General features: G+C 45.5%; 1 protein-coding gene, 61 non-coding genes and 1 pseudogene across 62 annotated transcripts; 29 read left to right on the forward strand and 34 right to left on the reverse strand.

Moving 5' to 3' along the window:
- Positions 1 to 25,055: 25,055 nt before the first annotated feature.
- On the reverse strand, positions 25,056 to 25,137 carry trnas-cga (transfer RNA serine (anticodon CGA)). Its single transcript has one exon. It is a non-coding gene; the product is annotated as a tRNA-Ser (tRNA).
- Positions 25,138 to 26,953: 1,816 nt separating this feature from the next.
- Positions 26,954 to 27,027, forward strand: trnat-agu (transfer RNA threonine (anticodon AGU)). The gene has a single exon. It is a non-coding gene; the product is annotated as a tRNA-Thr (tRNA).
- Positions 27,028 to 29,200: 2,173 nt separating this feature from the next.
- trnas-cga (transfer RNA serine (anticodon CGA)) lies at positions 29,201 to 29,282 on the reverse strand. Its single transcript has one exon. It is a non-coding gene; the product is annotated as a tRNA-Ser (tRNA).
- A 1,792-nt stretch (positions 29,283 to 31,074) lies between these two features.
- On the forward strand, positions 31,075 to 31,148 carry trnat-agu (transfer RNA threonine (anticodon AGU)). Its single transcript has one exon. It is a non-coding gene; the product is annotated as a tRNA-Thr (tRNA).
- A 2,247-nt stretch (positions 31,149 to 33,395) lies between these two features.
- Positions 33,396 to 33,537, reverse strand: LOC138234853 (U4 spliceosomal RNA). Its single transcript, XR_011187928.1, has one exon. It is a non-coding gene; the product is annotated as a U4 spliceosomal RNA (small nuclear RNA).
- Positions 33,538 to 34,845: 1,308 nt separating this feature from the next.
- Positions 34,846 to 34,990, reverse strand: LOC138234863 (U4 spliceosomal RNA). Its single transcript, XR_011187938.1, has one exon. It is a non-coding gene; the product is annotated as a U4 spliceosomal RNA (small nuclear RNA).
- A 230-nt stretch (positions 34,991 to 35,220) lies between these two features.
- Positions 35,221 to 35,337, reverse strand: LOC138234877 (U5 spliceosomal RNA). The gene has a single exon (XR_011187952.1). It is a non-coding gene; the product is annotated as a U5 spliceosomal RNA (small nuclear RNA).
- A 4,075-nt stretch (positions 35,338 to 39,412) lies between these two features.
- trnas-gcu (transfer RNA serine (anticodon GCU)) lies at positions 39,413 to 39,494 on the forward strand. The gene has a single exon. It is a non-coding gene; the product is annotated as a tRNA-Ser (tRNA).
- Positions 39,495 to 49,388: 9,894 nt separating this feature from the next.
- trnav-cac (transfer RNA valine (anticodon CAC)) lies at positions 49,389 to 49,461 on the reverse strand. Its single transcript has one exon. It is a non-coding gene; the product is annotated as a tRNA-Val (tRNA).
- A 451-nt stretch (positions 49,462 to 49,912) lies between these two features.
- On the reverse strand, positions 49,913 to 49,984 carry trnae-uuc (transfer RNA glutamic acid (anticodon UUC)). Its single transcript has one exon. It is a non-coding gene; the product is annotated as a tRNA-Glu (tRNA).
- An 847-nt stretch (positions 49,985 to 50,831) lies between these two features.
- On the reverse strand, positions 50,832 to 50,904 carry trnav-aac (transfer RNA valine (anticodon AAC)). The gene has a single exon. It is a non-coding gene; the product is annotated as a tRNA-Val (tRNA).
- Positions 50,905 to 52,100: 1,196 nt separating this feature from the next.
- On the forward strand, positions 52,101 to 52,172 carry trnad-guc (transfer RNA aspartic acid (anticodon GUC)). Its single transcript has one exon. It is a non-coding gene; the product is annotated as a tRNA-Asp (tRNA).
- A 634-nt stretch (positions 52,173 to 52,806) lies between these two features.
- On the reverse strand, positions 52,807 to 52,879 carry trnav-cac (transfer RNA valine (anticodon CAC)). Its single transcript has one exon. It is a non-coding gene; the product is annotated as a tRNA-Val (tRNA).
- A 14,836-nt stretch (positions 52,880 to 67,715) lies between these two features.
- trnah-gug (transfer RNA histidin (anticodon GUG)) lies at positions 67,716 to 67,787 on the reverse strand. The gene has a single exon. It is a non-coding gene; the product is annotated as a tRNA-His (tRNA).
- A 201-nt stretch (positions 67,788 to 67,988) lies between these two features.
- Positions 67,989 to 68,060, forward strand: trnae-uuc (transfer RNA glutamic acid (anticodon UUC)). Its single transcript has one exon. It is a non-coding gene; the product is annotated as a tRNA-Glu (tRNA).
- Positions 68,061 to 69,205: 1,145 nt separating this feature from the next.
- Positions 69,206 to 69,277, reverse strand: trnad-guc (transfer RNA aspartic acid (anticodon GUC)). The gene has a single exon. It is a non-coding gene; the product is annotated as a tRNA-Asp (tRNA).
- A 3,792-nt stretch (positions 69,278 to 73,069) lies between these two features.
- On the reverse strand, positions 73,070 to 73,211 carry LOC138234855 (U4 spliceosomal RNA). Its single transcript, XR_011187930.1, has one exon. It is a non-coding gene; the product is annotated as a U4 spliceosomal RNA (small nuclear RNA).
- A 1,307-nt stretch (positions 73,212 to 74,518) lies between these two features.
- Positions 74,519 to 74,663, reverse strand: LOC138234864 (U4 spliceosomal RNA). The gene has a single exon (XR_011187939.1). It is a non-coding gene; the product is annotated as a U4 spliceosomal RNA (small nuclear RNA).
- A 230-nt stretch (positions 74,664 to 74,893) lies between these two features.
- LOC138234879 (U5 spliceosomal RNA) lies at positions 74,894 to 75,010 on the reverse strand. Its single transcript, XR_011187954.1, has one exon. It is a non-coding gene; the product is annotated as a U5 spliceosomal RNA (small nuclear RNA).
- Positions 75,011 to 79,086: 4,076 nt separating this feature from the next.
- Positions 79,087 to 79,168, forward strand: trnas-gcu (transfer RNA serine (anticodon GCU)). Its single transcript has one exon. It is a non-coding gene; the product is annotated as a tRNA-Ser (tRNA).
- An 11,860-nt stretch (positions 79,169 to 91,028) lies between these two features.
- trnav-cac (transfer RNA valine (anticodon CAC)) lies at positions 91,029 to 91,101 on the reverse strand. The gene has a single exon. It is a non-coding gene; the product is annotated as a tRNA-Val (tRNA).
- Positions 91,102 to 91,552: 451 nt separating this feature from the next.
- Positions 91,553 to 91,624, reverse strand: trnae-uuc (transfer RNA glutamic acid (anticodon UUC)). Its single transcript has one exon. It is a non-coding gene; the product is annotated as a tRNA-Glu (tRNA).
- Positions 91,625 to 91,825: 201 nt separating this feature from the next.
- On the forward strand, positions 91,826 to 91,897 carry trnah-gug (transfer RNA histidin (anticodon GUG)). The gene has a single exon. It is a non-coding gene; the product is annotated as a tRNA-His (tRNA).
- Positions 91,898 to 100,302: 8,405 nt separating this feature from the next.
- On the reverse strand, positions 100,303 to 100,384 carry trnas-aga (transfer RNA serine (anticodon AGA)). Its single transcript has one exon. It is a non-coding gene; the product is annotated as a tRNA-Ser (tRNA).
- A 4,251-nt stretch (positions 100,385 to 104,635) lies between these two features.
- trnar-acg (transfer RNA arginine (anticodon ACG)) lies at positions 104,636 to 104,708 on the reverse strand. The gene has a single exon. It is a non-coding gene; the product is annotated as a tRNA-Arg (tRNA).
- Positions 104,709 to 111,204: 6,496 nt separating this feature from the next.
- Positions 111,205 to 111,286, forward strand: trnas-gcu (transfer RNA serine (anticodon GCU)). Its single transcript has one exon. It is a non-coding gene; the product is annotated as a tRNA-Ser (tRNA).
- A 2,656-nt stretch (positions 111,287 to 113,942) lies between these two features.
- On the forward strand, positions 113,943 to 114,059 carry LOC138234886 (U5 spliceosomal RNA). The gene has a single exon (XR_011187961.1). It is a non-coding gene; the product is annotated as a U5 spliceosomal RNA (small nuclear RNA).
- A 230-nt stretch (positions 114,060 to 114,289) lies between these two features.
- On the forward strand, positions 114,290 to 114,431 carry LOC138234860 (U4 spliceosomal RNA). Its single transcript, XR_011187935.1, has one exon. It is a non-coding gene; the product is annotated as a U4 spliceosomal RNA (small nuclear RNA).
- Positions 114,432 to 115,772: 1,341 nt separating this feature from the next.
- On the forward strand, positions 115,773 to 115,914 carry LOC138234870 (U4 spliceosomal RNA). Its single transcript, XR_011187945.1, has one exon. It is a non-coding gene; the product is annotated as a U4 spliceosomal RNA (small nuclear RNA).
- Positions 115,915 to 119,691: 3,777 nt separating this feature from the next.
- On the reverse strand, positions 119,692 to 119,810 carry LOC138234920 (5S ribosomal RNA). Its single transcript, XR_011187991.1, has one exon. It is a non-coding gene; the product is annotated as a 5S ribosomal RNA (ribosomal RNA).
- A 1,809-nt stretch (positions 119,811 to 121,619) lies between these two features.
- On the forward strand, positions 121,620 to 121,783 carry LOC138234911 (U1 spliceosomal RNA). Its single transcript, XR_011187984.1, has one exon. It is a non-coding gene; the product is annotated as a U1 spliceosomal RNA (small nuclear RNA).
- Positions 121,784 to 122,418: 635 nt separating this feature from the next.
- On the reverse strand, positions 122,419 to 122,537 carry LOC138234896 (5S ribosomal RNA). The gene has a single exon (XR_011187971.1). It is a non-coding gene; the product is annotated as a 5S ribosomal RNA (ribosomal RNA).
- A 2,624-nt stretch (positions 122,538 to 125,161) lies between these two features.
- LOC138234903 (U1 spliceosomal RNA) lies at positions 125,162 to 125,325 on the forward strand. The gene has a single exon (XR_011187976.1). It is a non-coding gene; the product is annotated as a U1 spliceosomal RNA (small nuclear RNA).
- Positions 125,326 to 125,960: 635 nt separating this feature from the next.
- LOC138234893 (5S ribosomal RNA) lies at positions 125,961 to 126,079 on the reverse strand. The gene has a single exon (XR_011187968.1). It is a non-coding gene; the product is annotated as a 5S ribosomal RNA (ribosomal RNA).
- Positions 126,080 to 133,406: 7,327 nt separating this feature from the next.
- On the forward strand, positions 133,407 to 133,576 carry LOC138234913 (U1 spliceosomal RNA). Its single transcript, XR_011187986.1, has one exon. It is a non-coding gene; the product is annotated as a U1 spliceosomal RNA (small nuclear RNA).
- Positions 133,577 to 134,211: 635 nt separating this feature from the next.
- On the reverse strand, positions 134,212 to 134,330 carry LOC138234931 (5S ribosomal RNA). Its single transcript, XR_011188002.1, has one exon. It is a non-coding gene; the product is annotated as a 5S ribosomal RNA (ribosomal RNA).
- Positions 134,331 to 136,137: 1,807 nt separating this feature from the next.
- Positions 136,138 to 136,301, forward strand: LOC138234902 (U1 spliceosomal RNA). The gene has a single exon (XR_011187975.1). It is a non-coding gene; the product is annotated as a U1 spliceosomal RNA (small nuclear RNA).
- Positions 136,302 to 136,936: 635 nt separating this feature from the next.
- Positions 136,937 to 137,055, reverse strand: LOC138234856 (5S ribosomal RNA). Its single transcript, XR_011187931.1, has one exon. It is a non-coding gene; the product is annotated as a 5S ribosomal RNA (ribosomal RNA).
- A 1,807-nt stretch (positions 137,056 to 138,862) lies between these two features.
- Positions 138,863 to 139,026, forward strand: LOC138234912 (U1 spliceosomal RNA). The gene has a single exon (XR_011187985.1). It is a non-coding gene; the product is annotated as a U1 spliceosomal RNA (small nuclear RNA).
- Positions 139,027 to 139,677: 651 nt separating this feature from the next.
- Positions 139,678 to 139,796, reverse strand: LOC138234901 (5S ribosomal RNA; annotated as a pseudogene).
- Positions 139,797 to 141,089: 1,293 nt separating this feature from the next.
- Positions 141,090 to 141,231, forward strand: LOC138234936 (U4 spliceosomal RNA). Its single transcript, XR_011188006.1, has one exon. It is a non-coding gene; the product is annotated as a U4 spliceosomal RNA (small nuclear RNA).
- A 5,688-nt stretch (positions 141,232 to 146,919) lies between these two features.
- LOC138234857 (U4 spliceosomal RNA) lies at positions 146,920 to 147,061 on the reverse strand. The gene has a single exon (XR_011187932.1). It is a non-coding gene; the product is annotated as a U4 spliceosomal RNA (small nuclear RNA).
- A 1,170-nt stretch (positions 147,062 to 148,231) lies between these two features.
- LOC138234918 (U4 spliceosomal RNA) lies at positions 148,232 to 148,373 on the reverse strand. The gene has a single exon (XR_011187989.1). It is a non-coding gene; the product is annotated as a U4 spliceosomal RNA (small nuclear RNA).
- Positions 148,374 to 148,600: 227 nt separating this feature from the next.
- On the reverse strand, positions 148,601 to 148,717 carry LOC138234880 (U5 spliceosomal RNA). The gene has a single exon (XR_011187955.1). It is a non-coding gene; the product is annotated as a U5 spliceosomal RNA (small nuclear RNA).
- A 946-nt stretch (positions 148,718 to 149,663) lies between these two features.
- trnan-guu (transfer RNA asparagine (anticodon GUU)) lies at positions 149,664 to 149,737 on the forward strand. The gene has a single exon. It is a non-coding gene; the product is annotated as a tRNA-Asn (tRNA).
- A 1,544-nt stretch (positions 149,738 to 151,281) lies between these two features.
- On the forward strand, positions 151,282 to 151,363 carry trnas-uga (transfer RNA serine (anticodon UGA)). Its single transcript has one exon. It is a non-coding gene; the product is annotated as a tRNA-Ser (tRNA).
- A 2,822-nt stretch (positions 151,364 to 154,185) lies between these two features.
- Positions 154,186 to 154,259, forward strand: trnan-guu (transfer RNA asparagine (anticodon GUU)). Its single transcript has one exon. It is a non-coding gene; the product is annotated as a tRNA-Asn (tRNA).
- Positions 154,260 to 158,088: 3,829 nt separating this feature from the next.
- trnar-ccu (transfer RNA arginine (anticodon CCU)) lies at positions 158,089 to 158,161 on the reverse strand. Its single transcript has one exon. It is a non-coding gene; the product is annotated as a tRNA-Arg (tRNA).
- A 4,097-nt stretch (positions 158,162 to 162,258) lies between these two features.
- Positions 162,259 to 162,340, forward strand: trnas-gcu (transfer RNA serine (anticodon GCU)). The gene has a single exon. It is a non-coding gene; the product is annotated as a tRNA-Ser (tRNA).
- A 5,882-nt stretch (positions 162,341 to 168,222) lies between these two features.
- trnag-gcc (transfer RNA glycine (anticodon GCC)) lies at positions 168,223 to 168,293 on the forward strand. The gene has a single exon. It is a non-coding gene; the product is annotated as a tRNA-Gly (tRNA).
- Positions 168,294 to 173,310: 5,017 nt separating this feature from the next.
- On the reverse strand, positions 173,311 to 173,452 carry LOC138234919 (U4 spliceosomal RNA). The gene has a single exon (XR_011187990.1). It is a non-coding gene; the product is annotated as a U4 spliceosomal RNA (small nuclear RNA).
- Positions 173,453 to 174,743: 1,291 nt separating this feature from the next.
- Positions 174,744 to 174,862, forward strand: LOC138234909 (5S ribosomal RNA). Its single transcript, XR_011187982.1, has one exon. It is a non-coding gene; the product is annotated as a 5S ribosomal RNA (ribosomal RNA).
- Positions 174,863 to 175,498: 636 nt separating this feature from the next.
- Positions 175,499 to 175,662, reverse strand: LOC138234904 (U1 spliceosomal RNA). Its single transcript, XR_011187977.1, has one exon. It is a non-coding gene; the product is annotated as a U1 spliceosomal RNA (small nuclear RNA).
- Positions 175,663 to 176,968: 1,306 nt separating this feature from the next.
- On the reverse strand, positions 176,969 to 177,087 carry LOC138234850 (5S ribosomal RNA). The gene has a single exon (XR_011187924.1). It is a non-coding gene; the product is annotated as a 5S ribosomal RNA (ribosomal RNA).
- Positions 177,088 to 189,934: 12,847 nt separating this feature from the next.
- On the forward strand, positions 189,935 to 194,716 carry LOC138234849 (uncharacterized). Its single transcript, XM_069186693.1, has 9 exons — positions 189,935 to 190,120; positions 190,239 to 190,373; positions 190,623 to 190,688; positions 191,161 to 191,252; positions 191,374 to 191,500; positions 191,595 to 191,715; positions 192,248 to 192,306; positions 192,414 to 192,528; positions 193,094 to 194,716. The coding sequence occupies exons 1-9, from the start codon at positions 190,043 to 190,045 to the stop codon at positions 193,108 to 193,110; spliced, it is 810 nt and encodes a 269-aa protein (XP_069042794.1). The 5' UTR covers positions 189,935 to 190,042; the 3' UTR covers positions 193,111 to 194,716.
- A 6,242-nt stretch (positions 194,717 to 200,958) lies between these two features.
- Positions 200,959 to 201,031, forward strand: trnar-ccu (transfer RNA arginine (anticodon CCU)). The gene has a single exon. It is a non-coding gene; the product is annotated as a tRNA-Arg (tRNA).
- Positions 201,032 to 204,680: 3,649 nt separating this feature from the next.
- Positions 204,681 to 204,754, reverse strand: trnan-guu (transfer RNA asparagine (anticodon GUU)). The gene has a single exon. It is a non-coding gene; the product is annotated as a tRNA-Asn (tRNA).
- A 1,192-nt stretch (positions 204,755 to 205,946) lies between these two features.
- Positions 205,947 to 206,019, forward strand: trnar-ucg (transfer RNA arginine (anticodon UCG)). Its single transcript has one exon. It is a non-coding gene; the product is annotated as a tRNA-Arg (tRNA).
- Positions 206,020 to 207,573: 1,554 nt separating this feature from the next.
- On the reverse strand, positions 207,574 to 207,655 carry trnas-uga (transfer RNA serine (anticodon UGA)). The gene has a single exon. It is a non-coding gene; the product is annotated as a tRNA-Ser (tRNA).
- A 1,540-nt stretch (positions 207,656 to 209,195) lies between these two features.
- Positions 209,196 to 209,269, reverse strand: trnan-guu (transfer RNA asparagine (anticodon GUU)). The gene has a single exon. It is a non-coding gene; the product is annotated as a tRNA-Asn (tRNA).
- Positions 209,270 to 210,215: 946 nt separating this feature from the next.
- On the forward strand, positions 210,216 to 210,332 carry LOC138234876 (U5 spliceosomal RNA). Its single transcript, XR_011187951.1, has one exon. It is a non-coding gene; the product is annotated as a U5 spliceosomal RNA (small nuclear RNA).
- Positions 210,333 to 210,559: 227 nt separating this feature from the next.
- LOC138234921 (U4 spliceosomal RNA) lies at positions 210,560 to 210,701 on the forward strand. Its single transcript, XR_011187992.1, has one exon. It is a non-coding gene; the product is annotated as a U4 spliceosomal RNA (small nuclear RNA).
- Positions 210,702 to 211,871: 1,170 nt separating this feature from the next.
- Positions 211,872 to 212,013, forward strand: LOC138234858 (U4 spliceosomal RNA). Its single transcript, XR_011187933.1, has one exon. It is a non-coding gene; the product is annotated as a U4 spliceosomal RNA (small nuclear RNA).
- The last annotated feature ends 5,067 nt before the right edge of the window (positions 212,014 to 217,080 follow it).

Raw genomic sequence — 217,080 nt, forward strand, 5'->3', positions numbered from 1 at the left:
GCAATGGGCACCTGAGAGACTCATTTGCCTGTTTCACAAATGATCACATTTGACTAGAGATTCTGTTTGGGATTCAGTTGTGCATTCCGACAGCAATCCCTTTCAAAAAACGATACATTCTGGATGAGGTCAAAGGTGCAGGAACACTGTATTTAGGATGTGTTTGCACTTATTCTGTGTCTCTAGCTTCAACACAGCGATATATGTATATGCTCACTGATTTTTTGGTACATGCCCAGGGCAATAATCATTATGAGGATTTATTTCCAGATGTGCTAGGGGTAGTGTTGTGAAATACTTCAACACACTGGATCGCAGGCTTAAACCCCCTGCACTCTTACTCCTTAAAAACTAACAAATGCAGATATCTAGCAATCATATTGTAGCAGACACTCATTTGCCTGTTTCACAAATGATCATATTTTACTAGAGATTATCTTTGGGATACGGATGTGCATTCTGACAGCAATCTCTTCCAAAAAATGATTTTACCTTATCGCGGCTTTGCCCTACTTGCCCCTTTGGACAATATCTCCATCTTGTGGTCGTTGTTGGTAATGTCTAGACAATACCTCCATCTTGTGGTCGTTGTTGGTAATGTCTTCTTATGCCATTTTTTTATTTCAATTCTCTATTAGTTGATTCTAGAATCTCTACAATGAAGTTGAAAACATCAGTTTTATAGCAGACAATATGACATTATTTATAGTCCAATTAGAAACTTATTACCCTGTTTTTAACATAATAACAAATTAAAATTGATTAAAACTAAGTTTGGAACACCAGGGAACATAACAAATGATTTTTAGGAAAACCATGAGGTTCTCTGTGCCCGATGCCTGCAAGGAGAGAAAGCTAGAATCCTTTGATTTTTTCAAAATTTGAAAATAAACATCATATAACAACAGCTTTCATTCCTAGGAGTAAAAAATAACCATTTCTGAAGACATAGTAGTTTCTAAAACACTACAATAAAGTTAAAAACATCAGTTTTATATTACATTATTTTTAGTGAAATCAGTCATTTATTACACTATTTTTAATATAATCTCTAAGTAAAAGTGATTAGAATTAAGTTTGGAACAACAAGGAACACAAAAAAAAAGATTTTAAGGAAAAAAATGATGTCTTCTGTGCCAGGTGCCTGCAAGGGGAGAAAGCTAGAATCCTACCCAGGCTCCTGGAGCTCTGTCCTGGCTAAAGGAGGGCGAATCCATCCCATTCAAAGCTCCATGAAAAAATGATATTTTTAAATCTGAAAAAAAACATTATAGAACAACATCTCTTGGTCCACAGAGTGCAAAAATCCAACTTTGAAGAAAATCCATTGACTGATCCCCGAATCCTGAAGTTTCTTCGCATGATATCGGGCTTGCAACCACTTTCTGGAAAATTATGAAAAATGCCAAAAATGAAATAAAAGTTATCAATTCTAGAGCCTAAGAGGAAAATAAGACAAATGTATATCTCCAAATAATTTTATGTGCTTCAGAAGAGCCCAGGAAAGTTTTTTGCATACATGAAACCACGCCCGTTTGCACGTAAGCAGACATGGTTGCACACACGACTGCATGAAAGCACGCGTGCATGCAAAATCATCCTGTTAAGCATTTGAAAAGCCGCACCACGGCGCACTTGAAATAGCTCTTACATTAGTGGTCGACGCAGGAATCGCCTTTTTATTTACGCTCTTACCAACGCGATGGAAAGCAAAACAAAGCAAAGCAGAGCAAAACAAAACGAACAATAAGATCTGTTAGGTTTACATGCATATTTTATGTATTAATAAATGTATCCTCGTGTATTAGTACCTGTGTGTGCGCGTTGTTTGAGTTATGTCACATGGTTGGATTCTAAAGCCATCAAAAGAATCAACTTTGTGATTTACTGCTACAATTAATAATTGTCTCAGTAAATGCCCAAACCCTACAGAACTGGTGCCTTCAGAGAGCCACTACATTTAATTTTGCTATGGCAACATTACATATTTGGCGTCCCTGAGCCGGTTTTCTTACATGTGAAAATAACATTTTAGCATCATATTATTACATACAGGTCTCTAGCTTCAACACAGTGATATATATATATACTCAGTGATTTATTGGTACATGCCCAGGTCAATAATCAGAATGAGGATTTATTTCCAGACGGGCTACAGGTAGTGTTGTGAAATACTTCAACACACTGGATCGCAGATTTAGACCCCCTGCACTCTTACTCCTTATAAACCAAAGAAATGAAGATATGTAGCAATCACATTGCAACAGGGCTGACAGTGACTTAATGCTTATACTAGTGGACTTCTGGTACCTTTAGGGTACGGTGTTCCCTGAAGGGCTCTCAAACCCCGCATTTCAGATGCCTAGCTGTTTCGCTGATGTGTTGCACCTCAGAATCACTTTTAAACCTTACCTCTGGTATCTTTAATCCCTATTGCTCAACGCATGGTGAAAGTATTGCATAAATGTGTCTGAAAATGAGCAATGGGCACCTGAGAGACTCATTTGCCTGTTTCACAAATGATCATATTTGACTAGAGATTCTGTTTGGGATCCGGATGTGCATTCTGACAGCAATCTCCTTATCGCGGCTTTGCCCTTCTTGCCTCTTTGGACAATATCTCCATCTTGTGGTCGTTGTTGGTAATGTCTAGACAATATCTCCATCTTGTGGTCGTTGTTGGTAATGTCTAGACAACATCTCCATCTTGTGGTCGTTATTGGTAATGTCTTCTTATGCCCTTTTTTATTTTAATTCTCTATTAGTTGATTCTAGAATCTCTACAATGGAGATGAAAACATCAGTTTTATAGCAGACAATATGACATTATTTATAGTCCAATTAGAAACTTATTACCCTGTTTTTAACATAATAACAAATTAAAATTGATTAAAACTAAGTTTGGAACACCAGGGAACATAACAAATGATTTTTAGGAAAACCATGAGGTTCTCTGTGTCCAATGCCTGCAAGGGGAGAAAGCTAGAATCCTTTGATTTTGAGTTGAACAAGTTCAACTTTTGTCACGTCTGTCCACAGAACATTGTTCCAGGAGTTGCTGTGGAACATCCATGTGGTCTTTAGCAAACTTGAGAGGGGCAGTGGTGGTTTTTTTGGGGGGGAGAGCAGTGGTTTCCTCCGTGGTGACCTCGCATGATCACCACTCCTGTTCAGATTTCTTCTTATGGTGGACTCATGGACACAGACGTAAGACAAAGTCAACCACCTGTTCGCTAGATCCCATACCCACTCAGCTAGTCAAAGATTCCCCCGAAGGACTGGCAGGACCTATAATTAGTATGATGAATGCATCGCTTGCGTCAGGCGTTGTACCTGATCAATTTAAGGTAGCGGTTGTTAGACCGCTCCTTAAGAAGTCAAATTTGGATCCACAAGTTCTTAACAACTACAGGCCTGTCTCAAAGGTCCCATTTCAATCTAAAAGTTTTGAGAGAATAGTTGTTGCCCAACGTCAATCGTATCTGGATTCAAATAATATACTTGAGAAATTTCAGTCTGGTTTCTGAAACAGCATTAACAAGAGCCTTAAATGATATTCTCTTAGCTACTGATGCGCGGAATGCAACAGTGCTAGGTTGCAACAGTGCTAGGAATGCAAACGTTAGGTTGCGCTTCTTCATGCTGCATGGTCGGCAAGAGTGGAGCTTTTTAAACGTCTGTACTTAGTGCGCCTCAAAAGAAATCGTTTGTCCCCGTTCAAAAGAGATTGTGCGATGTCCTGCAGCGTTCGCAAAGCAAACCTTTGACAGTTTGAAAAGAGGAATTTATTCTGCTTCCTGTGCGTGCAGTAGTTACAAAGTTGAACGTCTTTGCACGATCTGCTGCAGTTTTCAGTGGGCGGGCTTTGTCAGATGGCTTGGAAAAACGCACTGTGTTTCGGCTCGGGAAACATCATGAGCAGTTTCCTGCATGTTTTCTGTGTATAGCTGTCTTTTAACGCATACAGAATTCATTCGAAATCATTGATTTCTCCAATTAACAAAGGTCACTTAAAGGATGAGTCAAAGTAACGTCTAATCGGATTAGTTTCCTTAGAGCTGGTTCAGAGTTTGCTCAAGAGTTTACCTTTCACAGATGCGCAAAGAAGAATGTTGGGGGTGCACGCTTCAAGGCGCCTTACAGCTGTAGGGAGTGATTCGAGACGATTCGTGGCGTGTGCTCGTTCCCATATACCGTACGCCCTGGGGTGCAGTGCTAGGATGATGTACAATACCGCTTGGGCACGTAACGGCTTTATATGCAAGTGCGGGACGTGAGGGTTTTCGTTTGTTCATTTTATTTTGCTCTGCTTTGCTTTGTTTTGCTTTCCATCGCGTCGGTAAGAGCGTAAATAAAAAGGCGATTCCTGCGTCTACCACTAATGTAAGAGCTATTTCAAGTGCGCCGTGGTGCGGCTTTTCAAATGCTTAACAGGATGATTTTGCATGCACGCGTGCTTTCATGCAGTCGTGTGTGCAACCATGTCTGCTTACGTGCAAACGGGCATGGTTTCATGTATGCAAAAAACTTTCCTGGGCTCTTCTGAAGCACATAAAATTATTTGGAGATATACATTTGTCTTATTTTCCTCTTAGGCTCTAGAATTGATAACTTTTTTTTCATTTTTGGCATTTTTCATTTTCCAGAAAGTGGTTGCAAGCCCGATATCATGCGAAGAAACTTCAGGATTCGGGGATCAGTCAATGGATTTTCTTCAAAGTTGGATTTTTGCACTCTGTGGACCAAGAGATGTTGTTCTATAATGTTTTTTTTCAGATTTAAAAATATCATTTTTTCATGGAGCTTTGAAGGGGATGGATTCACCCTCCTTTACCCAGGACAGAGCTCCAGGAGCCTGGGTAGGATTCTAGCTTTCTCCCCTTGCAGGCACCTGGCACAGAAGACATCATTTTTTTCCTTAAAATCTTTTTTTTTTTTTGTGTGTTCCTTGTTGTTCCAAACTTAATTTTAATCACTTTTAATTAGAGATTTTATTAAAAATAGTGCAATAAATGACTAATTTCACAAAAAATAATGTAATATAAAACGGATGTTTTCAACTTTATTGTAGTGTTTTAGAAACTACTATGTCTTCAAAAATGGTTATTTTTCACTCCTAGGAATGAAAGCTGTTGTTATATCATGTTTATTTTTTCAAATTTTAAATGATCATTTTTTCATGGAGCTTTGAAGGGGATGGATTCACCCTCCTTTAGCCAGGACAGAGCTCCAGGAGCCTGGGTAGGATTCTAGCTTTCTCCCCTTGCAGGACCTGGCACAGAAGACATCATTTTTTTTCCTTAAAATCTTTTTTTTTTGTGTTCCTTGTTGCTCCAAACTTAATTCTATTCACTTTTAATTAGAGATTATATTAAAAATAGTGCAATAAATGACTAATTTCACTAAAAATACTAAAAGTAATATAAAACGGATGTTTTTAACTTTATTGTAGTGTTTTAGAAACTAATATGTCTTCAAAAATGGTTGTTTTTCACTCCTAGGAATGAAAGCTGTTGTTATATGATGTTTATTTTCAAATTTTGAAAAAGCAAAGGATTCTAGCTTTCTCCCCTTGCAGGCATTGGACACAGAGAACCTCATGGTTTTCCTAAAAATCATTTTTTATGTTCCCTGGTGTTCCAAACTTAGTTTTAATCAATTTTAATTTGTTATGTTACAAACAGGGTAATAAAGTCTTAATTGGACTATAACTAATGTCATATTGTCTGCTACAAAACTGATATTTTCAGCTCTATTGTAGAGATTCTAGAATCAACTAATAAAGAATTGAAATAAAAAAGGGCATAAGAAGACATTACCAACAACGACCACATGATGGAGATATTGTCTAGACATTACCAACAATGACCACAAGATGGAGATATTGTCCAAAGAGGCAAGAGGGGCAAAGCTGCGATAAGGTAAAATCATTTTTTGAAAGAGATTGTTGTCAGAATGCACATCCGTATCCCAAACAGAATCTCTAGTAAAATATGATCATTTGTGAAACAGGCAAATGAGTGTCCGCTACAATATGATTGCTACATATCTGCATTTGTTGGTATTTAAGGAGTAAGAGTGCAGGTTTAAACCTGCGATCCAGTGTGTTGAAAAATTTCACAACACTACCTCTAGCACATATGGAAATAAATCCTCATAATGATTATTGCCCTGGGCATGTACCAAAAAATCAGTGAGCATATATACAGTGCCTTGCGAAAGTATTCGGCCCCCTTGAACTTTTCAACCTTTTGCCACATTTCAGGCTTCAAACATAAAGATATACATTTTTTATTTTATGTGAAGAATCACCAACAAGTGGGACACAATTGTGAAGTGGAACGAAATCTATTGGATTTTTGAAACTTTTTTAACTAATAAAAAAATGAAAAGTGGGGCGTGCAAAATTATTCGGCCCCCTTGCGTTAATACTTTGTAGAGCCACCTTTTGCTGCGATTACAGCTGCAAGTCGCTTGGGGTATGTCTCTATCAGTTTTGCACATCGAGAGACTGAAATTCTTGCCCATTCTTCCTTGCAAAACAGCTCGAGCTCAGTGAGGTTGGATGGAGAGCGTTTGTGAACAGCAGTTTTCAGCTCTTTCCACAGATTCTCGATTGGATTCAGGTCTGGACTTTGACTTGGCCATTCAAACACCTGGATACGTTTATTTGTGAACCATTCCTTTGTAGATTTTGCTGTATGTTTGGGATCATTGTCTTGTTGGAAGATAAATCTCCGTCCCAGTTTCAGGTCTTTTGCAGACTCCAACAGGTTTTCATCCAGAATGGTCCTGTATTTGGCTGCATCCATCTTCCCCTCAATTTTAACCATCTTCCCTGTCCCTGCTGAAGAAAAGCAGGCCCAAACCATGATGCTGCCACCACCATGTTTGACAGTGGGGATGGTGTGTTGAGGGTGATGAGCTGTGTTGCTTTTACGCCAAACATATCGTTTTGCATTGTGGGCAAAAAGTTCGATTTTGGTTTCATCTGACCAGAGCACCTTCTTCCACATGTTTGGGGTGTCTCCCAGGTGGCTTGTGGCAAACTTTAGACGAGACTTTTTATGGATATCTTTGAGAAATGGCTTTCTTCTTGCCACTCTTCCATAAAGGCCAGATTTGTGCAGTGTAAGACTGATTGTTGTCCTATGGACAGACTCTCCCACCTCAGCTGTAGTTCTCTGCAGTTCATCCAGAGTGATCATGGGCCTCTTGGCTGCATCTCTGATCAGTCTTCTCCTTGTCTGAGCTGAAAGTTTAGAGGGACGGCCAGGTCTTGGTAGATTTGCAGTGGTCTGATACTCCTTCCATTTCAAGATGATCGCTTGCACAGTGCTCCTTGGGATGTTTGAAGCTTGGGAAATCTTTTTGTATCCAAATCCGGCTTTAAACTTCTCCACAACAGTATTACGGACCTGCCTGGTGTGTTCCTTGGTCTTCATGATGCTCTCTGCGCTTTCAACAGAACCTTGAGACTATCACAGAGCAGGTGCATTTATACAGAGACTTGATTACACACAGGTGGATTCTATTTATCACCATCAGTCATTTAGGACAACATTGGATCATTCAGAGATCCTCGCTGAACTTCTGGAGTGAGTTTGCTGCACTGAAAGTAAAGGGGCCGAATAATTTTGCACGCCCCACTTTTCATTTTTTTATTAGTTAAAAAAGTTTCAAAAATCCAATAGATTTCGTTCCACTTCACAATTGTGTCCCACTTGTTGGTGATTCTTCACATAAAATAAAAAATGTATATCTTTATGTTTGAAGCCTGAAATGTGGCAAAAGGTTGAAAAGTTCAAGGGGGCCGAATACTTTCGCAAGGCACTGTATATATATCACTGGGTTGAAGCTAGAAACACAGAATAACTGCAAACACATCCTAAATACAGTGTTCCAGCACCTTTGACCTCATCCAGAACGTATCATTTCTTGAAAGGGATTGCTGTCCGAATGCACATCTGAATCCCAAACAGAATCTCTAGTAAAATACGATCATTTGTGAAACAGGCAAATGACTGTCTCAGGGGCCCATTTCTCATTGTCAGACACATGTATGCAATGCTTTCACTGTGCATTGAGCAATAGGGATCAAAAACACCGCAGGTAAGGTTAGAAGTCATGTTCTATGATCATTTCTTTCAGCATTAGGGACTAAATATACTAAACGTATGATGCTAAAATGTTATTTTTACATATATTAATGTAATAAATGATTGCTTATGCTTTATAAACAAATCTAATTATAATAAAAGCTTAAGTTTTGTATTTATCTTGTACCATAGAACATGATTTTCTTTGTATTTCAAGCCCACAAAGTGTCCAAATGATGCACCTTTGACCTCATCCAGAACGTATCATTTCTTGAAAGGGATTGCTGTCCGAATGCACATCTGAATCCCAAACAGAATCTCTAGTAAAATACGATCATTTGTGAAACAGGCAAATGACTGTCTCAGGGGCCCATTTCTCATTGTCAGACACATGTATGCAATGCTTTCACTGTGCATTGAGCAATAGGGATCAAAAACAGAATGGAAACAGACAAGGATGGGATTTGAACCCATGCGTGCAAAGCACAATGGATTAGCAACCCATCGCCTTAACCACTCGGCCACTTCGTCAACAAAACTGGGCTGTCCCAACTGGGTTGGCGCGCTCCAGATGATCTTTTTCTTTTTTTTCCCTCGTACTCGAGGGTCATTTTCCTGTTCCACATGCGATTTCAACATTTTCCTTGGGAGATGTCAAGCCAGCAAGCCACTGCTGTGGTTCAGTGGCCAGCGTGGAGTTCAGTGGCCCTGTTGTACACAGAAAGCACATTGAGCTCCTTGGACATGAAAAGTTCCAGATAAAAGCCATTTGATATCCTTTCTCTTGGTGTCGATGTTGCTATTGTATGTAAAGGTGGCAACTTGCTTAGCGAGCAGGCGGAGCACACACCGAATGCAGATGTGTCTGAGTGGTGTGTCCAAGTGGCTGCAAAAGGACAGCACTCCCGGGGCGCTGTGGCTTAGTTGGTTAAAGCGCCTGTCTAGTAAACAGGAGACCCTGGGTCTGAATCCCAGTGGATAACCGCCTACGGCTAGACTTAATTAAATGCAAGTATTCATTTCCTGTCTTTAACACGACTTGTTTTTCTTAAAATGGATGCAACTTGCAAAACATGAAATACAAACCTTGCTAATCAGCGCTAGCAGCTGGCAAAAAAAAAAGAAGTCAGCAATGTTTTTTTTCTTTAACCTTAACCCTGCTAATGGAGAAGAGTTAAACGACCGAGTCTATGCAGCTTAAACGGTGCGCACGTCGGGTTCTTAGCTGAAAGGGTGGTAAATCACGCTCACCCCAGTCCTTAATCTTTTAAAGAGGATACAAAATTGAACCTAGTCGCCACATCACATACATCCTGTTCAATGATAAAAAGGTAACATCTATCCTCGCTCCAGAGTAAATCTCACGTTGAGGGGATATTTTTTTTCACTTTACCGTGAATCGGGCTCGGCTGCACAGAGGAGAGAGCAGAGCAATGAGGTCACGGGGACAGGGGAGTCACACGCTGGCTGTTTGAACACGCGGAAGATCACTGAGGGATCCACAGTATATGGACCCTCCGTGAGCAATCAGTCCGCACTCCGGACTCTGAATCCTGCCATCCGAGTTAAGATCTCGGCAGAACCTGAAGCGCAGTTCCTTCTTAAAACGTAATCTGGTGAGCATTTCTAGAATCGTACTTGTATAGATGCAGCCTTTAATGTGTTGCTAGGTTAAAATTGATGACTTCTTGTATTTCAGTAGGCAACTGCCCTCTTGATTTCAGATTGAATTTCTTTATTACAGGGGCGCTTTTATGATGACAGAGTCATGTTCAGGTACTTTGCTTGATGGAGGAAGCTCATTTCGGACTCTGTGATCTGCTCACCTGGAAAGGTCTGCTGTACTACTACAAGAGAGAAGTAGAGTCTGGAAGAAGGGACAATTTTATGATGCTTTGGAAGGTAGTTTTTTTTTCTTTGAAATCGAAATGAATCAGAATATCAAAGCAAAAGACAAACTCTTGGTTTGGTTTAAAGAGATATGGTTTTAAAACAGACAAAATGTAGAAAACAGGTGTTTCTCACTTTTGTAAAAGAATGGACCGGGGGTATTTTACTAGTTGCAGTGCTGAGCTCACCGGGTTGCAGTCCTGCAGTGTTGCACCAGGGTCAGTGGTGCAATGGATAACACATCTGACTACGGATCAGGAGATTGTAGGTTCGACTTCTGCCTGGCTCGGGTCGTTTTTAAACGCATCAGGCTACTCCCTAAGTAGCCTGTGCTACTTACTGTATTGTAATCGTACCCAGTAAGAGATTTCCTTCATGTAAATGAACTGCACCTGACAGCTTTAGAAAAACACCTGGGCTCAGTACGGTGCTGAGAGCTCATCGTTGCTGTTGTTCTAATTAGCACGCACTGCATCGGCTATGAACCCGAACTTTTCAATTATTCCGATCAGTAAGTCAACACGTAGTCCACATGAAAGGTAGAAATATTCTCTTGTCTGTCTCTTGTTTGTATAGAACTGAATGTCCCTGACAATGTACTGTTAGTTTTAATTGAAGAACGGCATTTGTGTTCAAATATACCAGACAAGTTTACGTAACTGCTCATGCGACACTCAGTTGTAATTAGTCAAGAAATAAAGTCGAACAACAGCTGCGGGTTTGATTCTGAACGTATGAGATTGCAGCGCCTTTTACTTCCATTGACAAATGATAGAGATTCGAAGAGAGATCCTTCAGACCAGCAAGCAAACCCACGGCTATTTCGGTTTTCTATCTAGGCAACGTTGGTGTCTGCAATAGCATACATGAAAGCGTGATGCAATTTCTGTGGCTACATTTGTTGCACGTCATGCACAGTAAGAGTGATTCTAACACCAAATAAAAAGTCAACAATTAGCGATCACGCCTTCTCCTCAGTTAACCCACTGAAACCCTTGCTGTTAACAGTTCTTTACTGCGTGCTTTACGAGCACCTACATATCGTGTCGGTTCTTTCAGCTTTATTCATTAGGTTTTCAAAGGCATAAGTAGAGCACCAGAGGTGCGAACGCAGAATGTGTGGTAATCTGAAGAACTGCTTTCCATGGCAGCGGGTCCAAGCGATTTAGCGTTTTTATAGTACCGGGAAAGGAGAAGCGGCACTTTGCCTTTGCCGCGCAGGCACAAGGCGACTTGCGGCAGACGCCGGAGTCGGCAAGTTCCGAACCTGCGCGGGGAGTCCCCAACGCATTTCGAGTCCATCGCCTTAACCACTCGGCCATGACAAAAGCGAGCTCGCTGCCGCCGCATTCCTCCTATAATCTAACACGGAGTGCGAGGTTGCTGCGGAAACCTTTTTAAAGTCGCTCTCCGTTAAAAAAAAAATACCTTACACAAGATTCGTGCCGGCAGACAGACACGCCTCAGAGGGTTTAAGGCTGGCTTCACGTTCAAATGATAAAGTCCCCCAGTCCGGATGTCAAAATGCAACTTTGGCAGACAGAAAAAACATCAACAAACCACAAATGTGGAAAAGGATTTTACAAGCTGCACCACACTGCACTTTCAAAAGCATTTACATTCGTGTTAGACGCAGGAATTGCCTTTGATTTGCGCGCTTACGAACGCCATGGAAAACGAAACAAAACTAAAGCCCTCAGCTCCTGCACTTGATTATAATGCCGTTACGTGTCGAAGCAGGAATTTACGTCATCCTACCACTGCAACACGGGGAATAGAGGGAAATGAGCACAAGCTACGAATTGTCTCTAAACAGTCCCTACAGTTGTAAGACGCCTGGAAGCGTGCACCCCCATCATTAATCTTTGCGCATCTGTGCAAGGTAAACTCTGGAGCAGTCTCTAAAACGGCTCAAAGGAAACACGTGATTGATTCCATGTGCATCTGGGGTTCATTTCTTATTTACATTTAATTCAAGGGAAAGGCTTGGGTCAGTTTCAGACGGCCTCCAACAGCGAGATTCAAGCGCCCCACCTTCAGCCCAATCTGCGCCGCCAGAACGCCAACGGCTCCTCTGGTCTCCGGGGTGCGGTTGTGACTCCGTAACCTAAAGTGTTGGTGGCAGACAAATGGAGACTAACAGGTGATGTCCTAGGACATGACTACGTTGTGACACTCGGTGGGGATGGTGACCATTGCTTGGAAAAGAGTGCGAGGCCCCTTTAGAAAAACATTTTGTTAACAGGCATTCTGCCTCAGCCTAAACACCTATAGCTTGCAAAGCGCATGCTATTAGACAGGCACCTCTGCAAGACCTTAAGAGTCTCTTAAACTAGTGATAGTAAGGTGTTCCCAATGGGCGATGTTTGGCTTTCAAATCATCTGTCTGTGGAAGCGCCGAGATGCAGCTGTTTAAGGCTTAGAAGCAGCTGACTGTTTCACTACCTAGCTGATTACTGTCAGTCAGGGAGCTCAGAGGTGAAAAGCCTGTCTGAGAGACAATTCGCCGTCGATCAGTTCAATATGTTCCGTACCAGCTCGGCGCACCTGAGATCATCTTGGTAGCCGTGTAGCTCAGATGAGTGAGAGCGTGTCTGTGTGTACCACCGTGATTGGATGCCGGTCCTTCTCAGGTCACAGTAAACCTTCTGCTGCCTAACTTTCCTAATTTTGGGGATCCCTTTGAAAAAGCAAAGGAAAAAAAAACTGGCTCTTCATCAGCATGATCGACCCAACCCAGTGTGGCGCAGTGGCCTAATGGATAAGGCACTGGCCTCCTAAGCCAGGGATTGTGGGTTTGAGTCCCATCTGGGGTGCTCCTGTCCCATTTTGAGCGTACAAATGTCCTTTTGATTTGCAAAGCTGCAACCCCACCTTACTCAGTGAGCGTCTCTGCTTTTCTCTCACATACAGTTGGGAGAAAAACTTTTGTAAACAGCCCTTCGGAATGATGTGGATTTCTGCATGAATGGCTCCTAACATGTGATCTTATCTTTATCTAAGTCATAATAATTAATAAAGAGAGTCTGATTTAACAAACAACACACGCCCAACATTTGACATTGCTGTTTCTTTATTGACCAAATGGTTTAAACAATCAAGGTCATTGATGGAAAAAGTACGTGAACCCTTATATTAAGGAGCTAGTGGAACCTCCTTTATGACAAAAACCTCAACCCCCACTTTCTGTAGCGGCTGGTCAGACCTGAGCAGCGGTTAGGAGGTATTTTGGCCTATTCCTCTATGAAAAACTGTTTCAGTTCATGTATATTTTTGGGATGTCTTGCACTGAACGGCCTGCTTCAGATCACGCCACAGCACTTCAATGGGATTGGGGTCAGGACTCTTACTTGGCCATCCCAAAATACGGAATTTCTTTTGTTTCAGCCACTCTGTTGTTGATGTACTCCTTTGTTTTTGTCATGCTGCATGACCCAGCGTCTTTCGAGTTTTAGATCACAGGCAGACACCCTGACGTTCTGCTGTAGATTTTCCTGATACATCTTGGAATTCATCGGTCCCTCGATGATTGCAAGCAGTACAGCCTCCGCCATGCTTCCCAGGTGGGATGAGGTTTTGGAGTTGGTATGCAGTGTTTTGTTATCTCCAAACATAACGCTGTGCACATTTACCAACAAGTTCAACTTTTGTCACGTCTGTCCACAGAACATTGTTCCAGGAGTTGTGGAACATCCATGTGGTCTTTAGCAAACTTGAGAGGGGCAGTGGTGGTTTTTTTTGGGGGGAGAGCAGTGGTTTCCTCCATGGTGACCTCACATGATCACCACTCCTGTTCAGATTTTTTCTTATGGTGGACTCATGAACACAGACGTAAGACAAAGTCAACCACCTGTTCGCTAGATCCCATCCCCACTCAGCTAGTCAAAGATTCCCTCGAAGGACTGGCAGGACCTATAATTAGTATGATGAATGCATCGCTTGCGTCAGGCGTTGTACCTGATCAATTTAAGGTAGCGGTTGTTAGACCGCTCCTTAAGAAGTCAAATTTGGATCCACAAGTTCTTAACAACTACAGGCCTGTCTCAAAGGTCCCATTTCAATCTAAAAGTCTTGGGAGAATAGTTGTTGCCCAACGTCAATCGTATCTGGATTCAAATAATATACTTGAGAAATTTCAGTCTGGTTTCTGAAACTGCATTAACAAGAGTCGTAAATGATATTCTCTTAGCTACTGATGCGGGGAATGCAACAGTGCTTGTGCTTCTAGATCTTAGAGCTGCCTTTGACACGGTTGACCTCTCTGTTTTGTTACACAGGCTTGAGTTTGAGGTTGGCTTATCTGGAACCGTCCTTCAGTGGTTTACTTCACATTTTACTCATCGTTTTCATTATGTTCAAATATCTAATAATTGTACTGCTTCATCAATGTCACCAGTTCAATTTGGGGTACCAGAAGATCAGTGCTGGGACCAATATTGCTCTCTCTCTCTACATGCTGCTGCTAGGTAGGATAATCTGAAAAAATAATATGAACTTTCATTCATATGCTGATGACACTCAAATAAACATTTTGTTTACACCAAACGACAACTCTTCTATTATCAGTTTAGTTAAATGCATTAAGGAAGGAAATACTTGGATGTGTGAAAACTTTTTGTTACTCAACTCTGAGAAAAATGAGGATCTGTTGATCGGAGGCAACAATACTGATAGGACTACTATAACTTCAGCACTTAACTCAGAGGATTTAAACATTTGCCTCAAAGAGACAGCACGTTACCTAGGCGGCATATTAGACACAAGGCTCTTAACAACTTGCATTGTTAAGTGCCTTGGGACAACCTTGTTGTGAAAGGCGCTATATAGAAATACATTGATTTGAATTGAATTGACAATGTAAAATGTTGTGTGTGTTGTTTGTTAAACAAGACTGTCTTTATTTATCAAAAAATAAAAGGAATTTGCTAGGAATGCAAACGTTAGGTTGCGCTTCTTCATGCTGCATCGTCGGCATGAGTGGAGCTTTTTAAACGTCTGTACTTACTGTGCCCCATAAGAAATCGTTTGTCCCCGTTCAAAAGAGATTGTGCGATGTCCTGCAGTGTTCGCAAAGCAAACCTTTGACAGTTTGAAAAGAGGAATTTATTCTGCTTCCTGTGCGTGCAGTAGTTACAAAGTTGAACGTCTTTACACGATTTGCTGCAGTTTTCAGTGGGCGGGCTTTGTCAGATGGCTTGGAAAAACGCACTGTGTTTCGGCTCGGGAAACATCATGAGAAGTGTCCTGCATGTTTTCTGTGTATAGCTGTCTTTTAACGCATACAGAATTCATTCGAAATCATTGATTTCTCCAATTAACAAGGGTCCCTTAAAAGATGAGTCAAAGTAACGTCTAATCAGATTAGTTTCCTTAGAGCTGGTTCAGAGTTTGCTCAAGAGTTTACCTTTCACAGATGCGCAAAGAAGAATGTTGGGGGTGCATGCTTCAAGGTGCCTTACAGCTGTAGGGAGTGATTCGAGATGATTCGTGGCGTGTGCTCGTTCCCATATACCGTACGCCCCGGGGTGCAGTGCTAGGATGACGTAAAATACCGCTTGGGCACGTAACGGCGTTATATGCAAGTGCGGGACGTGAGGGTTTTCGTTTGTTCATTTTGTTTTGCTCTGCTTTGCTTTGTTTCGTGGTCAAGAGGCGTAAGGTAAGTCGTAATCCAGGGAGAACACTGGTGGCAAACAGTCCGAGGTGAGAGGCGAGGTCCAAAGTCGAAAAGGCAGAAGGGGAGTCCAATATCCAGAATAAACGAGGTAATGGAAAAAACGCCAGGTAGAGCTCTCAAGGAGTAGACTCAATACCAGCGGGAAGCAGGTAAAGATGGTAAAAATAGCACTGCGTACCGCACGGTGGAGTGTGTGCAGGTGGGTTAACTCGTGCGGCGGCGTTTGTTAATAATCACCCGCTGCTGGTGCTGTTTAGATTGCTTAAGAGTTGGTCTTAACTGCCTGGCGGTCATGACAAGCTCCTCTTTAAGCTGTGGTTTAGTTTTGCATTCATGTGTTTCTAGAGCAGTTATTTATGGGGGTGGGTGGGTCTTTCACAGAGGCTCAGGACAAATCCCCTGCATGAAAGTCTACTGTGTGCGTTCAAACAGTCACAGGTCAAGAGCCAGGCAGGAGGACAATGGACAGAAGAAGCAACGAACTAAAAATAAAAGAACGAATATGAAAAAGCCACCATCTTTTTCTTTTTGACATTTTCCGACTTTCATGCAAGCCAGGACAAAGTTGCTCGTAGCTACTTGTGGATTCAAATACTCTATCGAGTGCTTTGATGAGTTTTTGCAATTTGATTGTCGTCCTGTCAGCCTGTTTCTGTTTTTTTTTTTCAATCTAGTGATGGAAAGTAAGAGGGAAATGATGGAGCAATCAATAACCGCTCCGGAAAAATGGCAGAAAGAAATGGCCCGTCACTAAGGACATTTGTGAAGCAGAGGAGTGACATCACCACAAAGGCGACTTATTCTGCTGATCGTTTTGGTGAATAATGATTGAGGCGTGTTAAGAGAAAGGTAGCTGCGTCAGCATGCTTAGGCTGCAAAGGATAAAGCAAAGGTTTACTCCATGCTGAAAAGAGAAGAAAAGAAGCACAACGTTTCGGCTGTGGAGCCTTCTGCGCCATCTTCTTTAGCAATGGTGATGATGTTTACATTGGAAAAACTGAGACACGCATACTGGAGGGGCTTGAACCACCAACTTTTCAGCACCACAGAGTCTGACAGTCTTTTGTGCGCCCTACATTTGCAGGTTTATGGTCAAAGAAAACAATCACTTGCGCTTCTTGCAGCCGGCAATCTTTTTCCACTGACAACCAAGAAATGGATTTCATCTTTCACAAGCTGTATGGATTTCTTCAAAAACAAGTTATTCCAGAAAGGAAATGAATTCTTGCATTAAACTGAACCAAGCTGTACATGTTTGTCTGAAATGAGACATGCGGCACAACAAGACACGGAGAGAGGCACCGCTGGTATTCAGACCCAGGATCGCCTGCTTACTAGGCAGGCACTTTAAGCCACTAGGGAACAGCGCCAGCAGAGCACCGTGCTTTTACAGACACTTGGACACATCTGCGTTCGGTGTGCACTTAACCTGCTCTCTGAGCCCGTTGCCTCCGTCCCATTTAATAGCAGAACTGACGCCAAGAGAAATGATGAGAAATGGCATTTATCTGGCACTTCTCATGTCCAAGGAGCTCAATGCCCTTGACACCTCCCCAAGGCGACAGAACTGTGCATTCTTTGGCGACAACATTTTTTCTTTTGTTTTATTTCTATACTTATTGATAGAATAAAAACGATATGTCATGTACTGTAAGGGAAATGTCTGTTTTCATGGGGAAAGCTAGCACCAGCAAATGTTGTGTTTAGAAGAAGTGATTTAACATGACACGTGACCTAATTTACCGGAGCAAAAGCTCACCCAGCAAGCCCTGCTTTACTTCTACAGGAGAGAAGTACTGTAGAGTCTGCAAGATGTTCAGCTGGGTAGCTACGTCAGCATGCCTCGGCTGCAAAGGAACAAGTAATAGGTTTATTGCATGCTGAAAAGAGAAGAACGGAAACACAGCGTTTCGGCCGTGAGGTCTTCTCACACCTGAAGAAGCCTCACACCTGTAAAAGGCTCCATGGTTTTCTTTCTTCTCTTTTCAACATGGAATACACCTATTGTCTGCAAGATGTGACAATTTCACGGTGTTTTGGAAGAAAACCTTTTTTCTTTGAATTCAAAATCAATCAGAATTTCAGCACGACACACCAACACTTTTTCTGTTTTAAGGAGATGATATTTTAAACCTGATAAAAATAGTAGGAAACACAAGTTTCTTGCTGTGAAAATTTAGATGGGGAAGTGTACTACTGGTAGCAGTGTAGAGCTCTCTGTGGTGGAATGCAAACACATGTTCTATGGGCCAGTGGCGTAATGGATTACGCGTCTGACTTTGGATCAGAAGATTGTAGGTTTGAGTCCTGCCTGGTTTGTGAGGCTTTTAAACCTCTCAGGTTCCTCGGTAACAGGTTGCCGTCATGTATATGAACTATAGAAAAGCATCTGCCACAACCCGTAAATTAGCACGCAAGTGCGGGCTAGTTAACACAGAACTGTATGGAGATCATCTCCAGCTCCGAGCTCAATTGCAATGAAAAAACATGCAGAACAGAACTGGAGAGCAGCTGAATTTGTGCTCAGTAGGGTGGGGAGGACTCAGCATTGCTATTGTTCTAATTGGCATGAACTGCAGGGGATCTGAATCAGAACACGTCACTTAGTTCGATCATTGCGTCAATATGTAGGCCACGTTAATATAGAATTATTACTTTGTCTGTCTCGTCTTTGTATATAGGTGAATGTCCCTGACAATTTCATGTTAGTTTTTAAGAACGACATTGGTGCTAATATATACATATATAGCATATAAGGAACACGTAAAAGTTTAGTCCATGCTGAAAAGATAAGAAAACCGCCACAACGTTTCATCTCGGAATAAATCTTTACTTGTTGTTTTGCAGCCTACCCATTCTGACCTAACTCCTCCCTTGAAATTCCCTAACAGATAAGGGTACGTAACGGCTCATGCGATGCTCAGTTGCAATTTGTCCCAAAACAAACAAGAACAGCAGCTGAGGGTTTGAGTTTGAACATGCACTGTATTAAAGCAGCTTTTATTTCCATTGATAAATGCTAGATATTCCTACAGAGATTCTCCAGGTAGTAAGCGATTCCTGTTTCTGTTTCTATTTCTGTTTCATATATATATACAGTATATATACAGTATTGTACTATTATTATATAATTGTTACACTGTGGCTGTGTTGTGTGTGTTAAGCTGCTGTTGCACTGCAATTTCCCTCACGGGATCAATAAAGTATCTATCTATAAGAAGACATTACCAACAACGACCACAAGATGGAGATATTGTCTAGACATTACCAACAACGACCACAAGATGGAGATATTGTCCAAAGAGGCAAGAAGGGCAAAGCCGCGATAAGGTAAAATCATTTTTTGTAAGAGATTGCTGTCAGAATGCACATCCGTATCCCAAACAGAATCTCTAGTAAAATATGATCATTTGTGAAACAGGCAATTGAGTGTCTGCTACAATATGATTGCTACAGATGCAGCCATTCAAAATGCGCGGGCGTACGCTGTACGCAGTCTACCACAAGTTACCGGTAAATACCGCGAGTTACCGGTAAATACCGCTAGCAAAATAATAGTATCCGGAATTTCCGCAAGGTGGCGCTAATAAAGCTCAACTTCTCATGTTTGAGCTGTAGCCATCAAAGTCTTTAATGAAGATATTACTAATAGTATTAATAATAAATGAACTTGGACAAGCTGTAAACTCAAAGTATTGCCCTGGTCCACATTATTTTTTTCATTGACCGTCTTTGTAAAAGTAACACCACAGCATTTCGCAATCACGCATTTTTTTCCAATCATGCAAAGTACAGTAATTTTTGAGAATCGATTCACCATGCCTTTCACATGCTCATAAAAGAGGTTGATTTAGGAACATAAACATATTACCGTATGCAAACTGTACTGTATACAGTTTGTATATGTATATGTATATGTATATGTAATGTCTTAACTGTGCCCGTTTAAGTATTGAATATTTATTTGGAATTTTACCACTGAAGGGAAATCTTAGTGCCTGAGCATAAAAAGAATAGGAGCATACTGCAACACGTGTGAAGGCCATAAACGATATTAATTTTGGAACATAAACATACAGTATATGGCTGGTCTCGGTACTTTAAAGAAAACATACACGAAACATGGTTTCATTATGACCAGAATCGGTCTTGAGATATTTTTAACTTGATTTACAGTATTTGAGAGGTATGTCTTGACACCGATACTACGTAAATACTCCTCACGTATATGTTTCTAGGTTTATATTATGCATTTCATACGGTCAAATTGCTTTTGAGCAACTGATAAGAAGCGCGAAACGGTATGCCCAGGGCGTTTTAGTTTTCGTTTTGTTTTAATGCAGTGCAGTGGATTGATTAGAGATATCAAGTACATACAAGTCATTTTTTAAATGTTGTAGTTCGTCTTGTAAAAATGTTACGAGTACATCATCTGTCAACAATTACACAGGTTCTGTTTCCATATTGCGGTTTTTGGTTACGTAATATTATTTTCTAATTTCACGTTGTGAATATATGATTTGGGCAAACAGAGCCGCAAAGAAGTACATTATGGGTTGTTGTTGTTTTTTTGCAGTTTTATCTAAAATAAGTGATGCTTAAACCTTTGTCTGATTCTTGTGAAACTATCCACACGACAGTTACCTAGGAGTTGACTTCAGTGATGTCACTGATGGGATGTTTCTAAAAATCCATCCTCTGTAAAACATCTTCTCTAGTTGTTCTGCATATGTATTCGCTAATGAAGCTGTGTGTTCTGAGCCTGGTTCTCTACATTTCTGTATGAACCAGCTTAGAGGGCTAAAGACAGCTTGTGTTTAAATTGAGTGTAAGGTAATTTATGCTTCTAAAGTCATGGTCAGCATTTATTATTGTACTGTGCTGTAAACTTCTTCTGTGCCTAATTACATTATTTTATAGTCGATAATGTTTCTGTAGTGCTTTTTCAGCCCTCAGCATGTGTCTGCGCTGGTGGTGCTGTGGGTTAGGTTCCTGACTCCTATGTCACATGGTCTGTGGTTGAATCTCATGGAACTATGACTTTAATTTTTAACAAACATTTCTTTGAAAAAATGAAACATTTCCCTTGGTCAGAGATTAAATAAAACCTCACTCGCATCAAAACAAATTTATATTTCTAAATATCACAACATGATCGAATTTACGTCTTTTTAATAACAATGAATAGTCACCTATGCGTTACAAAATAAACATTTATATTGATTTGAATCGCGTTTTGATTTAAATCGTAAACGCGTGTTTAAATATATGTGTTTAAAGGCGATATACTGTATAAAAGTGCTGATTCTAATGGAATGTGTTCGGCCGGGGATTCAAAAAAATTATTTTTTTTAATTGCGAATCTAAGGAAAATTGCAGTATAACTTTGTTCATGCACAAACAGTGGCATGTTACATTATAATTTGGGTGTCTCCTCTTGCCAGAAAGCTCTAAATTGCATTTTGAGTGCGGTTTTTGACTTTTTCTAAATTGCAACCCATAAATAAAGCTGATACAGTTTAGACTTACTGTATTCTAAACTGTATTACAACATCACATTGGACAATGCAACGTAAATTGCAAAAATGCACTTGGAATCTGTCCAAGCCCTACTACGAAAATTATTTAAACTGCGACACTTATCATTCATCTTTAAATAAACTTTATTTTATATAGCGTTTTAAGCGAATAGATAATTAGATTGCTCATAAACCTAATCGCTTTTTCTACATAAACACAGCGTGATTGCTCTCTGAAAATGCTTTTTTCTTTATATTTAGGCTCAGATTTCAACTATAGATCGTATTATTATGAACTTTCTTGGAAAAATGTCTTTTATGTAAACCATGTTTGCTATTAATTCATTTAGGGCTAAAATACGTTCATTGTCTTCCAATCGAGTCGAGTTGACATTGGAAGCTTGCCACGCCCGGACTGTTACACCAACGCATTAGCATGTTGAAGCGATTTCATTGAGGAGGCCATCTACTAGTTAACACTGTACTTCCTACTTTGAAAATACCTGTGAAATTGGTTTAATTCGTCACAGCCAGCACTCCGGCAGAGAGGGGGGTTGTACTCGTTAATGTCTGATGACATACAAGTGGAAAGATTACAGATTTTAATCGTTTTTTTTCTGAACCAGGGAAAATCTGATCATGTTTCTCTATAACAATAATAAAAAACTTTATTTTCAATTATTTTACATATCCCGCTTGCACATCGCATGACTTTAATAAATCTATTCTTTATTAATACTAAATAAATAATACTAAAAATACTTCAGCAAAGAGGTCACTTGATTTTTGGAATAATTCCAAATAGCACAATGATCCACTGGCATTCCTGAAGTCTGTTTAGTGCATAATCTTCCAAATACAATCACTAAGCAATTATAAGAATTATACCATCCTATTTCTTTGTGATGTCCTGTAAAAACTAAACCTATTTTTATAAGGCTTTTACTCAAAAGATTTCCAAACACACAAAGCATTTGTGAAGTACTATAGTATTTCTAAAGGTTACTGGTACAACATCAATCATTAAAGCTTAACAATAAAGTTTAGATTGCTGACTATGGACTAACTACATTAACTAACTGCAATGCAACACTATACATTTTACAAGAATATCTGGTTGAATTCTTGCATTTGTAGCCAATTTAATGCGAGAGAAATAAGCCAATTTAATTATTTCACAAAAAATAATGTGATATAAAATGGATGTTTTTAACTTTATTGTAGTGTTTTAGAAACTAATATGTCTTCAAAAATGGTTGTTTTTCACTCCTAGGAATGAAAGCTGTTGTTATATAATGTTTATTTTCAAATTTTGAAAAATCAAAGGATTCTAGCTTTCTCCCCTTGCAGGCATCGGACACAGAGAACCTCATGGTTTTCCTAAAAATCATTTTTTATGTTCCCTGGTGTTCCAAACTTAGTTTTAATCAATTTTAATTTGTTATTATGTTAAAAACAGGGTAATAAATTTCTAATTGGACTATAAATAATGTCATATTGTCTGCTATAAAACTGATGTTTTCAACTCTATTGTAGAGATTCTAGAATCAACTAATAGAGAATTGAAATAAAAAAGGGCATAAGAAAACATTGCCAACAACGACCACAAGATGGAGATATTGTCTAGACATTACCAACAACGACCACAAGATGGAGATATTGTCCAAAGAGGCAAGAAGGGCAAAGCTGCGATAAGGTAAAATCATTTTTTGAAAGAGATTGCTGTCAGAATGCACAACTGAATCCCAAACAGAATCTCTAGTCAAATATGATCATTTGTGAAACAGGCAAATGAGTCTCTCAGGTGCCCATTGCTCATTTTCAGACACATTTATGCAATACTTTCACCATGCGTTGAGCAATAGGGATTAAAGATACCAGAGGTAAGGTTTAAAAGTGATTCTGAGGTGCAACACATCAGCGATACAGCTAGGCATCTGAAATGCGGGGTTTGAGAGCCCTTCAGGGAACACCGTACCCTAAAGGTACCAGAAGTCCACTAGTATAAGCATTAAGTCACTGTCACCCCTGTTACAATGTGATTGCTACATATCTTCATTTCTTTGGTTTTTAAGGAGTAAGAGTGCAGGGGGTCTAAATCTGCGATCCAGTGTGTTGAAGTATTTCACAACACTACCTGTAGCCCGTATGGAAATAAATACTAATTCTGATTATTGCCCTGGGCATGTACCAATAAATCACTGAGCATATATCACTGTGTTGAAGCTAGAGACCTGTATGTAATATTATGGTGCTAAAATGTCATTTTCACATATATTAATGTAATAAATGATTGCTTATGCTTAATAAACAAATCTAATTAAAATAAAAACTTAAGTTTTGTATTTGTTTTGTACCATAGAACATGATTTTCTTTGTATTTCAAGCCCACAAAGTGTCCAAATGATGCACGACATGATATAAGGAAGATTATCACATGAAAAATCGGTATTATCTTTCTCATGAAAATGCATTCCTTTCATTACCTTTTAATTTTTAAAATGAACTCAAGTTGTGTATAATGTAATAATTTAAGTAGAATAGATTCTAATAATATAATGATCCAGTGTGTTGCACTACTTCACTGCTTCACTGTTCTATGCCGTATGGAAATAAATCCTCAGACTGCTTACTGCCCTGGGCTTGTACCAATAAATTACAGGAGCACATCTATATATCACTGCGTTGAAGCAGGAGACAGACAATCACTGCAAACACATCCTAAATACAGTGTTCCAGCACCTTTGACCTCATCCAGAACGTATCATTTCTTGAAAGGGATTGCTGTCTGAATGCACATCTGAATCCCAAACAGAATCTCTAGTAAAATACGATCATTTGTGAAACAGGCAAATGACTGTCTCAGGGGCCCATTACTCATTCTCAAGACACATGTATGCAGTACGTACACCATGCATTGAGCAAAAGGGATCAAAGACACCACAGGTAAGGTTAGAAGTCATTCTGACTATATTCTAAAATATTGGACTCATATTCTTATGATGGCAGACATGATGCTGCGTTTAAAACCGGGGTTAATGGACATTATATGACTGTCAATTCTGTTTTGTTTTGGAGACACTTGGCTGCCTATATGGTACAGTGCAGCGTGAAGGAAACATTTTCCAAAACTGTGTCAGCTCAAAAGTTGTAAGAGAACCTCTCCAGCTGCTTTAACTCTCTTCATTTTTGTCATTTAATTGTCTGTCGGCACGATGTGGCAGCGTTGCATGACAACCCATCTCACCACGGAAAGGAACCTAACAGCTTTGGTAAGAGAGGAGAAAAGGACCTGGCCAGTAAGGGGCTCGAACCCACGACTTTGGCGTTATTAGCACCATGCTCTAACCAACTGAGCTAACCGGCCTCACGACAGTGATCCTCTCTGTGCAGCGCCTTTTACTTCTATTGACAAATGATAGCGATTCGAAGAGAGATCCTTCAGACCAGCAAGCAAACCCACGGCTATTTCGGTTTTCTATCTAGGCAACGTTGGTGTCTGCAATAGCATACATGAAAGCGTGATGCAATTTCTGTGGGTACATTTGTTGCACGTCATGCACAGTAAGAGTGTTTCTAACACCAAATAAAAAGTCAACAATTAACGATCACGCCTTCTCCTCAGTTAACCCACTGAAACCCTTGCTGTTAACAGTTCTTTACTGCGTGCTTTACGAGCACCTACATATCGTGTCGGTTCTTTCAGCTTTATTCATTAGGTTTTCAAAGGCATAAGTAGAGCACCAGAGGTCTGAAGAACTCATTTCCATGGCAGCAGGGCCAAGTGATTTAGCGTATTTATAGTACCAGGAAAGGAGAAGCGGCACTTCGCCTTTGCCACAGAGGCACAAGGATACGTGTGGCAAACGCCATAGTCGGCAGGATTCAAACCTGCGCAGGGAGTTCTCAACGGATTTCGAGTCCATCGCCTTAACCACTCGGCCACGACTACAGCGAGCTCACCCCCGCCGCATTCCTCCTATAATCTAACACGGAGTGCGAGGTGGCTGCGGAAACGTTTTCAAAGTCGCTCTCTGTTAAAAAAAAATAAATACCTTTGACAAAATACGTGCCGGCAGACAGACATGCCTCAGAGGGTTTAAGGCTGGCTTCACTTTCAAATGATAAAGTCTCCCCGTCCGGATGTCAAAATGCAACTTTGGCAGACAGAAAAAACATCAACAAACCACAAATGTGGACAAGGATTTTACAAGCTGCACCACACTGCACTTTCCAAAGCATTTACATTCCTGTTAGACGCAGGAATTGCCTTTGATTTGCGCGCTTACGAACGCCATGAAAAACGAAACAAAACTAAAGCCCTCAGCTCCTGCACTTGATTATAATGCCGTTACGTGTCGAAGCAGGAATTTATGTCATCCTACCACTGCAACACGGGGAATAGAGGGAAATGAGCACACGCTACGTACGTCTCAATCACTCCCTAGAGTCGTAAGGCGCATTGAAGGGTGCACCCCCATCATTAATCGTTGCGCCTCTGTGAAAGGAAAGCTCTTGAGCAGTCTTTGAAACAGCTCGGATTAAACACTTGATTGTTTCCATGTGCATCTGGAGCCCATTTCTAATTTTCACTTCACGCCGCCCAAAGCATTTCTAAAACATGAGATTCGCGTTTGGGAATGCGCCCTGCCCTACGAATAAAACAGGTCTACGGGTCAGAAACCTGCTCCACGGAAAACAGTTCTGTTGCGCTTTTGATCAAAGGGAGATTCGCTGTTCTTACTTTTTGATGACATAACACCCAAAGGGGCTTCTTTGGAGCTGGATTCCAACCAGCATCCTAAAGTTTCTTGGCGGTATCCTTTACAGTCCTCTGTTCGGTCGACAAGGGACAGAAGGGGGCAGCTTTCCTCACACACACAGTGCAATGTACTGTAGTGTTCCCGTTCATTGAATTCGCAGTTCTGCATCAGACCTCTAACTCGTTTCCTTAGCTTGGATTTAAGCCACGAAGCAGGCTTCTACTGTATAAGGAATCACAAACTATTTGAGAGGCCATCATCCCAGGGGGAACTGACAAAGTCTATCCCTAAACACCTAGCGCAATCTCTCGAGAGACTGTCAAAAATCGCTTTCTCCATTTCCGTTGCAAGTAAGTGAAAATGCGGTCTCAAACCAGAGCCACTTGGCAGCAGCGGCACGTAAATACTGTTACTGTCTCTGCTCGATACTGACGTTAGCCTACTATACCATGTTCAGCCACCGCTAGGAAATGTACGGCTCTAGTACTGGAGCAAACAACAGGAGGGCCAAAGGCACACGGGCACACATGTCAGACATGGAGAGTGACGAGAATGGGACTCAAACCCATGCGTGCAGAGTACAGTGGATTAGCAGTCCATTGCCTTAACCACTCGGCCACCTCATCTAGGAAACTGGGCTGTCCAGACATGGGTTGCCGCGCTCCAGATGATCTTTTTCTTTTTTTTCCCTCGTACTCGAGGGTCATTTTCCTGTTCCACATGCGATTTCAACATTTTCCTTGGGAGATGTCAAGCCAGCAACCCACTACTGTGGTTCAGTGGCCATTGTGGAGTTCAGTGGCCCTGTTGTACACAGAATGCACATTGAGCTCCTTGGACATGAAAAGTTCCAGATAAAAGCCATTTGTCATCCTTTCTCTTGGTGTCGATGTTGCTATTGTATGTAAAGGTGGCAACTTGCTCAGCGAACAGGCGGAGCACACACCGAATGCAGATGTGTCTGAGTGGTGTGTCCAAGTGGCTGCAAAACGACAGCACTCCCAGGGCGCCGTGGCTTAGTTGGTTAAAGCGCCTGTCTAGTAAACAGGAAATCCTGGGTCCGAATCCCAGCGGTGCCTTTTTTGTTCTGTGTTCTTGAACAGAACTGGTCATTATGGACAACCGCCTACAGCTAGACTTAATTAAATGCAAGTATTCATTTCCTGTCTTTAACGCGACTTGTTTTTCTTAAAATGGATGCAACTTGCAAAACATGAAATACAAACCTTGCTAATCAGCGCAATCGGCTGGCAAAAAAAAAGAAGTCAGCAATGTTTTTTTTCTTTAACCTTAACCCTGCTAATGGAGAAGAGTTAAACGACTGAGTCTATGCAGCTTAAACGGTCCGCACGTCGGGTTCTTAGCTGAAAGGGTGGTAAATCCCGCTCACCCCAGTCCTTAATCTTTTAAAAGGATACAAAATTGAACCTAGTCGCCACATCACATACATCCTGTTCAATAATAAAAAGGTAACATCTATCCTCGCTCCAGAGTAAATCTCACGTTGAGGGCACCTTTTTTTTTCACTTTACCGTGAATCGAGCTCGGCTGCACAGAGGAGAGAGCAGAGCAATGAGGTCACGGGGACAGGGGAGTCACACGCTGGCGGTTTGAATACGCGGAAGATCACTGAGGGATCCACAGTATATGGACCCTCCGTGCGCCATCAGTCCGCACTCCGGACTCTGAATCCTGCCATCCGAGTTAAGATCTCGGCGGAACCTGAGGCGCAGTTCCTTCTTAAAACGTAATCTGGTGAGCATTTCTAGAATCGTACTTGTATAGATGCAGCCTTTAATGTGTTGCTAGGTTAAAATTGATGACTTCTTGTATTTCAGTAGGCAACTGCCCTCTTGATTTCAGATTTAATTTCTTTATTACATGGGCGCTTTTATGAAGACAGAGTCATGTTCAGGTACTTTGCTTGATGGAGGAAGCTCATTTCAGACTCTGTGATCTGCTCACCTGGAAAGGTCTGCTGTACTACTACAAGAGAGAAGTAGAGTCTGGAAGAAGGGACAATTTTATGATTCTTTGGAAGGTAGGTTTTTTTTTCTTTGAAATCGAAATGAATCAGAATATCAGTGCAAAAGACAAACTCTTGGTTTGGTTTAAAGAGATATGGTTTTAAAATAGACAAAATGTAGAAAACAGGTGTTTCTCACTTTTGGAAAAGAATGGACCGGGGGTAATAGTTTACTAGTTGCAGTGCTGAGCTCATCGGGTTGCAGTCCCGCAATGGATAACGCGTTTGACTATGGATCAGGAGATTGTAAGTTTGACTCCTGCCTGGCTCGGGTCGTTTTTAAACGCATCGGGCTACTCCCCTAAGTAGTCTGTGCTACTTACTGCATTGTAATCGTACTCAGTAAGAGATTTCCTTCATGTAAATGAACTGCACCTGACAGCTTTAGAAAATCACCTGGGCTCAGTACGGTGCTGAGAGCTCAGCGTTGCTGTTGTTCTAATTAGCACGCACTGCATCGGCTATGAACCCGAACTTTTCAATTATTCCGATCATTAAGTCAACACGTAGTCCACATGAAAGGTAGAAACATTCTCTTGTCTGTCTCTTGTTTGTATAGAACTGAATGTCCCTGACAATGTACTGTTAGTTTTAATTGAAGAACGGCATTTGTCAAATATATCAGACAAGTTTACGTAACTGCTCATGCGACACTCAGTTGTAATTAGTCAAGAAATAAAGTCGAACAACAGCTGCGGGTTTGATTCTGAACGTATCAGATTGGAGCGCCTTTTACTTCAATTGACAAATGATAGAGATTCGAAGAGAGATCCTTCAGACCAGCAAGCAAACCCACGGCTATTTCGGTTTTCTATCTAGGCAACGTTGGTGTCTGCAATAGCATACATGAAAGCGTGATGCAATTTCTGTGGCTACATTTGTTGCACGTCATGCACAGTAAGAATGTTTCTAACACCAAATACAAAGTCAACAATTAGCGATCACGCCTTCTCCTCAGTTAACCCACTGAAACCCTTGCTGTTAACAGTTCTTTAATGCGTGCTTTACGAGCACCTACATATTGTGTCGGTTCTTTCAGTTTTATTCATTAGGTTTTCAAAGGCATAAGTAGAACACCAGAGGTGCAAACGCAAGATGTGTGGTTATCTGAAGAACTCATTTCCATGGCAGCAGGGCCAAGCGATTTAGCGTTTTTATAGTACCAGGAAAGGAGAAGCGGCACCACGCTTTTGCCGCGCAGGCACAAGGAGACGTGCGGCAGACGCCATAGTCTGCAGGATTCAAACCTACGCGGGGAGTCCCCAACGGATTTCGAGTCCATCGCCTTAACCACTCGGCCACGACTACAGCGAGTTCGCCATCGACGCATTCCTCCTTTAATCTAACACGGAGTGCGACGTGGCTGCGGAAACCTTTTCAAAGTCGCTCTCCGTTAAAAAAAAAAAAATACCTTTGACAAAATACGTGCCAGCAGACAGACACGCCTCAGAGGGTTTAAGGCTGGCTTCACGTTCAAATGATAAAGTCTCCCCGTCCGGATGTCAAAATGCAGCTTTGGCAGACAGAACAAACATCAACAAACCACAAATGTGGATAAGGATTTTACAAGCTGCACCACACTGCACTTTCCAAAGCATTTACATTCCTGTTAGACGCAGGAATTGCTTTTGATTTGCGTGCTTACAAACGCCATGGAAAACGAAACAAAACAAAAGCCCTCAGCTCCTGCACTTGATTATAACGCCGTTACGTGTCGAAGCAGAAATTTACGTCATCCTACCACTGCAACACGGGGAATAGAGGGAAATGAGCACACGCTACGAATCGTCTCAATCACTCCCTAGAGTCGTAAGGCGCATTGAAGGGTGCACCCCCATCATTAATCATTGCACCTCTGTGAAAGGAAAGCTCTTGAGCAGTCTTTGAAACAGCTCGGATGAAACACTTGATGGCTTCCATGTGCATCTGGAGCCCATTTCTTATTTTCACTTCACGCCGCCCAAAGCATTTCTAAAACAGGAGATTCGCATTTGGGAATGCGCCCTGCCCTACAAATAAAACAGGTCTACGGGTCTGAAACCTGCTCCACGGAAAACAGTTCTGTTGCGCTTTTGATCAAAGGGAGAGTCGCTGTTCTTACTTTTTGATGACATAACACCCAAAGGGGCTTCTTTGGAGCTGTATTCCAACCAGCATCCTAAAGTTTCTTGGCGGTATCCTTTACAGTCCTCTGTTCGGTCGACAAGGGACAGAAGGGGGCAGCTTTCCTCACACATACAGTCCAATGTACTGTACTGTTCCCGTTCATTGAATTCGCAGTTCTGCATCAGACCTCTAACTCGTTTCCTTAGCTTGGATTTAAGCCACGAAGCAGGCTTCTACTGTATAAACGTCTAGAGGAATCACAAACTATTTGAGAGGCCATCATCCCAGGGGGAACTGACAAAGTCTATCCCTAAACACCTAGTGCAGTCTCTCGAGAGACTGTCAAAAATCGCTTTCTCCGTTTGCGTTGCAAGTAAGTGAAAACGCGGTCTCAACCCAGAGCCACTTGGCAGCAGCGGCATGTAAATACTGTTACTGTGACTGCTCGATACCGACGTTAGCCTACTATAACATGTTCAGCCACCGCTAGAAAATGTACAGCTCTAGTACCGGAGCAAAGAACAGGAGGGCCAACACCGAACGGGCACACGTGTCAGACATGGAGAGCGACAAGGATGGGATTCGACCCCATGCCTTAACCACTCGGCCACCTCGTCAACAAAACTGGGCTGTCCTGACATGGGTTGGCGCACTCCAGTTGATCTTTTTCTTTTTTTTCCCTCATACTCGAGGGTCATTTTCCTGTTCCACATGCGATTTCAACATTTTCCTTGGGAGATGTCAAGCCAGCAAGCCACTGCTTTGGTTCAGTGGCCAGTGTGGAGTTCAGTGGCCCTGCTGTACACAGAAAGCACATTGAGCTCCTTGGACATGAAAAGTCCAATAAAAGCCATTTGTCATCCTTTCTCTTGGTGTCGATGTTGCTATTGTATGTAAAGGTGGCAACTTGCTCAGCGAGCAGGCGGAGCACACACCGAATGCAGATGTGTCTGAGTGGTGTGTCCAAGTGGCTGCAAAAGGACAGCACTTCCGGGGCGCCGTGGCTTAGTTGGTTAAAGCGCCTGTCTAGTAAACAGGAAATCCTGGGTCCGAATCCCAGCGGTGCCTTTTTTTGTTCTGTGTTCTCAAACAGAACTGGTCATTATGGACAACCGCATACGTCTAGACTTAATTAAATGCAAGTATTCATTTCCTGTCTTGAACGACTTGTTTTTCTTAAAATGGATGCAACTTGCAAAACATGAAATACAAACCTCGCTAATCAGCGCTCGCAGCTGGCAAAAAAAAAAGAAGTCAGCAATGTTTTTTTCTTTAACCTTAAGCCTGCTAATGGAGAAGAACCTAGTCGCCATATCACATACATCCGTTTCAACGATAAGAAGGTAACAACTATCCTCACTCCAGAGTAAATCTCACGTTGAGGGCATATTTTTTTCCACTTTACCATGAGTCGGGCTCAGCTGCACAGAGGCGAGAGCAGAGCAATGAGGTCACGGGGACAGGGGAGTCACACGCTGGCGGTTTGAACACGCGGAAGAACACTGAGGGATCCACAGTATGTGGACCCTCCGTGCGCCATCATTCCACACCAGACTCTGAATCCTGCCATCCGAGTTAAGATCTCGGCGGAACCTGAGGCGCAGTTCTTTCTTAAAACGTAATCTGGTGAGCATTTCTAGAATCGTACTTGTATAGATGCAGCCTTTAATGTGTTGCTAGGTTAAAATTTATGACTTCTTGAACTTCAGTAGGCAACTGCCCTCTTGATTTCGGATTTAATTTCTTTATTACAGGGGCGCTTTTATGATGAAAGAGTCATGTTCAGGTACTTTGCTTGATGGAGGAAGCTCATTTTGGACTCTGTGATCTGCTCACCTGGAAAGGTCTGCTGTACTACTACAAGAGAGAAGTAGAGTCTGGAGGAAGGGACAATTTTATGATGCTTTGGAAGGTAATGTTTCTTTTTTCTTTGAAATCGAAATGAATCAGAATATCAGTGCAAAAGACAAACTCTTGGTTTGGTTTAAAGAGATATGGTTTTAAAACAGACAAAATGTAGAAAACAGGTGTTTCTCACTTTTGGAAAAGAATGGACCGGGGGTAATATTTTACTAGTTGCAGTGCTAAGCTCACTGGGTTACAGTCCTGCAGTGTCACACCAGGGCCAGTGGCGCAATGGATAACGCGTCTGACTACGGATCAGGAGATTGCAGGTTCGACTCCTGCTGGCTCGGGTCGTTTTTAAACACATCAGCCTACTCCCTAAGTAGCCTGTGCTACTTACTGCATTGTAATCGTACCCAGTAAGAGATTTCCTTCATGTAAATGAACTGCACCTGACAGCTTTAGAAAAACACCTGGGCTCAGTACGGTGCTGAGAGCTCAAGTTGTGTATAATGTAATAATTTAAGTAGAATAGATTCTAATAATATAATGATCCAGTGTGTTGCACTACTTCACTGCTTCACTGCTCTATGTCGTCTGGAAATAAATCCTCAGACTGCTTACTGCCCTGGGCATGTACCAGTAAATTACAGGAACACATCTATATATCATTGCGTTGAAGCAGGAGACACAATCACTGCAAACACATCCTAAATACAGTGTTCCAGCACCTTTGACCTCATCCAGAACGTATCATTTCTTGAAAGGAATTGCTGTCCGAATGCACATCTGAATCCCAAACAGAATCTCTAGTAAAATACGATCATTTGTGAAACAGGTAAATGTCTCAGGGGCCCATTCCTCATTCTCAAGACACATGTATGCAGTACGTACACCATGCATTGAGCAATAGGTATTAAAGACACCACAGGTAAGGTTAGAAGACATTCTGACTATATTCTAAAATATTGGACTTATATTCTTATGATGGCAGACATGATACTGTGTTTAAAACCGGGGTTAATGGACATTATATGACTGTCAATGCTGTTTTGTTTTGGAGACTCTTGGCTGCCTATGTGGTACAGTGCAGCGTGAAGAAAACATTTTCCAAAACTGTGTCAGCTCAAAAGTTGTAAGAAAACCTCTCCAGCTGCTTTAACTCTCTTCATTTTTGTCATTTAATTGTCTGTCGGCACTATGTGGTAGCGTTGCATCACAACCCATCTCACCACGGAAAGGAACCTAACAGCTTTTGTAAGAGAGGAGAAAAGGACCTGGCCCGTACGGGGCTCGAACCCCAGCCTTGGCGTTATTAGTACCACGCCAAAAAAAAAAAAGCGTCGACATTACCTCTTTCAAAAGGCTTCACTTTCCTAGTCACATTCCATGGCTCATTGAACCCTGGCTGTTTCCTCCAGCGGTATAGTATTGCAGTTAGACAGCACGATGCCTGCAAGACTATGTCGCGCTCTGACGAGACTGTCAAAAATTGCTTTCGCCGATTGTATTGCAAACCGGCGGAAGCGGGGTATTGGGAAAAGTTTTCAACTAGCAATAATCGCGCCTCGGCTAAACCTCACAGGCTACGATACTGCCAATGCGCAAAGCTGACGGTTGCCAGGCAACCGCGGGGATCCTATGGAAATCGTTATCAATCGTCTCATGGCATGTCGTTGCTGTAACGCTTCATATTTGTCGTCTTCTTCTTCTAGCTTGAGGTTTTAAAGAATTTCATGACAGACAAGGGCTCCGTCGGGAACAAAGGGCGTTGTGAGAAAACCGTTGCTTATTTTCAGCAGCAGAAATACAACCCTTTAAATACAAGATGACAGAACAATGACGAAGGGCATGCCGGGAGGAACTCATGCACTACAGAGGAAAGGGGGCGGGCACGTACAGTTCACATTCAAGCCACAAGTACTCTTCTCGGATGTTGCACAAACAAATCCAAACGTCCTGAAAGCATTGCAGCATGTTTGTGTCCCACTTCCCGTGGCTGCAGGACGACTGACACGAAGGGACAAACACAATCTGTGGCGTTTAGCGTGACATAGTCTTGCAGGCATCGTGCTGTCTCACTGCAATACTATACCGCTGGAGGAAACAGCCCGGGTTCGATGAGTCTTGGAATGTGACTAGGAAAGTGAAGCCTTTTGAAAGAGGTAAAGCACTGCACAACGGAATTGAGGGAGAATCTTACAGGGGATTCTGAGCGGTGTCTGCATACACGCAGTCCGATACGGGTGCTGAAAGCTTGAGCTACTCTTAATGTCATGCTGCCTTTCCTCGGAGTAAATCTGTTACATTGAAAGAATGCTTCTCGCAGGTTCAAAAAGGGACCCTTGTTAATTGGAGAAATCAATGATTTCGAATGAATTCTGTATGCGTTAAAAGACAGCTATACACAGAAAACATGCAGGACACTGCTCATGATGTTTCCCGAGCCGAAACACAGTGCGTTTTTCAAAGCCATCTGACAAAGCCCGCCCACTGAAAACTGCAGCAGATCGTGTAAAGACGTTCAACTTTGTAACTACTGCACGCACAGGAAGCAGAATAAATTCCTCTTTTCAAACTGTCAAAGGTTTGCTTTGTGAACGCTGCAGGACATCGCACAATCTCTTTTGAACGGGGACAAACAATTTCTTATGGGGCGCAGTAAGTACAGACGTTTAAAGAGCTCCACTCATGCCGACGATGCAGCATGAAGAAGCGCAACCTAACGTTTGACAGACAAAAGCCGGGCGCCGCTACGAGCAATATGAAATCAAACTGACAGCACACGGCGTTTCGCGCTGACTCAAAAGTGATCTCGACAGACGCTGTTCTCTGCATAACGCTGAAAGAGCTAAAGAGCGTTTCTGTTGAGACGTAACAAGCTTGTTTCTTTCTACCATGATGTTACCATGACAAAATCTGTCTTTAAACACCTTGCTCAAAAATTGCTTTCGCCGATTGTATTGGAAACCGGCGGAAGCGGGGTATTGGGAAAAGTTTTCAACTAGCAATAATCGCGCCTCGGCTAAACCTCACAGGCTACGATACTGCCACTGCGCAAAGCTGACGGTAGCCAGGCAACCGCGGGGATCCTATGGAAATCGTTATCAATCGTCTCATGGCATGTCGTTGCTGTAACGCTTCATATTTGCGGCCGGACACTTCCCGCCCCCCAAAGAAAAGAGCGCCAATCAGACAGGCTGAGACCGAGGACTCGCAGAGCAGAAGGCCACAGTCGCCGTAATAAGAGCGATTGTGAGCGGTTTTGTTTTCTCTCTTTGACCAGCCCAGCTGCGCCCCACCCAAAGGCAGGGAAGCACAAAAATTGTATGGAACTCATTCATGCTCCTCTCCATGGAAATCTTTAGTAAAAGGCAAAAGATTTGTACGAGATGAAGAGAAACCAGAGTGCGTGGCTGGACAGCTGCAGGAGCCCAGGCCGCCTTCAAGTCCTCTGCCCTGCCGGTCGTGGTTGGCAATGCACCTGGCCTTACAAACGAGCCAGTGGGGCCCGTTCAGCTCCGGGCTCATCGCCTGCGGCTCTCTGCTTATCTGGCAGGGGAGATACCTTGATCAGCCTGTAGTTGGAGTAGTTGGATTGTTTTCTTGTTTTGTGGAAGCAGTGTTTGTTTTGCAGTTTGAGATGGCAACCTTTGGATCCCGCAAGAATGCTGTACGTTTTGAGCTTTTGGATGACCTCTTCATGGATCGTATGCAGTTCAGCAGAAAAGTGTTACAGAAGGAACTTGGCTTTGAACCTCGGCACTTGTATTTCATCTTCGCTCTCCCAGGTCAGAAAGCATTTGAGGTTGTTTTTGCTACCTATTCTCTGTTTGAACAATGTGTGGATGTGTTTGAGGCAAAAAGAGGGAAAGTTCCTGCCCTTGAGAAGATCAACTTGCAGCCTCTGACACAGAGAGAGAGGTTGTTATGTTCTCGGAAATGGCAAAGACGGAGGACATTCACACCTGGCTTAAGCAGTACTGCACCGTCCACCATGGAACTGAGGTTAGAGATGTTGACGGTATAAAAACAGGAGCAAGGAAATTCGAGGTTCGCTTGCTACCGGACAATGTCAATGGAGGCTTAAGGCACCTGCCCTCTACAATCCAGCTGGGCGCCTGCAATGGCTATGTTTTTTATGTGGGACAACCAAAGGTTTGTCGGCGCTGTGGTGCTGTGGGACACCTGGCATCGTCCTGCACTGTGAAATGCTGCAAGACCTGTGGCAAACAGGGACATTAAGCCTCTGACTGTTCAATGCTGCCAAAGTGCAATTTATGTGGCTCGGAAGGACACGTTTTTAAGAACTGCCCTCACGCCTACGCCTATAAACTCAAAATGAGAAAGGATGAGGCAGTGCTTGTTTCAGCCAAACCGGCCTGAAAAAGCCAAAGCAAACAACAAGTCAAACAAAGAACCCTTGTTGGACAAAGAGTCTCAGCCTCCAGCCAGGATCAGTCCTGCTGTGGCTCCGGGGCCGGTGGAAGAGAAATCCACTACGCCCCCACAACCGCAGACTGCACCAGACAAGCACGAGGGTTTGAAAACCCCAGAGAACAGCGAGGACCCCTCCCCCACTCCTGCTCCTCAGAACGAGGGCCAGTGTGGGGCCCCCCGGTGGAGCGGGTCCAGCGAGGATACCCAGGATTCAGCGGAGCTGCTTTTCTCAGACTCTGCAAGTGCTACAGATGCCCTCCTCTCCTCCATCCAGTCCATCACGGAGGATCTGCAACAGCTGGTGGTTGAGGGGGAAGAGGAGACTGGTGCATCGGCTGCACCCCTTTCCCCTCGGTGCTCCCAGGAGCTGGACTTGAGGAAAAGGAAAAATGACTCTGTTTTCTCCCCGAGCGAGGAGGAAGGAGAGCATGGCGATGGGGACAGCTGGAACCCCTCCACCCCTCCTTCTACCCCCTTCCTTGAAATGGACTCCGTGAACGCTTTTACTGCTGCCACCCTGATGAAGGCTCATTCAGAGGATGGCTGGCAGGAAATTGGTAAGAAGAAAAAGAAAAAGAGAAGGTAACAGGTGAGACCGAAGAGAAATGTGTTTTGTAAAGACTGGTTCCACTTTCTTATGTAATATGGCTCTAAACATAATTTCTCTTAACACCAGAGGTATCAATGACAGAGTTAAATGCCAGTGTGTCTTTGATTACCTCCAGCAGAGAGAGGGAGATGTGTTGATGTTGCAGGAGTGTGCTTTAGCCTATCAAGAGAGGTATAAAAGCTTTGAAGATAGGTGGGATAAAGGGCCTTCTGTTTGGTCAGGGGACAATAACAACAGAGCCTCTGGCGTGGCCATTCTTTTCAAAGGATGGGCTTTCAAATTGAAAAGTATTCAGAGGGTCATAGATGGCAGGTTGCTGTGTGTGGATGTGGAATGGGGGACCGTTAACCTGCCGCTAATCAATGTGTATTGTCCTACTGACGTGGGAGGAAGGGTGGAGCTACTCAAGGCACTCTCTCCCCTATTGTTAAGTAGCACAGACGTGATAGTGGGAGGGGATTTTAATTGTATCTTAGAGCACACAGACAGGCAGTCTAGCTCTCCGATAAAATTGGATTCCAGCTCACTGGCCCTGCAAAACTTAGTTCAAGACTTTAAACTCTCAGACACATATAGATGTATATATCCCACAACAGCAGGATATACATGGTCAGGGAGGAATAGCAGCTCCAGAATTGACTATTGCTTTGTCTCAGAGAGAGTGAAAGTTGTTGGGGTCACTCTTCAGCCTGTCTTCTTCTCAGATCATCAGGCTTTAGGGTGTAGAGTGGAACTCCAGGGCGGGACTGTCTTTGGCCCAGGCCTCTGGAAACTCAACACAAAGCTGCTAGAGAACGAGGGGGTAGTATCCCGCTACAAGGAGAAACTATCACAGTGGCTGTCCTTGCAGTGTCTGTACGGGTCAGTAGGAGAGTGGTGGGAGGAGGTGAAGATGAGGACAAAGGCCTTTTTCATGGCTGAGGGAAGGAAGGCTGCTGCCAGACGGAGAGGAGTGCTAGCCAGGAAACAGAGGCAGCTGCAGCGTCTCTACACGATGCTGCACAGTGGCTTCGATGTGCTCGAGGATATCACCCTTTTAAAAAAGGACATCCGGAGCATAGCCAAGAAAGTAGTCGAGGAGTGCTGTTAAGAAGCAGAGTGCAGTTCTTGGAAGAAAATGAGAAGTGTACTCGCTTCTTTTTCAGGAAAGTGGTAGGCTCCAAGTCTGTCATGGAAAGTGTAGTTGATGAGGAGGGACGAGAGAGAACAGAGCCGAGTGCTATCCTCTCCTGCACCGAGGCCTTCTACTCAAGACTGTACAGCTCTACAGAGGTAAAGGATGAAGAAATTCATTTTTTTACCTCAAAGCTAGAAAACGTTTTGAGTGAAGAAGATAGGGAAGTACTTGAGAGGGATTTGACAGTAGAAGAGCTGAGACAGGCTATGGAGAGCTTACAGAAGGGGAAAACTCCGGGTGCTGACGGGCTCCCTAAAGAATTTTATTGCACCTTTTGGGATCTGCTTCAGGATCCGCTACTGCTCCTATTCGAGGAAAGCTATAAGACAGAATTGCTGCCTGACTCTTTAAGAGAAGGCACTATCTCTCTCTTGTTTAAGAAAGGAGCAAAGAATGACATAAAGAACTGGAGACCCCTCAGCCTGTTAGGCGTGGACACTAAGATCCTGTCCAAAGCCCTTTTCCTGCGCCTACAAAATGTAGTGGCCTCACTGGTAGGGAAAGAACAGACTTGTGGGATAGTAGGACGCCTGATGAGCGACAACCTGGCCTTGTTGAGGGATGTCTGTCTGTACTCAGAGGATCGCTCCCTCCCTCTGTGCGTTTTAGGTGTAGACCTAGAAAAGGCCTTTGACCGCCTAAACCGGCAGTACTTAACATCGGTACTTGAGCACATGAAGTTTGGCCCCATCATGAGAAAGTGGATTAACCTGCTGTACACAGGTAGCAACAGCAGAGTAATGGTTAATGGCAATAGATCACACCCCTTTGAAGTCTGTTCAGTAGTGAGGCAGGGCTGCCCATTATCCCCTTTGTTATTCGTTTTGGCTACGGAGCCCTTAGCCTGTGCCTTGCGCCAGGATCAGGCCATTAATGGGATACCAGTGCCTGGAAGTGGGGGAGGAGAGGTAAAGACATCTCTATACATGGATGACGTCACCCTGCTCCTCTCTGACAGTACCTCAATTAGCAGAGCTCTGCAGTGTTGTGAGCGTTTCTCTTTGGCTTTCTCTGCAAAAATTAACAAATCTAAGAATGAGATTTTTTATCAGAACTGGAGGGAGCCAAAAGAAGGACATGATCTCAGGCTGCAAGAGAAGAGAATTAAGGTCCTGGAGAATTAATTCCTGGCTTGGCATCTCCCAAGGAAAATGTTGAAATCGCACGTGGAACAGGAAAATGACCCTCGAGTACGAGGGAAAAAAAAGAAAAAGATCATCTGGAGCGCGCCAACCCATGTCCGGACAGCCCAGATCCCTCGACGAGGTGGCCGAGTGGTTAAGGCGATGGACTGCTAATCCGTTGTGCTCTGCACGCATGGGTTCGAATCCCATCCTCGTCGCGCTCCATGTCTGACACGTGTGCCCGTTCGGCGTTGGCCCTCCTGTCATTTGCTCCGGTTCTAGAGCCGTGCATTTTCTAGCGGTGGCTGAACATGGTATAGTAGGCTAACGTCGGTATCGAGCAGTAACAGTAACGGTATTTACGTGCCGCTGCTGCCAAGTGGCTCTGGGTTGAGACCGCGTTTTCACTTACTTGCAACGCAAACGGAGAAAGCGATTTTTGACGGTCTCTCGAGAGACTGCGCTAGGTGTTTAGGGATAGACTTGTCAGTTCCCCCTGGGATGGTGGCCTCTCAAATAGTTTGTGATTCCTCTAGACGTTTATACAGTAGAAGCCTGCTTCGTGGCTTAAATCCAAGCTAAGGAAACGAGTTAGAGGTTTGATGCAGAACTGCGAATTCAATTAAGGGGAACACTACAGTACATTGCACTGTATGTGTGAGGAAAGCTGCCCCCTTCAGTCCCTTGTCGACCGAACAGAGGACTGTAAAGGATACTGCCAAGAAACTTAAGGATGCTGGTTGGAATCCAGCTCCAAAGAAGCCCCTTTGGGTGTTATGTCATCAAAAAGTAAGAACAGCGAATCTCCCTTTGATCAAAAGCGCAACAGAGCTGTTTTCCGTGGAGCAGGTTTCAGACCCGTAGACCTGTTTTCCCAAACGCGAATCTCCTGTTTTAGAAGTGCTTTGGGCGGTGTAGCGGCGAGGCTTATTAATAAGAAAGAATTAAGTGTTTCTGAGCTTTCCCAAATTAGGCCTCATCTCTCTGTTCATCTCTGTGGTGCAGCCACAGAGAAACTATTCATGCAGGCTGATTTAAGGTTTCCCTTGATAAGGGACAGCTCCCAAAGGGGGATGCACTTAGCTAAGCCTGGCTATCATGATCAATGGTCATCCATTGGCGCCTATCTGTCTAGGGAGTGCCAGATGGACATCTGGACTGCATTCCTAAGTGTCAGGAGTAAGTGACTCATATCTCACCTTGATCAACCAATCAGGGACTGGTAGGGCCGAGTAACCCACGTGGGACTCTGATGCCCATGGAACTTTCAGCCAATCAACGAGCTGAAGTTCCTCCAGGTAAAAACAGGCAACACAGAGAGCCTGAGAGATTCAGTGGGAATTCAGTAGAGATTTCTGTGGAGTTTTCTAAAGGGAATTCAAAGGAGAATTCCAGGGCAGGACAGCCCAGGAGCAGAAGGCTCCCAAGGGCAGGACATTCTCACAGCGCGCCTCCTGACCATCCTGAGACTCAGCCCGGACAACCACGGAACGGCCAGTGTGTCCGAGTGCCAGAACTTTCCTTTGTTCTAAGAGTCTAAAGCGGAGGTTGCCAGAGAGTAACCAGAGGATCCACCCGAGGTTAGCACCAGCAGCAGGCCTCGTGAACAGGTCGGAACTGTGGACAGTTGAATCACTATTCAGAACTAGCTCTTCATCAGGAACGAACCGGTCTTCTTCTTGACTTGCTGGGACCCACAGTCATCTTTTCTCCTGTGCACAAACTTTGCTAGTTAAAGCCAACACTAACTAGCCGGTCAGTGAGCATCAGCAGCGCACCGTCGCAACCCGCACAGCACAGCCTGGCACCTAGACAGAGAGCACGGATTGGACAGCAACAAGCCTGCAACTGTTTCTTTGTGCCCGCAGGAGATCTGAATCCCCAGAGATTGGATGAGTATTCAACTTCACTGCATTACTGCTCGCGAATTCAATTGTTATCCCAACCAGTTGATATCAATTTAATTCCTAAGAGTTATGTACTTGTTTTCAGTATCTAATGTAGAAGTTATTACCAGGTTCATTTATGAAATGGTCTAAATGAATGATATACTGAATGTATGTCCTCTTGATATGTGTAACACTTTGTAACTGACTGAATATATACCTTTTGTATTCTGATAACCCTCTCGATAAGATCTGTTCGTTTTACATGCATATTCTATGTATTGTAACGCCCTCGCCTGGTGGTGAGGAGGAAGCGCCCCTAGGCGCTCGTAGTACCGCTGGGCATGCTAGGAGTGGTAGCCGGAGTGCGGTCTACGCGAGAGAAGCTCGCCCCACACCCAAAGTCCGTCAAGGCCCCCTGCGCCCTGTGGGAGGCCTTGGAGGTAAAGGACGGGGTGCTGCGCCGGGGGTGCCGGGTACCCTCCAGTGGCGAGGTACGGTGGCAGCTGATGGTGCCTTGGTCGCTCCGCGGGGCGGTGCTCCGAGCAGTGCATGGCCAGCCGGGCGTGGGGCACTTTGGCGGTAAAAAAACCCTGTAGCGCCTCCGAGGCCATTTTTATTGGGGTCTTTGCCACCGGGACGTGGAGTGGTACTGCCGAACGTATGCAGTGTGCGTGGCGCAGAAGGGTCCCCCCGAGCGCTCTCGGGCCCCCCTCCAACAACACCAGGTGGGGGCTCCTATGGAGCGGGTGGGGGTGGACGTTTTGGGCCCGTTTCTGCGCACCGAGGCCGGGAACCTCTACGTCTTGGTGGCCATGGATTATTTTATGAAGTGGCCGGAGGCCTACGCCCTCCCGGACCAGAGTGCCCCCACGGTGGCCGATGCACTGCTGGAGGGGATGTTTGCCAGGCTGGGGGTGCCGGAGGAGTTACATAGTGACTAGGGGCGTAACTTCGAGTCCCAGGTCTTCGCCAGAGTGTGCCAGTGCCTGGGGATCACTAAGACGCGGACCACACCTCTGCATCCCCAGAGCAACGGGTTGGTGGCGCGGTTTAATCGTACGCTCACCACCCAGCTGGCCACCCTGGTGTCCCGGCACCAACGGGACTGGGACCGCCACCTCCCCCTTGCACTCTGGGCGTATAGGACCGTGGTCCAGGAATCCACCGGGTGCACCCCAGCCTCACTCATGCTGGGCCGGGAAATGTGAACCCCGGTGGACCTGGTCTTCGGCCCGTCGCCCGGAGACGGGTCGGCACCGCTGGCTGGACCGGACTACGAATGGGACCTGCGGCAGCGGATGCAGCAGGTGCACAGCTTTGCACGGACCCACCTGACACAGGCGGGGGTCCGGCAGAAGCGGCACTACGACCTGCGCTGCAGGGGGCCTGCCTTCCAGCCCGGGGACTCGGTTTGGGTGTACAACCCGCGCCGCCGCAAATGCCTCAGCCCTAAGCTGGCGCCGTCGTGGGAGGGGCCCGCTGAGGTACTCTGGGTGGTGGGCGAGGTCTGCTACCGTGTCCGGTTGCGAACACGGGGGAGAGTGGTGGTCCTGCACCAAGACCGGCTGGCCCCCTACCAGGCCCGGGAGGAGGAGCCGTGTGGGGAGGCTCTAGAGGACCAGCTGGGGCTGGAGCCGGCCGATAGTGGGGCGTCCGTGGGTCGCCAGCCGTCACCGTGGCCAACGGCTTCTCACACAGGGTTCCACAGCAGTTAGCCGAGTACGAGTACAGCCTGAGGGGGGTGTTCGACGTCGGCGAGACGCCAGACGCTTCAGGTTTTTAAGGAGTAAGAGTGCAGGGGGTCTAAACCTGCGATCCAGTGTGTTGAAGTATTTCACAACACTACCCCTAGCACATCTGGAAATAAATCCTCATAATGATTATTGCCCTGGGCATGTACCAAAAAATCACTGAGCATATATATATATATATCACTGTGTTGAAGCTAGAGACACAGAATAAGTGCAAACACATACAGTGTTCCTGCACCTTTGACCTCATCCAGAATGTATCGTTTTTTGAAAGGGATTGCTGTCAGAATGCACAACTGAATCCCAAACAGAATCTCTAGTCAAATATGATCATTTGTGAAACAGGCAAATGAGTCTCTCAGGTGCCCATTGCTCATTTTCAGACACAATTATGCAATACTTTCACCATGCGTTGAGCAATAGGGATTAAAGATACCAGAGGTAAGGTTAAAAGTGATTCTGAGGTGCAACACATCAGTGATACAGCTAGGCATCTGAAATGCGGGGTTTGAGAGCCCTTCAGGGAACACCGTACCCTAAAGGTACCAAAAGTCCACTAGTATAAGCATTAAGTCACTGTCACCCCTGTTACAATGTGATTGCTACATATCTTCATTTCTTTGGTTTTTAAGGAGTAAGAGTGCAGGGGGTCTAAATCTGCGATCCAGTGTGTTGAAGTATTTCACAACACTACCTGTAGCCCGTCTGCATTCTGATTATTGACCTGGGCATGTACCAATAAATCACTGAGCATATATATATATATATCACTGTGTTGAAGCTAGAGACCTTTATGTAATATTATGATGCTAAAATGTCATTTTCACATATATTAATGTAATAAATGATTGCTTATGCTTTATAAACAAATCTAATTAAAATAAAAGCTTACGTTTTGTATTTAACTTGTACCATAGAACATGATTTGCTTTGTATTTCAAGCCCACAAAGTGTCCAACTGACGCACTACATGATATAAGGAAGATTATCACATGCATATCGGTATTATCTTTCTTATGAAAATGCATTCCTTTCATTACCTTTTACTTTTTAAAATGAACTCAAATTGTGTATAATGTAATAATTTAAGTAGAATAGATTCTAATAATATAATGATCCAGTGTGTTGCACTACTTCACTGCTTCACTGCTCTATGCCGTCTGGAAATAAATCCTCAGACTGCTTACTGCCCTGGGCATGTACCAATAAATTACAGGAGCACATCTATATATCACTGCGATGAAGCAGGAGACACACAATCACTGCAAACACATCCTAAATACAGTGTTCCAGCACCTTTGACCTCATCCAGTACGTATCATTTCTTGAAAGGGATTGCTGTCCGAATGCACATCTGAATCCCAAACAGAATCTCTAGTAAAATACGATCATTTGTGAAACAGGTAAATGACGGTCTCAGGGGCCCATTCCTCATTCTCAAGACACATCTATGCAGTACGTACACCATGCATTGAGCAATAGGGATTAAAGACACCACAGGTAAGGTTAGAAGTCATTCCGACTATATTCTAAAATATTGGACTCATATTCTTATGATGGCAGTCACTTATGATAGTGACAGAGACGCTGTGTTGTAAAAGGGCGCTGTCTTTTGGATGAGATGTAAAACAGAGGTCACAGCGAGCTGAAAAACACGTTTTGAAAAGTGTGCTTTTCCTGCCCCAGAAGTTAAATGGGGGTGACCAAAGTTGCCCAAACGTGTTTATTTCTGCTGAAAAACCCGTTTTGACAGCTTCTGCACAGTGGGGTTAAGGGCTGACTCAGTGGGCTCTAATGAGCCAGGCAGCTACATTGGGATTCCAAGGTTTGAAAAAATACGTTTATTTCGAGCTGAAAAACAAGTTTTGAAAAGTGTGCTTTTCCTGCCCCAGAAGTTAAATGGGGGTGACCAAAGTTGCCAAAATATGTTTATTTCTCTGTCACTATGCTGGGGAATTGGGACCCGCACAGACCTCAGGGTGAATGCCCCCCCGCCGGCACCATTAACACCGCTTCCAGCTGGAAGCTTTGTTTTTCCCTGTAGCTCACCCTCATCCGGGTACTGACCTGGCTCACACCTGCTTAGCTTCAGTGGGTTTTCAGTTGCAAGTTGCAAGGGGATGCAAGTGATGGAGCCGCTCGCTGCAAAAGCTACTGCATTGGCCGGGAATCGAACCCGAGCCTCCCGCGTGGCAGGCGAGAATTCTACCACTAAATCACCAATGCTCAGTGCCTGGACCTTCAAAAAAGACGCTTTTTTGGTGCTCTGTGCAAAACGCGTCGACATCTGCTTCCAGCTGCAAAATGCCATTTGCAGACGCTGAAGAATTTATTTCCAAGGCAGCGGGTACAAGCGATTTGGCGTTTTAAAACCACCAGGAACAGCAAAGAGGTGCGCTTCTTTGCTTGCGCCAGAACACAACGACAGGAGGTGGACAACGTAGTCGGCAGGATTCGAACCTGCGCGGGGAGACCCCAATAGATTTCTAGTCCATCGCCTTAAGCACTCGGCCACGACTACAGCAAACCCCGCCACCGCTGCGTTCTTGCTACAATCTTACCTGGATCGCGAGGCGCCGGCGGAAGCCTATTTCAAAGTCGTTCTCCGTTTCAAAAAAACATTTCCAAAATACAAGCCTTGCAGACAGACACGCCTCAGAGGACTTAAGGGTGGCTTCATGTCGGAATGATAAAGTCTCCCCGTCCGGACATGAAAATGCAACTTTGTTACACACAAAAAAAGACTTTCAGAGGCTTCCCGGATGTTTCCACCAGATTAAAATATTCACCGACGCAATGTCCATTCTGGAAGTCTGGTTGAAGCGGTTGAAGCGGTTTAGTCGGGATTTGTTCACCGTCCGTGTAGAGAGCCAGAAAGTTAATGTTGTAGTGTTTAAATTTGAAGGGGTTTTGTGTAAAACTGCCGCTGAATGCCGCTTTGTCCACAAACCCCAAAATTACCACTTTGGGTAACTGTCCGAGAAAGAGGTTTTCTTGGTTACACACATGGCTCCCTGCAGGCAGGCTGAAGACTTTCATCTGTACGCGGTCTATGGGGTATTTAGGTATTTAGTGGTGCGACCGTCAGGAGTGCTTCGGCGTTCACAAACAAAGATGCAGAGAGTACGCTCAGTTTGTGTTCTCCGATGTTGTTCATTAAGCAGAAAGCATCTCTGTTGCGCGTGAGTTTTATTTTCAGGTCTACGCCATTCAGTAGTCCCAGTGGGCAAAAGACGTATAATATACGTCTATTAAACGCATACCTTAGACGTCTAAATGTGGTCTACAATTCGTCTAGAATGAAATTCTAATATACGTCTAAAGTTATACGTCAATTATACGTCTATGTTTAGACGTTCATTATACATAAATGGTTGGAGTTCTATTATACGGATAAATTTAGAGGACTATTATACATATATGGTTGGAGTTCCGGATAACTTTAGAGGTCTATTATACGGATAACTTTAGAGGACTATTATACGTATATGGTTAGAGGTCTATTATACGTATACCTTTAGAGGTCTATTATACGTATAACTTTAGAGGTCTATTATACGTATATGGGTAGAGGTCTGTTATACGGATAACATTAAAGGTCTATTATACGTATATGGGTAGAGGTCTATTATACATCAAAGATAGATTTTATAGGCGTAGAAACAAGTAAACCAAGCCAATGATTAGGTTTAGAAATGTATTCTGAAAATACACATTCACACCTGAAACATATGTATTTCAAATTATACATTGTATACAATCAATCAACAATCAACATATGGGCAATAATCATAAAAAACACAACTAGTCTTAAACTTCAGCTACAAATTCTGGTAACATGGCAATATACAGTATAGTAATGACAAACACAAAACTAATTACATTAACACACTAACTCAAAACCACATTTTGATTCAAATATACATTTTAAAATGTACAACTTCTATATTTCCAAGAAAAAAAATATTACAATGGAAGTTAAGACGATTTTTGTCCACTATTTGCAAACCCTGTCTAATTGTCCTAACAGTTAGAACCAAAAACCTATTATTTTCAGTGTCCAGATCTCCTGGCCCCCCGTCTTTCATATGCATTCTTCAAGTAACACATTGCATGCTCCTTTATTTCTTTTTCTGTTGATGTAGGGTGGGACTTCAGCACCGCAGCTAGGAGAAAATTGTATAATATTACTTCCCAAATAAATGATGATTATCTTCTTTAGTATAATCTAAAAAGTGAACGGTTTACTAAGCTCAAAACTGAAATAAATGTATAAAATTTGGCTTGCATCATAGCAGTTGAGCAATAAAGTCTGTCCTAATTAAAGAGTACCCAAAGTTTGAAAGTACAACATAGAATAAGAATAGAGAAACGGCAAAACAATTTTGTGTCATCTTCCCCATTCACACTATTTTATGTGCCATTTTTTGCTTATTCACGTACTATTTTTATCAAAATAATATTAAGAAAGATCTGTATGTATTCAGATAGTATTATTATTGTTCATACTTACTCGTCAAAAGAGGATTGCTGAGATATTTGCGGATATACTTCTACGTTTGAAAAACGTGTCCAAAATTGTGACCAACGAATACTAGCAATGCATTGTGGTATATAACCGGAAAATATGCTGGGTTCGATATTTTCTCAACGTATGCGTTTATTAATGTTGTCGATATTATGGTTGAAATATAACATTGATAATACATCGCGGCTATGTGCCCCCTGCTATGAGCTGATGTGCAATTTTAACGCATGTAGTTAGTAAGGATCGGTCACTGTTGTATGGTATTATATATAATGACATTATGGAATAGGATGGGGACAGGCCTGGCATCACGGGGGGAGGGGGGAATGTTGCCCCTTCAGTTTTGGGCAAAAAGATTTACCTAACTTAATTTGCGCCCTAAAAAATAGTTGTACTTTGTCAATGGTCAGACAACACTAAATGACACGAACAGTCACTCAGTCTGTTTGATGGGCAGGAGGGCTATCCGTCCAGGAGCTGCACATATCAGTGTCGTTATTGAGTGTCAACATTACGATCCTGTTTGCTCAGGTGGACCGATTCCTTGCAGTAGTTTATCATTATACTTAAAATCGTTATATAACTAGGACTAGTTATAGCAGTCTGTGCTTTCTGTTGGTTTTACAACATTTTTTCTTAACAATTCAGAACGTCCATGTAGCTGCAAAAATGAACGCTTATGGTACTTTTCGCTCCAGGCAATACTCTCCAGTGAGAGTGACGAAAAATGTGAAACTGAACTTCATCGCAAATACCAGATTGCTAGTCGATATCTTCTATCATAAAGCACTAATTAATGGCATAGCTGCGAGATTTCATTTGGGTAGCTGCACCGTACAGCTCCGTTTCAACCGAAATATCACCCCCGCTCAGAATATCAGACGCCCCCCTACAGATTTTTCCCCGGGCACCGCGCACTGATGGGGGACGGGGTTTCCAGGAAATGGTATCAACTTTTCTCAAGAAAATAAAAATAGAAACTCTATAGGCACTCAAACATTTTACTGTTTTTTTTTTCAGGCAGGTGGCAAGACCCCTCCGCAAAACCCTTGTATGCCAAGCTGTGGGCATTGATTCGTCGAATATACGTATATTCACGCCGAAAATACGGCTATACGTATATATACGTCGCCTCGACGTATAATCAACGTCGAATTGCAACCGTAAAATCGACGACATTAATAAATGCATATATAACGTCGAAAACACATCTAACACTAGGAGTATACGGCACTCTGCACAGTGTACGAAGTAAATTATTTTCGCAGTAATTAATTTACACGTGTATAATAAATATAGTAAATATAATTAATTACTGCGAAAATAATTTACTTCGTACACTGTGCAGAGTGCTGTATACTCCTAGTGTTAGATGTGTTTTCGACGTTATATATGCGTTTATTAATGTTTATTTCACAGTGTCGTGCACCTTTTCATTGCTCTCGCTTTCAGAGCCTCCGCACGGCACACGACTCGACATCAGGAAGCACATTGAAGTGAAAGCAGGGAGCGCTGCGACATGCACTGTGCAGATCCCGCCACACTAAGAGGTATATAAGCGTCAAAGGCAAGTCATTCCGAGTTGGTCGTTTGTGTTTTCCGTTCAGACGCGAAATGCTGAAATGATCTCTCGGCTCCTCGGTTGTCATTTCTGCTCCGTAAAGTAATCACAGCACGAGTCGGCTTCCAGCACGGTGGGTCGGGACACAATGCCGGGGGTCGGAGAGCGATGTCTTCCTCGTTAGTACAGGACCTGTCACCTGTCCCCACCTGTCACGCGGGAGACCGGGGTACATCAGGACGCGCATTGAAGTGAAAGCAGGATGCGCTGCGACATGCACTGTGCAGATCCCGCCACACTAAGAGGTGAGTGGGTCTGTTCGATCACAGCACTAGGCGAATCCCCAATCCCCTTTTGTGCGTGGCGACAGAAGAAGTCTGGTCTGTTTCCGCCCGGTTTCGATCCGGGGATCTTTCGCGTGTGAGGCGAACGTGATAACCACTACACTACGGAAACTGTGGTCAGATGTGCCCAGCGGCCCAGCGCTGAGCTTCGCCAATGCGATTCAGCTGCTTCCAGTGCCTTTATTGGGGTGCGCTGATGGACCGTGCTGTCTCTCCAGAGACCAGCACGCCTGTCATGGACGGAGCAGGAAAGATGGCGCCACATTCTACAGCCCTCTCCACGCAATCGACGAAATCGGGCTACTGAAGTGGAGAAAATCGCCTCTCCAGAAAGTGCAAATATCATCTTGGAGAGTATAAATCCTATTGCCGAAGGTCAGCCCTGTCTACCAGAGTGACCCTCCCACCTCCTGCAGCGATGGTCAGCTCGTCTCACACGAGAGAAGTTTCGGCTGGAAACAAGCGCCCCCTCTTCTCGCACGTTTTGCACGTTGAGTAGTTTTAATGCGGCTCCTTCGTACACAGTGCTGATCTTTTGGAAAGCAGGAGGCAAAATGTACACGTTCCCATACCGGGAGTCGAACCCGGGCCGCCTGGGTGAAAACCAGGAATCCTAACCGCTAGACCATATGGGAGTGCACAACCCTTCTGTTCCGGGCATCATGCAAGCAAACTACAGAAATATGAGAAAACACGCAAGAGAGTTGTCACTCAGAGTGTCGAAGGGTCGATGTATACTGGGGCTCAGTTGAAATGCAACGTCAGGACTTTCCCGAATTATGTCACACGAAGAGAGCACAGCCTTTTCCGCCCTGCCACGTGTGTATCGGTAACTCGCCGTGATCGTATAGTGGTCAGTACTTTGTGTTGTGGCCGCAACAACCCCGGTTCGAATCCGGGTCAAGGCAGAATAGGGGTGTCTGCTTTTACTACTTGCACGAATGAAGGCAAAAAAAAGCCAATTGATGTGAACGAACGGCGCTTTACAGAGGAGTACTGCCTGACTGGATCGTTGATGAACGACAGAGACCACTCCGACCTCTTCTCGGGTTTCTTCAATGACTTACTAAGGATCTTCTTCACATTCGCCCATGCAGGGGAAGCCAGTTACACCAAAGCAAACGCAGGAAAGTGCAATTCAAGCAGAGACCAGGAGGGACTTGTTTACACCGAGAGTGGTCGGAGAATGGAACAATGCGCCCAGCCCTGTTGCTGGAGCCGATTCTTGATGAGATCTTGGGCTCACTAAGAAGCCCCCGCTGGATGCTAATCTTTCTGTTGTTGTTGCAGGTCCTGCGCTGCTTTTGAGCCGACAGAGCTCGTCCTGATCTGTCGGCACAGCCCAATTGCAAATGATCGGCTCCGCATACAGAAGGAACGTGCGTTTGGTACAAGAGTGCATGAAGGCACCGGAAATACATTGGGAACAAATGACCGGTCGCTCAATACCTCTGTGAAGTACAGGAGCGTGCAAAACGAGGCTGTTTCCGCCCGGTCTCGAACCGGGGACCTTTCGCGTGTTAGGCGAACGTGATAGCCGCTACACCACGGAAACCTGCAGGGACTGCTGCTGGTGTCTCGCTTGCGTTTCGGGCTGAGAAAGGGACGCGTCACTTTAGGCAGGGGGCGCTGGAGAGAGGAACAAAGGGCGCGATGAAACAAAACACCGAAACCCGGGATCTTTAGATCTTCAGTCTAACGCTCTCCCAGCTGAGCTATTTCGGCGGTGCACAGAGCCCACAGCCACCTGCTCCAGCCTTCCTGTGTTGCGGCATGAGCGCACCAAGAGTAGCGGGAGAGTGTTGCAGGAACGTCACTCAGAAGGAAAGCCACCCAGGTGCGCCCTCTGAGCTCTGTCCAGCGCTTCTTCCTCGCATGGACTCCTGCCTGCGACGGGCAGGAAACAATTAGCAAGAACAGAACAACACCCCATGGGTGTCTCATGACCACACCTTAGGTTGTGACACGTGCAGGTGTGAGGGGTTGCCGGGCTACTTTGGAGCAGAGCTTGGGTGGAGGGAGGGCGGGAAAGCAGACAAAGAGGTGACACCTCAAGGTCTGCACGATCACAGCTCTCCGCCGCCCCAGGCTTCCGCTTGATAAGCTGCTGGACACACCCGCCCCTCCTCACACAGACCGTGGAAAAGCCCCCGAGTCGGAGGGCTCTCTCTTCCTCCCAGGAGCTCTTGGACACGACGCACAGACAGGGTGCGGGGAGCCGCCGCCTGCAAACACGGCTCCAGGCAGGACTCCACTCCGTAGGAGCTGCAGAGCAGAGGAGATGGGGGCAGCTTAGCTCCTGTGCAGAGACCTGAGCTGCTGTTGCTGCAGACGCTGTCTTTTCTGCACTCGGGGTAGGAGTGAATGTTGAGTTGCCCTTAGAAATAAAGCAGAGTACTTCAACGGCACGGGTGTGTGTGTGTGCGTGCGCCCTGGTGATTCTGGGAGACAGATCGAACCTGGGCTAAGAGAGAGGAGGCTTAGCCCTCTTCCATTTGCTACTTCAAAGTTGTACAACCCATTTGTATCTGCTAGGCGGCGCAGTTGTCGTGCACAAAGAACGCTTTGAAAAGCGTCCAAAGCAAGTCATTCCGAGTTGGTCGTTTGTGTTTTCCGTTCAGACGCGAAATGCTGAAATGATCTCTCGGCTCCTCGGTTGTCATTTCTGCTCCGTAAAGGAATCACAGCACGCGTCGCCTTCCAGCACGCTGGGTCGGGACACGATGCCGGGGGTCGGAGCGTGTGATGTCTTCCTCGTTAGTATAGTGGCAAGTATCCCCGCCTGTCACGCGGGAGACCGGGGTTCGATTCCCCGACGGGGAGTAGCTTTTCTTTTACCTCCTTAGAGAAAGGACTGCCTTTCACTTCTCTGTTTTCTAACACAGCGTCGTGCACCTTTTCATTGCTCTCGCTTTCAGAGCCTCCGCACGGCACACGACTCGACATCAGGAAGCATATTGAAGTGAAAGCAGGGAGCGCTGCGACATGCACTGTGCAGATCCCGCCACACTAAGAGGTGAGTGGGTCTGTTCGATGCACAAAGAACGCTTTGATAAGCGTCAAAGGCAAATCATTCCGAGTTGGTCGTTTGTGTTTTCCGTTCAGACGCGAAATGCTGAAATGATCTCTCGGCTCCTCGGTTGTCATTTCTGCCCCGTAAAGGAATCACAGCACGAGTCGGCTTCCAGCACGTTGGGTCGGGACACGATGCCGGGGGTCGGAGAGAGAGATGTCTTCCTCGTTAGTATAGGACCTGTCACGTGGACCTGTCACCTGTCCCCACCTGTCACGCGGGAGACCGGGGTACATCAGGACGCGCATTGAAGTGAAAGCAGGATGCGCTGCGACATGCACTGTGCAGATCCCGCCACACTAAGAGGTGAGTGGGTCTGTTTGATCACAGCGCTAGGCGAATCCCAAATCCCCTTTTGTGCGTGGCGACAGAAGAAGTCTGGTCTGTTTCCGCCCGGTTTCGATCCGGGGACCTTTCGCGTGTGAGGCGAACGTGATAACCACTACACTACGGAAACTGTGGTCAGATGTGCCCAGCGGCCCAGCGCTGAGCTTCGCCAATGCGATTCAGCTGCTTCCAGTGCCTTTATTGGGGAGCGCTGATGGACCGTGCTCTCTCTCCATTGACCAGCACGCCTTATGTTTAGATCCATATTACATAAGAAAGTGGAACCAGTCTTTACAAAACACATTTCTCTTCGGTCTCACCTGTTACCTTCTTCTTTTTCTTTTTCTTCTTACCAATTTCCTGCCAGCCATCCTCTGAATGAGCCTTCATCAGGGTGGCAGCAGTAAAAGCATTCACGGAGTCCATTTCAAGGAAGGGGGTTGTCGTGGAAATTTAACTATCAAGGAAGCCACAAGAGAGAGTTCTCACCTGAGTAAGGTCTTTATTTCAATATTGCAATATTGGGAGCCCTGCTGCCACTTCGCAAAGTGCATCAGAGACTCAATTAGTTACAAGCAGTACAGGGCTTTTATAAGACGTTGCGCTGTAAAAAAAGTTCAGCACTTGGTCCCTTCTAAAACTTCCCCTTTCTCTAAAAGAAAACAAATTACCTCATAGAGCGAGAGAAAAACACTAGATTTGTTATTGAAAGTTTATCAGTTACTTTCAGCTAATTCTAATGACCCAGACAGCATATATTGTTTTGGTACATTGTCTTCTAAACTAACCTAAACAGTGTACTTTGTTGACGAACTGTTTTCTAAAATTCTGCACGTACTGTAGCATAGCAGTTATATCCTTGAAATATTATCTAAAAGCACCAATATATTTTTTTGCAAAGCTCTCTACATTTTTAAGAATCAATTAACTCATTAGATTTCCACTACAATTCCCTCCTTTTTATTCTTGAAAATGATTAAAAGTTAGATTCTTCATATGGACTCCCAGGAGGCTCCCATACTTCAGATTCTTCCGTTTTTATCAGAACATACTGATGCGCAAACATATTCATTATCATATTGCGAAGCATTGGAATAATACAAGTCGAACAGCAACACAAAAACAGGAAGACAAGTATCACAGCTACTATAATTGGTGTTAGTAACTTGAAAAAACACATTCCCCCCGGCCCAAACAGTGATTCTAACCAAGAGAGAAAAGCAGGTGTATCTTTAATGCCTCTTTCTTTGTCCACCTTGTCTCTCAGTTCTTTCAAATGTTGAATAGCAAGCGTAAGATTTCCGTAATCATTTTCATTTGCTGGAATAAATGTGCAACAGGAGTCTCCTATTAAAGCACAGACTCCTCCAGATGCTGCATTTTGTAGATCCAGCACGAACCTGTTCTGAAGTGCCATTAATCTAACTCCCCTTAATTCTTGTTTGATAGCGTCTAAGCCTTCTAACGTGATGTTAATAAACGAGTACATTTCATAGCGAGTAATTTGTAACCAGCGGGCATTAGCTACTGCCTGAATACTCAGTCCTGAGGAAAAAATCATTTCAGCTGCAGTAAATAGTCTATGGTCTTCTGGTACTTTAGAAATATCTGGACCATATCTGTCAGCCCAACTGAGAGCGCGTTTAACCCTTGACTCCCTCTGAAGGGGCTTCATTGAATTTAACAAGTAAGAGTTTACTGGGACAATGAGAATGGAGTGGTGTAGCGTGACTAGAGCACACACTCCTCTCCACTGGGGAGGAAGGCTATCATAAACTTTTGTAGCACATTGCCAATACCAATCCATCAAAACCATAGTTCCATTAGATAAAGTATGGTTAGTAACCGTGGCGCTACAGCCTCCTGTTCTTCCTACTGAGGGGCCACGACCTTTATTCTCATAGCAATAAGAGTGATTAACCTTAGAAGGCAGGTAAACTGCTATTTTAACAGGAGAATCAGTCCAGGTAATGTGATTCTTTAGGTAATCCCACAAAGGAGGACATTCTGCTTTTTTACTGGTAACATTGAAGTGAATAGCAAAATGCACTGCTGGATCACTGGGAGAAACAAAGCCTAATGCTACTGTAGTAGACTTATTTATCTTCAGGCCGGCTGCATATGGATGCCCCTTTGAGTAGGTCAAATACGTTATGGTGAAGGTGGGAAAAGATCTTGGATCTGGCTTTGGAAATCCTGCCACTAGACTTATGCATTCAGAAATGTGACTATCAACTGGTCGGGGGAAAAGTTGCATGGGTGAGGCTGTAGAATGAGGCATTAAAGCACATACATAACAAGATGCATTAAATTTCTTTAACTTTACAGTATAATTTATAAATTTGTACCACAAATTACTCATATCCCCCTCATTATCAGTTTCATTCAGCCAGTTTGTATACAAAGAGGCTTCACGTTTAGATTCTTCCTCTTTCTGGGTGGTGACAGGCTTCCACATAAAAAGGAAAAAGGCTGTGCACATCAGTCCCAAGCAGGTGATCCCCATCTATCCCTGTGGAGACATCACTCCTGCTCTTTGCTCAGTTCGTTTGTGACCTTTTTACAGTGGGAAGCATGAATTCAGGGCACCTGGCACGGCCCCCTCCACCTGAGTGAACACCATTTCTTTTTCCTGTCTTTCACCAGAATCCAGTCTCCTTATTCACGCATTAGTTCTTACAGCACAGGTAAATCCCTGTGGGCTGGAGCCCAGCATTTTTCTTAGGGTTTTTTTTACAAGATTGGTCAACAGCTGGGTAATAACTCTTAGAAAAATCTACACATTGTTCCACTGCCTCAGCTGTGCCGTTTTGCAGAACAATTCTAGCTGAAGTTGTAAAATTTCTCTTTGGTCAGTTCCTGCAAAACATCTTATTAAGAACAAACAAACCATAATAATAATGTGCATCTAGGGGAATCACTCCCAAGGGTAACCCCCCTTAAAACTATATTGTTCTACCCATCAGGTTCTGCCACTAGATAAGAGAACCTTTCCCATGAAATCATTTTTTGACCTTCATGATCCCTTCAGGGCGTACAATTAGCACAGAAGCAGCAGCTTTAGTCCACATGTTTTTCAAGCAGGTTATTAACAGTATGATCATAACGAATAATACCAGACACACAAATATGTATTGAACCAGAGACCCTCTCCAGGTTCCTAGCACAGACTGTAGCCATGCACCAATGCCCCAATTATCTGGATTATAATTATGATATATATTTTTCTTCATCATAGATGTGCTTTGCTAAGTCATTCATTTGCTAATAATTGTCTAGAATACAAGTACTGTTTAGTCTTTGCTCACCTAAACAGCTGTCTATCACCCTAATAGAGAATGGCCTAAAACTGTGATTATAGCGAGGAGCATACAGTTATTTCCATTTTAATATATCTGAGTTACACTCAGACTAAAAGAAGGGCTATTTACCCATGCCAATAAACCTAAATAATCACCTCTATCAAAGGGGATTACTCCCATGAGCATCTTCTATAGCAATACAATCCCAACATGAGCTCTGATTATTATTTGTGGCTGACTGATAAAGTATTGATTCCATATCCCCATTTTATCAAAGTAAAACTCATTACACTTAACAGGTACACTGTCGCCCCCCCTCAGGAAGCTCAACAAACACAGAAACAGTTACAATATAATAATTAATGTTCACTCAGTCTCTGGTGCAGTGGTTCGGTGTCGGCGCAATGCGTAGATCCAGCGATCTCGTCCTGTCACTCAGATGGCAGAGTCGGTAGTCAGTTGCACTTGATATGGTCCTTCCCAGCAGGGTTGCAACATCTGGCAGGGTATATCTTCCTCACCATACCCACTCGCCAGGTATCAGGTCGTGTCTTCCCTCTACTGGAGGTCTCCAAGTGTCCAGCACCTGTTCACCAGCCCCATGCACCACTTCAATTAACAACCTACAATATTACAATAGAGAATTAGCAAATTTAACAATCCATTAGCCAAATTCATCCCTCCAGGAAGTTTTGTTGATTGGCTTGTGATGATATCAAACAGGCTCTATTACACAGTTCTGTTTGATCCAGCCCGCATTCCATGGCGTTCCTTCATTCTGATGTCTAGTCGATCTTTTAGAGTTCTGTTCCTTCATTCCACTGTTCCAGCAGACTGAGGGTGATCTCAGTCCATCTCACCCCGAATAATCCAGCCACAGCCTGTCCCTTGATCATAATACAAGCGGTAGGTCAGTGCCCACTGAGGGCTTATCTCCATCATCAAGTGTTTGGTAGACACAGAGGCAGTGACAGCAACCCACTGGGAAAACAGATGATAAGAGCCAAGGTTTCCCTTTACAATTGTAAATTGTAAACATTTGCTACTGCGTGAAAGGTTTCTCAGGAGCAGGCCTTTTGAGCTGTAGCACCTGCACCTGAACTGTAGTTGAGTTCCTTTGATAAGCATCACATTGAGATACCACATAAGTGGGTACTGCTTCAAACACGGTCCCCACCCAGGTGTCCGACAGAGTGCATTTGTCGAGCTATAAAGGGCATTAGGCTGTGAGGGCATGCAGAGCGTCCAGTGTGCTGGCAGCACCACACTCTTTTCTAACCATGTCCTTTTCTCTGCTTTAGAGGCCTCAGCCTGAATATCCTGTAGCTGTCCCCTTTTCACCAACAGAGGTCTCACAGGGGTCTCAGACTCCTGTTCTACGAGTACTGCTCACCTGACAGCTACATCTGCAAAGTTGTTCCCTCGAGTTACTGGAAACATTTCTTTATTATGTGATTTACACTTTACCACAGCTACTTCAGTCAGCAGCTGCAAAGCTTCTAACAGTTCAGAGACAAACCCAGCATTCTTAACTGGAGTCCCTGCCATGTTGGGGAAATCCCTATTCCTTCACTGCCATCCAAACTTGTGGCATACACCAAATGTATATATACAGTCTATATAAATTGCTACAATTTTCCATTTAGCATATTTACAAGTTTCAATTAAATCTTTTCATTCGGTCTGCTAGTTCTACACCAGATTATTCACAGTTTATACAGCCAGGCAGGTAGCCTGCACAACACATAAACACGGCCCCTTGGCCACCGGGCCACCCACCAGACGATGCCTATCTCCATGCTCCTGCACCAGCACAACAGCTCACGACCCATTTCTTTCACTTACATACAGATTACATACAGATGATCCGTCTGAGGGAATCCAGTCCAGAGCCAGTGCCTGCAAGAAAGCTTGTTTCAAAACATCAAAAACGGTTTCTGCTGCAGGGGTCAAGGCAATTTTGTCTTTAGACTGCACTACCCCCCTTAAACCAGTACGTCACTAGACAAGCTCGTTCTGAGAAGGCATTCACCCTGGCTTTATCATGTAGTTGGTTTTATACTCCTTTTTTTCCTCTCAAGATCCAATACTTGGAGTAGTCCGGCCTTATGGATTCCCTCATTAGGTAAAACAATCACAATATCACATAACTCTATTGAGTTAGTTTACATAAATGCTATTTCATGCAGTTATTCCTTATAAAATGCTGCAGTCTGGGCCTAAAATAGGTCTGGGGTGTCCCCCACCCACATCAGTAGTTGAAACTGTACATCTTTACCCAAGCAGACTGTGACAGCTTATATTTGCTTTAAACACAACCCTTACACTCCTTCTCCTGTAGCCTCCTGTTATCCGTTAGAAAACGTTATATCACATCTTTATGCTGTTTTAGTCTAAAAACAGGACAGCTGTGCTCCTGTGCCCCACAGTTACTGCACACTGTAAGATTATTTCACTTTTATTTAAATCCTGAGATAAATTTAGGAAGGCTACAGAGGGGCTTACTAGATTAAAACTGTTAGTTCACACACGGCTCTCGTTTCAGCTTCTGACAAGTTCTTTAATTGTGAAATCAAGCCTCTTTCTTACAATTTCTCCAAAAAACACATTTTTTTTTTTAGTAACTGCACACCAGCTTATTAGTAGTTCTGTCTTTGAGGTTTTATATCTCGGTATAACATTAAAGTCGCACAATAATTTCGACAAACTGGCGGCTCCCTTTTCTCCTCCTTGGGAGTCTTTTTACCACCCATTTGCAGCGCTCGCAGTTCTGCATGCATGCTTCGCGAGTTATTAAATCACATCTGTCTCTGTTCGTAATATCAGGAAAGCATAGTTGCACATTCTTGGCAACATCAGGTTTTAACCAACTCAAGTAAATTTGTTTTATTACTGTGGAAGTATCTTCATTCACTTCCTTTTCATCGGCTAACCCCGAGTATACTATCCATAAAGCTATAAACCTTTCTGTAAAATCTGAAAACATCCTCACTTCCTTCTGCTGACATGCTGTTAATTTTCTCTAATCAGTTTTCGGTGGGTAATGCTCTTTCAAAAATCTCCACACTAATTCCCACCCTTCTCCCAGATTCTCTCTTAAGGCGTTCTATTTCTTCTTTTGCTTTCTCTTTTTCTACATATACAACTTCGTTTCGTTCAGCCATTGCTTTTAGCTTTTCCATCAGGGATTTTTGCGTCTCATCTATGATATTCTGTTGAATTCTCAAATATTCCTCTAAATATTTTTATCCAAAGGTTCATACACTTTTCTACATTCCTGTTCAGCCTAAATTCCGTCTGACAGTCAATATTTCTTTTAAGTTTCACTTTGGATTAATCAAACTTTTTTTTCCTTCACACCAAACCATTTTCACGTCTCCCACGCGCCCCGCGGAATCCCCCAGTCGAGACAAACTGACGAACTATCACAATTCGGGAACACGGACCAGGTTCCAAATCCTGGCTTTAAACACACAGTTGAATCGAGTTACCATTTTCGGCTCTTCCTCGAGTACAGTTCTAGTTGCTACCTTCAGCCGTACTGCAGTCGTGTACCAGGATGCAACACCTGGATTTTTTCGCACGGGCAGGGCGAGATGCTATTCCTTCAGCAATCCCTCCTTTTCTACCCCACCTTCACAAAACAGGCATCTAAAACACATACACCATTAACTCATTTTTCTGTTGTACTCGCTTCAGCTTCAGGAAAACCCTGAACCCACCACAGCAACATGGAGAGGACAAGGGACTTTTTAGAAAAGAGGAGTCCTTACCTCTTTTTAGAAGCGGCCGCCTAACTTTTCCTCCCCATGTCCGTGTGGTTTAATTTAGATGGATACTTCTTCATCATTTGGGTCACGTATCCGCCAATCTGCCTCCTCCTTTTTAGAGGATGTTGAAAACCTTTAGGAACAATATGATCTAGCAACAAGGTTATGTCACTGTAATTAGGCTTAAGACAATCAAGAACAAGGCGCTTGCCTTTCTTCTAAATTCTTTACGATCATCAGGCAATTAAGGAAAAGACTTAACTAATGCAAATAATTCACTAGGAGACCAATGTCAATGTACTGTACATATGGTGGAGTTCTTTCTGGACCTGAAAAAGTGCACATTGGTATTTCACAAACAAGTGGCTCCGGACCGCTTTCTAATTTCGGTGGAGACTTTTTCTTTTTAGTACGCATGGCCATGACTTTAGCTGCAGTTTGCTGTTCTTTAGTTTCAAGACTAGTCTTTTTTTAAGCTTCCCATTATTTCTGTGATTCCTCTTTCCATTAAATAAGTTTTCCAATTCATTTTCTTTCATTTCTTCTCCTTCTCTTCTAAGTTTCCCCTTCTTCAGGAAACTTCTTTTTCCTAATTCAACTTTCCTCTGTCCATTCTGATTCACTTACAAAGATCCTTCATAGTTATGGGCCCCTAATTATCATATATAAATTATGTGCAAGTTCCCTTACACCTATTACCCTAGCTTTACAGTTCATGAACATAATTTTTTTCCCTAACCCAGGCTATAATTGTTTCTCCGAATTTGTCGTACATGTACTTTTGCTGGACTGCTCGGTCCCATTTTTGTCTCTGAATTTTAATTTCCCATTTTTACCGATCGGTGCCTTACTTAGAACCTTATCACATTAACTACTCCGCAGAGCAAAAACCACACGTCTGTGTTAAGATAAGTTCTTTATATGAGTCCCAGACTCATCAAACCCGCGTGAGAACACCCCTGTGGCTCGCTTCTCAAACTATTAATTTTTAAGGATCACTTACTGACGTCAGACAGCTGCCAATTCTCCAGACGCGTCTCTGGAAGGATAAACAGTTTATCCTCCGAGGTTCGTCCAATTTGCTAAAATTGTCCGGGTCCGGATGGAGTTTCAGCAGCCGTTCGCGTTCAGGTTTGTGATCCCGGACGAGCCCCCAAATTGTCATGGAAATTTAACTATCAAGGAAGCCACAAGAGAGAGTTCTCACCTGAGTAAGGTCTTTATTTCAATATTGCAATATTGGGAGCCCTGCTGCCACTTCGCAAAGTGCATCAGAGACTCAATTTGTTACAAGCAGTACAGGGTTTTTATAAGACGTTGCGCTGTAAAAAAGTTCAGCACTTGGTCCCTTCTAAAACTTCCCCTTTCTCTAAGAGAAAACAGATTACATCATAGAGCGAGAGAAGAAAACTAGATTTGTTATTCAAAGCTTATCAGTTACTTTCAGCTAATTCTAATGACCCAGACAGCATATATTATTTTGGTACATTGTCTTCTAAACTAACCTAAACAGTGTACTTTGTTGACGAACTGTTTTCTAAAATTCTGCACGTACTGTAGCATAGCAGTTATATCCTTGAAATATTATCTAAAAGCACCAATATATTTTTTTTAAAGCTCTCTACATTTTTAAGAATCAATTAACTCATTAGATTTCCACTACACTCACATATCCTCATGCTCAACTTTGGCTCAACCACACAAACTATGAAGATAATCATCTGCTTTTGCTCCAAGATTTATGTTACTAGGCTCTCTCCTGGGGATCCTCGTGTTCAAACATTGCCCTTATTGTGGATGATCCATGACAGAATTCAGGGAATTCAGAATTCTGATACCTCAGCTCAGATTCTGACTGGGCAGACTGTCATTGCCTGGTGTGAATGTGTGCATATCTGTTTTTGTGCATGTTCTGTGGCCTGTTGTACAGTACATCACAAATGAAAGGGAAATAGAAAACTAAAATAAGACTCAAGTGTTTTATCTTTCAACAGTGTTTCATTAGTATCTGTGCTAGATCCTGTCATCCACTGCTTACCACAACAGGCTCTAGCACGGGATAGCAGCTAATACATTTAACAATCTCACTGCACAATGTTGTATATTCAAGGGCTGATCTTCTGTACTTTTTCTTTCACTTTTCATTTCCTAGAAACTCAGTCCTGCCAGGAATAATCTGAGAACAAAATCAATCTGAGTGAAAATCGAAGCAGAGGAAGATTGTTTTACAGAGTCAACAAGGTCTAATTCAAGGTCATCAGCACTAACAACATTCTCTCTGGAGACAGGCGATAAGAAAATTGAAAGTGTGTATTGTTACACAACAGCAGAGACTATGAGTTATGCTATCATGAGAGTGGTGATGGATTTTTTTCATTGCTTAGTTTTGCAGGTTCTGTACATTTGAACATTCAAATTGACTAAAGTAAAGGAGTTTTCCCTTTTTACCACATAATTCCCAAAGATCAACACTAATAGAAAGCCTAATTCCAGCCAAGATTCAATTACTGTCTCTCAGGCATCCCAGCAGTGGATTTCATGACTTCAGACAGCCATCTTTATCAGTGGAGAACTCAATGCTCTGAGGTTTACTGGCAGAGTCTCACACTGGGTAATATGTTGGTAAATAATGTCCTATGGAATTCTACTATTGATAAATTCTACTATGGAACTGCGATGTGTCCTGAAAAAATCTTCTATGATAGTGGTACAGTCCATCACACCCCACCTACAGCCTTTAAAAGAGAAAAAAAAAATTCTGATATTATGGTGGAAAAAGAGGGGATTCAGTGGCTGACGAGATTGCTAAACAATATTGCAAAGGAAGAGAGAATTCCAGAAGAATGGACAAAAAGCAGTATGGTTACCATCTACAAGGAGAAAGGAGACCCAATGGAGTGTAAAAACTATAGAGGAATAAAACTTCTGGAACATGGATTGAAAATCCTGGAAAAAATTCTGGACAAGAGACTCAGGAAGATAATCAGGATCCACAACTCACAATTTGGATTCTCAGTGGGGAAAAGCACAACAGATGCCATTTTTGTGATGAGACAGTTACAGGAGAAGACACTAGAGAAAGGGAAAAAGCTGTATGTGGCCTTTCTGGACTTGGAGAAGGCATATGACCGTGTGCCCAGAGAGGTGGTTTATTGGTGCTTGAGGAAGAAAGGAGTACCAGAAAGCATGGTGAAGTTAGTTCAAGCAACCTATAGAGATGCAACTACGAAGATGATAACACAACAGGGAGAGACAAAAGAGTTTGAAATCACAGTTGGAGTACACCAAGGATCAGCACTAAGTCCTTTCCTTTTCATAAACATTATTGACACACTGACAGAGGAGGTAAGAACAGAAGTGCCTTGGGAACTCATCTTTGCTGATGATGTGGCACTGATGGCAGACTCAGAAGTAGAACTACAGGAGAAAGTGTTCAAATGGCAGAGGAGTCTGGAAAAAGGTGGACTGAAAATGAATGCAGAAAAATCTGAAATAATGGTAATGGAGAGAAGAGGAGATACTATGACCAATAATGAGGAGACAAATGGAGGAAAACTGAAACAAGTTGATGACTTTAAATACCTTGGATCAAAACTGGTAAAGGGAGGAGAAACACTGGAGGCAGTAAAACAAAGAGTGAAAGCTGGATGGAACAAGTGGAGAGAGATAACTGGAATAATCTGTGACAGGAAAATTCCCAGAAAGTTAAAGTGCAAAATGTACAAGACTGTGATTAGACCTGTACTACTATATGGAGCTGAATGCTTGGCAGTTGGAAAGAGGGAAGAGAACTTGATGAGAAGAACTGAAATGAGGATGTTGAGATGGATTCTGCAGATTTCAATGAAGGATAAGATCAGAAATGAAGAAATCCGTAGACGATGTAAGGTGGTGAATGTGGTTGAGAAGATGCGAGAGGCGAGGTTACGGTGGTATGGACATATCATGAGGAGGGACGTTGAGGAAGTAACAAAGAGGGTAATGGAATTTGAGGTGGAAGGTAACAGAGGAAGAGGCAGGCCTAGAAAGAGATGGATAGATTGTGTGAGAAAAGATATGGAGGTATGTGAAGTGAGTAAAGAAGATGTGCTCGACAGAGACAAATGGAGAAGAGCAACCAAAGCAGCTGACCCCAGGACAGTCTGGGACTAAGGCTGTGAAAAAGAAGAAGAAGAAGAAGAAAAAGATGGTGGAAAAAGAGCCCTGGAATCTTTGTAGAAGGACAGAAGACGGAAAGAACGGGCAGTGTAACCATGGCGAAGAGAAGGGAAATATTGGAGAGAGCTTTTTTCATACACTTTTTATGACTGTTTTTGTGGCTGTTTTTCCAGCCCAAAAATGATCAACAAATATGGGCAGGCGTCCTGTGCCAAATCCAATCTACCTTTCTTCCAAGCATACAGGAATGTCAGTGAATTAAATATTGACATTTGAAAATACCCAAAAATATGCAATCACACATATGCAGTTTGAGCAAACATAAGACAATACCCAAGTACCACAAACTACCAGGCATCATTAGCAGTTCAGGTGGGGAGCTGTGTCAGCATGCGTAGGCTGCAAAGGAACAAGTAATAGGTCTATTCCATGCTTAAAAGAGAAGAAAGAAAACACAACATTTCAGCTGTGGAGCCCTCACACCTGAAGAAGGCTCCACGGCCGAAACGTTGTGTTTTCTTTCTTCTCTTTTCATCTAGTGTCATTAGCCAGTTCCTGTCAAAATAAAATAGAAATGGATAACATTCTAGAGAGAGTTTGAAATACCAAGGTACAATTTAAACCATATTTCTTCCACTACAACCACAATATTTTGGAGAGATCGCTGAGCCTAACTGTTCTGGCATGCCCGTTAGCCTCCGTCCTGCTTCAGCAATGAATGCAACGGGGCACATTCTGAGGGAGATGCGGTCAATCAGGTTGCAGGAAAACCACGCTATGCTTTTTTTTGAGATCCTGAAAAGGACAGAGGGGCCATGTATATGTGTGCAGCTGGATATGTAATTGCAGGTAGCGTAGCAAATTCTGCTGAAGCCCCACTGCCTGGTGTGGACGGTAGCTGTGCATGTTGCAGCAGAATTGTGCATGTGAGATCAAGGGGGCATGTCATGTGTTTGAGCACTTCACTCCCTTCCGGAAGCACGTGATTCCCTGAGTCCCAAAAATTTGTAAGTTCTTTGGATGACCTGTGGACCGATCTTTCACGATGAAGAATTCCTTAAGAAGAATAGATCTCGGCCCACCATCCCAATGCCTCCATCTCAAAACAGCAACCTCCCACTGCCCTTAGTCTGCAAGGCAGTCCTTTCAAGTGCGATGATGACGCCGGGACCTTCGTTGCCTATTGTACGAGGTGAACTTTTGTGCTCATCAATTCAACGCTCTTTCCATCAACTCATCTTGTCTTTTGACGCTTCGTGTTTTGTGCTCCTTTGACTATCGGCATATCGGGTGACTGCAAACACTGAAGTTCTTGCTTACGGAGTGTGGAACAGTGTTTTCAAGTGATCGCTGTTCTGTCATGTTGACGCCGAGTGAATCTTTCTTTGGCAACATGGGCAGGCTGACAGAAGCGCGAGCTAAAGTAATGGCAAATTTCTTGACTTATTTCTGAATGTGAATGTTCTTTAGAAAAGGGATGCGGCATTGCTTCTCCCCCGTGTAAAGGTCACGCATTCCAGACGTGGTTATGAGCGAACAGTTGCCGCAAGTGTTTGAAAAGAACAAGAGAGGAAGCAGCCCTGCCCCGTGTGAGAATCAAACTCAGGACCTTCAGACGATGAGACTGACGCGCTACCAACTACGCCTACGAGGCCAGCTGCAGTACACAGCCGGAAAGTTTGCCTCATATGGATTTCAGTCGCCCGTTCCCTAATCTTTAGACGCCCTCTGCTGGATGTTGCATTTGCCTTTTGATCTCACCGATACTTTTTTGGTCTGTTTCTGTTGCGAGTCCGTTTTTCAGATCTCACCTAGCACAAGTCTCTCTGGCTGAAGTGGCCTCTCTGCTTCAGCATCGTGCCCTCACTCAGCCATTAAAAACGTCACTCGGACTTCTGACATGCTGACATGAAATGTCAAGAGAGAGTGGCGGAGACGCTTAAGGCAGAGAGAAGATGAAGAGGGGGCGTGGCTGCGAAATGATTGACAGCTGCATGACGCTTTCCATACAAGGCGTGACCACAGGCTAAAGGACACCTTTCGGCACATCAAGCTCTAAGCACACACCTGGAGGACGTGGGAAATGATCCCGCTACCTCTCGCGTGCAAAGCAAGCGCTGTACCATGCAAGCTAACCCCCCTTGCTGGGGTTATGCCTCGGTGTCGCCTAGTGCCGCTTGTTCCCCTCTTACCAGTTGCAGTTCACTGCCCTTCGTCTGCAAGGCAGTCGTGTAATTGCAGCTTTCTTGACTTATTGATGAAGGTCTGACTGGACGAGCGAATGATGCCTCTCCCCCGTCCTCAAGCTCGTTGACAGAATAAAATGGCAAGTGCCGCCGTGGCTCATTGGTTTAGGGATATGATTCTCGCTTAGGGTGTGGGAGGTCCTGGGTTCAACTCGCGGATGAGCCCTTGTGTGCTCTTTTTGTCCTCGTCCACAAGACTGGGAATTGATATCCACATCACCTTGCAGCATCTGCTTATGGCAAACGATGGAATGTGACTAATGACTGAACGAGCCTGGTGAATACTCATCACGTGGCACAATGAGAGCGTGCAGTCAGCTGTCCAAGGCAGCAACCTCATTGCTCGTTCAAAAGAACACGTAGTGAAAACTCATCACCACTATGTCGTAAATGAGCACCGCGATCGCTTGTTGTCATGCGTCCTTACTTGGGAAATGCAGAAGCAAAAACTGCCCTCTCTCAGCCACCGAAACGTGTGCGGCTCGCCTTGCACTCTCTGCGCCTCGCATATTTATGGAGCTGTCTGCTCTTCTTTCTGTTGAAGTACGCAAGTTACGGGGCGTACTGCACACTATGATGTGCTCAATGACAGCTTTCAAGATTTGAAAACTATGAGCTTGATGGCTCAAGTCGAACGAATGTGGTTGTTACGCAATTGATGATGAAACGCACGTATTCTAACGATTCGTGAGAGTATGTTCTAAAGGTCCCTGGCTCGATCCCGGGTTTCGGTTTTTTGTTTCATCGCGCCCTTTGTTCCTCTCTCCAGCGCCCCCTGCCTAAAGTGACGCTTCCCTTTTTCAGCCCGAAACGCAAGCGATACACCAGCAACAAACCCTACAGGTTTCCGTAGTGTAGTGGTTATCACGTTTGCCTAACATGCGAAAGGTCCCAGGTTCGAGACCGGGTGAAAACAGCCTCTTCTTGCACGCTCCTGCACTTCACAGAGGTCTTGAACCACCAGTCATTTGATCCCAATGTATTTCCGGTGCCTTCATGCACTCTTGTACCAAACGCACATTCCTTCTGTACCTGGAGCCAAACATTTGCAATTGGGCTATCCCGACAGACCAAGACGAGCTCTGTCGGCTCAAAAGCAGCGCAACACCTGCGAGAACAACAGAAAGATTAGTATCCACCGGGGGCCTCTTAGTAAGCCCAAGATCTAATCAAGAATCGACTCCAGCAACAGGGCTGGGTGCATTGTTCCATATTCCGACCACTCTTGGTGTAAACAGGTCCCTCCTGGTCTCTGCTTGAAATGCACTTTCCTGCGTTTGCTTTGGTGTAACTGGCTTCCCCTGCATGGGCGAATGTGAAGAAGATCCTTAGTAAGTCATTGAAGAAACCCGAGAAGAGGTCGGAGTGGCCTCTGTCGTTCATCAACGATCCAGTCAGGCAGTACTCCTCTGTAAAGCGCCGTTCGTTCACATCAATTGGCTTTTTTTTGCCTTCATTCGTGCAAGTAGTAAAAGCAGACGCCCCTATTCTGCCGTGACCCGGATTCGAACCGGGGTTGTTGCGGCCACAACACAAAGTACTGACCACTATACGATCACGGCGAGTTACCGATACACACGTGGCAGGGCGGAAAAGGCTGTGCTCTCTTCGTGTGACATAATTCGGAAAAGTCCTGACGTTGCATTTCAACTGAGTCCCAGTATACATCGACCCTTCGACACTCTGAGTGACAACTCTCTTGCGTGTTTTCTCATATTTATGTAGTTTGCTTGCATGATGCCCGGAACAGAAGGGTTGTGCACTCCCATATGGTCTAGCGGCTAGGATTCCTGGTTTTCACCCAGGCGGCCCGGGTTCGACTCCCGGTATGGGAACGTGTCAATTTTGCCTCCTGCTTTCCAAAAGATCAGCACTGTGTACGAAGGAGCCGCATTAAAACTACTCAACGTGCAAAACGTGCGAGAAGAGGGGGCGCTTGTTTCCAGCCGAAACTTCTCGCGTGTGAGACGAGCTGACCATCGCTGCAGGAGGTGGGAGGGTTACTCTGGTAGACAGGGCTGACCTTCGGCAATAGGATTTATACTCTCCAAGATGATATTTGCACTTTCTGGAGAGGCGATTTTCTCCACTTCAGTAGCCCGATTTCGTCGATTGAGTGGAGAGGGCTGTAGAATGTGGCGCCGTCTTTCCTGCTCCGTCCATGACAGGCGTGCTGGTCTCTGGAGAGAGAGCATGGTCCATCAGCGCACCCCAATAAAGGCACTGGAAGCAGCTGAGTCGCATTGGCGAAGCTCAGCACTGGGCCGCTGGGCACATCTTACCACCGTTTCCGTAGTGTAGTGGTTATCATGTTTGCCTCACACGCGAAAGGTCCCCGGTTCGAAACCAGGCGGAAACAGACCAGACTTCTTCTGTCGCCACGCACAAGAGGGGATTGGGGATTCGCCTAGCGCTGTGATCGAACAGACCCACTCACCTCTTAGTGTGGCGGGATCTGCACAGTGCATGTCGCAGCGCATCCTGCTTTAACTTCACTGCGCGTCCTGATGTACCCCGGTCTCCCGCGTGACAGGTGGGGACAGGTGGCAGGTCCTATACTACCGAGGAAGACATCGCTCTCTCCGACCCCCGGCATCGTGTCCTGACCCACCGTGCTGGAAGCCGACTCGTGCTGTGATTCCTTTACGGAGCAGAAATGACAACTGAGGAGCCGAGAGATCATTTCAGCATTTCGCGTCTGAACGGAAAACACAAACGACCAACTCGGAATGACTTGCCTTTGACGCTTATCAAAGCGTTCTTTGTGCATCGAACAGACCCACTCACCTCTTAGTGTGGCGGGATCTGCACAGTGCATGTCGCAGCGCTCCCTGCTTTCACTTCAATGTGCTTCCTGATGTCGAGTCGTGTGCCGTGCGGAGGCTCTGAAAGCGAGAGCAATGAAAAGGCGCACGACGCTGTGTTAGAAAACAGAGAAGTGAAAGGCAGTCCTTTCTCTAAGGAGGTAAAAGAAAAGCTACTCCCCGTCGGGGAATCGAACCCCGGTCTCCCGCGTGACAGGCGGGGATACTTGCCACTATACTAACGAGGAAGACATCACACTCTCCGACCCCCGGCATCGTGTCCCGACCCACCGTGCTGGAAGCCGACGCGTGCTGTGATTCCTTTACGGAGCAGAAATGACAACCGAGGAGCCGAGAGATCATTTCAGCATTTCGCGTCTGAACGGAAAACACAAACGACCAACTCGGAATGACTTGCCTTTGATGCTTTTCAAAGCGTTCTTTGTGCACGATGACTGCGCCGCCTAGCAGATACAAATGGGTTGTACAACTTTGAACTAACAAATGGAAGAGGGCTAAGCCCCCTCTCTTTTAGCCCAGGTTCGATCTGTCTCCCAGACTCACCAGGCGCACGCACACACACACACCCGTGCCGTTGAAGTGCTCTGCTTCATTTCTAAGGGCAACTCAACATTCACTCCTACCCCGAGTGCAGAAAAGACAGCGTCTGCAGCAACAGCAGCTCAGGTCTCTGCCCATCTCCTCTTTTCTGCGGCTCCTGCGGAGTGGAGTCCTGCCTGGAGCTGTGTTTGCAGGCGGCAGCTCCCCGCGCCCTGTCTGTGCGTCGTGAAATTAATTAATAACGTTAATAAATTTATAAAGTAAATTTATAAAGTTATAAATTAGAAATTAATAACGATATAATTATATTCATGTACCGCAACACAAGAATAGTACACACTGTACATTGTCTGTCGATAATGTTTCTGTAGTGCTTTTTCAGCACTCAGCACGTGACTGTGCTGTTGGCGCTGTGGGTTAGGTTCCTGACTTCCATATCGCACGGTCTCTGATTGAATCCCATAGAACTATGACTTCATTTTTTAACAAACATTTCTTTGAAAAAATGAAACGTTTCCCTTGGTCAGAGATTAAATAAAACCTCACTTTTTTTGAGGTTTTACTGTGCAGAGTGAGGTTTTAGCTCACTTTTTTTGAGCAGAAGGTTTACTGTGACTTGAGAAGGGCCGGCATCCAATCACGGTGGTACACACACACGCTCTCACTCATATGAGCTACACGGCTACCAAGATGATCTCGGGTGCGCCGAGCTGGTACGGAACATATTGAACTGATCGACGGCGAATTGTCTCTTAGACAGGCTTTTCACCTCTAAGCTCCCTGACTGACAGTGATCAGCTAGGTAGTGAAACAGTCAGCTGCTTCTAAGCCATAAACAGCTGCATCTCGGCGCTTCCACGGAGAGATGATTTGAAAGCCGAACATCGCCCATTGGGAATACCTTACTATCACTAGTTTAAGAGACTCTTAAGATCTTGCAGAGGTGCCTGTCTAATAGCATGCGCTTTGCAAGCTATAGGTGTTTAGGCTGAGGCAGAATGCCTGTTAACAAAATGTTTTTCTAAAGGTGTGTCTAAGTGGCTGCAAAAGGACAACACTCCTGGGGCGCCGTGGCTCAGCTCCTGCACTTGATTATAATGCCGTTACGTGTCGAAGCAGTAATTTACGTCATCCTACCACTGCAACACAGGGAATAGAGAGAAATGAGCACACGCTACGAATCGTCTCAATCACTCCCTACAGTCGTAAGGCGCATTGAAGGGTGCACCCCCATCATTAATCGTTGCGCCTCTGTGAAAGGAAGGCTCTTGGGCAGTCTTTGAAACAGCTCGGATGAAACACTTGATTGCTTCCATGTGCATCTGGAGCCCACTTCTTATTTTCACTTCACGCCGCCCAAAGCATTTCTAAAACAGGAGATTCGCGTTTGGGAATGCGCCCTGCCCTACAAATAAAACAGGTCTACGGGTCTGAAACGTGCTCCACAGAAAACAGCTCTGTTGCGCTTTTGATCAAAGGGAGATTCACTGTTCATACTTTTTGATGACATAACACCCAAAGGGGCTTCTTTGGAGCTGGATTCCAACCAGCATCCTTAAGTTTCTTGGCGGTATCCTTTACAGTCCTCTGTTCGGTCGACAAGGGACAGAAGGGGGCAGCTTTCCTCACACATACAGTGCAATGTACTGTACTGTTCCCGTTCATTGAATTCGCAGTTCTGCATCAGACCTCTAACTCGTTACATTAGCTTGGATTTAAGCCACGAAGCAGGCTTCTACTGTATAAACTTCTAGAGGAATCACAAACTATTTGAGAGGCCACCATCCCAGGGGGACCTGACAAAGTCTATCCCTAAACACCTAGCGCAGTCTCTCGAGAGACTGTCAAAAATCGCTTTCTCCGTTTGCGTTGCAAGTAAGTGAAAATGCGGTCTCAACCCAGAGCCACTTGGCAGCAGCGGCATGTAAATACTGTTACTGTCACTGCTCGATACCGACGTTAGCCTACTATACCATGTTCAGCCACCGCTAGAAAATGTACGGCTCTAGTACCGGAGCAAAGAACGGGAGGGCCAACACTGAACGGGCACACGTGTCAGACATGGAGAGCAACAAGGATGGGATTTGACCCCATGTGTGCAGAGCACAATGGATTAACAGTCCATCGCCTTAACCACTCGGCCACCTCATCAACAAAACTGGGCTGTCCTGACATGGGTTGGCGCACTCCAGTTGATCTTTTTCTTTTTTTTTCCCTCATACTCGAGGGTCATTTTCCTGTTCCACATGCGATTTCAACATTTTCCTTGGGAGATGTCAAGCCAGCAAGCCACTGCTGTGGTTCAGTGGCCAGTGTGGAGTTCAGTGGCCCTGTTGTACACAGAAAGCACTTTGAGCTCCTTGGACATGAAAAGTTCCAGATAAAAGCCATTTGTCATCCTTTCTCTTGGTGTCGATGTTGCTAATTCAGTGTACGGGCTTTCTCGTGCAGTTTCATGGTTCTTGTAACCCAAATCCTACACTAGCGTGAAGTGACCCCCCATTTCACAGCATTTTTCAGCTGATTTAAATTGTACCTAAAGGAGAAGCATTATTGAAGACCATCAATTACCAAGAGCTTTTGTCAAAAGTTTTGGTGGTAATTTTTAATGACCACAGAGCGCTGTGACCTCGGTTTTACATCTCACCAAAGAGACAGCGCCCTTTTACAACACAGCGTCTCCGTCACTATGCTGGGGCATTGGGACGCGCACAGACCTCAGGGTGAGCGCCCCCCCACCGGCACCATTAACACCGCTTCCAGCTGGAAACTTTGTCTTTCCCTGTAGCTCACCCTCATCCGGGTACTGACCTGGCTAACACCTGCTTTGCTTCAGTGGGTTTTCAGTTGCGAGTTGCAAGGGGATGCAAGTGATGGAGCCGCTCGCTGCAAAAGCTACTGCATTGGCCGGGAATCGAACCCAAGCCTCCCACGTGGCAGGTGAGAATTCTACCACTAAATCACCAATGCTCAGTGCCTGGACCTTCAAAAAAGACGCTTTTTTGGTGCTCTGTGCAAAACGCGTCGACATCTGCTTCCAGCTGCAAAATGCCATTTGCAGACGCTGAAGAATTTATTTCCAAGGCAGCGGGTACAAGCGATTTGGCGTTTTAAAACAACCAGGAACAGCAAAGAGGTGCGCTTCTTTGCTTGCGCCAGAATACAACGACAGGAGGTGCGAGTTGCAAGGGGATGCAAGTGATGGAGCCGCTCGCTGCAAAAGCCACTGCTTTGGCTGGGAATCGAACCAGAGCCTCCCGCGTGGGAAGCGAGAATTCTACCACTGAACCAACAATGCTCAGTACCCCTGCCTTGAAAAAAGACGCTTTTTTGGTGCTGTGTTAAAAAAGCGTCGACATTACCTCTTTCAAAAGGCTTCACTTTCCTAGTAACATTCCAAGGCTCATTGAACCCGGGCTGTTTCCTCTAGCGGTATAGTATTGCAGTTAGACAGCACGATGCCTGCAAGACTATGTCACGCTCTGACGAGACTGTCAAAAATTGCTTTCGCCGATTGTATTGCAAACCGGCGGAAGCTGGGTATTGGGAAAAGTTTTCAACTAGCAATAATCGCGCCTCGGCTAAACCTCACAGGCTACGATACTGCCAATGCGCAAAGCTGACGGTTGCCAGGCAACCGCGGGGATCCTATGGAAATCGTTATCAATCGTCTCATGGCATGTTTTGCTGTAACGCTTCATATTTGTCGTCTTCTTCTTCTAGCTTGAGGTTTTAAAGAATTTCATGACAGACAAGGGCTCCGTCGGGAACAAAGGGCGTTGTGAGAAAACCGTTGCTTATTTTCAGCAGCAGAAATACAACCCTTTAAATACAAGATGACAGAACAATGACGAAGGGCATGCCGGGAGGAACTCATGCACTACAGAGGAAAGGGGGCGGGCACGTACAGTTCACATTCAAGCCACAAGTACTCTTCTCGGATGTTGCACAAACAAATCCAAACGTCCTGAAAGCATTGCAGCATGTTTGTGTCCCACTTCCCGTGGCTGCAGGACGACTGACACGAAGGGACAAACACAATCTGTGGCGTTTAGCGTGACATAGTCTTGCAGGCATCGTGCTGTCTCACTGCAATACTATACCGCTGGAGGAAACAGCCCGGGTTCGATGAGTCTTGGAATGTGACTAGGAAAGTGAAGCCTTTTGAAAGAGGTAAAGCACTGCACAACGGAATTGAGGGAGAATCTTACAGGGGATTCTGAGCGGTGTCTGCATACACGCAGTCCGATACGGGTGCTGAAAGCTTGAGCTACTCTCAATGTCATGCTGCCTTTCCTCGGAGTAAATCTTTTACATTGAAAGAATGCTTCTCGCAGGTTCAAAAAGGGACCCTTGTTAATTGGAGAAATCAATGATTTCGAATGAATTCTGTATGCGTTAAAAGACAGCTATACACAGAAAACATGCAGGACACTGCTCATGATGTTTCCCGAGCCGAAACACAGTGCGTTTTTCAAAGCCATCTGACAAAGCCCGCCCACTGAAAACTGCAGCAGATCGTGTAAAGACGTTCAACTTTGTAACTACTGCACGCACAGGAAGCAGAATAAATTCCTCTTTTCAAACTGTCAAAGGTTTGCTTTGTGAACGCAGCAGGACATCGCACAATCTCTTTTGAACGGGGACAAACAATTTCTTATGGGGCGCAGTAAGTACAGACGTTTAAAGAGCTCCACTCATGCCGACGATGCAGCATGAAGAAGCGCAACCTAACGTTTGACAGACAAAAGCCGGGCGCCGCTACGAGCAATATGAAATCAAACTGACAGCACACGGCGTTTCGCGCTGACTCAAAAGTGATCTCGACAGACGCTGTTCTCTGCATAACGCTGAAAGAGCTAAAGAGCGTTTCTGTTGAGACGTAACAAGCTTGTTTCTTTCTACCATGATGTTACCATGACAAAATCTGTCTTTAAACACCTTGCTCAAAAATTGCTTTCGCCGATTGTATTGGAAACCGGCGGAAGCGGGGTATTGGGAAAAGTTTTCAACTAGCAATAATCGCGCCTCGGCTAAACCTCACAGGCTACGATACTGCCACTGCGCAAAGCTGACGGTAGCCAGGCAACCGCGGGGATCCTATGGAAATCGTTATCAATCGTCTCATGGCATGTCGTTGCTGTAACGCTTCATATTTGCGGCCGGACACTTCCCGCCCCCCAAAGAAAAGAGCGCCAATCAGACAGGCGGAGACCGAGGACTCGCAGAGCAGAAGGCCACAGTCGCCGTAATAAGAGCGATTGTGAGCGGTTTTGTTTTCTCTCTTTGACCAGCCCAGCTGCGCCCCACCCAAAGGCAGGGAAGCACAAAAATTGTATGGAACTCATTCATGCTCCTCTCCATGGAAATCTTTAGTAAAAGGCAAAAGATTTGTACGAGATGAAGAGAAACCAGAGTGCGTGGCTGGACAGCTGCAGGAGCCCAGGCCGCCTTCAAGTCCTCTCCCCTGCCGGTCGTGGTTGGCAATGCACCTGGCCTTACAAACGAGCCAGTGGGGCCCGTTCAGCTCCGGGCTCATCGCCTGCGGCTCTCGGCTTACCTGGCAGGGGAGATACCTTGATCAGCCTGTAGTTGGAGTAGTTGGATTGTTTTCTTGTTTTGTGGAAGCAGTGTTTGTTTTGCAGTTTGAGATGGCAACCTTTGGATCCCGCAAGAATGCTGTACGTTTTGAGCTTTTGGATGACCTCTTCATGGATCGTATGCAGTTCAGCAGAAAAGTGTTACAGAAGGAACTTGGCTTTGAACCTCGGCACTTGTATTTCATCTTCGCTCTCCCAGGTCAGAAAGCATTTGAGGTTGTTTTTGCTACCTATTCTCTGTTTGAACAATGTGTGGATGTGTTTGAGGCAAAAAGAGGGAAAGTTCCTGCCCTTGAGAAGATCAACTTGCAGCCTCTGACACAGAGAGAGAGGTTGTTATGTTCTCGGAAATGGCAAAGACGGAGGACATTCACACCTGGCTTAAGCAGTACTGCACCGTCCACCATGGAACTGAGGTTAGAGATGTTGACGGTATAAAAACAGGAACAAGGAAATTCGAGGTTCGCTTGCTACCGGACAATGTAAATGGAGGCTTAAGGCACCTGCCCTCTACAATCCGGCTGGGCGCCTGCAATGGCTATGTTTTTTATGTGGGACAACCAAAGGTGTGTCGGCGCTGTGGTGCTGTGGGACACCTGGCATCGTCCTGCACTGTGAAATGCTGCAAGACCTGTGGCAAACAGGGACATTAAGCCTCTGACTGTTCAATGCTGCCAAAGTGCAATTTATGTGGCTCGGAAGGACACGTTTTTAAGAACTGCCCTCACGCCTACGCCTATAAACTCAAAATGAGAAAGGATGAGGCAGTGCTTGTTTCAGCCAAACCGGCCTGAAAAAGCCAAAGCAAACAACAAGTCAAACAAAGAACCCTTGTTGGACAAAGAGTCTCAGCCTCCAGCCAGGATCAGTCCTGCTGTGGCTCCGGGGCCGGTGGAAGAGAAATCCACTACGCCCCCACAACCGCAGACTGCACCAGACAAGCACGAGGGTTTGAAAACCCCAGAGAACAGCGAGGACCCCTCCCCCACTCCTGCTCCTCAGAACGAGGGCCAGTGTGGGGCCCCCCGGTGGAGCGGGTCCAGCGAGGATACCCAGGATTCAGCGGAGCTGCTTTTCTCAGACTCTGCAAGTGCTACAGATGCCCTCCTCTCCTCCATCCAGTCCATCACGGAGGATCTGCAACAGCTGGTGGGTGAGGGGGAAGAGGAGACTGGTGCATCGGCTGCACCCCTTTCCCCTCGGTGCTCCCAGGAGCTGGACTTGAGGAAAAGGAAAAATGACTCTGTTTTCTCCCCGAGCGAGGAGGAAGGAGAGCATGGCGATGGGGACAGCTGGAACCCCTCCACCCCTCCTTCTACCCCCTTCCTTGAAATGGACTCCGTGAACGCTTTTACTGCTGCCACCCTGATGAAGGCTCATTCAGAGGATGGCTGGCAGGAAATTGGTAAGAAGAAAAAGAAAAAGAAGAAGGTAACAGTTGAGACCGAAGAGAAATGTGTTTTGTAAAGACTGGTTCCACTTTCTTATGTAATATGGCTCTAAACATAATTTCTCTTAACACCAGAGGTATCAATGACAGAGTTAAATGCCAGTGTGTCTTTGATTACCTCCAGCAGAGAGAGGGAGATGTGTTGATGTTGCAGGAGTGTGCTTTAGCCTATCAAGAGAGGTATAAAAGCTTTGAAGATAGGTGGGATAAAGGGCCTTCTGTTTGGTCAGGGGACAATAACAACAGAGCCTCTGGCGTGGCCATTCTTTTCAAAGGATGGGCTTTCAAATTGAAAAGTATTCAGAGGGTCATAGATGGCAGGTTGCTGTGTGTGGATGTGGAATGGGGGACCGTTAACCTGCGGCTAATCAATGTGTATTGTCCTACTGACGTGGGAGGAAGGGTGGAGCTACTCAAGGCACTCTCTCCCCTATTGTTAAGTAGCACAGATGTGATAGTGGGAGGGGATTTTAATTGTATCTTAGAGCACACAGACAGGCAGTCTAGCTCTCCGATAAAATTGGATTCCAGCTCACTGGCCCTGCAAAACTTAGTTCAAGACTTTAAACTCTCAGACACATATAGATGTATATATCCCACAACAGCAGGATATACATGGTCAGGGAGGAATAGCAGCTCCAGAATTGACTATTGCTTTGTCTCAGAGAGAGTGAAAGTTGTTGGGGTCACTCTTCAGCCTGTCTTCTTCTCAGATCATCAGGCTTTAGGGTGTAGAGTGGAACTCCAGGGCGGGACTGTCTTTGGCCCAGGCCTCTGGAAACTCAACACAAAGCTGCTAGAGAACGAGGGGGTAGTATCCCGCTACAAGGAGAAACTATCACAGTGGCTGTCCTTGCAGTGTCTGTACGGGTCAGTAGGAGAGTGGTGGGAGGAGGTGAAGATGAGGACAAAGGCCTTTTTCATGGCTGAGGGAAGGAAGGCTGCTGCCAGACGGAGAGGAGTGCTAGCCAGGAAACAGAGGCAGCTGCAGCGTCTCTACACGATGCTGCACAGTGGCTTCGATGTGCTCGAGGATATCACCCTTTTAAAAAAGGACATCCGGAGCATAGCCAAGAAAGTAGTCGAGGAGCGCTGTTAAGAAGCAGAGTGCAGTTCTTGGAAGAAAATAAGAAGTGTACTCGCTTCTTTTTCAGGAAAGTGGTAGGCTCCAAGTCTGTCATGGAAAGTGTAGTTGATGAGGAGGGACGAGAGAGAACAGAGCTGAGTGCTATCCTCTCCTGCACCGAGGCCTTCTACTCAAGACTGTACAGCTCTACAGAGGTAAAGGATGAAGAAATTCATTTTTTTACCTCAAAGCTAGAAAACGTTTTGAGTGAAGAAGATAGGGAAGTACTTAAGAGGGATTTGACAGTAGAAGAGCTGAGACAGGCTATGGAGAGCTTACAGAAGGGGAAAACTCCGGGTGCTGACGGGCTCCCTAAAGAATTTTATTGCACCTTTTGGGATCTGCTTCAGGATCCGCTACTGCTCCTATTCGAGGAAAGCTATAAGACAGAATTGCTGCCTGACTCCTTAAGAGAAGGCACTATCTCTCTCTTGTTTAAGAAAGGAGCAAAGAATGACATAAAGAACTGGAGACCCCTCAGCCTGTTAGGCGTGGACACTAAGATCCTGTCCAAAGCCCTTTTCCTGCGCCTACAAAATGTAGTGGCCTCACTGGTAGGGAAAGAACAGACTTGTGGGATAGTAGGACGCCTGATGAGCGACAACCTGGCCTTGTTGAGGGATGTCTGTCTGTACTCAGAGGATCGCTCCCTCCCTCTGTGCGTTTTAGGTGTAGACCTAGAAAAGGCCTTTGACCGCCTAAACCGGCAGTACTTAACATCGGTACTTGAGCACATGAATTTTGGCCCCATCATGAGAAAGTGGATTAACCTGCTGTACACAGGTAGCAACAGCAGAGTAATGGTTAATGGCAATAGATCACACCCCTTTGAAGTCTGTTCAGTAGTGAGGCAGGGCTGCCCATTATCCCCTTTGTTATTCGTTTTGGCTACGGAGCCCTTAGCCTGTGCCTTGCGCCAGGATCAGGCCATTAATGGGATACCAGTGCCTGGAAGTGGGGGAGGAGAGGTAAAGACATCTCTATACATGGATGACGTCACCCTGCTCCTCTCTGACAGTACCTCAATTAGCAGAGCTCTGCAGTGTTGTGAGCATTTCTCTTTGGCTTCCTCTGCAAAAATTAACAAATCTAAGAATGAGATTTTTTATCAGAACTGGAGGGAGCCAAAAGAAGGACATGATCTCATGCTGCAAGAGAAGAGAATTAAGGTCCTGGAGAATTAATTGCTGGCTTGGCATCTCCCAAGGAAAATGTTGAAATCGCACGTGGAACAGGAAAATGACCCTCGAGTACGAGGGAAAAAAAAGAAAAAGATCATCTGGAGCGCGCCAACCCATGTCCGGACAGCCCAGATCCCTCGACGAGGTGGCCGAGTGGTTAAGGCGATGGACTGCTAATCCGTTGTGCTCTGCACGCATGGGTTCGAATCCCATCCTCGTCGCGCTCCATGTCTGACACGTGTGCCCGTTCGGCGTTGGCCCTCCTGTCATTTGCTCCGGTTCTAGAGCCGTGCATTTTCTAGCGGTGGCTGAACATGGTATAGTAGGCTAACGTCGGTATCGAGCAGTAACAGTAACGGTATTTACGTGCCGCTGCTGCCAAGTGGCTCTGGGTTGAGACCGCGTTTTCACTTACTTGCAACGCAAACGGAGAAAGCGATTTTTGACAGTCTCTCGAGAGACTGCGCTAGGTGTTTAGGGATAGACTTGTCAGTTCCCCCTGGGATGGTGGCCTCTCAAATAGTTTGTGATTCCTCTAGACGTTTATACAGTAGAAGCCTGCTTCGTGGCTTAAATCCAAGCTAAGGAAACGAGTTAGAGGTTTGATGCAGAACTGCGAATTCAATTAAGGGGAACACTACAGTACATTGCACTGTATGTGTGAGGAAAGCTGCCCCCTTCAGTCCCTTGTCGACCGAACAGAGGACTGTAAAGGATACCGCCAAGAAACTTAAGGATGCTGGTTGGAATCCAGCTCCAAAGAAGCCCCTTTGGGTGTTATGTCATCAAAAAGTAAGAACAGCGAATCTCCCTTTGATCAAAAGCGCAACAGAGCTGTTTTCCGTGGAGCAGGTTTCAGACCCGTAGACCTGTTTTCCCAAACGCGAATCTCCTGTTTTAGAAGTGCTTTGGGCGGTGTAGCGGCGAGGCTTATTAATAAGAAAGAATTAAGTGTTTCTGAGCTTTCCCAAATTAGGCCTCATCTCTCTGTTCATCTCTGTGGTGCAGCCACAGAGAAACTATTCATGCAGGCTGATTTAAGGTTTCCCTTGATAAGGGACAGCTCCCAAAGGGGGATGCACTTAGCTAAGCCTGGCTATCATGATCAATGGTCATCCATTGGCGCTTATCTGTCTAGGGAGTGCCAGATGGACATCTGGACTGCATTCCTAAGTGTCAGGAGTAAGTGACTCATATCTCACCTTGATCAACCAATCAGGGACTGGTAGGGCCGAGTAACCCACGTGGGACTCTGATGCCCATGGAACTTTCAGCCAATCAACGAGCTGAAGTTCCTCCAGGTAAAAACAGGCAACACAGAGAGCCTGAGAGATTCAGTGGGAATTCAGTAGAGATTTCTGTGGAGTTTTCTAAAGGGAATTCAAAGGAGAATTCCAGGGCAGGACAGCCCAGGAGCAGAAGGCTCCCAAGGGCAGGACATTCTCACAGCGCGCCTCCTGACCATCCTGAGACTCAGCCCGGACAACCACGGAACGGCCAGTGTGTCCGAGTGCCAGAACTTTCCTTTGTTCTAAGAGTCTAAAGCGGAGGTTGCCAGAGAGTAACCAGAGGATCCACCCGAGGTTAGCACCAGCAGCAGGCCTCGTGAACAGGTCGGAACTGTGGACAGTTGAATCACTATTCAGAACTAGCTCTTCATCAGGAACGAACCGGTCTTCTTCTTGACTTGCTGGGACCCACAGTCATCTTTTCTCCTGTGCACAAACTTTGCTAGTTAAAGCCAACACTAACTAGCCGGTCAGTGAGCATCAGCAGCGCACCGTCGCAACCCGCACAGCACAGCCTGGCACCTAGACAGAGAGCACGGATTGGACAGCAACAAGCCTGCAACTGTTTCTTTGTGCCCGCAGGAGATCTGAATCCCCAGAGATTGGATGAGTATTCAACTTCACTGCATTACTGCTCGCGAATTCAATTGTTATCCCAACCAGTTGATATCAATTCAATTCCTAAGAGTTATGTACTTGTTTTCAGTATCTAATGTAGAAGTTATTACCAGGTTCATTTATGAAATGGTCTAAATGAATGATATACTGAATGTATGTCCTCTTGATATGTGTAACACTTTGTAACTGACTGAATATATACCTTTTGTATTCTGATAACCCTCTCGATAAGATCTGTTCGTTTTACATGCATATTCTATGTATTGTAACGCCCTCGCCTGGTGGTGAGGAGGAAGCGCCCCTAGGCGCTCGTAGTACCGCTGGGCATGCTGGGAGTGGTAGCCGGAGTGCGGTCTACGCGAGAGAAGCTCGCCCCACACCCAAAGTCCGTCAAGGCCCCCTGCGCCCTGTGGGAGGCCTTGGAGGTAAAGGACGGGGTGCTGCGCCGGGGGTGGCGGGTACCCTCCAGTGGCGAGGTACGGTGGCAGCTGATGGTGCCTTGGTCGCTCCGCGGGGCGGTGCTCCGAGCAGTGCATGGCCAGCCGGGCGTGGGGCACTTTGGCAGTAAAAAAACCCTGTAGCGCCTCCGAGGCCATTTTTATTGGGGTCTTTGCCACCGGGACGTGGAGTGGTACTGCCGAACGTATGCAGTGTGCGTGGCGCAGAAGGGTCCCCCCGAGCGCTCTCGGGCCCCCCTCCAACAACACCAGGTGGGGGCTCCTATGGAGCGGGTGGGGGTGGACGTTTTGGGCCCGTTTCTGCGCACCGAGGCCGGGAACCTCTACGTCTTGGTGGCCATGGATTATTTTATGAAGTGGCCGGAGGCCTACGCCCTCCCGGACCAGAGTGCCCCCACGGTGGCCGATGCACTGCTGGAGGGGATGTTTGCCAGGCTGGGGGTGCCGGAGGAGTTACATAGTGACTAGGGGTGTAACTTCGAGTCCCAGGTCTTTGCCAGAGTGTGCCAGCGCCTGGGGATCACTAAGACGCGGACCACACCTCTGCATCCCCAGAGCAACGGGTTGGTGGCGCGGTTTAATCGTACGCTCACCACCCAGCTGGCCACCCTGGTGTCCCGGCACCAACGGGACTGGGACCGCCACCTCCCCCTTGCACTCTGGGCGTATAGGACCGTGGTCCAGGAATCCACCGGATGCACCCCAGCCTCACTCATGCTGGGCCGGGAAATGTGAACCCCGGTGGACCTGGTCTTCGGCCCGTCGCCCGGAGACGGGTCGGCACCGCTGGCTGGACCGGACTACGAATGGGACCTGCGGCAGCGGATGCAGCAGGTGCACAGCTTTGCACGGACCCACCTGACACAGGCGGGGGTCCGGCAGAAGCGGCACTACGACCTGCGCTGCAGGGGGCCTGCCTTCCAGCCCGGGGACTCGGTTTGGGTGTACAACCCGCGCCGCCGCAAATGCCTCAGCCCTAAGCTGGCGCCGTCGTGGGAGGGGCCCGCTGAGGTACTCTGGGTGGTGGGCGAGGTCTGCTACCGTGTCCGGTTGCGAACACGGGGGAGAGTGGTGGTCCTGCACCAAGACCGGCTGGCCCCCTACCAGGCCCGGGAGGAGGAGCCGTGTGGGGAGGCTCTAGAGGACCAGCCGGGGCTGGAGCCGGCCGATAGTGGGGCGTCTGTGGGTCGCCAGCCGTCACCGTGGCCAACGGCTTCTCACGCAGGGTTCCACAGCAGTTAGCCGAGTACGAGTACAGCCTGAGGGGGGTGTTCGACGTCGGCGAGACGCCAGACGCTTCAGGTTTTTAAGGAGTAAGAGTGCAGGGGGTCTAAACCTGCGATCCAGTGTGTTGAAGTATTTCACAACACTACCCCTAGCACATCTGGAAATAAATCCTCATAATGATTATTGCCCTGGGCATGTACCAAAAAATCACTGAGCATATATATATATATCACTGTGTTGAAGCTAGAGACACAGAATAAGTGCAAACACATACAGTGTTCCTGCACCTTTGACCTCATCCAGAATGTATCGTTTTTTGAAAGGGATTGCTGTCAGAATGCACAACTGAATCCCAAACAGAATCTCTAGTCAAATATGATCATTTGTGAAACAGGCAAATGAGTCTCTCAGGTGCCCATTGCTCATTTTCAGACACAATTATGCAATACTTTCACCATGCGTTGAGCAATAGGGATTAAAGATACCAGAGGTAAGGTTAAAAGTGATTCTGAGGTGCAACACATCAGTGATACAGCTAGGCATCTGAAATGCGGGGTTTGAGAGCCCTTCAGGGAACACCGTACCCTAAAGGTACCAAAAGTCCACTAGTATAAGCATTAAGCCACTGTCACCCCTGTTACAATGTGATTGCTACATATCTTCATTTCTTTGGTTTTTAAGGAGTAAGAGTGCAGGGGGTCTAAATCTGCGATCCAGTGTGTTGAAGTATTTCACAACACTACCTGTAGCCCGTCTGGAAATAAATCCTCATTCTGATTATTGACCTGGGCATGTACCAATAAATCACTGAGCATATATATATATATATCACTGTGTTGAAGCTAGAGACCTTTATGTAATATTATGATGCTAAAATGTCATTTTCACATATATTAATGTAATAAATGATTGCTTATGCTTTATAAACAAATCTAATTAAAATAAAAGCTTACGTTTTGTATTTAACTTGTACCATAGAACATGATTTGCTTTGTATTTCAAGCCCACAAAGTGTCCAACTGACGCACTACATGATATAAGGAAGATTATCACATGCATATCGGTATTATCTTTCTTATGAAAATGCATTCCTTTCATTACCTTTTACTTTTTAAAATGAACTCAAATTGTGTATAATGTAATAATTTAAGTAGAATAGATTCTAATAATATAATGATCCAGTGTGTTGCACTACTTCACTGCTTCACTGCTCTATGCCGTCTGGAAATAAATCCTCAGACTGCTTACTGCCCTGGGCATGTACCAATAAATTACAGGAGCACATCTATATATCACTGCGATGAAGCAGGAGACACACAATCACTGCAAACACATCCTAAATACAGTGTTCCAGCACCTTTGACCTCATCCAGTACGTATCATTTCTTGAAAGGGATTGCTGTCCGAATGCACATCTGAATCCCAAACAGAATCTCTAGTAAAATACGATCATTTGTGAAACAGGTAAATGACGGTCTCAGGGGCCCATTCCTCATTCTCAAGACACATCTATGCAGTACGTACACCATGCATTGAGCAATAGGGATTAAAGACACCACAGGTAAGGTTAGAAGTCATTCTGACTATATTCTAAAATATTGGACTCATATTCTTATGATGGCAGTCACTTATGATAGTGACAGAGACGCTGTGTTGTAAAAGGGCGCTGTCTTTTGGATGAGATGTAAAACAGAGGTCACAGCAAGCTGAAAAACACGTTTTGAAAAGTGTGCTTTTCCTGCCCCAGAAGTTAAATGGGGGTGACCAAAGTTGCCCAAACGTGTTTATTTCTGCTGAAAAACCCGTTTTGACAGCTTCTGCACAGTGGGGTTAAGGGCTGACTCAGTGGGCTCTAATGAGCCAGGCAGCTACATTGGGATTCCAAGGTTTGAAAAAATACGTTTATTTCGAGCTGAAAAACAAGTTTTGAAAAGTGTGCTTTTCCTGCCCCAGAAGTTAAATGGGGGTGACCAAAGTTGCCAAAATATGTTTATTTCTCTGTCACTATGCTGGGGAATTGGGACCCGCACAGACCTCAGGGTGAATGCCCCCCCGCCGGCACCATTAACACCGCTTCCAGCTGGAAGCTTTGTTTTTCCCTGTAGCTCACCCTCATCCGGGTACTGACCTGGCTCACACCTGCTTAGCTTCAGTGGGTTTTCAGTTGCAAGTTGCAAGGGGATGCAAGTGATGGAGCCGCTCGCTGCAAAAGCTACTGCATTGGCCGGGAATCGAACCCGAGCCTCCCGCGTGGCAGGCGAGAATTCTACCACTAAATCACCAATGCTCAGTGCCTGGACCTTCAAAAAAGACGCTTTTTTGGTGCTCTGTGCAAAACGCGTCGACATCTGCTTCCAGCTGCAAAATGCCATTTGCAGACGCTGAAGAATTTATTTCCAAGGCAGCGGGTACAAGCGATTTGGCGTTTTAAAACCACCAGGAACAGCAAAGAGGTGCGCTTCTTTGCTTGCGCCAGAACACAACGACAGGAGGTGGACAACGTAGTCGGCAGGATTCGAACCTGCGCGGGGAGACCCCAATAGATTTCTAGTCCATCGCCTTAAGCACTCGGCCACGACTACAGCAAACCCCGCCGCCGCTGCGTTCTTGCTACAATCTTACCTGGATCGCGAGGCGCCGGCGGAAGCCTATTTCAAAGTCGTTCTCCGTTTCAAAAAAACATTTCCAAAATACAAGCCTTGCAGACAGACACGCCTCAGAGGACTTAAGGGTGGCTTCATGTCGGAATGATAAAGTCTCCCCGTCCGGACATGAAAATGCAACTTTGTTACACACAAAAAAAGACTTTCAGAGGCTTCCCGGATGTTTCCACCAGATTAAAATATTCACCGACGCAATGTCCATTCTGGAAGTCTGGTTGAAGCGGTTGAAGCGGTTTAGTCGGGATTTGTTCACCGTCCGTGTAGAGAGCCAGAAAGTTAATGTTGTAGTGTTTAAATTTGAAGGGGTTTTGTGTAAAACTGCCGCTGAATGCCGCTTTGTCCACAAACCCCAAAATTACCACTTTGGGTAACTGTCCGAGAAAGAGGTTTTCTTGGTTACACACATGGCTCCCTGCAGGCAGGCTGAAGACTTTCATCTGTACGCGGTCTATGGGGTATTTAGGTATTTAGTGGTGCGACCGTCAGGAGTGCTTCGGCGTTCACAAACAAAGATGCAGAGAGTACGCTCAGTTTGTGTTCTCCGATGTTGTTCATTAAGCAGAAAGCATCTCTGTTGCGCGTGAGTTTTATTTTCAGGTCTACGCCATTCAGTAGTCCCAGTGGGCAAAAGACGTATAATATACGTCTATTAAACGCATACCTTAGACGTCTAAATGTGGTCTACAATTCGTCTAGAATGAAATTCTAATATACGTCTAAAGTTATACGTCAATTATACGTCTATGTTTAGACGTTCATTATACATAAATGGTTGGAGTTCTATTATACGGATAAATTTAGAGGACTATTATACATATATGGTTGGAGTTCCGGATAACTTTAGAGGTCTATTATACGGATAACTTTAGAGGACTATTATACGTATATGGTTAGAGGTCTATTATACGTATACCTTTAGAGGTCTATTATACGTATAACTTTAGAGGTCTATTATACGTATATGGGTAGAGGTCTGTTATACGGATAACATTAAAGGTCTATTATACGTATATGGGTAGAGGTCTATTATACATCAAAGATAGATTTTATAGGCGTAGAAACAAGTAAACCAAGCCAATGATTAGGTTTAGAAATGTATTCTGAAAATACACATTCACACCTGAAACATATGTATTTCAAATTATACATTGTATACAATCAATCAACAATCAACATATGGGCAATAATCATAAAAAACACAACTAGTCTTAAACTTCAGCTACAAATTCTGGTAACATGGCAATATACAGTATAGTAATGACAAACACAAAACTAATTACATTAACACACTAACTCAAAACCACATTTTGATTCAAATATACATTTTAAAATGTACAACTTCTATATTTCCAAGAAAAAAAAATATTACAATGGAAGTTAAGACGATTTTTGTCCACTATTTGCAAACCCTGTCTAATTGTCCTAACAGTTAGAACCAAAAACCTATTATTTTCAGTGTCCAGATCTCCTGGCCCCCTGTCTTTCATATGCATTCTTCAAGTAACACATTGCATGCTCCTTTATTTCTTTTTCTGTTGATGTAGGGTGGGACTTCAGCACCGCAGCTAGGAGAAAATTGTATAATATTACTTCCCAAATAAATGATGATTATCTTCTTTAGTATAATCTAAAAAGTGAACGGTTTACTAAGCTCAAAACTGAAATAAATGTATAAAATTTGGCTTGCATCATAGCAGTTGAGCAATAAAGTCTGTCCTAATTAAAGAGTACCCAAAGTTTGAAAGTACAACATAGAATAAGAATAGAGAAACGGCAAAACAATTTTGTGTCATCTTCCCCATTCACACTATTTTATGTGCCATTTTTTGCTTATTCACGTACTATTTTAATCAAAATAATATTAAGAAAGATCTGTATGTATTCAGATAGTATTATTATTGTTCATACTTACTCGTCAAAAGAGGATTGCTGAGATATTTGCGGATATACTTCTACGTTTGAAAAACGTGTCCAAAATTGTGACCAACGAATACTAGCAATGCATTGTGGTATATATGCGGAAAATATGCTGGGTTCGATATTTTCTCAACGTATGCGTTTATTAATGTTGTCGATATTATGGTTGAAATATAACATTGATAATACATCGCGGCTATGTGCCCCCTGCTATGAGCTGATGTGCAATTTTAACGCATGTAGTTAGTAAGGATCGGTCACTGTTGTATGGTATTATATATAATGACATTATGGAATAGGATGGGGACAGGCCTGGCATCACGGGGGGAGGGGGGAATGTTGCCCCTTCAGTTTTGGGCAAAAAGATTTACCTAACTTAATTTGCGCCCTAAAAAATAGTTGTACTTTGTCAATGGTCAGACAACACTAAATGACACGAACAGTCACTCAGTCTGTTTGATGGGCAGGAGGGCTATCCGTCCAGGAGCTGCACATATCAGTGTCGTTATTGAGTGTCAACATTACGATCCTGTTTGCTCAGGTGGACCGATTCCTTGCAGTAGTTTATCATTATACTTAAAATCGTTATATAACTAGGACTAGTTATAGCAGTCTGTGCTTTCTGTTGGTTTTACAACATTTTTTCTTAACGATTCAGAACGTCCATGTAGCTGCAAAAATGAACGCTTATGGTACTTTTCGCTCCAGGCAATACTCTCCAGTGAGAGTGACGAAAAATGTGAAACTGAACTTCATCGCAAATACCAGATTGCTAGTCGATATCTTCTATCATAAAGCACTAATTAATGGCATAGCTGCGAGATTTCATTTGGGTAGCTGCACCGTACAGCTCCGTTTCAACCGAAATATCACCCCCGCTCAGAATATCAGACGCCCCCCTACAGATTTTTCCCCGGGCACCGCGCACTGATGGGGGACGGGGTTTCCAGGAAATGGTATCAACTTTTCTCAAGAAAATAAAAATAGAAACTCTATAGGCACTCAAACATTTTACTGTTTTTTTTTCAGGCAGGTGGCAAGACCCCTCCACAAAACCCTTGTATGCCAAGCTGTGGGCATTGATTCGTCGAATATACGTATATTCACGCCGAAAATACGGCTATACGTATATATACGTCGCCTCGACGTATAATCAACGTCGAATTGCAACCGTAAAATCGACGACATTAATAAATGCATATATAACGTCGAAAACACATCTAACACTAGGAGTATACGGCACTCTGCACAGTGTACGAAGTAAATTATTTTCGCAGTAATTAATTTACACGTGTATAATAAATATAGTAAATATAATTAATTACTGCGAAAATAATTTACTTCGTACACTGTGCAGAGTGCTGTATACTCCTAGTGTTAGATGTGTTTTCGACGTTATATATGCGTTTATTAATGTTTATTTCACAGTGTCGTGCACCTTTTCATTGCTCTCGCTTTCAGAGCCTCCGCACGGCACACGACTCGACATCAGGAAGCACATTGAAGTGAAAGCAGGGAGCGCTGCGACATGCACTGTGCAGATCCCGCCACACTAAGAGGTATATAAGCGTCAAAGGCAAGTCATTCCGAGTTGGTCGTTTGTGTTTTCCGTTCAGACGCGAAATGCTGAAATGATCTCTCGGCTCCTCGGTTGTCATTTCTGCTCCGTAAAGTAATCACAGCACGAGTCGGCTTCCAGCACGGTGGGTCGGGACACAATGCCGGGGGTCGGAGAGCGATGTCTTCCTCGTTAGTACAGGACCTGTCACCTGTCCCCACCTGTCACGCGGGAGACCGGGGTACATCAGGACGCGCATTGAAGTGAAAGCAGGATGCGCTGCGACATGCACTGTGCAGATCCCGCCACACTAAGAGGTGAGTGGGTCTGTTCGATCACAGCACTAGGCGAATCCCCAATCCCCTTTTGTGCGTGGCGACAGAAGAAGTCTGGTCTGTTTCCGCCCAGTTTCGATCCGGGGATCTTTCGCGTGTTAGGCAAACGTGATAGCCGCTACACCACGGAAACCTGCAGGGACTGCTGCTGCTTGCGTTTCGGGCTGAGAAAGGGACGCGTCACTTTAGGCAGGGGGCGCTGGAGAGAGGAACAAAGGGCGCGATGAAACAAAACACCGAAACCCGGGATCTTTAGATCTTCAGTCTAACGCTCTCCCAGCTGAGCTATTTCGGCGGTGCACAGAGCCCACAGCCACCTGCTCCAGCCTTCCTGTGTTGCGGCATGAGCGCACCAAGAGTAGCGGGAGAGTGTTGCAGGAACGTCACTCAGAAGGAAAGCCACCCAGGTGCGTCCTCTGAGCTCTGTCCAGCGCATCTTCCTCGCATGGACTCCTGCCTGCGACGGGCAGGAAACAATTAGCAAGAACAGAACAACACCCCATGGGTGTCTCATGACCACACCTTAGGTTGTGACACGTGCAGGTGTGAGGGGTTGCCGGGCTACTTTGGAGCAGAGCTTGGGCGGAGGGAGGGCGGGAAAGCAGACAAAGAGGTGACACCTCAAGGTCTGCACGATCACAGCTCTCCGCCGCCCCAGGCTTCCGCTCGATAAGCTGCTGGACACACCCGCCCCTCCTCACACAGACCGTGGAAAAGCCCCCGAGTCGGAGGGCTCTCTCTTCCTCCCAGGAGCTCTTGGACACGACGCACAGACAGGGTGCGGGGAGCCGCCGCCTGCAAACACGGCTCCAGGCAGGACTCCACTCAGTAGGAGCCGCAGAGCAGAGGAGATGGGGGCAGCTTAGCTCCTGTGCAGAGACCTGAGCTGCTGTTGCTGCAGACGCTGTCTTTTCTGCACTCGGGGTAGGAGTGAATGTTGAGTTGCCCTTAGAAATGAAGCAGAGTACTTCAACGGCATGGGTGTGTGTGTGTGCGTGCGCCCTGGTGATTCTGGGAGACAGATCGAACCTGGGCTAAAAGAGAGGAGGCTTAGCCCTCTTCCATTTGCTACTTCAAAGTTGTACAACCCATTTGTATCTGCTAGGCGGCGCAGTTGTCGTGCACAAAGAACGCTTTGAAAAGCGTCCAAAGCAAGTCATTCCGAGTTGGTCGTTTGTGTTTTCCGTTCAGACGCGAAATGCTGAAATGATCTCTCGGCTCCTCGGTTGTCATTTCTGCTCCGTAAAGGAATCACAGCACGCGTCGGATTCCAGCACGCTGGGTCGGGACACGATGCCGGGGGTCGGAGCGTGTGATGTCTTCCTCGTTAGTATAGTGGCAAGTATCCCCGCCTGTCACGCGGGAGACCGGGGCTCGATTCCCCGACGGGGAGTAGCTTTTCTTTTACCTCCTTAGAGAAAGGACTGCCTTTCACTTCTCTGTTTTCTAACACAGCGTCGTGCACCTTTTCATTGCTCTCGCTTTCAGAGCCTCCGCACGGCACACGACTCGACATCAGGAAGCACATTGAAGTGAAAGCAGGGAGCGCTGCGACATGCACTGTGCAGATCCCGCCACACTAAGAGGTGAGTGGGTCTGTTCGATGCACAAAGAACGCTTTGATAAGCGTCAAAGGCAAATCATTCCGAGTTGGTCGTTTGTGTTTTCCGTTCAGACGCGAAATGCTGAAATGATCTCTCGGCTCCTCGGTTGTCATTTCTGCTCCGTAAAGGAATCACAGCACGAGTCGGCTTCCAGCACGGTGGGTCGGGACACGATGCCGGGGGTCGGAGAGAGTGATGTCTTCCTCGTTAGTATAGGACCTGTCACCTGTCCCCACCTGTCACGCGGGAGACCGGGGTACATCAGGACGCGCATTGAAGTGAAAGCAGGATGCGCTGCGACATGCACTGTGCAGATCCCGCCACACTAAGAGGTGAGTGGGTCTGTTCGATCACTAGGCGAATCCCCAATCCCCAATCCCATTTTGTGCGTGGCGACAGAAGAAGTCTGGTCTGTTTCCGCCCGGTTTCGATCCGGGGACCTTTCGCGTGTGAGGCGAACGTGATAACCACTACACTACGGAAACTGTGGTCAGATGTGCCCAGCGGCCCAGCGCTGAGCTTCGCCAATGCGATTCAGCTGCTTCCAGTGCCTTTATTGGGGTGCGCTGATGGACCGTGCTCTCTCTCCAGAGACCAGCACGCCTGTCATGGACGGAGCAGGAAAGACGGCGCCACATTCTACAGCCCTCTCCACGCAATCGACGAAATCGGGCTACTGAAGTGGAGAAAATCGCCTCTCCAGAAAGTGCAAATATCATCTTGGAGAGTATAAATCCTATTGCCGAAGGTCAGCCCTGTCTACCAGAGTGACCCTCCCACCTCCTGCAGCGATGGTCAGCTCGTCTCACACGCGAGAAGTTTCGGCTGGAAACAAGCGCCCCCTCTTCTCGCACGTTTTGCACGTTGAGTAGTTTTAATGTGGCTCCTTCGTACACACTGCTGATCTTTTGGAAAGCAGGAGGCAAAATTGACACGTTTCCATAACGGGAGTCGAACCCGGGCCGCCTGGGTGAAAACCAGGAATCCTAACCGCTAGACCATATGGGAGTGCACAACCCTGCTGTTCCGGGCATCATGCAAGCAAACTACATAAATATGAGAAAACACGCAAGAGAGTTGTCACTCAGAGTGTCGAAGGGTCGATGTATACTGGGACTCAGTTGAAATGCAACGTCAGGACTTTTCCGAATTATGTCACACGAAGAGAGCACAGCCTTTTCCGCCCTGCCACGTGTGTATCGGTAACTCGCCGTGATTGTATAGTGGTCAGTACTTTGCGTTGTGGCCGCAACAACCCTGGTTCAAATCCGGGTCACGGCAGAATAGGGGCGTCTGCTTTTACTACTTGCATGAATGAAGGCAAAAAAAAGCCAATCGATGTGAACAAACGGCGCTTTACAGAGGAGTACTGCCTGACTGGATCGTTGATGAACGACAGAGGCCACTCCGACCTCTTCTCGGGTTTCTTCAGTGACTTACTAAGGATCTTCTTCACATTCGCCCATGCAAGGGAAAGCCAGTTACACCAAAGCAAACGCAGGAAAGTGCATTTCATGCAGAGACCAGGAGGGACCTGTTTACACCAAGAGTGGTCGGAGTATGGAACAATGCGCCAAGCCCTGTTTCTGGAGTCGATTCTTGATTAGATCTTGGGCTCACTAAGAGGCCCCCGCTGGGTACTAATCTTTCTGTTGTTCTCGCAGGTGTTGCGCTGCTTTTGAGCCGACAGAGCTCGTCTTGGTCTGTCGGGACAGCCCAATTGCAAATGATCGGCTCCAGGTACAGAAAAAACGTGCGTTTGGTACAAGAGTGCATGAAGGCACCGGAAATACATTGGGAACAAATGACTGGTGGTTCAAGACCTCTGTGAAGTGCAGGAGCGTGCAAGAAGAGGCTGTTTGCACCCAGTCTCGAACCAGGGACCTTTCGCGTGTTAGGCGAACGTGATAGCCGCTACACTACGGAAACCTGTAGGGACTGCTGCTGGTGTCTCGCTTGCGTTTCGGGCTGAGAAAGGGACGCGTCACTTTAGGCAGAGGGCGCTGGAGAGAGGAACAAAGAGCGCGATGAAACAAAATGCCGAAACCCGGGATCGAGCCAGGGACCTTTAGAACATACTCTCACGAATCGTTAGAATACGTGCGTTTGATCATCAATTGCGTAACAACCACATTCGTTCGACTTGAGCCATCAAGCTCATAGTTTTCAAATCTTGAAAGCTGTCATTGAGCACATCATAGTCTGCAGTACGCCCCATAACTTGCGTACTTCAACAGAAAGAAGAGCAGACAGCTCCATAAATATGCGAGGCGCAGAGAGTGCAAGGCGAGCCGCACACGTTTCGGTGGCTGAGAGAGGGCAGTTTTTGCTTCTGCATTTCCCAGGTAAGGACGCATGACAACAACCGATCGCGGTGCTCATTTACGACATAGTGGTGATGAGTTTTCAGTACGTGTTCTTTTGAACGAGCAATGAGGTTGCTGCCTTGGACAGCTGACTGCACGCTCTCATTGTGCCACGTGATGAGTATTCACCAGGCTCGTTCAGTCATTAGTCACATTCCATCGTTTGCCATAAGCAGATGCTGCAAGGTGATGTGGATATCAGTTCCCAGTCTTGTGGACGAGGACAGAAAGAACACACAAGGGCTCATCCGCGATTTGAACCCAGGACCTCCCACACCCTAAGCGAGAATCATACCCCTAAACCAATGAGCCACGGCAGCACTTTCCATTTTATTCTGTCAGCGAGCTTGAGGACGGGGGAGAGGCGTCATTCGCTCGTCCAGTCAGACCTTCATCAATAAGTCAAGAAAGCCGCAATTACACGACTGCCTTGCAGACGAAGGGCAGTGAACTGCACCCGGTAAGAGGGGAACAAGCGGCACTAGGCGACACCGAGGCATGAGCCCCAGCGAGGGGGGTTAGCTTGCATGGTACAGCGCTCGCTTTGCATGCGAGAGGTAGCGGGATCATTTCCCACGTCCTCCAGGTGTGTGCTTAGAGCTTGATGTGCCGAAAGGTGTCCTTTAGCCTGTGGTCACGGAGAGCGTCATGCATCTGTCAATCATTTCGCAGCCACGCCCCCTCTTCATCTTCTCTCTGCCTTAAGCGTCTCCGCCACTCTCTCTTGACATTTCATGTCAGCATGTCAGAAGTCCGAGTGACGTTTTTAAAGGCTGAGTGAGGGCACGATGCTGAAGCAGAGAGGCCACTTCAGTCAGAGAGACTTGTGCTAGGTGAGATCTGAAAAACAGACTTGCAACAGAAACAGACCAAAAAAGTATCGGTGAGATCAAAAGGCAAATGCAACATCCAGCAGAGGGCGTCTAAAGATTAGGGAACGGGCGACTGAAATCCATGAGGCAAACTTTCCGGCTGTGTACTGCAGCTGGCCTCGTTGGCGTAGTTGGTAGCACGTCAGTCTCATCATCTGAAGGTCCTGAGTTTGATCCTCACACGGGGCAGGGCTGCTTCCTCTCTTGCTCTTTTCAAACACTTGCGGCAACTGTTCGCTCATAACCACGTCTGGAATGCGTGACCTTTACACGGGGGAGAAGCAACGCCGCATCCCTTTTCTAAAGAACATTCACATTCAGAAATAAGTCAAGAAATTTGCCATTACTTTCGCTCGCGCTGCTGTCAGCCTGCCCATGTTGCCAAAGAAAGATTCACTCGGCGTCAACATGACAGAACAGCGATCACTTGAAAACACTATTCCACACTCCGTAAGCAAGAACTTCAGTGTTTGCAGTCACCCGATATGCCGATAGTCAAAGGAGCACAAAACACGAAGCGTCAAAAGACAAGATGAGTTGATGGAAAGAGCGTTGAATTGATGAGCACAAAAGTTCAGCTCGTACAATAGGCAACGAAGGTCCCGGCGTCATCATCGCACTTGAAAGGACTGCCTTGCAGACTAAGGGCAGTGGGAGGTTGCTGTTTTGAGATGGAGGCATTGGGATGGTGGGCCGAGATCTATTCTTCTTAAGGAATTCTTCATCGTGAAAGATCGGTCCACAGGTCATCCAAAGAACTTACAAATATTTTTGGACTCAGGGAATCACGTGCTTCCGGAAGGGAGTGAAGTGCTCAAACACATGACATGCCCCCTTGATCTCACATGCACAATTCTGCTGCAACATGCACAGCTACCGTCCACACCAGGCAGTGGGGCTTCAGCAGAATTTGCTACGCCACCTGCAATTACATATCCAGCTGCACACATATACATGGCCCCTCTGTCCTTTTCAGGATCTCAAAAAAAAGCATAGCGTGGTTTTCCTGCAACCTGATTGACCGCATCTCCCTCAGAATGTGCCCCGTTGCATTCATTGCTGAAGCAGGACGGAGGCTAACGGGCATGCCAGAACAGTTAGGCTCAGCGATCTCTCCAAAATATTGTGGTTGTAGTGGAAGAAATATGGTTTAAATTGTACCTTGGTATTTCAAACTCTCTCTAGAATGTTATCCATTTCTATTTTATTTTGACAGGAACTGGCTAATGACACTAGATGAAAAGAGAAGAAAGAAAACACAACGTTTCGGCCGTGGAGCCTTCTTCAGGTGTGAGGGCTCCACGGCTGAAATGTTGTGTTTTCTTTCTTCTCTTTTAAGCATGGAATAGACCTATTACTTGTTCCTTTGCAGCCTACGCATGCTGACACAGCTCCCCACCTGAACTGCTAATGATGCCTGGTAGTTTGTGGTACTTGGGTATTGTCTTATGTTTGCTCAAACTGCATATGTGTGATTGCATATTTTTGGGTATTTTCATATGTCAATATTTAATTCACTGACATTCCTGTATGCTTGGAAGAAAGGTAGATTGGATTTGGCACAGGACGCCTGCCCATATTTGTTGATCATTGTTGGGCTGGAAAAACAATGATAAAAAGTGTATGAAAAAAGCTCTCTCCAATATTTCCCTTCTCTTCGCCATGGTTACACTGCCCGTTCTTTCCGTCTTTTGTCCTTCTACAAAGATTCCAGGGCTCTTTTTCCACCATAATATCAGAATATTTTTTTCTCTTTTAAAGGCTGTAGGTGGGGTGTGATGGACTGTACCACTATCATAGAAGATTTTTTCAGGACACATCGCAGTTCCATAGTAGAATTTATCAATAGTAGAATTCCATAGGACATTATTTACCAACATATTACCCAGTGTGAGACTCTGCCAGTAAACCTCAGAGCATTGAGTTCTCCACTGATAAAGATGGCTGTCTGAAGTCATGAAATCCACTGCTGGGATGCCTGAGAGACAGTAATTGAATCTTGGCTGGAATTAGGCTTTCTATTAGTGTTGATCTTTGGGAATTATGTGGTAAAAAGGGAAAACTCCTTTACTTTAGTCACTTTGAATGTTCAAATGTACAGAACCTGCAAAACTAAGCAATGAAAAAAATCCATCACCACTCTCATGATAGCATAACTCATAGTCTCTGCTGTTATGTAACAATACACACTTTCAATTTTCTTATCGCCTGTCTCCAGAGAGAATGTTGTTAGTGCTGATGACCTTGAATAAGACCTTGTTGACTCTGTAAAACAATCTTCCTCTGCTTAGATTTTCACTCAGATTGATTTTGTTCTCAGATTATTCCTGGCAGGACTGAGTTTCTAGGAAATGAAAAGTGAAAGAAAAAGTACAGAAGATCAGCCCTTGAATATACAACATTGTGCAGTGAGATTGTTAAATGTATTAGCTGCTATCCTGTGCTAGAGCCTGTCGTGGTAAGCAGTGGATGACAGGATCTAGCACAGATACTAATGAAACACTGTTAATGAAAGATAAAACACTTGAGTCTTATTTTAGTTTTCCATTTCCCTTTCATTTGTGATGTACTGTACAACAGGCCACAGAACATGCACAAAAACAGATATGCACACATTCACACCAGGCAATGACAGTCTGCCCAGTCAGAATCTGAGCTGAGGTATCAGAATTCTGAATTCCCTGAATTCTGTCATGGATCATCCACAATAAGGGCAATGTTTGAACACGAGGATCCCCAGGAGAGAGCCTAGTAACATAAATCTTGGAGCAAAAGCAGATGATTAACTTCATAGTTTGTGTGGTTGAGCCAAAGTTGAGCATGAGGATATGTGAGTCACCATTCTTAGAAATGGATCCAACTTCAGACAGGCGTCAAAAGTAAGAGTATACAGTGCTGGGGCAATGACACTTCAATGATCAGAAGGATAACAAGAGTTTTAATGCATTGAAATTGATTTTCTGGTGATGCACACTGTCATGGAACTATTAATTTTTTAAGGATCACTTACTGACGTCAGACAGCTGCCAATTCTCCAGACTGGAAGGATGAACAGTTTATCCCCCTAGGTACCATATTTCCATATTTCGAAGCATTGGAATAATACATGTCATACAGCAACATAAAAACAGGAAGACAAGTATCACAGCCCCTATAATCGGTGTTAGTAACTTAAAAGAAAAACATTCCCCCTGGCCCAAACAGTGATTCTAACCAGGAGAGAAAAGCCGGTGTATCTTTTATGCCTCTCTCTTTATTCACCTTGTCTTTTAGTTCTTTTAAATGCTGAATAGCGAGCGTAAGATTTCCGTAATCATAGTCATTAGCTGGAATATATGTACAACAGGAGTCTCCTACTAAAGCATAGACTCCTCCAGATGCTGCATTTTGAAGGTCCAGCACGAACCTGTTCTGAAGTGCCATTAATCTAACTCCCCTTAATTCTTGTTTGATAGCGTCTAAGCCTTCTAACATGATATTAATAAAAGAGTACATTTCATAAAAAGTCGCATGGGTGAGGCTGTAGAATGAGGCATTAAAGCACATATATAACAAGATGCATTAAATTTCTTTAACTTTACAGTATGATTTATAAATTTATACCACAAATTACTCATATCCCCCTCATTATCAGTTTCATTCAGCCAGTTTGTATACAAAGAGGCTTCGTGTTTAGATTCTTCCTCTTTTGGGGTGGTGACAGGCTTCTACATAAAAAGGAAAAAGGCTGTGCACATCAGTCCCAAGCAGGTTATCCCCATCTGTCCTTGTGGAGACATCACTCCTGCGCTTTGTTCAGTTCGTTTGTGACCTTTTTACAGTGGGAAGCATGAATCCAGGGCACCATTTCTGTGACCTTCACAGCAGTGGCAGTGGTCAGCAGCACCTGGTACAGCCCCCTCCACCTGAGTGAACACCATTTCTTTTTCCTGAAGTCTTTCACCAGAATCCAGTCTCCTTATTCACTCATTAGTTCTTACAGCACAGGTAAATCCCTGTGGGCTGGAGCCCAGCATAATCCTAGGCTTTTTTGGTCAACATTGGTCAACAGATTGGTCAACAACTGGGTAATAACTCTTAGAAAAATCTACACATTGTTCCCCTGCCTCAGCTGTGACGTTTTGTAGAACAATACTAGCTGAAGTTGTAAAATTTCTCTTTGTTCCGTTCCTGCAAAACATCTTATTATGAACAAACAAACCACAATAATCATTTGCATCTAGGGGAATCACTCCCAAGGGTAACCCCCCTTAAAGCTATATTGTTCTACCCATCAGGTTCTGCCACTAGATAAGAGAATCTTTCCCATGAAATCATTTTTTGACCTTCATGATCCCTTCAGGGCGTACAATTAGCACAGAAGCAGCAGCTTTAGTCCACATGTTTTTCAAACAGGATATTAACGATATGATCATAACGAATAATACCAGACCCACAAATATGTATTGAACCAGAGACCCTCTCCATGTTCCTAGCACAGACTGTAGCCATGCACCAATACCCCAATCATCTGGATTGCAGGATTTACGAAGAAAATTATTTTCGCAGTAATTAATTTATTATATTTACTATATTTATTATACAAGTGTAAATTAATTACTGCGAAAATAATTTACTTCGTACACTGTGCAGAGTGCCGTATACTCCTAGTTGCGGCACACACGATACATACAGTAAAAAGCCTCAGGCACTGTGTTAGATGTGTTTTCGACGTTATATATGCGTTTATTAATGTCGTCGATTTTACGGTTGCAATTCGACGTTGATTATACGTCGAGGCGACGTATATATACGTATAGCCGTATTTTCGCCGTGAATATACGTATATGCGACGAATCAATGCCCACTGGGTAAACTCTTGAGCAAACTCTGAACCAGCTCTAAGGAAACTAATCCGATTAGACGTTACTTTGACTCATCTTTTTACGCTCAGTGCTGGATTGCTCAAACTCCAGCTAGGGTTAGGGTTAGCATTCCCACGCTACTTAGACACTTTGTTTACGCTCAGTGCTGGATTTTGGGAACTTCAGGACGAGTGGGAATTTTCTCCTATCTGTCAATTCTGTTTTGTTTTGGAGACTCTTGGGTGCCTATGTTGTACAGTGCAGCGTGAAGGAAACATTTTCCAAAACTGTGTCAGCTCAAAAGTTGTAAGAAAACCTCTCCAGCTGCTTTAACTCTCTTCATTTTTGTCATTTAATGTGACACTCGATGTATAACTGGAGCCTCACATATGCAAATGGTGAGGCTCCAGTTCGACACCACTTTACAGTATCTGACAAAAGCATGGCAGACTGTGCCATGACCGGCAGATAACTTCTGCTTATTTTTACCATATTAAACATTGGAAATCCTCCCAGTTGCATTTGTGACACTTGATTTTGACTCCACCTAAGACACTCTTAAATCTTCAAACACTTTTCTCTTCTCCCGCAACACTCTTGTCTGTCGGCACTATGTGGCAGCGTTGCATGACAACCCATCTCACCACGGAAAGGAACCTAACAGCTTTGGTAAGAGAGGAGAAAAGAACATGGCCCGTACGGGGACCGAACCCATGACCTTGGCGTTATTAGCACCACGCTCTAACCAACTGAGCTAACCGGCCTCACGACAGTGGTCCTCTCTGTGCTGCAAAAAATCGAACTCAGGGAATTTCTTTTGCCCTCCTTTGAATAGAAAGCCGTGTAATTCAGTGTACGGGCTTTCTCGTGCAGTTTCATGGTTCTTGTAACCCAAATCCTACACTGGCCTGAAGTGTCCCCCCATTTCACAGCATTTTTCAGCTGATTTAAAATGTACCTAAAGGAGAAGCATTATTGAAGACCATCAATTACCAAGAGCTTTTGTCAAAGGTTTTGGTGGTCATTTTTAATGACCACAGAGCACTATGACCTCGGTTTTACATCTCAGCCGAAAGACAGCGCCCTTTTACAACACAGCGTCTCCGTCACTATGCTGGGACATTGGGACCCGCACAGACCTCAGGGTGAGCGCCCCCCCGCCGGCACCATTAACACCGCTTCCAGCTGGAAGCTTTGTTTTTCCCTGTAGCTTACCCTCATCCGGGTACTGACCTGGCTCACACCTGCTTAGCTTCAGTGGGTTTTCAGTTGCGAGTTGCAAGGGGATGCAAGTGATGGAGCCGCTCGCTGCAAAAGCCACTGCATTGGCCGGGAATCAAACCCAAGCCTCCCGCGTGGCAGGCAAGAATTCTACCACTGAAACACCAATGCTCAGTGTCTGGGCCTTCAAAAAAGACGCTTTTTTGGTGCTCTGTGCAAAAAGCGTCGACATATGCTTCCAGCTGCAAAATGCCATTCGCGGATGCTGAAGAATTTATTTCAAGGCAGCGGGTACAAGCGATTGGGCGTTTTAAAACCACCAGGAACAGCAAAGAGGCGCGCTTCTTTGCTTGCGCCGGAACACACCGACTGGAGGCGGACAACGTAGTCGGCAGGATTCGAACCTGCGCGGGGAGACCCCAATGGATTTCTAGTCCATCGCCTTAACCACTCGGCCACGACTACAGCAAGCCCTGCTGCCGCTGCGTTCTTGCTACAATCTTACCTGGATCGCAAGGCGCCGGCGGAAGCCTATTTCAAAGTCGTTCTCCGTTTCAATAAAACATTTCCAAAATACAAGCCTTGCAGACAGACACGCCTCAGAGGACTTAAGGGTGGCTTCATGTCGGAATGATAAAGTCTCCCCGTCCGGACATGAAAATGCCACTTTGTTACACACAAAAAAAGAATCAACAACAGAGAAATGCCCACAAGCATTTGAAAAGCCGCACCACGTCGCACTTGAAATAGCTCTTACATTAGTGGTAGACGCAGGAATCGCCTTTTTATTTACGCTCTTACCAACGCGATGGAAAGCAAAACAAAGCAAAGCAGAGCAAAACAAAACGAACAAACGAAAACCCTCACGTCCCGCACTTGCATATAACGCCGTTACGTGCCCAAGCGGTATTGTATGTCATCCTAGCACTGCACGCCGGTGCGTATGGTATATGGGAACGAGCACACGCCACGAATCGTCTCGAATCACTCCCGACAGCTGTAAGGTGCCTTGAAGCGTGCACCCCCAACATTCTTCTTTGCGCATCTGTGATAGGTAAACTCTTGAGCAAACTCTGAACCAGCTCTAAGGAAACTAATCCGATTAGATGTTACTTTGACTCATCATTTAAGGGACCCTTGTTAATTGGAGAAATCAATGATTTCGAATGAATTCTGTATGCGTTAAAAGACAGCTATACACAGAAAACATGCAGGACACTGCTCATGATGTTTCCCGAGCCGAAACACAGTGCGTTTTTCCAAGCCATCTGACCAAGCCTGCCCCCTGAAAACTGCAGGAGATCGTGTAAAGACGTTCAAGTTTGTAACTACTGCACGCACAGGAAGCAGAATAAATTCCTCTATTCAAACTGTCAAAGGTTTGCTTTGCGAACGCTGCAGGACATCGCACAATCTCTTTTGAACAGGGACAAACGATTTCTTATGGGGCGCAGTAAGTACAGACGTTTAAAAAGCTCCACTCATGCCAATGATGCAGCATGAAGAAGCGCAACCTAAAGTTTGCATTCCTAGCACTGTTGCAACCTAGCACTGTTGCATTCCCCGCATCAGTAGCTAAGAGAATATAATTCACGACTCTTGTTAATGCAGTTTCAGAAACCAGACTGAAATTTCTCAAGTATATTATTTGAATCCATTTGATGTTGGGCAACAACTATTCTTTCAAGACTTTTAGATTGAAATGGGACCTTTGAGACAGGCCTGTAGTTGTTAAGAACTTGTGGATCCAAATTTGACTTCTTAAGGAGCGGTCTAAGAACCACTACCTTAAATTGATCATGTACGACGCCTGACGCAAGCGATGCATTCATCATACTAATTATAGGTCCTGCCAGTCCTTCGAGGGAATCTTTGACTAGCTGAGTGGGGATGGGATCTAGCAAACAGGTGGTTTACTTTGTCTTACGTCTGTGTTCATGAGTCCACCATAAGAAGAAATCTGAACAGGAGTGGTGATCATGCGAGGTCACCACGGAGGAAACCACTGCTCTCCCCCAAAAAAAAACCACCACTGCCCCTCTCAAGTTTGCTAAAGACGACATGGATGTTCCACAACTCATGGAACAATGTTCTGTGGACAGACGTGACAAAAGTTGAACTTGTTGGTAAATATGCACAGTGTTATGTTTGGAGATAACAAAACACCGCATACCAACTCCAAAACCTCATCCCACCTGGGAAGCATGGCGGAGGCTGTACGGCTTGCAATCATCGAGGGACCGATGAATTCCGAGATGTATCAGGAAATTCTACAGCAGAATGTCAGGGTGTCTGCCTGTGATCTAAAACTCAAAAGACGCTGGGTCTTGCAACATGACAAAAACAAAGGAGTACATCAACAACAGAGTGGCTGAAACAGAAGAAATTCCGTATGTTGGGATGGCCAAGTAAGAGTCCTGACACACACGCTTTCACTCATATGAGCTACACGGCTACCAAGATGATCTCAGGTGCGCCGAGCTGGTACGGAACATATTGAACTGATCGACGGCGAATTGTCTCTCAGACAGGCTTTTCACCTCTAAGCTCCCTGACTGACAGTGATCAGCTAGGTAGTAAAACAGTCAGCTGCTTCTAAGCCTTAAACAGCTGCATCTCGGCGCTTCCACGGAGAGATGATTTGAAAGCCGAACATCGCCCATTGGGAACACCTTACTATCACTAGTTTAAGAGACTCTTAAGGTCTTGCAGAGGTGCCTGTCTAATAGCATGCGCTTTGCAAGCTATAGGTGTTTAGGCTGAGGCAGAATGCCTGTTAACAAAATGTTTTTCTAAAGGGGCCTCGCACTCTTTTCCAAGCAATGGTCACCATCCCCACCGAGTGTCACAATGTAGTCATGTCCTAGGACATCACCTGTTAGTCTCCATTTGTCTGCCACCAACACTTTAGGTTACGGGGCCACAACCGCACCCCGGAGACCAGAGGAGCCGTTGGCGTTCTGGCGGCGCAGATTGGGCTGAAGGTGGGGCGCTTGAATCTCGCTGTTGGAGGCCGTCTGAAACTGACCCAAGCCTTTCCCTTGAATTAAATGTAAATAAGAAATGAACCCCAGATGCACATGGAATCAATCACGTGTTTCCTTTGAGCCGTTTCAGAGACTGCTCCAGAGTTTACCTTGCACAGATGCGCAAAGATTAATGATGGGGGTGCACGCTTCCAGGCGTCTTACAACTGTAGGGACTGATTAGAGACAATTCGTAGCTTGTGCTCATTTCCCTCTATTCCCCGTGTTGCAGTGGTAGGATGACTTAAATTCCTGCTTCGACACGTAACGGGATTATAATCAAGTGCAGGAGCTGAGGGCTTTAGTTTTGTTTCGTTTTCCATGGCGTTCGTAAGCGCGCAAATCAAAGGCAATTCCTGCGTCTAACACGAATGCTTTTGAAAGTGCAGTGTGGTGCAGCTTGTAAAATCCTTGTCCACATTTTTGGTTCGTTGATGTTTTTTCTGTCTGCCAAAGTTGCATTTTGACATCCGGACTGGGGGACTTTATCATTTGAACGTGAAGCCAGCCTTAAACCCTCTGAGGCGTGTCTGTCTGCCGGCACGAATCTTGTGAAAGGTATTTTTTTTAACGGAGAGCAACTTTAAAAAGGTTTCCGCAGCCACCTCGCAGTCCGTGTTTGATTATAGGAGGAATGCGGCGGCGGGGAGCCCGCATTTGTCGTGCTCGAGTGGTTAAGGCGATGGGCTCGAAATGCGTTGGGGCTTCCCCGCGCAGGTTCGAAACCTGCCGACTCCGGCGTCTGCCGCACGTCACCTTGTGCCTGCGCGGCAGAGGCGGAGTGCCGCTTCTCCTTTCCTGGTACTATAAAAACGCTAAATCGCTTGGCCCCGCTGCCATGGAAAGCAATTCTTCAGATAACCACACATTTTGCGTTCGCACCTCTGGTGCTCTACTTATGCCTTTGAAAACCTAATGAATAAAGCTGTAAGAACCGACACGATGTGTAGGTGCTCTTAAAGCACGCAGTAAAGAACTGTTAACAGCAAGGGTTTCAGTGGGTTAACTGAGGAGAAGGCGTGATCGCTAATTGTTGACTTTTTATTTGGTGTTAGAAACACTCTTACTGTGCATGACGTGCAACAAATGTAACCACAGAAATTGCATCACGCTTTCATGTATGCTATTGCACACACCAACGTTGCCTAGATAGAAAACCGAAATAGCCGTGGGTTTGCTTGCTGGTCTGAAGGATCTCTCTTCGAATCTCTATCATTTGTCAATGGAAGTAAAAGGCGCTGCAATCTGATACGTTCAGAATCAAACCCGCAGCTGTTGTTCGACTTTATTTCTTGACTAATTACAACTGAGTGTCGCATGAGCAGTTACATAAACTTGTCTGGTATATTTGAACACAAATGCCGTTCTTCAATTAAAACTAACAGTACATTGTCAGGGACATTCAGTTCTATACAAACAAGAGACAGACGAGAATATTTCTACCGTTCATGTGGACTACGTGTTGACTTACTGATCGGAATAATTGAAAGGTTCGGGCTCATAGCCGATGCAGTGCGTGCTAATTAGAACAGCAACGCTGAGCTCTCAGCACCGTACTGAGCCCAGGTGTTTTTCTAAAGCTGTCAGGTGCAGTTCATTTACATGAAGGAAATCTCTTACTGGGTACGATTACAATGCAGTAAGTAGCATAGACTACTTAGGGAGTAGCGCGATGCGTTTAAAAACGACCCGAGCCAGGCAGGAGTCGAACCTGCAATCTCTTGATCCGTAGTCAGACGCGTTATCCATTGCGCCACTGGCCCTGGTGTGACACTGCAGGACTGTAACCCAGTGAGATCAGCACTGCAACTAGTAAAATATTACCCCCGGTCCATTCTTTTCCAAAAGTGAGAAACACCTGTTTTCTACATTTTGTCTGTTTTAAAACCATATCTCATTAAACCAAACCAAGAGTTTGTCTTTTGCACTGATATTCTGATTCATTTCGATTTCAAAGAAAAAAAAAACATTATCTTCCAAAGCATCATAAAATTGTCCATTCTTCCAGACTCTACTTCTCTCTTGTAGTAGTACAGCAGACCTTTCCAGGTGAGCAGATCACAGAGTCCGAAATATGCTTCCTCCATCAAGCAAAGTACCTGAACATGACTCTGTCTTCATAAAAGCGCCCCTGTAATAAAGAAATTAAATCTGAAATCAAGAGGGAAGTTTCCTACTGAAATTCAATAAGTCATCAATTTTAACCTAGCAACACATTAAAGGCTGCATCTATACAAGTACGATTCTAGAAATGCTCACCAGATTACGTTTTAAGAAGGAACTGCGCCTCAGGTTCCGCCGAGATCTTAACTTGGATGGCAGGATTCAGAGTCCGGAGTGCGGACTGATGGCGCACGGAGGGTCCACATACTGTGGATCCCTCAGTTTTCTTGCGCGTGTTTAAACCGCCAGCGTGTGACTCCCCTGTCCCCGTGACCTCATTGCTCTGCTCTCGCCTCTGTGCAGCTGAGCCCAACTCATGGTAAAGTGGAAAACAATATGCCCTCAAAGTGGGATTTACTCTGGATCGAGGATAGATGTCACCTTTTTATCGTTGAACAGGATGTATGTGATGTGGCGACTAGGTTCAATTTTGTATCCTTTTAAAAGATTAAGGACTGGGGTGAGCGTGATTTACAACCCTTTCAGCTAAGAACCCGACATGAGCACCGTTTAAGCTGCATAGACTCGGTCGTTTAACTCTTCTCCATTAGCAGGGTTAAGGTTAAAGAAAAAAAACATTGCTGACTTCTTTTTTTTTGCCAGCCGCTAGCGCTGATTAGCAATGTTTGTATTTCATGTTTTGCAAGTTGCATCCATTTTAAGAAAAACAAGTCGCGTTAAAGACAGGAAATGAATACTTGCATTTAATTAAGTCTAGCTGTAGGCGGTTGTCTGTAAGGACCAGTTCTGTTCAAGAAGACAGAACAAAGAAGGCACCACTGGGATTCGGACTCAGGATCTCCTGTTTAAGAGACAGGTGCTTTAAGCAACTAAGCCACGGCACCCCGGGAGCGCTGTCCTTTTGCAGCCACTTGGACACACCACTCAGACACATCTGCATTCGGTGTGTGCTCCGCCTGCTCGCTGAGCAAGTTGCCACCTTTACATACAATAGCAACATCGACACCAAGAGAAAGGATGACAAATGGCTTTTATCTGGAACTTTTCACGTCCAAGGAGCTCAATGTGCTTTCTGTGTACAACAGGGCCTCTGAACTCCACACTGGCCACTGAACCACAGCAGTGGCGTGCTGGCTTGACATCTCCCAAGGAAAATGTTGAAATCGCATGTGGAACAGGAAAATGACCCTCGAGTATGAGGGAAAAAAATGAAAAAGATCATCTGGAGCGCGCTAGCTCATGTCCGGACAGTCCAGTTTCCCCGACGAGGCGATGGCGATGGAGTGCTAATCCATTGTGCTCTGCACGCATGGGTTCAAATCCCATCCTAGTCGCTCTCCATGTCTGACACGTGTGCCTGTTCGACATTGGCCCTCCTGTCGTTTGCTCCGGTACTAGAGCCGAACATTTTCTAGCGGTGGCTGAACATGGTATAGTAGGTTAACGTCGGTATCGAGCAGTAACAGTAACAGTATTTACGTGCCGCTGCTGCCAAGTGGCTCTGGGTTGAGACTGCGTTTTCACTTACTTGCAACGCAAAAGGAGAAAGCGATTTTTGACAGTCTCTCGAGAGACTGCGCTAGGTGTTTAGGCATAGACTTTGTCAGTTCCCCCTGGGATGATGGCCTCTCAAATAGCTTGTGATTCCTCTAGACGTTTATACAGTAGAAGCCTGCTTCGTGGCTTAAATCCAAGCTAAGGAAACGAGTTAGAGGTCTGTTACGACCCCAAGTGTCTAGGGGTAAAGGGGTGTATCATTTAGGATAATTCTTTTGGAAGCAGGGGGATTCTGGTGAGGGACTAGTAAGCGTGATAAGGGTAAGGAACTAGAGTGGTGCCAAAGAAAAGAAAATAAACAAAATGGAGCTGGCTAGGACAGTGAGGGAAAGCTAATCTGACTACAAAAGAAAACCCGAAACACACGGTCTTCGGCGTCTTCAACACCCTAGCTAACCTGCACTGACTACCCAAAACCATACAAGACAAATGGCACTCACCCGTACTAAACTAGTGTACTAATACAAAGTCAACTAAGTGTGTAAGTGTACCCAACAACCTAAACTAACCTTATATACAAAAGTTCACACAAAAACACAAGTGAACCAGGAATACAAATAAGGGAAAACAAGAGTAATAAACAGGAGCAGGGTACAAAAGAACACAAAAGTTGAACATGTAACACTGGGGCAAGGGAATGACAAAACAAGGAAGAACACACAAACAAATGAAAGAACAAAGAAACTAATGTAAACCAACAAAACAACAAAGCCGAAGCTATACCAAAATACACAAACACAAAGCAAAACAAACCAACAAACGAAGCCGAAGCAATAACAAGAAGCAAAGCGAAGCAAAGCGAAAACCAAAACCAAACGGGACCGAAGTCAAACGAAAGGCCTCTTCTTTCTGAAAGCCTCCATGTTATATAGTGAATAAGATGTGTTCTGATTGGCTGAGGGCTGTTTGATGATGACATCATATTGAAACTGTGGTGTGATGGTTGACATTGTTTGACATAACAGAAAAAACACACACAGAACACACACTGGGACGTAACACCCCCACCCATAAAAACAAACATCTAATGTTTGGACAATGAAGACAAAACCAATCAAACAATATGCTATACTCTACCCCCAGCCAGGTCATTTCCAAGAATAAGAGTTACTCCATTAACAGGTAGCGAAGGACATACCCCAACTCTAACAAATCCAGTAACTAAACCACATTGTAGATGTACACAGTGTAAAGGCACTTTCATAAAACCCATTTCGATGCCTTGAACTAATACACTCGAACCACAGAAAGATTTATCAGACAAAGGCAGTGCATCCACAACAATAAATGACTGGGCTGCTCCACTATCTCTAAATATTTGAATTGTTTTCTGGTCTTCTGGTTTACCTTGTAGCGGCGAGGCTTATTAATAAGAAATAATTAAGTGTTTCTGAGCTTTCCCAAATTATTTCTCTGTTCATCTCTGTGGTGCAGCCACAGAGAAACTATTCATGCAAGCTGATATAAGGTTTGATTAGGACAGCTCCCAAAGGGGGATGCACTTAGCTAAGCCTGGCTATCATGATCAATGGTCATCCATTGGTGCCTATCTGTCTAGGGAGTGCCAGTTGGACATCTGGACTGCATTCCTAAGTGTCAGGAGTAAGTGACTCATATCTCACCTTGATCAACCAATCAGGGACTGGTAGGGCCGAGTAACCCACATGGGACTCTGATGCCCATGGAACTTTCAACCAATCAATGAGCTGAAGTTCCTCCAGGTAAAAACAGGCAACACAGAGAGCCTGAGAGATTCAACAAGATTCGGCTTCAGTAAGATTCAGTAAGATTCTGGAGAGGATTCTGTGGACTGTTCTAAAGGGAATTCAAAGGAGAATTCCAGGGCAGGACGGCCCAGGAGCAGAAGGATCCCAAGGGCAGGACATTCTCGCAGCGCGCCTCCTGACCATCCTGAGACTCAGCCCGGACAACCACGGAACGGCCAGTGTGTCCGAGTGCCAGAACTTTCCTTTGTTCTAAGAGTCTAGAGCGGAGGTTGCCAGAGACTAACCAGAGGATCCACTCGAGGTTAGCACCAGCAGCAAGCCTCGTGAACAGGTCGGAACTGTGGACAGCTGAATCACTATTCAGAACTAGCTCTTCATCAGGAACGAACAGGTCCTCTTCCTGACTTGCTGGGACCCACAGTCATCTTTTCTCCTGTGCACAAACTTTGCTAGTTAAAGCCAACAGTGAGCATCAGCAGCGCATCGTTGCAAGCCGCACATCACAGCCTGGCACCGAGCCAGAGAGCGCGGATTTGACAGCAACAGCCTGCAACTGTTTCTTTGTGCCCGCAGGAGATCTGAATCCCCAGAAATTGGATGAGTATTCAACTTCAATGCATTACAGCTCGAGAATTCAATTGTTATCCCAACCAGTTGATATCAATTTATTTCCTAAGAGTTATGTACTTGTTTTGAGTATCTAATGTAGAAGTTGTAACCAAGTTCAATTACGAAACGGTATAAATGAATGATATACTGAACGTATGTCCTCTTGATATGTGTAACACTTAGTAACTGACTGAATATATACCTTTTGTATTCTGATAACCCTCTCGATAAGATCTGTTAGGTTTACATGCATATTCTATGTATTAATAAATGTATCCTCGTGTATTAGTACCTGTGTGTGTGCGTTGTTTGAGTTATGTCGCATGGTTGGATTCTAAAGCCATCAAAAGAATCAACTTTGTGATTTACTGCTACAATTAATAATTGTCTCAGTAAATGCCCAAACCCTACAGAACTGGTGCCTTCAGAGAGCCACTATGATTACATATTTGGCGTCCCTGAGCCGGTTTTCTTACAACCTGTTAGCGAAATGAATCCTTCCATAATAAATGGTTCATAACTAGGGTCAGGGAGACTGTTTTCACTAGACAAAGGAATAGCAGAACGGGAGACAGTCTTAACAAACCCAGCACTCTTAGGATGTTGCTGTTGCTGCTGCTTATGTTTTAGGGCCAAACAATCTGCAATTATATGACCTCTCTTGTGACAATAAAAACATTCACGCTCCTCTTTAAGACGTGAGGAACTAGTTTTTACTGGGGGAGACTGAGACTGGGAACTTAGAGTAGACAAAGTCTTCTCCGCACGCACAGACATGAAAACATTCTTATGAGTGAGCACGAACTCATCTGCCAAAACAGCGGCTTGCGATAAAGTAGTTACTTTTTGCTCATTCAAATACACAACAATGCGTTCAGGCAAACAGTTCTTAAATTCCTCTAAGAGCATTAACTCACGCAATGAGTTAAAGTCACTCACTTTACTGGCTACAACCCATTTATCAAAGAGAGTGCCCTTCTCTCTAGCAAATTCAACAAATGTCTGGTCTGACACTTTACGATGATTTCTGAAGCGTTGTCTATATGCCTCAGGAACTAATTCATAAGCCCGTAAGATAGCAGCTTTCACAGTATTGTAATTCAAACTTTCTTCTAAAGAAAGTGTAGAACAAACTTCCTGAGCTTTGCCCACTAATCTACACTGCAAAAGCAGTGACCAAACCTCCTTAGGCCAACGAAGTGATGTGGCAATTCGCTCGAATGCACCAAAGTACGAATCAACTTCCGTCTCCCTAAACAGAGGTACTAAAGCAATGTGCTTACTTACATCAAAGGTGGTAGAGAGTGGATCTTGCAAAGGAGACATGCTAGAGGCCTCGGAGTGGGTCGGCTGCACAGCAGGAGCATTCTTTCGTGCTTCTAGCTCAAGCTGTCGGAGCTTAACCTCTTTCTCCGCCTGGATCGAGGATAGATGTCACCTTTTTATCGTTGAACAGGATGTATGTGATGTGGCGACTAGGTTCAATTTTGTATCCTTTTAAAAGATTAAGGACTGGGGTGAGCGTGATTTACCACCCTTTCAGCTAAGAACCCGACATGAGCACCGTTTAGGCTGCATAGACTCGGTCGTCTAACATTGCTGACTTCTTTTTTTTTGCCAGCCGCTAGCGCTGATTAGCAATGTTTGTATTTCATGTTTTGCAAGTTGCATCCATTTTAAGAAAAACAAGTCGTGTTAAAGACAGGAAATGAATACTTGCATTTAATTAAGTCTAGCTGTAGGCGGTTGTCTGTAAGGACCAGTTCTGTTCGAGAAGACAGAACAAAGAAGGCACCACTGGGATTCGGACTCAGGATCTCCTGTTTAAGAGACAAGCGCTTTAGCCAACTAAGCCACGGCGCCCCGGGAGGGGTGTCCTTTTGCAGCCATTTGGACACACCACTCAGACACATCTGCATTCGGTGTGTGCTCCGCCTGCTCGCTGAGCAAGTTGCCACCTTTACATACAATAGCAACATCGACACCAAGAGAAAGGATGACAAATGGCTTTTATCTGGAACTTTTCATGTCCAAGGAGCTCAATGTGCTTTCTGTGTACAACAGGGCCACTGAACTCCACACTGGCCACTGAAGCACAGCAGTGGCTTGCTGGCTTGACATCTCCCAAGGAAAATGTTGAAATCGCATGTGGAACAGGAAAAGGACCCTCGAGTACGAGGGAAAAAAAAGAAAAAGATCATTTGGAGCGCGCCAACCCATGTCTGGACAGCCCAGTTTCATCGACGAGGTGGCCGAGTGGTTAAGGCGATGGACTGCTAATCCATTGTGCTCTGCACGCATGGGTTCAAATCCCATCCTCGTCGCTCTCTACGTTTGACGTTGGCCCTCCTTTTGTTTGCTCCAGTACTAGAGCCTTACATTTTCTAGCGGTGGCTGAACATGGTATAGTAGGCTAACGTTGGTATCGACCAGTGGCAGTAACAGTATTTACGTGCCGCTGCTGCCAAGTGGCTCTGGGTTGAGACCGCGTTTTCACTTACTTGCAGCACAAACGGAGAAAGCGATTTTTGACAGTCTCTCGTGAGACTGCGCTAGGTGTTTAGGGATATACTGAGGGATCCACAGTATGTGGACCCTCCGTGCGCCATCAGTCCGCACTCCGGACTGAGAAGAAGACAGGCTGAAGAGTGACCCCAACAACTTTCACTCTCTCTGAGACAAAGCAATAGTCAATTCTGGAGCTGCTATTCCTCCCTGACCATGTATATCCTGCTGTTGTGGGATATATACATCTATATGTGTCTGAGAGTTTAAAGTCTTGAACTAAGTTTTGCAGGGCCAGTGAGCTGGAATCCAATTTTATCGGAGAGCTAGACTGCCTGTCTGTGTGCTCTAAGATACAATTAAAATCCCCTCCCACTATCACTTCTGTGCTACATAACAATAGGGGGGAGAGTGCCTTGAGTAGCTCCACCCTTCCTCCCACGTCAGTAGGACAATACACATTGATTAGCCGCAGGTTAACGGTCCCCCATTCCACATCCACACACAGCAACCTGCCATCTATGACCCTCTGAATACTTTTCAATTTGAAAGCCCATCCTTTGAAAAGAATGGCCACGCCAGAGGCTCTGTTGTTATTGTCCCCTGACCAAACAGAAGGCCCTTTATCCCACCTATCTTCAAAGCTTTTATACCTTTCTTGATAGGCTATAGCACACTTCTGCAACATCAACACATCTCTCTCTCTCTGCTGGAGGTAATCAAAGACAGACTGGCATTTAACTCTGTCATTGATACCTCTGGTGTTAAGAGAAATTATGTTTAGAGCCATATTACATAAGAAAGTGGAACCAGTCTTTACAAAACACATTTCTCTTCGGTCTCACCTGTTACCTTCTTCTTTTTCTTTTTCTTCTTACCAATTTCCTGCCAGCCATCCTCTGAATGAGCCTTCATCAGGGTGGCAGCAGTAAAAGCATTCACGGAGTCCATTTCAAGGAAGGGGGTAGAGGGAGGGGTGGAGGGGTTCCAGCTGTCCCCATCGCCATGCTCTCCTTCCTCCTCGCTCGGGGAGAAAACAGAGTCATTTTTCCTTTTCCTCAAGTCCAGCTCCTGGGAGCACTGAGGGGAAAGGGGTGCAGCCGATGCACCAGTCTCCTCTTCCCCCTCACCCACCAGCTGCTGCAGATCCTCCGTGATGGACTGGATGGAGGAGAGGAGGGCATCTGTAGCACTTGCAGAGTCTGAGAAAAGCAGCTCCGCTGAATCCTGGGTATCCTCGCTGGACCCGCTCCACCGGGGGGCCCCACACTGGCCCTCGTTCTGAGGAGCAGGAATGGGGGAGGGGTCCTCGCTGTTCTCGGGGGTTTTCAAACCCTCGTGCTTGTCTGGTGCAGTCTGCGGTTGTGGGGGCGTAGTGGATTTCTCTTCCACCGGGCCCAGAGCCACAGCAGGACTGATCCTGGCTGGAGGCTGAGACTCTTTGTCCAACAAGGGTTCTTTGTTTGACTTGTTGTTTGCTTTGGCTTTTCGGGCCGGTTTGGCTGAAACAAGCACTGCCTCATCCTTTCTCATTTTGAGTTAATTGGCGTAGGCGTGAGGGCAGTTCTTAAAAACGTGTCCTTCCGAGCCACATAAATTGCACTTTGGCAGCATTGAACAGTCAGAGGCTAAATGTCCCTGTTTGCCACAGGTCTTGCAGCATTTCACAGTGCAGGACGATGCCAGGTGTCCCACAGCACCACAGCGCCGACACACCTTTGGTTGTCCCACATAAAAAACATAGCCATTGCAGGCGCCCAGCCGGATTGTAGAGGGCAGGTGCCTTAAGCCTCCATTTACATTGTCCGGTAGCAAGCAAACCTCGAATTTCCTTGCTCCTGTTTTTATACCGTCAACATCTCTAACCTCAGTTCCATGGTGGATGGTGCAGTACTGCTTAAGCCAGGTGTGAATGTCCTCCGTCTTTGCCAGTTCCGAGAACATAACAACATGCACCGTTTTCCTCTCTATCCGTGTCAGAGGCTGCAAGATGATCTTCTCAAGGGCAGGAACTTTCCCTCTTTTTGCCTCAAACACATCCACAAATTGTTCAAACAGAGAATAGGTAGCAAAAACAACCTCAAATGCTTTCTGACCTGGGAGAGCGAAGATGAAATCCAAGTGCCGAGGTTCAAAGCCAAGTTCCTTCTGTAACACTTTTCTGCTGAACTGCATACGATCCATGAAGAGGTCACCCAAAAGCTCAAAACGTACAGCATTCTTGCGGGATCCAAAGGTTGCCATCTCAAACTGCAAAACAAACACTGCTTCCACAAAACAAGAAAACAATCCAACTACTCCAACTACAGGCTGATCAAGGTATCTCCCCTGCCAGGTAAGCCGAGAGCCGCAGGCGATGAGCCCGGAGCTGAACGGGCCCCACTGGCTCGTTTGTAAGGCCAGGTGCATTACCAACCACGACCGGCAGGGCAGAGGCCTTGAAGGCGGCCTGGGCTCCTGCAGCTGTCCAGCCACGCACTCTGGTTTCTCTTCATCTCGTACAAATCTTTTGCCTTTTACTAAAGATTTCCATGGAGAGGAGCATGAATGAGTTCCATACAATTTTTGTGCTTCCCTGCCTCCGGGTGGGGCGCAGCTGGGCTGGTCAAAGAGAGAAAACAAAACCGCTCACAATCGCTCTTATTACGGCGACTGTGGCCGTTTGCTCTGCGAGTCCTCGGTCTCCACCTGTCTGATTGGCGCTCTTTTCTTTGGGAGGCGGGAAGTGTCCGGCCGCAAATATGAAGCGTTACAGCAACGACATGCCATGAGACGATTGACAACGATTTCCATAGGATCCCCGCGGTTGCCTGGCAACCGTCAGCTTTGCGCAGTGGCAGTATCGTAGCCTGTGAGGTATAGCCGAGGCGCGATTATTGCTAGTTGAAAACTTTTCCCAATACCCCGCTTCCGCCGGTTTGCAATACAATCGGCGAAAACAATTTTCGACAGTCTCGTCAGAGACTGAGCAAGGTGTTTAAAGACAGATTTTGTCATGGTAACATCATGGTAGAAAGAAACAAGCTTCTTACGTCTCAACAGAAACGCTCTTTAGCTCTTTCAGAGTTATGCAGAGAACAGCGTCTGTCGAGATCACTTTTGAGTCAGCGCGAAACGCCGTGTGCTGTCAGTTTGATTTCATATTGCTCGTAGAGCGCCCGGCTTTTGTCTGTCAAACGTTAGGTTGCGCTTCTTCATGCTGCATCGTCGGCATGAGTGGAGCTTTTTAATTGTCTGTACTTGTCTTACTGCGCCCCATAAGAAATCGTTTGTCCCCGTTCAAAAGAGATTGTGCGATGTCCTGCAGCGTTCGCAAAGCAAACCTTTGACAGTTTGAAAAGAGGAATTTATTCTGCTTCCTGTGCGTGCAGTAGTTACAAAGTTGAACGTCTTTACACGATCTGCTGCAGTTTTCAGTGGGCGGGCTTTGTCAGATGGCTTGGAAAAACGCACTGTGTTTCGGCTCGGGAAACATCATGAGCAGTGTCCTGCATGTTTTCTGTGTATAGCTGTCTTTTAACGCACACAGAATTCATTCGAAATCATTGATTTCTCCAATTAACAATGGAACCTCCCTTTTTGAACCTGCGAGAAGCATTCTTTCAATGTAACAGATTTACTCCGAGGAAAGGCAGCATGACATTGAGAGTAGCTCAAGCTTTCAGCACCCGTATCGGGCTGCGTGTATGCAGACACCGCTCAGAATCCCCTGTAAGATTCTCCCTCACTTCCGTTGTGCAGTGCTTTACCTCTTTCAAAAGGCTTCACTTTCCTAGTCACATTCCAAGGCTCATCGAACCCGGGCTGTTTCCTCCAGCGGTATAGTATTGCAGTGAGACAGCACGATGCCTGCAAGACTATGTCACGCTAAACGCCACAAATTGTGTTTGTCCGTTCGTGTCAGTCGTCCTGCAGCCACGGGAAGTGGGACACAAACATGCTGCAATGCTTTCAGGACGTTAGGATTTGTTTATGCAACATCCGAGAAGAGTACTTGTGGCTTGAATGTGAACTGTACGTGCCCGCCCCCTTTCCTCTGTAGTGCATGAGTTCCTCCCGGCATGCCCTTCGTCATTGTTCTGTCATCTTGTATTTAAAGGGTTGTATTTCTGCTGCTGAAAATAAGCAACGGTTTTCTCACAACGCCCTTTGTTCCCGACGGAGCCCTTGTCTGTCATGAAATTCTTCAAAACCTCAAGCTAGAAGAAGAAGAAGACGACAAATATGAAGCGTTACTGCAACGACATGCCATGAGACGATCGATAACGATTTCCATAGGATCCCCGCGGTTGCCTGGCAACCGTCAGCTTTGCGCAGTGGCAGTATCGTAGCCTGTGAGGTTTAGCCGAGGCGCAATTATTGCTAGTTGAAAACTTTTCCCAATACCCCGCTTCCGCCGGTTTGCAATACAATCGTCGAAAGCAATTTTTGACAGTCTCGTCAGTGCGTGACATAGTCTTGCAGGCATCGTGCTGTCTAACTGCAATACTATACCGCTGGAGGAAACAGCCCGGGTTCAATGAGCCTTGGAATGTGACTAGGAAAGTGAAGCCTTTTGAAAGAGGTAATGTCGACGCTTTTTTAACAGAGTACCAAAAAAGCGTCTTTTTTGAAGACCTGGGCACTGAGCATTGTTGGTTCAGTGGTAGAATTCTCGCTTCTCACGCGGGAGGCTCTGGTTCGATTCCCAGCCAAAGCAGTGGCTTTTGCAGCGAGCGGCTCCATCACTTGCATCCCCTTGCAACTCGCAACTGAAAACCCACTGAAGCTAAGCAGGTGAGCCAGGTCAGTACCCGGATGAGGGTGAGCTACAGGGAAAAACAAAGTTTCCAGCTGGAAGCGGTGTTAATGGTGCCGGCGGGGGGGCGCTCACCCTGAGGTCTGTGCGGGTCCCAATGCCCCAGCATAGTGACGGAGACGCTGTGTTGTAAAAGGGCGCTGTCTCTTGGATGAGATGTAAAACTGAGGTCACAGCGCTCTGTGGTCATTAAAAATGACCACCAAAACCTTTGACAAAAGCTCTTGGTAATTGATGGTCTTCAATAATGCTTCTCCTTTAGGTACATTTTAAATCAGCTGAAAAATGCTGTGAAATGGGGGGTCACTTCACGCCAGTGTAGGATTTGGGTTACAAGAACTATAAAACTGCACGAGAAAGCCCGTACACTGAATTACACGGCTTTCAATTCAAAGGAGGGCAAAAGAAATTCCCTGAGTTCGATTTTTTGCAGCACAGAGAGGATTGCTGTCGTGAGGCTGGTTAGCTCAGTTGGTTAGAGCTAATAACACCAAGGTTGTGGGTTCGAGTCCCGTACGGGCCAGGTCCTTTTCTCCTCTCTTACAAAAGCTGTTAGGTTCCTTTCCGTGGTGAGATGGGTTGTCATGCAACGCTGCTACATAGTGCCGACAGACAATTAAATGACAAAAATGAAGAGAGTTAAAGCAGCTGGAAAGATTTTCTTACAACTTTTGAGCTGACACAGTTTTGGAAAATGTTTTCTTCACGCTGCACTGTACCACATAGGCAGCCAAGAGTCTCCAAAACAAAACAGAATTGACAGTCATATAATGTCCATTAACCCCGGTTTTAAACACAGCATCATGTCTGCCATCATAAGAATATGAGTCCAATATTTTAGAATATAGTCAGAATGTCTTCTAACCTTACCTGTGGTGTCTTTAATCCCTATTGCTCAATGCATGATGTACGTACTGCATACATGTGTCTTGAGAATGAGGAATGGGCCCCTGAGACATTTACCTGTTTCACAAATGATCGTATTTTACTAGAGATTCTGTTTGGGATTCAGATGTGCATTCGGACAGCAATTCCTTTCAAGAAATGATACGTTCTGGATGAGGTCAAAGGTGCTGGAACACTGTATTTAGGATGTATTTGCAGTGATTGTGTCTCCTGCTTCAACGCAGTGATATATAGATGTGCTCCTGTAATTTATTGGTACATGCCCAGGGCAGTAAGTTGTCTGAGGATTTATTTCCAGACGGCATAGAGCAGTGAAGCAGTGAAGTAGTGCAACACACTGGATCATTATATTATTAGAATCTATTCTACTTAAATTATTACATTATACACAACTTGAGCTCTCAGCACCGTACTGAGCCCAGGTGTTTTTCTAAAGCTGTCAGGTGCAGTTCATTTACATGAAGGAAATCTCTTACTGGGTACGATTACAATGCAGTAAGTAGCACAGACTACTTAGGGAGTAGGCTGATGTGTTTAAAAACAACCAGCGCCAGGCAGGAGTCGAACCTCCAAACTCCTAATCCATAGTCAGACACATTATCCATTGCACCACTGGCCCTCGTGTGACACTGCAGGGCTGTAACCCAGTGAGCTTAGCACTGCAACTAGTAAAATATTACCCCCGGTCCATTCTTTTCCAAAAGTGAGAAACACCTGTTTTCTACATTTTGTCTGTTTTAAAACCATATCTCTTTAAACCAAACCAAGAGTTTGTCTTTTGCACTGATATTCTGATTCATTTCGATTTCAAAGAAAAAAAAAACATTACCTTCCAAAGCATCATAAAATTGTCCCTTCCTCCAGACTCTACTTCTCTCTTGTAGTAGTACAGCAGACCTTTCCAGGTGAGAAGATCACAGAGTCCGAAATGAGCTTCCTCCATCAAGCAAAGTACCTGAACTTGACTCTGTCATCATAAAAGCTCCCCTGTAATAAAGAAATTAAATCCGAAATCAAGAGGGCAGTTGCCTACTGAAGTTCAAGAAGTCATAAATTTTAACCTAGCAACATATTAAAGGCTGCATCTATACAATTACGATTCTAGAAATGCTCACCAGATTACGTTTTAAGAAAGAACTGCGCCTCAGGTTCCGCCGAGATCTTAACTCGGATGGCAGGATTCAGAGTCTGGAGTGTGGAATGATGGCGCACGGAGGGTCCACATACTGTGGATCCCTCAGTGATCTTCCGCGTGTTCAAACCGCCAGCGTGTGACTCCCCTATCCCCCTGACCTCATTGCTCTGCTCTCGCCTCTGTGCAGCTGAGCCCGACTCATGGTAAAGTGGAAAAAAATATGCCCTCAACGTGAGATTTACTCTGGAGTGAGGATAGTTGTTACATTCTTATCGTTGAAACGGATGTATGTGATGTGGCGACTAGGTTCTTCTCCATTAGCAGGCTTAAGGTTAAAGAAAAAAACATTGCTGACTTCTTTTTTTTTTGCCAGCCGCGAGCGCTGATTAGCGAGGTTTGTATTTCATGTTTTGCAAGTTGCATCCATTTTAAGAAAAACAAGTCGTTCAAGACAGGAAATGAATACTTGCATTTAATTAAGTCTAGACGTATGCGGTTGTCTATAATGACCAGTTCTGTTCGAGAACACAGAACAAAAAAAGGCACCGCTGGGATTCGGACCCAGGATTTTCTGTTTACTAGACAGGCGCTTTAACCAACTGAGCCACGGCGCCCCGGGAGTGCTGTCCTTTTGCAGCCACTTGGACACACCACTCAGACACATCTGCATTCGGTGTGTGCTCCGCCTGCTCGCTCAGCAAGTTGCCACCTTTACATACAATAGCAACATCGACACCAAGAGAAAGGATGACAAATGGCTTTTATCTGGAACTTTTCATGTCCAAGGAGCTCAATGTGCTTTCTGTGTACAACAGGGCCACTGAACTCCACACTGGCCACTGAACCACAGCAGTGGCTTGCTGGCTTGACATCTCCCAAGGAAAATGTTGAAATCGCATGTGGAACAGGAAAATGACCCTCGAGTATGAGGGAAAAAAAAGAAAAAGATCAACTGGAGTGCGCCAACCCATGTCAGGACAGCCCAGTTTCCTAGACGAGGTGGCCGAGTGGTTACTGTATGCTGAGTCTAAAGACAGTTTCACCCGTTTTCTGATTGCTCGGTTCTGTACCAGTGCAGACATGTCAAACAGTGAATGGTTGTACCTCTATTGTATCCGTGCTCAATGAATGAAAAAGGTAACAAACGAATATATGTCTAGTTATACGAAAAACGAGTGGTTTATCGACTCATCTTCATTTGCAGATTTAGAGGCAGCTTCGATATTCGTTTTACAGACGGGGTTTTTTTTTTAATATGGGTCACACACATGCCACAGCAACAAAACATCTCTAGAGATGAGGCTATAGATCACCTTTCCATCCTGCAGGTTTTCCTCCCAAAGCCTACGGCACCAACGGCGACCCCTGCTGGCCGGGAGAGCAAAAGCTTACAGCACCTGGTATTCCCAGGCAGTCTCCCATCCAAGTACTAACCAGGCCCGACGCTGCTTAGCTTCCGAGATCAGACGAGATCGGGCGTGTTCAGGGTGGTGTGGCCGTAAGCGAACGCCTCGGCGCCTGACTCGCTACTTGAAGCTGTGTGTGGCGGGGGTTCCGTGCCCCCCGAGCGGGACTGAAGGATCGTTCGTGTGCAACTCTTTGGAAAGGAGCTGCTTTCCAAATCGCATTGCGTGCCTGGATGTTGGCGAATGCGCTCCCTTGTGTTGGCTCGTCCCGCACTGGAGGAGGACAAACAATCTGCACGGAGGAGCACCAGGCAAGTCTTCACCAGACAAAAACCTCCAGTGCACAGCACTCTGGAAACATTTCGGGGCTTTCGCGTGTTTATTTCAGCACTTAAAAAGCGCACCGGTCCAACACGTCGGCCGGGCGCGCGGCGCCTCCGCCCTCTTGTGGCCTTGCGGCGTCAGAGCAAGAGGCTCCTTCTCGCTGCCCTTCCGCTGTATTGCAGGGCCCCGAGAGGGAACCCGGAGCGCGCACTTTGTGGGGGGCGGGGGACCGCGTTCGCGCTCTGCCCCCGGTCTCTTGCGCGAGTACTAAATCTCATGGACAGGGGGGCCTCGTCATTGATTGTTACAGGTGAGACGGGGATTAGGAGGAGACCCCGACTGATGGGTAAAGGGGAGCACTAACACCAGAGGGACACCCCCGGCGTCTCTTTTTGAGAGACGCCCTGGGGTTTCCTAATGGCCAAGGAGGGTCGGGACCTCGGTTTGACGCCTCCCCCGAAGGACGGCGCCTGTTTGTGCAGCAGAGTGTCGCCATCAGGAGGCTGGGGCGTAAGAGAGCCACACAGCCCGCAGGGTGAGCGCTCCCTACTGGTCCCAGTCACACCTCTTGCAGGAGCAGCAGCAACCGGAGCTTTTCCGGGGTGGACTCTCCCATCCGGGTGCCGGCCAGGCTCACACCTGCTGGGCTGCCCCGGGGGTGAGCCCAGTCGAGAGTCGCAGGGCCAGATCTAGTCACCGGGGAGAAACGATACAAGTGAAGGATTGCTCGGCTCTCGGCACTTGAAAAGACCGACAAATGTCTCGTTCCCGCCGGAGCTGAATGTACCCGCATGTGTGGTGTCGTCTTCTTCCCCCGCCCCGCTGTGTTTGCTGTATTGTCTCTGAAGCCGGCCCCCCCGAGACGAGACGGGCTGTTCCTGTGCCCCAATTAACACTTTACAGGTGCCATTCCCCGGCATTGTGGCCATTGTCGGTGCTCACACGCGGTAAGAGAAGGCGGAGGAGAGCGGGGCATGCCCAGGGGTAGACATTCAAGGAGGGGGCAGTGCGAGGTGAGGTGAGGTGCGACACGCCGGAGCCCCGACGCAGCTAATGCGGAGCACTTGTTGGACTGGCATCGAAAGGACGTGTGCGCACGGAGCGAGCCTTCCCTGCGGCGGAGCGCGGGAACTTTCTCCCCCCCTCCCGCTGCAGGAGTTGTGTGCACTGCAGCGGTGCCAAGAGAAAAGCACAGAAGGCAGCAGGCTCTGGAGAGCAGGTAAGAGACGGAGCCTTGTGGGCAGGCGAGCAGGCCCGTTTTTTGGAAATTGCTGAAAAGGTTTGTTCGGTGTGTGGCAGGCGCACGTCGCGAGCTTGCGTGGCGATCTGCCGGTCTGGAGTTATGCAAATGAGGCCGAATTGCATCCCGGGACATGCTGCGAATGCGCAACGGCGACTGCAGATGTGTAGGAAACGGCGCGCTCGTTTTCTCGTTTTGCCCACACTTTTGAGTGTTAGTGTGGCGTGTGAGTGTGCGAAAGAGTGGGCCCAGCAGGAGGCGGTGGCGTGCGGGGCGAGGAGGTGGCCTAGGATGCGCGATTTGTGCTGTGGGTGCGGGCCGCTTGCAGGGGCCTGTTTAACTCATACTTACCTGGCAGGGGAGATACCTTGATCAAGAAGGAGGTTCACCCAGGGCGAGGCTCGGCCATTGTACTCCGGCTGTGCTGACCCCTGCGAATTCCCTAAATGTGGGAATCTTGACTGCATAATTTCTGGTAGTGGGGGACTGCGTTCGCGCTCTCCCCTGATGTGCTTGGTCCAAAATCAGATACGGGAGGGTTAGGACACCACGAGCTGCGTGGCTGCGGAAGGATCCCGGTTCGACAGGAGTGGACGCCGCTGCTGGTTCTCGCTGGCTTTTAGTTAGGGGTCCGGAGAAGCATCTCAAGCTAGTTCCACTACTCTTTCCGGACGTTCATTCCCTTTTCAAAGTCAGTCGTTTTGCTGTAGTCTGCGTTCTTTAGGCTGATTATCGAGGTTAGCCTTTATTTGGTCATGGGGGGCCTCGGTACTGTATGCTGAGTCTAAAGACAGTTTCACCCGTTTTCTGATTGCTCGGTTCTGTACCAGTGCAGACATGTCAAACAGTGAATGGCTGTACCTCTATTGTATCCGTGCTCAATGAATGAAATCGGTAACAAATGAATATATGTCTAGTTATACGAAAAACGAGTGGTTTATCGACTCATCTTCATTTGCAGATTTAGAGGCAGCTTCGATATTCGTTTTACAGACGGGGTTTTTTTTTGAATATGGGTCACACACATGCCACAGCAACAAAACATCTCTAGAGATGAGGCTATAGATCACCTTTCCATCCTGCAGGTTTTCCTCCCAAAGCCTACGGCACCAACGGCGACCCCTGCTGGCCGGGAGAGCAAAAGCTTACAGCACCTGGTATTCCCAGGCAGTCTCCAATCCAAGTACTAACCAGGCCCGACGCTACTTAGCTTCCGAGATCAGACGAGATCGGGCGTGTTCAGGGTGGTGTGGCCGTAAGCGAAAGCCCCGGCGCCTGACTCGCTACTTGAAGCTGTGTGTGGCGGGGGTTCCGTGCCCCCCGAGCGGGACTGAAGGATCGTTCGTGTGCAACTCTTTGGAAAGGAGCTGCTTTCCAAATCGCATTGCGTGCCTGGATGTTGGCGAATGCGCTCCCTTGTGTTGGCTCGTCCCGCACTGGAGGAGGACAAACAATCTGCACGGAGGAGCACCAGGCAAGTCTTCACCAGACAAAAACCTCCAGTGCACAGCACTCTGGAAACATTTCGGGGCTTTCGCGTGTTTATTTCAGCACTTAAAAAGCACACCGGTCCAACACGTCGGCCGGGCGCGCGGCGCCTCCGCCCTCTTGTGGCCTTGCGGCGTCAGAGCAAGAGGCTCCTTCTCCCTGCCCTTCCGCTGTGTTGCAGGGCCCCGAGAGGGAACCCGGAGCGCGCACTTTGTGGGGGGCGGGGGACCGCGTTCGCGCTCTGCCCCCGGTCTCTTGCGCGAGTACTAAATCTCACGGACAGGGGGGCCTCGTCATTGATTGTTACAGGTGAGACGGGGATTAGGAGGAGACCCCGACTGATGGGTAAAGGGGAGCACTAACACCAGAGGGACACCCCCGGCGTCTCTTTTTGAGAGACGCCCTGGGGTTTCCTAATGGCCAAGGAGGGTCGGGACCTCGGTTTGACGCCTCCCCCGAAGGACGGCGCCTGTTTGTGCAGCAGAGTGTCGCCATCAGGAGGCTGGGGCGTAAGAGAGCCACACAGCCCGCAGGGTGAGCGCTCCCTACTGGTCCCAGTCACACCTCTTGCAGGAGCAGCAGCAACCGGAGCTTTTCCGGGGTGGAATCTCCCATCCGGGTGCCGGCCAGGCTCACACCTCCTTGGCTGCCCCGGGGGTGAAGGATCGTTCGTGTGCAACTCTTTGGAAAGGAGCTGCTTTCCAAATCGCATTGCGTGCCTGGATGTTGGCGAATGCGCTCCCTTGTGTTGGCTCGTCCCGCACTGGAGGAGGACAAACAATCTGCACGGAGGAGCACCAGGCAAGTCTTCACCAGACAAAAACCTCCAGTGCACAGCACTCTGGAAACATTTCGGGGCTTTCGCGTGTTTATTTCAGCACTTAAAAAGCACACCGGTCCAACACGTCGGCCGGGCGCGCGGCGCCTCCGCCCTCTTGTGGCCTTGCGGCGTCAGAGCAAGAGGCTCCTTCTCGCTGCCCTTCCGCTGTGTTGCAGGGCCCCGAGAGGGAACCCGGAGCGCGCACTTTGTGGGGGGCGGGGGACCGCGTTCGCGCTCTGCCCCCGGTCTCTTGCGCGAGTACTAAATCTCACGGACAGGGGGGCCTCGTCATTGATTGTTACAGGTGAGACGGGGATTAGGAGGAGACCCCGACTGATGGGTAAAGGGGAGCACTAACACCAGAGGGACACCCCCGGCGTCTCTTTTTGAGAGACGCCCTGGGGTTTCCTAATGGCCAAGGAGGGTCGGGACCTCGGTTTGACGCCTCCCCCGAAGGACGGCGCCTGTTTGTGCAGCAGAGTGTCGCCATCAGGAGGCTGGGGCGTAAGAGAGCCACACAGCCCGCAGGGTGAGCGCTCCCTACTGGTCCCAGTCACACCTCTTGCAGGAGCAGCAGCAACCGGAGCTTTTCCGGGGTGGAATCTCCCATCCGGGTGCCGGCCAGGCTCACACCTGCTGGGCTGCCCCGGGGGTGAGCCCAGTCGAGAGTCGCAGGGCCAGATCTAGTCACCGGGGAGAAACGATACAAGTGAAGGATTGCTCGGCTCTCGGCACTTGAAAAGACCGACAAATGTCTCGTTCCCGCCGGAGCTGAATGTACCCGCATGTGTGGTGTCGTCTTCTTCCCCCGCCCCGCTGTGTTTGCTGTATTGTCTCTGAAGCCGGCCCCCCCGAGACGAGACGGGCTGTTCCTGTGCCCCAATTAACACTTTACAGGTGCCATTCCCCGGCATTGTGGCCATTGTCGGTGCTCACACGCGGTAAGATAAGGCGGAGGAGAGCGGGGCATGCCCAGGGGCAGACATTCAAGGAGGGGGCAGTGCGAGGTGAGGTGAGGTGCGACACGCCGGAGCCCCGACGCAGCTAATGCGGAGCACTTGTTGGACTGGCATCGAAAGGACGTGTGCGCACGGAGCGAGCCTTCCCTGCGGCGGGGCGCGGGAACTTTCTCCCCCCCTCCCGCTGCAGGAGTTGTGTGCACTGCAGCGGTGCCAAGAGAAAAGCACAGAAGGCAGCAGGCTCTGGAGAGCAGGTAAGAGACGGAGCCTAGTGGGCAGGCGAGCAGGCCCGTTTTTTGGAAATTGCTGAAAAGGTTTGTTCGGTGTGTGGCAGGCGCACGTCGCGAGCTTGCGTGGCGATCTGCCGGTCTGGAGTTATGCAAATGAGGCCGAATTGCATCCCGGGACATGCTGCGAATGCGCAACGGCGACTGCAGATGTGTAGGAAACGGCGCGCTCGTTTTCTCGTTTTGCCCACACTTTTGAGTGTTAGTGTGGCGTGTGAGTGTGTGAAAGAGTGGGCCCAGCAGGAGGCGGTGGCGTGCGGAGCAAGGAGGTGGCGTAGGCTGCGCGATTTGTGCTGTGGGTGCGGGCCGCTTGCAGGGGCCTGTTTAACTCATACTTACCTGGCAGGGGAGATACCTTGATCAAGAAGGAGGTTCACCCAGGGCGAGGCTCGGCCATTGCACTCCGGCTGTGCTGACCCCTGCGAATTCCCCAAATGTGGGAATCTCGACTGCATAATTTCTGGTAGTGGGGGACTGCGTTCGCGCTCTCCCCTGATGTGCTTGGTCCAAAATCAGATACGGGAGGGTTAGGACACCACGAGCTGCGTGGCTGCGGAAGGATCCCGGTTCGACAGGAGTGGACGCCGCTGCTGGTTCTCGCTGGCTTTTAGTTAGGGGTCCGGAGAAGCATCTCAAGCTAGTTCCACTACTCTTTCCGGACGTTCATTCCCTTTTCAAAGTCAGTCGTTTTGCTGTAGTCTGCGTTCTTTAGGCTGATTATCGAGGTTAGCCTTTATTTGGTCATGGGGGGCCTCGGTACTGTATGCTGAGTCTAAAGACAGTTTCACCCGTTTTCTGATTGCTCGGTTCTGTACCAGTGCAGACATGTCAAACAGTGAATGGCTGTACCTCTATTGTATCCGTGCTCAATGAATGAAATCGGTAACAAATGAATATATGTCTAGTTATACGAAAAACGAGTGGTTTATCGACTCATCTTCATTTGCAGATTTAGAGGCAGCTTCGATATTCGTTTTACAGACGGGTTTTTTTTTTGAATATGGGTCACACACATGCCACAGCAACAAAACATCTCTAGAGATGAGGCTATAGATCACCTTTCCATCCTGCAGGTTTTCCTCCCAAAGCCTACGGCACCAACGGCGACCCCTGCTGGCCGGGAGAGCAAAAGCTTACAGCACCTGGTATTCCCAGGCAGTCTCCCATCCAAGTACTAACCAGGCCCGACGCTGCTTAGCTTCCGAGATCAGACGAGATCGGGCGTGTTCAGGGTGGTGTGGCCATAAGCGAAAGCCCCGCCGCCTGACTCGCTACTTGAAGCTGTGTGTGGCGGGGGTTCCGTGCCCCCCGAGCGGGACTGAAGGATCGTTCGTGTGCAACTCTTTGGAAAGGAGCTGCTTTCCAAATCGCATTGCGTGCCTGGATGTTGGCGAATGCGCTCCCTTGTGTTGGCTCGTCCCGCACTGGAGGAGGACAAACAATCTGCACGGAGGAGCACCAGGCAAGTCTTCACCAGACAAAAACCTCCAGTGCACAGCACTCTGGAAACATTTCGGGGCTTTCGCGTGTTTATTTCAGCACGTAAATTGCACCGGTCCAACACGTCGGCCGGGCGCGCGGCGCCTCCGCCCTCTTGTGGCCTTGCGGCGTCAGAGCAAGAGGCTCCTTCTCGCTGCCCTTCCGCTGTGTTGCAGGGCCCCGAGAGGGAACCTGGAGCGCGCACTTTGTGGGGGGCGGGGGACCGCGTTCGCGCTCTGCCCCCGGTCTCTTGCGCGAGTACTAAATCTCACGGACAGGGGGGCCAAGTCATTGATTGTTACAGGTGAGACGGGGATTAGGAGGAGACCCCGACTGATGGGTAAAGGGGAGCACTAACACCAGAGGGACACCCCCGGCGTCTCTTTTTGAGAGACGCCCTGGGGTTTCCTAATGGCCAAGGAGGGTCGGGACCTCGGTTTGACGCCTCCCCCGAAGGACGGCGCCTGTTTGTGCAGCAGAGTGTCGCCATCAGGAGGCTGGGGCGTAAGAGAGCCACACAGCCCGCAGGGTGAGCGCTCCCTACTGGTCCCAGTCACACCTCTTGCAGGAGCAGCAGCAACCGGAGCTTTTCCGGGGTGGAATCTCCCATCCGGGTGCCGGCCAGGCTCACACCTGCTGGGCTGCCCCGGGGGTGAGCCCAGTCGAGAGTCGCAGGGCCAGATCTAGTCACCGGGGAGAAACGATACAAGTGAAGGATTGCTCGGCTCTCGGCACTTGAAAAGACCGACAAATGTCTCGTTCCCGCCGGAGCTGAATGTACCCGCATGTGTGGTGTCGTCTTCTTCCCCCGCCCCGCTGTGTTTGCTGTATTGTCTCTGAAGCCGGCCCCCCCGAGACGAGACGGGCTGTTCCTGTGCCCCAATTAACACTTTACAGGTGCCATTCCCCGGCATTGTGGCCATTGTCGGTGCTCACACGCGATAAGATAAGGCGGAGGAGAGCGGGGCATGCCCAGCGGCAGACATTCAAGGAGGGGGCAGTGCGAGGTGAGGTGAGGTGCGACACGCCGGAGCCCCGACGCAGCTAATGCGGAGCACTTGTTGGACTGGCATCGAAAGGACGTGTGCGCACGGAGCGAGCCTTCCCTGCGGCGGAGCGCGGGAACTTTCTCCCCCCCTCCCGCTGCAGGAGTTGTGTGCACTGCAGCGGTGCCGAGAGAAAAGCACAGAAGGCAGCAGGCTCTGGAGAACAGGTAAGAGACGGAGCCTTGTGGGCAGGCGAGCAGGCCCGTTTTTTGGAAATTGCTGAAAAGGTTTGTTCGGTGTGTGGCAGGCGCACGTCGCGAGCTTGCGTGGCGATCTGCCGGTCTGGAGTTATGCAAATGAGGCCGAATTGCATCCCGGGACATGCTGCGAATGCGCAACGGCGACTGCAGATGTGTAGGAAACGGCGCGCTCGTTTTCTCGTTTTGCCCACACTTTTGAGTGTTAGTGTGGCGTGTGAGTGTGTGAAAGAGTGGGCCCAGCAGGAGGCGGTGGCGTGCGGGGCGAGGAGGTGGCCTAGGCTGCGCGATTTGTGCTGTGGGTGCGGGCCGCTTGCAGGGGCCTGTTTAACTCATACTTACCTGGCAGGGGAGATACCTTGATCAGCCTGTAGGTGGAGTAGTTGGATTGTTTTTCTTTTGTTGGAAGCAGTGTTCGATTTGCGGTTTTTGAAATGGCAACCTTTGGATCCCGTAAGAATGCTGTACGTTTTGAGCTCTTGGATGACCTCTTCATGGATCGTATGCAGTTCAGCAGAAAAGTGTTACAGAAGGAACTTGGCTTTGAACCTAGGCACTTGGATTTCATCTTCGCTCTCCCAGGTCAGAAAGCATTTGAGGTTGTATTTGCTACCTATCCTCTGTTTGAACAATGCGTGGATGTGTTTGAGGCAAAAAGAGGCAAAGTTCCTGCACTTGAGAAGATCAACTTGCAGCCTCTGACACAGAGAGAGAGGAAAACGGTGCATGTTGTTATGTTCTCGGAACTGGCAAAGACAGAGGACATTCACACCTGGCTTAACCAGTACTGCACCGTCCACCATGGAACTGAGGTTAGAGATGTTGATGGTATAAAAACAGGAGCAAGGAAATTCGAGGTTCGCTTGCTACCGGACAGCGTAAATGGAGGCTTAAGGCACCTGCCCTCTACAATCCGGCTGGGCGCCTGCAATGGCTATGTGTTTTATGTGGGACAACCAAAGGTGTGTCGGCGCTGTGGTGCTGTGGGACACCTGGCATCGTCCTGCACTGTGAAATGCTGCAAGACCTGTGGCAAACAGGGACATTTAGCCTCTGACTGTTCAATGCTGCCAAAGTGCAATTTATGTGGCTCGGAAGGACACGTTTTTAAGAACTGCCCTCACGCCTACGCCAATAAACTCAAAATGAGAAAGGATGAGGCAGTGCTTGTTTCAGCCAAACCGGCCCGAAAATCCAAAGCAAACAACAAGTCAAACAAAGAACCCTTGTTGGACAAAGACTCTCAGCCTCCAGCCAGGATCAGTCCTGCTGTGGCTCCGGGGCTGGTGGAAGAGAAATCCACTACGCCCCCACAACCGCAGACTGCACCAGACAAGCACGAGGGTTTGAAAACCCCCGAGAACAGCGAGGACCCCTCCCCCACTCCTGCTCCTCAGAACGAGGGCCAGTGTGGGGCCCCCCGGTGGAGCGGGTCCAGCGAGGATACCCAGGATTCAGCGGAGCTGCTTTTCTCAGACTCTGCAAGTGCTACAGATGCCCTCCTCTCCTCCATCCAGTCCATCACGGAGGATCTGCAGCAGCTGGTGGGTGAGGGGGAAGAGGAGACTGGTGCATCGGCTGCACCCCTTTCCCCTCAGTGCTCCCAGGAGCTGGACTTGAGGAAAAGAAAAAATGACTCTGTTTTCTCCCCGAGCGAGGAGGAAGGAGAGCATGGCGATGGGGACAGCTGGAACCTCTCCACCCCTCCCTCTACCCCCTTCCTTGAAATGGACTCTGTGAACGCTTTTACTGCTGCCACCCTGATGAAGGCTCATTCAGAGGATGGCTGGCAGGAAATTGGTAAGAAGAAAAAGAAAAAGAAAAAGGTAACAGGTGAGACCGAAGAGAAATGTGTTTTGTAAAGACTGGTTCCACTTTCTTATGTAATATGGCTCTTAACATAATTTCTCTTAACACAAGAGGTATCAATGACAGAGTTAAATGCCAGTCTGTCTTTGATTACCTCCAGCAGAGAGAGGGAGATGTGTTGATGTTGCAGGAGTGTGCTTTAGCCTATCAAGAGAGGTATAAAAGTTTTGAAGATAGGTGGGATAAAGGGCCTTCTGTTTGGTCAGGGGACAATAACAACAGAGCCTCTGGCGTGGCCATTCTTTTCAAAGGATGGGCATTCAAATTGAAAAGTATTCAGAGGGTCATAGATGGCAGGTTGCTGTGTGTGGATGTGGAATGGGGGACCGTTAACCTGCGGCTAATCAATGTGTATTGCCCTACTGACGTAGGAGGAAGGGTGGAGCTACTCAAGGCACTCTCCCCCCTATTGTTATGCAGCACAGACGTGATAGTGGGAGGGGATTTTAATTGTATCTTAGAGCACACAGACAGGCAGTCTAGCTCGCCGATAAAATTGGATTCCAGCTCACTGGCCCTGCAAAACTTAGTTCAAGACTTTAAACTCTCAGACACATATAGATGTATATATCCCACAACAGCAGGATATACATGGTCAGGGAGGAATAGCAGCTCCAGAATTGACTATTGCTTTGTCTCAGAGAGAGTGAAAGTTGTTGGGGTCACTCTTCAGCCTGTCTTCTTCTCAGATCATCAGGCTTTAGGGTGTAGAGTGGAACTCCAGGGCGGGACTGTCTTTGGCCCAGGCCTCTGGAAACTCAACACAAAGCTGCTAGAGAACGAGGGGGTAGTATCCCGCTACAAGGAGAAACTATCACAGTGGCTGTCCTTGCAGTGTCTGTACGGGTCAGTAGGAGAGTGGTGGGAGGAGGTGAAGGTGAGGACAAAGGCCTTTTTCATGGCTGAGGGAAGGAAGGCTGCTGCCAGACGGAGAGGAGTGCTAGCCAGGAAACAGAGGCAGCTGCAGCGTCTCTACACGATGCTGCACAGTGGCTTCGATGTGCTCGAGGATATCGCCCTTTTAAAAAAGGACATCCGGAGCATAGCCGAAGAAAGTAGTCGAGGAGTGCTGTTAAGAAGCAGAGTGCAGTTCTTGGAAGAAAATGAGAAGTGTACTCGCTTCTTTTTCAGGAAAGTGGTAGGCTCCAAGACTGTCATGGAAAGTGTAGTTGATGAGGAGGGACGAGAGAGAACAGAGCCGAGTGCTATCCTCTCCTGCACCGAGGCCTTCTACTCAAGACTGTACAGCTCTACAGAGGTAAAGGATGAAGATATTCATTTTTTTACCTCAAAGCTAGAAAACATTTTGAGTGAAGAAGATAGGGAAGTACTTGAGAGGGATTTGACAGTAGAAGAGCTGAGACAGGCTATGGAGAGCTTACAGAAGGGGAAAACTCCGGGTGCTGACGGGCTCCCTAAAGAATTTTATTGCACCTTTTGGGATCTGCTTCAGGATCCGCTACTGCTCCTATTCGAGGAAAGCTACAAGACAGAATTGCTGCCTGACTCCTTAAGAGAAGGCACTATCTCTCTCTTGTTTAAGAAAGGAGCAAAAAATGACATAAAGAACTGGAGACCCCTCAGCCTGTTAGGCGTGGACACTAAGATCCTGTCCAAAGCCCTTTTCCTGCGCCTACAAAATGTAGTGGCCTCACTGGTAGGGAAAGAACAGACTTGTGGGATAGCAGGACGCCTGATGAGCGACAACCTGGCCTTGTTGAGGGATGTCTGTCTGTACTCTGAGGATCGCTCCCTCCCTCTGTGCATTTTAGGTGTAGACCTAGAAAAGGCCTTTGACCGCCTAAACCGGCAGTACTTAACATCGGTACTTGAGCACATGAAGTTTGGCCCCATCATGAGAAAGTGGATTAACCTGCTGTACACAGGTAGCAACAGCAGAGTCATGGTTAATGGCAATAGATCACGCACCTTTGAAGTCTGTTCAGGGGTGAGGCAGGGCTGCCCATTATCCCCCTTGTTATTCGTTTTGGCTATGGAGCCCTTAGCCTGTGCCTTGCGCCAGGATCAGGCCATTAATGGGATACCAGTGCCTGGAAGTGGGGGAGGAGAGGTAAAGACGTCTCTATACATGGATGACGTCACCCTGCTCCTCTCTGACAATGCCTCAATTAGCAGAGCTCTGCAGTGCTGTGATCGGTTCTCTTTGGCTTCCTCCGCAAAAATTAACACATCTAAGAGTGAGATTTTTTATCAGAACTGGAGGGAGCCAAAAGAAGGACATGATCTCAGGCTGCAAGAGAAGAGAATTAAGGTCCTGGGGGTGTATTTTGGAGAAGAGATGGGAACAGTAAATTGGCAGAACAAATTGCCAATCTTAAACAAAAAACTGATGCAATGGAAGGACCGAGACCTCACCATGACAGGGAAGGTGCTGGTCATCAAAGCCGAGCTCTTGCCTGTCTTGAATTTTCTGGCTTCTACCTTCCCAATCCCACACCGTGTTGCGGCGGTGCTGAGGAGATTGATGTTTCAATTTCTATGGGGTGGGAAGCAGGAAAGACTCAGAAGGGAAATAATGTACAGGCCGCTACCCTCAGGGGGGAAGTCTGTCCCAGATATTGCTACGAAGCTGCTGTGCATTTTCCTGGCCTCTGTGCTGAGAGGCTTTGCAACAGCACCTGCAGCGCGTACCTGGACTTATTTTTCCAGGCTCTGGGTAGGTAGGGAGGTGTTCAGAGTGTGGGGTGTCAGACCCAAGCTGGACGTCCCACTCTCTGACACATGCCCTGCAATTTATGGGACAGTTAAAAGTTTTCTAAGATCTCACCCAATTGGCCATATTCCCCTCCGAGATGTCAGCGTCCAAAAACTGGAAGATTTCGTAGCACCCCAGAACAATAGGCAGACCCCTGTGGGCATTTTAACATCAGCCCAAACAAGGAAGGTGTGGAAACACACATCCTCTAAATTTCTGTGCAACATTCACAGAGATTTAGCCTGGAGTGTCGTCCACCAGTGCTTACCGGTACGAACTTTCTTGTACCGTAGGGGCCTCACCCCCAGCCCTCGCTGCGTTAGGGTGGGCTGCGGCGAGGAGGAGACTGTGACCCATCTCCTGTGGTCCTGCTTTTTTGCTAAGGCCTTCTGGGCACAGTTTGAAGATTGGTTGCAGGCTCTCTCGCCCCAATTTACCCTGACCGCTGCTTTCATCATATACGGCATCTCTCCTGTCAAACTTCCCCCTGACGTGTTTGACAGGATCTGGGCCGTGGTGAACAGTGGGAAAGACGCCCTGTGGAGAGTGAGGAACATGGGGCTGTTCAAAGGCATCGAGGTCCCAGTCAAGGCAGCAGGTAGCCTGGCCCTGTTCATCACCCGAGAGAACTATTACCTCAGAGATCTGTGGAGAGAAGGGAGGGAGGAAGCAGAAAATCTGTGGGAAATAGAGGGCATTGGACAGTATCTCAAGAAACTGTGAAAAACATTATCATGTTTAAGTAAAGAATGTGATTTGCACCAGAAAAAAAGAAAATTGTTGCTATGTAACTGTTACCGTGTCAAAATGTAATGAGATGTGATCATATATACTGTTTTAAGTATGTATATTAATGTAAAGCTTTCTGATTTGTGATTTCCTGTATTTTTTTGTGAAAAGAAAATAAAGTTCTTAAAAATCGAAATCGGTTCCATGAGGAACATGGGGCTGTTCAAAGGCATCGAGGTCCCAGTCAAGGCAGCAGGTAGCCTGGCCCTGTTCATCACCCGAGAGAACTATTACCTCAGAGATCTGTGGAGAGAAGGGAGGGAGGAAGCAGAAAATCTGTGGGAAATAGAGAGCATAGGTCAACATCTCAAGAAACTGTGAAAAACATTATCATGTTTAAATAAAGAATGTGATTTGCACCAGAAAAAAATAAAATTGTTGCTATGTAACTGTTACCGTGTCAAAATGTAATGAGATGTGATCATATATACTGTTTTAAGTATGTATATTAATGTAAAGCTTTCTGATTTGTGATTTCCTGTATTTTTTTGTGAAAAGAAAATAAAGTTCTTAAAAATCGAAATCGGTTCACCCAGGGCGAGGCTCGGCCATTGCACTCCGGCTGTGCTGACCCCTGCGAATTCCCCAAATGTGGGAATCTCGACTGCATAATTTCTGGTAGTGGGGGACTGCGTTCGCGCTTTCCCCTGATGTGCTTGGTCCAAAATCAGATACAGGAAGGTTAGGACACCACGAGCTGCATGGCTGCGGAAGGATCCCGGTTCGACAGGAGTGGACGCCGCTGCTGGTTCTCGCTGGCTTTTAGTTAGGGGTCCGGAGAAGCATCTCAAGCTAGTTCCACTACTCCTTCCGGACGTTCATTCCCTTTTCAAAGTCAGTCGTTTTGCTGTAGTCTGCGTTCTTTAGGCTGATTATCGAGGTTAGCCTTTATTTGGTCATGGGGGGCCTCGGTACTGTATGCTGAGTCTAAAGACAGTTTCACCCGTTTTCTGATTGCTCGGTTCTGTACCAGTGCAGACATGTCAAACAGTGAATGGCTGTACCTCTATTGTATCCGTGCTCAATGAATGAAATCGGTAACAAATGAATATATGTCTAGTTATACGAAAAACGAGTGGTTTATCGACTCATCTTCATTTGCAGATTTAGAGGCAGCTTCGATATTCGTTTTACAGACGGGGTTTTTTTTTGAATATGGGTCACACACATGCCACAGCAACAAAACATCTCTAGAGATGAGGCTATAGATCACCTTTCCATCCTGCAGGTTTTCCTCCCAAAGCCTACGGCACCAACGGCGACCCCTGCTGGCCGGGAGAGCAAAAGCTTACAGCACCTGGTATTCCCAGGCAGTCTCCCATCCAAGTACTAACCAGGCCCGACGCTGCTTAGCTTCCGAGATCAGACGAGATCGGGCGTGTTCAGGGTGGTGTGGCCGTAAGCGAAAGCCCCGGCGCCTGACTCGCTACTTGAAGCTGTGTGTGGCGGGGGTTCCGTGCCCCCCGAGCGGGACTGAAGGATCGTTCGTGTGCAACTCTTTGGAAAGGAGCTGCTTTCCAAATCGCATTGCGTGCCTGGATGTTGGCGAATGCGCTCCCTTGTGTTGGCTCGTCCCGCACTGGAGGAGGACAAACAATCTGCACGGAGGAGCACCAGGCAAGTCTTCACCAGACAAAAACCTCCAGTGCACAGCACTCTGGAAACATTTCGGGGCTTTCGCGTGTTTATTTCAGCACGTAAATTGCACCGGTCCAACACGTCGGCCGGGCGCGCGGCGCCTCCGCCCTCTTGTGGCCTTGCGGCGTCAGAGCAAGAGGCTCCTTCTCGCTGCCCTTCCGCTGTGTTGCAGGGCCCCGAGAGGGAACCTGGAGCGCGCACTTTGTGGGGGGCGGGGGACCGCGTTCGCGCTCTGCCCCCGGTCTCTTGCGCGAGTACTAAATCTCACGGACAGGGGGGCCAAGTCATTGATTGTTACAGGTGAGACGGGGATTAGGAGGAGACCCCGACTGATGGGTAAAGGGGAGCACTAACACCAGAGGGACACCCCCGGCGTCTCTTTTTGAGAGACGCCCTGGGGTTTCCTAATGGCCAAGGAGGGTCGGGACCTCGGTTTGACGCCTCCCCCGAAGGACGGCGCCTGTTTGTGCAGCAGAGTGTCGCCATCAGGAGGCTGGGGCGTAAGAGAGCCACACAGCCCGCAGGGTGAGCGCTCCCTACTGGTCCCAGTCACACCTCTTGCAGGAGCAGCAGCAACCGGAGCTTTTCCGGGGTGGAATCTCCCATCCGGGTGCCGGCCAGGCTCACACCTGCTGGGCTGCCCCGGGGGTGAGCCCAGTCGAGAGTCGCAGGGCCAGATCTAGTCACCGGGGAGAAACGATACAAGTGAAGGATTGCTCGGCTCTCGGCACTTGAAAAGACCGACAAATGTCTCGTTCCCGCCGGAGCTGAATGTACCCGCATGTGTGGTGTCGTCTTCTTCCCCCGCCCCGCTGTGTTTGCTGTATTGTCTCTGAAGCCGGCCCCCCCGAGACGAGACGGGCTGTTCCTGTGCCCCAATTAACACTTTACAGGTGCCATTCCCCGGCATTGTGGCCATTGTCGGTGCTCACACGCGATAAGATAAGGCGGAGGAGAGCGGGGCATGCCCAGCGGCAGACATTCAAGGAGGGGGCAGTGCGAGGTGAGGTGAGGTGCGACACGCCGGAGCCCCGACGCAGCTAATGCGGAGCACTTGTTGGACTGGCATCGAAAGGACGTGTGCGCACGGAGCGAGCCTTCCCTGCGGCGGAGCGCGGGAACTTTCTCCCCCCCTCCCGCTGCAGGAGTTGTGTGCACTGCAGCGGTGCCGAGAGAAAAGCACAGAAGGCAGCAGGCTCTGGAGAACAGGTAAGAGACGGAGCCTTGTGGGCAGGCGAGCAGGCCCGTTTTTTGGAAATTGCTGAAAAGGTTTGTTCGGTGTGTGGCAGGCGCACGTCGCGAGCTTGCGTGGCGATCTGCCGGTCTGGAGTTATGCAAATGAGGCCGAATTGCATCCCGGGACATGCTGCGAATGCGCAACGGCGACTGCAGATGTGTAGGAAACGGCGCGCTCGTTTTCTCGTTTTGCCCACACTTTTGAGTGTTAGTGTGGCGTGTGAGTGTGTGAAAGAGTGGGCCCAGCAGGAGGCGGTGGCGTGCGGGGCGAGGAGGTGGCCTAGGCTGCGCGATTTGTGCTGTGGGTGCGGGCCGCTTGCAGGGGCCTGTTTAACTCATACTTACCTGGCAGGGGAGATACCTTGATCAAGAAGGAGGTTCACCCAGGGCGAGGCTCGGCCATTGCACTCCGGCTGTGCTGACCCCTGCGAATTCCCCAAATGTGGGAATCTCGACTGCATAATTTCTGGTAGTGGGGGACTGCGTTCGCGCTTTCCCCTGATGTGCTTGGTCCAAAATCAGATACAGGAAGGTTAGGACACCACGAGCTGCATGGCTGCGGAAGGATCCCGGTTCGACAGGAGTGGACGCCGCTGCTGGTTCTCGCTGGCTTTTAGTTAGGGGTCCGGAGAAGCATCTCAAGCTAGTTCCACTACTCCTTCCGGACGTTCATTCCCTTTTCAAAGTCAGTCGTTTTGCTGTAGTCTGCGTTCTTTAGGCTGATTATCGAGGTTAGCCTTTATTTGGTCATGGGGGGCCTCGGTACTGTATGCTGAGTCTAAAGACAGTTTCACCCGTTTTCTGATTGCTCGGTTCTGTACCAGTGCAGACATGTCAAACAGTGAATGGCTGTACCTCTATTGTATCCGTGCTCAATGAATGAAATCGGTAACAAATGAATATATGTCTAGTTATACGAAAAACGAGTGGTTTATCGACTCATCTTCATTTGCAGATTTAGAGGCAGCTTCGATATTCGTTTTACAGACGGGGTTTTTTTTTGAATATGGGTCACACACATGCCACAGCAACAAAACATCTCTAGAGATGAGGCTATAGATCACCTTTCCATCCTGCAGGTTTTCCTCCCAAAGCCTACGGCACCAACGGCGACCCCTGCTGGCCGGGAGAGCAAAAGCTTACAGCACCTGGTATTCCCAGGCAGTCTCCCATCCAAGTACTAACCAGGCCCGACGCTGCTTAGCTTCCGAGATCAGACGAGATCGGGCGTGTTCAGGGTGGTGTGGCCGTAAGCGAAAGCCCCGGCGCCTGACTCGCTACTTGAAGCTGTGTGTGGCGGGGGTTCCGTGCCCCCCGAGCGGGACTGAAGGATCGTTCGTGTGCAACTCTTTGGAAAGGAGCTGCTTTCCAAATCGCATTGCGTGCCTGGATGTTGGCGAATGCGCTCCCTTGTGTTGGCTCGTCCCGCACTGGAGGAGGACAAACAATCTGCACGGAGGAGCACCAGGCAAGTCTTCACCAGACAAAAACCTCCAGTGCACAGCACTCTGGAAACATTTCGGGGCTTTCGCGTGTTTATTTCAGCACGTAAATTGCACCGGTCCAACACGTCGGCCGGGCGCGCGGCGCCTCCGCCCTCTTGTGGCCTTGCGGCGTCAGAGCAAGAGGCTCCTTCTCGCTGCCCTTCCGCTGTGTTGCAGGGCCCCGAGAGGGAACCTGGAGCGCGCACTTTGTGGGGGGCGGGGGACCGCGTTCGCGCTCTGCCCCCGGTCTCTTGCGCGAGTACTAAATCTCACGGACAGGGGGGCCAAGTCATTGATTGTTACAGGTGAGACGGGGATTAGGAGGAGACCCCGACTGATGGGTAAAGGGGAGCACTAACACCAGAGGGACACCCCCGGCGTCTCTTTTTGAGAGACGCCCTGGGGTTTCCTAATGGCCAAGGAGGGTCGGGACCTCGGTTTGACGCCTCCCCCGAAGGACGGCGCCTGTTTGTGCAGCAGAGTGTCGCCATCAGGAGGCTGGGGCGTAAGAGAGCCACACAGCCCGCAGGGTGAGCGCTCCCTACTGGTCCCAGTCACACCTCTTGCAGGAGCAGCAGCAACCGGAGCTTTTCCGGGGTGGAATCTCCCATCCGGGTGCCGGCCAGGCTCACACCTGCTGGGCTGCCCCGGGGGTGAGCCCAGTCGAGAGTCGCAGGGCCAGATCTAGTCACCGGGGAGAAACGATACAAGTGAAGGATTGCTCGGCTCTCGGCACTTGAAAAGACCGACAAATGTCTCGTTCCCGCCGGAGCTGAATGTACCCGCATGTGTGGTGTCGTCTTCTTCCCCCGCCCCGCTGTGTTTGCTGTATTGTCTCTGAAGCCGGCCCCCCCGAGACGAGACGGGCTGTTCCTGTGCCCCAATTAACACTTTACAGGTGCCATTCCCCGGCATTGTGGCCATTGTCGGTGCTCACACGCGATAAGATAAGGCGGAGGAGAGCGGGGCATGCCCAGCGGCAGACATTCAAGGAGGGGGCAGTGCGAGGTGAGGTGAGGTGCGACACGCCGGAGCCCCGACGCAGCTAATGCGGAGCACTTGTTGGACTGGCATCGAAAGGACGTGTGCGCACGGAGCGAGCCTTCCCTGCGGCGGAGCGCGGGAACTTTCTCCCCCCCTCCCGCTGCAGGAGTTGTGTGCACTGCAGCGGTGCCGAGAGAAAAGCACAGAAGGCAGCAGGCTCTGGAGAACAGGTAAGAGACGGAGCCTTGTGGGCAGGCGAGCAGTCCCGTTTTTTGGAAATTGCTGAAAAGGTTTGTTCGGTGTGTGGCAGGCGCACGTCGTGAGCTTGCGTGGCGATCTGCCGGTCTGGAGTTATGCAAATGAGGCCGAATTGCATCCCGGGACATGCTGCGAATGCGCAACGGCGACTGCAGATGTGTAGGAAACGGCGCGCTCGTTTTCTCGTTTTGCCCACACTTTTGAGTGTTAGTGTGGCGTGTGAGTGTGTGAAAGAGTGGGCCCAGCTGGAGGCGGTGGCGTGCGGGGCGAGGAGGTGGCCTAGGCTGCGCGATTTGTGCTGTGGGTGCGGGCCGCTTGCAGGGGCATGTTTAACTCATACTTACCTGGCAGGGGAAATACCTTGATCAAGAAGGAGGTTCACCCAGGGCGAGGCTCGGCCATTGCACTCCGGCTGTGTTGACCCCTGCGAATTCCCCAAATGTGGGAATCTCGACTGCATAATTTCTAGAAGTGGGGGACTGCGTTCGCGCTCTCCCCTGATGTGCTTGGTCCAAAATCAGATACGGGAGGGTTAGGACACCACGAGCTGCGTGGCTGCGGAAGGATCCCGGTTCGACAGGAGTGGACGCCGCTGCTGGTTCTCGCTGGCTTTTAGTTAGGGGTCCGGAGAAGCATCTCAAGCTAGTTCCACTACTCCTTCCGGACGTTCATTCCCTTTTCAAAGTCAGTCGTTTTGCTGTAGTCTGCGTTCTTTAGGCTGATTATCGAGGTTAGCCTTTATTTGGTCATGGGGGGCCTCGGTACTGTATGCTGAGTCTAAAGACAGTTTCACCCGTTTTCTGATTGCTCGGTTCTGTACCAGTGCAGACATGTCAAACAGTGAATGGCTGTACCTCTATTGTATCCGTGCTCAATGAATGAAATCGGTAACAAATGAATATATGTCTAGTTATACGAAAAACGAGTGGTTTATCGACTCATCTTCATTTGCAGATTTAGAGGCAGCTTCGATATTCGTTTTACAGACGGGTTTTTTTTTTTGAATATGGGTCACACACATGCCACAGCAACAAAACATCTCTAGAGATGAGGCTATAGATCACCTTTCCATCCTGCAGGTTTTCCTCCCAAAGCCTACGGCACCAACGGCGACCCCTGCTGGCCGGGAGAGCAACCTGGTCGGGAGAGCAACCTGAGCACACCTGGTATTCCCAGGCGGTCTCCCATCCAAGTACTAACCAGGCCCGACTCTGCTTAGCTTCCAAGATCAGACGAGATCGGGCATGTTCAGAGTGGTGTGGCCGTAAGCGAAAGCCCTGGCGCCTGACTCGCTACTTGAAGCTGTGTGTGGCGGGGGCTCCGTGCCCCCCGAGCGGGACTGAAGGATCGTTCGTGTGCAACTCTTTGGAAAGGAGCTGCTTTCCAAATCGCATTGCGTGCCTGGATGTTGGCGAATGCGCTCCCTTGTGTTGGCTCGTCCCGCACTGGAGGAGGACAAAGAATCTGCACGGAGGAGCACCAGGCAAGTCTTCAGTGCACAGCACTCTGGAAACATTTCGGGGCTGTCGCGTGTTTATTTCAGCACGTAAAGCGCACCGGTCCAACACTTCGGCCGGGCGCGCGGCGCCTCCGCCCTCTTGCTGCCCCTGCAGCTGCTTCACTTTTCCCTTTAGTTGCCATCGATTTTTTTGTAGTGCTATACATATACGATTGAGGTATCTTAGAGTTCTCCTTCGAAGACCCAGCACTCTCTTTTCTTTTCCCAGTGTTACTCATATCGGACTTTTTAAACCTAAAAAAAAATGGTTTTTTTTTTCTTTCAATTATAACTGAAGTTTAAACAACTAGTGTTAAGTCCTTATTTTTCTGTAGTCAAAAAAAGCAAAAATTAACATTCAGGTCATGAAAAACTCAAAAAAACTCCCCAACCACTAAACTTTACCTCCCACCTGAGCGCCATCTTGAACGCCCCTACCACCAGAGAATGCTCACGATTTCGGAAGCTGTCTCCGGGACGTGCTGATTCCACACATCCTGAATAAATCATGATATTGTTAGTTGCTGTAGCTAGACGTTCAAATGAGTTTCATGGCCAGATGGACTGTTTCCTCCAGCGGTATAATATTGCAGTGAGACAGCACGATGCCTGCAAGACTATGTCACGCTAAACGCCACAGATTGTGTTTGTCCGTTCGTGTCAGTCGTCCCGCAGCCACGGGAAGTGGGACACAAACATGCTGCAATGCTTTCAAGACGTTAGGATTTGTTTGTGCAACATCCAAGAGGAGTACTTGTGGCTTGAATGTGAACTGTACGTGCCCGCCCCCTTTCCTCTGTAGTGCATGAGTTCCTCCCGGCATGCCCTTCGTCATTGTTCTGTCATCTTGTATTTAAAGGGTTGTATTTCTGCTGCTGAAAATAAGCAACGGTTTTCTCACAACGCCCTTTGTTCCCAACGGAGCCCTTGTCTGTCATGAAATTCTTCAAAACCTCAAGCTAGAAGAAGAAGAAGACGACAAATATGAAGCGTTATAGCAACGACATGCCATGACACGATCGATAACGATTTCCATAGGATCCCCGCGGTTGCCTGGCAACCGTCAGCTTTGCGCAGTGGCAGTATCGTAGCCTGTGAGGGTTAGCCGAGGCGTGATTATTGCTAGTTGAAAACTTTTCCCAATACCCCGCTTCCGCCGGTTTGCAATACAATCGGCGAAAGCAATTTTTGACAGTCTCGTCAGAGACTGAGCAAGGTGTTTAAAGACAGATTTGGTCACGGTGATATCATGGTAGAAAGAAACGAACTTGTTACGTGTCAACAGAAACGCTCTTTCAGCTTTATGCAGAGAACAGCGTCTGTCGAGATTACTTTTGTGTCAGCGCGAAACGCCGTGTGCTTGTCAGTATGATTTCATATTGCTCGTAGCGGCGCCTGGCTTTTGTCTGTCAAACGTTAGGTTGCGCTTCTTCATGCTGCATCGTCGGCATGAGTGGAGCATTTTAAACGTCTGTACTTACTGCGCCCCATAAGAAATCGTTTGTCCCCATTCAAAAGAGATTGTGCGATGTCCTGCAGCGTTCGCAAAGCAAACCTTTGACAGTTTGAAAAGAGGAATTTATTCTGCTTCCTGTGCGTGCAGTACTTACAAAGTTGAACGTCTTTACACGATCTGCTGCAGTTTTCAGTGGGTGGGCTTTGTCAAATGGCTTGGAAAAACGCACTGTGTTTCTGCTCGGGAAACATCATGAGCAGTGTCCTGCATGTTTTCTGTGTATAGCTGTCTTTTAACGCATACAGAATTCATTCGAAATCATTGATTTCTCCAATTAACAAGGGTCTCTTTTTGAACCTGCCAGAAGCATTCTTACAATGTAACAGATTTACTCCGGGGAAGGGCAGCATGACATTGAGAGTAGCTCAAGCTTTCAGCACCTTTATCTGACTGCATGTATGCAGACTCTGCTCAGAATCCCCTGTAAGATTCTCCTTCAATTCCGTTTTGCAGTGCTTTAGCTCTTTCAAAAGGCTTCGCTTTGCTAGTCACAATCCAAGGCTCATGACAGCATTTGAAAACATTCGTAACTGCGTTGGCCGGGAATCGAACCTGGGTTAACTGCTTTGAAGGCAGCTATGCGCAACACTGGCTCGCTCCAGAATAAATCTCACGTCGAGGGCATATTTTTTTCCATTTTACCGTGAGTCGGGCTCAGCTGCACAGAGGAGAGAGCAGAGCAATGAGGTCACGGGGACAGGGGAGTCACACGCTGGCGGTTTGAATACGCGGAAGATCACTGAGGGATCCACAGTATATGGACCCTCCGTGCGCCATCAGTCCGCACTCCGGACTCTGAATCCTGCCATCCGAGTTAAGATCTCGGCGGAACCTGAGGCGCAGTTCCTTCTTAAAACGTAATCTGGTGAGCATTTCTAGAATCGTACTTGTATAGATGCAGCCTTTAATGTGTTGCTAGGTTAAAATTGATGACTTCTTGTATTTCAGTAGGCAACTGCCCTCTTGATTTCGGATTTAATTTCTTTATTACAGGGGCGCTTTTATGAAGACAGAGTCATGTTCAGGTACTTTGCTTGATGGAGGAAGCTCATTTCGGACTCTGTGATCTGCTCACCTGGAAAGGTCTGCTATACTACTACAAGAGAGAAGTAGAGTCTGGAAGAAGGGACAATTTTATGATGCTTTGGAAGATAATGTTTTTTTTTTCTTATACTGAAAATGAAAGGTAGTTGTTTCTATATGGACTCAGTCTTTGGAATTTGTATATATATATTTCAGTGATCCCTCAGCCATTCCTTCTGTATTGTAATTCAATTTCTCTTTTAAAATTCCTTCCCCACTTCTAGGACCTGCAGTTGCTGAACTCCACAATGGCTTCTATTGGAAAGTCTGTGACTGAGACCAAGTGTTCACTTTTTTATGAAACCATTATTTATTTAGGAGCAATGAGCAATTCTTATATAAATGCAATAAAATCATTATGCTCAAACTATGAGAGAGAAAATTAAGGATAATTTAAGAAATCAGTCTTAGCTTGTTTCTATACACAGATGGTATTATTTATTTTCAAAGGAAACCCGCGAGGATTCCCCTGGTGTGCAAGATGTGCCTGAATACTCTTGATCAGCTTCCTGCTCACTTGAAGAGGGCGTGTATGAAGCACGCCACGGCAGAAAACATCAGGATGGCCTCTCAACAGGCGAGGGAGGACATGATGAATCACCTGAAGAACGGGGTCATCGTGGATTACCACAGAATAGAGATCGTGTCTGGTGAGGCAAACAGGATAGTGGTTGTAAGACTGCTAGAGTCCTTGGGCCTTTTTGTACATGGGAAGCCTGAAGACACATTGGCAAGGTGAGATATTTTTAATCTGTAAGGCTTCTGTAGTTTCTTTTTGAAATCATTGTTACAACATATTATGTAAAAGCATGTTGAAAAGAATCTACCTGCATTCCAGCGGCCCTGAGCAAGAGGCCGCAGTCCAGGAGGAAGAGATGCCAGAGGCTGCTCTAGAAACTGAAACAGAAGCGGATAAGGAAGGGGAAGATGTGAGCTCTGAAGAACTCTATCAGCAGTAAGACTTTTTATTTTTCAGATGTATCTATTTTTTACTAAAATTCTAATTTGTCTTATAGGTATAAAATGTTTAAACCGGTGTTTTATATCCTTACAGGCCCTGAGTAGTTAAAAAGTATCAGCAGGCCGGAAGAGAGTGGCCCAAGCTGGACTCTATAGAAAGCACTCCCTGGATGCTCCTCTCCTGATTGGATTCAAACAGTACCTTACCAAGGATCTGGGAGTGGCAAATTATTCTCAGGAGGTATTTATTTTTTAAAGGCATTTAAAATTAAGCAATGGTATCTTCATTGTAAATGTTTTTATTTCTTAGCTTAAAATTCACCCATGTGAAATGATGTCAGCCATAAACATCATGACTCTATATTTCCTACCTGAATCTATTCTACTTAAATTATTACATTATACACAATTTGAGTTCATTTTAAAAAGTAAAAGGTAATGAAAGGAATGCATTTTCATAAGAAAGATAATACCGATATGCATGTGATAATCTTCCTTATATCATGTAGTGCATCATTTGGACACTTTGTGGGCTTCAAATACAAAGAAAATCATGTTCTATGGTACAAGATAAATACAAAACTTAAGCTTTTATTTTAATTAGATTTGTTTATAAAGCATAAGCAATCATTTATTACATCGCTTCTTGAATTAAATCTTTTGACAAGAGGTAAGACTTCTGTTACATTTAAACCCATGTTTAGCTGTGTTTTTTAGATTTAACTGAACCAATTTCTGTGTGTGCTAATGTCCTTGAATTCTGACAACATCACACTAAATTACATGATATAAAACAGCTAATGTTTCTAGAGATAAAGTTTCTGAGATGCTTCTAATTACTTTTTATTACCAGGGACAGTTTAATTCACCTTGTACAGTACTGTAAGACCAAGATGCTTTTTTTAAAAGTTATTTAACATTTTATAGAACTTTGTCTACTATGGCAACATGATGTGCTTGGTGAAACTTGGAAAAATACTGCTTGGCCACTTATCTTAAGATAAAGATAGGATAAAGGTTTATCTTTTGCACCTACCTGACCCCCAGGGAAGGCCAATGCTTTCTAAGTTGATGGTTCCCTACAGTAGACTGTACTTTAATTTCAAAGGTAATGTATATTGACCCAAATCAGTTTTGGAATCCAATCTACTGACGAGATGGAGCACATCCTTTTTTCAGGATTTTAGCATCATACGTTTGGTATATTTAGTCCCTAATGCTGAAAGAAATGATCATAGAACATTTGGACACTTTGTGGGCTTGAAATACAAAGCAAATCATGTTCTATGGTACAAGATAAATACAAAACTTAAGCTTTTATTTTAATTAGATTTGTTTATAAAGCATAAGCAATCATTTATTACATTAATATATGTAAAAATAACATTTTAGCATCATACGTTTAGTATATTTAGTCCCTAATGCTGAAAGAAATGATCATAGAACATGACATCTAACCTTACCTGCGGTGTTTTTAATCCCTATTGCTCAATGCACGGTGAAAGCATTCCATACATGTGTCTGACAATGAGGAATAGGCCCCTGAGACAGTCATTTGCCTGTTTCACAAATGATCGTATTTTACTAGAGATTCTGTTTGGGATTCAGATGTGCATTCGGACAGCAATCCCTTTCAAGAAATGATACGTTCTGGATGAGGTCAAAGGTGCTGGAACACTGTATCTAGGATGTGTTTGCAGAGACTGTGTGTCTCCTGCTTCAACGCAGTGATAAACAGATGTGCTCCTTTAATTTATTGGTACATGCCCAGGGCAGTAAGCAGTCTGAGGATTTATTTCCAGATGGCATAGAGCAGTGAAGCAGTGAAGTAGTGCAAAACACTGGATCATTATATTATTAGAATCTATTCTACTTAAATTATTACATTATACTCAATTTGAGTTCATTTTAAAAAGTAAAAGGTAATGAAAGGAATGCATTTTCATAAGAAAGATAATACCGATATGCATGTGATAATCTTCCTTATATCATGTAGTGCGTCATTTGGACACTTTGTGGGCTTGAAATACAAAGAAAATCATGTTCTATGGTACAAGATAAATACAAAACTTAAGCTTTTATTTTAATTAGATTTGTTTCTAAAGCATAAGCAATCATTTATTACATTAATATATGTGAAAATAACATTTTAGCATCATATGTTTAGTATATTTAGTCCCTAATGCCGAAAGAAATGATCATTTGTTTAACATGCACGGGTCTGTCTCAAAGGATGCAGTACTCCTGAAGGGTCTCAAACCCTACATTTCGGATGCCTAGCTGTATCCCTCACATGTGGCACCTCAGAATGACTTCTAACCTTATCTGTGGTGTATTCAGTCCCTATTGCTCAATGCACGGTGTACATACTGCATACATGTGTCTTGAGAATGAGGAATGGGCCCCTGAGACAGTCATTTGCCTGTTTCACAAACAGGGACCTGGACCTAGACCTGGCCCGTACAGGGCTCAAACCCGCGACCTTGGCGTTATTAGCACCACGCTCTAACCAACTGAGCTAACCAGCCTCACGACAGTGCTCCTCTCTGTGCTGCAAAAAATCAAACTCAGGGAATTTCTTTTGTCCTCCTTTGAATAGAAAGCCGTGTAATCAGTGTACGGGCTTTCTCGTGCAGTTTCATGGTTCTTGTAACCCAAATCCTACACTGGCCTGAAGTGACCCCCCATTTCACAGCATTTTTCAGCTGATTTAAAATGTACCTAAAGGAGAAGCATTATTGAAGACCATCAATTACCAAGAGCTTTTGTCAAAGGTTTTGGTGGTCATTTTTAATGACCACAGAGCGCTATGACCTCGGTTTTACATCTCATCCAAGAGACAGCGCCCTTTTACAACACAGCGTCTCCGTCACTATGCTGGGGCATTGGGACCCGCACAGACCTCAGGTTGAGCGCCCCCCCACCGGCACCATTAACACCGCTTCCAGCTGGAAACTTTGTTTTTCCCTGTAGCTCACCCTCATCCGGGTACTGACCTGGCTAACAAATGCTTTGCTTCAGTGGGTTTTCAGTTGCGAGTTGCAAGGGGATGCAAGTGATGGAGCCGCTCGCTGCAAAAGCCACTGCTTTGGCTGGGAATCGAACCAGAGCCTCCCACGTGGGAAGTGAGAATTCTACCACTGAACCACCAATGCTCAGTACCCAGGCCTTCAAAAAAGACGCTTTTTTGGTGCTCTGTTAAAAAAGCGTCGACATTACCTCTTTCAAAAGGCTTCACTTTCCTAGTCACATTCCAAGGCTCATTGAACCCGGGCTGTTTCCTCCAGCGGTATAGTATTGCAGTTAGACAGCACGATGCCTGCAAGACTATGTCACGCTCTGACGAGACTGTCAAAAATTGCTTTCGCCGATTGTATTGCAAACCGGCGGAAGCGGGGTATTGGGAAAAGTTTTCAACTAGCAATAATCGCGCCTCGGCTAAACCTCACAGGCTACGATACTGCCAATGCGCAAATCTGACGGTTGCCAGGCAACCGCGGGGATCCTATGGAAATCGTTATCAATCGTCTCATGGCATGTCGTTGCTGTAACGCTTCATATTTGTCGTCTTCTTCTTCTAGCTTGAGGTTTTGAAGAATTTCATGACAGACAAGGGCTCCGTCGGGAACAAAGGGCGTTGTGAGAAAACCGTTGCTTATTTTCAGCAGCAGAAATACAACCCTTTAAATACAAGATGACAGAACAATGACGAAGGGCATGCCGGGAGGAACTCATGCACTACAGAGGAAAGGGGGCGGGCACGTACAGTTCACATTCAAGCCACAAGTACTCTTCTCGGATGTTGCACAAACAAATCCTAACGTCCTGAAAGCATTGCAGCATGTTTGTGTCCCACTTCCCGTGGCTGCAGGACGACTGACACGAACGGACAAACACAATCTGTGGCGTTTAGTGTGACATAGTCTTGCAGGCATCGTGCTGTCTCACTGCAATACTATACCGCTGGAGGAAACAGCCCGGGTTCGATGAGCCTTGGAATGTGACTAGGAAAGTGAAGCCTTTTGAAAGAGGTAAAGCACTGCACAACGGAACTGAGGGAGAATCTTACAATGATTTCGAATGAATTCTGTATGCGTTAAAAGACAGCTATACACAGAAAACATGCAGGACACTGCTCATGATGTTTCCCGAGCCGAAACACAGTGCGTTTTTCCAAGCCATCTGACAAAGCCCGCCCACTGAAAACTGCAGCAGATCGTGTAAAGACGTTCAACTTTGTAACTACTGCACGCACAGGAAGCAGAATAAATTCCTCTTTTCAAACTGTCAAAGGTTTGCTTTGCGAACGCTGCAGGGCATCGCACAATCTCTTTTGAACGGGGACAAACGATTTCTTATGGGGCGCAGTAAGTACAGACGTTTAAAAAGCTCCACTCATGCCGACGATGCAGCATGAAGAAGCGCAACCTAACGGTTGACAGACAAAAGCCGGGCGCCGCTACGAGCAATATGAAATCAAACTGACAGCACACGGCGTTTCGCGCTGACTCAAAAGTGATCTCGACAGACGCTGTTCTCTGCATAACGCTGAAAGAGCTAAAGAGCGTTTCTGTTGAGACGTAACAAGCTTGTTTCTTTCTACCATGATGTTACCATGACAAAATCTGTCTTTAAACACCTTGCTCAGTCTCTGACGAGACTGTCAAAAATTGCTTTCGCCGATTGTATTGCAAACCGGCGGAAGCGGGGTATTGGGAAAAGTTTTCAACTAGCAATAATCGCGCCTCGGCTAAACCTCACAGGCTACGATACTGCCACTGCGCAAAGCTGACGGTTGCCAGGCAACCGCGGGGATCCTATGGAAATCGTTATCAATCGTCTCATGGCATGTCGTTGCTGTAACGCTTCATATTTCACAGCATATTCCCGCCCCCCAAAGAAAAGAGCGCCAATCAGAGAGGCGGAGACCGAGGACTCGCAGAGCAGACGGCCACAGTCGCCGTAATAAGAGCGATTGTGAGCGGTTTTAGTTTCTCTCTTTGACCAGCCCAGCTGCGCCCCACCTGAAGGCAGGGAAGCACAAAAATTCTATGGAACTCATTCATGTTCCTCTCCATGGAAATCTTTAGTAAAAGGCAAAAGATTTGTACGAGATGAAGAGAAACCAGAGTGCGTGGCTGGACAGCTGCAGGAGCCCAGGCCGCCTTCAAGGCCTCTGCCCTGCCGGTCGTGGTTGGCAATGCACCTGGCCTTACAAACGAGCCAGTGGGGCCCGTTCAGCTCTGGGCTCATCGCCTGCGGCTCTCGGCTTACCTGGCAGGGGAGATACCTTGATCAGCCTGTAGTTAGAGTAGTTGGATTGTTTTCTTGTTTTGTGGAAGCAGTGTTTGTTTTGCAGTTTGAGATGGCAACCTTTGGATCCCGCAAGAATGCTGTACGTTTTGAGCTTTTGGATGACCTCTTCATGGATTGTATGCAGTTCAGCAGAAAAGTGTTACAGAAGGAACGTGGCTTTGAACCTCGGCACTTGGATTTCATCTTCGCTCTCCCAGGTCAGAAAGCATTTGAGGTTGTTTTTGCTACCTATTCTCTGTTTGAACAATGTGTGGATGTGTTTGAGGCAAAAAGAGGGAAAGTTCCTGCCCTTGAGAAGATCAACTTGCAGCCTCTGACAGAGAGAGAGAGGAAAACGGTGCATGTTGTTATGTTCTCGGAACTGGCAAAGACGGAGGACATTCACACCTGGCTTAAGCAGTACTGCACCGTCCACCATGGAACTGAGGTTAGAGATGTTGACGGTATAAAAACAGGAGCAAGGAAATTCGAGGTTCGCTTGCTACCGGACAATGTAAATGGAGGCTTAAGGCACCTGCCCTCTACAATCCGGCTGGGCGCCTGCAATGGCTATGTTTTTTATGTGGGACAACCAAAGGTGTGTCGGCGCTGTGGTGTTGTGGGACACCTGGCATCGTCCATACATTTCAAAATCCATACAGCTTGTGAAAGATGAAATCCATTTCTTGGTTGTCAGTGGAAAAAGATTGCCGGCTGCAAGAAGCGCAAGTGATTGTTTTCTTTGACCATAAACCTGCAAATGTAGGGAGCACAAGCGGCCGTCAGTCTCTGTGGCGCAATCGGTTAGCGCGTTCGGCTGTTAACCGAAAGGTTGGTGGTTCAAGCCCACCCAGGGACGCATGTCTCAGTTTTTCCAATGTAAACATCATCACCGCTAAAGAAGATGGCGCAGAAGGCTCCACAGTCGAAACGCTGTGCTTCTTTTCTTCTCTTTTCAGCATGGAGTAAACCTTTGCTTGATCCTTTGCAGCCTACGCATGCTGACACAGCTACCTTTCTCTTAACGCGCCTCAATCATTATTCACCAAAACCATCAGCAGAATGTGTCGCCTTTGTGGTGATGTCACTCCTCTGCTTCACAAATGTCCTTAGTGACGGACCATTTCTTTCTGCCATTTTTCCGGAGCGGTTATTGATTGCTCCATCATTTCCCTCATACTTTCCATCCCTAGATTGAAAAAAAAAAAAACAGAAACAGGCTGACAGGACGACAATCAAATTGCAAAAACTCATCAAAGCACTCGATAGAGTATTTGAATCCACAAGTAGCTACGAGCAACTTTGTCCTGGCTTGCATGAAAGTCGGAAAATGTCAAAAAGAAAAAGATGGTGGCTTTTTCATATCTGTTCTTTTATTTTTAGTTCGTTGGCTCTTCTGTCCATTGTCCTCCTGCCTGGCTCTTGACCTGTGACTGTCTGAACGCACACATTAGACTTTCAGGCGGGGGATTTGTCCTGAGCCTCTGTGAAAGACCCACCCACCCCCATAAATAACTGCTCTAGAAACACATGAATGCAAAACTAAACCACAGCTTAAAGAGGAGCTCCAACTCAGTGCCATACTAATGTAAACGAAGTAATACTAAGACATGTTCTTATGGATTTGTCTTACCTTGAGATATGTAATTGGATTTCAGGATTAACTTCCTCATTCAATGTACTGGTGATTTTTTGCCTGGTCAGTACCTGGGTGGGAGACCTCCAGCGAACAATTAAGCTTGCTGCTGGAAGTGGTGTTAAGAGACTCTTAGGATCTTCCAGAGGTGTCTGTCCAATAGCACTAGTTAGTTGCCTTAGAGCTGGCTCAAACATTGCTCAAGAGTCTACCTTTCACAGATGCGCAAAGATGAATGATGGGGGTGCACGCTTCAAGGAGCCTTCCAACTGTAGGGACCGATTAGAGACGATCCGTAGCATGTGTTCGTTTCCATATACGCCCCGTGTCTCAACGGTAGGACAGAGTCAAATACTGCCTCGACACGTAACAGCGTTATATTAAACCGCAGGACTTGAGGGCTGTTTTGTTTGAATGTTCAAGGCATTGGTAAGAGCGTAGGTCAAGGGCCATTGGTGCATCTCCTGTAACTGGAGTAAAAATGCTATTCAAAGTGCAGTGACTAAAATCGTCGTCCACATGTCTCCGTTGTTGATTGCTTTCTGTCTAAGAACGTTCTGTTTTCATGTCCGAACGGGGAGACTTTATCATTCCAACTTGAAGCCACCCTTAAGTCCTCTGAGGTGTGTGTGTGTGTGTGCTTGCACGTATGGCGTAAAAGGTTTCTTAAACGGAGAGCGAACTTGAAAAAAGTTGCCTCCACTGCCGCCGCCGCCTCGCACTCCCTGTTCGATTGTAGCAAGAAGGCAGCGGCCGCAGCGCTCGCTGTAGTCGTGGCCGAGTGGTTAAGGTGACAGACTTGAAATCTGTTGGGGTCTCCCCGCGCAGGTTCAAATCCTGCCGACTACGGCGTCCTTTGCATTTGGTTGCGTGCGTGCGTGTAAAAGGACCAGCGCCGTTCCGTTTTCGCTGGGACCTTTAACACTCTAAATCGCCTGGACCCGCAGCCTGTGAAATCGATTCTTCAGCACCCACGATGGACGCTTTGCCGCTGGACACAGATAACGATGCTTTTCTGCAACGAGCTTTCCAGCTGAATTTTCTCAGCAGCTCCGTACTGAACCTGTTCTCCATTGCAACATAGCGGAGGCTCGTCACGTCTATAGCAAGGCTGTGTAGGACCGCATACGCCACAGTGACTTGTACACAGACCACATGAAAGGCAAGCAAAATACACTTTTAAAATTCCAAAGACTCACAAGGTCAGAGAAACAGCGATGACCTGAACAGATCTGTTACAGAAGTCTAGGTTGACCTTTTTAGAGCTGTAATTGCATTTTTGTTTAATAGAAGATCAAATCTACTCGCATGTACCAGCACCTTACAGTTTAGTGATGTTAATTCTGTTTAAGTAATAAGATTGCTAACGATGTTGGACTTTAGCCGGTGTTTTTTAGAACAAATTGCTTACACTTCTGTAAGGAATACCCAGTACGTGCCTTTGTCAGTCATTGCTCACCATACCTGTAACTTTCTTATCTAACTCACTTCCTCAAATGGTGAAGGTCCACAAACATAAATGAAAAAAAAACCCTTGTTGTAGATGAGGTGCACAAAAAAGCAGCCCCTGATAGTGTATAACACATTTATACTATTGCAGAGACACATGTAACATATATATATATAATGTATATATATGAAACAGAAATAGAAACAGAAACAGGAATCGCTTACTCACCTGGAGAATCTCTGTAGGAATATCTAGCATTTATCAATGGAAATAAAAGCTGCTTTAATACAGTGCATGTTCAAACTCAAACCCTCAGCTGCTGTTCTTGTTTGTTTTGGGACAAATTGCAACTGAGCATCGCATGAGCCGTTACGTACCCTTATCTGTTAGGGAATTTCAAGGGAGGAGTTAGGTCAGAATGGGTAGGCTGCAAAACAACAAGTAAAGATTTATTCCAAGATGAAACGTTGTGGCGGTTTTCTTATCTTTTCAGCATGGACTAAACATTTACGTTTTCCTTATATGCTATATATGTATATATTAGCACCAATGTCGTTCTTAAAAACTAACATGAAATTGTCAGGGACATTCAGCTATATACAAAGACGAGACAGACAAAGTAATAATTCTGTATTAACGTGGCCTACATATTGACGCAATGATCGAACTATCTGACATGTTCTGATTCAGATCCCCTGCAGTTCATGCCAATTAGAACAATAGCAATGCTGAGTCCTCCCCACCCTACTGAGCACAAATTCAGCTGCTCTCCAGTTCTTTTCTGCATGTTTTTTCATTGCAATTGAGCTCAGAGCTGGAGATGATCTCCATACAGTTCTGTGTTCACCAGCCCGCACTTGCGTGCTAATTTACGGGTTGTGGCAAATGCTTTTCTATAGTTCATATACATGACGGCAACCTGTTACCGAGGAACCTGAGAGGTTTAAAAGCCTCGCGAGCCAAGCAGGACTCGAACTTACAATCTTCTGATCCAAAGTCAGAAGCGTTATCCATTACGCCACTGGCCCATAGAACACGTGCTTGCACTCCACCACAGAGAGCTCTACACTGCTACTAGTAGTACACTTCCCCATCTAAATTTTCACAGCAAGAAACTTGTGTTTCCTACTATTTTTATCAGGTTTAAAATATCATCTCCTTAAAACAGAAAAAGTGTTGATGTGTCGTGCTGAAATTCCGATTGATTTTGAATTCAAAGAAAAAAGGTTTTCTTCCAAAACACCATGAAATTGTCACATCTTGCAGACAATAGGTGTATTCCATGTTGAAAAGAGAAGAAAGAAAACCATGGAGCCTTTTACAGGTGTGAGGCTTCTTCAGGTGTGAGAAGACCTCACAGTCGAAACGCTGTGTTTCCGTTTTTCTCTTTTCAGCATGCAATAAACCTATTACTTGTTCCTTTGCAGCCGAGGCATGCTGACGTAGGTACCCAGCTGAACATCTTGCAGACTCTACAGTACTTCTCTCCTGTAGAAGTAAAGCAGGGCTTGCTGGGTGAGCTTTTGCTCCGGTAAATTAGGTCACGTGTCATGTTAAATCACTTCTTCTAAACACAACATTTGCTGGTGCTAGCTTTCCCCATGAAAAGAGACATTTCCCTTACAGTACATGACATATCGTTTTTATTCTATCAATAAGTATAGAAATTAAACAAAAGAAAAAATGGTGTCGCCAAAGAATGCACAGCTCTGTCGCCTTGGGGAGGTGTCAAGGGCATTGAGCTCCTTGGACATGAAAAGTGCCCGATAAATGCCATTTCTCATCATTTCTCTTGGCGTCAGTTCTGCTATTAAATGGGACGGAGGCAACGGGCTCAGAGAGCAGGTTAAGTGCACACCGAACGCAGATGTGTCCAAGTGTCTGTAAAAGCGTGGTGCTCCGCTGGCGCTGTTCCCTAGTGGCTTAAAATGCCTGCCTGGTAAGCAGGCGATCCTGGGTCTGAATACCAGCGGTGCCTCTCTCCGTGTCTTGTTGTGCCGAATGTCTCATTTCAGACAAACATGTACAGCTTGGTTCAGTTTAATGCAAGAATTCATTTCCTTTCTGGAATAACTTGTTTTTGAAGAAATCCATACAGCTTGTGAAAGATGAAATCCATTTCTTGGTTGTCAGTGGAAAAAGATTGCCGGCTGCAAGAAGCGCAAGTGATTGTTTTCTTTGACCATAAACCTGCAAATGTAGGGAGCACAAGCGGCCGTCAGTCTCTGTGGCGCAATCGGTTAGCGCGTTCGGCTGTTAACCGAAAGGTTGGTGGTTCAAGCCCACCCAGGGACGCATGTCTCCGTTTTTCCAATGTAAACATCATCACCGCTAAAGAAGATGGCGCAGAAGGCTCCACAGTTGAAACGTTGTGCTTCTTTTCTTCTCTTTTCAGCATGGAGTAAACCTTTGCTTGATCCTTTGCAGCCTACGCATGCTGACACAGCTACCTTTCTCTTAACGCGCCTCAATCATTATTCACCAAAACCATCAGCAGAATGTGTCGCCTTTGTGGTGATGTCAGTCCTCTGCTTCAAAAATGTCCTTAGTGACGGACCATTTCTTTCTGCCATTTTTCCGGAGCGGTTATTGATTGCTCCATCATTTCCCTCATACTTTCCATCCCTAGATTGAAAAAAAAAAAACAGAAACAGGCTGACAGGACGACAATCAAATTGCAAAAACTCATCAAAGCACTCGATAGAGTATTTGAATCCACAAGTAGCTACAAGCAACTTTGTCCTGGCTTGCGTGAAAGTCGGAAAATGTCAAAAAGAAAAAGATGGTGGCTTTTTCATATCTGTTCTTTTATTTTTAGTTCGTTGGCTCTTCTGTCCATTGTCCTCCTGCCTGGCTCTTGACCTGTGACTCTCTGAACGCACACATTAGACTTTCAGGCGGGGGATTTGTCCTGAGCCTCTGTGAAAGACCCACCCACCCCCATAAATAACTGCTCTAGAAACACATGAATGCAAAACTAAACCACAGCTTAAAGAGGAGCTTGTCATGACCGCCAGGCAGTTAAGACCAACTCTTAAGCAATCTAAACAGCACCAGCAGCGGGTGATTATTAACAAACGCCGCCGCACAAGTTAACCCACCTGCACACACTCCACCGTGCGGTACGCAGTGCTATTTTTACCATCTTTACCTGCTTCCCGCTGGTATTGAGTCTACTCCTTGAGAGCTCTACCTGGCGTTTCTGCCTTTTCGACTTTGGACCTCGCCTCTCACCTCGGACTGTTTGCCACCAGTGTTCTCCCTGGATTACGACTTACCTTACGCCTCTTGACCACGAAACAAAGCAAAGCAGAGCAAAACAAAATGAACAAACGAAAACCCTCACGTCCCGCACTTGCATATAACGCCGTTACGTGCCCAAGCGGTATTGTACGTCATCCTAGCACTGCACCCCGGGGCGTACGGTATATGGGAACGAGCACACGCCACGAATCGTCTCGAATCACTCCCTACAGCTATAAGGCACCTTGAAGCATGCACCCCCAACATTCTTCTTTGCGCATCTGTGAAAGGTAAACTCTTGAGCAAACTCTGAACCAGCTCTAAGGAAACTAATCCGATTAGACGTTACTTTGACTAATCTTTTAAGGGACCCTTGTTAATTGGAGAAATCAATGATTTCGAATGAATTCTGTATGCGATAAAAGACAGCTATACACAGAAAACATGCAGGACACTTCTCATGATGTTTCCCGAGCCGAAACACAGTGCGTTTTTCCAAGCCATCTGACAAAGCCCGCCCACTGAAAACTGCAGCAAATCGTGTAAAGACGTTCAACTTTGTAATTACTGCACGCACAGGAAGCAGAATAAATTCCTCTTTTCAAACTGTCAAAGGTTTGCTTTGCGAACACTGCAGGACATCGCACAATCTCTTTTGAACGGGGACAAACGATTTCTTATGGGGCACAGTAAGTACAGACGTTTAAAAAGCTCCACTCATGCCGACGATGCAGCATGAAGAAGCGCAACCTAACGTTTGCATTCCTAGCAAATTCCTTTTATTTTTTGATAAATAAAGACAGTCTTGTTTAACAAACAACACACACAACATTTTACATTGTGAATTCAATTCAAATCAATGTATTTCTATATAGCGCCTTTCACAACAAGGTTGTCCCAAGGCACTTAACAATGCAAGTTGTTAAGAGCCTTGTGTTTAATATGCCGCCTAGGTTACGTGCTGTCTCTTTGAGGCAAATGTTTAAATCCTCTGAGTTAAGTGCTGAAGTTATAGTAGTCCTATCAGTATTGTTGCCTCCGATCAACAGATCCTCATTTTTCTCAGAGTTGAGTAACAAAAAGTTTTCACACATCCAAGTATTTCCTTCCTTAATGCATTTAACTAAACTGATAATAGAAGAGTTGTCGTTTGGTGTAAACAAAATGTTTATTTGAGTGTCATCAGCATATGAATGAAAGTTCATATTATTTTTTCATATTATCCTACCTAGCAGCAGCATGTTGAGAGAGAGAGCAATATTGGTCCCAGCACTGATCTTCTGGTACCCCAAATTGAACTGGTGACATTGATGAAGCAGTACAATTATTAGATATTTGAACATAATGAAAACGATGAGTAAAATGTGAAGTAAACCACTGAAGGACGGTTCCAGATAAGCCAACCTCAAACTCAAGCCTGTGTAACAAAACAGAGAGGTCAACCATGTCAAAGGCAGCTCTAAGATCTAGAAGCACAAGCACTGTTGCATTCCCCGCATCAGTAGCTAAGAGAATATCATTTACGACTCTTGTTAATGCAGTTTCAGAAACCAGACTGAAATTTCTCAAGTATATTATTTGAATCCAGATACGATTGACGTTGGGCAACAACTATTCTCCCAAGACTTTTAGATTGAAATGGGACCTTTGAGACAGGCCTGTAGTTGTTAAGAACTTGTGGATCCAAATTTGACTTCTTAAGGAGTGGTCTAACAACCGCTACCTTAAATTGATCAGGTACAACGCCTGACGCAAGCGATGCATTCATCATACTAATTATAGGTCCTGCCAGTCCTTCGAGGGAATCTTTGACTAGCTGAGTGGGGATGGGATCTAGCGAACAGGTGGTTGACTTTGTCTTACGTCTGTGTTCATGAGTCCACCATAAGAAGAAATCTGAACAGGAGTGGTGATCATGCGAGGTCACCATGGAGGAAACCACTGCTCTCCCCCCCAAAAAAACCACCACTGCCCCTCTCAAGTTTGCTAAAGACCACATGGATGTTCCACAGCAACTCCTGGAACAATGTTCTGTGGACAGACGTGACAAAAGTTGAACTTGTTGGTAAATGTGCACAGCGTTATGTTTGGAGATAACAAAACACTGCATACCAACTCCAAAACCTCATCCCACCTGGGAAGGATGGCGGAGGCTGTACGGCTTGCAATCATCGAGGGACCGATGAATTCCAAGATGTATCAGGAAAATCTACAGCAGAATGTCAGGGTGTCTGCCTGTGATCTAAAACTCGAAAGACGCTGGGTCATGCAGCATGACAAAAACAAAGGAGTACATCAACAACAGAGTGGCTGAAACAAAAGAAATTCCGTATTTTGGGATGGCCAAGTAAGAGTCCTGACCCCAATCCCATTGAAGTGCTGTGGCGTGATCTGAAGCAGGCCGTTCAGTGCAAGACATCCCAAAAATATACATGAACTGAAACAGTTTTTCATAGAGGAATAGGCCAAAATACCTCCTAACCGCTGCTCAGGTCTGACCAGCCGCTACAGAAAGTGGGGGTTGAGGTTTTTGTCATAAAGGAGGTTCCACTAGCTCCTTAATATAAGGGTTCACGTACTTTTTCCATCAATGACCTTGATTTTTTAAACCATTTGGTCAATAAAGAAACAGCAATGTCAAATGTTGGGCGTGTGTTGTTTGTTAAATCACACTCTCTTTATTAATTATTATGACTTAGATAAAGATAAGATCACATGTTAGGAGCCATTCATGCAGAAATCCACATCATTCCGAAGGGCTGTTTACAAAAGTTTTTCTCCCAACTGTATGTGAGAGAAAAGCAGAGACGCTCACTGAGTAAGGTGGGGTTGCAGCTTTGCAAATCACAAGGACATTTGTACGCTCAAAATGGGACAGGAGCACCCCAGATGGGACTCAAACCCACAAACCCTGGCTTAGGAAGCCAGTGCCTTATCCATTAGGCCACTGGGGCACACTGGGTTGGGTCGATCATGCTGATGAAGAGCCAGTTTTTTTTTCCTTTGCTTTTACAAAGGGATCCCCAAAATTAGGAAAGTTAGGCAGCAGAAGGTTTACTGTGACCTGAGAAGGACCGGCATCCAATCACGGTGGTACACACAGACACGCTCTCACTCATCTGAGCTACACGGCTACCAAGATGATCTCAGGTGCGCCGAGCTGGTACGGAACATATTGAACTGAACAACGGCGAATTGTCTCTCAGACAGGCTTTTCACCTCTGAGCTCCCTGACTGACAGTAATCAGCTAGCTAGTGAAACAGTCAGCTGCTTCTAAGCCTTAAACAGCTGCATCTCGGCGCTTCCACAGACAGATGATTTGAAAGCCAAACATCGCCCATTGGGAACACCTTACTATCACTAGTTTAAGAGACTCTTAAGGTCTTGCAGAGGTGCCTGTCTAATAGCATGCGCTTTGCAAGCTATAGGTGTTTAGGCTGAGGCAGAATGCCTGTTAACAAAATGTTTTTCTAAAGGGGCCTCGCACTCTTTTCCAAGCAATGGTCACCATCCCCACCGAGTGTCACAATGTAGTCATGTCCTAGGACATCACCTGTTAGTCTCCATTTGTCTGCCACCAACACTTTAGGTTACAGGGTCACAACCGCACCCCAGAGACCAGAGGAGCCGTTGGCGTTCTGGCGGCGCAGATTGGGCTGAAGGTGGGGCGCTTGAATCTCGCTGTTGGAGGCCGTCTGAAACTGACCCAAGCCTTTCCCTTGAATTAAATGTAAATAAGAAATGAACCCCAGATGCACATGGAATCAATCACGTGTTTCCTTTGAGCCGTTTCAGAGACTGCTCCAGAGTTTACCTTGCACAGATGCGCAAAGATTAATGATGGGGGTGCACGCTTCCAGGCGTCTTACAACTGTAGGGACTGTTTAGAGACAATTCGTAGATTGTGCTCATTTCCCTCTATTCCCCGTGTTGCAGTGGTAGGATGACGTAAATTCCTGCTTCGACACGTAACGGCATTATAATCAAGTGCAGGAGCTGAGGGCTTTAGTTTTGTTTCGTTTTCCATGGCGTTCGTAAGCGCGCAAATCAAAGGCAATTCCTGCGTCTAACACGAATGTAAATGCTTTTGAAAGTGCAGTGTGGTGCAGCTTGTAAAATCCTTTTCCACATTTGTGGTTTGTTGCTGTTTTTTCTGTCTGCCAAAGTTGCATTTTGACATCCGGACTGGGGGACTTTATCATTTGAACGTGAAGCCAGCCTTAAACCCTCTGAGGCGTGTCTGTCTGCCGGCACGAATCTTGTGAAAGGTTTTTTTTTTTAACGGAGAGCGACTTTAAAAAGGTTTCCGCAGCCACCTCGCACTCCGTGTTAGATTATAGGAGGAATGCGGCGGCAGCGAGCTCGCTTTTGTCATGGCCGAGTGGTTAAGGCGATGGATTCGAAATGCGTTAGGGACTCCCCGCGCAGGTTCGGAACTTGCCGACTCCTGCGTCTGCCGCACGTCGCCTTGTGCCTGCGCGGCAAAGGCAAAGTGCCGCTTCTCCTTTCCCGGTACTATAAAAACGTTAAATCGCTTGGACCCGCTGCCATGGAAAGCATTTCTTCAGATTACCATACATTCTGCTTTCGCACCTCTGGTGCTCTACTTATGCCTTTGAAAACCTAATGAATAAAGCTGAAAGAACCGACACGATATGTAGGTGCTCGTAAAGCACGCATTAAAGAACTGTTAACAGCAAGGGTTTCAGTGGGTTAACTGAGAAGGCGTGATCGCTAATTGTTGACTTTTTATTTGGTGTTAGAAACACTCTTACTGTGCATGACGTGCAACAAATGTAGCCACAGAAATTGCATCACGCTTTCATGTATGCTATTGCAGACACCAACGTTGCCTAGATAGAAAACCGAAATAGCCGTGGGTTTGCTTGCTGGTCTGAAGGATCTCTCTTCGAATCTCTATCATTTGTCAATGGAAGTAAAAGACGCTGCAATCTCATACGTTCAGAATCAAACCCGCAGCTGTTGTTCGACTTTATTTCTTGACTAATTACAACTGAGTGTCGCATGAGCAGTTACATAAACTTGTCTGGTATATTTGAACACAAATGCCGTTCTTCAATTAAAACTAACAGTACATTGTCAGGGACATTCAGTTCTATACAAACAAGAGACAGACAAGAGAATATTTCTACCTTTCATGTGGACTACGTGTTGACTTACTGATCGGAATAATTGAAAAGTTCGGGTTCATAGCCGATGCAGTGCGTGCTAATTAGAACAACAGCAACGATTAGCTCTCAGCACCGTACTGAGCCCAGGTGTTTTTCTAAAGCTGTCAAGTGCAGTTCATTTACATGAAGGAAATCTCTTACTGGGTACGATTACAATACAGTAAGTAGCACAGGCTACTTAGGGAGTAGCCTGATGCGTTTAAAAACGACCCGAGCCAGGCGGAAGTTGAACCTACAATCTCCTGATCCGTAGTCAAACGTGTTATCCATTGCACCACTGACCCTGGTGCAACACTGCAGGACTGCAAGCCGGTGAGCTCAGCACTGCAACTAGTAAAATACCCCGGTCCATTCTTTTCCAGAAGTGAGAAACACCTGTTTTCTACATTTTGTCTGTTTTAAAACCATATCTCTTTAAACCAAACCAAGAGTTTGTCTTTTGCTCTGATATTCTGATTCATTTCGATTTCAAAGAAAAAAAAAACTACCTTCCAAAGCATCATAAAATTGTCCCTTCTTCCAGACTCTACTTCTCTCTTGTAGTAGTACAGCAGACCTTTCCAGGTGAGCAGATCACAGAGTCCGAAATGAGCTTCCTCCATCAAGCAAAGTACCTGAACATGACTCTGTCATCATAAAAGCGCCCCTGTAATAAAGAAATTCAATCTGAAATCAAGAGGGCAGTTGCCTACTGAAATACAAGAAGTCATCAATTTTAACCTAGCAACACATTAAAGGCTGCATCTATACAAGTACGATTCTAGAAATGCTCACCAGATTACGTTTTAAGAAGGAACTGCGCTTCAGGTTCTGCCGAGATCTTAACTCGGATGGCAGGATTCAGAGTCCGGAGTGCGGACTGATTGCGCACGGAGGGTCCATAAACTGTGGATCCCTCAGTGATCTTCCGCGTGTTCAAACAGCCAGCGTGTGACTCCCCTGTCCCCGTGACCTCATTGCTCTGCTCTCTCCTCTGTGCAGCCGAGCCCGATTCACGGTAAAGTGAAAAAAAATATGCCCTCAACGTGAGATTTACTCTGGAGCGAGGATAGATGTTACCTTTTTATCATTGAACAGGATGTATGTGATGTGGCGACTAGGTTCAATTTTGTATCCTCTTTAAAAGATTAAGGACTGGGGTGAGCGTGATTTACCACCCTTTCAGCTAAGATCCCGACGTGCGCACCGTTTAAGCTGCATAGACTCGGTCGTTTAACTCTTCTCCATTAGCAGGGTTAAGGTTAAAGAAAAAAAACATTGCTGACTTCTTTTTTTTTGCCAGCTGCTAGCGCTGATTAGCAAGGTTTGTATTTCATGTTTTGCAAGTTGCATCCATTTTAAGAAAAACAAGTCGTGTTAAAGACAGGAAATGAATACTTGCATTTAATTAAGTCTAGCCGTAGGCGGTTATCCACTGGGATTCAGACCCAGGGCCTCCTGTTTTCTAGACAGGCGCTTTAACCAACTAAGCCACAGCGCCCCGGGAGTGCTGTCCTTTTGCAGCCACTTGGACACACCACTCAGACACATCTGCATTCGGTGTGTGCTCCGCCTGCTCGCTGAGCAAGTTGCCACCTTTACATACAATAGCAACATCGACACCAAGAGAAAGGATGACAAATGGCTTTTATCTGGAACTTTTCATGTCCAAGGAGCTCAATGTGCTTTCTGTGTACAACAGGGCCACTGAACTCCACGCTGGCCACTGAACCACAGCAGTGGCTTGCTGGCTTGACATCTCCCAAGGAAAATATTGAAATCGCATGTGGAACAGGAAAATGACCCTCGAGTACGAGGGAAAAAAAAGAAAAAGATCATCTGGAGCGCGCCAACCCAGTTGGGACAGCCCAGTTTTGTCGACGAGGTGGCCGAGTGGTTAAGGTGATGGATTGCTAATCTATTGTGCTTTGCACGCATGGGTTCAAATCCCATCCTCGTCTGTTTCCATTCTGTTTTTGATCCCTATTGCTCAATGCACAGTGAAAGCATTGCATACATGTGTCTGACAATGAGAAATGGGCCCCTGAGACAGTCATTTGCCTGTTTCACAAATGATCGTATTTTACTAGAGATTCTGTTTGGGATTCAGATGTGCATTCGGACAGCAATCCCTTTCAAGAAATGATACGTTCTGGATGAGGTCAAAGGTGCATCATTTGGACACTTTGTGGGCTTGAAATACAAAGAAAATCATGTTCTATGGTACAAGATAAATACAAAACTTAAGCTTTTATTATAATTAGATTTGTTTATAAAGCATAAGCAATCATTCATTACATTAATATATGTAAAAATAACATTTTAGCATCATACGTTTAGTATATTTAGTCCCTAATGCTGAAAGAAATGATCATAGAACATGACTTCTAACCTTACCTGCGGTGTTTTTGATCCCTATTGCTCAATGCACAGTGAAAGCATTGCATACATGTGTCTGACAATGAGAAATGGGCCCCTGAGACAGTCATTTGCCTGTTTCACAAATGATCGTATTTTACTAGAGATTCTGTTTGGGATTCAGATGTGCATTCGGACAGCAATCCCTTTCAAGAAATGATACGTTCTGGATGAGGTCAAAGGTGCTGGAACACTGTATTTAGGATGTGTTTGCAGTTATTCTGTGTTTCTAGCTTCAACCCAATGATATATATATATATGCTCACTGATTTTTTGGTACATGCCCAGGGCAATAATCATTATGAGGATTTATTTCCATATGTGCTAGAGGTAGTGTTGTGAAATTCTTCAACACACTGGATCGCAGGTTTAAACCTGCACTCTTACTCCTTAAATACCAACAAATGCAGATATGTAGCAATCATATTGTAGCTGACACTCATTTGCCTATTTCACAAATGAGCATATTTTACTAGAGATTCTGTTTGGGATACGGATGTGCATTCTGACAACAATCTCTTTCAAAAAATGATTTTACCTTATCGCAGCTTTGCCCCTCTTGCCTCTTTGGAAAATATCTCCATCTTCTGGTCGTTGTTGGTAATGTCTAGACAATATCTCCATCTTGTGGTCGTTGTTGGTAATGTCTAGACAATATCTCCATCATGTGGTCGTTGTTGGTAATGTCTTCTTATGCCCTTTTTTTATTTCAATTCTTTATTAGTTGATTCTAGAATCTCTACAATAGAGCTGAAAATATCAGTTTTGTAGCAGACAATATGACATTAGTTATAGTCCAATTAAGACTTTATTACCCTGTTTGTAACATAACAAATTAAAATTGATTAAAACTAAGTTTGGAACACCAGGGAACATAAAAAATGATTTTTAGGAAAACCATGAGGTTCTCTGTGTCCGATGCCTGCAAGGGGAGAAAGCTAGAATTCTTTGCTTTTTCAAAATTTGAAAATAAACATCATATAACAACAGCTTTCATTCCTAGGAGTGAAAAATAACCATTTTTGAAGACATTTTAGTTTCTAAAACACTACAATAAAGTTAAAAACATCAGTTTTATATTACTTTTAGTATTTTTAGTGAAATTAGTCATTTATTGCACTATTTTTAATATAATCTCTAATTAAAAGTGAATAGAATTAAGTTTGGAGCAACAAGGAACACAAAAAAAAAGATTTTAAGGAAAAAAATGATGTCTTCTGTGCCAGGTGCCTGCAAGGGGAGAAAGCTAGAATCCTACCCAGGCTCCTGGAGCTCTGTCCTGGCTAAAGGAGGGTGAATCCATCCCCTTCAAAGCTCCATGAAAAAATGATCATTTAAAATTTGAAAAAAAAAACATCATATAACAACAGTTTTCATTCATAGGAGTGAAAAACAACCATTTTTGAAGACATATTAGTTTCTAAAACACTACAATAAAGTTGAAAACATCCGTTTTATATTACATTAATTTTTGTGAAATTAGTCATTTATTGCACTATTTTTAATAAAATCTCTAATTAAAAGTGATTAAAATTAAGTTTGGAGCAACAAGGAACACAAAAAAAAAGATTTTAAGGAAAAAAATGATGTCTTCTGTGCCAGGTGCCTGCAAGGGGAGAAAGCTAGAATCCTACCCAGGCTCCTGGAGCTCTGTCCTGGCTAAAGGAGGGTGAATCCATCCCATTCAAAGCTCCATGAAAAAATGATATTTTTAAATTTGAAAAAAAAAAAAACATTATAGAACAACATCTCTTGGTCCACAGAGTGCAAAAATCCAACTTTGAAGAAAATCCATTGACTGATCCCCGAATCCTGAAGTTTCTTCGCATGATATTGGGCTTGCAACCACTTTCTGGAAAATGATGAAAAATGCCAAAAATGAAAAAAAAGTTATCAATTCTAGAGCCTAAGAGGAAAATAAGACAAATGTATATCTCCAAATAATTTTATGTGCTTCAGAAGAGCCCAGGAAAGTTTTTTGCATACATGAAACCACGCCCGTTTGCACGTAAGCAGACATGGTTGCACACACGACTGCATGAAAGCACGCGTGCATGCAAAATCATCCTGTTAAGCATTTGAAAAGCCGCACCACGGCGCACTTGAAATAGCTCTTACATTAGTGGTCGACACAGGAATCGCCTTTTTATTTACGCTCTTACCAACGCGATGGAAAGCAAAACAAAGCAAAGCAGAGCAAAACAAAACGAACAAACGCAAAACCCTCACGTCCCGCACTTGCATATAACGCCGTTACGTGCCCAAGCGGTATTGTACGTCATCCTAGCACTGCACCCCGGGGCGTACGGTATATGGGAATGAGCACACGCCACGAATCGTCTGAAATCACTCCCTACAGCTGTAAGGCGCCTTGAAGCGTGCACCCCCAACATTCTTCTTTGCGCATCTGTGAAAGGTAAACTCTTGAGCAAACTCTGAACCAGCTCTAAGGAAACTAATCCGATTAGACGTTACTTTGACTCATCCTTTAACAGTTTTCAGTCTCTGTCTTTAAACACCTTGCTCAGTCACATTCAAGCCACAAGTACTCTTCTCGGATGTTGCACAAACAAATCCTAATGTCTTGAAAGCATTGCAGCATGTTTGTGTCCCACTTCCCGTGGCTGCAGGACGACTGACACGAACGGACAAACACAATCTGTGGCGTTTAGCGTGACATAGTCTTGCAGGCATCGTGCTGTCTTACTGCAATACTATACCACTTGAGGAAACAGTCCATCTGGCCATGAAACTCATTTGAACGTCTAGCTACAGCAACTAACAATAACATGATTTATTCAGGATGTGTGGAATCAGCACGTCCCGGAGACAGCTTCTGAAATCGTGAGCATTCTCTGGTGGTGTCCTGGAGGGCTCCCCCGGGCATGTGTTGGTGGTATAGTGGTGAGCATAGCTACCTTCCAAGCAGTTGACCCGGATTTGATTCCTGGCCAACGCAGTGGCAAGTGTTTTCAAATGCTGTCACAAGCCTTGGATTGTGACTAGCAAAGCGAAGCCTTTTGAAAGAGCTAAAGCACTGCAAAACGGAATTGAAGGAGAATCTTACAGGGGATTCTGAGCGGTGTCTAAATAAATAAATTCACAACGTCCGCGGATGGCATTTTGCAGCTGGAAGTAGATGTCGACGCTTTTTGCACACAGCACCAAAAAAGCGTCTTTTTTGAAGGTACAGGCATTGAGCATTGGTGGTTCATTGTTAGAACTCTTGCCTGCCACGCAGGAGGCTTGGTTTCGATTCCTGGCCAGTGGCTTTTGCAGCGAACGGCTCCATCACTTGCATCCCAACTTTTGCAACTCGCAACTGAAAACCCACTGAAGCTAAGCAGGTGTGAGCCAGGTCAGTACCTGGATGAGGGTGAGCTACAGGGAAAAACAAAGCTTCCAGCTGGAAGTGGTGTTAATGGGGCCAGCGGGGAGGCGCTCACCCTGAGGTCTGTGCGGGTCCCAATCTCCCAATATAGTGACGGAGAAGCTCTGTTGTAAAAGGGCGCTGTCTTTTGGATGAGATGTAAAACCGAGGTCATAGTGCTCTGTGGTCATTAAAAATGACCACCAAAACCTTTGACAAAAGCTCTTGGTAATTGATGGTCTTCAATAATGTTTCTCCTTTAGGTACATTTAAAATCAGCTGAATAATGCTGTGAAACCATGAAACTGCATGAGAAAGCCCGTACACTGAATTACAAGGCTTTCTATTCAAAGGAGGACAAAAGAAATTCCCTGAGTTCGATTTTTTGCAGCACAGAGAGGGGCACTGTCATAAGGCCGGTTAGCTCAGTTGGTTAGAGCGTGGTGCAAATAACGCCAAGGTCGCGGGTTCGAGCCCCGTACGGGCCATGTCCTTTTCTCCTCTCTTACCAAAGCTGTTAGGTTCCTTTCCTTGGTGAGATGGGTTGTCCTGCAACGCTGCCACACAGTGCCGACAGACAAGAGTGTTGCGGGAGAAGAGAAAAGTGTTTGAAGATTTAAGAGTGTCTTAGGTGGAGCCAAAATCAAGTGTCACAAATGCAAGTGGGAAGATTTCCAATGTTTAATATGGTCAAAATAAGCGGAAGTTACCAGCTGGTCCGGCACAGTCTGCCATGCTTTTGTCATATACTGTAAAGTGGTGTCGAACTGGAGCCTCACCATTTGCATATGTGAGGCTCCAGTTATACATCGATTGTCACATTAAATGACAAAAATGAAGAGAGGTAAAGCAGCTGGAGAGGTTTTCTTACAACTTTTGAGCTGACACAGTTTTGGAAAATGTTTCCTTCACGCTGCACTGTACAATATAGGCAGCCAAGAGTCTCCAAAACAAAACAGAATTGACAGATAGGAGAAAATTCCCACTCGTCCTGAAGTTCCCAAAATCCAGCACTGAGCGTAAACAAAGTGTCTAAGTAGCGTGTGAATGCTAACCCTAACCCTAGCAGGAGTTTGAGCAATCCAGCACTGAGAGTAAAAAGATGAGTCAAAGTAACGTCTAATCGGATTAGTTTCCTTAGAGCTGGTTCAGAGTTTGCTCAAGAGTTTACCTTTCACAGATGCGCAAAGAAGAATGTTGGGGGTGCAGGCTTCAAGGCGCCTTACAGCTGTAGGGAGTGATTCGAGACGATTCGTGGCGTGTGCTCGTTCCCATATACCTTACGCCCCGGGGTGCAGTGCTAGGATGACGTACAATACCGCTTGGGCACGTAACGGCGTTATATGCAAGTGCGGGACGTGAGTGTTTTCGTTTGTTCGTTTTGTTTTGCTCTGCTTTGCTTTGTTTTGCTTTCCATCGCGTTGGTAAGAGCGTAAATAAAAAGGCGATTCCTGTGTCTACCACTAATGTAAGAGCTATTTCAAGTGCGACGTGGTGCAGCTTTTCAAATGCTTGTGGGCATTTCTCTGTTGTTGATTCTTTTTTTGTGTGTAACAAAGTGGCATTTTCATGTCCGGACGGGGAGACTTTATCATTCCGACATGAAGCCACCCTTAAGTCCTCTGAGGCGTGTCTGTCTGCAAGGCTTGTATTTTGGAAATGTTTTTTTGAAACGGAAAACGACTTTGAAATAGGCTTCCGCTGGCGCCTCGCGATCCAGGTAAGATTGTAGCAAGAACGCAGCGGCGGTGGGGCTTGCTGTAGTCGTGGCTGAGTGGTTAAGGCGATGGACTAGAAATCCATTGGGGTCTCCCCGCACAGGTTCCAATCTTGCCGACTACGTTGTCCGCCTTCAGTCGGTGTGTTTCGGCACAAGCAAAGAAGCGCGCCTCTTTGCTGTTCCTGGTGGTTTTAAAACGCCCAATCGCTTGTACCCGCTGCCTTGGAAATAAGTTCTTCAGCGTCCGCAAATGGCATTTTGCAGCTGGAAGCATATGTCGACGCGTTTTGCACAGAGCACCAAAAAAGCGTCTTTTTTGAAGGGACAGGCACTGAGCATTGGTGGTTCAGTGGTAGAATTCTCGCCTGCCACGCGGGAGGCTCGGGTTCGATTCCCGGCCAATGCAGTGGCTTTTGCAGCGAGCAGCTCCATCACTTGCATCCCCTTGCAACTCGCAACTGAAAACCCACTGAAGCTAAGCAGGTGTGAGCCAGGTCAGAATCCGGATGAGGGTGAGCTACAGGGAAAAACAAAGCTTCCAGCTGGAAGCGGTGTTAATGGTGCCGGCGGGGGGGCGCTCACCCTGAGGTCTGTGCGGGTCCCAATGCCCCAGTATAGTGACGGAGATGCTGTGTTGTAAAAGGGCGCTGTCTTTTTGGATAAAACCGAGGTCACAGCACTCTGTGGTCATTCAAAATGACCACCAAAACCTTTGACAAAAGCTCTTGGTAATTGATGGTCTTCAATAATGCTTCTCCTTTAGGTACATTTTAAATCAGCTGAAAAATGCTGTGAAATGGGGGGGCACTTCAGGCCAGTGTAGGATTTGGGTTACAAGAACCATGAAACTGCACGAGAAAGCCCGTACACTGATTACACGGCTTTCTATTCAAAGGAGGACAAAAGAAATTCCCTGAGTTTGATTTTTTGCAGCACAGAGAGGAGCACTGTCATGAGGCCGGTTAGCTCAGTTGGTTAGAGCGTGGTGCTAATAACGCCAAGGTCGCGGGTTTGAGCCCTGTACGGGCCAGGTCTAGGTCCAGGTCCCTGTTTATGAAACAGGCAAATGACTGTCTCAGGGGCCCATTCCTCATTCTCAAGACACATGTATGCAGTATGTACACCGTGCATTGAGCAATAGGGACTGAATACACCACAGGTAAGGTTAGAAGTCATTCTGAGGTGCCACATGTGAGGGATACAGCTAGGCATCCGAAATGTAGGGTTTGAGGCCCTTCAGGAGTACTGCATCCTTTGAGACAGACCCGTGCATGTTAAACAAATGATCATTTCTTTCGGCATTAGGGACTAAATATACTAAACATATGATGCTAAAATGTTATTTTCACATATATTAATGTAATAAATGATTGCTTATGCTTTATAAACAAATCTAATTAAAATAAAAGCTTAAGTTTTGTATTTATCTTGTACCATAGAACATGATTTTCTTTGTATTTCAAGCCCACAAAGTGTCCAAATGACGCACTACATGATATAAGGAAGATTATCACATGCATATCGGTATTATCTTTCTTATGAAAATGCATTCCTTTCATTACCTTTTACTTTTTAAAATGAACTCAAATTGAGTATAATGTAATAATTTAAGTAGAATAGATTCTAATAATATAATGATCCAGTGTTTTGCACTACTTCACTGCTTCACTGCTCTATGCCATCTGGAAATAAATCCTCAGACTGCTTACTGCCCTGGGCATGTACCAATAAATTAAAGGAGCACATCTGTTTATCACTGCGTTGAAGCAGGAGACACACAGTCTCTGCAAACACATCCTAGATACAGTGTTCCAGCACCTTTGACCTCATCCAGAACGTATCATTTCTTGAAAGGGATTGCTGTCCGAATGCACATCTGAATCCCAAACAGAACCTCTAGTAAAATACGATCATTTGTGAAACAGGCAAATGACTGTCTCAGGGGCCCATTCCTCATTGTCAGACACATGTATGGAATGCTTTCACTGTGCATTGAGCAATAGGGATTAAAAACACCGCAGGTAAGGTTAGATGTCATGTTCTATGATCATTTCTTTCGGCATTAGGGACTAAATATACTAAACGTATGATGCTAAAATGTTATTTTCACATATATTAATGTAATAAATGATTGCTTATGCTTTATAAACAAATCTAATTAAAATAAAAGCTTAAGTTTTGTATTTATCTTGTACCATAGAACATGATTTTCTTTGTATTTCAAGCCCACAAAGTGTCCAAATGTTCTATGATCATTTCTTTCAGCATTAGGGACTAAATATACCAAACGTATGATGCTAAAATCCTGAAAAAAGGATGTGCTCCATCTCGTCAGTAGATTGGATTCCAAAACTGATTTGGGTCAATATACATTACCTTTGAAATTAAAGTACAGTCTACTGTAGGGAACCATCAACTTAGAAAGCATTGGCCTTCCCTGGGGGTCAGGTAGGTGCAAAAGATAAACTTTTATCCTATCTTTACCTTAAGATAAGTGGCCAAGCAGTATTTTTCCAAGTTTCACCAAGCACATCATGTTGCCATAGTAGACAAAGTTCTATAAAATGTTAAATAACTTTTAAAAAAAGCATCTTGGTCTTACAGTACTGTACAAGGTGAATTAAACTGTCCCTGGTAATAAAAAGTAATTAGAAGCATCTCAGAAACTTTATCTCTAGAAACATTAGCTGTTTTATATCATGTAATTTAGTGTGATGTTGTCAGAATTCAAGGACATTATCACACACAGAAATTGGTTCAGTTAAATCTAAAAAACACAGCTAAACATGGGTTTAAATGTAACAGAAGTCTTACCTCTTGTCAAAAGATTTAATTCAAGAAGCGATGTAATAAATGATTGCTTATGCTTTATAAAGAAATCTAATTAAAATAAAAGCTTAAGTTTTGTATTTATCTTGTACCATAGAACATGATTTTCTTTGTATTTGAAGCCCACAAAGTGTCCAAATGATGCACTACATGATATAAGGAAGATTATCACATGCATATCGGTATTATCTTTCTTATGAAAATGCATTCCTTTCATTACCTTTTACTTTTTAAAATGAACTCAAATTGTGTATAATGTAATAATTTAAGTAGAATAGATTCAGGTAGGAAATATAGAGTCATGATGTTTATGGCTGACATCATTTCACATGGGTGAATTTTAAGCTAAGAAATAAAAACATTTACAATGAAGATACCATTACTTAATTTTAAATGCCTTTAAAAAATAAATACCTCCTGAGAATAATTTGCCACTCCCAGATCCTTGGTAAGGTACTGTTTGAATCCAATCAGGAGAGGAGCATCCAGGGAGTGCTTTCTATAGAGTCCAGCTTGGGCCACTCTCTTCCGGCCTGCTGATACTTTTTAACTACTCAGGGCCTGTAAGGATATAAAACACCGGTTTAAACATTTTATACCTATAAGACAAATTAGAATTTTAGTAAAAAATAGATACATCTGAAAAATAAAAAGTCTTACTGCTGATAGAGTTCTTCAGAGCTCATATCTTCCCTTTCCTTATCCGCTTCTGTTTCAGTTTCTAGAGCAGCCTCTGGCATCTCTTCCTCCTGGACAGCGGCCTCTTGCTCAGGGCCGCTGGAATGCAGGTATATTCTTTTCAACATGCTTTTACATAATATGTTGTAACAATGATTTCAAAAAGAAACTACAGAAGCCTTACAGATTAAAAATATCTCACCTTGCCAATGTGTCTTCAGGCTTCCCATGTACAAAAAGGCCCAAGGACTCTAGCAGTCTTACAACCACTATCCTGTTTGCCTCACCAGACACGATCTCTATTCTGTGGTAATCCACGATGACCCCATTCTTCAGGTGATTCATCATGTCCTCCCTCGCCTGTTGAGAGGCCATCCTGATCTCTTCTGCCGTGGCGTGCTTCATACACGCCCTCTTCAAGTGAGCAGGAAGCTGATCAAGAGTATTCAGGCACATCTTGCACACCAGGGGAATCCTCGCGGGTTTCCTTTGAAAATAAATAATACCATCTGTGTATAGAAACAAGCTAAGACTGATTTCTTAAATTATCCTTAATTTTCTCTCTCATAGTTTGAGCATAATGATTTTATTGCATTTATATAAGAATTGCTCATTGCTCCAAAATAAATAATGGTTTCATAAAAAAGTGAGCACTTACTTGGTCTCAGTCACAGACTTTCCAATAGAAGCCATTGTGGAGTTCAGCAACTGCAGGTCCTAGAAGTGGGGAAGGAATTTTAAAAGAGAAATTGAATTACAATACAGAAGGAATGGCTGAGGGATCACTGAAATATATATATACAAATTCCAAAGACTGAGTCCATATAGAAACAACTACCTTTCATTTTCAGTATAAGAAAAAAAAAACATTATCTTCCAAAGCATCATAAAATTGTCCCTTCTTCCCTGTGACCTCATTGCTCTGCTCTCTCCTCTGTGCAGCTGAGCCCGACTCACGGTAAAATGGAAAAAAATATGCCCTCGACGTGAAATTTACTCTGGAGCGAGCCAGTGTTGCGCATAGCTGCCTTCAAAGCAGTTGACCCAGGTTCGATTCCCGGCCAATGCAGTTGCAAATGTTTTCAAATGCTGTCATGAGCCTTGGATTGTGACTAGCAAAGTGAAGCCTTTTGAAAGAGCTAAAGCACTGCAAAACGGAATTGAAGGAGAATCTTACAGGGGATTCTGAGCAGTGTCTGCATACATGCAGTCAGATAAAGGTGCTGAAAGCTTGAGCTACTCTCAATGTCATGCTGCCCTTCCCCGGAGTAAATCTGTTACATTGAAAGAATGCTTCTGGCAGGTTCAAAAAGGGACCCTTGTTAATTGGAGAAATCAATGATTTCGAATGAATTCTGTACGCGTTAAAAGACAGCTATACACAGAAAACATGCAGGACACTGCTCATGATGTTTCCCGAGCCGAAACACAGTGCGTTTTTCCAAGCCATTTGACAAAGCCCACCCACTGAAAACTGCAGCAGATCGTGTAAAGACGTTCAACTTTGTAACTACTGCACGCACAGGAAGCAGAATAAATTCCTCTTTTCAAACTGTCAAAGGTTTGCTTTGCGAACGCTGCAGGACATCGCACAATCTCTTTTGAACAGGGACAAACGATTTCTTATGGGGCGCAGTAAGTACAGACGTTTAAAATGCTCCACTCATGCCGACGATGCAGCATGAAGAAGCGCAACCTAACGTTTGACAGACAAAAGCCAGGCGCCGCTACGAGCAATATGAAATCAAACTGACAGCACACGGCGTTTCGCGCTGACACAAAAGTAATCTCGACAGACGCTGTTCTCTGCATAAAGCTGAAAGAGCTAAAGAGCGTTTCTGTTGACACGTAACAAGCTCGTTTCTTTCTACCATGATATCACCATGACCAAATCTGTCTTTAAACACCTTGCTCAGTCTCTGACGAGACTGTCAAAAATTGCTTTCGCCGATTGTATTGCAAACCGGCGGAAGCGGGGTATTGGGAAAAGTTTTCAACTAGCAATAATCGCGCCTCGGCTAAACCTCACAGGCTACGATACTGCCACTGCGCAAAGCTGACGGTTGCCAAGCAACCGCGGGGATCCTATGGAAATCGTTATCGATCGTCTCATGGCATGTCGTTGCTATAACGCTTCATATTTGTCGTCTTCTTCTTCTTCTAGCTTGAGGTTTTGAAGAATTTCATGACAGACAAGGGCTCCGTTGGGAACAAAGGGCGTTGTGAGAAAACCGTTGCTTATTTTCAGCAGCAGAAATACAACCCTTTAAATAAAAGATGACAGAACAATGACGAAGGTCATGCCGGGAGGAACTCATGCACTATAGAGGAAAGGGGGCGGGCACGTACAGTTCACATTCAAGCCACAAGTACTCTTCTTGGATGTTGCACAAACAAATCCTAACGTCTTGAAAGCATTGCAGCATGTTTGTGTCCCACTTCCCGTGGCTGCGGGACGACTGACAAGAACGGACAAACAATCTGTGGCGTTTAGCGTGACATAGTCTTGCAGGCATCGTGCTGTCTCACTGCAATACTATACCGCTGGAGGAAACAGTCCATCTGGCCATGAAACTCATTTGAACGTCTAGCTACAGCAACTAACAATATCATGATTTATTCAGGATGTGTGGAATCAGCACGTCCCGGAGACAGCTTCCGAAATCGTGAGCATTCTCTGGTGGTAGGGGCGTTCAAGATGCCGCTCAGGTGGGAGGTAAAGTTTAGTGGTTGGGGAGTTTTTTTGAGTTTTTCATGACCTGAATGTTAATTTTTGCTTTTTTTGACTACAGAAAAATAAGGACTTAACACTAGTTGTTTAAACTTCAGTTATAATTGAAAGAAAAAAAAAACGATTTTTTTTTAGGTTTAAAAAGTCCGATATGAGTAACACTGGGAAAAGAAAAGAGAGTGCTGGGTCTTCGAAGGAGAACTCTAAGATACCTCAATCGTATATGTATAGCACTACAAAAAAATCGATGGCAACTAAAGGGAAAAGTGAAGCAGCTGCAGGGGCAGCAAGAGGGCGGAGGTGCCGCGCGCCCGGCCGACGTGTTGGACCGGTGCGCTTTACGTGCTGAAATAAACACGCGACAGCCCCGAAATGTTTCCAGAGTGCTGTGCACTGAAGACTTGCCTGGTGCTCCTCCGTGCAGATTGTTTGTCCTCCTCCAGTGCGGGACGAGCCAACACAAGGGAGCGCATTCGCCAACATCCAGGCACGCAATGCGATTTGGAAAGCAGCTCCTTTCCAAAGAGTTGCACACGAACGATCCTTCAGTCCCGCTCGGGGGGCACGGAACCCCCGCCACACACAGCTTCAAGTAGCGAGTCAGGCGCAGGGACTTTCGCTTACGGCCACACCACCCTGGACACGCCCGATCTTGTCTGATCTCGGAAGCTAAGCAGGGTTGGGCCTGGTTGGTACTTGGATGGGAGACCGCCTGGGAATACCAGGTGCTGTAAGCTTTTGCTCTCCCGGCCAGCAGGGGTCGCCGTTGGTGCCGTAGGCTTTGGGAGGAAAACCTGCAGAATGGAAAGGTGATCTATAGCCTCATCTCTAGAGATGTTTTGTTGCTGTGGCATGTGTGTGACCCATATTCGAAAAAAAAAACCCGTCTGTAAAACGAATATCGAAGCTGCCTCTAAATCTGCAAATGAAGATGAGTCGATAAACCACTCGTTTTTCGTATAACTAGACATATATTCATTTGTTACCGATTTCATTCATTGAGCACGAATACAATAGAGGTACAGCCATTCACTGTTTGACATGTCTGCACTGGTACAGAACCGAGCAATCAGAAAACGGGTGAAACTGTCTTTAGACTCAGCATACAGTACCGAGGCCCCCCATGACCAAATAAAGGCTAACCTCGATAATCAGCCTAAAGAACGCAGACTACAGCAAAACGACTGACTTTGAAAAGGGAATGAACGTCCGGAAGGAGTAGTGGAACTAGCTTGAGATGCTTCTCCGGACCCCTAACTAAAAGCCAGCGAGAACCAGCAGCGGCGTCCACTCCTGTCGAACCGGGATCCTTCCGCAGCCACGCAGCTCGTGGTGTCCTAACCCTCCCGTATCTGATTTTGGACCAAGCACATCAGGGGAGAGCGCGAACGCAGTCCCCCACTACCAGAAATTATGCAGTCGAGATTCCCACATTTGGGGAATTCGCAGGGGTCAGCACAGCCGGAGTGCAATGGCCGAGCCTCGCCCTGGGTGAACCTCCTTCTTGATCAAGGTATCTCCCCTGCCAGGTAAGTATGAGTTAAACAGGCCCCTGCAAGCGGCCCGCACCCACAGCACAAATCGCGCAGCCTAGGCCACCTCCTCGCCCTGCACGCCACCGCCTCCTGCTGGGCCCACTCTTTCACACACTCACACGCCACACTAACACTCAAAAGTGTGGGCAAAACGAGAAAACGAGCGCGCCGTTTCCTACACATCTGCAGTCGCCGTTGCGCATTCGCAGCATGTCCCGGGATGCAATTCGGCCTCATTGCGACGTGCGCCTGCCACACACCGAACAAACCTTTTCAGCAATTTCCAAAAAACGGGCCTGCTTGCCTGCCCACAAGGCTCCGTCTCTTACCTGCTCTCCAGAGCCTGCTGCCTTCTGTGCTTTTCTCTCGGCACCGCTGCAGTGCACACAACTCCTGCAGCGGGAGGGGGGGAGAAAGTTCCCGCGCTCTGCCGCAGGGAAGGCTCGCTCCGTGCGCACACGTCCTTTCGATGCCAGTCCAACAAGTGCTCCGCATTAGCTGCGTCGGGGCTCCAATGGCCACAATGCCGGGGAATGGCACCTGTAAAGTGTTAATTGGGGCACAGGAACAGCCCGTCTCGTCTCGGGGGGGCCGGCTTCAGAGACAATACAGCAAACACAGCGGGGCGGGGGAAGAAGACGACACCACACATGCGGGTACATTCAGCTCCGGCGGGAACGAGACATTTGTCGGTCTTTTCAAGTGCCGAGAGCCGAGCAATCCTTCACTTGTATCGTTTCTCCCCGGTGACTAGATCTGGCCCTGCGACTCTCGACTGGGCTCACCCCCGGGGCAGCCCAGCAGGTGTGAGCCTGGCCGGCACCCGGATGGGAGATTCCACCCCGGAAAAGCTCCGGTTGCTGCTGCTCCTGCAAGAGGTGTGACTGGGACCAGTAGGGAGCGCTCACCCTGCGGGCTGTGTGGCTCTCTTACGCCCCAGCCTCCTGATGGCGACACTCTGCTGCACAAACAGGCGCCGTCCTTCGGGGGAGGCGTCAAACCGAGGTCCCGACCCTCCTTGGCCATTAGGAAACCCCAGGGCTCAATGAATGAAATCGGTAACAAATGAATAAATGTCTAGTTATACGAAAAACGAGTGGTTTATCGACTCATCTTCATTTGCAGATTTAGAGGCAGCTTCGATATTCGTTTTACAGACGGGTTTTTTTTTTTTGAATATGGGTCACACACATGCCACAGCAACAAAACATCTCTAGAGATGAGGCTATAGATCACCTTTCCATCCTGCAGGTTTTCCTCCCAAAGCCTACGGCACCAACGGCGACCCCTGCTGGCCGGGAGAGCAAAAGCTTACAGCACCTGGTATTCCCAGGCGGTCTCCCATCCAAGTACTAACCAGGCCCAACCCTGCTTAGCTTCCGAGATCAGACAAGATCGGGCGTGTCCAGGGTGGTGTGGCCGTAAGCGAGAGCCCTGGCGCATGACTCGCTACTTGAAGCTGTGTGTGGCGGGGGTTCCATGCCCCCCGAGCGGGACTGAAGGATCGTTCGTGTGCAACTCTTTGGAAAGGAGCTGCTTTCCAAATCGCATTGCGTGCCTGGATGTTGGCGAATGCGCTCCCTTGTGTTGGCTCGTCCCGCACTGGAGGAGGACAAACAATCTGCACGGAGGAGCACCAGGCAAGTCTTCAGTGCACAGCACTCTGGAAACATTTCGGGGCTGTCGCGTGTTTATTTCAGCACGTAAAGCGCACCGGTCCAACACGTCGGCCGGGCGCGCGTCGCCTCCGCCCTCTTGCTGCCCCTGCAGCTGCTTCACTTTTCCCTTTAGTTGCCATCGATTTTTTTGTAGTGCTATACATATACGATTGAGGTATCTTAGAGTTCTCCTTCGAAGACCCAGCACTCTCTTTTCTTTTCCCAGTGTTACTCATATCGGACTTTTTAAACATAAAAGGGTTAACCCTAAAGAAATCGTTTTTTTTTCTTTCAATTATAACTGAAGTTTAAACAACTAGTGTTAAGTCCTTATTTTTCTGTAGTCAAAAAAAGCAAAAATTAACATTCAGGTCATGAAAAACTCAAAAAAACTCCCCAACAACTAAACTTTACCTCCCACCTGAGCGCCATCTTGAACGCCCCTACCACCAGAGAATGCTCACGATTTCGGAAGCTGTCTCCGGGACGTGCTGATTCCACACATCCTGAATAAATCATGATATTGTTAGTTGCTGTAGCTAGACGTTCAAATGAGTTTCATGGCCAGATGGACTGTTTCCTCCAGCGGTATAGTATTGCAGTGAGACAGCACGATGCCTGCAAGACTATGTCACGCTAAACGCCACAGATTGTTTGTCCGTTCTTGTCAGTCGTCCCGCAGCCACGGGAAGTGGGACACAAACATGCTGCAATGCTTTCAAGACGTTAGGATTTGTTTGTGCAACATCCAAGAAGAGTACTTGTGGCTTGAATGTGAACTGTACGTGCCCGCCCCCTTTCCTCTATAGTGCATGAGTTCCTCCCGGCATGACCTTCGTCAACCGGGGTAAAGTTAGCTCGAAGTTCGAAAACGATTTTGGCACGCCTGTAGCGCTTTCACGAAACCTCTTAGAGTTGCGAGAATGCTTGTTTTGTGTATAAAATACATTGTGGATGCTTTCTCAGCCTTTACTTTGTCGTTTTTATGACATTTTTTTGACCAAGCACGCATATTCTTTTGTCCATATCTTCGCGATGGAAGCACAGAATGCTGTCAAACCAAATGCATTTTAAAGACCACGACTTGTGGATATTTCCACACCCTTTATATCAAACTATCAGTGAGCTAATTATCTTTTTTAAAACCTCCGGTTTTTCATCGATGCGTAATTACGCACGAACTGGAACCCGGGGGACCGCTGTGTGCACACGTTCACAACGCGAGAAATACTGTTCAATACGGCTTCGTGCGAAAAACCGGTATATGACCATAGGAAGCAGAACAGCGCAGTCTCCAATTACCCAGACTGTAAGCACGGGAATAAAGCTTTGTTTGATTTCTGAAACCCTTCCTTTACGTCCTGTTTTCATTCAGGTAAGGGTCAACTATATTCACAATACTACTGACAGCAGGAAGATAAAAATATTCTTTACTCAGCAGCTTATTAAAAACAGCTCCCATGATGTTCATACCGACTTTTTACACAGAACACTGACACAGCTTTGTGTTCTGAATCTCTTTTTCTCTTGCTTTTATTTAATGTGGCACAATGCACTGGGATAGGGGTATTCTGTTCACAAACCAATAGCATTTAAACCACAGCACCCACAATGCTGCAGGTAAGTGTTTTGCACACTAAGCAGGTCATCTGACTATTCCCAGCTTTGTTTTGGGTTATGGAACCTTTATTTTTTTATGATTTTCTGAAGATAACACTACAGGTGGGATGGGTGGGTTGTCTTCATGGCTCAATAGCATTTCAAATACAGCACCCACTCTGCTGAAACCAAGTGTTTTACACACCAGACAGGCCCCCAAACCTCATACAACCTTACTGTAGCTGTGGCCCCTTTCTTTAATTTTTTATGATTTTCTGAAGATTACACTACAGGTAATACACTGGGACGGGTGGGTCGTCTTCATGGCTCAATAGCATTTCAAATACAGCACCCACTCTGCTGAAACCAAGTGTTTTACACACCAGACAGGCCCCCAAACCTCATACAACCTTACTGTAGCTGTGGCCCATTTCTTTAATTTTTTATGATTTTCTGAAGATTACACTACAGGTAATACACTGGGACGGGTGGGTCGTCTTCATGGCTCAATAGCATTTCAAATACAGCACCCACTCTGCTGAAACCAAGTGTTTTACACACCAGACAGGCCCCCAAACCTCATACAACCTTACTGTAGCTGTGGCCCCTTTCTTTAATTTTTTATGATTTTCTGAAGATTACACTACAGGTAATACACTGGGACGGGTGGGTCGTCTTCATGGCTCAATAGCATTTCAAATACAGCACCCACTCTGCTGAAACCAAGTGTTTTACACACCAGACAGGCCCCCAAACCTCATACAACCTTACTGTAGCTGTGGTCCCTTTCTTTAATTTTTTATGATTTTCTGAAGATTACACTACAGGTAATACACTGGGACGGGTGGGTCGTCTTCATGGCTCAATAGCATTTCAAATACAGCACCCACTCTGCTGAAACCAAGTGTTTTACACACCAGACAGGCCCCCAAACCTCATACAACCTTACTGTAGCTGTGGCCCCTTTCTTTAATTTTTTATGATTTTCTGAAGATTACACTACAGGTAATACACTGGGACGGGTGGGTCGTCTTCATGGCTCAATAGCATTTCAAATACAGCACCCACTCTGCTGAAACCAAGTGTTTTACACACCAGACAGGCCCCCAAACCTCATACAACCTTACTGTAGCTGTGGCCCATTTCTTTAATTTTTTATGATTTTCTGAAGATTACACTACAGGTAATACACTGGGACAGGTGGGTCGTCTTCATGGCTCAATAGCATTTCAAATACAGCACCCACTCTGCTGAAACCAAGTGTTTTACACACCAGACAGGCCCCCGAACCTCATACAACCTTACTGTAGCTGTGGCCCCTGTCTTTATTTTGTAATGAGTTTCTGAAGATAACACTACAGGTAATACACTGGGACAGGTGGGTCGTCTTCATGGCTCAATAGCATTTCAAATACAGCACCCACTCTGCTGAAACCAAGTGTTTTACACACCAGACAGGCCCCCAAACCTCATACAACCTTACTGTAGCTGTGGCCCATTTCTTTAATTTTTTATGATTTTCTGAAGATTACACTACAGGTAATACACTGGGACGGGTGGGTCGTCTTCATGGCTCAATAGCATTTCAAATACAGCACCCACTCTGCTGAAACCAAGTGTTTTACACACCAGACAGGCCCCCAAACCTCATACAACCTTACTGTAGCTGTGGCCCCTTTCTTTAATTTTTTATGATTTTCTGAAGATTACACTACAGGTAATACACTGGGACGGGTGGGTCGTCTTCATGGCTCAATAGCATTTCAAATACAGCACCCACTCTGCTGAAACCAAGTGTTTTACACACCAGACAGGCCCCCAAACCTCATACAACCTTACTGTAGCTGTGGCCCCTTTCTTTAATTTTTTATGATTTTCTGAAGATTACACTACAGGTAATACACTGGGACAGGTGGGTCGTCTTCATGGCTTCATGATTTTTTGACTGTAATCAAGTGTTGTGCATTTGTGCAAGTGTCAGGCCTCCTGACCTTTCACAGTCATGCTTTGTTGTGTGAAACTTTAATTCTCTTTTTAGGATTTTTTGAACATGGGAACTTCCACCGAGATGAATGAGGTGCTCTTCAATAGCTTTTTCATCTATACACACAAGCGTATGTAACCAAGGCACTCAGAACCAACAGAATCAACGTGAAGTCATAGAAAAACAAGAATGCCCCCGAGACATCTGCACCCCCCTCTTGGACCACTCTGGTATCAACACCCCCAAACCAATCCATACCAGCTAACAAGACTCAGAATCGGTGCAACCCTCCAACCTGGACCAAGAGCAGGATGGGACAAGTACCTGCACCACACTACGCACCCCTCATCCAGACCAGCAGGACAGCCAGACAGCACCATCATGACACACATAATGAGATCACTTTCTGTCAGTATGTGTAACATTCTGGGCCTGGGCTCCTCTGTATTTTGGCTGAAGGGAGTTCAACAACATTATTAAACGGACTGACATCATAATCTGACAAGATACATTGTTTAGGGGAGACTTGTCCACCCACTGTCCCCCTGGTAACGTGAAGATCATTGTCCCTTGGCTTACCTAAACCAGAATCACTTGGGTCTCCGGGGCGGATCGGTGTATGGTACAAAGTCTTAAAAACAGAACATTGTTGAATTGTCTATAAAAAACAACCAATATCCCTTGGATTTCCCAAACACAAAGCTGGAGCAAGTATACTAACTCCATACCCTTAAACTACAAAAGGCCTGTGGCGTAGACAGGGTAAACAGCCACATCATGTGACATAACTGCATGAGCCTAGTGATGAGCCTAGTTTAAAATACTCAACCCCATCCTGAAGTACGGATGTTTTCCTTTGGCCTGGAATCCAGGACTGATCACCTGACCCTAACAACTGCCGGAGCATTTGTGTGAACAGTAACCTGGGCTAGCTATTCACCAGTATCTTCAATACCCTATTACTGGCAGCTTGCCAAATACAGTGTCCTGAATAGAAGTCAGATCGACTTCATATGAAGCTGGCACATATCTGACCACATACGCACTCAACACACACTTTAAATGAACAGAAAAATAGTGACCTGTGTCTTTGATTTCTAAAAAGCAATAGGCTCTATTTTGAACAAATAACAAATATACAAACTTTCAATGTGGGGTAAGAGGTACAGTCCACAACTGATTTTTTTTAGCGTACTCAGAAAGTATAAGCGGTTTGAAAATACTTACATAAATTATTTTAGGAAGACTGTGTTGGTTTTTGTATCATTTGTGTTTGTGTTGACTCTTATTGAGATCTCCAGTCACCTGCCCTTATAGATGCCTCTTTTGCTTATGTGTTGTTAGAAATTGAGCTCGCCTGTGTGCCTGCTTCTAGGGTTTTTTTAAAAAAGGAATAGGTTGGTTTTCTATTTTTTTTACCCCTTGCCCAGTAGCAGTCTACTACAGGGGGGATTCTGGGTCCTCTCTCCATACAGTATGTCTCCTTTTGCATTGTTTCCAGACCTGGGCTGATTTGAGTTTTTCATGGTAATGGATTACAAGGGTAGGTCTGACAGAAGTGAATGTGGTGGATCTGCCATCTGCCCAGGCAGGAAGGTAGATACAGTATATGTAAACAGGTTTTAGCATTAATGTTTTGCATACAATCACCCTTTCCAAAAGGTGAGATAACCAGAGAAAACAGGACACAGCTTTTCTAGGGACTTTTTTTCCCTACAGTATTTATGGTTACGATGGGTTTTAACTCTTTGTGGAGATAAGCTATTTTTATCTTTTCTTTGGTGTAGGTTCATGAATGCATGGGCTTTCTTTTCTTCCATGTCTTGTTCCTTTGTTCAGTTGTTTTGTATTCTTTCTGTTTTGTCCCCTTATTTTTGTGCTGGTGCTAGAATTTCTGCTGGCTTTTCCATGTTTTTCCCTTTTGCTCTTTGATTTAATTTTTTCCTGTGACCCATTTTTCCTTATTTATCTCAATGTGATATTTTCCCCTTCTCCTCAGCTGTTGAGTCTCTTGCACTTTCTTCCCTGTTATCAGTATTGTCTGATGTTGGATTGCATTTTAAGTTCCTTATTTTTTAGTAATCCTGTAATTTTTTTTCCACTGTTATTCTCATCTTTTATTGTACTATTGCTGTTATTGCAGTCTTCCCACAGTTTATTTTATTCTTAAACAACATACTAAATAATATAAGAATACATGTTGTGCTCATCTCTTTCCTGCCACTTGCACTCCTGATATTGTCTTCAAATAATTCCAATATTTTAGAGCTCTATATTTTCAAGCCTTGAAGGCCTAAGGTTGTTTTTTAAAGTGTTTGAATGTGATGTACTAACTACTGTCTACAATAACAATAACATACATAAATTACCAATAACATGCATATAAAAAATAGCCCAGAAATCAAGTATGAAGTAAGGAAATGGCTGCAGCTATGAATCAGAATTTTAATCTATTGGTTTTGTAGTTGGTTGGAACTTGGAACTAGTTAGACAAGGGGTGTGAAGATTCGTTACAGATGTATTTTGCTGTACGCAGAACAAGTGAACAATAGACGGACATAATTTCACAAGACAACCCAGTTGGTTCTTGAAATTTCCAAACCACACATCAGAGTGAAAATTAAAACAAATTGAGGAAGGACCGATAGGAGAAGATCAACAATGAATCATTAACATTACAATGCTTAAGTTGCCTTTATAATAAAGACAATTTTGTCCTTTTGTGAGGATCATGTCCACATTGGACCTGTTTTTTTAAGTTGTTTTGAAATTTCACTTAGGGTTCAGAACATTTCACAACTACTAATTTTTTTTCCTACCACCTCAGCTAATTCTCTCCCCCTTTAGGTTTGGGTGGGGGTATGGGTTTTTTCCAGAAACCTGTTATCATTTCTTTGATGTTGGACACATTTGTCTTCAGGAAGTTTTCTTCACACCTCCTATCATACTCATCTGACATGTCCATAGCTACACTCATTTACTTGCAGCAGACAAACAATGACAGAGTCGTCTGCAAATTTTATTAAGTGTCTGGAGTGGTGAGAGCTCTTGAGGGTGTTTGCTTACAGGACAAAGAGTAACGGAGACAATATGCATCCTTGGGGGAACCAGTAAAACAATACCTGTTGTTGGATAATACATTGTTGACTTTCACACTCTAAGTCTGTTCAGAAATCAGTAACCCCTCTGATGATGTTAAGATCAAAACCAAAGTTTGATAATAGCTTTGCTGCCTGTACTTGAGGTCAAATGCAATTGCATACAGAGGAGGAAGTATAGCACAACAAAAATAACACACTTCTAAATCTACCACAGCACAGAAAAAAACTAGAAAAATCACTTATAAAACCACAGGAGTACACAAACATAACACAAACTAGAATGCCACATAGACAATAATCTGTAGCAGAATATCTGCTTATGTTGTATTTTCTTTGTGGATGTTTTTGGATGTTGTATTGGCCTTGGCAACTCTGTGATTTAACAGTCATGATAATAAAGCATTTTTGAATCTCTATGTGAGTGGAACCTGTTGAATATTAGTTCAGATGGCTAGCTGTGTCAGCAGGTGTAGGCTGCAAAGGATCACGTAATAGTTTAATTCCATGCTGAAAAGAGAAGAAAGAAAACACAACATTTTGGCTGTGGAGCCTTCTTCAAGGGTTACAGTTGAAGAAGGCTCCATGGCCGAAACTTTGTTTTCTTTCTTCTCTTTTCAGCATGGAATTAAACTATTACTTGTTAAATATTAGTTACACTTGGGTTTCGCAATATAATATAACCAAGAGGTATTGTTATTTTTTTAATACTTTTACAGCAGTCAAACTGGCATACTCTGATATCTGAGAGAGAGTTTAATATAAAAATTTTCTCTTGAACTGTCATGAACCAGTTTAATTTGTTTTTACCTCTCTACAAATCAGCCTTCAAAAGCTTAACTCATGTAGCTGTAATGTACATGAACACCATTAAAAAGTTTTCCTTTCTCTATGTGGCACGTGGAGTGCTGAGAACGCATGCTCCAAGCTGCTTGCTCCTGTAAGGAATTAACAACTTAAAGATTAAGTTAAATTATAAATAGGCCTCACCCTGTACATAGGGAGTTATGGGACATGTTTCGTTTAGAAGGGATTTAAAAGTAAAAAGTAAAGCCTGAAATAAACAAACTGTGCCATGTAAGACCAAGGTAAGGAATGTTTGTTACTATTTGTTTTGTCTGGTTATTTAAACCATTCCGTCTATTTCACACTTAACCAATTTTGAATTAGAAAGACTACAAACTGTGCAAACTTCCAAGTCTGTAAGGGTGTATGATGTAGATCATTCACAAGAGCACACGGCTGCTTGTTATAATTGTAAGAACTGTAGTTCACTACTGTTCTTTTGACTCTTGAGCTTGCATCATACAGCCGTTGGAGTGCATTTCAAACCTAAGAGATATCAAACTCATTTAACCTGTCAGACATATGTTAAATGGGTTGTGACTTTTGGCAAAGTTTTTTGCTACATAATTTGTTTCATGAATACCATTTATCTCTATAACAACTTTCCTGTCCCCAGAACATATGTTTTAAGCTGCTTGATCCCATTGGGTGCAACCTTTCCATTGTATTCATAATGTGTTGTTTGCATTAGGAGTGTGTTAAATAAGCAGAAAAGAGGCCTGTTTTTTCTGTTGCTTCTGATCTTATACAGTGGTCAGAATCTCTCATCCAAAAGCTTATGAGTGGAAAAAAATTAAGTACAGATGCACAATCCATTAAAAACCATTTAAAGAGCATAAGGGTTTTCATCACATGGACTTGTTCGACTGTTGAGGATTTCTGTTTTGGTTGAGGATCAATTAAAGGACAACAACCTGAAACACTATCTTCGATCTTTCCAGAGCTGTAAGTAGTCATTCCAAGTTTATTAACTTGTCTCTTTTTTTCTATGTACTTTTCAATAGCCACTGATGTTATTTACAACAGTTTTTTTTTTTCAAAATTGCATCTTTTTGGACAAATTTTAAAGAATTGGCACAATAGGCGGAGGAGTGGCTCTGTGGCTCAGGATCTGCACCGGTGGCTGGAAGGTTGCTGGTTCACATCCCATGGTTGACAGAGGAATCCTACTCTGTTGAGCCCCTGAGTAAGGCCTTTAATCCCAGCTGCTCCAGGGGTGCTGTACAATGGCAGACCCTGTGCTCTGACTCCCAGCTTTTCTCCCTGTCTGTGTGTCTCATGGAGAGCAAGCTGAGGTATGCAGAATATGAAGTCCTAATGCAAGAAAATGTATATGGTCAATACAGTAATCAGATTTATTCCATGCTGAAAAGAGAAGAAAGAAAACACAATGTTTTGACCATGGAGCCTTCTTCAGTTATGATTTGATTTTTTACAATCATACCCACAAAAACTTTGCAATTTTTAAAAATCTTGCAAACACAACCCAGATATGTTGACTTCTTTAAAAACATTTTTTTAAAAGAAACACATACTTCTTTTCTAGTTTTTTTTTATGTGGTGGCTGCCAGGAATCCTCAGTGAAAAGGTATGCAGATCCTGTGCAGACGCAGGAGCAAGTAGTTATTGAGACAAGAGAACAATCCGAAACGTCAGGCAAGATCATAGTCGATCGGCGAAAGGTAGATCAAAATCCAGGAAGTACAGAGAGAAGCAAACAATCCGAAACAGAAGGCAAGGCCCAAGGTCGAGAGGCAAAAGGGAGATCAGTAACCAGTAAGCGAGATTTAGAGTAAACGCGAGGTAGAGCTCTCAAAGAGAAGACTCAATACCGAGGGTTTGGATGGTTAAAATTGTGCTGCTTGCCGCACAGTAGAGTGTGTGCTGATGGATTAACACGTGCGGCGGTGCTTGTTATAATTAACCCGCTGCTGGTAGTGGTTAGTTCTTTTGTGAGTTATTCTCCGCTAGCTGGTGGTTGTGACAGTGACAGAATGCTGTTTTGTGATTGATGCTATATCAAAATATAGGGCCCGTAAAATTAAACACAGAACTAAAACCATTTAATGGACTTGTACATCTGTTGCGCTCCTACACTATTAACATCCATTGGGCATTGAATTTCAATTATGTTTCCAGTCCATTCAGATATGTTCTCTATTTTTCAGATTGCTGGCAATGTCACATGTTAAAGGAGGACAGAGGAGTAGAAGGCCAGACCTGTGGTCAAGGGCTGGTGGAGTAGGGAATGTGATCAACGAATTTCTGAAGTTTTCTAAACTCGAAAAAAAAATTAGGTGGAATGACAGTATGTGGTCAACACTGTCAAACAGACTCCTTGGAGAGGAATGCCCCAGCAACAAGAAATGGTTATCAGTGATTTGGCATGAAGATAGAAAACAACTAAGAACCAAAGTGCTTAGGGCGCAGAAAGAGGAGAGTATTGGTAGGGATTCCAAACCAGATGACAGTACACAATCTATAGTCAATATTTCAAGTCAAAGTGAGGGACATAGTTTGGAAGGCAACACAGAGCTCAGAAGTTCATCAGAAGATACAGAAGATGCATGGGCAGCACACGGCAGCACAGACAGTGGTGACATGTTAGAGGGAGAAAAAATCTGTGTAGAATCAGAAAAAAAGCCTGAAGAGCACAGTGAATATTCCCAGGGGGCAAGCTCATCTGGGACATCACCTCAGGATAAAAGGGGATTAAGAAAGATTATGTCTGTGCCTAAAACTTTCCAAGTATGTTTAAAGGCTGAACAATGGAGAAAAATAGCACCTCTAAAAGGTACATCTAAACTAAGACGACCATGGACCCAGATCTTATATAACGAGTTCAGGAAGATAAATCCTTGTTGCCCAATAGCCTTCAAATACCAATACATCAGGAAAGAGAACAGCAGAAAAAAAAAAAACTTTCTGATGATAAAAGCAGTCTGTACCTTCAGGTCCTGCAATGTAAAATACATTATGACAACAAGACACAAACCAATGGGCAATGATGACATCACAATTGATGTTGTACGAGCAGGGCAAATACAGCACAGTAAAAGGGAAACAAAATTTCGACAAGCACGTCAGCCTTATCGTCGAAAGATTGCCCGTGCCCTCACAAAAGGAATCAGCAATGTGTACTACAGGAACCTGAGCAGAACACCGCTTGCTGAAATTGCAGCAGGCAATTTATCTAAACCACTAACACAGAATGTCCTGAAAGTCATTTCATCAGAGTTCAGGAACAGTAAACGCATTCACTATGATCCAGTGTTTGAATTACATATGGCACAAAAATATATGAAAGCATGCGACTTCGACATTGTCCATTTCCCAGGATATATACAGATTTTGCAGTTAGACACATTTGCTGCCTATCTTTACACAGAACAGAGTATGCGAATTCTTATTGCCCATCTAAAGATGAAGGAGAAAGTCAGCCTTTACCTGGATGCAACAGGAGGGGTAGTCAGAAAAATTCCATCGGAGAACAAAAGAATTTTGTACTACAGTCTTACGTTACCTGGAGGTGGAAAAAGAAAGCCTCCATTACCAGTGTCTGAAATGTTGACAACTGACCACACCATTGTCAGTATAGAACGTTGGCTACGGAAATTCATGTTTGACATCTCAACATGTACTACCAAGAGAGTGCAGCATGTAGAAACTGACTACAGCTGGGCCCTGATTCACAGTGTTCTTTTTGCCTTCAATGGGGACACCATCCATGCATACTTAAATCGTGCAATGAAAGTCTGCCAAGGCAAACTTAAGTACACAGAACTTCAGATGTTCACTGTTCTGCACCTTTGCTCTGCCCATGTCATAAAGGCTGTCTCTCAAGCAATTAGTAAAAAAACAACAGACAAAGGACTGCGAGACTTTGCAACATTTTCCTTTGCCATCCTGCAAAACAGCACAACTTTGAGTGTCGCCAGAAATGTTTTCAAACACATGTGTATTGTACTCTCAAGCAGGAGGTTCACAAATGAAGTCCAATCTAGTGTCTGCCTCCTTAACGCTTACATTTCTCAAACAACCACACCAGACCAGATGGAAAAGGAAGCAGAAGTCAAAGACACAGATGAGGTACTGTACCCAAAAATGAGAGGCAGCCTGGGCCGCTCTCCTTTCGCTGTGGAGTTCAAAGGTATTTATGAAGACAGCATATCAGCTCAAGGACATGATGACTATGGGACACAACACAATGTGAACCCCTATTTCTGTGAAGACATAATAAGATTTCTGTTGCAAAGATACATGGCACTATTTCCACTGTGGAGTGGAATTTTGTTGGGTGACCTGGCAAGATATGCTTCAGACAGCAAAAAAGACATATCAATGTCAGAGGTAGCACAAACAAGAGCCACTAATTGTCATGTTGAGACCTGGTTTGGCATTGTCAAGCATTCAATACTTCAGCACAGGAGGAAACTGAGGCCAGCAGAGTTTATTACGATAATGAGACAATCCCTCCAAGGCCGGTACAGAGAACATATAATCCAAAATGCTCTCCCCAAAAAGGTTTTGACGGCTCCATTGATCACCACTAAGACACGTCATGAACATGCACAGGAACAATGGGCAAAGAGAGCACCAGGTGTAGGCAAAGAAACAAAAAATAAATTCTACAGCGCACCACAGAAAATTCCAATCCCCAAAAAAATGAGAACACAGGAAAAAAAAGTTAGCAATAGAAATATTGAAACAAATGAAAAATCGCCAGATGACAGCAACGGCCTGCAAGTACAGCAGGGGAAAGCAGGAACCACAGAATATAAAGAATGGCAGCACAAAGAAGAAAGGAAAGTGTCACCCAAGCAAGCTGCCGTGGGCATGGCTGAAGTGATCACACCACACTGTGATGCACGCCCCATCTCAAAACTTATAAAAGAGAAAACAGATTTCAAAAAGAAGGTAGGATTTGTATTTCAAATATTTCTCTGTGTGGACATTCACTTCTTTTTCAGAGCTTATGAATGTCATCTTCTACTACTGTAGGTGTTCTTTGTCGTTTCTCTCTAACTTGTTATACTTGTTGACATACTTGTGTTATACTTGTGGTGTGTAATCTCAATTTTCATTATGTTAGGTCCAGTGATCTCTTGTGTATGCTTTTGGCTTGGTAAATCTTTTTTAGGTACACGCCCTTTGGAACATCAATCCGAGTGAATTAGTGGTTGCAGTTTTGCCATCCATGCACAGTGCAGACACATATATTCTCAGACACTCGGAGTTTGTGTCTCTGAAACCAGATGAGTGGCTCATAGGCGAGGTAAGATGAAAGTGTTTGATTGCATGCATTTGTTAAGGTTTCTGAGCTTTTGTGTAATCAAATGTGTGTGAGTGCGTGAAATCACATCTTCTTCAATTGTGTTTGCTTTTTCCATAAGACCATTGAGTGTTACTTTCAAGTAGCGAAAGAATCCATGGACTTGGGGAAGAAGGTTTTCCTAATGAACCACTACACAACTGGTGTAATCATGAGTGGGAATAGAGAGCGCATGGCTAGACAACGTTTGTCCAAGGTAAGGACATCAAACACAAATGTTGATGGATTACATTAGTGAGGGGGCAAACATGGTTTTTCACTAACTGATGATTGTTTTATCAATAGAGAAACAAGGAGAGCTACAAGCAATCAAAACAGGTCACAACTGTGCCCATGGTGCTGCCTAAAGAAACTACCTTTATAGTCAGAAATCAAAATTCAAAGGTAGCACACCATCCCTGTGAGGCAGCCTGTTGTACTAATCTTGTCATTCTTTTCATTACAGGTCAACTTTGAAAACTATGAAGCCATTATTAGCTTTTTTAACACTGGTGTCCACTGGAAATTGTTGGTAAGTGTGGTGCAGGTAATCCAAAACAGCGTAGGTTTATAATTACACCTGGAACCATTACAGTTCAAGTGATTATCCTTGTTGCATCTAAAAAAATTACAAAGTCACAATGTATGTGTTCCTCTCCTGTTAAAAAAGGTGGACATTGATAGTGAGTGTCCAAGGCAATGGTGACAGTGCACTTTTCCTAAATTATTATTGTGAATACTGCTGTGTAATGAACAGACAACCAAACAAGTCAAAGTGTCATGTAGGAAAAAAAGTACTGTTAGGTCATTTCCTGACTGTCTTTGCCGAGGTTTGCAAAATATTAAATGTTAAATAATATATAAATATAAATATTATATATATAAAATATTCAAATATTAAAAACCTTTGTTTAAACAACATAAAACTCCTGAAACTGCCTGTGTGTCTGGCCCCACATTAAATGCAACTTCATGTCTGATGATGGGCCCTTTGTTTCTTGCAGTATCTGTATGCTCCATCCCAGAAAGTCTTTGTGGTCGACCCTATGGGGAGTGATGAGATGGGAGACTCCACTGCAGCGGCAAAAAGGTTCAGGTAAGAAATCAAGCATTAGTTTCGTGGTGAAATTCTGCAGGGGCACACATACATTTCAGGTTCAAGTTCAGCATGACAAATATTTCCTCATTTATCAATAACCTATTGTTTTGATTCACAGGGACTTTTTTAAGATGCGAAGGAATGTCCTAGGAAAAGAAGACTGGTTGAATATCAACTGGCACCCAAGCGTGATTGGTCACACCAGGCAAGCAGATGCCTCAAGCTGTGGGGTCTTTGTGATGCAGGTCAGCATAACCTTTCCACGCCGAAATTTTGGACTTAAAACTATTGTATGAGAGATTTTTAGGGAAATAATTGAAACAAACTTTTGTCTGTTAGATGGGCGCAGACATCATTAACAATTTCCCGGATATTCCAACATATATCGAAATAAACAGCAGTGCCAAAGAAATGAGAAAGTTGCGGGAAGACCTGTCAATCAGAATTCTTGAGGCTTCAGGTATTGTACCATTTGATCCTCATTGCCTACGTTTCTTGGTGTATATTATTTTCCTGAAGCATGTTCTCTCTCTGTAACAAGTCTGGATGAAAAAGATTCTCAATTTATTTATATGCAGAACTCATTTGGGTATTCTTTTTGTACTATATAACACAGTGATGAAAAGTTAATTAAATCACATTTCACACAGTTAAAATTCAATGACACTTTGGCCTTCGTCGTGGTTGACACAACCATTGTCTGGGAAAAGTGTGGGTCTAAATTGCCCATAGTGAAGCAAAGCAAACTGAAACATGATAGCTGTGTTATCATGTGCCCCCTTAAAATCATAGCAACACACGCTGACGCAAAAAAGGGTAACAGGTGTTGACAGGAGTATTCTGAGACATGACAATGTGCGGTTTAAGAAGCAGTAGAACACCTAATCAGGAAAGTGCATACGAAAAGGTCTCTATCAAACTGTCTTCAATTATGCAACAATGATCTGTAGATAACATTGGAAAAATCAGTCTATTTGGCATGTTTATTATAGCTCCTCTCCAGGACATGTGCCTGATGTGTGGAGAAACACCAGTGCGGCAGACAAACTGGGTAAGTGAACATCATCTCTATCTGTATGTGTAATGTAAGCACATAATAACAAAACATGCCAGTGAAAGGTGATAGCTGAACTGATATAAGGTTTACTGTCCGTGTAGATTCAGTGTGACAGTTGTGAAAACTGGTTCCATGAATTGTGCATCTCAAAAGAAGAGTATGAAAGCGCAAAGAATGAAGTAACATGGATATGTACATTTTGCCAACCCCAGTTTGGTGAGTATGCTCTGCATGCAAACTATCACTATGAAAGGGTTTTTTAAGCAGGACATGTAGTTTTAGATTCAGCAGAAACATACAGTAGGATGACATATTTCAGTGGACGTTATAATTGTTTGTTATTGTTAAGAAGTTTGGATTGCAGGCTTGTCTTCTGGCATTAATGGTTCTATAAATTAGAGATAACTTTTCAAAAAACACACCAAAGAAGGCACACATAAAAGATTACTGATAATCTGTGCAATTTATTACATGACACAGGCATCTCAAAGATAGAATTACTGTGTCAGATTAATGATTAGACATGGATGCATCAAATCACTTACTAGGTTTCTTTCCAATAGTATAGAAACAAAGACACAACCATGAACACCTAAAAGAGCTTGCCATTTAGCACAGAAACAATATAACGTCTTGCTGTAAAAACACAAAGTAAGAAAAAAGGAGTTTGATTAAGAGAGATCTGGCAAATTGTGCAAATACCTAGATCTTGATTTGTGACCCATTTATACTCCTTGGATCCTTTGCAGTTCGTAACCCTTCTTACGGTTTTATATTTCAGGCACTGTTGATGAGTGAGCATCCACCCCCTACTCCCGAGCATTACATAAAAGACATGCTGGAAACTCAAGAAGACTGTCAACGTGTTCTCAGCAGAATTCACCTCCAAAAGACACGTAAGTACAAGTTTCAATATCCCCCCAAAAATTTTATCTTGGGTAAGAGTAAACTTTCGTACACTTTGCCAAACAATAATGAAAAACACTAGAACACAAAATCACTAGAAACCATTTGTTATCTATTGCCAGAAACCAAACAAAGTCTGTATGAAAACAGTAAAAAAGTTAATCATGACACAACACAGTCCCTTTTAAATATGATCACTACACACTGTTAACATCACTGTAGTAGTGCAAAGAAATGTAAAACGACAGTATGTCACCATGACATGATTTATGTGAAAGATTTCCAGATAAAATTGTATCCATCCTAGTAAGATAGATTAATCAAGAAATTCCACTCCGTTGTGAGAAAGATCAAAGAAAAATGGCTTCTATCAAATAGAAGTGTATCTAGGGTGATTCCTTTTTATTAGGTTTCCAAAACAGTACTCTATCTACCTTCAGACAGGGCACAGTGCTAAAAGGATTCTAACCGGAACAATAAAACACAATTGCATCATCGAAGTCCGAACCCCACTGGCTTTCAATATCGTACCATGTACATCTCCAGGAGTGGAGACTCATGAAAAAGAACAGCCTAGACACCAAAGTGATACTTTTCTTACAGTAAGGTTAAGGTAGTTGTAGGATGCTGTCTAGATCAATGAACAGATTATGTTAACAATAGCAAGCACGTAGCAGAGCATTTAGGCACACAGCCCCTAAATTGTGGAAATATATGTCAGACCTTTTTAAGGATGCCCCATACCTACAAGCATATTTAACAATGCTGTAGTCTTCTACATCGTCTCTGTAGTCTTCTTTATCCCAAGTGATCTAATTCTTTAGGAGGTGCAGAAACATAGATATCAAGTGGGTAAGTAGACAACCACGTTGCAATTGTTTTTTCTGTGTCTAACCCTTTTTTTTTCTCCACACCATGCCTGCCACTGTTCTCTCTTCGGTGCCTTTGGTTGATATTGAGCTCCGTCCCCCATGACAAGGGATCCTCCTGGATTTCTGAAGCAAGGAACCCAGCCTACAAAACTCAAGATCCTGTACTGCTCAACCCAGTGGATGGGACACACTCAACATTAACATCTAGTCTCACATAATATATGAAATAGAATTCACCGTGTCAATCTGCATGGTTGTGCATGTGAACTGTTTCTAGTAACTATTTGTCATACACAACCAGGACCTGGAGGGGAGGTCAACCATCAGGCCTTGGACCCCCAGAGATTTTTTTTCTCCTTTGGAGTTTTTTGTTTTTCTCTCCTTCGTGCCTGATGGTTACACAGTCACATCATCAAGACTGCATACCACACCTTCATTGTGATTACAGATATAGCTTATTTAAAATGTGAAATTAGGAAAAAACTAAACGAAACATGGGAAATAAAAAGAATGTAAAATCTAAAATTTTCAGATGTTGTGATGAAGCTTTTGACTCATGAATAGCACCCCCCTATCCCAGTGTATTACCTGTAGTGTTATCTTCAGAAACTCATTACAAAATAAAGACAGGGGCCACAGCCACAGTAAGGTTGTATGAGGTTCGGGGGCCTGTCTGGTGTGTAAAACACTTGGTTTCAGCAGAGTGGGTGCTGTATTTGAAATGCTATTGAGCCATGAAGACGACCCACCCGTCCCAGTGTATTACCTGTAGTGTAATCTTCAGAAAATCATAAAAAATTAAAGAAAGGGGCCACAGCTACAGTAAGGTTGTATGAGGTTTGGGGGCCTGTCTGGTGTGTAAAACACTTGGTTTCAGCAGAGTGGGTGCTGTATTTGAAATGCTATTGAGCCATGAAGACGACCCACCCGTCCCAGTGTATTACCTGTAGTGTAATCTTCAGAAAATCATAAAAAATTAAAGAAAGGGACCACAGCTACAGTAAGGTTGTATGAGGTTTGGGGGCCTGTCTGGTGTGTAAAACACTTGGTTTCAGCAGAGTGGGTGCTGTATTTGAAATGCTATTGAGCCATGAAGACGACCCACCCGTCCCAGTGTATTACCTGTAGTGTAATCTTCAGAAAATCATAAAAAATTAAAGAAATGGGCCACAGCTACAGTAAGGTTGTATGAGGTTTGGGGGCCTGTCTGGTGTGTAAAACACTTGGTTTCAGCAGAGTGGGTGCTGTATTTGAAATGCTATTGAGCCATGAAGACGACCCACCCGTCCCAGTGTATTACCTGTAGTGTAATCTTCAGAAAATCATAAAAAATTAAAGAAAGGGGCCACAGCTACAGTAAGGTTGTATGAGGTTTGGGGGCCTGTCTGGTGTGTAAAACACTTGGTTTCAGCAGAGTGGGTGCTGTATTTGAAATGCTATTGAGCCATGAAGACGACCCACCTGTCCCAGTGTATTACCTGTAGTGTTATCTTCAGAAACTCATTACAAAATAAAGACAGGGGCCACAGCTACAGTAAGGTTGTATGAGGTTCGGGGGCCTGTCTGGTGTGTAAAACACTTGGTTTCAGCAGAGTGGGTGCTGTATTTGAAATGCTATTGAGCCATGAAGACGACCCACCTGTCCCAGTGTATTACCTGTAGTGTAATCTTCAGAAAATCATAAAAAATTAAAGAAATGGGCCACAGCTACAGTAAGGTTGTATGAGGTTTGGGGGCCTGTCTGGTGTGTAAAACACTTGGTTTCAGCAGAGTGGGTGCTGTATTTGAAATGCTATTGAGCCATGAAGACGACCCACCCGTCCCAGTGTATTACCTGTAGTGTAATCTTCAGAAAATCATAAAAAATTAAAGAAAGGGGCCACAGCTACAGTAAGGTTGTATGAGGTTTGGGGGCCTGTCTGGTGTGTAAAACACTTGGTTTCAGCAGAGTGGGTGCTGTATTTGAAATGCTATTGAGCCATGAAGACGACCCACCCGTCCCAGTGTATTACCTGTAGTGTAATCTTCAGAAAATCATAAAAAATTAAAGAAAGGGGCCACAGCTACAGTAAGGTTGTATGAGGTTTGGGGGCCTGTCTGGTGTGTAAAACACTTGGTTTCAGCAGAGTGGGTGCTGTATTTGAAATGCTATTGAGCCATGAAGACGACCCACCTGTCCCAGTGTATTACCTGTAGTGTTATCTTCAGAAACTCATTACAAAATAAAGACAGGGGCCACAGCTACAGTAAGGTTGTATGAGGTTCGGGGGCCTGTCTGGTGTGTAAAACACTTGGTTTCAGCAGAGTGGGTGCTGTATTTGAAATGCTATTGAGCCATGAAGACGACCCACCTGTCCCAGTGTATTACCTGTAGTGTAATCTTCAGAAAATCATAAAAAATTAAAGAAATGGGCCACAGCTACAGTAAGGTTGTATGAGGTTTGGGGGCCTGTCTGGTGTGTAAAACACTTGGTTTCAGCAGAGTGGGTGCTGTATTTGAAATGCTATTGAGCCATGAAGACGACCCACCCGTCCCAGTGTATTACCTGTAGTGTAATCTTCAGAAAATCATAAAAAATTAAAGAAAGGGGCCACAGCTACAGTAAGGTTGTATGAGGTTTGGGGGCCTGTCTGGTGTGTAAAACACTTGGTTTCAGCAGAGTGGGTGCTGTATTTGAAATGCTATTGAGCCATGAAGACGACCCACCCGTCCCAGTGTATTACCTGTAGTGTAATCTTCAGAAAATCATAAAAAATTAAAGAAAGGGGCCACAGCTACAGTAAGGTTGTATGAGGTTTGGGGGCCTGTCTGGTGTGTAAAACACTTGGTTTCAGCAGAGTGGGTGCTGTATTTGAAATGCTATTGAGCCATGAAGACGACCCACCCGTCCCAGTGTATTACCTGTAGTGTAATCTTCAGAAAATCATAAAAAATTAAAGAAAGGGACCACAGCTACAGTAAGGTTGTATGAGGTTTGGGGGCCTGTCTGGTGTGTAAAACACTTGGTTTCAGCAGAGTGGGTGCTGTATTTGAAATGCTATTGAGCCATGAAGACGACCCACCCGTCCCAGTGTATTACCTGTAGTGTAATCTTCAGAAAATCATAAAAAATTAAAGAAAGGGGCCACAGCTACAGTAAGGTTGTATGAGGTTTGGGGGCCTGTCTGGTGTGTAAAACACTTGGTTTCAGCAGAGTGGGTGCTGTATTTGAAATGCTATTGAGCCATGAAGACGACCCACCCGTCCCAGTGTATTACCTGTAGTGTAATCTTCAGAAAATCATAAAAAATTAAAGAAAGGGGCCACAGCTACAGTAAGGTTGTATGAGGTTTGGGGGCCTGTCTGGTGTGTAAAACACTTGGTTTCAGCAGAGTGGGTGCTGTATTTGAAATGCTATTGAGCCATGAAGACGACCCACCCGTCCCAGTGTATTACCTGTAGTGTAATCTTCAGAAAATCATAAAAAATTAAAGAAAGGGACCACAGCTACAGTAAGGTTGTATGAGGTTTGGGGGCCTGTCTGGTGTGTAAAACACTTGGTTTCAGCAGAGTGGGTGCTGTATTTGAAATGCTATTGAGCCATGAAGACGACCCACCCGTCCCAGTGTATTACCTGTAGTGTAATCTTCAGAAAATCATAAAAAATTAAAGAAAGGGGCCACAGCTACAGTAAGGTTGTATGAGGTTTGGGGGCCTGTCTGGTGTGTAAAACACTTGGTTTCAGCAGAGTGGGTGCTGTATTTGAAATGCTATTGAGCCATGAAGACGACCCACCCGTCCCAGTGTATTACCTGTAGTGTAATCTTCAGAAAATCATAAAAAATTAAAGAAAGGGGCCACAGCTACAGTAAGGTTGTATGAGGTTTGGGGGCCTGTCTGGTGTGTAAAACACTTGGTTTCAGCAGAGTGGGTGCTGTATTTGAAATGCTATTGAGCCATGAAGACGACCCACCTGTCCCAGTGTATTACCTGTAGTGTTATCTTCAGAAACTCATTACAAAATAAAGACAGGGGCCACAGCCACAGTAAGGTTGTATGAGGTTCGGGGGCCTGTCTGGTGTGTAAAACACTTGGTTTCAGCAGTGTGGGTGCTGTATTTGAAATGCTATTGAGCCATGAAGACAACCCACCCATCCCACCTGTAGTGTTATCTTCAGAAAATCCTAAAAAATATAAAGAAAGGTTCCACAACCCAAAATAAAGCTGGGAAAAGTCAGAGGACCCGCTTAGTGTGCAAAACACTTGCAGCATTGTGGGTGCTGTGGTTTAAATGCTATTGGTTTGTGAACAGAATACCCCTATCCCAGTGCATTGTGCCATATTAAATAAAAGCATGAGAAAAAGAGATTCAGAATGCAAAGCTGTGTCAGTGTTCTGTGTAAAAAATCGGTTTGAACATCATGGGAGCTGTTTTTAATAAGATGCTGAGTAAAGAATATTTTAATCTTCCTGCTGTCAGTAGTATTTTCAATATAGTTGACCCTTACCTGAATGAAAACAGGACGTAAAGGAAGGGTTTCAGAAGTCAAACAAAGCTTTATTCCCGTGCTTACAGTCTGGGTAATGGGAGACTGCGCTGTTCTGCTTCCTATGGTCATATACGGGTTTTTCGCACGAAGCGATTTGAACAGTATTTCTCGCGTTGTGAACGTGTGCACACAGCGGTCCCCCGGGTTCCAGTTCGTGCGTAATTACGCATCGATGAAAAACCGGAGGTTTAAAAAAAGATAATTAGCTCACTGATAGTTTGATATAAAGGGTGTGGAAATATCCACAAGTCGTGGTCTTTAAAATGCATTTGGTTTGACGGCGTTCTGTGCTTCCATTGCGAAGATATGGACAAAAGAATATTCGTGCTTGGTCAAAAAAATGTCATAAAAACGAAAAAGTAAAGGCTGAGAAAGCATCCACAATGTATTTTATACACAAAACAAGCATTCTCGCAATTCTAAGAGGTTTCGTGAAAGCGCTACAGGCGTGCCAAAATCGTTTTCGAACTTCGAGCTAACTTTACCCCGGTTGATTCTGAACGTATGAGATTGCAACGCCTTTTACTTCCATTGACAAATGATAGAGATTCGAAGAGAGATCCTTCAGACCAGCAAGCAAACCCACGGCTATTTCGGTTTTCTATCTAGGCAACGTTGGGGTCTGCAATAGCATACATGAAAGCGTGATGCAATTTCTGTGGCTACATTTGTTGCACGTCATGCACAGTAAGAGTGTTTCTAACACCAAATAAAAAGTCAACAATTAGTGATCACGCCTTCTCCTCAGTTAACCCACTGAAACCCTTGCTGTTAACAGTTCTTTACTGCGTGCTTTACGAGCACCTACATACCGTGTCGGTTCTTTCAGCTTTATTCATTAGGTTTTCAAAGGCATAAGTAGAGCACCAGAGGTGCGAACGCAAAATGTGTGGTTATCTGAAGTCTTGCTTTCCATGGCAGCGGGTCCAAGCGATTTAGCGTTTTTATAGTACCGGGAAAGGAGAAGCAGCACTTCGCCTCTGCCGCGCAGACACAAGGCGACGTACGGCAGACGCCGGAGTCGGCAGGTTTCGAACCTGCGCGGGGAGTCGCCAACGCATTTCGAGCCCATCGCCTTAACCTCTCGACCACGACAAAAGCGAGCCCGCCGCCGCCGCATTCCTCCTATAATCAAACACGGACTGCGAGGTGGCTTCAAATGTTAAAGTCCCCCCGTCCGGATGTCAAAATGCAACTTTGGCAGATAGAACAAACATCAACAAACCACAAATGTGGACAAGGATTTTACAAGCTGCACCACACTGCACTTTCAAAAGCATTTACATTCGTGTTAGACGCAGGAATTTGCCTTTGATTTGCGCGCTTACGAACGCCATGGAAAACGAAACAAAACTAAAGCCCTCAGCTCCTGCACTTGATTATAATCCCGTTATGTGTCGAAGCAGGAATTTACGTCATCCTACCACTGCAACACGGGGAATAGAGGGAAATGAGCACAAGCTACGAATTGTCTAATCAGTCCCTACAGTTGTAAGACGCCTGGAAGCGTGCACCCCCATCATTAATCTTTGCGCATCTGTGCAAGGTAAACTCTGGAGCAGTCTCTGAAACGGCTCAAAGGAAACACGTGATTGATTCCATGTGCATCTGGGGTTCATTTCTTATTTACATTTAATTCAAGGGAAAGGCTTGGGTCAGTTTCAGACGGCCTCCAACAGCGAGATTCAAGCGCCCCACCTTCAGCCCAATCTGCGCCGCCAGAACGCCAACGGCTCCTCTGGTCTCCGGGGTGCGGTTGTGACCCCGTAACCTAAAGTGTTGGTGGCAGACAAATGGAGACTAACAGGTGATGTCCTAGGACATGACCACATTGTGACACTCGGTGGGGATGGTGACCATTGCTTGGAAAAGAGTGCGAGGCCCCTTTAGAAAAACATTTTGTTAACAGGCATTCTGCCTCAGCCTAAACACCTATAGCTTGCAAAGCGCATGCTATTAGACAGGCACCTCTGCAAGACCTTAAGAGTCTCTTAAACTAGTGATAGTAAGGTGTTCCCAATGGGCGATGTTTGGCTTTCAAATCATCTCTCTGTGGAAGCGCAGCGATGCAGCTGTTTAAGGCTTAGAAGCAGCTGACTGTTTCACTACCTAGCTGATCACTGTCAGTCAGGGAGCTTAGAGGTGAAAAGCCTGTCTGAGAGACAATTCGCCGTCGATCAGTTCAATATGTTCCGTACCAGCTCGGCGCACCTGAGATCATCTTGGTAGCCGTGTAGCTCAGATGAGTGAGAGCGTGTGTGTGTGTGTACCACCGTGATTGGATGCCGGTCCTTCTCAGGTCACAGTAAACCTTCTGCTGCCTAACTTTCCCCAGTGTGCCCCAGTGGCCTAATGGATAAGGCACTGGCCTCCTAAGCCAGGGATTGTGGGTTTGAGTCCCATCTGGGGTGCTCCTGTCCCATTTTGAGCATACAAATGTCCTTGTGATTTGCAAAGCTACAACCCCACCTTACTCAGTGAGCGTCTCTGCTTTTCTCTCACATACAGTTGGGAGAAAAACTTTTGTAAACAGCCCTTCGGAATGATGTGGATTTCTGCATGAATGGCTCCTAACATGTGATCTTATCTTTATCTAAGTCATAATAATTAATAAAGAGAGTGTGATTTAACAAACAACACACGCCCAACATTTGACATTGCTGTTTCTTTATTGACCAAATGGTTTAAACAATCAAGGTCATTGATGGAAAAAGTACGTGAACCCTTATATTAAGGAGCTAGTGGAACCTCCTTTATGACAAAAACCTCAACCCCCACTTTCTGTAGCGGCTGGTCAGACCTGAGCAGCGGTTAGGAGGTATTTTGGCCTATTCCTCTATGAAAAACTGTTTCAGTTCATGTATATTTTTGGGATGTCTTGCACTGAACGGCCTGCTTCAGATCACGCCACAGTACTTCAATGGGATTGGGGTCAGGACTCTTACTTGGCCATCCCAAAATACGGAATTTCTTCTGTTTCAGCCACTCTGTTGTTGATGTACTCCTTTAACTTTCAACTTTTGTCACGTCTGTCCACAGAACATTGTTCCAGGAGTTGCTGTGGAACATCCATGTGGTCTTTAGCAAACTTGAGAGGGGCAGTGGTGGTTTTTTTGGGGGGGAGAGCAGTGGTTTCCTCCATGGTGACCTCGCATGATCACCACTCCTGTTCAGATTTCTTCTTATGGTGGACTCATGAACACAGACGTAAGACAAAGTCAACCACCTGTTCGCTAGATCCCATCCCCACTCAGCTAGTCAAAGATTCCCTCGAAGGACTGGCAGGACCTATAATTAGCATGATGAATGCATCGCTTGCGTCAGGCGTTGTACCTGATCAATTTAAGGTAGTGGTTGTTAGACCGCTCCTTAAGAAGTCAAATTTGGATCCACAAGTTCTTAACAACTACAGGCCTGTCTCAAAGGTCCCATTTCAATCTAAAAGTCTTGGGAGAATAGTTGTTGCCCAACGTCAATCGTATCTGGATTCAAATAATATACTTGAGAAATTTCAGTCTGGTTTCTGAAACTGCATTAACAAGAGTCGTAAATGATATTCTCTTAGCTACTGATGCGGGGAATGCAACAGTGCTTGTGCTTCTAGATCTTAGAGCTGCCTTTGACACGGTTGACCTCTCTGTTTTGTTACACAGGCTTGAGTTTGAGGTTGGCTTATCTGGAACCGTCCTTCAGTGGTTTACTTCACATTTAACTCATCGTTTTCATTATGTTCAAATATCTAATAATTGTACTGCTTCATCAATGTCACCAGTTCAATTTGGGGTACCAGAAGATCAGTGCTGGGACCAATATTGCTCTCTCTCTCTACATGCTGCTGCTAGGTAGGATAATATGAAAAAATAATATGAACTTTCATTCATATGCTGATGACACTCAAATAAACATTTTGTTTACACCAAACGACAACTCTTCTATTATCAGTTTAGTTAAATGCATTAAGGAAGGAAATACTTGGATGTGTGAAAACTTTTTGTTACTCAACTCTGAGAAAAATGAGGATCTGTTGATCGGAGGCAACAATACTGATAGGACTACTATAACTTCAGCACTTAACTCAGAGGATTTAAACATTTGCCTCAAAGAGACAGCACGTTACCTAGGCGGCATATTAGACACAAGGCTCTTAACAACTTGCATTGTTAAGTGCCTTGGGACAACCTTGTTGTGAAAGGCGCTATATAGAAATACATTGATTTGAATTGAATTGACAATGTAAAATGTTGTGTGTGTTGTTTGTTAAACAAGACTGTCTTTATTTATCAAAAAATAAAAGGAATTTGCTAGGAATGCAAACGTTAGGTTGCGCTTCTTCATGCTGCATCGTCGGCATGAGTGGAGCTTTTTAAACGTCTGTACTTACTGTGCCCCATAAGAAATCGTTTGTCCCCGTTCAAAAGACATTGTGCGATGTCCTGCAGTGTTCGCAAAGCAAACCTTTGACAGTTTGAAAAGAGGAATTTATTCTGCTTCCTGTGCGTGCAGTAGTTACAAAGTTGAACGTCTTTACACGATTTGCTGCAGTTTTCAGTGGGCGGGCTTTGTCAGATGGCTTGGAAAAACGCACTGTGTTTTGGCTCGGGAAACATCATGAGAAGTGTCCTGCATGTTTTCTGTGTATAGCTGTCTTTTAACGCATACAGAATTCATTCGAAATCATTGATTTCTCCAATTAACAAGGGTCCCTTAAAAGATGAGTCAAAGTAACGTCTAATCAGATTAGTTTCCTTAGAGCTGGTTCAGAGTTTGCTCAAGAGTTTACCTTTCACAAATGCGCAAAGAAGAATGTTGGGGGTGCATGCTTCAAGGTGCCTTACAGCTGTAGGGAGTGATTCGAGACGATTCGTGGTGTGTGCTAGTTCCCATATACCGTACGCCCCGGGGTGCAGTGCTAGGATGACGTACAATACCGTTTGGGCACGTAACGGCGTTATATGCAAGTGCGGGACGTGAGGGTTTTCGTTTGTTCATTTTGTTTTGCTCTGCTTTGCTTTGTTTCGTGGTCAAGAGGCGTAAGGTAAGTCGTAATCCAGGGAGAACACTGGTGGCAAACAGTCCGAGGTGAGAGGCGAGGTCCAAAGTCGAAAAGGCAGAAGGGGAGTCCAATATCCAGAATAAACGAGGTAATGGAAAAAACGCCAGGTAGAGCTCTCAAGGAGTAGACTCAATACCAGCGGGAAGCAGGTAAAGATGGTAAAAATAGCACTGCGTACCGCACGGTGGAGTGTGTGCAGGTGGGTTAACTCGTGCGGCGGCGTTTGTTAATAATCACCCGCTGCTGGTGCTGTTTAGATTGCTTAAGAGTTGGTCTTAACTGCCTGGCGGTCATGACAAGCTCCTCTTTAAGCTGTGGTTTAGTTTTGCATTCATGTGTTTCTAGAGCAGTTATTTATGGGGGTGGGTGGGTCTTTCACAGAGGCTCAGGACAAATCCCCCGCCTGAAAGTCTAATGTGTGCGTTCAGACAGTCACAGGTCAAGAGCCAGGCAGGAGGACAATGGACAGAAGAGCCAACGAACTAAAAATAAAAGAACAGATATGAAAAAGCCACCATCTTTTTCTTTTTGACATTTTCCGACTTTTATGCAAGCCAGGACAAAGTTGCTCGTAGCTACTTGTGGATTCAAATACTCTATCGAGTGCTTTGATGAGTTTTTGCAATTTGATTGTCGTCCTGTCAGCCTGTTTCTGTTTTTTTTTTTTTTCAATCTAGGGATGGAAAGTATGAGGGAAATGATGGAGCAATCAATAACCGCTCCGGAAAAATGGCAGAAAGAAATGGTCCGTCACTAAGGACATTTGTGAAGCAGAGGAGTGACATCACCACAAAGGCGACACATTCTGCTGATGGTTTTGGTGAATAATGATTGAGGCGCGTTAAGAGAAAGGTAGCTGTGTCAGCATGCGTAGGCTGCAAAGGATCAAGCAAAGGTTTACTCCATGCTGAAAAGAGAAGAAAAGAAGCACAACGTTTCGACTGTGGAGCCTTCTGCGCCATCTTCTTTAGCGGTGATGATGTTTACATTGGAAAAACGGAGACATGCGTCCCTGGGTGGGCTTGAACCACCAACCTTTCGGTTAACAGCCGAACGCGCTAACCGATTGCGCCACAGAGACTGACAGCCGCTTGTGCTCCCTACATTTGCAGGTTTATGGTCAAAGAAAACAATCACTTGCGCTTCTTGCAGCCGGCAATCTTTTTCCACTGACAACCAAGAAATGGATTTCATCTTTCACAAGCTGTATGGATTTCTTCAAAAACAAGTTATTCCAGAAAGGAAATGAATTCTTGCATTAAACTGAACCAAGCTGTACATGTTTGTCTGAAATGATACATTCGGCACAACAAGACACGGAGAGAGGCACCGCTGGTATTCAGACCCAGGATCGCCTGCTTACTAGGCGGGCACTTTAAGCCACTAGGGAACAGCGCCAGCAGAGCACCGCGCTTTTACAGACACTTGGACACATCTGCGTTCGGTGTGCACTTAACCTGCTCTCTGAGCCCGTTGCCTCCGTCCCATTTAATAGCAGAACTGACGCCAAGAGAAATGATGAGAAATGGCATTTATCGGGCACTTTTCATGTCCAAGGAGCTCAATGCCCTTGACACCTCCCCAAGGCGACAGAGCTGTGCATTCTTTGGCGACACCATTTTTTCTTTTGTTTAATTTCTATACTTATTGATAGAATAAAAACGATATGTCATGTACTGTAAGGGAAATGTCTCTTTTCATGGGGAAAGCTAGCACCAGCAAATGTTGTGTTTAGAAGAAGTGATTTAACATGACACGTGACCTAATTTACTGGAGCAAAAGCTCACCCAGCAAGCCCTGCTTTACTTCTACAGGAGAGAAGTACTGTAGAGTCTGCAAGATGTTCAGCTGGGTAGCTACGTCAGCATGCCTCGGCTGAAAAGGAACAAGTACTAGGTTTATTGCATGCTGAAAAGAGAAGAACGGAAACACAGCGTTTCGACTGTGAGGTCTTCTCACACCTGAAGAAGCCTCACACCTGTAAAAGGCTCCATGGTTTTCTTTCTTCTCTTTTCAACATGGAATACACCTATTGTCTGCAAGATGTGACAATTTCATGGTGTTTTGGAAGAAAACCTTTTTCTTTGAATTCAAAATCAATCGGAATTTCAGCACGACACATCAACACTTTTTCTGTTTTAAGGAGATGATATTTTAAACCTGATAAAAATAGTAGGAAACACAAGTTTCTTGCTGTGAAAATTTAGATGGGGAAGTGTACTACTAGTAGCAGTGTAGAGCTCTCTGTGGTGGAGTGCAAGTGCATGTTCTATGGGCCAGTGGCGTAATGGATAACGCGTCTGACTTCGGATCAGAAGATTGTAGGTTCGAGTCCTGCCTGGCTCGTGAGGCTTTTAAACCTCTCAGGTTCCTCGGTAACAGGTTGGCGTCATGTATGTGAACTATAGAAAAGCATTTGCCACAACCCGTAAATTAGCACGCAAGTGCGGGCTGGTGAACACAGAACTGTATGGAGATCATCTCCAGCTCCGAGCTCAAATGCAATGAAAAAACATGCAGAACAGAACTGGAGAGCAGCTGAATTTGTGCTCAGTAGGGTGGGGAGGACTCAGCATTGCTATTGTTCTAATTGGCATGAACTGCAGGGGATCTGAATCAGAACATGTCAGTTAGTTCGACCATTGCGTCAATATGTAGGCCACGTTAATACAGAATTATTACTTTGTCTGTCTCGTCTTTGTATATAGCTGAATGTCCCTGACAATTTCATGTTAGTTTTTAAGAACGACATTGGTGCTAGTATATACATATATAGCATATAAGGAACACGTAAAAGTTTAGTCCATGCTGAAAAGATAAGAAAACCGCCACAACGTTTCATCTTGGAATAAATCTTTACTTGTTGTTTTGCAGCCTACCCATTCTGACCTAACTCCTCCCTTGAAATTCCCTAACAGATAAGGGTACGTAACGGCTCATGCGATGCTCAGTTGCAATTTGTCCCAAAACAAACAAGAACAGCAGCTGAGGGTTTGAGTTTGAACATGCACTGTATTAAAGCAGCTTTTATTTCCATTGATAAATGCTAGATATTCCTACAGAGATTCTCCAGGTGAGTAAGCGATTCCTGTTTCTGTTTCTATTTCTGTTTCATATATATATACAGTATATATATGTTACATGTGTCTCTGCAATAGTATAAATGTGTTATACACTATCAGGGGCTGCTTTTTTGTGCACCTCATCTACAACAAGGGTTTTTTTTTCATTTATGTTTGTGGACCTTCACCATTTGAGGAAGTGAGTTAGATAAGAAAGTTACAGGTATGGTGAGCAATGACTGACAAAGGCACGTACTGGGTATTCCTTACAGAAGTGTAAGCAATTTGTTCTAAAAAACACCGGCTAAAGTCCAACATCGTTAGCAATCTTATTACTTAAACAGAATTAACATCAATAAACTGTAATGTGCTGGTACATGCGAGTAGATTTGATCTTCTATTAAACAAAAATGCAATTACAGCTCTAAAAAGGTCAACCTAGACTTCTGTAACAGATCTGTTCAGGTCATCGCTGTTTCTCTGACCTTGTGAGTCTTTGGAATTTTAAAAGTGTATTTTGCTTGCCTTTCATGTGGTCTGTGTACAAGTCACTGTGGCGTATGCGGTCCTACACAGCCTTGCTATAGACGTGACGACCCTCCGCTATGTTGCAATGGAGAACAGGTTCAGTACGGAGCTGCTGAGAAAATTCAGCTGGAAAGCTCGTTGCAGAAAAGCATCGTTATCTGTGTCCAGCGGCAAAGCGTCCATCGTGGGTGCTGAAGAATCAATTTCACAGGCTGCGGGTCCAGGCGATTTAGAGTGTTAAAGGTCCCAGCGAAAACGAAACGGCGCTGGTCCTTTTACACGCACGCACGCAACCAAATGCAAAGGACGCCGTAGTCGGCAGGATTTGAACCTGCGCGGGGAGACCCCAACAGATTTCAAGTCTGTCACCTCAACCACTCGGCCACGACTACAGCGAGCACTGCGGCCGCTGCCTTCTTGCTACAATCGAACAGGGAGTGCGAGGCGGCGGCGGCAGTGGAGGCAACTTTTTTCAAGTTCGCTCTCCGTTTAAGAAACCTTTTACGCCATACGTGCAAGCACACACACACACACACCTCAGAGGACTTAAGGGTGGCTTCAAGTTGGAATGATAAAGTCTCCCCGTTCGGACATGAAAACAGAACGTTCTTAGACAGAAAGCAATCAACAACGGAGACATGTGGACGACGATTTTAGTCACTGCACTTTGAATAGCATTTTTACTCCAGTTACAGGAGATGCACCAATGGCCCTTGACCTACGCTCTTACCAATGCCTTGAACATTCAAACAAAACAGCCCTCAAGTCCTGCGGTTTAATATAACGCTGTTACGTGTCGAGGCAGTATTTGACTCTGTCCTACCGTTGAGACACGGGGCGTATATGGAAACGAACACATGCTACGGATCGTCTCTAATCGGTCCCTACAGTTGGAAGGCTCCTTGAAGCGTGCACCCCCATCATTCATCTTTGCGCATCTGTGAAAGGTAGACTCTTGAGCAATGTTTGAGCCAGCTCTAAGGCAACTAGTGCTATTGGACAGACACCTCTGGAAGATCCTAAGAGTCTCTTAACACCACTTCCAGCAGCAAGCTTAATTGTTCGCTGGAGGTCTCCCACCCAGGTACTGACCAGGCAAAGAATCACCAGTACATTGAATGAGGAAGTTAATCCTGAAATCCAATTACATATCTCAAGGTAAGACAAATCCATAAGAACATGTCTTAGTATTACTTTGTTTACATTAGTATGGCACTGAGTTGGAGCTCCTCTTTAAGCTGTGGTTTAGTTTTGCATTCATGTGTTTCTAGAGCAGTTATTTATGGGGGTGGGTGGGTCTTTCACAGAGGCTCAGGACAAATCCCCCGCCTGAAAGTCTAATGTGTGCGTTCAGACAGTCACAGGTCAAGAGCCAGGCAGGAGGACAATGGACAGAAGAGCCAACGAACTAAAAATAAAAGAACAGATATGAAAAAGCCACCATCTTTTTCTTTTTGACATTTTCCGACTTTCATGCAAGCCAGGACAAAGTTGCTCGTAGCTACTTGTGGATTCAAATACTCTATCGAGTGCTTTGATGAGTTTTTGCAATTTGATTGTCGTCCTGTCAGCCTGTTTCTGTTTTTTTTTTTTTCAATCTAGGGATGGAAAGTATGAGGGAAATGATGGAGCAATCAATAACCGCTCCGGAAAAATGGCAGAAAGAAATGGTCCGTCACTAAGGACATTTGTGAAGCAGAGGAGTGACATCACCACAAAGGCGACACATTCTGCTGATGGTTTTGGTGAATAATGATTGAGGCACGTTAAGAGAAAGGTAGCTGTGTCAGCATGCGTAGGCTGCAAAGGATCAAGCAAAGGTTTACTCCATGCTGAAAAGAGAAGAAAAGAAGCACAACGTTTCGACTGTGGAGCCTTCTGCGCCATCTTCTTTAGCGGTGATGATGTTTACATTGGAAAAACTGAGACATGCGTCCCTGGGTGGGCTTGAACCACCAACCTTTCGGTGAACAGCCGAACGCGCTAACCGATTGCGCCACAGAGACTGACGGCCGCTTGTGCTCCCTACATTTGCAGGTTTATGGTCAAAGAAAACAATCACTTGCGCTTCTTGCAGCCGGCAATCTTTTTCCACTGACAACCAAGAAATGGATTTCATCTTTCACAAGCTGTATGGATTTTGAAATGTATGGACGATGCCAGGTGTCCCACAACACCACAGCGCCGACACACCTTTGGTTGTCCCACATAAAAAACATAGCCATTGCAGGCGCCCAGCCGGATTGTAGAGGGCAGGTGCCTTAAGCCTCCATTTACATTGTCCGGTAGCAAGCGAACCTCGAATTTCCTTGCTCCTGTTTTTATACCGTCAACATCTCTAACCTCAGTTCCATGGTGGACGGTGCAGTACTGCTTAAGCCAGGTGTGAATGTCCTCCGTCTTTGCCAGTTCCGAGAACATAACAACATGCACCGTTTTCCTCTCTCTCTGTGTCAGAGGCTGCAAGTTGATCTTCTCAAGGGCAGGAACTTTCCCTCTTTTTGCCTCAAACACATCCACACATTGTTCAAACAGAGAATAGGTAGCAAAAACAACCTCAAATGCTTTCTGACCTGGGAGAGCGAAGATGAAATCCAAGTGCCGAGGTTCAAAGCCACGTTCCTTCTGTAACACTTTTCTGCTGAACTGCATACGATCCATGAAGAGGTCATCCAAAAGCTCAAAACGTACAGCATTCTTGCGGGATCCAAAGGTTGCCATCTCAAACTGCAAAACAAACACTGCTTCCACAAAACAAGAAAACAATCCAACTACTCTAACTACAGGCTGATCAAGGTATCTCCCCTGCCAGGTAAGCCGAGAGCCGCAGGCGATGAGCCCAGAGCTGAACGGGCCCCACTGGCTCGTTTGTAAGGCCAGGTGCATTGCCAACCACGACCGGCAGGGCAGAGGCCTTGAAGGCGGCCTGGGCTCCTGCAGCTGTCCAGCCACGCACTCTGGTTTCTCTTCATCTCGTACAAATCTTTTGCCTTTTACTAAAGATTTCCATGGAGAGGAACATGAATGAGTTCCATACAATTTTTGTGCTTCCCTGCCTTCGGGTGGGGCACAGCTGGGCTGGTCAAAGAGAGAAACTAAAACCGCTCACAATCGCTCTTATTACGGCGACTGTGGCCGTCTGCTCTGCGAGTCCTCGGTCTCCGCCTCTCTGATTGGCGCTCTTTTCTTTGGGGGGCGGGAATATGCTGTGAAATATGAAGCGTTACAGCAACGACATGCCATGAGACGATTGATAACGATTTCCATAGGATCCCCGCGGTTGCCTGGCAACCGTCAGCTTTGCGCAGTGGCAGTATCGTAGCCTGTGAGGTTTAGCCGAGGCGCGATTATTGCTAGTTGAAAACTTTTCCCAATACCCCGCTTCCGCCGGTTTGCAATACAATCGGCGAAAGCAATTTTTGACAGTCTCGTCAGAGACTGAGCAAGGTGTTTAAAGACAGATTTTGTCATGGTAACATCATGGTAGAAAGAAACAAGCTTGTTACGTCTCAACAGAAACGCTCTTTAGCTCTTTCAGCGTTATGCAGAGAACAGCGTCTGTCGAGATCACTTTTGAGTCAGCGCGAAACGCCGTGTGCTGTCAGTTTGATTTCATATTGCTCGTAGCGGCGCCCGGCTTTTGTCTGTCAACCGTTAGGTTGCGCTTCTTCATGCTGCATCGTCGGCATGAGTGGAGCTTTTTAAACGTCTGTACTTACTGCGCCCCATAAGAAATCGTTTGTCCCCGTTCAAAAGAGATTGTGCGATGCCCTGCAGCGTTCGCAAAGCAAACCTTTGACAGTTTGAAAAGAGGAATTTATTCTGCTTCCTGTGCGTGCAGTAGTTACAAAGTTGAACGTCTTTACACGATCTACTGCAGTTTTCAGTGGGCGGGCTTTGTCAGATGGCTTGGAAAAACGCACTGTGTTTCGGCTCGGGAAACATCATGAGCAGTGTCCTGCATGTTTTCTGTGTATAGCTGTCTTTTAACGCATACAGAATTCATTCGAAATCATTGTAAGATTCTCCCTCAGTTCCGTTGTGCAGTGCTTTACCTCTTTCAAAAGGCTTCACTTTCCTAGTCACATTCCAAGCCTCATCGAACCCGGGCTGTTTCCTCCAGCGGTATAGTATTGCAGTGAGACAGCACGATGCCTGCAAGACTATGTCACACTAAACGCCACAGATTGTGTTTGTCCGTTCGTGTCAGTCGTCCTGCAGCCACGGGAAGTGGGACACAAACATGCTGCAATGCTTTCAGGACGTTAGGATTTGTTTGTGCAACATCCGAGAAGAGTACTTGTGGCTTGAATGTGAACTGTACGTGCCCGCCCCCTTTCCTCTGTAGTGCATGAGTTCCTCCCGGCATGCCCTTCGTCATTGTTCTGTCATCTTGTATTTAAAGGGTTGTATTTCTGCTGCTGAAAATAAGCAACGGTTTTCTCACAACGCCCTTTGTTCCCGACGGAGCCCTTGTCTGTCATGAAATTCTTCAAAACCTCAAGCTAGAAGAAGAAGACGACAAATATGAAGCGTTACAGCAACGACATGCCATGAGACGATTGATAACGATTTCCATAGGATCCCCGCGGTTGCCTGGCAACCGTCAGATTTGCGCATTGGCAGTATCGTAGCCTGTGAGGTTTAGCCGAGGCGCGATTATTGCTAGTTGAAAACTTTTCCCAATACCCCGCTTCCGCCGGTTTGCAATACAATCGGCGAAAGCAATTTTTGACAGTCTCGTCAGAGCGTGACATAGTCTTGCAGGCATCGTGCTGTCTAACTGCAATACTATACCGCTGGAGGAAACAGCCCGGGTTCAATGAGCCTTGGAATGTGACTAGGAAAGTGAAGCCTTTTGAAAGAGGTAATGTCGACGCTTTTTTAACAGAGCACCAAAAAAGCGTCTTTTTTGAAGGCCTGGGTACTGAGCATTGGTGGTTCAGTGGTAGAATTCTCACTTCCCACGTGGGAGGCTCTGGTTCGATTCCCAGCCAAAGCAGTGGCTTTTGCAGCGAGCGGCTCCATCACTTGCATCCCCTTGCAACTCGCAACTGAAAACCCACTGAAGCAAAGCATTTGTTAGCCAGGTCAGTACCCGGATGAGGGTGAGCTACAGGGAAAAACAAAGTTTCCAGCTGGAAGCGGTGTTAATGGTGCCGGTGGGGGGGCGCTCAACCTGAGGTCTGTGCGGGTCCCAATGCCCCAGCATAGTGACGGAGACGCTGTGTTGTAAAAGGGCGCTGTCTCTTGGATGAGATGTAAAACCGAGGTCACAGCGCTCTGTGGTCATTAAAAATGACCACCAAAACCTTTGACAAAAGCTCTTGGTAATTGATGGTCTTCAATAATGCTTCTCCTTTAGGTACATTTTAAATCAGCTGAAAAATGCTGTGAAATGGGGGGTCACTTCACGCCAGTGTAGGATTTGGGTTACAAGAACCATGAAACTGCACGAGAAAGCCCGTACACTGAATTACACGGCTTTCTATTCAAAGGAGGGCAAAAGAAATTCCCTGAGTTCGATTTTTTGCAGCACAGAGAGGATTGCTGTCGTGAGGCTGGTTAGCTCAGTTGGTTAGAGCGTGGTGCTAATACCGCCAAGGTCGTGGGTTCGATCTCCATACAGGCCAGGTCGTTTTCTCCTCTCTTACAAAAGCTGTTAGGTTCCTTTCCGTGGTGAGATGGGTTGTCATGCAACGCTGCCACATAGTGCCGACAGACAATTAAATGACAAAAATGAAGAGAGTTAAAGCAGCTGGAAAGGTTTTCTTACAACTTTTGAGCTGACACAGTTTTGGAAAATGTTTTCTTCACGCTGCACTGTACCACATAGGCAGCCAAGAGTCTCCAAAACAAAACAGAATTGACAGTCATATAATGTCCATTAACCCCGGTTTTAAACACAGACTCATGTCTGCCATCATAAGAATATGAGTCCAATATTTTAGAATATAGTCAGAATGTCTTCTAACCTTACCTGTGGTGTCTTTAATCCCTATTGCTCAATGCATGGTGTACGTACTGCATACATGTGTCTTGAGAATGAGGAATGGGCCCCTGAGACATTTACCTGTTTCACAAATGATCGGATTTTACTAGAGATTCTGTTTGGGATTCAGATGTGCATTCGGACAGCAATTCCTTTCAAGAAATGATACGTTCTGGATGAGGTCAAAGGTGCTGGAACACTGTATTTAGGATGTGTTTGCAGTGATTGTGTCTCCTGCTTCAACGCAGTGATATATAGATGTGCTCCTGTAATTTATTGGTACATGCCCAGGGCAGTAAGTAGTCTGAGGATTTATTTCCAGAAGGCATAGAGCAGTGAAACAGTGAAGTAGTGCAGCACACTGGATCATTATATTATTAGAATCTATTCTACCTAAATTATTACATTATACACAACTTGAGCTCTCAGCACCGTACTGAGCCCAGGTGTTTTTCTAAAGCTGTCAGGTGCAGTTCATTTACATGAAGGAAATCTCTTACTGGGTACGATTACAATGCAGTAAGTAGCACAGGCTACTAAGGGAGTAGCCTGATGCGTTTAAAAACAACCAGCGCCAGGCAGGAGTCGAACCTCCAAACTCCTAATCCATCGTCAGACACATTATCCATTGCACCACTGGCCCTGGTGTGACACTGCAGGACTGTAACCCAGTGAGCTTAGCACTGCAACTAGTAAAATATTATCCCCGGTCCATTCTTTTCCAAAAGTGAGAAACACCTGTTTTCTACATTTTGTCTGTTTTAAAACCATATCTCTTTAAACCAAACCAAGAGTTTGTCTTTTGCACTGATATTCTGATTCATTTCGATTTCAAAGAAAAAAAAAACATTACCTTCCAAAGCATCATAAAATTGTCCCTTCCTCCAGACTCTACTTCTCTCTTGTAGTAGTACAGCAGACCTTTCCAGGTGATCAGATCACAGAGTCCGAAATGAGCTTCCTCCATCAAGCAAAGTACCTGAACATGACTCTGTCATCATGAAAGCGCCCCTGTAATAAAGAAATTAAATCCGAAATCAAGAGGGCAGTTGCCTACTGAAGTTCAAGAAGTCATAAATTTTAACCTAGCAACACATTAAAGGCTGCATCTATACAAGTACGATTCTAGAAATGCTCACCAGATTACGTTTTAAGAAAGAACTGCGCCTCAGGTTCCGCCGAGATCTTAACTCGGATGGCAGGATTCAGAGTCTGGAGTGTGGAATGATGGCGCACGGAGGGTCCACATACTGTGGATCCCTCAGTGATCTTCCGCGTGTTCAAACTGCCAGCGTGTGACTCCCCTGTCCCCCTGACCTCATTGCTCTGCTCTCGCCTCTCTGCAGCTGAGCCCGACTCATGGTAAAGTGGAAAAAAATATGCCCTCAACGTGAGATTTACTCTGGAGTGAGGATAGTTGTTACCTTCTTATCGTTGAAACGGATGTATGTGATGTGGCGACTAGTTTCTTCTCCATTAGCAGGCTTAAGGTTAAAGAAAAAAACATTGCTGACTTCTTTTTTTTTTGCCAGCCGCGAGCGCTGATTAGCGAGGTTTGTATTTCATGTTTTGCAAGTTGCATCCATTTTAAGAAAAACAAGTCATTCAAGACAGGAAATGAATACTTGCATTTAATTAAGTCTAGCCGTAGGCGGTTGTCTGTAAGGACCAGTTCTGTTCGAGAAGACAGAACAAAGAATGCACCACTGGGATTCGGACCCAGGATCTCCTGTTTAAGAGACAAGCGCTTTAACCAACTAAGCCACGGCACCCCGGGAGTATTGTCCTTTTGCAGCCACTTGGACACGCCACTCAGACACATCTGCATTCGGTGTGTGCTCCGCCTGCTCGCTGAGCAAGTTGCCACCTTTACATACAATAGCAACATCGACACCAAGAGAAAGGATGACAAATGGCTTTTATCTGGAACTTTTCATGTCCAAGGAGCTCAATGTGCTTTCTGTGTACAACAGGGCCACTGAACTCCACACTGGCCACTGAACCACAGCAGTGGCTTGCTGGCTTGACATCTCCCAAGGAAAATGTTGAAATCGCATGTGGAACAGGAAAATGACCCTCAAGTATGAGGGAAAAAAAAGAAAAAGATCAACTGGAGTGCGCCAACCCATGTCAGGACAGCCCAGTTTCGTTGACGAGTTGGCCGAGTGGTTAAGGCGATGGACTGCTAATCCGTTGTGCTCCACACACATGGGGTTGAATCCCATCCTTGTCGCTCTCCATGTCTGACACGTGTGCCTGTGCGCCTTTGGCCCTCCTGTTGTTTGCTCCGGTACTAGAGCCGTACATTTCCTAGCGGTGGCTGAACATGGTATAGTAGGCTAATGTCAGTATCGAGCAGTGACAGTAACAGTATTTACGTGCCGCTGCTCCCAAGTGGCTCTGGTTTGAGACTGTGTTTTCACTTACTTGCAACGCAAACGGAGAAAGCGATTTTTGACAGTCTCTCGAGAGACTGCGCTAGGTGTTTAGGGATAGACTTTGTCAGTTCCCCCTGGGATGATGGCCTCTCAATTAGTTTGTGATTCCTCTAGACGTTTATACACTAGAAGCCTGCTTCATGGCTTAAATCCAAGCTAAGGAAACGAGTTAGAGGTCTGATGCAGAACTGCGAATTCAATGAACGGGAACACTACAGTACATTGCACTGTGTGTGTTAGGAAAGCTGCCCCCTTCTGTCCCTTGTCGACCGAACAGAGGACTGTAAAGGATACCGCCAAGAAACTTTAGGATGCTGGTTGGAATCCAGCTCCAAAGAAGCCCCTTTGGGTGTTATGTCATCAAAAAGTAAGAACAGCGAATCTCCCTTTAATCAAAAGCGCAACAGAACTGTTTTCCGTGGAGGAGGTTTCAGACCCGTAGACCTGTTTTATTCGTAGGGCAGGGCGCATTCCCAAACGCGAATCTCATGTTTTAGAAATGCTTTGGGCGGCGTGAAGTGAAAATAAGAAATGGGCTCCAGATGCACATGGAAGCAATCAAGTGTTTCATCCGAGCTGTTTCAAAGACTGCTCAAGAGCTTTCCTTTCACAGAGGCGCAACGATTAATGATGGGGGTGCACCCTTCAATGCGCCTTATGACTCTAGGGCGTGATTGAGACGTACGTAGCGTGTGCTCATTTCCCTCTATTCCCCGTGTTGCAGTGGTAGGATGACGTAAATTCCTGCTTCGACACGTAACGGCATTATAATCAAGTGTAGGAGCTGAGGGCTTTAGTTTTGTTTCGTTTTCCATGGCGTTCGTAAGCGCGCAAATCAAAGGCAATTCCTGCGTCTAACAGGAATGTAAATGCTTTGGAAAGTGCAGTGTGATGCAGCTTGTAAAATCCTTGTCCACATTTGTGGTTTGTTGATGTTTTTTCTGTCTGCCAAAGTTGCATTTTGACATCCGGACGGGGAGACTTTATCATTTGAACGTGAAGCCAGCCTTAAACCCTCTGAGGCGTGTCTGTCTGCCGGCATGTATCTTGCGAAAGGTATTTTGTTTTTAACGGAGAGCGACTTTAAAAAAGTTTCCGCAGCCACCTCGCACTCCGTGTTAGATTATAGGAGGAATGCGGTGGCGGTGAGCTCGCTGTAGTCGTGGCCGAGTAGTTAAGGCGATGGACTTGAAATCCTATGGGGACTCCCCGCTCAGGTTCGAATCCTGCCGACTACGGCGTCTGCCACATGTCGCCTTGTGCCTGTGCGGCAAAGGCGAAGTGCTGCTTCTCCTTTCCTGGTACTATAAAAATGCTACATCGCTTGGTCCTGCTTCCATGGAAAGCAGTTCTTCAGGTAATTCTACTCTCTTACCAAAGCTGTTAG

This window comes from Lepisosteus oculatus, unplaced genomic scaffold, assembly GCF_040954835.1.
Source record: "Lepisosteus oculatus isolate fLepOcu1 unplaced genomic scaffold, fLepOcu1.hap2 HAP2_SCAFFOLD_76, whole genome shotgun sequence".
NCBI lineage: Eukaryota > Metazoa > Chordata > Actinopteri > Semionotiformes > Lepisosteidae > Lepisosteus > Lepisosteus oculatus.

Excerpts from the sequence above, each read along its gene's own strand:
- LOC138234849 (XM_069186693.1), top strand. The coding sequence starts at position 190,043 with ATGCACAGTGCAGACACATATATTCTCAGACACTCGGAGTTTGTGTCT. Across the intron at positions 190,121-190,238 it reads ATGAGTGGCTCATAGGCGAG|ACCATTGAGTGTTACTTTCA; the intron begins GTAAGATGAAAG and ends TTTTTCCATAAG. Across the intron at positions 190,374-190,622 it reads CTAGACAACGTTTGTCCAAG|GTCAACTTTGAAAACTATGA; the intron begins GTAAGGACATCA and ends TTTTCATTACAG.